Genomic DNA, 281,904 nt, shown 5'->3' with positions numbered 1-281,904 from the left:
AGGCAAGGACCCCTAATATCTTCAACCCTCTAAAGACATTTTTTTAAAAGAACAGCTGTGAAATAAAAATTCTAAGAGGAATATATTTTACTGATCAGTATATCCCAATCCCAACACAAAATCACCATCTTAACCACCATCTTAATTATATGAAATTTGAAATTATATGAAAGAGGGCACCCCATCATTAAATCAGTCACGGAGCAATGTTTGGGGCAAGTTAGTGACAACTCCACCGACACCGCTGCTTTCATTTATGAAGCTGAAATGATTTTCCCATTAACTGGTCTTGAGCCCGATTTAAGGGCGGTGAGAGAGTTTGCAGTGGAGTTATTGATTTGGTGAGGATTCAGAATTCCAGCATGGTGACCATCGTGGAGGAGAGGTCGATTTTTAATGGCTGAACAATCAGAAATGGCCTCACACCGAAGTGACCGAAGAAGTAAGATGGAAACTAAATTTGAGAACAATCGAAGTTAAACACAACGCCAGCCAAGGACACGCAGGGGCCAATGATGAAAGCACACAGTGTTCAAACACATAAGAGGGGAGAACCAGATTACACACTCCGTCAGAACCTGGTATCTCACAGAATGCACATTCTGAGCCATGCGCACACAAAAATATCCCATAGGATATTTCTGCTGAAGTACCATTATTCATTTATTTTACCTTTATTTAACCAGGAAAACCCCCGTTGAGATTGAAATCTCTTTTGCAAGGGGGACCTGACACAAAACACAAAATTAGTTACACAAAACAGTAGACAAACAAGTTACAAACATCAAATGGAGAAAGAGACAGCAGTGTAAGAATAATTGAGTGCAGAGGTTAAAAACAGGAGCACATTTCAGTCAGAGTCATGAATTACATGCTTGAAGTCAGGATTTGAAAGTAATTTGTCAAGTTTAAGATTTTTTTTGAAGACTATTTCTACTGTAAGGTGCAAAATATCTGAAACCCATTAAGTAGCATCAGCATTTCTTTCTTAATGTGTCCAGTGTTACAGTGGAGATGAGAGATGAACAGAGGCACACACAAATAAGCTAATTCCCCACACTATTTTACTACAGTGGCTGAATCTGAGGCAGGTCTGAAATTATGTCACCCACAGCCCGTGACCCTAGAGCACAGGGATCTTCCACTGTCTCAGCTGGTCTGGAGCACCAGGTTGCTCTGGAACTTTCTTTGAATGTTTCCCTCGCATGTTTAAGTAGTAACCAAGGTGAAAAATGTCACATTACGACAATACACATTAGTTTAGGTGATTTACAGCACATTTTGTCATGTATATATCCTGAGTCTAAATGTTTAGTTCTGCTTCATTGTCCTCCATAACTCAAGAATGTGATTTGTTCTTGTTGTCTTGAATGTGTCAGTGGGCCCTCTATTGTTAGATATGTGGTATGACAGCCCATCCACTCGGGTCCCTGGCCTGTTCTCAGCAGCTTTTTGTTGCCAATGACTTTTTTTGATGCTTCAATAAAAATGAAAAACATGGTGTAAAACACAGTACATTAAAGCTTGATTCAAGGAGAACGTTGACAAATCCAACACTCCTCTTTCCTTCAGTGAAATGTTACTCTAGTTTGATATATTGAACAAACTGATTTGAAACTGAACTATATTAAAAGCTGCAGTTAGACAAAGGGAATTTATTTCATCACAAATTATGTAATCCCCAACTCCTAACTTCACCCCATATATATTTTAAACCCACCTGCTCTCAATTAAATTAACTCATCATACGTTTGTCAAGATGAGAGTTTATGAACACTCAGCTAACATTCTGTACACTGGCCAGAAGTTATATATTACTGTATGATATTAAGTAACAGTTAGCATAAAATTAGATCATACACACATGCTGCTCTCTAGCTGTTCCATTTCCTGTTGGAAAGTTACCTGCAGTTTTCAGCCAAATATACCTACAATATATTCAGTCGCTCGTCTTTAACCCTCACTCACAAATCCAATGCAAGTGCAAATGTTTTTTTCCTCCAAAAACAATACTTTTTAAATTCATTTTGCAGCTCACTGACCACACCACATGTCTACTGTTAATAAAAATCTTCATAAGCGTACTTAATTGTGAGTGTTGATTATTAGTTGTGTGTTACCTCTGAAGGACTCAAGGGAGTATGCGTTGACTTGGCGCTCTGCTGTCTTTCCCCAAAGATTTACAGCATGATCGGTAACAGCTTCTGGTATGTGTTCAGAAATATACTTCTTTGTGGAATTTCTCACTTCTTTTTACAGTTAAGGCAAAGCAGCGTTAAGACCTGGTACTAACAGATGTTAATGCGTTCGTGTCATCACGTCTCACTCGTCACTTGTAGTTTCAGAGCCCTTGAGACTTTCTCATCACAGAATTTTCACATGGAAACCAAGGCAGTTTCCTGTCTCCCCCCAAATCTTCAATTTGGCACAGTTTCCCTACTAGAACCTCTATGGGGATGTTACTTTAGGAAGTACAACAGCTACACCCACAGCCACTAAAATCAATACTAACTTTGCGGTTTGAGGTCATCCACACCTTCATAGAGGATAACTGTCACGAGCGGAATGAGATTTTTCTTTCCTGATAGTGGATGGGACTAAACCATTTGTTCCTTCAAGCATCCTGAACAGTTCAAATGTCAGGTGTAGCGAGCTTTGCTTTTGTTTTCACAAAGATAATAATTAAACCGACTTATAGCCGGATCAGTAAAGCACTAAAGTCGATTCAACCCAGAGCTATGATGATCTGCGGTATGCGGTATTTCCGGGTGTTTGTGTCTGCAATCTCGGTCTGAAAGAAGTATCATCTCAGTCAGAGCGGCTGCAGCTAATGATGGGTAAACTGCAGGGCACCCACGTCCCAGACCGGTCTATGAATTCGCTGTAATTTGGCCCAGTAACAAAGATTGGGAACCTAGATACGAATGGCGACTGTTGAGCAAGATCAACAAAAAATGTCAACTAGTCCATAACAATGGGTAAAACATTAAGCTGCTTCTCCACCCCCTTTTTTAGTTTACTGCAGAGGAGCCCAGAGAAAAAGAGGAGATAGAGCAGCTTACTGCAGGCCAATGTTGCCTGACTTTGTCCGCCCACACGGGAGGAGGCTGAGCACCAAGAGTAAAACAAAGTCAGCTTCGAGTTGAATTCCTGAACAGCTCAGTATGCACTGCTGCATTTCTGTCCAGACAAATACATTCAAATAAATGCTAATAAACAATCAAAAAACATTTACATGGCTAGGTGAGCTTAGATTTGGCAACCACTTCAAATACAGACATTTTTAGACGTTACCAACGCAGCTGTACGACCAGCATTGTTTCTCCATTGCACAGATCCACCACATGTTGTGTCCGGATCATTTACTGGTGAATGGGGACAGCTGTCTCCTATTGCTCAGAATAAATTGCATAAGCCAGGTGCTCGTTTCTCAGTTTCTATTTCGCTCAGTCCCATCGCTTGCAGATGGAATAAGGCTTTAAAAATGTTGGCGAAAACGTCAACCACACAGCAAGGTCCAGAACGCTCCTGCTGAGACGCACTGAAAGTGGAATTAGTCACTGCAATCATGTTATACTGCTAGTGCAGGGAACTGTGGGAATTATTACAGCGAGGAAGGGATCTGGACTCCATCAAGGGCTTGTTTTTGTCTTTTTTTTTTAAAACTGGAATCCTAAAATGGCCACATAAAGGGAATTAAAGAAATATTTAGAGACTCCTCTGTGTCTCTCAGCCATTTAAAAACGGTGCAGTGAAGTTGTGCTATGGCTCAGCCCACAGATCGATAAGCCAGCACAGGCTCGCAGCTGTTCTGCAGAAGCTCAGCAGTGCAGCCGTGCCTCTTCACAGAAACAAATCACAACATAACAATGCTAGGACACACTCATCAAAGGGCATTACTGCTTATTCTAACTTTACAGATGCTGCTACAAGCATTTTGCATTATCGCCAGCCTTTAATAAAGCAATTTGCGTAAGTCCTGAACATCAAGCATTGTTCCCATTTGCTGATCAATATACTCTTCCATTACTTGGCTTGAAACAAAACCACTTTAGAAAACAGTTTACCTAAACCACCTCACCATAGCAGGAAGAACCGCTGGTGTCAGGATGAGAACAATTGGAAGAGAGGGAGCCGAACAGCGATCCCCACGTTCCACACGCCTTACTCTGGACTGCTAGTGCGAGACCATGAAAAAGCCTCCGGCTTGGAAACATTATCTTCATGTCGATAAACAGCGCACGGCTATTGCTGTTCTCAGCATTGTGTTGTAATGGATGGTGGTGGGTCCTCGAGTGGACGCCTTTCAAAACACAAGCAACATTTCAGCTCCTGATTTGCGCTGGATGGAGCACATCAGCCTTCCAGTCACAGAGCAGGGATCGCCTGAACAGAGCGCACGAGAGCTTGGCTCCAGCCCACCTTCACAATCACAGAGATCTGAGTCACTCCACAGTGATTCCATGACAATTAACACCCACTTAAATAAACTCAAAACATTTCTATTAATTAAGCCAACACTGATTACTGGCTCAATGAAAGCGGACACTAAAACAACAGTGTTGGTTTTTAATTGTTCTCAAAACATGAGTATTCTTGTCGAAATGCAGTAGGGCCCTCTTAACATTTTAAAATATTACGTATTTCAGAGAAAGGATTTCACACATAGCTTATGCTATTTAAAAGGCTTAAAATGGCCTTACTGGAAAACAATGAGCACTGACATAATTCTGCATGATGATATTCATGAAAAATGCATCTACAGTAAGCAGCTTCCTGGTGTGGAGTTTGCGTTTGCACTCTCAGCGAACAGGAGACTCGGTGGGTTAAAACAGAACATTACAGCATGAAACAAAAATGACAACCCGATTGTATGTAATGGCTGATGCACGGGAGCTATTCAACAAGTTTTGCGAACTGTGAGGAAGATTTCCTAACCTAAGACGTCAGAACAATGAGGGCTCCTTTGAACGACTATTCTCAGGAACCTGGCTGAGTCAGGGAGCGCCATCGCAGCGTGACGCCTGTTCCCCCACTTTGAATCACTTCCTCCTCAGCATTCCCAGGAACCTTTCCCAAACGGCGAGGGTGACATCACGGGGCCCAAGGAGAACTGCGCCGGTCACAGAGTTCTGGGCCTAAAATAGCCTTGAAGGGCAGAGCGGCGGGCCCGCTGCAGGAAGCGGCTCGGCGGTCGTCTTCCCCCCATTCAGCGCCACTTTCACAGCGTCGGCCCGGCCCGAACCGCGCCGTCGTCACTTCCTCGCTCACGAACCTGCCGCTCGCACCGCCGCTCGAGGAATACTTTTAGGCCCCCGCGTGGAAGCATCAGCGCTGACAGGATCCGCGGCGAGTCCCAGAAAAATCTGCATTGGCCTGGCTGAAGCTGACCCCCCCCTCTCCAGTGCAATAAACTGTAAATGAAAATTCTGCTGGGGGAACAGGTTATGTCGGGTCAGCTATGCACGGGTGAGCAGGCCACTAATCTGCCAGCTGAGATTTCCTCATCGGTGCACTTGCTTTGTGACAAGTGAACAAAACAGAAAACTAGCAGTTTTTACCAGAAAACTACTTTAATGAAACACATATTTCCAAACAGATGGTTGGCATTTAATAGAGACTTTGACAATGATCAAGAAGGTAGAGGCTAATAAGTAACATCGCTGCTCCTGGAGACCAAAGGGATTTTCCTCTTTGCCTCCTACAATTATTCACTAAGAACTACATTAATAATGGCTTAAGCAACAAATGTGGAGTACAGGCCACATACAAGCAAACATGGGCCTCTGTTTTCGCGAAGATTAAAATGGATACCACAGAGAGAGACTGCTCGCTCTTTTAAAGTATCTGTGGGTGTTTTCCCTTCTATTCAGTATTGCGTTCTATCTAAACACAGACATGTTTTGGCAGCTTATTTCAAGATGCTACTTCTCTCTGTACTAACACATTACTTGGTACAGCCAAGACCAAGCTGAACCAAACTCATGCTTCAGTGGCCCTTGTGACAACACCAGCCCGATGCAACGTGTGGGATCAACATGTTCAATTTTAAAGAAAAGTTTTTTTGTTTTTTTTGGTGGATTTCCGAAATGAACGTATCTGCCCAAGAATATATAAATGAGAGTGTCAGCTAATTAGCTGGAATACAGCAGTTGGGTCCATATGAAGACTTTATAAAATAATGAAACCCAAAAACCCCTCCAAAAAAAACCAAACAAAATGAGGAAAGAAAAACATTTCAATTGTCTAAAATGCTGCCACTTTTGCACACAGGACAACATGGGCAGCCTCTAAATGGTTGTTATTAAATCTAGATCCATTTGTAATGCAATGGTTCTGCACACACACAATGCAAAATATTTGGACTAAGCCCAGTAACACTGATTTTACAACAGACAAATCTAAAACAAACAAACAAACAAAACAAAAAACATACATTGAGTAAAAAAGGAAATGATGGCAAATAGCATCTTAAACACAGAGGTGGTGAAATGTGGATTGGTTAAAGAGCAGCATGAATGGGAGTTCCATCCTGACTTTCTGACCCAAAGACCACAGAGACTTCTCCACACGTTCTGTGAGAAGAACTTCCAATCTGAACTTCACATAATGGGCATTTCTTCATGCAAATTCACCCAACCCGTTAAACTGTCCTTCGGCAAGTCGTTTGTGTCTGTAAGAACAGATCTGCAAGTAGAGCACCATCTAAACAAGATTAGAGGACATGTAGTCTTTGTGCGTTCACACTTACATCCTCACTTGCATTGAATTTCCTACCACACTGAAAGCGACCAAACAGAATTTATCGTAAGACTACTTCCGCTTCACAACTGCCACAGAGAAGTTTGTTAAACAGTGCTTTAAAAACTTTGTCAGAAGAACACTTCAGAAGAGTTATTGGCCTTAAATGTACGTTGGTAACTCTAGAGATATTACTGAAGGACAAGGGTACCTAATACAGTATAATGAAATGGAGACATGAAGAATGCACTGTGTGTCTACACGTACAGACTTCTAATAACACTGCTATATTCGGAGTTACATAACGTCTACGTCCACCGTAAGCTGACCTATTAGGATACTGTACCATACATAAAATAACCGCCACCACACAGAGTGGGGACTGCAAAATGATATGCATGACCTCAAAGCATTTTCTAAAAGACCTTCTGAAAGATGAATGAAATGACGGGGGGGAAGAAATGTCCCAATTGGCATCCTTTTCGTTCTTCAGGGTTTTCCCCTGTCAAACGGCAAAAGTGGCAACATTTTTAAAGCAGGTTTCATTTTGAAAGCACTGCAGGAAATTCTGATCTAAAGACAGTTATAAGTGAAACTTTTGAGGTTCATTCCGCATCGCTATCGGTATGAAATGAATAAAAATAAAAACAGACCCAACTGCAAAATATGCTGGGAGGTCCGTGACTCAAACACGACAAACACTTCTTGCAAATTTACATCAGAGGCAGAAAATGATGCCATCCAGCTGCTCCTGAAGCTTCTTCTATTGGGTTCTCAGCTGGTAATCTGAAAAATAGAAAGGAAATTATTCATTATCGTTCATTAAACGGAAAGAATGGGAGAGAACATGGAAAAAAAGGGAGTCAGCTCAACCATTCTTCCGTTATCAGCAAGACTGTAAAATGGAACAATGGGAAGTCATCTGTAATATAGAGGCAATTTTCCTAATGGAGATTTCAGCTTGGATCTGGCATGAAACAGTCTGACATTCTGCTCAAATGTTCATGTCACGTGATGGCCGTTAAAACGACAAAGAGGAAGAATACAAGTTGGTAAAGCAGCCATTGAGAGTAATGCATTAAGCATCTAGAGACAACGCCTCTTTCACGGTGTGTTAATGTGACAAACCACATAGATCTGTTCCAGTTCTGCATCCTCTTTTTAAAGAAATGTGTAAAAACTCTACCCTGTCACAGTCTTCCTTGTATTTAATTTGGCAGATTGCTTAATTATTGCTCAATTCCTGCAAGGGTGGACAAAAAGGTCATGCACATAGAGCCCACCAAGCAATGAAAACTATGGAACTCAAATTATATCAGAGGAAAATGCAACAATAACACATCATATTATCAGAAACTATAACAGGTAGGAATAACTTCACAAATAGGACATTCCATAACCCTTAGTTTGCACAATCACACTTCATCTCAAGTTACAAATCCAGGAAATCAAAAATGAAATGATAAGAGCCAGTGAGTATCAGGCAGTATCAGGGCCTGTGTCAGCTGTGTAATCAGCCCTCAGCATAGTGCACAGGTGAAGTACCGTTTCTTCAGAACTACAAATCCCAGCCGGCAGTGAAACCAGGTCCAGGGCTCGGCCTGCTGGGGAGTGCAGTATTCAGTCCCCTGGGGAAGCAGGTGGCCTGCTCACTGAAGCATAGAGGGCAAACAGTGCAGAATGCTGGCCTATGCTGCTTTACATTTGAGGCTTCTTAACCACACACAGGCATGTGATTTCATGGCCTCCCCCCCAGGGCACAACCACAATGGGATGCCCCCCTGGGAGCAAAACACACAGAGCATAGCCTAAATACGACGACAGACACAGCAGAACAGGTCTGTGCATCAGTATAACTTTCTTAAACCTGCAAGACTGGGACTTTATGGGATGCCACAGTAGCTTAACAGTGCAGGACTGTGATGATGTGTTACATTCACTACTTTGTGTGATGTGACGTTAAGCTGAAACTCCATCGAGAATAGGGCCGGTTACAGGCACAGGCGATACAGGCAGTCACACCGAACACCATCTGTCTAGGGGGTGTGCCAAATGGGTCCCAAATCACTATCTCTAACACCCCCTCCAACGATCCGCAATCTAGCCTAAGGTGGCAGAAAGGCTAAAGCCATGCTTGCTCCGGGACTGTGTGTAACATTACAGAAACTCCAAGACCAGCACTGCACGTGCCGTTACATTTTTACTTGAACGTGCGAGAAAGCGACTGCGTGTGCCGCTACATTTCCTCGTCCTTCCTGCGCCCAGCGACTGCGCTTGTGCTCAGAGGTCTGTGTTAAATTTTCTGGTGCTGTGCCTGGAAGTAGGGGGTTACAAGTAAACATCTTAAATACACAAATTTACGATGGAAGCAAAACAGCTGTGTTGAGTTCCTGTTCTTCGGGGGGGAAAGCCAGTTCTGCGGCGCTATCTGCTCTGGGATCTCAGGGGCGTGAGTGGAGGTGAGCCCTGAATCCAGCCTCGCTCGGAGAAGCGCCCAAAGCGCGAGCCGTCGTCCGGTGCGTCACGGTCACGCCGAAACCAAGGCTCGGGCGCGGTAACGCCCGTTCGGTGGAAAGCCTTTCCAAAATCACACTTCGGCTTCGGCGTCTACCACCCACATGCAGCAATAACGTAATAATAACAATATAAGTAATCATTAAAGGAGGTTGTTATGGAAACAGAGCAGCGGGGAATGGTTTGACTGCAAATGACGAAAATGTCAACCTCCTGAGCCCCCCAAAAAAAGTCTGGTTTTCATTTGCCTTTAAATCATATCCGCATTAAGAACAATTAAGTGCAAAGCCTATAGTGGAACAGTGTTTGGTAGTTGCTAGGAGACACGAGAAGAACTTGGAACAATAGTTAATATCCCTCAGCAGAATAATTCTCAGAGGGCTTAATAATATCTTAAATATGTGAATAAATATTTTGAAATGTACTTAGTGGTGAGATTTTTTTTTAACAGTACTTACAAATGAACCGCAAGTACGATCACAAAGCACATAAATCTCCCCTCCTCCATTGCTTTATTACCACTATTCACTCTCCAAGGGTTTCTTCTCAGTTTGACGTGCATTTGTGAGCAACTCATAACGCAAGAGACCTACGACAATCTTACCGCCGTTGATAGAATAAAAGTAAGTGAGAACTAAAGTTTAGCTCAACCACAACACTAATACTGCAAGTTATAATTGACTATAAACTACAATTGATGCGTTTTAATTACGTGGTCATTATCAAAGCGGAATCATTCTCTCATATCCTCTACAGCCGAGTGAACTATGTCAGGAACTTAAATGTGCGACTGATCTCTCTTCAGGTGAGCGGGCTGGCGTTGCCTCTGCATTTAGAGGAAACTACAAAGAGACAACGGGTCCAGATGCCTCTTCTTTCCGGATGGGAAAATGAAACGCTTTAAGAATACCATCATCCAGCCCTTCAAACGCACGCCCGTTTCCTATACGGCTTGAGAGACGTGAACATTAAAGGGTAAAATAAAGCGACCAACGTCTCTGGATTTGAGATGCGGTAATTGGTAGGTAGTGTTGAGAAGCCTTAACTGCACACTCCGGGGAGGTCTCTAATTTAGCCCTAACCCCCCTTTACCCCACCCCCCTTCCCCCCCGGCCAGGCAGGGGGTCCCCCTTCGGAGCACGGCATTGGCTGAGGGCTGAGGGGATGTGCTGACTCTGCTCTGGAGGTCCTGCCGCTGTCATAGGACGTGGCGCGCCATCAGATTCTCGCCGTCCGCAGCGAAGTGCCAGAGAAGCGCGGAGAAACCACAGGGCCGCCAGGGTGGCGTCACTCAGCCCCGTATCCCAGCCACGCCCCACAACCCCCCCCCCCCCATTCCCACGTCCTGGCGCTCCGGCCTACTGTCTACTCGGGCCGCTATCATGCCCAGTGGCTCAACTGCATCAAATTACTCTTTCCCTGCGTCGCTGACATGTAGGCCACAGTGGCCATTTTAGTTACTAAATATTAAGCTGAGCGCAAAAAAACTATCTAGAATATGGCATCCATTGCGGCTCTCTGAACATGAACCAGTAGACAATAAAACAGAGCCACACTCAGACCAACTCCATGTTAGGTAGATGACTGGAATGCATACAATTTTTATCTCCATGTCACAAAAACTAAACCTGCCTCTGAAATGCATGCAGTTCCGTCATCATGTTGACGTCTAATTATTGAAGTTATTGTAATTATTGTGTTGTGATGTCCAACATCATGCATAGCCAGAAAATGTCATTAATCTTAATAAAGCATAATCAAGGACTACTGCCGCCATCACATTATTCGATCCATTTAAGAATTCCCTGTGGCAACAATGAAACAACCGCCTCACACACCTGCACTCATTTCTTTCCCAATTTCCTTCAACAAATATGAAATCTGACATTACCAATATGTCTTTCTTTGATTGCACTGGCTTATTGTGCAAGTTACAGAAGTCAGTCAAATGGCGCATCCGCAGAGACGCACATGCAGCAGTGCTTGAACCGCAAAGCTACGAGCGACTGCAGGGCTGCATGAAACAAAGCCGTCTGTGCTTAAAAGCGCCAGTGGAAAACAGAACCGACCGCAGAGCGAGGGGTAAAGACGGCGTAACGGTGTTATCCGAGTAAACAAACCTTTTCGCTGTTGCAACCGGCGCGTCTTAACGCGGTTGCGCAACGGGCCGATCCCGATCGGGATCAAACGACAATTATTTTCGGTTTTCCTCCCGGCCGCAGTTAGCGCTTCTAACGCAGGGAACTGGCTTGCGCCCACGGCCGCGCGTTCCTTTACCGCTCTCGAGAAGTTCGGCGAGCTCAGAGTAGTTCGCCGATGAAAAGGTAGCGCAAACGGCTGGAGGACGCTGCTGGAATCGCTCCGGAGCTCCGCGCATTAGTCGCGCGCTAACCCCCGAACGGCGCGGTTCAGAGCCGCTGGCACGGACCGAGCTCTCCAGCCGGTCCTCCTCTCCACCCGCCGGGTCACGAGCGCCCCGCCCCGACTCCCCCTGTGCCCCCCTCACTCACACACGCACGCATACATACAAAAGATAACATCGATGTCAAAGTTGCAGAATATTCCTTAAAGAATTCAACGTGCCTTTTTACTCATTTATTCATTTATTCTTTTGCTGATCTGACTTTGCAGAGAACGGAAACATACAGGGAAGGCGTCTCATTCTGATTCTTTAATGATGAAAGTCTTCTAAACAAACTCACAGTTAAAATAGCGTTCATCATTTAAACTGATATGCGCTGGCTGCAGCTCATCAAACCCAGATCGCTTACAGAGATCACAGAGCTGGGCCTAGCGGCAGTTGTTTGAACCAGCAGGCCATTTCCTCACCATCGCCTGCTACACAGTGCAATTCGTTTTCTTCTTCTTCAGTTTTTTTGTTGCATAGTGTCATTAAAGATTAGGACAAGACAAGTGTTATGTTGCACCACCCTGCCACACAGAAATATCAGTGGTTCCGAAGAATTTTAACTCTCATCAGGATGGAAGATTATGCCACTATCAAATCTAATGTATTTGTACTGTGCACTGTGTAACAAAACATTTGTCGCAATAAGGGTTACATGACACCTCACCCTAATTAACTAAGAGATTCTCATGTAACTGAACAAATGTATTGCATCAAAACAGTAATGCAGAGTGAACTAGTACTGTGTTCTGCCTGTGGGACAGGGGTTCAGACCCAGGACCACAAACAGACAAGTGATTCCTCAGACCAGAGATTCAACCCCCCGTTTGGGAAGAATAAAAACAAACTTCCTGTCAAGAAGGCTTCTTCCCAGATGCACACTTTCCTATTGTTGATAGCATAAGTAATTAATACATTGGCCCCGTCTGCGGGGTTCACATTTTTGTATTGAGCCACATAACTCACAGAGCGGCCGTTTGTTCAGTGCGCTCCGACAGCTGGCCGGCAGCGGCCAAGAACAACGGCACAGCCTGGCTGCTTCCTTCCTCTCAATCAGGAGCCCCCAGCTCCCCGAGCCTGGGCCATCTGCGCAGACTGCCCATGAGGACAGGCTGGGCTCGTCTGCGCAGACGGCCCATAAGGACAAGCCCAGCCTGGGCTCATCTGCGCAGACTGCCCATGAGGACAGGCTGGGCTCTCCCAGCCATAGACACCAGTGGCTCATCTGCGCAGACTGCCCATGAGGACAGGCTGGGCTCGTCTGCGCAGACGGCCCATAGACAAGCCAGCCTGGCTCATCTGCGCAGACGCCGAGGACAGGCTGGCTCGTCTGCCAGCGGCCCATAAGACAAGCCGCTGGGCTCATCTGCGCAGACGGCCCATAAGGACAGGCCCAGCCTGGGCTCGCTGCGCATATGGCCCATGAGGACAGGCTGGGCTCGTCTGCGCAGACGGCCCATAAGGACAGGCCCAGCCTGGGCTCATCTGCGCAGACGGCCCATAAGGACAGGCTGGGCTCGTCTGCGCATACGGCCCATGAGGACAGGTAGGGCTCGTCTGCACAGACACCCCATAAGGAAAGGCTGGGCCCGACTGCGCAGACGCCCCATAAGGACAGGCTGGGCTCATTTGCGCAGCGCCCATAGGATGGCCATTTGGCAGACGCCCCATGGACAGGCTGGCTCGCTGCGCAGCGCCCCATAGACAGCTGGGCCTGACTGCGCAGACGCCCATAGCAGCGGGCCCGTCTGCGCAGACGCCCCATAAGGACAAGCTGGGCCCGACTGCGCAGACGCCCCATAAGGACAGGCTGGGCCCGTCTGCGCAGACACCCCATAAGGACAGGACGGGACAGGGCTGGGCTCTTCGCTGCTGAGAGATCTAACACACAGCTAACACGTTCATCGGTCTCCTCCAGCAGACCTTTAATGCCAGCGGCCCCGCATGTGTACACAATGAAGGTCAGCTGGATGAGGTCACACTAAACGCATGACGGTCACCGATTGGCCCGCTCCTGTTCTGTGGCCTTATGGGTCTTCATCCCATCCCAAATCTTTTCAAACAAAGACACTGAGCCAGGTACATAAAGCAAATGAGAAAGCCTTCAGCTGAGTATACAGAGTTGAACTGGACCACTACAGATAAACACCCACAATCTAGTCGAAGAAGTATTTTAAATTTTATGTTATTTTAAAAGAGAACCCCTTTCCTCGTCTCAGAAGAGGTGGGCATCAGTAGGCTTTGGGAATACCTGGACATCTTTGACCATGGTGAGTGAGTGCACTCTTACCTCCGTTCTGAGTGATGTATCGAACCCATGGCAAGGCCTGATATCCACTTTTCTCAATGATCTTCAGGTAGCGCACCTGTGGACACAACAGAGCATCTCACTGACTTTTCCACACAACAGATCTTACTCAGGATGACTAATTAATAGCAACCGTTCACTCAATTCACTGAGTCATTTCAGCCGACCAAGTCAAACAGTTTGCATAATCAGTGTGTGTACTGCAGACACTGAGAAGTGCTATATTTTAGCAGTGGCAGTATTCATCATTTTAGATGTGCTTTATTTTAGTAGGAATGATCGTGCTTATTTTAGATGCACTTTATTTGAGCAGGTACAGTATTGATTATTTTAGATGCACTTTATTTGAGCAGGTACAGTATTGATTATTTTAGATGCACTTTATTTGAGCAGGTACAGTATTCCTTATTTTAGATGCGCTTTATTTAAGTAGGAATGATCTTCCTTATTTTAGATGTGCTTTAATTTCAGCAGGGACAATATCCCGCAATTCAGATGTGCTGTTTTGCAGCTGAATGTGCAATGCCAAGTCTTAGGCAATACTGTGCATGCTGACAAATGGGGGAGAAAAAAACCCATTTTGAGTGAAAGTTAGGGGACCATGAGAATTTTCACACGTTTAAGAGAAAAACAAAAAACATATGAAGAAGTGGTTAAGAAACTGGGTCTATTAATATAAATTAGGGAACCGGCACTTTCTGCTCTAGTGTAACATTTCATACATTTTTCCTCATTGTGAAATTACTAGCTGGTGCCCAGGACACTACGTTGCATAATTTTGCTCAACTGAATGTAGAAAATACCAAGTAAATTCCAGCGAAGGCAGATAAATGAGAGTTCGAATTTGAGGGCAAGATGTTACAGCAAACACAATGGTTTAAATGCATTACTTAACAAGGGACTCAAGGGGAAACCACTTGAATGCAATAATGCAACAAAATGTCAACAATGAATCCAAATTCCTTGTGCGTTCTTACTGGGATTCAACTAAGTTCCTCATCGGTTCTTTTCAGTGTGAGGAAGTACAAGGTGTTCACACACTAGTTCCGTGTGATGCGAACCCTGATAGAAACACAGACACCTTTCTTCAGCGATCAGCAAGTTTTTTACTGCTACATTGTCACCTGCTAAGGAGAAACAGTACACATACACTATGGTTTATCCAAGAAGTTCTGCACCCAAACAAGGGCATCAACTCAACGCTGTTAGGGTATTACCACTAAAAGCTATTACCTTACAATGTGTGTAACACCTTAATGTATGATCTTAAGTAGGATGAGAGAATTATGCAATGGGAAAGTAGAGCTGATTATCTACTGACATGACACAATTGCAGATTGTCAAAACAGCTGGTCATTTGAAATGTACCAATACACAAATGTTAAATAAATGGCAAAGTGAAAAATGATGACATTGCTGTGAACTAACTGCTGCTCATGTTCAATATAACAGTCTGCACTGCCACTGGTGCTTCATCAGATAGAAATGAAATTAATGCAAAACAGTAATCTCCTGTACATGCACCATTTCTCTCGCCATTCACGTACCCTAAAGACTGAGTGTTGCTTAGCAACAATGTGACATTTGACTACAAAAGTATGAATCACAGTCAACTGTGAATTTATCTTAAATGTTGCTAATCTGGCCAGGGTCGGCCTTGTCTCCCTGATGGGCATATCCTTACTTCCTGTTCATCAACTGTTATTAAGGCGACAGCAAATGATTCGTCAGACAGTAGAGGTTTCTTACGCATATATCCCCAGAAATTCCTGTGAACCAGAAGGACTTAACTTAAAAAAAGGACTCAAAAAAGAAAAATAAATAAGAAAACGGCACAAACCAGTTAATCACAGTTACAGTTAATTGAGATCTGACAATGTGAACTTGACTCTGGTACACCACAGCCCAACGCGATTCACATCACTGCTGCATGCGTTATCCACACCATATGGAAAGTCTGGATTTCACACTGGGGAGTGCAGCCTCCCTCCTGGGGGGGACGATCGATCATAACTCGCCCTCAATTATGCGCTGGGACGATGAATGGGGCTCCTCGTGGAGAGGAGCGCGGAGGCGTCTGGCCTCTTCCCCTGTCCCGATGAAGACTGCCGGAGCAGCTGGGAGCCCCGCTCCCTCGACCCCCCCCCCCCCCCCCGCTCCCACCACCCCTCCCCTCCCCCGCACGCGGGAGTGCTTGCCCGGTTTCACAACACTGTTCCGTCCGCTTCCAAGAAACACAAAACTGCGCGGTATTGCAAGAGCAGGGACGTCACAGCGCGCTCCTTCGAGAAGAAGAAAAACCAACATCTGCTCCATTTTTCTTTCAGGATGGGGGGGGGGGGGGGGGAGTCGTCAATCAGTGATTCAACACACTGGATAGAAATACATACTTTAAAATGTACCCAAAAAAATCATAGGTTTTAAAAAAAAAAAAAAAAAATTTTTTTTTTTTTTAAGCCTATCGGGAAAAAACCTCACAGAATCTGTAGTTTATAAAAAGCAACACGACGTTTAAATTTGGTATTCGCGACCGAATTAAACTGAGAGGGCATGCTCGCCGCCGCGGCTACGCCCACCAGCGTCACCCGAGCGGCGTCTAAAGAAGGGACGCCGCTCCCACGGCCTCCCACGCCGGCGATGGGGCACCCCTGCCATCTCGGAGCCCGAACTGGGCGCTCCCTCCCCACGGGGCGCGGCTCCCTCAGGTCCCCACGCCTGTCCCGAATCCGTGCAGCTCGAGGTCGCTCTGGGGTCACCTCCTACCTCACTCACACACACTCAACCGCCAATCTGCTCCCCACGTTCATACTCCTGTTCCAGCGGGAGTATGAATAACCACCAATACTCACGAAACATTCGCTAATATTGATGGACGACTTCAATAGCATACGCAGGTCAACGTTAGCACAAGCGGTTCTGTGCTAGCGCCACACCTGCAATGCACTGAATGTAATTTACGCAACAATGCAATTCCGGCTTTTCAAGGTTCTATGGATTCCCCTCCTTTTTCACTGAAATACATTACGGAAATGTACATTTAGATCACGTTTAGTACAAAAGTGTTTACAGCACACAAGGTACTGAAACAGAACAAGCACCGTGGGTGTTGTATGGGACTGTTGCACTACTGCGGTTTCTAAGCACTTTACCAAACAAAAACACATCATGTAAAATAGAAACAAGATGCACTAACTTTGTGCCACTATGCACATAACTAGGCGGAGCCAAAGGTTACGTGCACCCACAGGGTTACAGACGTCTGCGAACATGAAATGTGTGTTTTTTTTAGTTTTCGGTGTTAAGTGAGGACAGTGAGGCAGGTTCAGCAGGACAGTGTGGCCTAGAATAGCTCCACACTCCCACTGCTCGCTTCTCCAGCTCCCTGATTACAGCGCGGCTTGTTTCTCCTGGACCGACATGACAGGCCGGCCGCTCCGCTTCAGTCGGGCCGGCCCTGCACAGCTTGGGCCTGAGTCACAGGGCTCGCAGCTAAAAGCAGAGCAGGCGCTATATCAGTACAGTGCAGCGCCTTTACTGTATTTGTCACCGCCTTCGGTCCCGTGCTCCCGCCAGCCCTGTCTCTCTCTCTCTCTCTCCTCCCACCCCAACAAAGACGATGATGCCAGCCGAGGTGATGAAGAACACAGCGGGCGTCTGGTCTCGGGCCACGCCCACCGCTCGCTGCACAGGGCAGAGCAGCACATTTCAAGAATTTGTTTTTTTTTTGTGTCATTTTGTTCTCGGTCTCTCGCACAGGGCGGAATTCGAAGTTTCGCAGACGTTTGATAGTCAAGTAATGACTTTGTCATTTCAAAAATAAATCTCCTCGATTTGGCATCTCAGAACGAAACACGAAGACGAACTTCAAACGCCTGCGCTGACGACCGTCCAAAAAGCTGTCAACACAACCAAGAGACTAAAAGTTTACTGCAGTTTTTCAGGTTTCAGCTTGACTCGTTGGCAGGGCTTTTAATACCTGGAGATGCGGGGTGTGATCCTGTCTCTTTATAAGACGAGATCTTTTTCACTCGCATTAAAATCGGATCCAAAATTGCAACAGGGACAACAAAGCTTCAAATGAAACTCCGCAACTCACTGCTTTTTTGTGGCCCTCAACAGACAGAAGTGTTTATGCAGCACATGCAGAAAGACCTGTCTAACCGACCGGTCAGACTCCAGTCTCCGCTAAATGCTAAAGCTGCAATATGCAGTACGGTATCATCGGCCTTTGGCATGTGCTGTGCCGCAGCTACGGGTCACATGGTTCAAAGCCGTCCCCATGGAAACGGCATGCGGCGCAGGCTGCAAACTGGGCCTGATTACACGGCAGCCGGGGGTACGCAGAGTCTGATGTGGCTTCCCCTCCTCCTGCACCCTCCATAAAAACCCACCCAGCCCCTTATTCTACACCGCCATAATCGCCCCTAAACACAACTTCCCTTTTTACGCAGATAAAAAACAGAGAGCGGCTCGGCGCTTGGGGGCTTGTACTTTACATCCTCCACGCAGACCTACTGCTGCATTTAGCGGTGCGATAAAATACAACTTTGATACGCTTTGATATGCAGCCACGTCTAATTACGGGGCTGACCGTGCGCTGCGTGCGCTGCGTGCCCCCCCTCCACACTGCCTTCCTCATTTCATAGGGCATTCGAAACCCGGCGGCGCATGCGCAGGGCCGGCGGCCTGACCTTCTGGACCCGCTCCCTGTAATGAGTGCAGGCGCCGGGCCCCTGAGACGCGCTCTAATTGGGAACAGAGAAACTGTGGCGCGGAGACCGCAGAGACGCCAGGGTTATCTGGAACACCAACGACGCGCGCGGGCGCCGGGCCGGGCTCTGCCAGGGCGGGCTCTCTTATCGGACCCGCTTCGACCGCGGCAGAAGTGGAAGCGCTGTGTTTTTTCCGCGCCCGCGTTCGCTGAAAGAGAAATAGGTCTGCGCCTGCTGAGTGGAAGCAACTCGTCTTCAAGTTCGGACGAGCGTGGACACACGTCTCGCCACGCGGGGCTTCGTCAGAGCGGAAGAGCAGGGGAACACCCTCTGCGCGTGTCGCGGGGGTCAAAGGTCACGGCGGAGCTGGACGCCCGGCGCCCGGCGGCCCTCGGGTGACCCTGGCAGGTGGGCGTGTTCTCCAGCAGCGCCACGAGGTGAAGGGGAAATGGCCACTCCGCCTCAGATGCTCCATTCGATTACAAAAAAAAAAAAAATAAACATATATTTTTCAATTCTTGCCAAAAACTTCCTCATTTGCAGAGAAATTCGGCCTAATGCGATTTCCCTGAGTTTCAGTTCCGCGTGGGATGCCTAATATTCGGCGGAAGGGCCGGGGTAATGCGGGGCGGAGGGGCCCGATGAACGAACGAGGGCCCATAAAATGTCACCGAGCAGGAAGCCCCATCCGCCCGACTCAATCGGCTCTCACACGTCCGTGCGGCACCACCTGTTCCACATATTTCAGTGGCACTGAGAACATAATTATCATATTATCTAGAAAAAAAAACGCTGAACTCTAAGCTTACAGAGTCATCTTAGAACACTTCAAAAGAGAGGGTTAGAGCAGTTCATGAACAATTTGTTCTGTTCGATCTGAACAACTGTTGGCCAGGGTGACAGGGCAGCGACTAATGAAATGGCGGTTTACAGTCTTGTGGCAAGCAAGGATCCTAATATTCCACAGAAGAGATCAGCCCAAACCCACAGCAGAAGTATTGTACATTTCTTCAAGAGTGGCCCGGCATTCAGGGAGATTTAAAAGGCTGTCAAGTGAGAGCATGGTCAAAATGAAATGTGGACATTTTATTAACTTTGCTGAGAAGAGGCTCAAATGAAACTAAGACTCGCTGATGACGTGCTGTAGCTGAGCTACTCTCACAGTGTTGGTCTAGTTTGATACGCTCTTGAGCAGGGTGGCCAACCCTACCGTCCTGTAGGTTTTCACTCCAACCCTAACACAGCACACCTCGTTCAACAGCTCGAGATTAAGTTGAGCTGCTAATTAGTGGTGTGTCACAATTAGAACTGGGAGTGAAAGCCAAAAGGAGGGCAGCTCTGCTGGAACAGGGCTGGGCCGCCCTGCTGTAGAGTTTTACGCACTTTGGTAAAGCACACTGCTCTGACGGAGAGGGCCACCCCAACTCCAGCACTCTGCCTGGGGGCTGCCGTTGACGTTCGGAGGTGAACTTTGATAAGGAACCAGGAAATTAGGAAACAATGATGCAGGGAGCCCGAGCTCCGGCATAATGAAAGGACTTTCCTTTTATTCTTTCTTTCAGGGCCTCGTTTCCCTGGTGGCAGATGGCAGGGCCGATTGCAGCTCCCTGGAGCCTAATGTGGCGACAGAGAGACATCCCCGCCATGCCCCCCCAGCCCGGAGCTCTGTACTTCCCACTGTCTCTCAGTCACAGGCAGCCACTTTCAAACCACTGGAGGAGATGCCACATTCCCTCCAAAACGGCACCATGCTGGTGCCATGACAACCGCACAACTGCAGACTGCTTCCATCTCAAACCACCCGTCTAGTCTTCAACACGGATTTCTAAAAAATGGTGAATTAGATTTCTTTCCAGCAACACATGAATGCTTAAGCCTGATTCATACTTTGTCGCACGACCCTTGCAGCAAGTGTCGCATGACAAAAATGATGTATTTTCAAAGGAAAAAAGTGTTGTAACTCTAGAATTATAGTTATGTCGCAGAACTTACTTTGTCACGCAGCGTTGACTGGACAGCCAGATGGAACACCGAAATTGATTGTCATGGAAACGTTATTATTTTTGGATTATCTGAGTGACAGACTGCCTTGTAGTTTCTGTTTGCATCATTTTTTAAACAAAGGTAGATATAAAATTAATTCTTCCCCTATTTCTCTGTAATTTCACTGGGCGTCGCAATGTTTTCACAGATCATCAGAAGTTTGCCGCCTCGTTACCATAGACAACACAACCCTCTCCACAGCCCTTTGCCGAAGAATAAATGCAAAACGTTGTGCGATACTTTCATTTTTGTCGCGCAGCACTAGTCAAAATGGTAAAGTATAAATTTTTTTAAATGTCAAAAGTATAAATCAGGCTTTATAGTCAGGAGCATGTACAGATTTGATTGGCATTCATCTACCTTCAAGTAGCATTAGAATACAGCTAAAATTCAAGAAAATAGACAATGCTCTTGATTTTGAGTCATTCCTCATGAGACATCTCTGGTGCTTAAGACTTTGAGAGCCTGATGTCATAATCAGTGGCACAACAGTGCCCTCTACTGTTAGTCTTCCTTCCAAGCTCATGTTGTGGTGGAATACAGCCCCCTGCTGGCTGAGTTAGGAATCACAGTCCTCACCTGGATTCCAGAGGTAGTGAAGTAAGGGATTTCAAACTTCACGCTGATGGGAGGTTTTCCTTCCTTGTCCTCGGCCTCCACGCTCGGCAGCCCAAAGTGCGCCCGCATCAGGTACTCCTTTCCACCCTGAGGAGATAAAAAAAGCTCTTCAAGCCTGTGGCTCAAATACCCGAGTGACTACTGTTTCAGACAAAGACGTCAATGACAAATTCTCTTATGCCACATTACAAACTGCAAAAGCAAATATATATATATATGTGATTAGTAAGTCAATACACCTAAATTCAAAGTGAATAAATACCTATAGCTAAAAAAAAAATCTGTGTTCAAATTCAATACATAAGTCCACAGACATGCCAAAAAACCAAACATATATATATATATACAGTTACATTGAACAAATGACCCTCAACTTACAAAGCAGAGATGTTTGGTCCATTAGATATGTGAGAAAAGTGTCTGTGTGACTAAATTAAGTTAGTCAGAGGAAGAAAATAAAACGTAGGTCCTAAAAACTACTGCTGACCTGTGGGTGACCATGTTGTAGGGAGGAACCTGGTAACCCAGGTAACTGTGGCCACCCTACCCCTGAATGTGCCCATGGGGTCCTGAGGCTGTGAGAACCTTCTACTGCCTTCACCAGGAGACACTGGAGAGAAACCCAACTGCATGACAGGCAGCTCCCCATTTTGCGCACCCTGACGTGGCCTCGCCGAGCTGAACAGGTCCTTAATGCTCGTTTGGCACAAGAGATGCCCCAAATAGCAGGAGTCTGTTTGGCCAGAGAGTGCCGAGATAGCGCGCAAGGCAGAAGTGGGCTGCTCTTGGCAGGTGTGTGGGAGCGTGATGAGACACAGGCGCCCTCCTGCAGGTACGCCAGCTCCTTTCGAATTCCGGAAAATTCCGCCGCAAATAAACAGCCCAGAGGCAGCTTTCGCAACACTAACAAGCAAAAAGGCCCCTTCGTCCAAGCCAAACATACCACGCGTAGCATTTTTACCCTCAGTGTAGAAAGTTCACCTCAGCGTATAATAAATCCCACTGAAGCAGCGCCTCAAGCTGTGCTTCCTGCCCACGCAGCGATGCCGCCTGGGGGCGGCTATCTGCTCACCGGGAAGGATTTGATGGACCAGACGATCTCGCTGTTCTCAGGTATCCACTTCACGCTGCCCACCGTGGTCTTGAACTTGGGCGAGTCTGCGTCGGTGGGGACCGGAATGTGGATCTCCACGTTGTTGGCCGTCGACCTCCGTTTGAACTGGCTCTTGGCCTGAGGGAGGGAGAGAGAGCGGCGCGAGGCAGGCGCTCGTTTGAGAAGGCGACGCGGAGAGCGCGCGCAGCAAACCGCAGCGGAACTTCGGCCCTCTGTTTGAAGCAAATCCTGTTTGGTTTAGCGCAATAAACAAGACTTGTTGCCTTTGTACTGCGGTATATAACAACATGTGAATGGAGCTGCTGTAATGCAGAAAGTCAAACACCATATGTGACTGCACTTTGTAGGCAGAGGCAGTTGAATCATTGGCGGTAGACTTGAGAGATGAGTTGCATAGCAGTACAAGTAAATATTACTTATCTGTCAGATGGAGAAAAGCAGGAAAAATGAACAGTTACCTTGATCATATACTCGATTCGGCTATGCGAGTGCTTCTCGATCACAGACTCGATCCAGATCAATGGCTTCACCTGTCAAAGGTAGATTCGCACAAAACAATAATGATTATAAATTCCATCCCTCCTTCCCCACCTCAACTGATGTGTGGAGAGTGTAAGGAGGACAAAATGGCTGCCACTGTCTCCACCTCAGCTGATGTGTGGACAATGCACATGGGCAAAATGGCTGCCACTGTCGCCACCTCAGCTGACGTGTGGACAATGCACAGGGACAAAAATGGCTGCCACTGTTGCCACCTCAGCTGACGTGTGGACAACACACGGGGACAAAATGGCTGCCACCATCGCCACCTCAGCTGATATGTTCAGAGTGTACAGGGAAAAAATGGCTGATACCCTCCCAACCGCAGCTGATGTGTAAGTGAGCGCTCTGGCACAAAATGGCAGCCATTCATCAGACAGGTGGCTGTGGTCAGTTTCCCCCACCACTATACAGCGCATGGAGATCATAAGCTGAAAATGTTATAAAAATCAGCTATGATCAATAATTAATTTTTTTTCCTCCTAGTGCTCATCATTGTACATACATGTGTGTTGAGACGGTAGGACATGAGCTCAAACTCTCCATCTGGTGGAATGAAGGAGATGGTGCGGTCGTTCTCGAAACGGGACAGACGCACGCACTGGTGGAACTTCACGTCCTCCAGCTCCACAGACTTGCTCTTCCCTCCTGTGGAGACGAGAAGGAAACGGTATCAGTGCAGTGCGCTCATGTCTGCGCAAAAGGACGCTCTCCCACGCACGCACAATGGGCTAAGAAATGGATACGATTGCTATTATCCGGACTGCTGCTTCTACAAACTGAACAAAACACACAGCAGCAGACCTGGGTCCTGTTTCCTGAGTTAGCTGGATAATTGCGCTGAGTAAAACCCGGAACCCTCCCAAATCTTGAACATGGACTGAAGTAAAAAGAGCCGTTCTGGGTTTTACTCAGGGCAGTTATCCAGCTAATTTGGTAATTCTGCTTCGTGAAAACCCCCCCCCCCTCCTTCCCGAGGTCAAATCCATTTTGATCCGGGCAAACGTTCACGGAACGTTCATGAGGCGGTTCTGAGGAACTCACGGCCGGTGTTCTCGAACAGAACCTTGTCGTTCAGGCCCAGCCGGAGTTCGGGCATTCCCGACAGGAACACGCGCATCTTTATGGAGCCCACGATCTCGCTGCGCAGCACGTTCCCGTTGGCGCTCACCTACACACAGAGGGAAGGGACGGGTCAAAGTGCCGAGAAGAGAGGTGTTCTGATTCTGAAATCTCAGCCAGCACGCTGGACATGTGATTAACTGAGATATTTAATCTCCATTTAAAAAAAAAACACAGGAGCGGAAGGGAGAGAATGCTAGGGCATAAATAAAGACAGTGGCAACGTTCGGACACTGCTTCCTACCAGGAGATTGACCGACTCGATGACGTCCAGGAAGACTTCGTTTTTCCTGTACTTGATGCCCTCCGACCTCCAGGACACGGCATTGGTTACTGTAGCGGGGGGGCGGGGGGCCCCGGTGTCAAGCTTGTGCCCTTCTTGAGTGATGTACCTGAAGACACGAGCACAAACCGGAGGAGGTGACGAGACAACAATGAAAGGAACTGTCTGCAGCCACGCGCTCCAGCGACGAGCCCCAGCCGTGAGCCAAGCGCGCGCAGTCATAACAAATCCAGCGTCCGGCGCGGAGGAAGCCTGCGACCGATTCGGCGCTGACCCGAGGAGGTCCGCGGTCGCGACAGACGCGTATTCATAAGACGGGAGAGGAAACTCACTCCTGCAGGATCTTGCTGTCTGTGGTCTGGGGATAGCCAAAGTCCATCAGCTCGTCCATCAGCTCGTAGATGATGACAAAGTTGTCCCGGATGCTCTCCTCCTCCAGCTCCTTGAAGTACTCAGAGAACACCTGTTCAAAAAAAACCAAAAAAACAGCAAAGGACCGTGAGCACTCCAAACCCAAGCCTTCTACACACCAGTCTTTCATTCTGTGTGGCTCCCTTACCCTGTCCCTCCATAAAGACAGACTACAAGCTTGTCTATACTAGATAAAACAACAATATGCTTAAGGCCCGTAGTTCCAGGATCCTAGATTTCCTTTACTTACCATGAATTTCAACAAACAAAAGAGAAGATGGGAAAACGCATATGTGCTGAAAAGATTACTTGGATTTATTGGGCTGACAAAGTACAAGGCAAATGACTATCTGTGGAGCAAAGAAGGCTACTGCACAGCCTTATATGCGCTGCCAACGCGTTTTGAGAAACGAACTCGCTTCCTCAGGCAGCACTGGAGAAACCGCCACATTGTGTAATCGATCAAGCCTACAAGAGCAAACAGACAGCAGGACGGCAGCCTTTCTTGCTCCACAGATAGTCATTCGCCTGGTGCGTTGTACACCCAATAAATCTACATCTTTTTTTCAGCACCTAAGTGTTTTTCCACCTTCTCTTTTGTTAAAAATACAGCCTGCCAAATACAAAAATGACTGAAAAGGAAACTGAGGAGGGGATACTGAAAAGCTGTGAATGTCCCAGTTTACACTTCTTTGATTTATTTTCAGAGAGCCGTTCTGTTTGTGGCTGCATTCTTACAAACTCTTATACCTCTAGCATGTTAGGCACGGTATCCATTTCAGAATTTTCTCAAAAGAGGGGGTTTTCCCCCTCAGCTCAGCTCAGGCCAGGCCAGCTTTCACAGCAGTCTGCCTTCAGATTAATCACCCTGATTGATGTCCTTGTGATCTGGCTACAACTTGCACTGAGATAATTCATCCTTTCATTGACTTCTGGGCCAGGGCTGAACGTTTCTGTGTTTAGTGAGAACATGGGCTGCTTCTACTCACACTGCCAATGGGGAGATGATTAATGCCACGATTTTGGTTGTATTGTGTTTTTCAGTATTTTGTGTCTAGGCCTTTGTGGTTCTTCTTTTTTTTTTGTTTTTAAAAAAGGGTCTCTTAATTTGCACTGCTGAAACTCATGGTCCAGAGCTAAAATTTGAAAAACATGTTTGAAAATGTCAACACACATTTAGGACAATTTTGTGGTTGTCACTCAGAAAAGTGGCATGCTCTACAATGTGAATGAACATATGAACTCCACAAAAAAAAAAAAGCTACTTGGCTTTTCCTGGGAATGCCTGTCAGGTATTAAAGTAGGACCCCTCAGAAAGCATTCCAGCTGAGTCTTTTTTTTTTTTGCATTCCTCTCTTCAGACAGAGCTCCATAAGGCGGGTAGATAGAGTTTAGGGATTTCCTTGAACAATTACGCTTTTTGCTGGTCCTGGCCAACAGCTTCCTCATTTGCTGAGGTTTCTGTGCTGCTTGCTATGAGGATCTGATATCACATTTTTTTACAGAGAAGGACAACTTCACAGGGACTAGCCCGAAATAAGGAAGAAGAAAAAACAGCATTTTGATTTGCCATTTCACTCTGAGGAAGAGTCACAGACATCTCCCCTGTTCATTAATACAGTCTTTTGCTCTGAGCTCAGTGTGATCCAGCTCCCATATTTCAGGCTAGTCCCCATTGAGTTGTCCAGGTAAGGAGTCCTTCTCTATAGTTAGACTGTCCTGGCTGTTGAGAACCTATTTAGTCCTCTTTCATATCGCTAGCTCAAAGTACGTAGGGCATCTTCCTTTTATATCCTCTCCAGCATCTCAGGGCATCTGTCCAGCATTTCTTTTCCCTGTTCTGTTGCCAATAAGTACCTCTGTTTTTCAAAGATGAGCAGATACCCCAATTTTCATTTAGTTCTGTGCTTATATTCCAGCAGCAGATACCAGATACATGCTGTGTTTGTTTTGGTGGATAATTTGTGTAGCCTCACTTACCCACTCCAAAATAAGAAGCTATTGGCCCTTGTGGTGCCTTGTTGTATGTTATAAATCCAAAAGCTTTTGGGATTTTGTGTCTGGTTTATATAGCATTCCACATACTGCAGGTAACCCACTCCTTCCTTCTTTTCTGTCCGTGGACTAAAAATGCTTCACAGCTCTGCTTGCAGGTACTGCTCATTATACTCTTTCTTTAAGGAGAATGAAGATGGGCTTCTTGCATTTCAGGTGCAATCAGCTTGTGTGCATCGTGACAGCTACTGAGTTTGTCTGCTCCACGGACCCAGATATCAGCTTCACTTTAACGTTCAAATAGTAGTAGTCTCCACATTTGACAGAGATTGATAAACAGGTACTCAATCTGGTTTGCATTACTTATGTCATTTCCAAGACCTTTTCAGCCAACTTCCAGGTTTTGTATACATTAGGTGACTACTTTTATTAAGTGTGCATTTATCAGTATTTGTAACAGCAGCTTTATGACCTGTTCCACCACCAGCTGGCACATCTTTCACTGACTCCTAAATCTCACAGTGGAATGGCGCTTCTTCATAATTCTTTCCACAACCCGCTCGTAACACCTTTCACATCGAACAAACTATACATGCTGATGATTTGCCAAAATTTTTAAATGTCATTACCCCTCTGATAAACCTATACCACACTGATCAATACTGCCTAAATGCTGGTTGTGTTACCATGTTTCCTTACCTCCACCTGGGTTCAGATAATTAGCAGTCAAAAGACAAAAAAAAAAAAAAAAATCTAATTTCAGAGCTGGAGAGCTCCTATATTTTCCATATTTTTACATTTTTTAAATGATTGTATCTAATGTTGAGTTCATCAGATCAAATACATGTGGGGTGCATGTTTACACTTATTTAAATGTTTGCAATTTATGATCAAATCCACCTATGCTCATATATACCAGTGGGTCTGCGGTTTAAATAAGATAACTCCAATGCGAGATGGCATGTGATTGCCACTAAAGGTACGAACACCAACTATTCTCTCCAATACCAGTTTCTACAAATGAAAAAATATGCAAATGATTCTGCAAATTATTCCTTTTCAAGAAGCCATCCACATATAATAAATCAACAGCATGACATGATCTGAGCCCTTAATTTAAAGAAGATTACCAACAGGTAAACCTTATAGAGTCATGTAAATATGAAAATAATACACACCTGGATTATCTTGTACAGGAAAGAGAAAACCAAGGAGACGCAAGCATTTTTCTTGGATGTAGCAACAACTGACGGAAGATACGTTAAATGAAATAGCTGAATTGATTAATTTTAATCAAGCCACACTTTTTTTGTAAAATCTCAATGGTTGATTTTAGGCTTCATTATAGTTAAGACTCATAAGCACTGATGATGACCAAAGCAGAGATTAAAGCATCAACAAACAAATGGGTTCAACTAACTCATCTCTTTACCCTTACAGGACCAAATAAAAAGCTCCCTAGGCTCATAGCAGCTATATTTTTCTTAAAGCTATTTTCCCCTCCCAATTCGGAATGCTGTATTAGTCGGTCTGTTCTAAGTTTATATTTTGTAGAGCAAAGACACAAATGTGCTCTCATCCAAGGCGTGTGCTGCCAGATGCCACTAATATACAGTCAAGTGCTGCACAGTAAACTTCATGCAAAAATGACACATAGTTTCATTTGAAATATGTGACCTCTTGTTGTCTGAGTTAGAAAGCCGGAGTAACTGAGATCCCACTCATGTTTGAGAAGCCACTGGAAGGATACGGTACAAGTTGTTGTGCTTGATCCACATGAAGCGTACTCCTCCATGGGCCAAGATGGGAGACAAGGTACCCTCTTCCTCCTTGTCCATAAGAATGGGCATGAAGTGCTCAATCTCGGACATATCCACATCTCCTCTGTAGTTACGGCAGATGAGGACCTGTTGAAGGTGAAGAAAACCGTGATAATTAATATCTTATAATCTTCTGGCATTTTCGTACCACTCATTAAACCTGCAGTGCGGTTTCACAGGTATGCTGTTGATTGCCAGGTTTGCAGTATCTCGAAAGACCAACTCTTAACAAAGTTTTTTTTAAATTTGTTTTAATTATGATTCTCACGAAAGCGAAAACTGAGTAAGCTCTATTGTGATATTACAAATCTCCTCGTTTTCAGCAACAGTCCTCCTCGTTCTATGTCTGCTTCCAGTACACCTTATGAGGAGGGTCTTCACACAGAAAAAGAAGGGCCCTGGTACATCTCCTGGTTGAACCTGTGCACGAAAGCGTTGCTTGAAATAGCACTGTCTTTCACAGAAGTCCATCATTCCACTAAAGTGGGCTAGAATCTAATGTTTCATATTTAAAGGTTGAAAAAAAAGGCTTTTTGCTTGGCACAGCCTGAAATCTGCAATGGCACACTTGTGTTTCCTATGGGTAATTATCCAAGTTCAGGGTATAAGCAGTTACCAGAACTACTAATACGCCCACAGCGAGAAAAAGGGCATGCATTCTGCAAGGCAAATCAGAGCCAGGCATCATTAATTCTCTCTGTTCGGACTCCCGTGTCTCCCCCTTTTTCCTTCCCATTTTTATTTAGCGTTATTTATTTTATCTAAACATCAGATTCGTACACAGTTGATCGCTAAAAACATGTAACCCTGAACCCTAAGCGTCTTATTTTTAGCGTATGGTGAATCTCCATCATTTCAATTAAAAAACACTTTACTGTACTATATCCTTCACAGCCGTCCATTGAAGTTCGTCAGCCAGAGGTGACGTATCATAATAAACCCCCACAGGATGAATGACAAATCCCATACTGCACGTTAGCTAGCTAGTTAGCTAACTGACATACGGAAACCTCCAATCAACCATATGACATGGATTTGTTTGACGCTAACGGCTACCTAGCTTATTTATAACGCACAGTATATATACATATGTGCAAAATTAACTACCTATACGAATAGCTAATAATATTTCCACACCTGCCACCAACCACATAACTACCTAGCTAGGCTAATATTGCAGCTTTACGAACCCCACAAAACACCCCAGATGTTTTCTTCCCGTTTTCTTACCTTGCCCTTTAGATCCAAAACATACACCGCACTTGCTGACATTCTGTTTGTCTTTTCACTACCAAAAATAAGGCTACACTGTTGTGGAATAATTTTCAACTAAATCTAAAAAGTGCTTCCATGTAGCTGTTCGGCTACTTCAATACATCCACGACAGAAGCAGACGTAGCCGACAGAATGAGAGAAAGCGGCGACAATTCCGTGCGCGTGCACTGACACGTACCGGAAGAGGGACTCCAGCACGACATCTTTTTCCGGTAAACAGCGAGGTTCCTCTTAAATTGTGTTTCAAGGCCTATCCTTTTGCAGTCAATATGCAATTGCTCACGAATCACCAAACTTTACACGCTGCACGAGTAGGCTCAGGATTTTATTACTGGGGCGTGTCATCAAAATTCTTACTGACAACATGAGATTAATTTCTGACAATTTCCCTATCCACACATTATACAATCTGGATTAAAATTAAAAGATTTCCAAGTGCCAACTGAAGTACCTGCGCAGACTGAAGGGGTTGATCGTACAGCCTCTATTAAATCTGGATTGCAACATTGCTGACCACAAATGAAGCATCCTATGGGAAAATACATTATTGGTCATAACTTCACCATCTGAGGAACAGACCTTTCTTTTTGGTAAGCAACCTAAACCCTGCCTCTGCTCACATGCCACTTCTATTGGTGATTAGGCTCCTGTGACCAGTCTTCCCTGACCCTCCAATGTAGCTCAGCTGGTGGACTGTGAATCCAGATGCTGGCTGCACACCTCAACAAATGTGTGCTAGTGTGTGGTCACCAAAAATTTAAGGGGGTTACAACAGAGACTGGACAAGACGCAAAATTAAAAAAATAAGTGGTCCACACATATACTTTAACATGAACATACACATATGTAAGACTCTAGGTTGCAGAAATAACCTAGCATTATATCCTAGTCCACTTGACTCAATCTCTCGCTGATCAACTAGAGCAGTGGTTCCCAAACTTGTTCCTGGGGCCTTCCTATGTATATATCAGGGGTGCACAACAAGGGCTGATTCGTTTCAGGATTTTGTGCCAACTTCTCTTCTTAATTATTCAATTAGCTCAATCATATCTTGATCTGAAAATTGCATAAGCACCAGCTACAGCTGCAAGCGTATCCTAAAACGTTTACTGTGCTCAAGTCCAGGAGTTAACCAGCCTAGTTTATAGAGCTGTCAAAAAAAACTAAGGTAATTGGTTGGAACAAAAACCAGGACTAGAGTTGTGTACCACTGGTATATATGCTGGTTTTCGTTCCAACCGCAATTTCAGTCCCAGAATTATAACAAGGTGTTAATTTTTGTTCAAAAAAAGTGCTTTTAATGTTCAGATGGATTATTTACCCTCTTAAAACACATTATGTTAGAAATAGCTACATATACAATGAAAAATAAAACCCCCATATTCATATTGTGCTATATTGCAAAAAATTACAAAAAAAGAGGTATATTATTTTAACTTATAAAATTAAAGACTGAGGTAAATCAATCTATTTGGTGAGTGTGTGGACACCTGGCCACTAAAACTAATAATTTGGAAAATAATGAAGAATTCAAAGACAAAACTAATGATAACGAGCCAAACCAGCATCATGTTAATAAGTTTAAAGAAAAGATTTGAAAGAAATTAAACACATGTTCAACAACCTAATTTAGAGCCTATGAACTTCACGCTCTCATTTGATTCAAAAATGTGTTACTACTTCTAATGTAATCGTCTGCAATATAGCACAATCTGAACATGGGAATTTGACTCTTCATAGCTTGCACAGCTACAGCTATTCCTGACATAATTTGGCTTGAGAGGGTAAATAATCTCTCTAAACCCAAAAAGCAATTAAGAAAAAATATATAAATACTGGGATTGCAATTGTGGTTGGAAGGAAAACTAGCATGCACAGTGGGGCCCCGGGACCAAGGCTGGGTACCGCTGAACTAGAGTCATCACACAGATACTCCCCGGGAAGCCTCAAACATACACCCCATATGGTTTTAGTCCACTTTAATTACAATACAGGTACATACACACGCACTGCTCACATTTTTGAAGAGAAGCTTCAATAAAAAAATTCAGTGCTGAACATTTAAACTCTGGTGTGTAGCATTTAATCGGTGCAACATATTTGAATTCACTACACTCAATTAACTTATAATACAAACAAAAAAAGCTTTATTGGATCAATTAAACAACATTTTTGATTTCTTTCCCCCTTTCCAATCTAACATGTTGCAATGAAGTAACATTTGAAGCACTATTGACATTGTAAAAATGGACAAGATGGAGGAGTCTTTGTTTTTATTTGGTCCAGCTGACTTTGGGGATATCGTAATGTTCTGTCAGGGTGTCCAAGTGGCGGTTAAAATCCTAGAAAGAAGGAAGCAAGAAATTCAGTAAATTAGAATACATACTTTGCATTAAAATGCAAAAATCAAGCCAAATCTGCTGATGCAAGAGAGGGTAAAACAAATAAAAGATTATAGAATGTTGTTACCACTGTACCAAATGCGCTTTGTAATCTGTTACACTCGAGTAAGGATTTTAATGGACATTAACATTTCTGAATGCTACTACTGAATGACATGCAAGTCCCTTTTATTTCCTCCAGCTTCTCACCTCAACTCTTTGCTTATGAGTTTGTGATGCTTTGTTCAGAATCCGTTCTATTTGCTGCAGAGTTGAAGGAAAGAAAGAAATTAGATCATTAGATCAAATGTCATCCGTTACACATGGGACAGTCATAATTCTGCTTTTATTTTAAACAGAAAAACCTAAATTTTGCCTTTACATTTTTATTACAGTATACTATTAATTTCCCGTCATACCAGTGAGCCTACTGCTAACTTCCTTGCTACATGCTGTGCCAAACCTCCGTAGTATTTAATACGAGATCTCTTCAGCTAGTATCACTGAACTATTATGGACCTGACCCGAGTAAGGCTAGACTAGAGCTGCAGATGGGTTACAACCTAAGCAGCCTTCAGTTACCATGTAGGCTTCACGTTTAAAGGTGAAAACAACCACATATTCATTAACTGATCATCAAGAAGCATGGACTCCACATATTAATCCCACCCCCACACAAATCAGTCAGCTTCGTAATAGGTAAAAAGCAATGAACTCTACAAGACGTTCTTATAGAGTTCATTGGTAAAGAGAAATGTATTAAGTAAGCGGATACTGCTTCTTGAACACTGTAGGATGCGCAGTCGAGCACAACAACTAGAAGCGAGATAGCCGATGATAATGTTGTCGCTCTTACGTCACCAACATGTTTGACGCTTTCTATGTGAACGGCTAGCTACTGTTCACACAAAACAAGTAAACGTTACCCTCTTTTCCTGCATTTTATCAAATGCCATTTGCGCTGGAGTTCTTTTGTCGGTGTAGCCCTGTTCAGTCTCTTCTTCATTTTCAGTAGTCATTATTTGCTGCTCCAAGCGCTTTCTCTCCTTATCCTTCTTCTTCTTCCTAAATAGGACAGGTTACGGTAACTAACGTTAGGCTACATACAGTCAGTGAGAATCACAAGAAACCTTCCTCCCTGACAAGCTAGCGTGACAAAAATAGCTCTAAACCTAAAAGCTACCAGGTGTTATCCAAATTGATAATATTAGCTTCCAAATGTAAACGATCAGCAATGTTTTCCCAGGTATGTTAGCTAGACCAGAAAATGCGTACCAAATCGACCGACTCGCTAATTTAACATCATGTTAGTTTCCCATTTTCAGACTAAATTGACTGATAAATAAAACAAACAATCGTACTTTTTCGCGGAGGAAAGGTCCCCTACTCCCTTAAGTTTTAAGGATCCTTTTTGCACATTGCTGTACTCCGCCATCTTCGTCTTGTGTTGTTGGTTGTTGCTCTTCCTCTTTTCACACTTACGGTAGATTTTAATCGGAATTCAAAGATGCTTTACCGCCACCTACTGTATTGGAGTGTGGAGACAAGTTGGAAATCCTATATATATTTTTTTTGTTTTGTTGGCAAAGATACATTTTTAAACGTGCGAGAGATTTTATTGGAACTGTTTTCTCGTTTTATATATTGCATTATTTATTAAATTATGCAATATACTCACATGTGCCCGTTATCAGTCCAGTCTTGAACTACATACATGTAAATTGACCTGCACATCGTTTCAGCAAGCAGAAAAGTACCTTGCACATGACCGGAAATGAAGTATAATGGAAGCGACTATTGCATGCAATGATATAGCCTGAATGTAGCTGTGTGTGTGCATATGTGTGGAAGCGAGGTGATTTGAGGAAATAAGAATGGCAGCACACGTTGTGTTTAATTCTGCAAATATATTGAAATTATTCGCGGCAAATACGTATACTGGGCATTGTATCAACGGCATTATTTACAAAATCCAGGCATGCGGATATGCCAAGAAACCCAGTAAGTCTATTCATTGCCCTTCTATCCTATTGCATTGCTAATTAACACGACCTCTACATGTTCAGCTTTATGGTTACCTTGGGCTTGGAAGAGCAAGTTTTTTGTTTCAATTTTCTTTTTTAAAGCGAGCTTTAATTGATTCGTCTCGAATAGTTTCTTCAAGCTTACTGTTAGCCAACCAGCAAGCCTTGAGCAATAGCAATCTAGTGAACTTTTCACTTTAGCTAGAAAGCTAACCATAGCAGCTGTCATACATTTATCCACGACTAATTAAGCAGACTGCTGCTCATTGAGATATTTAGATGAAGTAACTGGTTTTTCAGTGTGTGGGCAGCTAACTTTACATGAAGTTATTAATAGTTAGTACATAATGTTAGTTAATTTGTTAACTTTAAAGAACCAAATATTTAAGTGCTTTAAAGTTAATTATGCTACATTTATATTGATTTGGTTAGTTTAGCATTTTATAAATCTGGTTTAGCGCCATCTAGGTCCTGGTCCATTCATTCCTGTTCCTGGCAGGCCGCAGGGTATGCTGGTTTTTGTTACTCGGTACTTAATTGATCAGTTAACAATTACACAGTTAACTCACCTCACCTAGTTTTTTGGATCTGAATTGGTTGCTGATGGTAAGGTGAAAACAGAAACCAGCAGACCAGGAATAGAGGTCACTGATATAGGTAGCCTCATCTTTCTTCATGACAGCTGGTGGATAAAATATTAGCACTATGCATATTGATTGGTGGTAGCTATACCACCATATGTATATCCTGAAACGAGGGGTGGAGCTAAGGGGGTCTAACAGGGAAAGCTTACCTGGGCACTAGAGGTGTGTGTACTTGCGCACAGTTTGGTTCCCTTTCTCATATTTTTTCTCTGCACAAATCATTTTTAGATTCGTCCCTACCCAAAACATATAACTTAGGCCAATGCTATTTACCAATTTTGTTTCCCCTGAAGGTGCGACATAGAGAAGTTTGTAGGTGAGTGTTGATGTAGCTCAAGTAGTTTTATCTAAACAGACTTTTTAGAATGGACTACAAAGTCAAATTAGCTGGCTCTGTAGAGAAAATGTCTGCAAATCACATATTTGCAAAAAACAATGACAGAAATGTGAAAAATTGATATTATATCATCAAGAACTTGGCTAGTTTTTTTCCCAGCCATCCATCCATCCATTATCTATACCTGCTTATTGTTTTATTTACGGTCAATATTATAATTGGTTGTTCTGGAGTAAATGGTATACCATTTAAATGCCAAACATTACTTCTCAAAACTCCAGAAACTCCCACCATACTACAGTAGCCTCTACCTAATACTGTTGGGAAGAGGATGGTGTATTTCCCCATGTACAGAGATTTGCTGATAATCCGTCTGTAAAATCAGTTATGAATTCATCTTTCTCCTACAAAATGGAAGTTAAACTGATTATTTTTCAGTTGTAGCTCATGATGTGAAGAGAAAAGGTTGTAGACTACACCACTTTCCATTTTGAACACCAGTACTATCTTCATCTGAGCTTGGTTTGTAGATGCACCACATCATTGCCCATAAAATACATGCACATGTAACATAGGCCAGTGAGTTATTTATATTGCCACAGCCTCTAAAGAGTTACATCATAAGCCATTCCCTTTCCATCTGTTTTTGTTCTTTATAATATAGCTGTAGTAACTGACCTGCTTTAATGATCATCTACCTCAGCTGATATGCAAATACACAAATAAAGCAGCAGACCTAATAAAATAGATTCAGCAAGAATTTTTGGTATACTCATGGGTGATATCAATCCAAATGTTTTTTTGTAAGAACTGCTATGTGGGAGGTTACTGGCTTGATGTCTACTGAGATAAAGCCTGAGTTCCTGCCAGAACTTCCTGTGTGAAGTCAAGTGAAACCTGTAGCTGTCAGCTTTGTTTGGTACTTAGTTGGGTTACATGCACAGTGCAAGCCCCATTCTCAGTAGTGTATCTCTGTTTTGTCTCTTTCTTACCATATCTACCACTCCATTTGATCACACTCATCCGGTAGGTTAAAATCCAGGGCCTAGATTGCTCCTTTCTTTTGAAATTTTGCTTATTCCATCGGGAAGAAACTCCACTAAACTGCAAAAAACTTGACAAAGGCAGATGCAAGTTCTATTTAATTGCTTTCAATTTGGTATTAACACTACTTGGAAATGAGATCTGTGATATTTCACTGACTATATCAAGCCACAATAATTTCCTAACCATAATGTTTTGTAATAGTGGATATGAATGTCCCTGACACCATCACATACATGTACAGTAATAAGATGATTAGAACACATTGAAGCTGAAGCTTTGTATTTCTACTAGTGATTATTTTTTTTTGAACAGCTGTCTATACATGTATTACGTTGGTGGTATATCTCACCATTGTCTTTATTCGCCAGCCGCAAAAGGAAAAGGGAAAGGAATGACAAAAGAGGTTCTGAAGGGCCCAGATGTGTGTAAGGATCCTGTGAAGTTAACAACTCATGCTGTGGGGGTCAACATTTTCAAAGAAGGCCAGGACCCCCCTCTGCGTCCTTTCGAGGAGTACCCTGAGTGGTGAGTGTGCTAAAATGGCCTATTGGAGGAACGTGACTGTTAGACATTCGGTGCCTTTTATCTGTAAAAAGTTGCTGCTCTTATAGTAGTTTTTTGATGCATGCTCTGAGCAGTGATACCCAAACTGTCTCCTCCTTACCAGGCTGTTCCAGCTGAATCTGGGGCCTCCTAAGAAGTTGCAAGAGCTGGGCCCAGAGAGCCGCCAGTACTGGAAGGTTCTGCGAAAGGAACACATGTGGCGCTTCAACAGGTTAAGCAAGGGCAAAAGATTTTAAAGGACCTTATCAGCTGATTTTGCTCATAGCTATACAGACAAGCTCAGCCTGGACATCAAGGCATGGTCTTGTGGGACTTGACTTGGCTAGTTCTGATGTTTTTACTTCTCATGAAAAAAAACAAATCTAGTCTGTCCGCCTTAAGCATCCTTAGCCTGCCTGACATTTTTGCGAAGTGGACTCGAAAGATCGTCTTGTGGCCTGGGGTTCCTGATGATGGGGGGAAAAGTTTGTCATGGTTTTCAGAGTTTGTGAATGTCATTGTATTCTTCCTGTTTCCAACAAGACAAATGTGGATCTAACGAGGTTCCTTTATAAATAATTTTAATGTAATGCTGGTGATGTAAAAATACTATTTAATAAGATAAGATATAAATAAGATATACTTTTATTGAACCCCGTGGGGTAATTTGTCCTCTGCATTTGACCCAGTTACTTAGGAGCAGTGGGCCCTTATGACTATAAATAATATAATGGCTGATGAATATCATAAAAAGTGCAAGTTCTGGAAATAGGTGGTGATCACAATATTAGGACATATCCAAGAACACAATGCATATTTCTTGTACGTGTACCGATATGGTGCATTCTCCCAAGTAATGTTTATTGTTGCAAAGGAAAATAAAGTACTTGTGTTCATTACTGAAAACATTTAACTTACAAAAACATAACTTAGTACACGCTTTTAAAAATTGACTTGTGCTGAAAATATTGCCCTATACACATTTACATCTCTTACATGAGCGGGTGTAGAACTGCAGCACAATTGCAGCTATTGTGTAAACCATCGAGGGCTCTCTTGGATGGCTCATACAGAGTTTATATTACTGAGGCGGCTGCGACTTTTGCTATATACTCCGACAAGGTGAAGTTAAATATTTTCAACGGGAAAGAATCGCGCGCTTGTACAGCTATGAATTATGAAAAAGAGGAAGCAATGAGAAAAGGGAACTAGAATATTTTGTCTTTCGAAATATTTTCATATTTTCAGTCGTTCTGTCAGATGAGTTTACTTCCGAGATTATTTTTTCGATGAGCTCTAGCACGGATTTTCCACGCCTTCCCTCTCTTTAGAAACACGGACTTTCATTTTGCGCGTTGTGGATCATATCACCTTAGATAAAGTTTGCGAACTTAATTTACCAAAATACAGGACTAGATTGTTACGTTGGGTTTGTGAAATTGCTAGCTGACTGGCTAGCACGTCCCGGAAGAAGCGAGAAGAGGTGACTAATCACAAACAGGTAAGGTAAAATTAAGAGGAGATAACCGGTAAACGAGTTAATGTAGAATAAGAGGCTACTTTTTATGTATTAGCTACATCACTTCGCTGATACTATATTTCTCCATGTAGCTACAGATGTCTCAGTCAAAGTTAGTCTATTAGTACTACGGCTTTTTTTCTTTCATTTTCAGACTCATTGTATGGCTAATGTTAAGAAGTACCAACACATGTAGGATGTGTACATGCGTAGCCTACAGTAGCCTACCATGCAGTTTTCCACGGGCTTTCTACTACCATATAGCCTTCACGAAGTGATCGTTTACAGCTTTTTGTTCGTAATAGTTATTTCAAGTGGCCTACAGTTTGGAATCTGTATTGTGGTGGTTTTTGTTCATATGCTATGGAGAACTAAAATAAAGAAATAAATACAAATCGAAAGTGCAAGTCCAAAAGATTTGAAATCACCGGTTCAAGCTTCTTCTTTAACCAGAATCTAACGTTCACTTGGTCCCGGTATACTCGAGTAACAATTTTACTGTATAGGTTATAGAAGAGCCTTCTTTTGCCTGTTGTTCACAACTTCCGAACAAGAAAAAAAGAATGACTTAATTTATATCACTGCAGGTTAATAGGCGCCATTTCTCTTGATTTAACAAAAATATGGGGTCAGGTATAAATAAATATATAAATCAATAGACAGTGCTGTCAGGAACTTGAATGGCCGCTGGCTTTGTTACATGCATGTGCCTGTCACGGCCGGGTTTGTGGGAGTGCGGTTACACAAAGCATTCTGTGTCTCTGAGCACCTCACATTTGTAGCAGAATCCAATTTGTAATCGCAAGCCAGCAATCCAGATATCCAATTCTATAGTCTAGGTGTGCTCTGTACCACTTTGTTGATAAAATTAAATCAAAATTAAAGGTGCTTAATTATACGCCTGAATCAGTGCTTCTCTATATGTTGTCTTCATTTTAATTTCGCTTAACTCGACTGTAAAATTAATATGAACTTGAAACATAAGAAAAGTTAAACGGGCATCGGGCAATGCTTTTGTTCTGGTGCTGGTTTTTGTTCCAACCAATTACCTTAGTTTAATTTTCTGACAGCTCTATGAACTATGTTACTCCTGTACTTGAGCGCTGGAAATTATTTAGGATACACTAGCAGTCTATGGCTATAGCTAGTGTTTAGAGAAATGTCAGATCAAGATATGATTGAGCTAATTAAATAAGAGAAGTCGGCACAAAGTTCTGAATTGGATCGGTCGTTGTTGCACACCTCTGGGTCAATATATAATTCCAATTAATGTATAATACTGTTCTATATTGCTAATGTGTTAATCAGGTACACAGTAACAACAATTCCTCACAAAAATGATCCTGGTGTTGCATCCAATTTGCTGTCAGATAGAATTTAAGGTGTACATTCTTAGAACATGAAGCCTGGAGTATCATTTATAAGCACTTTCATACTAGATAATGCAGATAATAGGGGCTATGGATTCTGCCCCAAAGTAGGAAAGTTTGTCTGTGGAGAAATGTTCCAGTGAAGAAACCTGATAATGGTTATACATACATACACATACACTACCATTCAGGGATGCCATTAACAATACTCTACATATCTAATACATCCAATCTTTGTGTTGTTTTGCTCATGTTAACCTTTCTTCTTGTTTGCCAGTTTCAGAAGTGGTTTTTTCTTTTAAACTTTGCCTTTAAGGCCAGCCTCCCAGAAACTGAATAATAAAAAAAACTGTAATAGCAATTTGTAACATTTTCAATGTATTGGCTGTATTTCTTGATCAATTTAATATTACCTTGGTGAATAAAAGTACCAATGTCTTTAAAAACATAACATTTTTTCAGTGATTCCAAACTTTTGAATAGCAGTGTACACTACATTTCTGTGTACAGTGTAGACCCAGGATAATTCAGATAAACATTTTGCCATTTTGTTTTTTTAGAAATTGTTTAGACTCTAAAAACCTTATTGATAAAGAACTGAATTTGATGTCACTTAGTTACAATAAAATGTCTATATTTTTGCAACTTTTACAGTACTTGTGGATTGCGGGTGATTCATATTCGTATGCAAATTAAGTTTAGGTTTAATGACAACTGAGCAAATTAAAAGTGTTGAAAAAACAGTGATTGTTGTCTCTTCATGTGATCGAAGTGTCATGATATCCTTACAGTTTGGGGTACATGAAACAGTTTATATTTTTGCCTTTCTTTTTATATTGCTTGGGTTAATCTGGAAAGGTTTTTCCTGTTTCCATATAGGCAGTGAAGTGTGCCCTTGACAGCTGTAGGTGAGAGATGGGTGACTGGAATATGGGTCTGGGAACCCTGAGAGAGAGCGTACTTAGCAAACTGGCAGATTTGCTGGACAACCCAAATTGTGGCTGGAGACAACTGGCAGATGCTGTCAATAAGCAGCCCCAATTTCGATGCAGGTGAGAAAGTCAACTCAAATACAACAATAACAGCATCTCATAATAATAAAGAGATGTACAATGCTGTGAATAAGTATTTGCCCCATTTTTAACATGGGTTGGCCAGCACTGTGCTGTAATCAGATTCCTTATAACCAATGCTGTTGTGTGTTATGTAGTTGACCTAATTTGGGTGCTTTTACAAACAATTCTGTTACTTTAAAAAAAATGTTTTCTGATACCTGAGACCTTGTCACCTACCTGAGAAGTGTGGTGTACAGTTAGCCTACTCCCTGCTATATGTGTCTGTGAGGTCCAGTGCACAGTGATGTAATCCTGCTGTGTGTGAAGTGTACACCCCTGACTCTGGGGTGTGTCTGTTGCAGTGAAAAAGAGCTGATTGGCTGCTCTGTCCAGGTGCTTAGCGCCAGGGGCAGCCCCAGCCGCCTACTGCTGGCCAAGCTGGCCGACCGCGCCTGTTCCCTGGGTTTTCTGCTGCAATGCCTGAAGAAGATTGAGCACCGGGAGGCTGTGCAGTACCTCACCACTATAGGTTATTGTCACAAGCTAAGTGTAAACAGGGCAGGCCAATTACTGAGAGATAACGAACCTGGTATCTGTCAGAATTCTTTTAATTTCTTTAGCAGTTTTTGATTATAAATGAAAGACAGAGAGAAGATGCAAGAGGGAAGAGGGAAGATGTCTGTAGCATGGCTGCCTTTGAGGTCCTGATAGTCTTCTTTCTCTCGTGTACTTAGGACCATGCCTGTGTTCCACGATGGTATATTATGCTGGTTTGCAGTTAAACTGGAGATATTTGGGATACTTACATTTACTTCAAACACTTGTTATCAATGTTTTGAGTTGAAACCTTCCCCTATGTGCCAGGGGTTAAATTAATTGCTGTGTGTTTGTGTGTTGTGTGTTTTGTGAAGTGATGGAGCAAATCCGGATTACAGTGCAGCCGCAATCCCAGCTGGTACCAGAAGGGGACAGAGTGGTGCTCCGCTGTCAGGCCATTGGTTTCCCAGTTCTGGGGTACCAGTGGTTCAAAGGAAAAGAAGAGGTTAAGTGGCAAATTAAATGTTCTTATATTTGTTATGATTAGGCTTCAGTTTTTGCTTGTTGTTTTTTGTGTCACAGATGGAAATTTGGAAATGGACATTAATACAATTCTTATGACCTCAGTATAGGTGTATTTAAGTGAGTTACAGTGATCTTAATGTATAACACCGGCAGGGTTATTTGCTGTAGAATAAACTCTCTGATATATTATTTGGACATCTTATGAGAAATAAATGTTACAGCGTTTCATCTGCGTTCAGCACCTCCAAGCTTGTGGTTCATATTTTTTTTTTGAAACAATGGACACAACCACATCTAGACACAAAATCTGTTGAACACACAACTTACACTTGGCTTGAAACAAGCCATAATGTAAATATTTGAACATTCAACAAACAAAACTTGGCTAACTAGCTAAAGTGACTAATCGTAGTGCGGTCAGTAAGCTGGTTTGCTGTTGCATCTAATGTGTTGCAGGTGCCACATGGCAGTGCCCCAGATCTGATCCTAAACCATATCAGTCCGAATCAGCAGGGATACTACATCTGCCGTGTGAACCACGGCGATAGCTTTGTCTTCTCCCAGTGGGCCCAGGTCAGCGTGGCCATGCCCGGGAACTCCCGCTCAGGTAGACCTCAACGGCACCAAAGTCTCATCTCTTTTTCTATTAACCCTTTGAGGAGTTTTTAAAAAAATGTTTTCTTTTCAGTCATCGTTCTAGAACCCCATTGCTTTCAATTACCAGTTGTGATTGTTGTGATCAGCATTAGAATGTTCAGTTAAGAACATTCAAATTGCATATTTGTGATCTTACGCCTTTGGGGGTAAATTCCTGTGTCTTGGCTCCATATCTGATTGCGGGGATCCCCTGGGGCTGTCTTTCAGTTAACAGTAGCAGCTTCTTCCCCTCCTCAGGGAGTGGACTGTGCATTATCCAGCAGCCCCGGAATGTGACCATCGCTGAGCGCGACTGCCTTTTTCTCGAGTGCCGGGCTGAGGGGAACCCCCCTCCACAGTACCAGTGGTACCACAACAAGCAGCCTCTGCTACTAGCAACTGCTACTAGCAAACCCAGCCTCGAGGTCAGAGCTTTGTAGCAACACATATAAAACTCTCAGCTTGGACTGTGAGTACAATAAGTGGGCACCAAATTAGAGACATAATAATCAGGAACTTCACTGAAATATGCCTACAAAGATTTATTTTATTTGTTCATTGTTTTTAATCTATATAGCTAGTCAAGTAAAATTGTAGAATGCAAAATGCATAGGATATATATTATTGTCCTAGAGACTTTATTATAGGTTCACTTTGACTGGTGAGTGCTAAAGCCCTGTTTTAACAATGTCAATAATGTTTATTCCAGCAGAAAATGTATTGAAAATTTGACTGTTCTTGAACAGCTGGTAAAAATCCTGAACCTACAAGGACTTGGTTGTTCTCTTGCTCATATTACGTCAGTTTGACAGTTGGTTTATATATTCCTATGATTCCTTGAAGGCTTCATGTTGAATTTCACATGGATGATGAACTTGAAATTGAAGGCACATTCAGAACGGGAACCCTTTGATTATATAGTAAATACATGGATAGGTCTCTTAGTATACATCTGTGAGTTTTTTATGTATTTGAGTTGTGTAGGTTTAATTCAGTAGTGTTTATATACTGGTTTGTAAGTATCTGACCTGTATGGGTTTGGGGCTGATTTGTGTTTTTTTCTCCAGATTCGCGCTGTGACCACTGCTGACCGTGGGAAGTATAGCTGCAGAGTATATAATCTCTACCATGAGGTCTGGAGTGAGCAGGTCCACGTGGAGATTGGTAAGGATGTTGCAGTGGGGATTCATTATGTCACAGATTTTAATATAATGCTAATTATTTTGGTCAACTTGGTGCCCACGATTCCACCTGGATTCTGACACCTGTGACATAAGAGATAAGGAGCTTGAAGTCTTTCAGGTAAATTATACTGTGAGATTTTTTTGGTGACCACATGCTCTTTTTGCAGGTCCTGGTTCGCTCTCCTGGGATGATGATGATGAAGGTACATGTTGATTCTGTCTAGGAATTGAAACACTGGACACTGCCTGTGCTGAAGCATATTCTCCTAGGATATGTGTCTTGTGTTCTATATGCAAATGTTGGTACTGCATCAATTAGCATCTTTTAATTAATCCCTTTATGAATCTTTTTCCTCAAAAGTGAGAGGTTTCCCTCCTGCCAGGCAGCTCAGTCATTTCTATGGTAAGGGCCATTTGCAGCCACTGTCTTTATACCATAATTTGAGTTTGTGTTAAAAACATGCGCAGTGGGCCTCTAGTGGCGCAGCCCGTAGAGCGCTAACCACATGCTCAGTGCGAGCCGCTACGTCGGCGGTTAGAATCCGACCGCCGACCTTTGTCGCAGGTCTCTCCTCCTAATTCTTCCTGTCTCTCTACACTGTCCTATCAAATAAAGGAAAAACCCAAAAACATATTAAAAAAAAACAAAAAAAACATGCGCAGTGAAACAGTGTTTCTCTGCACCCCACCCCACCCTGTGCCATGCAGCCACAGACAAGGTGGCCCTCCTCATGGGCAACATGAACTATCAGTACCACCGGCAGCTACGGGCACCCATGGCCGACGTGCACGAGCTCACCAACCTGCTGCGCCAGCTGGACTTCAAAGTGGTCTCTCTACTGGACCTAAACCGGCAGGAGATGCACAGCGCTGTGACCGAGTTCCTGCTCCTGCTTGACCGCGGCGTGTATGGTCAGTGCTGGTGTGGGCATCCCGGAGTGTAGTATCTCTATTTTGGGCCAAAGTAAAAAACACCTTTGTAAACTGCTCAGCTGTTTGCCAATACAAAACCTTGGGTTTACTGACATCATGTCATTCTAGGGTATATATGTAAACCATAAGGCATCTTGGATGGACAAGCATCAAAACTGGTTATTGTGAATTTTACTCGTTTTATTTAACTAATGTAATGTATATTAATACTAAAACACGACACATACGCCCTTTTGCGCCAGAAAATTTTTAAAGCCTGTCATTTATTTCACTCAACATATGGCTTACATCTGTGCATCAAATGAAGTGATTGCCTTGCCTTGTATCTGCCTTGCAATGCTTCAGGATTGCTGTACTTTGCGGGCCATGGCTATGAGAACTACGGGAACAGCTTCATGGTTCCCATTGACGCCCCTGCCTCCTACACCTCGGAACACTGTCTGTGGGTGCAGGACGTGCTGCAGCGCATGCAGGAGCGCGAGACGGGCCTCAACGTCTTTCTGCTGGACATGTGTCGCAAACGGTACCCTTCTCCCCATCTCTTGCATCAGGTGCCCGCAGATGATTGAAGAGAACTTCTGAAATGTGCAACTTTTTCTTTAAATAGTACATTTTAAAGATTTGATGTTGTCAGACATCTGTGGGCAGTGTGTCATTTCAAGTAAAGGGTCATTTCAGATTGGTGTGAACCAAATATAATGCTACTGTCAGAATATTATGACTTTGCTAATGGCAGCCATTTTGTTTCAGAAACCTGAATGATGACATCATCCCACAACCTGGGCCCCTGAAAGTGACAGCCAACATTGTGTTTGGCTATGCCACGTAAGTGTCAATTGAACCGTGCAATCCATTTCAGCTTTCACGTAAACATAAATGGCAGTTTTACCAGGCATTGTTCTCACTTGCTGCACACTCACTGCAAAACAGTCTGTCTCAACAAGTGTATTAGTCTTATAATGAGCCTTAAAATCTTATTTATTTTTTCAAATAGCAAAGTTCCAAAATTACTGCGCTCAGTAAATTGGGTGATTGGCAAATAAAGTAAGCAATCAAAAAACAAAGAAGGTCTTGCACATCAAAAGATACCTCATACACACTTAAAGTGATATCTTTTAATTGAAGACTTACAACCGATGTTTCAGTATTGAGCTTTCTTTAGTGTGAAACAATAAGGGAGGGAGGTCTTTTTTCTCTCAAATAGAAAATAAACTAAAAAAATTCCTTTTTGCTTGATAAGTTAAATTGTCTTACCCCATTGGCAAATGCGCAGAAGTCGCACCTCATTGGCAATCTTTTTGTTTTAATTAGCTAAAGAGTAATTTGAATAAGATTTTAAGTCTAAATACAAGGACTATTTACTTTTCATTTTTGCAGTGCTGAAGAAGACTTTGGTCGAAATGTGCATTTGTGTTTACTCTTTTGTGCTACGATAAATAAAAATGTTAAAATTGTATCTATCATTGAGTGCAAACCCTTTCTTTATCGTGAACCTAAATATATACACAAAATGCTGCAACATGATGTCTGTGTGTCTGTAGCTGTGTGGATGCTGAGGCCTACGAGGTCAATAAGGATGACCTGTCCAATGGGATCTTCATCAGCTTCCTTAAAACGCGCCTCCTTGCAGAGGAGAAGGTTACAGTCATGCTGGACAGGGTGGCTGAAGGTTCTTCCTGACCGAGTTCCATTTCCTCTACCTGTGTTTGGTTGACATGCCTTTGAGTTTACAAGCACCTCTGATTCAGTTTCTGTTTCTTCCATTCAAAGTATCTCTCATCTCTCTGTTGTTTTTCACTTAATTTTTTAAAGTTTTTTGCTTAATTCTCCATGATCTGTTCATCCTTGCAAGGTCTAGTAAAGGGGTGTCTAATCATATCTGAAAAGGGCTGATGTGGGTGCAGGCAGTTTATGTCTTAGTCCAGCAATAAGACACCTGATCCTACTTATCAAGGTCTTGACTGAAGACCTTGATTACTTGAATTAGTAGAATCAGTTCTCTTAGCGCTGGGCTGAAACAAAAACCTGCACCAACATCAGCCCTTTTCGGCTAAGATTGGAAAGCCCTATAGATTCTGTGGTGCGTTTTAGTCTGATTTGGTCTTAGGGGCCTGTGTAGTCTGAGATTTCCCCCCTCTCTCAGCGATGCCTTGACGTGAGAATTATAGGGCTTTAAGTGACATTTTTGTCAGAAATTGTGCTATATACAAATAAATACTGTATTTATCATTCATTACATGTGTGAAAGTTTCAAAACTGGGTCCAATTCCAGCTTTTAGGAAGTTTTAGGAAGGAAGTGACAAAACCAATATCTCAGAACTGCAGAAATGGCAGACTCAGATTCTCGGGTCTTGATGTCTGTGCAGATATGGGCCAGTGTGAGATCACGCGCGGGCGCCAGGCTCTGGAGCTCCGCAGCAACCTGTCGGAGCGCCGGGCCCTGACCGACCGCATTCAGAGCTCCGACTGCCCCGTGGCCACGTCGGCCCGGAACCTGCAGTGGGCCATCGCGCACGGTGAGGCCGCGCCGCTGCTGATCGCCCGCACTCCATTTTGTTTTTTTAAAGGTCGCAGAAAATCCATCCAAACGTGTTCGGTGCTTGTGAATGATTTTTGCTTTGGCTGAATGTTATGTGGCAATTTTTGGGGCTGATACTGAATTTTTCAACCTTGGTTTATGTGCACATTTGTCTTGCACATTTTGTGTTTTGCATTTGCATACTGAGACATTTTACCTGCAAGCAATCATAGGTGAAGCAAATGGTGGTTTTTCAAGACAATAAATGGACATTTTTTGGGTACCACAACTTCACATATCTGCCCATATCATGCTCATGGGAAAATTGATTTACTCAATCAACTGAAAAAGCAATTTGTCCTATCTATGTTGGATATTAAAACCAGATCACCCACATTAGGCAGCTAAAACCTTTTATCATCTGATGTCAGCAGATTATGTGACTAAGTTTTTGAATGTAACTCTTGTTTTTAAAGTACATACTGTAATTGTTAACTTTTCGCAATACATGCCTCACAAATTAGAATGGGCTGTTACATTTCTTCATTCCATTTAAAAAGATTTTTCAAGTGTTAATGTTTCATTTAGTTTAATGTATCCAACCATATTTAAACCTCCTATGAAATCTTTGTTAGTCACCTGGATAAGGATGATTAATAAAAACAGTGACTTCCTGGTCATTGATGTCCCCTTTGCTGTGTTAGTGCTCCCAGAAAGCCGGTTCCTGCTCTTTGAATGTGGGGTGAAGGTGCAGCTGGGCTTTGCTGCCGAGTTCTCCAACATCATGATCATTTACACTCGCATATTGGATCAGCCCCAGGACATTATCTCCTGTACTGCCCAGCTCTCTGACTTCTCTGAGGTGAGGGTGGACTCAGTTCATTAGCTAATAGCCAGACTGAAGTATTGCGCTGATGTTTTTAGTGTACAAGCAGCAGAGCCATTTGGACTGTGATGGATGTCTTCTTGAAAACTCTCACCTTCAGTGAAAAAATGTATCTATTAATGAGCTCTGTGCTTTTTTATGAATGAGTAGGGTCAGGTCTAATGATTTCTCTGGATAGATCAATTACAAATGTTTATGCAATGGTTTTGTGGACTACAAGCTCAGATTATTCCATCTTACTCACCACTGCTGTTTTAGTGCTATCAAAGTAGCTCCATATGACTCATTTCCTTAGAGGTGTAAGAAATGCAGTATTAAGAGTTCAGTGAATTAATGTTTCATGATTTCTCTCTCCAGAGGTTCAACCCTATCCACTTCCACTTTAGATACCTTGTAAGGATGGTACAGCCACAAAAGCACTTCTTATGAAAGTGATGTATTGCCTGTACTCATAAGGCATTCAATGAATACGAATCAAGCTTTTGAGAAGAGGTGTAAATTAGTTAGCATTTTTTGTATTTACTCTGCTGAAATAGACATGCTGCCAAGGTCAGCCCCGGTCAGGGCTGGGTCTGTCCAAGGGTAAAAACAAATAAGTGGCATTAGAAAAATCAGAACAAGCTGGGTGACTGTATAACAGTGAATGATTCACATAGTGAGAGTGGGGTCTATGTGGAAAACACCATTGACTGCAGTGAAATGGCTCTCTTCATCTAAATGACAATCTAGTCATTGTGCAGGAGAAGGGCCATATCCCCATATATATATCATTTATGTGACAGGGTGTGGATGTGGATTTGAAGCTGACCAATCAGGAGACTCCCCAGGATGCAGGCAGTTTGCTGTTTACTTTGGAGACTGTGGACCGGCCAGAGGTCCCAAGACTCTATACCCGCCTCAGAGCCCTGCAAAGACTCAAGGTCACTCTCCTTTAAAACGCACCCCATTTCTCTGGGTTACAATGGTTGCAAATGCAGCACTTGTTGTATACATGTATGGCTATATCCATTTGTATTTCTCTGGGATTTACTTTAGGCAGATAGCTGTTTGTAAATATATATATGTATATATATATATTTTTTTTTTTTACAGAAGGAACTTAAGTTCACAGTGTGCCTTCATTACCAATACTCCAATATGGACGAAGAGGTGCATGAAAAGCAAACGGTCACCGTAGGTAAACCACTGGTAGCTAAACTCAACCTCCACGAGCCACGACTGCCACGCTCCTTCTCAGCGTCCTCCTCCAGCGATCTTCACACCTTCAGCATACCGGAGTCCTCCTCTTTCCCAGAAGGCTTGGAATCTAGTGTCCTGGCCTCAGAGACTTCCTCCCTCGGCTCCGCCTCTACCTGCTGGTCCTACTTCTCACAGACAGGAGAGGCTGCTGGTAATGTAAAGCAGGTCAATGTGCCTGAGGAGACCTTCAGCCCTGAGTTTCTTGACTCAGATCAGCCCCAGCCACTCTATGCTGATTGCAAGAGCCTGCCACATGACCATTTAGAGGACCTGTCAGCTCAGTTCCGTACAAAACAGAATTTCAAATCCTGCTAGACTTTGGTTATGTAAAAGTATCTGTTGTTTCACTCTTTGTTTTCCCTCCTGGTTTTATTTATAAATGTAACTGACATTTACTACAGATTGTTACTACCACAATTATAGAGTAAAAATGTAGAAATATAATGGATTTTTATGCTACTAAGGGATTAGAGGGCAGCAGCACCTGCCAGTGCCACTCAAACCTGCTGCTTAACACTTTTACTGTTGTGAAGCTTTTGGTTGGATGGTAATTATGGCAGTAATAATATAGTCATTTAGAAATGACATTTTGTGTCTGTGTAAAGACAGATGAGGCTCTTGTTGTAGGCTTGGAGGAGTATTTTGCTAATTAAACGAACAGATGTACCTGCATCCTGTCTGTAAGTGAATTTGTCCAGCAAATTCATAATAAATGTGATATTAAAGAGAATGATAGCACAAAACCAATGCTTCTACTGTTTATTGAATCTCAGTTCTTAAGCATTCTGGAGGAATTATGTAGAATTATAATTAAAGGGCAAAGTAAGAAGTTAATCCATAAAGGAAATATAATATCCAATTGCCATACTATTTCATCCATATTTAATAAATTAGTAACAATTGTTTTGCTTAAATGAATACATGACTGACTAAAATGCTGTGTGTACAAGAACATGAATATTTGTATGTTTTAATGTTGTATCATAAATGATATTTGATTATATTTCTTAATACTATTGATGTGACGAACATAATGGAAACACAATAGATTTGGTTTGTCAATTCAGTTCATTTAATAAAAATGAGATTCAGAATTCAGAGCTTCAACAATTGAACATTGGACTTTTATTTAGGCTCATTAACTGCCCTTTAACCTTTTGATGTGAATCTCAATCAGTGCAATACAATAACTATTCTAATATAAATTAGTGGCAGAGTGGAAAATACTGTAGTAAAAAGCTGGAATATTATTTTCGAGTTGGGGTGTTGTACTGAATCTCACCTTCCAGTGAACTCCACGCTACGCAACATGTACCCACACCAGCTCTTCGATTCTAGCATCCACGGACGAAGGTTACGTCGCAGAAGTTTTTGTACTGGCCTCAGATCAGCGGTCTGTTTTGTGGTCTGCGCAAGCTCAGTATCTAGTTTCCAAATGCAACTCGTGCACGCTCGTTGATTCTTGCCTGGCCCTCTCAGTCTCTAAAGAACGCCATTTTGTCCTGGGCCTTTATTTTCCTAAGAGTGAAACTGTGGTGTTTACACAAGTCCGCAATCAGTTGTTTTTGTAGCCATGGCTGAGAGCTCATCGGCAGGAGAACCGGTACCGACTGAGGTGCAGGATGGAGCCGGAGTTCGTAAGCTATCAGAGATGAGAGTGATCGACTTGAAAGCTGAATTAAAAAGACGAAACCTAGACACCAGTGGCAACAAGAGTATGCTCTCGGAGAGGCTGAAAAAGGTAAGGATAGCAAACTCCGGAGCGTTAACTTGCGTTGCGGCGATGCTAGCTAGCTATAATGAAATTATTTTATTTATGTGTGGCATCAAGGTTGTACTTTCGAGATTTACAATAACTCACCATTGCATTTATAGATGCCATTGCATAATATGGCGAAGCTGGCGCCCTAAGCCACATGGAGGTGGGGGTGGGGTAATCGTTTATTCTGTTTAGCTTGCTAAAACGAGTTGCAAACAATTCTTAAATTTTCATTTGGACTACAGTGGCAATCCAGTTCGTGCATGATATGAATAACTGCGTGTTCCGTAACGATAACCAGTGTTCCATTTTCTGTCTAGTTGCTAATCAGTCACGTTTACCCGGTGCTAAAAACATTGCAGTAAGATCGATTCGCATTACCCACAGCGAAGTGACTAACTTACACTCGCTATAGCAAACGTACTGACTAGAACTGAGTAATATAAATACGTTCCTACTTTAATTTCTCATAATTTGGCGAAATTGTTTATATTGGCTATGTATACCTGCAAACTAGCACAGATTTTGAAGGACGACTTTTTATTGAAGCTGAAAATGAGACTTAAGCTACAGCTAGTTGCTAGGTAATACTAGCACATTTTAGTAACATCCGATCGCCGTCCTCCACTTTTAGTATGCGTTGATTTGAATTTAGCTTTGTTAGGCAATCTAAATATAAAGCAAACGGGGAGACTTTGGAGATGCAGTGGATTGATCAGCTGGGCTCTCTTGTAAAGTCCTCTTTGAGAGATACACATTAGTTGCCTAGGTCGTTACAGGTAGGTACAGGCATTGCGTGATTTTAACTTACACATACGATAACTGATAATTTCTTACGTAACGCAGAATACTGCCCCGTGTGTTTGGCACAATATTTCTGAAGGCATTCTTGCATTTCAATATAGTAACAAATGTTAGTAACGGATAAATGTTTATGGTTTATGGCAGGCAATTGAAGAAGAAGGGGGAAATTCAGATGAGGTGGTTGTCATATTAGACGCAACTCCGAAGAAGGCACCCAAACGAGCCAGCAAAGGTACGATCGAAAACACAAGGTCATACAACATCCATTTGCCACAATAATTAGTGAATTTCCCTATGCCTCTGTTAACAGTTTTCGATTGTTGCACATCTACAGTGGGTGTTTAGTTAGTTGTGCTGAAGTTAAATTATGGCCCGTTGCTCTGTGTGGCTCTTTCACAGTGTTTTCATTATCTTTCAGGGAAAAGACAGGAAAGTGATGGACCTGAAGACTGCACAGTTGAAGAGGATTCTGGTGATGGGCAGGTGAGTTTATTAGACCACAGTAACTAATTGATGTATAACTGGGTGCATCCTCTCCAAAAACAAGTGAGCCCAAACAACAGGAATCCCCTGTGAAGTAATCATAAAAGGTACAAATCAGAGAAAATCAACAGGGGACTCTTGTCATTTATTTATGCTCTCTTGGTTATGATTGGTCACTACAAATCAGAGACAAAATCATATTAATGGTGCATGTGGCTGTAGCAGAAACACTTGATTAATGTCACTGAAAATGTAGCTCGGATATAAAGAACTGTATCATATGCATATTTAGAATTTTGTTAGATTTATAACCACAATTATACACAGAATTCAGCTGGCATGTAAAGTGTAGTTCTACTACTATAATCTACTGTAGCCTGGTAGATTTTGGAGGAAACTCAACACTGTGTCCTTATGCTTGCATGCTTGATATAAAATTTTCAGCAAATACTTGTAGTTGTCATGGCAAGACAGCTGCTCTTTTTACGTCCAAAAAATGTAGAAATAGAAGAAAAAATCATAAGATTATCTTGTAGTGTTTTCTTTCCTTAAGAGTGATTTTTAGAGGGTTGTTTTCAGTATTTACATTTATTAATTTTTTGGGAAATCCAGAAAGACAAATGAGAAACATTACCTTTTCTTTCAGGATGATCCTGAGATGAACCTGGACAACCTGCAGGAAATGGACATCATGGACATGAGTGTGTTAGATGAAGCTGACATCGATAATGGCATTCCCGCTGACTGTGAAGAGTACAATGCCGATGAAATCCTGGACTCACTTTCTAACGATGGAAATCCAGAAGCCGCGCTCGAGGAGCCCACCTCTGACAATGAAAACGCCAATGAATCCGACTCTCTGGATGTGCTGGCGGAGCTGAAGCCAGACGATGTGGGTGGTTTGGGAATACACTACATACATGCAACATGTTAAGAAGTTTATTTTCCTATTTGTGTTTCCTGTTTTGCTGTTGAACTTACAATTTCTTTTCAGGAAATAATGGAGGCTGAAGTTGCTGACACAAACTCAAAAGATGAGGATCTAAACTGCCTGTCATCTAAAGAGGTGTGTCATCAGGCGTTTTATGTATTTTATTCTTTCGAATAATCTCGATGTGTCATCTGATAGAAAACCTGTCATCTGATAAAGTGTATTATTTTTTCTCTCTCTCTCTCCTAGGAGCTAGACGAGGAGCCAGAAGCCATAAACGAAGAAGGTACTGTTTAAGTTACATATGTACACCCTCCCACTTGGTTTTGCTATGCAGTTGCTTCATTTCGGTGATCTTGCTCTCAGTGGTAGTCCTCAAGAAGAGACTGGAAATCCAAAGGCAATTACTGGCTCTGTGTGGCAAGGTCCATTGGCCGTAATGCTGTTGTCATTAAACTGAAATTGACTGATTTGACTGGGTAATCTTTTTAATCTTTTTGTATGATGCATGTAGATTCATCATTATGCATTTAAGCCCAGCACTTGTGACGTTACGCACATGGCCAGTAATTTTAAACGGCGCAGTATCTTTAATTGAGGCCCTCACTTAGGTGTTGCAGATGCTGTGCAGTGTTTTTAGGTTGCCACAAAAGAAGACTTGAGAAGCTGAGAAGAGAAGAGTTCGGACTCCCAGCATGTGAAACCTTTTAAGGAAAAAAGGCATCAAACAACAATTTAGGACTGTAGTGTAATGTACACCAGTGGACTGTCTACCTGTATACGACACCAACGGAATTCTGAATTTCCTGTTAAAAGACAAACCCACCCACTTGCATCATGGACTCTGAACTCTGAATGTGCTTGAAGATGGACTTGTCTGGAACTCTATCCTGTGGCCTTGTGGCTTTCTTCAGATCAGAATTCTCTTTTCTGGCTTGGACCAGGTGAAATGAGAAACAAAGTAGGAAATGTCAACTTTTGTCTAAGGAGATTTTAAAGAGAGGTAGTTGCTTGGTCTGTATCTTTGGTTTTTCCAGTCTCTGAAGTGTTTATAGTTGATATTCATGTATAAAGGGGAATGAGAAGGGTCACGTCCTGTTCCATCCTTGCCAGTTCCTCGTTGATGATTGCTGTGTTTCAGAATTAAACTCTGTGCCATTCTATTCCTGTTAAATCCGTAGAAAATGAGAAAGTAGCCGGGTCTTGTATATCTGAGCCGCTTAACGAAGAGCACCTGGATCCGTCATCTGAAGAAGAGCCAACTGCCATCGAGAGCTCTGTGAATGTCGCCGAGGAAGAAAACGTATTTGACTCCGTCAAAGCGGACGATGCCCTCAATTTGGAGAGCGAAGTGTCGGCTAGCGACATTGAACAGACTGAAGAAAAACAAAATGAGAGCGAATCTAAAGAGGAGGAAAAACAAAGTGTCCAAGATGACGCTATGGACACAGAAAGCGCGTGCGCTCCGGTTGCTAGTGTAAATGAACAGGGTTCAAACGAAACCGAATGTGCTGTTGAGTGTGAAATGGACTCAAAAGCCGAGGCCGAGGAAGAAGCCCAGAAGACGGAAGAGAACGCTGCTGAACCGTCGGCAGCGAAAGAGTCCTCTACTGTTGAGGGCGATGATCAGAAAAAGAGGTTTGTTGTTTTCTGTCTACTAGAACAATGGCTGTCTTTGTTACATTGGCTCCTTTGTTAACAAGTTTGGTGCACTTTGAAGGTAAAATGGTCCGCGCATTTTGTGCAAGTTTTTTTTTTTTGTTTTGTTTTGTTTTTTTGGTCATTTTCTCACAAACCATCCCCCTCTTCCTTCCATTATGTAATGTAAAGTAGTTAAATTGTCGTAAGGCGATTGGTGAAGGAAGCTAGACACATTGAAATATTTTGCTCATCCCTTTCTGTTTGTGTCTAATTATTGAAACATGGCGTAACCAGGGTGCTTTCATAGTTCACAGGTAGGTATTTTGGTAGGCACGTCTGCTAAAGACCCTCCTATATGCTGACAGTGTGTTTTCTCTGTCCTTAGTTCTGATGAGGAAAAAGGTGTTAAGCCTGAATCAAAAGATGAAAAAGGTTAGTTTTTGCTTTTGCACCACCTTATGTGCCATCTACCAAATGTATAGAATGGGACTGGACTGGGGTGGAGTGGGAACCGATGAAGTACGGTTGTACCAATCGCCGCTGACACATGATGAAAAATACTGTACAATGAAATGTTCTTACAAAAAAAAAACTTTCAGCTTGAATTGTGTGACCCTAAATCACTGCATAGAGTATATGTCAGCAGCCGGCTCTGGTAACGTATTGCATACCTGCTTTATCAGTCTCAGAAGTAAAGCAAAATAGTTTGGCAGTGGTGGTAATGCTTGCGATTTGTTAAATAACTTTAATTGTTTTGAAGTTAGTACAGTAGGTGTGCAGCCCAGCCAGTTTCAGGATAAACTTGCAGCTCTTGTTAGAGATACGTTTGTACTCTTAATTACGGTACTTGGCCTTTTCTGACGTGATGGCGAAACAGCTACATTCACATGAATGTGTTGAACACATTGGCTCTGTAACAGTTTGAGAAGGGTATCTGTTTGAAGTGTATCTGACCCGCCAGACTCATTGTCATTTTACTGTGTGTTGAAAAGCCCCAGCTGGTAGTGCAGCAGCCAGTAGTGGAAGAAATCTTTGGGTTAGTGGACTCTCTTCCACCACCAGAGCGACTGATCTGAAGAATCTGTTCAGCAAATATGGCAAGGTGAGTGTGCGGTCGGAGGAGGCTCGCGGTTTGATCAATATCGGGACGGATCGGGAAGGAAGGTTTCACTTCCTTGATTTCCTTTCACACCGGAAAGTCGCTGGTTTAGATCTGCAAGGAAACCTTAAGGGCAGTACAGAAGCTGGCTCCAGTAGGAGCCAAGTCTCCCCTGATAAGCAGTAGGTGGAGCAATTTCACAGGAAAGTGCAAGTGGCTGTAATGGTGTGGGAAAGCTGATGAAACTTTCACCTTTGACTGATCTGTGAGTGTGCTTGGAATGTACTCCATATTAGACAAAATTCCAATATCTGCCTCTGACTGGATTTTATTCTCAAATTCCAAGTCGTAAGTCAGTGTTACTGACCTAAATGTTTTCTGTCAGGATTAAAAACACAGACTTGTTTTATTGGCAAATATTCTTAGGCTTAAAAATTGGCTTGTGATAGAGAATTACCAGTATATTAATTGCAAAACGGGCCATAGACTATGAACTTGGAAGTGGTCACAGTTGTCGTATTGTGTCATGTTCTTTCAGGTGGTGGGCGCTAAGGTGGTGACGAACGCCCGGAGCCCAGGCGCACGCTGCTATGGCTTTGTGACGATGAGCACTACAGACGAGGCCACCAAGTGCATCAGCCACCTGCACAGGACGGAACTGCACGGGCGCATGATCTCCGTGGAGAGGGTGAGGCGGTGTGGCTGGTTACTGGGTGGGGGTGGGGCTGGGGGGTGGGGGGGGGCTTCTGTGGGCTGTTTGATACGTACAATGTTATGTTACACTACATGTGCTCGTACTGAGTGAATAACTTTACAACTTCATTTGCACGAGGTGCAGTTTTTTTGGTGGAAAACCTGTGGAAAATCTGCTAGGCCAGTGAATGGTACTTTATGTTCAAGGCCTAATATATTGTTTTGGTTGCTTTAATAAGCACTAGCCTAAAAGATTGCTACCATATAATCACAATGCCTAGTTATACTTTCATATTCTAAATTGCAACGGTGTTCTGTTTTTAGTCGAAGGTCTTGTTTTCGATTCTAGGCTAAGAACGAACCAGCAGGAAAGAAGCCTGCGGAAAAAAACGATGCTAAGAAGTCTGGAACCGACAGGCGGCACTCTTCTGAGTCCAAGTCTGAAAAGTGAGTCGCGTGCTTGAAGTGATGTCGTTCTGCTGGTGCCGTCTCTGTGGATGTAGCTAACTGGGGCTATTTTTCATATTGAATTCCTGTTAATTCTTTCAGGTCAGATGCAATCAAGGATGAAAAATCAGAAGGCGGTGAAGCAGGAAAAGATGGCAAAGGTAAGTGAGAGAACTGGTGCACTTGGGGCCTGTTTGTGCTCTTGGGACTGTTCCTTTTTACAGATTAATAAAATGAGAGCAGAGAATGCCTTATTAACCCTTTGAGGTGTAAGATCACAAATTTTTGATTAGAATGTTCTTAAGTCAACATTCTAATGATGTAACAATCACTACTGGTAATTGAAAGTAATTGAGTTCTAGAGCACTGATGTAGAATTTTGAAAAAACACTTCAAAAAAACTTTTCAAAGGCTTATGGCCTTAACTCGTATAGTTGTAGTTCACAGATTATTTTCCTTTTAGGGCGTGGGGCAGAAAGGACAGTTGTGATGGATAAATCCAAGGGAGAGCCTGTCATCAGTGTGAAAACCAAAAGCAAAGAGCGAGTAAGTTTTATTGATTATTTTCCTCAACTGTGTGCTTTGTTATTTGGTCCTTAGATTTATGTTCATTAAGCTACTGCTGTGGTGCGCTTGTAATCCAGAGCTCAAAGAGCCGGGATCGCAAATCTCCAAGCAAGGAGAAGAAGGACATCCTCTCCTTTGACCAGATCAAGGAGCAGCGGGAGCGCGAGCGTCAGAGGCAGCGCGAGCGCGAGATCCGGGAGGTGGAGAGGCGGAGGCACTCTGGGTGAGAATGAGCCCCTCCCCTCTCGCATAATACACCCTCTCCTCCTAATGCCTTACTTTTGGACACACAGATGTATTTACACAATACAGTATCACGTGACTAAGATTCAGAGTGGTGGAGTGGTGCTTACTGTTTACAGTGTTTATAGACAGGGAGGTTTACTACAGTGGGTTATGGACCGCGTGCTTCATGTACAGACGGTGCTGCTGGCAAGTCTAAATCAGTCTAAATTGTGCTTCATGTGAGCACTATTTAGATTAGCATAGGCTTCTTCAGTCAGTCTATTATCTTTAAGCTCTTGAAGCTGATTTCACTATAGAAATAGCTGAGTCTAGTGTCTTAAAAACTGTATTTCTAGACATTAGCATGGCTTTGGATTTGTGGCAGGGTCCTTTCCATGGTCCTGTCATAGTGTACTCTGTGCTAAAGCAAACTACTCCGAACCATTGTCTGGCCTTTACACGTGGGCCCAGTCACTGAAGTGAGTGGAGCAGTATGACGTCAGCAGTCCTGTGGAAGTTGCTGGAACAGACCAGCGTCCTAATTACATAGTTGGAGCCACTGAACGGGTGTTTTAAGCTGGTCTTCCAGGGCAGCTCTACACCTTCATTCTACGTGTGACGGTTTAACTGTAGCGGTCGCTCTTGGTCCTGTTTTTTTTTTGGCACGCCAGCGAGCGGGACCGTGACCGGGACAGCCGCGCGGAGCGCGAGCGCATCCGCCTGTTCCGGGAGAAGGAGGAGCGGGAGAGGCTGCTGCGCAAGCGCAACTGGCTGGAGGTGGAGAAGCAGCGGCTGGACGCCGACCGCATGGAGCGCGAGTTCCTGGAGCGCGAGCGCATGCGGGTGGAGTACGAGCGGCGGCGGGAGCAGGAGCGCATCCACCGCGAGCGCGAGGAGCTGCGGAGGCAGCAGGAGCAGCTGCGCTTCGAGCAGGACCGCCGGCCCCTCAAGAGGCCCTACGACATGGACGGCCGGTGAGCGCCCCCTCGCCCCCCCCGACCCGCCGCGACCTCGCGCCGTCTTTACCTTTGAGTTTGCTTCCTGCGTGCCGTCCGCCGTTCGGCCTTTCACGCTTCGCCATTTTCTTACGTGTCCTTTAGGAAGGACGACTGGCACGACAAGCGGATGGCCATGGACGACCGCTACGGGCGCTCGGACTTTGGCCGCCAAGAACGCTACCAAGACTTTGACCACAGGGACCGGGGGCGCTATCAGGACGACATGCTTCCAGACCGGTATGTTCAGACTGAGGCGCTTCTCACTGAATGCAGTGCATATATTACTGGATAATGCGTGCATTGCTTTAATAGTAAGTTAAAAGCCACATGGGACAGAAGAATCCTCAAAGTTATTAATGTACCCTATTTGCACCTGTTGGGTGTGTGTCTTTCCTGTAAAAGCATCCAGCCTAGTGTCATTTGTGGGATTTATGTTCAGTAATTGTTTCTGTCATGTTGCAAACCAGTCAGTGTAAGCTGTAGAACTAAAGAGCCAATGAACACAGTTATGATAGCAAATGCTTTTGTTCACTGTGTCATCCTCATTACCTGAAGTCTTCTTTAAGTCTGGAACAATATTAAATGTTACCTGGAGTTCCTTCAACTAACTTGGAGTAACTACAAGTCCTTTTTGAAAGCATTCTAAAACAAAATAGTCCTGCGTGCTGAGATTAGTCCCATGGCCTACTTGGTCGGTGTTCACACGGGTTTGGTCTGACCTGTAAAAGGTCTGAAATAAGAAATTAAAACCCTGAATTTACCCTGTTAATTGCATTGTGGGAATTGAAGTTTTGCCTGAAAAGTTAACTCTTGACAGCCTGTATTGGTTGCTTGACATGACTGTTAAGCTAGAATCCAGCTCATTTTATTCAGTCATGTCTCTGAACATCTCTTGAACTGATTCATAAGCAAGTTTGCTAATGTGTTCTAATGTGAACTGAATAGTGTTGCTGAACTGTGTTTGATTCTTACAGGAGGGATGGGCCACGGGGAATTGTTGGAGACAGAGATAGCCAGGTAAAAAGGACTCTTATCATTCTGATGTAGTGTACCCATTAAGCATAAGGGTTTTGTGTGCAACATCTTTTTTCAAAATCTTGTTCTCTCCCTCCACAGCATTTCTCAGACCGTGGAGACAGACATGGACGGGACTCTCGTGACTCCTGGGGGGGTTATGACAAACGCGGCCTCAATCAGTCCAGGTCAAATCTCTGTCATTTAAAACCCTACATTTCCGGTACTATTTTTTAAACAAATCTGTAATTTATAGCGGCCATAAATTCTAGTTGCAGTTTGGCGCCCTTGAGCACCATATGTTATCAGAGTAGCTGGTCTAAATCGGCACCTGCTGTCCAGATGACTGACATAAATTTAAAAAAATAATAATAAAAGATTTTCCTAAGCTTGGGTATGATCACTGAATCAGTTCCTGTACTTTGTAGACTTGTTTCTCATGAAATACAACTAACCTTACTCTCCCCTCAAAATTCTGGTTGTTATCGTAAACGGAAATATGTTCAACTTACTGTGTTACGGAAGCTCAACGCTCCGACCAAACTAAACCCTAGATGAGCGGTGAGGTGGAATGCTTCAGCAAGTGATTTTTATTAATTTCAGGTGTTTTGTCTAGTGAGATATTTGCATTTTACCAGCTTAACCTAGTCTTGCTTTTGAGTGGTTGCTGTAAAATGTGTATTGTATAAATCACAACCCACATTTTCTGGGCAGTTGGAGAAAAGGAACTTGCAGTAACAGTTTATCGCCTCTTTATTTTTTGCAGGGATGGACGTGATTGGGATGGGCGGAAAATGGATGGTGACAGACCCTGGCAAGGTGCGATTTTTCGTTTTTCTGCAAACTTCTTTCCCCAATTTAGTATGGTTTTGGATGAAAAATTTGATCAGTGGTTTAAGATGTGGATAGGTTCTCCCACCAGTGCATTGTGTACTCATTCCAGAAAGTAAAACTTCATTGCACTGTATTGACCATTAATGTACATGGAACAATTCACTGTTCCAAATACTGTTCCAGGGTCCCCCAACGTAGGCATGATGTCATTGTTTGACTTAGTACATGCCGTAGCACTGCTAATCTTAGCTTGGTGGATCTTTACTCATCATTATGCAAGCTAAAAATATTTCATTTCAGGTGGAGACCGAGGCATCCCAGGACAGGGTCACATGCCAAGAGGAGGAATGGCAGGGTAAAGATTCACCGTCAAGAAATAGATTTACTAAATATTTAAGAATTTTATACAGTTACACTCCAAGAGTTGGTAGAAAAATACCTCTCCAGTCCCGGCCTCCTCGCATCTTAAATACGATGTTAGTATGAAACGTGGATAATATCGATTAGTAATGTTGGATAAAGAAATACACATGGGTGTGTAACATGTAAGGTTTTAACTCCAGTCCGCTGTGTGCAGTTAGGCTGCCATCTGCGGGTTGCGTGCGTGAGCTGTGTTGTGAACTCGCCGGTCTCCTGTCCCACAGGCGCGGGGGCTACGTGCAGGGGGGGACCTCGCAGGGCCTCTCGGGGGCCCTCAATCGGCAGAACCAAATGATGCAAGGCGGCGGAATGCAGGGGGGCGCCTTCGGCCGTCGTTACTAACGTCGAGACGTCCTCCCCCCTCCGCCACACCCGTTTGAGTGTCATAGTGTTCCCTTCGCCAGCGTACATACCGCTTACGGAAGCTTCGTCAACTCAGACGTTACCCTTTTTGTAGTCCTGCCTGGATTTTCACGTTCTGCGACTGAATAACTAGCCGCACGCCCAGCCAGCCAGCCTGGTTCTGCATACCTGGGTTTTAAAACGTCACAGGTGTTTCATTGATTTTTTTTTTTTTTTCATTCCATGTGTCCTTTGTTTTAAAAGTAAATGGAAAAACAAGTCGATGTGAAAATACAATTCTGTATTGTTATTTTTTTTTTTTCTATTTTCATGTCTTTTAAGTGATGAGGGTTAAGTCTTGAGAAATGCTCAGGAGCGTTTCACAGTGCTTACAGGTTTACTGAACACTGTGGCTTGGGGTGAATTTTGTTATGAACATTTATTTAGCTTGATAATGAACATGCAATATTGGATGTATTTCAATAAACTACCTTGGATTGTAGTGGTCTTTGTCTGGGGTTTTTTTTTGCACATATAAACTGTCTTTAAACACTTGTCAAACCTTTTGTTGGCATACTTCAGTAGAAGTCTGTCCTCATTTACATTTAACCAGGTGTTCTTTCGTAATTGCACCACAAGATGTCACCAACATACTTGAACTGACAGCTGCAAAATGGAGAGGAGTTACGCTCTCGGATTCCAACTTTGTTGGATAACACATGTAGCTTAGTTCCTGAAGTCTGTAACTTCCATGGAAAACTTTGTTTTGGTTAGGCTGTTTTGTTTATTTTGGTTGCAGCTTGAATGTTCATAAAACCGTCAGTAAATTTTAGATGGCAGTTTTTGCCAATGAGGTTTGAAGTTTTTATACAGAGGTGAAATCGCACCTAAATATTCACACCAGCAAATATTTAGGCATAACTACAATATTTTTATGATGCGTATCAGCCCAGCCGAGCATTTACTGTACAGTTAAGAGCTACTCGTCTTCCAAATGATGCATTTGTTTATGCCAATCCAAACTGAGCACTGTTCTATTGAATTTATATAGATGGAATTTAGTCTCAAATATCTACGTATATTTAGGCAGTCACTTTCAGTTATCACGAATATGATAAAGCTGGAGTGTAGCGTTTATTAAGGTATAGGGCTTCCACAGTCGGTAGGCTGTGTTGTGTGCCGGACATCCTTTCAAATGTTACGTTCCTGCTTCATAGTGCTCCGTGGCAAAAACTGCCAACATCTGGAATTTGGCAGGGGAAATATGACGCCACTTCTATAAGAAGGGCTATCATGCTTATTGTTGATGGCTCCTTTGACATTGTTCCAGTCATCCAAAATGCCCAATTAGGTCCAGATCTAAAAAGGCCGTCATGTTGGCGATGTTGGCATCAGCCTGAACAGCCGGACTGGAGTCTTTACTCTGGACAGGAGCATTGCCCTTTTTAAAAGTCTCTGCAAGTCTAAAATGTATCGATATGGGGTGAAGATGAGCGATTGGAACATTCAAATACTACTGATAGACTTTCCTTTATTTTTTCCTTCTGCCTGTTTGTCCACGAGTGTACCAGTGACTCCTATTTGGAAAGAATTTTATCTTAAAAAATGATTTTATATGCATTCTTAAGTGGCATTTTTCAATTGAGTTCTCGATTTCGAAATTGGGATTTTTTTGAGAAGGGTGAGTTCAATGGAAAAATGATCTAGTGCTCTGACATTAAAGGACTATTTTGGGAAAAGGGTTAATTTTGTGCAAGAGTTTGTACTCCTCCGATGATTGACATCATGCACATTAGCACATTTGGTGTGAGTGGGTGAGATTTGATCAGTTCCGATTTGCAATGTGATCTTTACCTCAGTGTTAAATAAGTGTCGTGACTCACTCTCATCTATGGAAAGAACCTACAATTTTCTTGTGATAGGTTTTATGACTGAAATCAGAACAAATCCTAAATGTGTTTGTAGTAAAACGAGAGTTCTCCAGTAGTAGTTGTAGTGGTGCTGTACCACTTGGTTTTTATGAAGTGGATGTATGTCTGCCGCACAGCTGTTGGATTCCAGGCTCTCAAGTTTCAGTCTGGCACTGGCATCCTTCCACACATGTGTTTGAGAACTGCATGGTGCTTAGGACAAGCCTTGCTGAATGGTGTATGACAGTGTTTCTGGCTTGTCACGTTGCCCGCAAATGAAGTAATTCATATTCCTGCACCATTGTGTGGCAAGAAAGCCTAACAATCAAATGTAATACCTACTAAAAATTACCTTGTGTTATTATTATTATAAATATATATTTTTTGGACCAAATAATTTAAAACCCCAGGTATCAATACGCCGTATTGCTGATGTTCATAGTACAAGTATTGAACCAAAAAAAAGCAATATTCCACCAGCTAATATGGTGTGGGGTTTTCGTGGCATGGTTTGGGTGCACTCTTACCCTATGGAAGGCAAGTTTGATGTCATTCATTACTTAATGGCACGAGTTGTCACCCAGCATGAGTAGTCACCAGTGGTTTGAGAAGCAAGGCCCTGGTTTTACCTGATTGGTGCATAACTGAGAGGGTGAAAGTTGTGCATGTGGCAAGGGGCAGTGTGTACAGCTGGTGCTGTGACTGATCTGCCCACATCCATATCAAACTCATCATTTGACAGGGAGAAAGGGGAAGAATTTAGGAGAACTGAAATCGTACCACGTCTTCAATTAATGCTTGGTAAGAGATTGGAATAGTTAAAAATATGCTTCAGTGGCTATAATTGAACGGGTTATTTTACATGCCAGTTGAATCCTCGGATGTGAAACTTGCGGTTTTCACAAAAATAGGGAAGTATAAACCTGTGCCTTGAAAACTACTGCAACAGATTTGGAAAGAATCAACAGTTTTATGGCATGTGAACATGTCCATTGTCTTCCTTTTAAGCCTTTACATGCATATGCTTCCCATGACAATATAATCCTACCTTAAAGTTTCAAAGATGAATCAATACCTGATGTTTCGCACACGTTGTATTTTTCCCCCATCTCTTGTTATTCATTGTTGAAATTTTCCTTTACATTTTATCATACAAATGTTACATCCTTCCCTTGTTGGTTTGGCGACAGAAAATCACTTTCAATTATCTACACTAGTTCAAACGTTATTACTGTGAGTTACATTAGGGAATAACTTTTTAATTATTTTTACTTGCCACATGTCAGATAACATTTTAACTTCGTGCTATTTGTTGACTTTAAACAATAGTATTATGATCCTTCTAGTTCTGAAAATGTAGTTATTTGCTTGTTTTTTCTTCAATTTCGTTTTTCACAGTGGACCACATATTTCCCTATAGAAGGTCACATCTGTATCTTGTGTAGGGTGTCACCCTATCATTTGTTCTTGTCAAGAAGTGGGAATGATTGTGGGAAAGATTCTTGGGTTTGAGTTCTAATTTCACACAGAGATTCACACAGATACTGAGAAATATGCGGTACAGCTCACAGGACACTGCAGTGACCTGCTTTCTCCCTCCCCCACTGATCTATTTTATAACACAGACGTTAAAAGAAGGAACAGCTTCTTGGGAAAATTTTGTTGTTTTTTTTCCTCTAGACTAAATGTTCATTTACAAGGATGCTTATTTCCTGAAATATTTTTGTTTCTTTTCAGGTTATCAAACGCTGCGTCTGATATGTAGTTTCTAATCGTGGCCTGTGCTCATTTCCTTTTGATACTCTATGAATTAGTGTATGAACTATCACCTCCGGACTCCTTGCCCTACCCCTTGTTTTGGGGTTTCAGTGTCATGTCCTTGTGCTGTCCTTAGCACTAGAAGGCATCTGTGTTAATGATAATAATTCCCTATCCCAAAACAGCTATGCTGATTTAGAAAAGTATTGTCTACATTTCCCTCTGCTGCAGTATTACTGCAGGAATCCCTGGGTGTCGCAACAGACCAGGATATATCTGTTACATGTAGTGCAATGGCTGCAACTCTGTGACAACTTAACAAGTACATGTTAATTTGACATAACGTAAAGTGCATGTTTGAGTATTACAGTGTTTTGTTATAGACAAACATGCATTAACACAAAATGATTGTGTTGCATCTGTTAATGAACAAGCTTCCATTTAAGTTCAGATGGTCCTTGGAAACAGAAAACATGTTTCTTTGATGGGCACACTTTATTTCAAGGGCCTATTTATATTGTTATGAAATATTTTGCATGTATATAACTAATAACAACTTGGTTTATCAGGCAATAAACAGATGTGCAAATAAAATAACTACAATTTATTGGAATTTACAACCTTTGTCAGGAGGTGGCTACACTATATTTGGCTGTAATTGAATTGATAGTAGTTTTTACACACATTTGAAATATGCCAGAATCACATTTTTAAAGCAATGATTTCTAAATTATTTTATTATTGTAAATTTATTGTTTTTCTGATTTGCTAGTAAATACTCTGCCTGACTAACCTGAACCCATCTCATTCTGAGAGCAGATTATGGCTGGGACTCCACTGGTAACTTCCCAAGCATTTTATCACCTCTTTGGTGTTTAAAAAAGACAATCATGGAGTGACTTTCGCTATTGTGTCTAGTTGTGTCTTAATTTGAGAGATTTCTGATTTGCTACTTGCTGAGGCACCACTGGTAACTTCCCATCAGTGGTAAATTTACCACCTCCTTGGTATTTAAAAAAATAAGAAGAAAAGAAAGAAGCATGGAGTGATTTTCCATTTCACTATTGTGTCTTTCCACAGCCTGCAAGGGGTCTGTGCAGACTGTGGGGCAATCAGTTGGATAAGGCTGAGATAAACTGTCATCTGACCTCAGTGTTTTATCTTTTTCCGTGACTCAACTGTGAAGCCTTGTTAAACATGGCCTTCAAACAGCAAAGTGTTAAAACCGTAGTAGTCTGACCTCACAGCCAGTTTTTTTCCCTTTTTTTTTGGTCATTATGGAGTGCTTACTATGATTCAGGAGCTAAAGTAACCATATGGCCATGTATTTGATTTGTATTTCAGACATTATATTTTTATGAACAATTTATTTGACAAGTCACTTCATAAAGTTTCCCTTTTGTGAAACAATCAGAATCCTGCAATGTGACAGCATGATATATTGATGGTTGCAATTGGTGACAAAAAAAGTGTCCAACTTGATATTGAGGAAATATTCTTCTGCAAGTTTTTCAATATGTTTTTCAGTACGAATATGGTAGACATTCTTAGCTCACACAGTCTAATGTTTGCCTGGACAGGAAGTGTAGAAATCTCTCTCTAATCACATGTGAATGTATAACTAACAGGCCTTCTGTAGTTTTATACTACCCAATAAATCATTGATTACTACTGAATTTCAAAGTGTAATTCCAGAATGAGCCACTGGAAATTGAAAGAAGGAATTTACATTAGTGTCTTCCAGATATGCAGATAGGGGGCGATATGTGCCTACATATTAAGTCACAGAAGCCTTGTGGCCAATCAACTTCAAAATAAACGCTTTGCAATCTGTTGTTACTCTATAAAAGGTCATTCATTAATCGCATTGTTAATTGAGAAATAGTATTACTTAATCATACCCATGCTTTTTTGTAATGCCATTACATCTGTCCTGTGGTCTTTTGAACCATATTTAATTGTACAGTACAAAATAATTTAACTATGTAAAATGGGCATAGTGCATGTGGACATCATGATTTATAAACCATCCATCACATTATATTGACAAATGACAATGTTGAACTTGGTAACCTTCAGAGTGCATATTTAAACTATACAACTGAGAACTTAGCTGGTTGGGCCTGTTGTTAATTTTTTTCAGGCAAATGAGATAATTTCTCAAGGGATGATTACAATTTTATATCATGGAACTGTCTTTCCATTTGCAATCACATGCACACATGCATGCACTTGTGCACAACCACAAACCGGTTTGAAGATCCAGCTGCAAAAGTAAAAGGAATTGTTCCAATGCAGGAAATCCTTGTCATGGTACTCATACCTGTTGGTGCAGTTTTACTATTCAAAGGATTAAATATTAAAGAGTGGTGAGTGAGTTATTGGTTTCCTGAGTAAAATGGCTAGATGCAAGGGAACATTTAGAAAGCAGACTCCTTAATAAAAACCTGACCAATGTGGAATATGCACGGGTCTAGCATAGTGCATGTGCTGAATTGTTTGCATTTCTCAGAGTTTAAGGAGTTAAAAGTGTTCTGTACAGTATTGTTTGGCACAGTGATTGTATCTGAGACCCCAGCAAGGCAGGTCAGATCACGCAGCTTCTTGATGTATGTTCATTCACTCTGTCCAATGTCCTAGAATAACCTTTTTGGGAGTGTGGTTTCTTATGGGAGGGCTTGTCGTGTGATGTCATACTTTTGGATCAGGCCGTTCATTCTCAGCCAATAGAATTGTGACAGGGTGTTTGAGGGTGGTGGTCAGTAGAAGTATAGACAAAAAAAACAAAAACATTTGGAATGTTATACCATGGAGGAAATACAGGCAGGGAGTGTTATTCATTCTTCATGTGATTTGTGGTTGCTGCCAAAGAGAAGCCAGACATAATTAGAGGGATAAGGGCACTGGTTGTAACACCCAATAGCCAATATTAGAAGTTCACTAGCTAGCTCCTGACTTAGATGGTCCTGACACAGAGTAGATCAGCTTGTTTTAGCTCACTCCAAAGAAGTTTAAATTAGTTAGGTATAAAATAAGGGTATGGAGTGTCTCAATCTGTCAGCCATGAGCTGTTAGGAGGTACTGCCAAAAAAAACGTACAGTATGGCGATACAACGCAGTTAGCCTCACAAAAGATGTTTTATTTATTATAGTGCTTTGTTCCAACTGAATTAATTGGTACTGTTTGGCACTGCAGTGCTTGACTAGGTGTAATGAGACTCAGAACTCAGAGCTGAACTGCATGAAAGCAAATGAAAAGGGTTGGGGGGCATAAGTCAGACGCCCACCACAGGAAATGCTCTTTCCAGCCTTAGTCAATCATCCTTTTTATTGGGGTTCACTGCCCAGATGAGAAATTCACTTCCAGTTAAAGACTATTGGGAAACAATGATGTAGTGCTGTGTGTCTTGGATGGGGTTTGATCCAAGGATGCAAGGGTACAAAGAACCCAAAGGCTAGCAATCTGCAATAATTGTCATTGCTGCATGGTTCCCTTGCAGTTTTGTTGTATTAGTATTAACTGCTGCACTCTAATTCTCACTCTAGTTCTCAAATTCAATTTCCAGTGCAAAATCACAGATGGTAATGCAATAGAAAAGGCCATTTCACTTTTATTAGTTTATTTCTGTGATTTGCTTACTGTTAGATTCCTACTCTGGGTAGAGAAACAAGGGGCCTGAAGTACATGGTTCCTCCTCACCAATGCAGTCAATGGTGGCAACTGCTCGCCTTCCTCTGAAAAATGGCTGAAAACTGTGCAGCCTGCAAACAAGTCTGAATGCGTCAGGATGTTCCCGTCCAATGAAAATTTCTGGTAGGATTACGGAATCGCATTCCACTCTGCTGAGTGCACAGGTGAGCGGCGTGGGGGAAGGAAACCGTGAACACGGCACAGCTGAGGAAGTCATGAGAATCATCTGGTGTGGACTCCTGGTGTCGCTTTTGTGCTCTGGGGGGCCAGCCGCAGGTAAAATGCCTCTTGTTTGTCCTGTTTCTTATTGATCACCCCTGAGCTTATCATTGATTTTTGGGTGTGTCGCACCGCTCAGTCACCACTGGCTAAGGTTTCCTCCAAGTTCGGGTAAACCTGCTGAGGAGAACCTGCCTGAACTTGCCGTCTCTGGAATGTTTTGATTTGAACTTTTACATCAGATACATGTATACAGTAAAAATGTTGCTTTTACTCTGGAAAATGAAAAGTGAATTATCTACAGGTGTTTTTTTTTTTGTTTGTTGTTTTTTTGTTATTGTTTTTTAACTGCAAATATTATCTTATTTTTGTCCATTTATTTTTAGTTTAATCTTTTATTTAACCAATAAAGCTGGTAAATAATGAGAACATATTCATCATTACAATGACCTGACATGTTTTACCTGTCTCAAGTAAGCAAGTTGAATAGGAGGAAAGATATTGTAGTGTTTAAAAGAAAGCCGAGAAATTACAGAGGAGTATTTAGTATGTACAGAATCAATGTGTTTGATAAAAATGAAATCCTCTCTCTGCCGTGCCGTCTGCTAAGGATAACCTAATCAACTCAATGTCTAATGATGACTAGAACAGTGTGTCTATGCGCTAAAGCACACAGGGAAAACATTTTAGCCCTTCCACCATCTTTAGCTACTGCTGCTAAATAGCATTTGACTATGATTTGTTCCATTAAGGGTCACAGAGTGCAGAGCAAAGAATGTCATGGTTTATTTTCAATGTTGTGGTTTATTTTCAAAGCCTTGCATCTCACAAATTTCTGGTCTCATACCATGCCAAATGTGCGTTCTCATGCTGAGGAGTAAAATACACCCTTAAAAATTAGCTTTTGCTTGTGAAGGTGGGAGACATGATGACACGGTATGTATGGTACACTTGTCTAAATTTGGGCTTCATGACACGATCTTTCAGGTGCTCGGGACGGCATAAGCCCTTTCATAAGACATTATGAAGGACTGTCCTATGACAGAGAAGCTGTGCACAGGAAACACCAGCGAGTGAAGAGAGAAACGAACCGTGACAGACAGGTGGTGCAGCTGGACTTCAGAGCTTTTAACAGGTACCAAGCTCTTCTCTGGGCAAGAGGAAGGGCATTTTGGCTAGCTTTTCTCTCTAGGCTTATTAATGACACAGCTTTGCGCTGTTTCAAAGCCGTGACAAACTATTGTCATAGTTTTTGGTATTTGGTTTTTTCAGAAACTTCAGCTTGCGCCTGAAAAGAGACACGGCAGGATTTGTGGATGACTTTGAGGTCAATGTAAAAGAAGCTGCCAGGGCGGCCGATCTCTCTCACATCTATTCAGGCCAGCTGGAAGGTAAGACTCCATGGGGATCCACTTGCTAAAAGTGCTGCCACTGCAAGCACCCATCACCCTGTAACTCAGGTGCATTGATTGGCTCTTTGTGTTTTCCCCCAGATGATGGGACTTCCTCGTGTCACGGCACCATTCTCCAAGGCCAATTTGAGGGGAGCATCGAGACGGCAAATGGCACATACTTTGTTGAACCCCTGCATAGATATTCTACCGAACAGTCAGAGCACCACTCTGTCATCTACCATGAAGACGACGTAGGTAAGGGTTGGAGTCTGCTTTCTCTAAGCATCTGGGCCTGATATATTTGGCCCCTAGATCTTAAGCCAAACTGCTCGCTAGCTGGCTATGACTACTGGGTCTGGTAACAGTCCTTTGTAAAAGCAATCAGGTATTCCCAATGACTGCTATCAATAATGGACTTGGACTTTCTATTGAACACATCATGACTCATGACTTTTTCTTGCAAGACCAAGATCACCCATAATATTTCTGGTCAATAGCAGGTTTCACACACCTCAGAGGACAAAAAATGTGATGTGTTTGACATTTAGCATGTCTGGCTACGTCAGGCAAATATTGCTGTTTACATTGGGAGTCAGTCTAAAAAAGGAGTATTACCAGACGCACGTAAGATTGTAGCTATGCCAATAAAACCACACATGATGCGAGTGAAGAATATTGGCAGTTGCTGTACAACATGAGCAATGGTATGATTTCACACAACATCTTTTTCCCTTTTGTGCTTCAGCAAAAAACTATCAGCCTCCAGGAGGTGGGTTTTGGCAGTGGTTACTGATCCAGTGGTAATACACTGCTCTGTGTGGGCCAGCAAGGAAAGAGTTAAAGCCATTCCTATGTCCTGACAGACTACTAGTGAGAGGGGCTCAGAGAGGAGGGGGAGGGGGTGGGGTGGGAGTTACTTGAAGTGAAATCCAAAGAAAAGAGTAACCTGAGATGGTCCTAGTGTGAGGAAGGAGTGTTGGGTGACCTCGATCCCAGCGCTAGGGAATCCCATGGCTCAGTATTGGCTGGGAGGAGGGACCCCAACAGAGCAGGCCTGGGACCTGGGGCTTTGGGCCTCTTGGCTCTCTGGGAAGGTTTGACCAGGTGCTGTCCTGTTTAGCAGAGAAACCAGTGTAAGCCTGATTCCAGGAAAGCGGTTTGCTGGAAGGCTAGAGTACACACAGACCCAAGACTGCCCGCTGGCTGAATCAACTGGAAAACAAGAGCAGTTTATAACTCTAATTGCTCTGTCCTACATAGTATCCTGGGCTTTCATGTGTGTTCCAAGCAATCAACAAGATTGCTCATAAAATGCATGCTAGTCAGTTCAAGTATGTACTGTATATTTTTAAAAGAACCTTGCAAAGACACGGTATCATCATGCACACACATATATATATGCGATGATATGACATGTCCTTTTCTTTCATCTGTCATTGTTCAGCAATCACTGCATTATGGCCATTGAGCAGACACTCGTATCTAGAACATCTCGCACAGCTTTTGCATTTTAATGTAGTCTATTTGTAGTCTGGTCTGTTTATGCCAAAAAGTCTCTGAACCTAGATTTCCATTCCTCTAGACACCTAGATTCCAGGTTTTGCTCACTGGGTGCAACCTTTAGGTCACAGTTCCCTAATCATTATAATGCACTGCCACCCTATCATAGCGTAAAGGCTGGGGTTGATAAAGAACTCTAGGCTTGCTGTTGCTGGACTTTGGACGTAATTCCTCCAGTGGCTCTGGGAAGATCAGCTGCTCATGGGAAGCAGCTGTGATAATCAGGAGGGCATAGCCGCCTGTCTGCCCCTTCACACATCTGCCCCATCAGAGGGAACAAGAGAGCACTGTCATCACTGCCCTTCATAGACATTCATCGCCCGCATTGGCTTTAATGCTTCCCTCTTCCTACACTTCATTCATTACCGTCTACAAGACTCAGGGACTCAGGGAGTACTTTATGGCAGGAAATACAAAAACAGCCCTGCCTCATTGTTCTTGAATACGGGACTGAATGGAATTTGTCCCTGTCCCCGCTGAAATCATTAATCTCTCCTCCCACTGTACTTACCTTCACAAAAGCCACTGCATGGACATTTTTATATTTTGATTGTGTACTGTTTATCAGGAGCTAACTGTAAGAGGAGTGCCATTGACACGCTTCCATGGCATAATAATTTTGTTAAAACTGTATATAAAACTAATTTGAATATGGGAGGTTTAATACATCGTCAAAGCCATGCACGTTTTGTATTGTACAACACAGGAAGCCTCGGTGAAACTGTACAGTCCACCTTTCAACATCTGCATCTGTCACAACTGAGTATCATAAAGATATGAAGGCATAGTGTACTTCAGTAAGAGGTTAAAAACGTGCTCCACGTTTGCAAAGTGTCCCGCACCTCGTTATGAAGATGCACCGCACAAGAGGTTATAGACCATTTTGATAATCTTACATGGGAGGATAACAGAAATCTGTTCCCATATCTTCCCCTGAGCTCGTCGAGACAGGCTGGAAGCTGCTCTTGCAGGTCCTGCCTGTCTTGGTGCATTGAAAGAAGAGAGTCCGAACACTCAATCTGCAGGGATCCGAGTTAAACAGTGCCAAGGATAGACCTGTCAGTGTCTGCATGCTCTGTGATTTGTCACATGATGCTATATTTGAAGTCACACCACTACTCCTGTGCAGGCAAAAGGTAACTATAGTTCATTTCCCATGCTCCCGGGGGCTTTAACCAATTGGAGGGTATTCTTCTATGAGTCCGTAGACAAGCTCTGCTAAGCCCTCCTGGCTACCCATGGTATTAACCCGTGTTCAGTGTTTTGTGTTTTATTAAATGTGACATTTAATTAGACACCGATTGAACAGGCCTAGGCTTTTGACTGAATCTTTCACAAGAATACCTTCATGTAAATCCATCCTGAACCATTTTAAATAGTGAAAAACCTTAGCCTGAGCTTTGACTGAACTATACATGATAGCACATTCAATTGAGGGCTTTTATCAAAGAGAAGACATTATTTCCAAATTTAACTCAAGCCTCGGAAATCCCTGACACAAAATTCAGCTGGTGCATAATTAGTTAGGATCGGTGCCACTTATAGGCACAGTCTATAAAACTGAATGCACCATTCAAGCCCATTCAGAGCAGTAACAAAATTTTTCTGCTTGTATTTTAATTCTAAATATATGTCTGGTAAGTGTAATATCCCCTCTTCCCCAGATAAACTGTGCCCTTATGAATGTGACGCAGTGTTTCCACGTGCTTCTTCGTAACAAGTGGGCTTATGAGATAAAGAAGTTATTGCAGGAGAAACAAGGATCCACAGATAGCCATGCATCAGTTTTGTGTGTCTCTGCCCCCTTTTAACTGTTTTTCTACACATGCCTCACATGCCCTTTAAATGCTTACATTTGGCAGGGGCCATTTTCTTTATTTGTGAAAAGTTTGGTTCTAGTTTCAGTTCTAAGTTCTGCCCACATTGCTGGCATGCTTCATGATATTCCACTGCAACTGCTTCTCCTTCTGTCCCCACATACTCGCAAGATAACCCAGTGCTGGAGCACGCGCTGTCGGGAGCGGTCTTGAAATAATTTCCTCAATGGGCCTCAATGCATTTACCCTCCCCTTGCATGCCATCTATGGAGCAGAGCGGTAGCCTGTCATTGGCTAGTGAGAATCAAACAGTGGTGGTGTGACCAAATCATACGTTTCCCAAACTCTGCTTGGTCAGCCCAGCTCCAGTTAAAGTGTTTGCATTTCCCTGAATTGACAGAGCTAAATTGTAGCTGCTGCCCGAAGATCAGTCCTTCATGTTTCAATGTTCACATCTACACTGTTCCGCATTGGGCAGATAAATAAATTCCTGTAAAATTTTAGGTTACTTTTATGAGGCAGTGAAACTTTTCAGCATTCTTTGTAGCGAAAAGAAAAAATATGTTGTGTTTAGTTAAGTCAGATAAGATTTGCCGGAACTGTACAAGAGATTGCTGGATTGCTTTACAACCTTTTTCAGAAGCGTGCCAACATTTCTGCACATTTTCAGGCCACGAGGCTTGAAATCAAGTGTTTCTGTTGTCTGAGCCTCAGTCAGACTGGTGCAATGTGTCAATGAAAACTATGTGCAAGACACTTCCAGCTTAATTTTATTCAGCTACATAAAATTAACTTTGGAAAATACTGTGGTAGAACTAATCTGCACTTACAAATGAATTTAAAATCTGTATATTGGACTTCTAATTCTAACATTGACAGCTTGTATGAATGCCTAAAACTCTCTTATATGGTAACAATAATAGTATGTTTATTTAGCACATTTTCATGCAATGAATTGCATCTTCACAATAAAAATAAATAAACTATAATACATAAGAAGGCAATTTAAAAAGACAGAGACTTGGCAATAACACAATGTAATAAAACAAGAGTAAAGCAAGTTAGTAGTTACAAGCCTCAATCTCCTCTCACAATCAAAACAGGGAAGAAAGAAACATCAGCTTTTATTTATGCAGAATAGTTAAGGCCAGTGCTGTGAGCATTATAAGATGCAGCAGAAGGCATACAGATTTTTGTCCGTGCTCGCATGCATGACCGTGATCTTTCAGTGAGTGTTAGGCCTGGGTGATAAGGACTGGGAATGACAGTGTGTGTGGCCAGTCCTCTCACATGTACATCCTTCCAGGTATCATGCACAGGAAGAACCAGGCCAGACACATCATTGCTGTGCTAAGCACGAACGCCCTCCTCATTCCTCCTGATAACCAAATGGAACGTGCACAATTTGTAACTTCTGTTCGGTGGAAAGACTTCTTTTTTTTTCTTCTTTTTTCCCCCCGACATTCTGTGCATGCAATTTGAAGTATTCTGCTATCTTCAGGGTAGAAATCATTCCTCACCTTCTAGAAGCTCATTATTGATAAGATTAGGCCAGTTTAATCATAGTGTCCGCCAGTGATCTTCTGCAGCTGTTTGATTGCTAAGGGCCTTAAGTTTTGGGCTTTTTGCCTTTCCCGTGTCCCATAAGGCACACTGATATTGCCTCTTCTCAAATCTTTATGGAGGCAGCATCTTGTAAGACTCTGGTTCATTTGGTCAACTGCCAGCTAGCGTTTTTTTGCTGCGTAAGATCACGCAGTGGAAATGTCAGGGCACAGGAGCTGAGAAATCGCAGTGTGTCCAGACCTATTGAGAAACAGCTCTCTCTGAGGATTACAGGCTAGAGCAGAGGAGGGGGTACCCCGGTGAAGGTGGTGCTGACCTCAGCGGTTTTCACATTTTCTTTAGAAGCACAAACAATGGCAGATTTATAGCCGGACTACATGTCATGCAGAAAAGGGTGACGTGACTGTTGAAAGAGAAACGCTTTGATGTCGGATTCTCTGACTCCAGCATTTATCTGTCATGGCAGGGGACACGTTTCTCCTATTTAAGCTCTGTTAAGTAGTTCCATTCATCTTCCTTACAAATGAAACCAAGAACTGTGAGGGAGGTGCGTTTGCTATAAATATATGTTGTCCGAGTCTTCATTCTCGCTGTCTCTCTGTTGTAACAACAATAATTTTTGCATATTATTTTTAATCTGCTGTCATTACATTATTTTCTTATTACTCTGTGCCTTGGACTCAAAATTTCGCAGGCCTTATTCCATCCATGGTTTGAAACTAATTGCCTTTGTAACAATTCCTCAGACGTTCCATAAGTTTCTGTGCTGGGCGCATTGCAGCTAAGTGTTCAATTACAAAAGCAAGGGTCATCAGTGGCTTTACGAAACTAACTTTAAGGATTTGCACAATGTCTCATATCTGTCAGTGGCACTGATAAAGGCCATAATTTCATTCCTCTGTACACTCTGACTCAATATTTCAGTAAGCCATTATAAATGGCATGGGCCCTGAAATAGCACAGACTCAGACAGCATTTCTGGGTCAGGGAGTTTGTCACTGACAGATCTCAGAGATGGCTTGGGTAGATTAAGGCTGACATCTAAATGGAAAATGCACTCCTTCCCCTAAGAGAGGTCTGAAATGATGCCTCTCCAAACTAAAGGGAGGTTATAATGTGGTGTTCATGAAAGAGGAAATGGGGGAGTAATTAAAGTATCCCCCACTCATTTCCCAAAGTTCATGGTAAAGTTTCCAAAGTCTCCCTGCCCTTCATTTTACAGAGGGCCAACATGGAGTAGAGTGAATGACACACTTTTTTTAGGCCAGGTATCAGCAGTGGAAGTGGCAGCCGGCCAGCCACTAAAGAAAGTGAAAATCCGGCTCTCCAGGTCAGATTATATGGCCAGTGCCGGTTTGTGGCTGACACCACATTGTATGTTTACAGCCTGTTAATATTGTTTCAATGTTATGTTCCTTATCTTGTTCACTTGAGAATCTACATTGATTACTAGGGATAGCAAATACTACATCTTCATAAAATACGCAAAGATAGACCCCTGCCATTCAATGACATATGACAGTAGCCAGCGAATCACCAGTTTTTAATGGAACACGTACACTGATACCTTTAATGAGAAGACTTAACCTCCTGCAGAAAATACAAGCTTTCCCTCAGGAGAAGAAGAATAAGCAGTAAAATGATACTTTAAAGATACGCTGTTGACAGGTGGAAGATAAACAAATGGGCTGCTGAACAGATGAATAAATCAGATAAAATGATACATAATTCATAACTGTCTCATGTAAATATGAGAAAATGTGCCTCAGTGGCTTTAGGGGGGATCTAACCAGGCTACTCACAGGATAGGAATTTGGCTGAACAAGACATGACTCATCAGAGCAGAACTTAAGACGGTCCTTTTGAAGCACAAACATTTACAAGACAATTTGTTTTTGTTTGTGATTCTGGGAGGAAATAAAGCAAAACGCTGCTGTGTTTAGGCATGTTAGCTCTTAAGAACCCCTGGGGCTAGGTGTGTCAGTGGCCGCCTGGCTCTTGGTAATTAAAGAGGGCTGTTTTATTTTTCTGTGTGCAGATGACCTCGCCGTGGGTAGAGGCCATGAAGAGTTCTGTGGTGCAGAGCAGCTGCAACGGTTCACCCAGATCCTCAGGCAGGAAGAGGCTGTTCAGGTCAGACATCACTTCACTGCGGAAATGGAGACTCAGTTTAATAACTCACCAGCAGTCATTTTGTCCTACTTAAAATTTTCCGTTTTTTTTTTCTTCATCTGACTCCAATTTAAAGCTTTATTTCTGTAAAAATAAAAAAATAAAACAAAAAATAAACAAGAACTATACAAAAGCAATAAAATGATGGCCTAAATAATGTAATGAAAAACACTCCTGAATTTGAAATCCTGCTACTAATACCCTTCACTGTTTCTTGCAAAGCACATATAACTGAATCTCCTCAGCTCCTATGTGTGACCTGGAAGTAATAGTGCGGATAACGTCAGAGGTGGCGCTAGGGAGGTGCAGGGGGTGTGGACTGCACCGGGTAACATCAACAGAGGGGGGTGACACCGAAATGACTGGCAATAATTTTTTTTGTGCAGTGTTTTGTGTTGTGACGAGTTAAAACAGCTAATTTCTTTGATGCAGTTTACTGCTGGTTGATTTAATTAGAAGTATTAATGTGACGAGAAGTGCTTTGTCGTTTGAATGCATAACACACAATTCCATGCACCCACATCTGACCCATCCCCCCCCACCCCCACAACACCCCGCACCCAAACCACCCCCCCCCCCCCGCCACCCCCCCGCCCCCCCGTCCAACAACACGGTTCATACCAACGGTAGACCGCATCGGGTGTCACCAACCCTAGTGAAGCCACTGGGTAGTGTAAGTAATACTCAACCGGCACTATGGTGTTATGTGCTGATCTCCAAATCTGCTGAAGCAGTCAATTCCTACATGTAGACTCCTAAAATAACTATGGGACAACTGTGAATATTCAATTATTAACAATGGACAAAAGGACATTTCGATGAAAGGCCATGTTTTAAATTGTTTATATAAAGGGTTGGTTGTTTTTCACTGCTAATTGCTGTGATTCATCATTCCCAACCATTAGAGATAAATACAGTTGCTTGAGTACATTGGCTTGGCTATCCTTTGCCCAAAGCACATTTCCTGCATTCAGGCCTTTCCGTATCCACCCACACTGTTTTGTGAATGCATTAAAAATCAGTCAGTCAAGCTTTGCATGATGGGGTTTACTGCTTGTGTACACATGTTAAATCTGTGTAGTACATTACTGCATGTGTTAATATTCGCCACAGGTTATAATTTCATTTTGAGTATTAAAACCATAATTTTAGTTAAATTAATTTGGTAAATTATATGTTAGATTACCTGATATTGAACCATTGGTATTAGACTACAGCAGACACCACACAAATTCTGCAAATTTCTAAATCTTACCATTGATGCCTACTCGTCAGTAGTAGTAGTAGGTCCGTAGATCTTCGCAGAACTTCCTGCCAAATGGTGCTCCTGAATAAGCAGATTTTCACAGCTCATTGTGGTATTTCACAAACAACAACAAGCCTTGTTTTTGTATTGGAGACACACAGCCACAATGTAAATTGAGCATGGGGGTCAAATACAAGAGCTGATTGGTGCACTTGATGGTGCTTTTTCCCAGTTAATCGTCTTGGCTTTGGTTAGCTGGCTTGATCACATGACTTGAAGATCGCTGTCACAGTGGTCAGTGCTCTTTGTATTGTTTGATGTGCAGGTTGAGCCTATGTCCAGGTCAAGGAGAACAGTGGACAGCTCTAAGACCACCTGCCTCCTCCATTTTCAAGCCGATCAGTTCTACTACCAGAGGTTTGGGAGTGTCGAGGCAGTAATTGGACAGGTACTGTAACATTTTCAACAGCAAATACACAAATATCTGTACATTTATGATTTCCCCCTTCAATGGACATGTTAAAGTAATACAAATAATGTGTTTAAACATATTATCCAAGTAATTTTTGAGGGAAACAGAATTATGTAACTTACTACTACAGACAGGAGAGGGAGGGAGAGTCTGGGCTGAATTCCTTGGCTCCACAGAATGCACCCCCTGCAATGAGGAGTTTTTAGGGATAACAACAGTTTTAACAGTCTCAAGCTGCGTCATTTTCATTGTATAACACATGTTTGGCAGATGACCAAGCCTTATTCCCACCCCACACTCACAGGAACCCCAGTTTATTTTCACAGTTTTTCTTGGAAAGCTGTGTACACTGAGTACTCTGCAAATATGACAGGCCCACGCTGCCATATTTACATAAAAGTTTTCTGAACCCAGGACAGTTTTACACAGTGGTCTGATAGCTTTGTCTTACCAAATGTATGGTCTTGATTGGCATAGCTTTGCATGATACATTTACGCCCTCGTTAATATACTAGCATCATTTTCATAGCTAATTGTTATTGGTTGTTTTTATCTGAGGGTTAGAAGTTTAGAATTAAAAGCTTGTGTTTTCATACAATTTTTTTCATATTATGCCCACCAATTCTGATATATTCAGTAAGATCTTTCTCGTGATTAAGTTACATTTTTTGTTTGCTTTGCATCATATAACAATGGCCATTTTACATGAACTAGATCTATTTATCAGGATAGTGCATTAAAATACCACATATTACCACATGCCTCTAATACCTCACTATGCAGGCATTGTTTCAGAGAAAGACCATTGAAGAACAATATGGATCATTTTTGGCATGGCATGCTTTGGCAACCTCTCAGACCTGGATGCCATGCAGAGCAGTTGGCACCAGGCTGCCCAATCCGGCCGGCACATGAACACCCTCCCCTATCACCCAGCCGCTGTGGCAATGCTGGCCCCCAGAGTACAATGTAGAAAGAGCATGGGAACGTTAAAAGCGCTGGATGGGGGTCAGGGCCATGTGTGATTCTCAACTGTAACCCTGCAGGGCATGTGGAAAGAGCTTATCAACGAAAGTTCAAGTACAGGAGATTTAACCCCTGTCAACCCCCCTTGGTATCTGGCAACAGTTTGGCCAGCCCTGCCTTTAACTATTTGTTTATGGTACCACCCAAATGACTTTCTGCTAGTCCGTTTTGGTAGTTTGCCAGGCATTAGGCCTTCCTGTACTCTCTGGTCTTTCCCTTAGATTTTAGGGCACTGGTGTCACCTGAGTGTCTGCCCATAAAGTCTGCAGCCTTGCCAGAGCCGCTGTAGTAACACTGGGACACAGACTCCCAGGAATACTGTGCAATCGGGCCAGTGACAGTGATTTAGATGTGCAAAATTACAAAATTAAGGAGTAACATGAGAGAAGAGACGATGAGTATTAATTTAGAGGGTTTGTAGTGCAGGAACTGCCTTTTTTTTATTAACTACCAATAGGATAAATTTATGTTCCAGATTAACATGTCTTCCTCTTAGACTGGCACATTTGATCACACTGTTTAATTAATTTATCAGTTCATATGTTGACCAATTCTTTTGGCAGAAAAGATAGGGACCACGTAAGCACTTATTTCCACATGCTTCCTCGGGGAACAAGAATGTGAGAGAGCGGAGTGGGGAGAAAGATGAGTTGTCAGAGCAGCAGGGTTCTGATGCATTAATATTACCACACAGAAACTTAAAAAAAAAACTTAAGGGGTTAGACTTGAGTCTACAAATATGCATGCGTGCACATGTGTATTGCACATATGATTTGATGGCAGCTACCTTATATATCGATCGAAAACCTGCTTCTCTGCACCCTGTTTCTGTTGGTTGTAAGCTATTTCATGATCTTAGCTAGTTATTTGCTAGTTGTGCTGCAGTGCCAATAACTACTGACACTCTTTAGTGTTTAGTAAACAATGCATGTACTTTTAAGATCTTCTCTTGTTTATATCGACATGGCTTGAATGTCAGCCTTGACCTTGCAGGAAATCATTAAGCCCTTGCTTTTCTCCACAGGTGCAGACATTTTATACCCTTAATGCCTACTGAGCTGTTTGTCAAAACTAACAATGACTGTCATGTGTTCTTTGAGCGCACATCATGAAAACAGGACTGCGGAGGATGTGTTTATTAGAGGTATAGTGTGTGCTGTAATTAGAAAGCATAAATGTCGAGTCACCCTTTTTGTTTATTTCTTTCCACATCTTTGGGATTATTTCATATATTATGTTTTACTTTTGTTCATTGTGTTACTCCCTGTACTACCCTCATGCCATCATGCAGTTCTGCTCAAATGATATCGATGGTGAAAAAATGGAAATATAACAGTGTTCCAATGGTCAAGGATTCTGATGGATTTGTAATGGTGTGGGGTGCATGTTTTCCTGGCAGGGCACACTCAAACTCTCAGGCGGGTTTGATGTTCATCATTACTACTGGTACTAAGCAATTGTTTCCATGTTGAAACGTTGCTTTACTGCAGAGTGATGCCATTCAAAATGACGATTCTTCTGTCCGCAAATTCTGCAGAGGTCTCTGTCCACAGAGCAGGAGTGGTTGTACAGTTGTTTGAGGAGCACGACGCTGACATGCAAATGTCATGGCCTTCTCGCTCACCAGATCTGAGCATTTGTGGGATATTTTGGACAGACACCTGAGACATTTTCCACCTCCACTCCACATAGCATGAACTGATTGACGTCATATGAAAGTGTGGTGTCATGTTCTTTCTGCAGAATTCCAAATGCCTTTAGATTCTAGGCCAGGCAGAGGTGATCATCAGGCTAAAGCAGTGCATTCACAGCATGCAACGTGACCTTCATATAGCCCAGAGTCACATTTGCAGCAAATGCTCCTTATTGAGGGGTTGCAGTAATATGGAATCAGATTAATATATTAACCTCAATACATGTGGGCAGTGCGCCAGCTGAGACAGGGTTACAATGGACAACAGTGTAGAACTTAAGACTAGACCTATTATTTACACATTACTCTAACTGCCAGAGACTAGCAAAATTCAATTGCATTTAAAATATATTGTTTATAAACTGACAAACATGGTGATATACGGTATGGTGTGGTGTACCAATATTGAGTGTAAGATATATAAGGACCATAGATCTGCCCTGTTGCCCAGGTCAAATTTCACCACAACGTATTTCATCTGAACCAAATTACTTCAATTAGGCCCACATTATCAAATTACTTATGCCTCCTTAAATCAGCAGCCACACATCTAATGGCATCCACAGTGATGTAGTATGGCTCATCATCAATGCATGAACATGTGCCTAGCTCATTGTTTTGCTGTATGAAAAGATTTCCATAAGGCACTAGGTATGGCTGGTATATAGATGAGACTCAGAATGTAACCATTTCAGCTCATGCTGGTGCCTCATCCAAGAGTGTGCTGTGCAGGTTTGTCTCCAAATGCGCATGTGCAATTCACAGAAATACATCTGGTGACAAACGTCTGCCTCAACAGCTGACATTTTCCACTTACTTTAAACTCTTGGGAGACGTTTGCCCTCACAAGATGATCACAATTTGGGCAAATGATAGACATATATACAGTATGTGCTCTAATAGTTGCTGCACACGTATGCAGCTCTTTCTTTATGTATATTGTGCAATGGGACAATGTTTCCTCTTGCCTGTGATATACAGATTTTCCTTTCTTTGCAGAAATTTGGCAACTTGAAACATTAAAGGCATGTTATACGATGTATTAGACAATTCCCTTACTGTATTATCAATGTGCAAGCTTCTAATTTAGGTCAGCCACAAAACTTCAAGCTATCGTCTCAAAACAATGGTGCATTATAGTTATTGGTTTGAAAGTACAGATGGTCTTGGCTGAAAATCTCCACACATGGGCCAAGTGCGTAGCAGACTGCATTGTGACACCAGAACATTGGCCAATCGTAAGCCTATGTTTTGGTTGGGAATGAGAAACAAGCACAAATAAATGGCAAAAGAATTAGAATATTATAAATGTCATTATATTAGTTGGAAATTGTAGTGTTAGTAGGTAGTGTTAGCACATAATATATACTTTAGAGCTTCTTTTTTTACCTTTTTTTAAATATTCCCAGGGGAAACTGTACTTTATAGGCTATTTCCAGGTCCTCCTACTGTCCTAAGTCCTTTCTCTTTGGCCACCCAGGTTGCCACATATATGAAAGCAGTGAATGACATCTACGACAAAGTCGATTTTGATGGAATCAAGTTAATCAACTTCAAAGTGAAGAGTCTCAGGGTAAGTATCCCGCAGTCTGAAGAGGTCAATGCTAGTCATTCACGCAGCGCAAGGCTCTGTGAATGTTTTTTTTTTTCCTGTGCAAAGGTAGTAGGAATACTCTGTCATAGATTTTAAGTATTTGTTTTTAAGCACATTAACAGTGTAGGCACTGTACCCCCCACTATAAAGACTCAATAACTCAATTTTGTTTTCCTTTATTTGTTGCACGAAGGCATGTGTGCTCAGTGTTGGCATAATGCTGATGTATGTTGCAGGTGGTGCATGAGGAGGACCCCTCCAGCCCCTTCTATCGGCCCTTCGTCGGGCCAGAGAAGCTCCTCAGCCTCTATTCGGAGATGAACTGGGGAAACTACTGCTTGTCCTACCTGCTCACCAACCGTGACTACAGCGGAGTGCTGGGACTGGCCTGGGAGGGGAAGCTAGGTGAGGTCCCACAGTTGCGAGTTGTGGAAAGACCCAGAATGCACTGCGTCAGTGTCACATGAGTACTTGACCTCAGTCACCTTGCAGAGCCCAGCCCAGACTTCTTGTGTGATCACTCATCTGAGTAATTGAGAGGCAGGCAGACTTAGCACCTGCCCCTGATCCTGCATTTTTTTCTCTTTGTCTGTTTCTGTCCTTGACAAGTTTACCTCTGAGCCACAGTGAGCTTAATGAAGATATACTTAAAGCTAGTTGGGATCGTTTATAAAATCCATTTAAGTACTACAGTCATAAATTGTTGGTGAAACCAATGGAGGAGCTGAAATGGAATATAAGCAAGTATACGTTCCATTTAATGTGATGCCAAAAACATGTCTGGGCAAGTGGTTAAAACTGATTTTAAATTAAGCTCATTTGGTGAAGGCTGCAGTGATTGTTTTCAATTGTAATCATTTTGAAAATAATGAAATAGCATCATGACTGTAGCTGCAGTTGTGAATGTTCTCAGATCAAAGCAGCAAAGAAGGAAGACTTCAACTGCTCTTTGTTTGGGAGAATTCCTGTGGGCTTTCTCTCTCAGGCTCCATAATTAACCTTTCATCTCCACTGCAATTAACACAGACTTCCCTTGCCCTCACTAGGAGCCCATTGTTTATCTGAAAGTTTGGTTTGTCATTGTATTGACTTTGGGCCTGTTTACAGACTCTATTATGGTGTCCGTCTTCAACATATGAGCTGAATTTGAGCTAACGTGAGCGTCATAACTGTCACTGGATTTTTGTATTTGACCACTACTCAATTATTTCAAGGTGATAATGTTAACTGTTGAAAGGGAGGAATTACGTTTAGTTTGTTCTTACTAAATGACCTAAAACACGTTCATATCCACAGAAAAATATGGACAGGACTTTTTGACATATTCTGTATTCCAATTGTATTGAGTTGCTTTTCCTACAATCTGTCACTTAAGTCAGCTTTGGATAATATGCAGCTGGATTTAGAGAAGCCCAAAAGTATCTTCCCAAAGCTTCCGTAGAGTTTTCAAGCACAGGCCCATAATACTTCTATTGTCTTGGGAAAAACAAAATTGACGACGAGCCTCGTCTCACACTTTATATTTCAATATCGGGGAAATTTTGCAGGGCCGGCAGACAAAGCAGCCTCTGTTTTGTTATTGTTTTCACAAGTGAAGGGGAGAAGTGTTCCCATAGTGGGCTGGGCTGCACGTATGTTTCCATCACATTGCCAGCTGAGCCCTCTGGGATTGGCTAATCAGAGGGGTGTGAGGGAACACTTACAAGGTGACATGTGATGCAAGTGCACTGCTCACTGCTCCCATCCCCCCATCTCCAGCTTACTTTACTGCAGAAACAGCCTTGATGACCGCATTCCACAACCCAGAGACATAGGATTTGTCACCATGGTGAAGGCTTATATGCCCACATGCACACAGCCACACACACACACACACACACACACACACAACATCAAGCAATTTGGGGGGCCCTGTGAGTGCATGACATTGGTTTGACTTTGAATGGCTTTGTGCAAATACATGTGACATCCTAAAGAATGCCCAGCATGCAAAAGCTAGGAAAGATGTGGTCTGTCCCTTTAAATGAAAAAGGAACGGCCCCCCATTATTAAACACAGCAGTATGTTTGGGTAATGTGAACTCCACAGTATGGTGGTGTAAACCCAGGGACCTGAACCGCCCCCAGCACCCCAGCACCTCCCCCACGGAGAGATGGCATTCAGACTTCTTATGGCCTTGTTTATTTGTTTCTTTCAAAGACGTCTGCCTACAGAGTGAGGGTGGGCTTGGGGGTTGAGTAGACCTTTCCTCTTCCAGTAAATTAAAGCCATTAATCAAGGCTCATATCAGTAAATCTTTAAAGTCTTGTAAGTAATAAACTCACCAGCAAGTAGGGCAGTCTCTCTTTTATCAAATGAATGAGATAGTTGCATGTTTACTGACGCACAGTCTTCGATATCAAATATGAATTACAGAAAGGCAGTTTGCAGAGGTTTGAAAGTGAAGTGGAAAATCTACTGTGGGCAACAGTTGCTCTATTCAGGAATGGAGTGTGAAGGCAAAAAAAAAAAATCTAAACATGAAGTCACTCTAACCCCCCAGCTGTCTCAGTATCTAGAGAGAACTCGTTAGACCAGAATGTATCTTCAGTTGAGCTACTCCACAGAGGCTGTCAGCTCTGACAGGCAATGACCACCTTCCCAGATAGGAATAGACCTGAATGAAAACAGAAAACACCAGTTCAGGTCAACGGCTTTGTAGAATCAGACAGATGGTTAAGGTTTGGATAGTACAGTCTTTTTTCTAAGCTTTGAGACTCCATCTACAGACACCATATACATTATGTTCACATTCATGGGGACCCACAGCTTTCCCAAGGGTAGCCCCAGAGCCTGTCAACATGAGGAAACTTCATTCACAACCCACTGAGCTGTGCTCGGCCTGTGGGAAAGAGGTTCACAAACAGATCTGATTGCATTTGGTTGGTAAATCACTTCTTCAGTGCCGTAGACTGACTAAAAGGTTGTTTTCTTTCTAGGAAACCAGTTGAATTGTGTTTTCATTCTGTTGAAACAACAACTGATTACATTTGCAGATCCCCCGTCCTACTTTCCACAGCAAACTTTTGAGTGTGAATTCAACTCTTAACAGAGTTTATATGAATCCAGAAGGGATCACATGTACACAGAGTTAATGGAACACTGAACATTTTACTGTTCTTCATGTATGCCAAGTGAACGGTTACATAATGAATATTTTTCTTTAGCCTCAAGGGCTGATATGTTCTTCAGTGCTTAAGCATGTATCCTGTTTATTAAAAAAAGAACTGGATCCTGGGATTGGGACTAGATGTTACTGACGAAAATTCCTTTCATTCAGTATAGAGATAATTCCACAGACTTGCACCTTAAGGTTGGAGGTCAGACACATACAAGGGCAAATCAAGCTGTGGGCTGACTCACCATTATATAGGCACTTTTCCCTAAAGCCCAATGCACTGAGATACATCCCCTCTACTCTATATAGGGAGTGAATGCTGGAGTTGCAGTTAAATCCTTTTTATTCAGGTCCATGTAAAAATGGGGCCCCCCAGCATTCCAGACGTTCCCCTTCAAATCAGTTGATACCAATGCCCCACCCATTCACAGATACTGGAGAATTACCCAATGGGTGAGGCTTTTACAAATCCAAGAGCACACCCCTCAGCATTATACTGGCCAACCATGCCGAGAGGTTTGAGTGACAGCTCAAAGAAGGCGCAATATGTAATTTGACATCTGAGTGATGAGCCCGAGAGCAGATGACGTCAAACATGCGGCATTCTGTGAGAAAGAACCCAGGTGTTCATAATTTATGTAATGTCTAGCTGTTTGTAATATATGTCATGTAAGCTGGCCAACAGGGGGTATCATTGTAGAATTCCCAATTGCCCTTCTGCAGAAAGATACCACAGAGTCTGGAAAAGACAGATTGCTACAAACCTCTGAGCTGGCTGTTGACACTCATACAAAGGTTGAGGACAGCACTAATCTGAGCTACACAGAATGCAAAAGCCAGAACTGGTGTGGGGAGGTGTTTACAAATGGGTTGGGGGTGAGGCCAGGGTTGGTTATGTAAAAGTGTGTGTAAACAATATGGTGTTGTTTGGAACGGAATGTAAATGCCACTGAAAGACAGCTGAGAATTCATTAAGACTGCATGCTTTCATTCAAAATTTTGCTGAGGATCCCTGTGACTTATTAATTTATTACACTAATTAGTTCTGCCGATTTAATATTGCGTAAGTTTATATTCTGGGACTTTCTAGGGTACAATAATAGAATGCATGCATCCTGTTTTTTTTTTTGCTTAATCCTGTAAACAATAGTAAATATACATTTTTTTTATTCAGTTTTGTGAAGTTTTACTTACTTTTCGTACTTCTAGAAATAAACTGACAATTTGACTTTAGCAACATACATTTCTGGGGTAATGTTACACTTTTAAAAATAACAGTATTACAAAGTAATATCATCATGGGCAATAAATTGTATAGTTTATTGTACTTTACTTTAGCAATGCATGCTAGTTTGTAGTGCTTTGAGTTTGTAGTTTGTAGACATACTGTATCTGTCCTATACAGGGGATTCCCAATGTTCCTCACTAAGCATGTAGTTCTACATTGCAACCCAAAGAGGTGGCCAGGCCATGCAAGGCCCTTGTAACAAGCATCTGGCAGTATATTGTTCCAGGAACACATTGTCACTCATGGTGGCAGATCGCCCCTTTACCATATTTGTCGGCAAACTCTGAGAAACTGTGCTCTCTCTACAGCTTTTGAGGGAGGTGGCCTGTTGAACAGCTTGAAAAGATGGGTTAGCATGATGGTATCATAAAAAAAAACATGGGTCAACTTTATGTTGGGCAGACTATCTGAGATTATTTTCACAGTTTATTAGTATTGGTGGACTGTTTTAATGGCTAGAATCTAGCTTTTTCTAACCATACGACTGGCACTAAAATAAAATTGTGTTCAAACCTGTGGGTTTTTGTCTTTCAGGGAACTGGGGAGGGATATGCTCCAAGTTTGCTATCATGCGGGACAGGGAGAATGCATCCCTAAACACGGGTTTGATCACGCTGCAGAAATACGGACAGTATCTGACCCCCAGGCATGTCCAGCTCACCTTAGCCCATGAGCTGGGACACAGCTTGGGAGCCCCTGTAAGTGACGCTCTTCCTTCTATGCACACAACTTCCTGTGTACAATTGCAAACAAGGCTCAAATCCTGAAGGGCCATAGTTTGTGAAGGTAGTTGTGGTTCATTTAATTGGCTGAAGTTTTACAGCAGCCAGTTAAGGCCTTGTGAACACGTGGATTCTTTAGCCAATCAATGGCTTAAATGAATCAATGGTTCTGAAACATGCTGAAACCAGCAGGCTCTCCAGGACCTGTGATATACTGTGAAGGGTAATGAACGAAGATTCCATAATGAAGAAAACTGACAAAGCGCCATGTCAGCTTGAGTAATTCATTTCTTTGAATTAATACCATGTTTGCCTGAGAAATATATTACAAGTATGTAAGTACAACAGCAAGTCATTTTAACCTGTGCAATATGCTGCTGTGAAAGAGAACCCAGTTTGTTTCAGTATGTACATATATATGCTTCATATCTGTCTGTCTATTACATTACCATGAAACAGTTGCACATCTGTTTCTGTAATGCATTTCATTATTTGAACATGTCTTTTCTGTGTTCTATGTAAAAAGGAGTCTGTTGTTGCACAGGTTAACTTTACAATTTATGTGACCTGGTTTAATTTTTTGCATATTTTCAAAATTGTTTTCACTCATTTTGCAAAAGACCGGTTGTTTATGTTATGTTTATGTTATGAAGCATATCCGAATTTGACAAGCATGTGTCGCAGGAATTTTGGCGGGTACTCGCATGCTATTTAGGAAGATGGCCGTACATGGGTGTGAGGGGTTCCACTCGTTTTTTTCCCTCGTCACAGGTGTTCCTGCTCTTCACACCCCTCCTACTCTGTGTGACCTTTCTCCCAATAATTCTCATTCTTCTCCTCCCCCTTTCCCCCAACCTTCTCCGTGTTACCCTTTCTTCCACTGGGCAACTAATTCCTCCTAAGTGTTCCTGACAAGATTAGTTCTGGTGCGGTGTGTTCTGCCTGTGATCTTTTTATAAATAAAGTTGGACACGGTTGCATTAACTCCCTTGAATACGTTAATGAGCACAGCAGAGGGCATGTAGAGATCAAACCAGCCACTCTACCTGTGATTTACGACAGTTCTGTGTCTCTGACCTATGTCCCATTTTGCTGATTATACCCAGGCTGTGGCCCACTTTTTGACCTCTGTAGTCTACTTTTATGTGCACCTCACTGAATGAATATTGTGGTCATGCTGTATATGTACAGTACAGTATGGAATTTCAAATTTCAACAGATTCAGACAACAACAGCTCAGGAGTTGTGAAGCCCAGAACACCTTCATAACTAATACTTCCCGGCACCACCTATGCACGTGTTCGCTTGTAAACAAAATGATGAGATTGCTCAATAATGTTCTTGTGCAACTGTTTGCTAGTTAATAATGAATGAAGGAGCTGAGAAGCTTGTGCTTTTGTTATTCATGTTTCTGTGTTTTCTGAAAGAGGAATAACAAAGGCTTTGACATTGTTTATTTTCTGGTGTTGACTTCTAGCGTGCAATGTAGCTTGGGCTAAGCATTGAACAAGTCTTTACTGTGGGATTTTACTCAGGATAAACAGGCTTGCTATGTCCTGTCTCACTTTAACCTTACTATAATTTTAAGAGCTGATCAATATACAATTTACTTGGTTCAGTTTTACACAGAAATGCCTTCACCTCACCTTAGGTACACTGTAGCTGGCTATTAGCAAAGACTGGCCAGTATAAACACACCATGCATTGATGTGCAATGAGCAAGCTCTTAATTCAGTTTCCCCATTTTGTTTCTATATTATTTTTATACATTTTGTGTGTGTTTTGTTGTTGTTGTTCCTCTAGCAGTGTACAGTTGGAATTCAGAATCCACAAAACATCATGGCAATGTACTAGTAGAGTGTGAACCTTTCCCTGCAAATACAGTTGTTCAATTTTTTTATTGTAGCACTCTGTTAACCTGTGAGTATATGAGGGGAGGGGGCATGAAATAGTGTCATAAATTTGATATAGTTCTGTCAGCTGGGGTCACAGGTGCCAACGAGAGTGGCATACAACATGCATTCCTTCAGTGTCACAGGCATACGGAACACCTTAATCATCAACTCATCAGCCAAAGGATTGACACAGGGGTTATACTAAAACGGAACAGGACTCTTACAGACAATAGTGTTGTCTCTGTGAGTTCTACAAAAAAGCAACAGAACATGGAGGAAAAAGGTTTATTAATGCATGTGAGCCACTGGTCTGGTACTTGTTTGTAAAATGTGATCAGACGTGAACTCATCTCAAAGAAAAGCCTTATACGAATCCATTAAACATAAAATTGATTGGACATGTTGAGTGGTTTGATTAAAAGTATGCCTGTAAAGAAAGAAAAATCCCTAAGAACAACAGATGGACCAACAGAGCTTGCGTGGATGAAATGAGCAGACAGATGTTTGTTCAGAAAGGCAGGTGACTAAAGTTGATAAGTTGGATAATTGTGGGTCACTTCCTGTCTAGCAGATCCTCCTGTCTGAATCTCCCGCCCTTCTTTTACAGCACGATGAAGGCAAAAACTGTGGGAATTTGGGGTCAACCGGAGGTAAAGGCAGGTTCCTCATGTTCCCGCATGCCACCAACGAGGTCCAGGAAAACAACGACAAATTCTCCCCGTGCAGCATCACGTTTATCAGTAACCTCCTGAGAATTAAGAAGGACAAGTGTTTTATTGGTGAGGATATTGGTCTTTTAGACCTCTTTTTGACAACCGGATTTCTTCATATGTTAAATACTCAACATATTTAAAAGACACAATACACAACTCTTGAAGACTGTATTAGTTTTAAGCCGCTGGTGAGGTATGAATGTCTTGTCTGTGTAGACAGTGACCAGCCCATCTGTGGAAACCGAATTGTGGAGGATGGTGAGGAGTGTGATATTGGACACAATGAAACGGACCCCTGCTGCTATAGCGCCAAAGAACCAGCAGCTGTCCAGTGCAACCTGAAACCCAACAAGCTTTGCAGGTGATTGCTGATTGATCAGATGTATGATCCATTTAACTTGCAAGAGCCTTGCTGTCTTTTGAAAATATTGTTAATTAAATGGCTCTAGGTTTGAAAACTATGATGAGGAAAACTCTGCATATTCATATTCTTATTCATGTTCACATTATCATTTCTCTCTCTCTCTCTCTCTCTCTCGTGGTCAGTCCCAGTCAAGGCCCATGCTGCAGTAGCAGTTGTGTGTTCAAGCGCTATGGGGTGATCTGTGAAAAGGAGTCTGAGTGTCAGCTGACAAGTACATGTTCCGGAACACTGGCCACATGCCCTCTTCCCCTTGCCAAGCCCAACATGACAGCTTGCGCAAAGGACACACGGGTCTGTCTTAATGGGGTGGGTACAAGCTCAAAGACTGGCACCAGTCTCTACTTTTGGGTATTTTCCACACGTGTAGAAACTCTGAAGTGAGCATGAGCAAGTATACCCTTTTCATCCGGTGCTCTTGTGGGAAATGTCTGTCATGCTACATTGATTTGATCTATTATTTTACCCATTCAAATGATACATGGTTCTTGGATGACAAGTTAATTTGAATGAGAGTGTTGCTCAATGCATGCACTGTAAATTCCAAACAAATGGCTCCCCATTGGGAGATATGTCCTCAAACAGGAAAATGCGTGGGCAAAAGAACATTCCACTGGTGAAACTTTAGATTTAGCAGAGCTTTAGTGTTGATGTTGTGTGAGAAGTTGATAATGCGCAAATGGCCCTCACAAAAAATCAGTGTCAGCGTTTCTCTGTCAGTTTGCTCTGCACTGTTATTGTTTTCTCCCAGGAGTGTGTCCAGTCGCTGTGTCTAAAGTATGGCTTACAGCAGTGTGACTGTTCTGAAGTATCCACAACAGAGAAATGCTACTTGTGTTGCCAAGAGCCAGGTAACCACGTCACTGTTCCAGTTATATATCACAAATCTAATCTATTCTTACACTGATTTCAAACAATATGACCAATGAACACTTCAACAGATAAAAGCTTTCAAATGTTTTCATACAACTCTCATATTGCTCCATTTAGTCACCCTGAGCAACATAGAAGTGTTGTGATCTGTTACCCTAATATTAAAGGGTGATATTGCTGTTGCTTTCATAAGTCGCTTGCATGGACTGAGCCATCTTCAGCAAAAATACACATGCAGTGACTCGTGTATGTCTCACTGAGTTTGGTTTGTGTGTTTGTATGTGTTTGGTTGTCCGCCTCAGGTAAGCCGAACACCTGCGCAAGCACGACGTCCTCGGTTCTGTCCCAATACTTCCATGGGGCCAGCGTGCCGCTTGTGGCGGGGGCCCCCTGCTTTGACAAACAGGGCTACTGCGACATGTTCCGGGTGTGTCGCATTCTGGATGCCGACGGCCCCATCGCGCGGCTGAAAAACGCCTTTTTGCACCTGAACGAGTTCGATGACTTGGCCGAATGGATGGAGGTTTGTATTGGCGGGAGTGAGGAGGATACGTGATGTCTTCACAGCATCTTTATGCGTAACAGACGGGAAAGTCTCACCAGATGCTAATCGCGTTTTCAGTGTGGACGTGCACCAGGGAGCTTCCTGTTTTCGTGTGCCAGTATCGAACGTTTGCACTTCACCCTGCTTTGTGCTTTCGCCTTGCATGAGAGCGTGTCGGATCAGGCATGTGTGGACTGGGCGAGAACAGACATTCAAAGAGAGCTGCTCCAGACATGCATCTCATAGGGGGTGACAATAGGAAGGCCTTTAAAGTGTGTTTTCATTAGCCAATCATCTATCCAATGTGATCTTGCTTTTCTCTACCTTCCTTAATTTGTTTGGTTTGGTTAAATGTTTTGCTTCTGCTGGTGTGTGCTGAACTTTCTTATTGTGGTTCTTGTAACCCTTGCTGCTCTTATTGATTGACTCATTTCTGCTGTCCCTTCTGCCCTGTTTAAATGCTGACATGCATGTTCACCTATTGCACTCCTGCAAGCACTGGTGAGTAATAAAGTACGTTTGTGGTTCAAATTCTCCATCGTTTGGATCTCCTCCTGCTCTGAATTTGGAGGGACAGCACTTGAATTTGAATTAGTGTTTTTTATTATTTTTATTTTGTGCTTGCTTTGTCCCTCAGGCTCACTGGTGGCACATTCTCCTGGCCATATGTGTGATCGCAGCTGTGATGGCCTGCATTATCTGTTTGTGCGGAAGGACCCTGGAGAGCGAGAAAGACAAGGAGAAGTAGACACTCTGGCCAGTGCTGAAATTTGAATGCTGGGATAGAGGAGGCTGCCGGTGCAAGGGCTCAGTGTTAGTCACGCATCAGCTAGAACCTGGTTTTGAGCGCATCAGCTGCGAGAGCAACTGGACTGATTGTGTTGTACTCAAGTCACTGAATTGTTAGTCAAGTCTCATGTCTCCAGTTCCCAAGTCAAGTCCAAGTCCAATGTCATCCAATCACCAGTCAAAGTCCCATTCCAAGTTTTACCTATGGTACTCATATTAATGTCCTGAAACAACTTACAATCTAGAAAATTGATTACAATTACAGAGACAGCAACGTTGAATCTCCCTTTTTCATTTAGGAAGCATGAATAGTCCATTAAACGTGAGCTACTACACAAAAATTCCAGGTCCAGGTCCAGGCTAAAAAACTCTTCAGGTCTGAGTCAAGTCCCAAGTCACAGATGTTTGAGTCCAAGTCGAGTCACAAGTCATGGTTATTGTGATTTGAGTCCAAGTCCTGGACTTGAGTACTGTAAGACTGGTTTGAAGCCACCAACTACAAACCACAGTGACAAACCACAGTTTTGTATGCCTTGTTTACATACATATCTTCCATGTCAACATGCACTGTCATTTGCAGGGTCATTTACCTTTGCCCTTTTAGCACAATTTTATCAACATATGTGCTGAAGGCTTGTTTACATTTCCCACTGTGTACACTTTACCAAATGAAGCACATTGGGTCAAACAAGAAGATGTCAGGTTCTAAGAATGAATACATGTGACACATGTCACTCCAAACACCAGATCGTAGGACATGTCCTTGCATGGGATTCAGCTTGTTTGCTTTGCAGGCCTTCTAAGCAGGCCCCCTCCCTCCATGTCTAATTTGGGCCTTGACAATTTTCCAGGTTTCCATCGTTGTCACATTGCCATACTTGTATTGCAAGAACACCATAGGAGGGAAGACACATTAAAATTCAAAAGGGATCTACGCCCAAGGAATACCACTGAGTACAGTATTTACATAATCAGTTTTGGCCCTCCCTGTGGCAATGGCATGACAGTTGAGATACTTGATGGATGCAGGACTCGTATGATGTTGTAATTTGGAACACGGTATCCTACGTACTTGACTCGTTTCCAGTGTGCCCCTTACACCTCTTGTGCCCAAAGTGTCCGTCAGTCACATTGATGACAAGATGATGCCAGGTGTTTATGTGATCATTTCCATGAGTCAGAAATAAATGATGCGCAACCATATTAAGAGAAAATTATAGCGTGAAGGGCTGGACAGTTGGCACTTTCCGTTGCATCAGAGATGCCTGTATGAGCCTGTCTTTGCTTAAAAAATGTTAACGGTTGTTCTGTTGAGTCCTTGGTCTTGATTAAAAACACTTCTAGAAAGTACTGATGTCAACTTTCCTGGTTAGTTGACTGTCCAATAAGCCTTCTATTGCAAAATAATTATACTTGAATGGCATTAGAGACACTTCTACAACAGTAAGACAGTGAATGCCCAACATACATAAAGCAATACACAAAGCTATAACCCGTTTTTGTGAATGCATTGGTCACTATTTGACAGTGTGCTTTGTTTTTGTTAGTTTTTTTTTTACCAACTTTTTTCTCTGCAAGGTCAGTTGCACCCATACAGGGAGCACTACCTCTGATGAGCAGCTGACATCTTCTGCATACTCATCTGTGAGTCACTGACTATTTTACATTCTAAAGCAGGGATACTCTAATCTGGCCCTCAAGGCCAGTAGTACAGCTGGTTACAAGAGTAAACCAGGTAGACAAGAAATCTATCTACTGGTCTTGAGGTCTAGATTTGAGTAAACCCTGCTCGAGAGGCCACAGAGTACTACATGAGAGCTAACACTGATTGGTGGACAGATAATTGACACTGACAAACAACTGGTTGCCTGGTTAAATTTAGGAAAGAATGCTGAGGTAATGAAACATGTAAACTTGAATGTCATTTCAGCCTAATTCTGATCAAAAGCTGTGTCAAGCTACGTAAATTTTGCTGTCAGTTTTGCGCATACATAGAATCCTTCTTTCATGGTTTCGCCCACTACGTTGGGTCAGGAATAATTGATTCATTTTGCAAATCCTTGTTTGATCTGTGGGACATCAGTACAAAGATGATGGGCGATATCCGTGTAAGGATGGCAAGGCCGCCGTCATTACCCAAAAAATAAAGTGAGTGGTACTGAAAGCCAGATGTAAGGACAGGGAAATGTATTCAACAGGTCTGTGTCCACATTAAAGCTATGTTACATGTACACGGTTTACAATAAAATAACATACCTCTATCTTCACGATAGCACTTGGATTCAAAGATTTTTATTAAAATACATGTACATATTTACAATTATATACATGACCATTAAACTATGTCTATTGCTTTTTTTAGATTAAGTCCATCCCACCAAGAATATATAAACAATATGTACCATTAGGTTTTACATCATTGTCAATACATGGTATTAACACATATCTTGCAACTGAATAACTGGTTCTTTGTGACATTTTTGCCCAGTACAAAAACATAACAACGCATAATACAACACTTGCATTTTTACCATCTTCTACAAGTTGAATGGAGATGATAGGAACTGATATGACAAAGAAACATTACAGTACTGTTTTATATAACATTTACATACAAGGACTAATTGAGGCACTGAGCTTCCACTTCTTTCAAGTGATTCCTGAAAAACAAGGCTTCCACATCATATATGAACCTCACAGCTTTTATTTATTTCTCAAACTCTGTTTAGAGAGTTTACGAGTGATCATAATCCAAGTTCACATGCACAATTCTTGTGAAAGTTGGTAACTTTTCTACCAATAGATACAATGTATATAAGCAATGTGACCTATTAGGCCGCCTTATAATATACCTTTCTTTTCACAATATTTCCAATACATTATTCATTTCCAACTAAAAGTAAAGTAAAAACTAGTAAAATATAGCAACCAATCCAAAGTGGAAGGAAGTGTGAATACAAATTAACGTACGGGGCTACAGCAAACAGGAAAGTTGTCATTTTTGGGGTTGATGTTTGTCAGTCATCACAGTGGAATTATATTTCTGCCTGGCAACAAAAAAAGGTTCATATTGGGGGATACACAAAAGAGAAAAATCTTGGCCATTCATTGCTTCTTTTCTGAAACATTCATGAAAATCTGCCATTTCATCCATTTAGGTACATTCAGATGTACTTTTAGTTGGAGTTGCAATAAAGACTGCAATGTCCTCATCATCAGCAATAGCATTAAGGCTACCATTTTCACTCTTTTTACACAGAAGTAATATACATTGACCTTAACGAAATGTATTTTATATAACTAAGTCATATAAAAATAAAGAGCGTTCATTTTAACTCAAGTGCTTGAATAAATAAACTTCAGATATGTCTAGACTTTACGTTTTAAATGCCTTTCAATTCACATATCGGATTATTCTAAAAAATGACATGTCAAAATGTACAATAGAAATGATCATCGAAACAGCAGCAATTTAAACATCAGTTAAGACGGCTTAAGTACTGATTGCAGCTCACATCTATACTGCTGCCAGACATTTTAAGGCACACTCTGTCAGAACCTTAACCCACAAAAGTGAGGCAGACAACGGTGAATGCTCTTTCAGTTCACTACACACACAAAGCCAGGAAAAGGGAAGGGACAGCAGTTTAGCCCTGATCCAACAAAGGCCGAATCAGTTTCTACCACTTTCTGGCTCTGTTAAATGAGGTCTGCTGTCCTTGTCACAGCCGTGTAATGTGTAGGTATACACACATACACGTGTCACTGCATAATGCAGAAAGTTATTCAGCTCACGGTCCCACTGACACTAAATACTGCATGTCACTATTTTGAATAAATAGTCCAAAGTATCATATTGCATCTAGGGCTCTAGGGCACCCTGTCCCATAGTTTCCTAAACAAAACCTTAATGTAACAATGTTCTACAACTTCAATAAACACCATTGACTTTGTGTAAAAGACTCTTTGGGTTACCAGCTGCATAACAATGAGCTGAATCTGAGTAGAGTATGGCTCAAAAAGCAGTGCTTATAAACATATTATTTACATATTTACATATTCAAAATATTGCTTTACATTATATACATAACAGTGTGTACTTTGCCTTTTAGTTGAGATATTGCATTCAAAACATTCATTACAGCTGGCAAGATAATTTTCCAAGTGCTTTTTCAGAGAGAGGTGACAGTTGGTCCACAGCAGATCTTTAGTCTCAAACTCAGTGTTTCTTCGGGACATGCCTAAAACAAAGAGTGTGCAAATAAAAACATCAGCCAATTGGTTTTGGTTAGTTTAGCCAGTTAAAAATGTGCAGGTGGATTCAGTGGCCAAATGTAGAAATTCAGATTGATACACTGGCCAGGACTCCTGGATCTCTACACATTTACCTTTTTGAGGGGCTCTTCCACTCGTCCATGCACTTCACAAAGGTGACTTCCTGTGCCAAATTGAGTGCTTGAGGACTTTTGATACAAAAGACGGTCCTAGGAAGAAACAAACAATATATTTTGCATATTTATTTTGGCATGTTGTCCAGCTCTTTTAAAACGATTATCTACCAATATATCCTTCCGTTTATTTATTAAACCTATCAGAATGCTTTACTCACTTCTTCTGTGTCTCCCCAACTTTAACACGGATCTTGTGGACCTCCACGTCAGAGTTGGCGCTAGAGTCACTGGACCACCAAGAGGACACCATGTTTAGCAGAGAGGAGGTGGACCAGCTACTGGACTCCTCCCACTTAAATTTGATCATCAGAAGTTCTCCAATGTCCTTCTCAGTGACCAGAAGGAAGGAAAGGGTCTTGTTGGTTGAAATCTTCTCTTTTCTGCCAAAGAGAATATCCATACAGGCACATTCATTAATGCAAATAACAACATCACAGATGTCAAATAATATATGCTCAACACAAATAACATTAAAATTTCAAGTGTTACAACAATATTGTTTCCAGCTGTAAGGGTTGTAGGACATATAGAAGACCTACAATGATAAAGGCAGCATCCAATCACTCTGGTAAGCATTTTCTGAATGTGTGAAAATGTCTGTTACTTTGGAAAAGTCAGTTGTGAAGAGGTGGCATTAATGCCAATGGATTGAAGGTCCTCACATGTTCAGCTGAAGGTCCTCAGCATCTCCTTTAGTTCCATAAAGAGACACTGTCAGTGACGGCTCCATCTCAGACTGGTTCACCTTACTGGAGAAGTGCATCTTCAGCTGGTAGTGGTATACTGTTTGGTTAAATAACACAAGATCACACCACGAGTAAGCCATCAGTTTACTAAACAGAAGGGGTGACTTATTTCTGGTCATGCTCCAGTTTTGCAGCTATGGAATCTCACTGACATTTGTAACTCCAGAAAGAGCGAGTGACCCTACCTCGGAAGGGCATGGTGGCTCGGGTTTTGGTGAACATCTTGGCACTGCGAGCCTTGCGAACCCTGCTGACATCATATCCCACAGTGCTGCAGCGGTTCTTCTTGCAGCTCAGGCAGACACCACGGTCGAACATGTCACTGCTCCCGCAGCTGTATGCCTGGCTCGCCTCCTGCTCGTTCAGCAGTGAATCAATGAACAGATGGATGGATCTCTCATGCTCACACTTTATTGCATCGGTCATGGCTGTGGGCAGACACAAAAATAAAGGAACCTTCCGTTAGAACACAAGGCCACAGCAGGAAATCCAAAATACAGCCAAAGGAGGCGTGCCTCTACAAAATTAATGGGCCAGAATTCTTAACATAAGCAGTGGCTCCTGTTGAACATATATGCTGCGTTTACGGCATCAGCGTGGAGTTCCTTTTGGAGGGCTTTCAATTAAACCCTAATGACAGATCTTGTCCAAGCATGTGATTAGCCTGCTGTTGCACTCAAATTTGAATGGCATGATTGTTTGGATCTGTGCCATAGCTTAAGTAAGAGGCCACGAGGTTGTCTCAGCAATGCGCGCGATAAATTCAAGCACAGTATGATCGTTCCACAATTCTTTGCTGCAACGTCAGAAAAGTATTTGTGTTACAGTGGTTATGCAAGCTGTCAACCTCCCAGTGCGCAAGCAAGACTGATGGATTCTTTCTTTTTGACCAGCTGAGAAAACTAGAGCAGAAATATTGCCTTATTATAGAATAGTATGTTCTATAATAAGGCAAAAATAACATACTTGTTTTATCAGTAAATGTTAACTTACTGTATTTCATACATGATGTAAAATTAAAAACCATGGATTCTTAAACGCTAACCAACCAGCTGCTTGTGGGTAACACTCACCCAGAATCCCAAAATTAGCTATTTTCTCCAGAGCTCCACGTAGGTTGCAGCCAGGCTGGAAACTGCCTCCATTTGGGTAAATATCCACGTGTCCCACTGGCTGCTGGATACCGATGCTAAGGCCCAGGGAGCCGCGGGTGAAGGTGTGGAGCACGTCCACGAAATGGGCATCATCCGGGGAGAGGCGGTGATGAGCGTGAGCCCCTTCAAAGTCAGGTCCAGCAGGATCCAGGCCTGCACCGAACCCAAACTCAATGAGTGCACTGGCAGGATTCAGCTCAGCTTTTTCAACTGCCATGACATATTCATCTAAGTACATTTTTGAAGACGCACAGTGCAGTTCAGTGCAGTGCAATTTAGAAACGGTATAAACGTACATTCTGTAGTATGTTCAATCACACTTTAAATCGCACATGCTTTGTTCAAATAAGTCTGGCAACAAAAGTGTGATTAATTGAGATAATTAATTGAGATTGGAATTTACAAACCATCAGTAGCAGTGATTTCATTAATAAAATTGGACATAGGCCGCATATATCTAAAAAATCAGACAAATACAAAAAAACTAACAAAAAAAGAAACTAAAACACATTCACAGATTTTCAGGTTTGTGCCACATGGTAGTCAACTAAGAATTCATGAATTCGTGAATTTATGGAAAAATGTATGCCTTATTCATGTCATCTGACCAGCGGAGTCACTATATTACCCTGGTTTAAAGCATACATTTCACAAGACGGGCATTCAAGGTTGTCACATAGCTGATAAGTCCAGCTAGGGCGTGTGCACATTGCTTGTGCCTAAGAAAAACTTCCTTAAAGCTCAACAGTACAGAACTTTCTGGAAGGAGTAACACTCACCAGTTATTCTCCCAACTTTGTTGGAAGCATGACTTCCAGCAAACCCAGCTACATGGGCCCCCAGACTGTAGCCAATGAGGTGAAGATTCTCAAGAGTGACATTTGTGGTCTCCTTTTTTTAAAAAAGAAAGAATTGAAATGATTATATTTTTCTTTGCTGCTCCCTTCCAAAAACAAACAAATAAAAAAATAAGATTAAATGAAGCATTAAAATTTTATTAGAGTGTTCTTTAAGAATACAAACCTGTATCCAGTCAATAAAGTGTGCAACATCATGTCCCACCATCTTGGTGTTTTGAGCAGCCACAATATAATGATTCTGTGCTGTGTTGAGCCAGTCCACTACGATGACATTGGCGCTGTGTTCTCTCTCGTACAGTGCAGCCACAAGCTTGGCGACCCAGCTCTCAAACATTCCGCTCACCTGGCAACAGGGAGAGAGAGACCGTTGTAGTACATCCTATGGCATGTTCTCAGTTTTAGTGTGCATCTGTTTAAACCCACTGAGTCAATACACAATTTAAAAATCAACACTACTAACACTTATTAATGGTGGCTGGAGATAATCTCTTAACGGCAAGAAAAAACAAAGTACTATCTATATTTTTGGGAAACATTTTTTAAAAATTGATTTTCATAACTTCCCATTCAATAGCCAACTGACCCTCCCCCCACCGCCACTCCACCGAAACAACAGCCCCCCTCACATTAATCCAAGCCCTCATCACCCCGCAGCACCCGCCCACCCCCGCACTACATATTTTGAACAGCATGTACTGCATTTCTATTTACCGTCCATCCATGGATCACCAGAAAGGTCTTAGAGGTGGTGTTGAACTGGCAGTCACTGAGGGACTCTGGACTTCCAGGCACAATATAGCAAACATCCTCATCTGGATCAGAAGGCTTCCGCAGGGAGAACTTTGCATAGGCACTGCTTCCATCCTTCTTGTTAAACAAGCCCTTTATTGGTTCCAAAAAATTATCTGGTAAAGGAAATTTTATGAAAAATTTTGAATGTTGGTCGCAAGTTACTTTTATTTACAGGGCCAAATAGTTTGCTTAGTTCTTTTGAATTGTCCTTACCATGTATATATTTATTTTCTTTACTTCAAACTGTACATTAATGTGTGTAAATGCGATAATGGATTATACTAGCTGACTGATGCTGTCGGAGAATGCTTGACTGCATGGGCACCCCTGTGATTGCACCCACAGGGGTTACTCGAGTTCAGTCGGTCAAGCAGGCCCTATTGTAGGGGACACTTTTCCCAGCTTTGTTCCACTTTCACAAGGGAACTCCTGAGCGGTGGAGTTTTCACAGACACCCACACCCACACATACTTTCTCTCCCCCCGCCCCCCCCCAATACAACCAACAGAAAGTCAGCTGGATTGTTGTCATAAACCTAAACATATAATTCTTTTTCCCCCTTTCTTTCCAAGAACCATTGGAAGACAATTAAATTTAACTTGTGATTACAGATAAGTATTTGTGTTTTAAGTCATTATTATTATTATTATTATTAGTAGTAGTAGTAGTAATGAATAGTAGTAGACTATTCGGAAACGACAACGATCGGTTTTGGCCATCGACATATCAGACTAGTAATATCAGACCACAAAGAGAGCTGTAAAGGTAAAATATTGCATGCACTATATAATATAATTACATATATAGCATATCCCACAGTTTCAATCAGAGTTTATGAACACTAAGGCTTCAACGGACATTCTTTAAAGAGGAAACATTGCAAGTGCAGTTACCTTCGCGCAAACAAAACACGAACGTCTGAGCCGCCCAAGAAATTTTTTTCCCTAAAATATCTCAGTAGCTATTGCTGACACGTCAACGGAATATCCGCATTTTATTCAATTGATCAATGGCGGAATTCCCTCCTTACACTGCAATTTAACACACATTGCGTTCTGTTCAAAATCCAATATGCATGCATCTGACGAGAAACTTGCTTCTGCAGCATCATTAGTTGAACCTCGCAAAACAAATGGTAGCATATTCAATGTGCAACACTGCGGCGAAAATTAGACAACGAGCTTTTTTATGTGAAAGATAACTATAGCCACTATCAAGAAAAAAGCAACGAAATTATACTTATTTGTAGACTCGGACAATATAAATTACTGCATAAAATTAATAAACTATTGCAAACTTACCAAAGAGAGAATTTGAGAGCTCTTCTTCCAAAGGAGTTACAGGGAACACCGATAAACTTGTGACAAACAAGAACAAATATTGGTATGCCCCCCTTTTCATGTCTTCTTCGAAATATTAGAATTCAATATTATTGACACCCTGTGTATTTTATTTTATTTTTTTATAACTGAGGGGAATATAACTTAGAACAAACTGAATATATGACAGAGTCTTTCCCCTAACACTATTTAGTCCCAGTCTCCACCCTTTCAGTTTCCAGAGTTGTTATCTGAGCTACTTCATTCTGAACACTTCTTAAATAGTACCTCTTTGGCTCTATCGGTTGTCTCATTGGCTGCCGTATACGGGAGGCGAACCAGTTGTATGAAAGCGCCTGATAAAATTAGTCTTAATACTTTAAGCACTTTTAAGCACCTCTTTTAAACAAATACTGATTTGAATAACTACGTTTTCAGCATTTATAATGTTGCAAAAATGAAATACCGTCCTTAAATGCTGTGCTTGTCACAGCATGGAAACAATGAAGAAGGCTATACGTGACGGTCACAGCACTTACCATTTTGTAGCCCGCTAGCTACAATCTGCAATTCACCTTTTCTCGTCGTCAAGTTTTTAAATAAATGTATATGTACAAGATACTCTGTAAATTCATTGTGAAATCTCATCCAAGTAATCGTCAATAATAATGATTCCATTGGAATTATTATTTTTGCTAGTTTCTACTAATGAATGACAAACTATTCAACAATGGAAAGTCACTGTTTGATGACCACAAGCTTTACTTACATTATGAGGCAACAGTTTGTCCTTTGTGTCTCATTGGAAGCACGGAGTCGTAACCAGTAAAAAATACAGTGAAATGTTGCTTTCAATATTTTCTATTCATTTTATTTTATGTATTTATTTTGTGTGTATGTGTAAATAAGTTCGCCAGTTTTACAATTACATATATGCATTACCATTCTTGTTCTCTTCATAGTCATGTGCAAGTTTTGTTTTGCAACAGTAGCCATTGGAAGAGAAACAATGCAAAGCAAAGGATTAGCCTAGTCTTCAAGTTGTGAAACCCAGCGTCTAAGGTCCTAAATATTTTAATTTTGCCAGGAATTACAAGGCAATGGACAACTACATGTCCAAGAGCATAGCTTGAAACATCTGCACGTTACTGGACTTTTTCACCCTTTCACTGCAAACAAAATATTTACAGTAGAACCTCATTTTCAGTTGAATTTATGCACCAACTCTTCCCAACAGTGAAAAACCAGTATTTTAGCCAGGGTTTGTTAAGCCCATCAGTTAATGAACATTTGTTCTGATTTCACACAACAAGAAATCAAAGGCTGAAATGCATTTTATGTTCAAAGCACTTCATCCTTTGCTTTAAAAAAGCAACAACAGTTTTGATGTTTGTCGCGTTTATGGAATTTAACATTCGTCTGTCCAGTGAGTTACAAGTAAAGTCGTGGCGCAACTTCAGTTACAGTTACGCAATAAGAGTGAATGAAATTGTTGATGGATAATAAATTATTTAATTATTTTTAAAGTGGCAGTTAGGTTGCATCTTTAAGCAATGACGCTTTATTCTTACCTCGATATCATGTTTTCATCTGAAAAGGGGTTAATAAAGTTTACTAAGAATATTCAAAAATGATTGGAACACAATGTCTGCGGAACATAGCGTGACCCAATAGAAACGTCCAGTCCTTGTTGTCCCTGTCCTTGTTTCTGGCAATGGTTCAGACAGTCTACGTAGGTGAATATATTCCAGCTGGACCGTTTTGGTGTTTGCGGGTCGGAATCATTTTTAGACCTCTCTTGGCAAGTTGTTTTATGATTGTAATTTGGTACAGTGTTGTTGTGCTCTGTAAACCAAACATAGCTAAGCTTATTACAACCACACAACTTATCCCAAATGTGCATGTGGATAAAAAAAGGCAAATACAGCTGCACTTATTGGCTTCAGTGAGCTAAGCAGAGTCTTGGAATTATTGAAGGTGATGTCTGTTTTATTTTATTTATGATAAAATAAATAATAATTTATGCATAATCTACAGTTCAGTGATTTTCGTGGACTTTGAGGCACTTTATTACCTCTGTTCATCTTTTGCTTCGCCCAGCCAATTATGAAGTCAACACCTGACCAGCAGATATATATTCGTGGTTGAAGCAGCCAAGAGGTAGAAGGGTGCGGGACTGGTAATGGAAACAAGCATGACACTGTTTCTGATTCTGTTATGTGAGACGTTCTTGTATGAACTCTGTGTGGGGCTAAGAATACTGTCACCTGCTAAGGTCACATGCTCACAGCCTGGAATGTTACCGGCAAGTGCAGCAGCTTGTATGGCCCAGCACAGCACATGAGATTATGTTACAACTGCAGCCTGTGAAACAATAATGATTGCAGAGACCTGATAATTTAAGGAATTAGACAGGAAAAGTGGAAAGCATTGGAATTCATGGTACAATGTATCATGTGGTAGTTGCAACAGTGGTATGCACAATGCTCTAGACTAAGCAATAGTAATATTTTAGGACAGCCCTGCCTAATCTATTGGGTGGATTATACATAGTTTGTTAAAATGTAAATGTACTTAGTACTCCTAAATTTCTTCTTCAGTCAGCCACTGAAGCATATTTTATGAGTTGCTTGTAGTATCTGGAAATCTAAGCACAATTTTGTTAATTGCAGTTTTGTCTTTGGCCTGCCAGAGAGCTGATCAACTAGAAACGGGAATAAACATTTTAACACTGCAGATTCTTTTGGAAGATTATCCTGCTTTTGATGTAAACAGCCTTATTTAGGACCCAGCTCGTCCCACAAACCCACTCAAAGTGTAAATTTGCTAATGTGCCACACATCGTAAAACAGGAAGGTGACTCTTTCAGGGATATCACCACAAGGAAGTGTGCACATATTCCTGAATTAATGCAGCTGCTGAAGCAAATGCTGGCAGCCATGCCACCATGCACCCCGCTCTGGCTGAATGGCTGAAGGTCAGCAAGCATGGGCTTGGTTAGTGCTTGGATGGGAAACCTCCTGGGAAAACTAAGTTGCTGCTGGAAGTGGTGTTTGTAGACCAGCAGGGGGCTATCTTCCATCTGGTCAAGTCTGCCCCAGGGCAGTGACAGGGATGCTGTGCTGTAGGAGATGTGTCTCTGATGCTGGATAAATCATTAACCAAGGTCATGACTTCCTGTGGTAATTAAAGACCATGTCATGCTCATACAAAGAGTAGGGGCTTCCCAAATGTCCTGGCTAAATTCTCAACTTGGCTCTACTGGCCTACCACCTAATCAATCACTGATTTATTTGGGTAAATATTGTTAATTCCCTCTCCACCGCAGCTGATGTGCGGTGAGTGATATGGCATAAAATGGCTGCCATGAATCACCCAGGTGTGTGCTATACATTGGTGTTGGGTGCGGTGAGTTCCCCCTCATCGTGAAAAAGCAATTTTGACTTCTGGAAATGTGCTATATGAATGCAATGTTTAATTCATCCATTCATTCATTCAATGTAAAGGATAATTAAATTGTAAAGGCTGCATCTTTATCTGCATCTGTAACCCAAATGACCTAACAAGAGCAGTTATTTCCCTGCAAGGAAGAGTCTCCCTCCTGTCTTACAATACTGGCATATTAGGTTTGTATATACATATTGATAGATCAATGAGGCCTGCTGTTCCCAGATTAAATAGTATTGCTTGATTAATTGTATTGCCTATGAACTGCAGGACTACAGCACAAAAATCCCCCTAAAGGAATAATCTCATAAAACGGATAATTAAAACTCCAGTGATCAATCCTTCACACTCATTCACATTTTAAAAAATTCTGCCATTCTCTGTTATGCTCCTTACACCTAAGCATATGAGATATTTTGACTTTACTTAACCGGGTTACACAGGATGTTGGCGACTGTCATGTTTTCATCGACACATCTACAATCTGGAACATCTAATATCCTTGCTAAATGTAGGATGGGCAAATTTATATGAATGTTTTCATCCAGAGATTTTTAATTCTAAAAACGTGTTAAATGTTTATTCTCTGTAGCTGCAGTTGCTATTACATTACATATAGGATTTATTGTTATTTTTAAAATATTTCCATTTCCCATTCAACATATGGGTGAATATTAAGATTACAGGGAAGCCTGGGTCAATGGATACATAGTGGGTAAACATAAATACAGCTTTCTCACCTTTGTCATGTGACCGAAAATGAATGTTTTACTTTTCCCTTGTCAGGTTATGGTTGGCACTGTGAAAGCCACACAGTATCTTGTCACCTTTACAAAGGCACTGGAGAAGCAAAGACTGAGGCTTGCAACTCAGCCTACCCAAGTGTGTTTTCCCCCCTCCAATAATGCCTGGCTCCTCAAGCCTTCCCCCTGGTCTGAGAAACTATAACATACTGTACCAGCACATTTTTCCCGAGCAAATGTAAAAACAGTCATGATTATTTGCTGCTGGATTTATACCTCTGAGCATACATCGCTCCAGCAGTTGCATAAAGTCAGGAATATATGCTCACTTCCTTGTGGTGATGTCCCCGGTCAAGATTCATAACAAGGTCATTGTTCAGAGTTGCTAATCCGTAACCTTTAACTCAATGTTTTCATGGAAGGAGAGGGTACAAGCGTGTTCAGCTTCAGTCATGGGATTGGTTCCCATGGCAATCTCCATCTCTTCTTTGTTTACAATGCGTGATTTAAGCTCTTTACACACATTCAACCAAGATAATAATAATCATTTTAAAAAATCTATTTTAAAAACTTTTATTTTATTTATTTATTATTTTATTTATTATTATTTTTTTTTAAGTTTTTACAAATAAATACTGTTCTAGAAGTCCATATATAATAAATATTGTTGCTCATGTCTGTGTGTTATATTTCAATAGATTTTTAGCAAACAGTGGCTGGCATCACGTTTCTGGTGTGTTTTCTTTAATCCGTAGGAGGTCTGTCAGAAATTTCAGAATTATTGATTGCTCTGCGTGCCTTTCTGGGTTCTCTGGAGATATTCTGTAGAGCATTTCTCAACTACAAGAACTTTGGGTACAAGCGGGACATTTAAAAGGTCACGTGTGTAGTGTGTACACATATCACCCTTTGACATTATGAACTCCTACTAGTTGTTTTTTAATACTGTTAGAATCTATTATATAAGAAGTAGTCCTGTAGTTTATATTGAGAAAATGCACTACTTTACTAAGTAAAGGACTATATGAAACATTAGGCCCTCAATGAAGCATCTGTATTAAAAAATGTGAATAATGGAAAGGTTAGGAGCAATGTGAACGTCAAGAATTATGTGTGCCTATCTCCAGGGCAAATGTTCGAGGGCACAAGGTCTATTGGTTCTTTAAATATGATTTCATAATTTGAGCAATTTTGAGAGGAATGTTTTCTGATTTTTAGAGACTATATATCAACTTTGCTCTTAATTATTAAATTTACCTATTAAAATTTAGCCCAATATTTTTCTGTATTTACTGATCAATTCATGAATGGCAGCTGACTGTATTGTGACAGCTGACTATAATGGCAGATAACTATTTTGTGTATCAATATGAAATGTTATGGTGTGGTATACCCTATGATCAATCTGGCAATGGCACAGTTCAATGGCATGAACTATGCCAGGGAAATTTGTGGGACAAAATACCTGCATACACACCAGCTCTCTATTATAGCTCATAGGGGAAGTTACCATTCTTGCTTCATATGGAGAAACACTAAAGGCAAAATAAATACAGTAAATGTCAGTTTGTCAGTGATTAGTTACTGTAGGTCAATAAACCCTCTCAACTCATGCAGCAGATTTTGCACCATAACAAATATATCATGTGATGATCATACTGTATAAAAAAATCTCGCAAGATATTTTGCAGAATGCTTCACGGTACCATCTGGGAACTTTCTGTCTTGCATTGTATCACATCACAAATACAAATATGGTAAATCATACTCTGAACATGGAATATTTAAACAAGTAACATTTGGACTCTGTGACCTTGAGTGAGCCAGTCCACGGAGAGTAAAAATATGTTAATTAAATATTATTATTTATGCCTCTTCAGTTCCAGAAACGGGTCCAATAGTGACTGCAGTTTCAGTAAATCTAATTTAATTTCATTTGTGTTGCATCTGAGTTCACACATCATACAAGAGAAGTCCTTCAGATTCTCAATGCAGGAGGTTTATAAAGGAAGTTCCTTTTATCTTACAGTACAACATATTATGGCCTGCTTGAGGGATTTTTAAAATCTCTGGTAGACATGCTTGTTGAAATTTCTGGATTGCCTTCAATAATAATCTTAATAAAGGACCCATGTAAGAGAAATGTTATAATGGTTTGGTCTATATAGAAGAATGCTATTCTCTTCAAATTAATCCTGATTAAAGAATGTGCAAAATAGAACCTCTTGACTATTACAGCACATTTGTTCCTTTGCGGTTTATATTTTCTGTCCTTTAATAACTGGATGATTGAGAAGATGTGTTCCTCATTAAACCAATTAACTGCAGCATGTTACATATTCCCAATGAAACCAAAAGGTAAATATAAAATGTATTGCCATTTAATAGGCTACAGAGCAGAAAATGTTTTCAAGCCCACATGTATTGTTCTTGAGAAAAAGTAATGTTCCATTGTAAACCTTTTGTAAATACAAAGTATAGCTACCCTCTTAGAAATAAAAACACAGTAGAGGTACACTCTTGTTCTTTGGGGAACGAATTTCCCAATTGTACCCTGAATCTGCAATAATGTTCCATTTAGGTACTAATAAGTACCATTTATAAGCAAATAATGGTACAGATGAATTATCTATTGCTGGCTAGGGGTAAAAATGTATGCACATATAGGGTACGACCCCAGTGACAAGCATTTGTACTTTGATAGGCACTTTTTCATACTTCATTTCTGAGTAGATTACTTATCCAGAGTAACTTAGTATGGAGAGAAAAACTAAATAGCTTAATCGAAATAGACACTCTTTTCATTGATTAGTGATTCTAAACTAAACGGGTGGAATTAATCATAGGCACCAACTAATGACCAACATGACTACCTACACATCCTATGTGATACCCACACAACTGATAGAACAAATTATGGATAATATTTCACAGTATCCAATCACTGTAATCCTTAACACATGCTGCTTGTGATGATATTTATACACACATGTATGAATATTGAAACAAATGTGTTTATAATGAGTTCTCCCCTCACCCTCCCCACTCACAGGGAGTAATAATAGAAACCAAACAATGACAAGACTGTTTTTGAATTTCTTGAGCACTGCGTTTATTAAAATACCATGTTATCATGCAGCACATTACAGAGCAAATCATCCAATTATGAATGCACTGAAACTGCATCAAAACAAATCTATTAGTAGTAGTCTATTCTGGCTGCACACATTACTCAATACACTCAGTTAAAAAAAAAAAAATGATAAGCACTGTAAAAGAAATAGACAGCACTGGAAACTCGCCAAAATATATTACAGCTTAATATACACATATATACATTCAATAAATAGAATATGAAATAGCCTTCAGATGTGTGGTGACTATTATGCAGTGCAGCCTGTTCAGGTGTGCAAAAGGCTCTAACCCTTTTCTTCATGGAACATCAGTTTGACCTTTCAGTAACAAAGCATAATGGTATGTCTCAAAAAGCAAAGCAGTGCATAGCAGCGGTGAAAAGGTAAGAGGTCTGATGTGAGTGTGTGTGTGAGAGTTTTTTTTTGTTTTTTTAATCAAAGGAATTGTTTAAACAATATCCTGGAGCTTCCATTTTCCTAAACCTGCCAGGACCCTGAATACAGATCCTGATCCCAATTCAAATGATCTGGTTGGTTCCACATTAGATGTTCATTCAGCTATACTGACTGGGCACCGGAGCCCTTAAAGTGACCTGTGCCAATCATGATTACCATACGCAAAGTAGAACAAACAGAATTTCATAGGTTTGCACAGTGGTTAATAAACATTCAACAACAATCTCAAAATCATAGTGACACAATAATTCATGTAACAGATTCTGTCAGAAACTACTGTCTTTGGTCCCTGTGATACAAGTAGCAGTAAATTGGGAGGCCTCAGCTTTCTATCGGTGCTTATGGGTTCTCTAGGTTGAGCACCATGTGTGACAACAGTCATGGTCTTTGTACGAAATTATACCTCTCTACATTCTGCGATTAATATGAAATTGTAATCTTAGATTTGGAAAAAAAAATTCACTTATCTCAAGAATTGCATATATGACATTTAATTGAAACAATCTATGTATTCAATAAAAATAAATGCAACAAGAACACGCAAGCTAAACGGCACAACAAAGTCCATAAAAGGAATCCCAGTGAACTTGTAGTTTACAGATATTTATCATGCAAACAATATCAATGAACTATAGAGGACAATGTGTGCCAGTCTCTTGTCTCTCCTGGTTTTGTGTTTACTGAAGCCCTTCATTACAAAACAAAGAAGAATAAAGTTCTTGGATGTGGACCAACATAAAAGGCCTGTGAAATGATTTAGACAGACAGGCTTCTGCTTGAAAATCAATATTCAAAGCAAGCAGTAGACACAGATGGCTATTTGATAGAACACTGATACAAAACGTACAGTACGAAGAGACATATTCAAGTTCTCAATCGAACTTGATCAATCTTATTTTCAGAGGCTTGTTCACTCAGAGTTCCCCTTGAAGAGGCTACCGTTCATCTTCAGTTTGTGCAGCCTATAAGGAAGAAAAACATCAGACAATTAAGCAATCACATCATCAAAAGTGTGACTCCTTATATCTGTCCCACTGCTAAAATTCAAGACTCACCTTTCTTCTTTTTGGCTACTTTTCTCCTCCTTAGATTTTACAAAGACCGCTTCTTTCCCTCCTCTCACCAGGTACGCAAACTCTCCCTCTTTAGAGCTGAAGATCACCCTGGAATCAGAGCAGAATGTAAGCAATACGGTTCAGGCATCCTAAGAGACGTACACGTGCATCAGTAAGCACACTCTCCTGCAGATACCTACTTGGCCTGAGTCTCCCCAGCTTTGATTCGCAGCTTGCGGATCTGAAAACTTTTGTTCCCCCACCAGTCAGACAGGCTGAAGTAAGAGTCCTTCTCCCATTTCATCTTCACCATCAGCAGCTCCCCGATATCCACATCAGTGGTCAACAGGAAGGAGATGGTTGTGTTGGTGTACAGATAAGGCCTGCAAGGGCAGGTACGGAAAAGATCATACAGCCACTCAGACAGGTTTGCAGACCCGCCATTGTTTCACAATATCACAAAGAGTGTAAGAAACCTAGCAGCTATGACCTCAGTGGCAATGGGTTCATCCGTACTGACAGACAAACAAACAGCTGAAGATACCTGCGGGCGTATATCGTGGCACAGTGTTTAATGTAAAAACACAGAAGTGTCGCTGCAGAAACTTACATGGTGAAGGGAATGTCCTCCTTTTCTCCCTCAGTTCCAAATAGAGACACTAACAGGGGCTGCTCTGTGAAGCTCAGTTTATCCTGGCTGAAGAAGTGCACCTTCACCTGGTAGTGGAAAACTGGGGTGGGGTGGGGGTGGGGGGGGGGGGGTAGATAGAAAGCACCCTTTAGAAAGAACTCACAGACAAGCAGTTATGTCCAAAAGTGAAAGCTGAGCTGCTTATAAAATCTGAGGAGGACAAGCGCTGGAAACACAAGCGTGTTCAGCACAGACACATTCCCCGTCTGTACAGAGCTCAAAGCGGAAAAGGTATGTGGCCATTATCGCACAAGTGAGGCCCAGTGACTTAAAGCAGCCCAACAATGCAATCAGTGAGGCCTCAGCACTGAAATCACAGTAGCTCCTTACACAACCGAAACTTGTCAGATTCGTCTGCTCAGTACAGTGAGTTTTTTTTTCCCATTAATGATTTTTTTAAACGTAGGCCCGCATTCCGAATGCCTCCACTAATATCCTGGTGTTATCATAACGCCAACATTTCAGTCTTCAACTACGCAGCTAATTTTTTTCAGAAATTTAAATTGCTATATTTATTTCCTTTTATGATGCAACACATTTAATTGAAAAAAAGTTGTGTAAGTCGCTCTGGATAAGAGTGTCTGCTAAATGCCTGTAATGTAATGTAATGTAATTGATCCTAATAGCCATTTAAATAATACATCAAATTGTGGACAAAAAATATTGTGATTAGACTCAATTTCCACATGTTAGATTAAATAACTGATCCTCCATTAAAGCCTTGTAAATTACTTTATAACATAATTTCTAATCAAGAAAATGCCCGAACATCCAAAAAGGTCCCTAAGCAATGGGTGAAAGGCACCATTAAAGCCACAGGCACCCATTCTTTCACATCTGCATTGCATTTGCATGCTACTTGTAGTCAAACTATTCCACTGAGATGTGGAAGGCTTCCTAAATTGTTTTGAGACGCTGGAGGTGTGCCCAGCATTGGCTCAGAGCATTTCTATGTTCATTGCTTTCTGCAGCTATCCACGGCGCCAGATTCACCAGAGAAGCCTGGGGAGAACAAGAACATCCGCACCTGTCCCGTGGCAAAGCCGTGAGTCACCGGCAAAGATCCGCCGTTCCCTTACCTTTGAAGGGCATTATCTCCCGGGTCTTCATGTACATCTTGGCGTTGCGGCGGGAGCGGACCTTGTGGATGCCGTAGCCCACTTTGTTGCAGCGGTTCTTGCGGCAGCTCAGGCACAGGCCCTTGTTGAAGGCCTCCTTGGAGCTGCATCGGTAGGCCATGCTCTCCTGCTGCTTGTTGACCAGCGAGTCGATGAACAGGTGGATGGAGCGCTCGTGGGAGCACTTCACAATCTGGTCCATGTCTGCAGGGAGGCACAGAGAGGGAAGCCATGACTACGTTGCACAAAATGGCCACCGCATGCGGAAGTTCTCCGATCACACGCGGTAAAATGTCCGGTGTTAATTCAACGCTTAATAGATAACATTTGGTCCCACATTCCAGACTGGGATCAAATGTTATCTGCTAAAAGTTGAATTAACACTGTTAGAGTTGAATTAACACTGAACATTTTACTGTGTACTGCAACAGTGGATCCATTTTAGTTGTTTCGATGTTTGCAGATTTTTTATTTTCAGGAGCTCGTCATGCATTAAAGGAGGCTCAAGGTCACATAAAACAAACAATCATGATAAAACATTTCGCAACAATCTAGACGTTAAACATTTTGTGTACGCAGACCCAAATAGTGTTGCACTAAACTGCAGAGCTGCGTGATTATTATCGGATCAAGAGACACCAGAAAAGGTTCTGGCGTGAGGCTGAGTGCAGAGATGATGATGACGCGACGTACTCTGGAGGCCAGAAGTAGCAATCAGCATCATGGTGTTCTGCAGGTTGCAGCCTGGCTGGAAAGTGCCCCCGTTGGGGTAGATGTCCACGTGCCCCACGGGCCTCTGGATCCCGATACTGCGATCCGGGGAGCCTCTGGTGTTGGTGTGCAGGACGTCCACGAAGATGGCGTCATCGGGGGACAGGGTGCTCTGCTCGTCCGCGTACTCAAAGCCAGGGCCTGCCGGATCCAGGCCTGATGGGGAAAGCAAGAGAATTTGCTGCAATTCTTGGAAATCTGGAAGTGACATGTTAGGCCTCTCCCTGCCCTGACTGGAATTCAACTGGTCTGCAGATTTCCTGGCAAGCCGTTACAGTATTCTCGGTAGGCCTGGAAGATTATCAAGATGAGTAGGCTGCAGTGCACACGGACTGGCCAGAAGTCAACCAATAAGCTTAAAAGGGCAATCAGTAATGAGACGCCCTTTGATGTTTTTGGAACCCACCCCCCACACACCCCCCACAGATTGGCATGAAATAGATGTGACAGATCTGCCAGATCTGGGTTGCAGCAGCAGAAAAAGGTGCTGAATGAGTACAGTTAGTGGCAACTCACCCGTAATCCTGTTGATCTTGTGGTTTGTCAGAAGCCCTGCAATGCCAGCCACATGGGCACCAAGACTGTATCCCAGAAGGTGAAGCTTTTCCCATGGGTAATGCACCTCGCGCTGCATGACAAAGGGTGCCACTTAATACAAGCATGTTCATAGGTGCCATTCAGTACAAGAAAGTGATATGTCTTTTGAAATTTGATTTTGAAGTTGAGTCCCATCCACACTTTGACATTGACATTATTCTTTTGAACCTTCACACTGACAGTACATTTGTGCGCTACTGGTGGCTGTGCAGCAGAATGATCTAGAAGCATGGCCTGAGATAATATTATGCTGTCTGCACAGCCCAGACTAATGAATTTTCAGCACTGGGAGCAATCTGGGTTACATCAATACAGCAGTGTTCTCCCGTTTAACAATAATTTAATTTCAGTGAAATATGAAGAACAAGAGTAGCAAAGGTCTGATCCAGGCAGAAAATATAACTTACATGTACAATCTTTTAAAACATTGTCTGTATTATGGCTGGTTTAACAATGGTCAATGTAAAAGGAGTGATTACACCTTAACAGTGCGGAATACAGTTCAGTGTCTCACAGGGCAAGTAGTTACACGTACCTCTAACCAGTTGACAAATTTTCCCACATCGTGGCCCACAAGCTTGGTGTAAGCAGCGGAGGTGGGGTAGTGCTGCGATGCCCGTTCCAGCCAATCCACCACGATGACATTAGCGCTGGGCTCCCGGTCGTACAGGGCGGCTACCAGTTTGGGAACCCAGCTCTCATACATCCCAGTCACCTGAGCACAGTGCACCATGTGATAAAAGTTAATCCGCTGCCCTTTTAAATTACGTCTTACTTTGTATCAGTGTATCAGGGCTCCCAAACACGCACAAATCATTAGCTGATTCTTTATATTTAAAGACAATGGACTCACTCAAAGCAAGCAGTAAAAGCAGAGCTGTTAAATTTGCAAGCAATGCGAATAATGTTTGTCTGTATAAAACTAAGGGACATTTGTATTCAGGAGCTTCCGCTCAAAACAACTAGGCAGGCATTGTTATTTGCTCAGCGGTTTTCAGCTGTATTAAACATAGTTTTACCGTCCATCCGTGAATGACCACAAAGGTCTGTGTCTCGAGATTGAATTCACACTCAGTGATGGTGTTTTTCTGTCCGGGCACAATGTAGCAAAGATCGTCGTCAGGGTCCTCTGCCGTTCGCAGCGAGAACTTTGATTCTATGTCACTGTAGTCAGTAATCCACTCGGTTGTGTTGCCTGTAAACGTGAAATGTATGCCATCACTTTGTTGCAAACATAAACAGTTTTTTCCATTTTTGAAGCTACATCAAGAATGAACAGATGGAGCGCAGTACTTCTATCAACAGTGCACTGCTCCTTAAACATAAGACAAGGTGCTTGCAATGAGCTCAGAGAACTAAGTTTACCAGTGATCCACTGAAACCTGTCAAAACTGGACACTTTGCCTCTAATCTGCAAAATTAGGAATAACCACTGGATTTCTAATGCTCAGCATTCCAGTGGTCTGCACCTGAGATTTAAGTTTGACACAACAGTTTTCTCTGGTTTGTTCACAGACTCTGATCATTCATTTGGATGGGTGAATAATCAACAGGAAAACAAGATGCCAAAAATATGATAATTAGTGGATCTGCTTAGAGTCAGATCTTTATTGAAGCCTCTGAATAACCATATTGTTTTACGTGACAAACAAATGCTTGCTTTATTTCACAAGAATAGGCTAGGAGGTGCAAATTAGTTCAACAATAAAAAATAAATTCTAAAGTACCCTAATGTTGGGTGGTTCCAGATTCTAAATTATGACGATGCTTTCTGAATAACCTTTCAAATTATGCAAGTTCACTGAACAATTTTTACCGATTCGTTGTGTCATTGTGATTTCAAATATGTTCAAAAGGGCAATTGCGCCCTCTATTGCCAATTCACCTATTTACCAAAATTCATCTATAAACTGCGATTAAAGTTTTATGGTGACGAAGAAATAATAGATCATGTTCGGCATGTTGACCAGACAAAACAAACCATACGGAAATAAACACTCCGGATTATTTCATGAAATTGTAACTGTACAAATTATATATCCAACCTGTTATTTTGCTGCACTCTAAATGCGCTTGTAAATATTTTTGTAGCGCAGACCAAAAACAGCGCACTTGTATAAACAGTAAGGTAGGTTGTGAAATAGATCATGGTGAGATAAAAAATTCAGTTAGGTACTATGTCCGTGAACATGTGGAAACAAAGTTTTAAAACACATGAATCAATTAACGTTTAAAACACATTGTTTGCTTAGCCGACTAATTCTAAGGGACTAATAATCTCTATTATACGGAAAGACATCAGAAAAGCACCCATAGTCTGCAATTGCAATCTTATTGCTTTGGGTTACCTTCGGTCATCAGACACTTTAATCTTACCAGTTCTACTTTACTATTCCGATTATATTTTTGGGAATTAGTAAAACTTTTTAAAAGACAAGTCGATATTTAAATGCAATAATTATCAACAATTGTAAAATGGCACTACAAGTAATATGTACTTACTCAATAAAGTTTCTTCAGTGGTAGTTGAAAAGCTTGTACACTTTTTGGCCAAAAATATCCAAATAACCAGCAGCCATATATTTTGTTTTCCCATATTATTGTTGGTTCAGTAGTTTCTCTCGCAAGTCCAGAATAAAAGTGAATGCTTATTTTTATTGTTAATCCAAACGGACTGACCACTGTAATAAAAGCGCTTCAGTCAAGAAGTCTTAGGTATCACTGCACAAGGGTTCAAATTTCTTGTAAAGTCTGCCACACTTGCCGCTCTAAACGTGGCTTTATGCTTAACTTAGAACTCCATGCAAATATCTCTTGCTCCATTGGTCTAGTGCAAGGACTGGGCGTGGACATTCTCTTGCAAAGTAATTCAACAGAAGCAATATTCATTCTGCCCTGATAGCTCTGCAATTGCCGCACTGAACAAATAACATATTTTTATTGCTTTGAAATAATATATTTCGCGTTATCTATTATAATTTGGATACTAATTAATAGAAATGGTATATAATAGGATAAAACTTGAGACGCACCATCTCGTTTTCGTCAGAATCCTGGAATTTTTTTTTTTTTCTTTTTAAATAATGTATAGTTCACAGCCTTGCAAAAAAATCTGCATCTTTTTTTATCCGAGGCTTGTTTACAGAGGCAGTCACAAATTTTGGAATATCTTGCCATGAATTGATTAATAGGTAGACTAAATTAATTATTTTAAATTCAGTATTTTGAGTGAGTTGTTTTTGGTTATCTTATGCTTTAGGCGACTTTGAATTACCGTGCACCAGTTCAGGAATTGACTTTGGCTATGACGACATAAAAGCCTATTTGTATTTGCTTCAAATGTTTGGAAGATACTAGAGATTCTAAGAATATGGTTTATCCCACATATTTAGAAAAACATTAATATGGGAATGTTGTTTATTTTATTTTTTTGTCTTTTTATGTAGGTCCTGCTTCAGAATAAGCACCTGAAATTACCACATGAAACAACAATTCTGCCATATGAGACTTGGGAATATTAAAACGTGCTATATAAGTATTATATAAGTAGACTTATTATATAAGCCCTGTGGTCTCAAAGAGTCAATTGCAGTAGGCAATATGTACAAAATTTCAGTTTCTAGCATTTTCCAGACATTTCCTTTGGGTCAGAGGAAATTTCATTTTGCATGCACTTGGGCATCAGACCGACCGCTGGGAAGTTTCATGCGGTTATATTCATTTATTTTTCATTTCCTGTCAATTTGCCAAATGTATATCGCTAATTCTTTAGATCGATTATTTCAGAAGGATAATGTTGCCCATCACTTATTTTGTCTTATAAACCGCTTATTCCACCGCCTGTTTACTGGCATACCCAAGGCATTTTGCACGGCATGATCGTCTTTTTTTATCATTTAGCAAAAGCGCGCGAACAAGAAAATCTGAAACAGAAACAGAAAACAGACTCTAAAACTCTCACGGACATATTCAAACGTATTCCAGCGACGCACACTTCTAAGGCTACTTGGCCTCGCGACAAAAAACGAGTCACAAAATAACCTGAAATAAACTGCAGGCATGGTGTTATTATAGTTCATGAGCCTGTTGTGCATAATTGTGTGGTTACAGACTATGGAATCAACGCGTTAATCGTTGACAGCGGATCTATTGTCCTGCATGTAGCAGATCCTTGTCACTTGTCACAGACGTTAAACGTTAAGTGTTAAATCAACTCTTACAGAGTACACCAGTCTCTAAAGGACATATATAAACTGTTAAAGTAGAATTAACAGGGGACATTTTGCTGTGCTGTGTTTAAAACCCGAGGGACTTGGCCTGCATCCACTTCGAGTAGCCTACATTTTTTGACTTAGCCACTAAGATACACGAAAAAGGACGATTTTGGTTTTGCGTAGGAGCGCTGTGGCTGAATGATCGTAGCATGTAGAGCTTATGATTTTAAGATTTAAAAAAATAAGGAAATAGCATGATGCAAGTATTGGAGGTTTACTTGGCAGTTCTTCACAAATGTAGTTATGTTTATTTGAAATTATTGCACATAGCCTAACCAACCAATGGAGGTCAAGGAAACAGCCACCACCCATTCCACCCCTTTCTTAGTGTCTCTTTCATTGAAGAAACATTGTTCTTGGGATTTTTCTAAGAAACCAACTTTGCACAATGTGGAGGAATGGAATCAGGGAACAGATGTTTGCTTTTGTTGAGGAAGGTCTCTTGTTTTTCTTGACTGCGTATGGGCGGATTCTGATCTTGAGACGTTGTGATGACTGTAGTAAGTTTATTTTGTCAAATATCAAGTAGTCTTATATCCCTATACCAGTGGACTGTACTATCATATATACAGTTGAATGCAAAAGCGTTGGGACAGAGGCACATTTTTTTGTTGTGTTGACTCCAGCTCGGTATGAGATTAAAGTGCTGAATATCTGCTTTAATTTGAGGGTATTTCCATGTCGTGTGATCTGAGTAGGAATTACAGCCCTTTTTAGGATCCATAACCTTATCCTAACTGTATGGTCCAGCTGAGATCTTTGCATATGGTCATATAAGCAGGGGGGAAAAGATTAAACAAACATGGGCAGAATCTTCACGCTTGTGGAGTGATTTCATGGCACCTGGTGAACCAATATAAAAAGGCCAAGGTTTTTGAAGGTATCTATGAGACATCATATTATATGTCAAGCTCTTATGTTCAGTTTAGTAAAGAACTGTTACCTTCTCTGGTTTTTCCAGCCCTGACCTTTTCCAACCCCGCTCTGGGCGTGTCGAAGTGTCCTTGAGCAAGACACCTAACCCCTAACTGCTCTGGCGAATGAGAGGCATCAATTGTAAAGCGCTTTGGATAAAAGCGCTATATAAATGCAGTCCATTTACCATTTGACCTTGCATTTTTAAACCCAAATAAGGGTACAAAATGAAATAACTGATTTTCGTTTGATTTGACAACATTGACAATAAAATCCAGATCAGAAATCAGAATGAAGTACAGCTACTGCAGAAAATTGCCTCCTTTCTGTCAGATAATTTAAATGCATCAACACAGTTTACAAATATTAGCATGGCTTATAAATAAGGCCACATCTGTGCTTCGGACAGAGCTGAATTTATGGTTGTGGCACTCACATTACCACACTCATGGCGTGACTCCGGACTCCAGAAGAATTTCACCTCACAGAAGTCCCCAGGTGCAATAAAGTTTGAGAACGTAATCTTATTGGTCCGAATGAAGACAAAAGGGGTGGATTTCTGGGCTGGCTGTGAAGTTGACCCTGGCTTCTCAGCTGCTGTAAAACAGGGAGATTGTACAACCCCGTGCTTTTGGCACATGGGGTCTTGGCCTAGCACTGGCAGGAGATCTCTGCTCTTGATTTCCACTGACTGCCATGCGTGCTGTAATTCTCTGCAACGCTGCATTTGCCACACTTCCACTGAAGAAACTCTAATTCTCTAGCGACCTAGTGCTGTTCTCAGCTGTACTTGTTCTGTCTGTGACCCTGTTTAATCCTGTGGGGTGTAATACCAATACGCTTCAAGCTCTGTACCCAGTTTTGCGCATGAAAGTAGGATTGGTCGAATGGTTGCAAACAGGTCCAGTAACCATGCCTGCTTGCAGTTCTGCTTACCAACACATCAATTTTCTCTTTTTAACTGCTACAAAAATTTATTTCATTGGTATAAAATTTCCACCATGTTACCATCAAATTTCAGACATAATTGGTAAATGATTAGGACTCGTGGTGCATCTCCAGACAGGACATGGTCTGATAATATGTGAAGTTGGATAGTAGTTTCTGAGGAGGAATTTTGTATGAAACCATAGATGGCACAGATGTCATAGATACCTGGAGGGCCACAATTTCTGCTGGTTTTCAGGGTGTTCTTGCCACCGGTGGTTCATTTAAGTGATTGGCTAAAAAATTCACACACACATCAAGGCCTTAATTGGCAGCTGATTGAAAAGAAACCACAAAAACCTGCAGACACTGCAGCCCCCTGGGAATTTAGTTTGTCACCCCTGATCTATGGAAGCAGCAACACGTTTTAAAACACATCTTCTGATAAAAATGGTAAATATGTATAAATATATTTTTTTCTGGAGATTGAGTACCTTGGAGTTTTTTGTATTTTCTTCTACACTTTTCTGATAGTTGGTAATCACATACAAGCTATCATTATGAAAGACAGCAGCTGCACAGCACTGCACTCCTGAGGGGCATCAGCAGGAAGTAGGTTTTACGATGGACCTCATTATTCCTTCTGTTGCCGAGATGCTGACACGGGTTGGATAATGGCCGTCAGTTTGACCCTTCCTGAGGAGGTGTCAGGAAGAGGTGGAATGTTTGTTGCTCTCTGGTGGAGTGGTGTGTTATTGTGAACTGAGTGTCCCTGTAGACAAGGCAGTGTCCTTCGGTCATTTAGAGTTGTGTCATTCTAAATATGACTGCCGTCAGACCTGTAGCAGAAGCAGCTAGAACACTTTGTACGAAGCCCTGTCCATGTGTGGGAGGGGGGTGGGTGGTGGTGGTGGGCGAGGGGGGGGGGGCAGGTGGCTATTCCTGTGGTAATGAAAACCAGCTTACTTGTATATGATTATAAGAACATACATTCCTTCAAGCTGCTGGGGTCCCTACAAGTGGTCTAAGCATGTTCCCCTGGAGGGGGATTTGGGGTAGAGGGGGTGTTAATGGCTTGGAGATTCCACTGTACTTAAGCCATTGAAGATCTACAGTTGGGTAACGCTCCACGTGCCACACTCGAGCTGCAGTCTTCAGTTTTCGCCTCTATGGCTTGTTAGCAAGAGTCCTCGTTTATGACGCCCCCAATCCGCCCCCCCCCCCCCACACACACACACACACACACACACACAAAAGGGAAAGTCACATGGTAAAGGCCACATGCTGAGGTCATCTGATTAGTTCACAGAATGGCGGATGGAAGGTATGTATGATGACCACAAGTAATTTCAGAATATGCTGGCAGGAATCTCAGATGGAGATCACAGCAGTTATTAAAGCACACCTCCTCGGTTCACCTCTGCATTGACCTTCATGCACAGTGCATCTGTCCACTCAGATTCAGGTTCTGGGGTGCCCTCTGACCATGCCAAAGTCATACTGAATGTCCGTTCTGTTTTTCTGCTTGACCTGATTTCCAGTCATTAAGCTTGAATGAAAGTCGGGCCGCTAAATAGACTGGAGCATAGACCAGTTAAGGTGGAGGCGGAGCGTGACGTGAAGAGGTTTGTGCATCTGCGCTTCATCGAGAATACAGTGTCACATGATGATAATGCCTTCTGTTCACCCCATGATACCAGTAATCAGTACACATTTCACAACAGTGAATCATCACCTCTCCCTGCAGGAGGGATGAGCCTTCTCTAAGCTCTGATTGGCTCTGCAAAAATATCAGTTGCAGTTGCATGCAGGGCATTTTTTAATATTGTTATTCTTGGTGCTTATTCTGCTGCTGTGATCATTGGCTTCACTTTTGTTTTGTAAGAAAAGTAAAGGCACACAGCTCTGTTGTACTGACATTCCAGCAAAGAGTCTTTCTTCCCTCATGGAATTTGAGTTTCAGGGTGAAAGCTTTTGAGCGCGTGAGTGAGAACATTGATAAACAATTCACCATGTTGTCACACCTTAATTCTGGCTAGAAAGGTTGGTTATGGGTGGATGCTTCCCCCCCCCCCCTCTCTCACACACATTCACAGCAGGTTTCCATGTGACTGACTCTGGTCATCTGGAAGTTTGAATTCCACTTCAGCTTGGACTAATCATTACGGTGAACACATGGCAAACAGAGGAGGAATGTTCAACAAATGATTCTACGGTGCCTCTTGCTGGTCTGCAGGCGTTTAATCTTTCATATGCACCAAACCCTCACAGTGGCCCGTGCTTTCAGACCCACAGACAGGAAAGATAATATCGACAGTGCATGCTTATTGTTGTCTTTCATCTGACAACTTTAAATTTGCAGAAGATCGCAGCCACAGCCTTTCACATGAACATAGCCACAGACTTTGACATCTGCTACATATTTTGAAATGGATGGAAAAGATAGAGGCGCCCCCTCCCCCCCCCCCCCCCTTTTAAACAGTGGAGCAGCTGGTGTGGCCTTTGGTATTTAGGCTAAATCCCTCATTATTTGAGGAGGAAAAAAAACACAGCTGAAACCCCAAGCAAGTAATTCTGAGTAATTGCAGGTGATGTCACTGTGTGTTTGTAAACACTTGCAGGGGGAGGCTGGCGCGGGCTCTCTGATTGTGGGGTCTTCAATGCCCCGGCTCCCAGGCCTAGCCCTTCCTGCACCAGGGAGTATGATCAAATGGCTGTAGTCGGTTGCTTCCCATCCCCCTGGTGCTCCTTCCAGGGTCACCGCAGAGAGCTGTGTTATTACACGGACATCCCGCTCAGATCTCTGTTTTTCATGCTCAGCTCTGAAAAAGAGGTGAACAATCAGATGAAGAGGGCCACGCACGGAACAGTCCAGATGTGCGCCATTTTAGAGCTTGAGTGCTTTGGGGTTTTGAGGTTTCTGTCAGTGTCACTGGCTTTGGGGAATGGGAAACACGCTCACTGATATACCATTGCAGGAGATAATTTAATTACGTGCCTCCATCTTAATGTATCTTTGGAAAATGTCATACTGAGAAGAAAGGATTCTGCACAGTCTCAGGTGATTAGATTACCTTCATGGGAAATGTGACTAGGGTTAAGAGATAGTTCACGGTCAGTTTTAGTATGTTTTTGATTGGCCCAGACAGTTTTTGTGCACAATAAAATATGTTTCGGCTATTTACCGAAATGTTTGATGACTGGCCGACTTTACTATAGCTAGCACAGAGGCATCAGGGTTTTGTGGTCTGATGCACGAAAATAGACTTTAAGTAACTTCAAAATGACTTGTAGAGCAATGCTGCATATCTAGAGGTTGTCGTGTGTATATCACCTGATTATTCTTCAAAAGAAAATTTTTTTGTTGGAAGTATTCCCTATGGTGCATGCAATCTGAGTCTGCTGTACTCAATGGAAGATGCACCAGCATAATATAAAAACTGATATTCATTTTTGTAATTGTGAATTAACACGGTAACATACATTTGATCATATATACAACCTCTGGAAAGATAATCTGCACAAGGTGCTCAAAAGTTACATTACAGGCATTTGGCAGACGCTCTTATCCAGAGAGTTACCTGAAGTATATTTTCTTGTTTTAGACCATGAGCCTCGTGATGCCCTTATACTAGCCATGTAATCTTCAGAAAATCTCAGAACTGTCTTTCACTGCACACAGAAACTGCCGGGCCCACTCAAAAGTATGCGCTTAAACTGAAATACCGAAGCCACAGAAAGTGAACTATCTGTTTAATAGATTGCTGCAGCCTTGTTTGCTGAGACAGTCCTATTACCCCATCTATTGGAGAATGGAGGCACTATTGACCTATATTCAGGCCTTGGTGTTAAAGGGGTGTGCACTGAAATGAACTTGGTAGTGCATGCTTGTATAGATCCTGTCATACTCTCAACCATTACGCACATACATTTGAATTTTTATTAGAAAAACTCCATATAAGGGATTTGTGGTTCTCTCAGTATTGACACCTAAAACAATATCGATAAGTGGCTGATGTTTCAGGTCATTAAAAAACTTTTAACATACACTTGATCGGAAGGCTCTCTTGATTTTTTATTTATTTTAAATGCATTTGTGTTTCATGTCTTACTGTGTTTTCAGTTCTTCAGTCTAAATGGAACATTCCAGCAGGAGTCACGCTTTTAGGTTTAATGTTAACTGAAGGCCTATCTGGGTTCACTGGGGAAGAAATGTCTTGGGCATGCTTGTCCAACTACACCAACATTTTTTGTGCTTTCTTTGAAATGTGCTTGATGCAATGACATTTGTAGGGGTCTAAAAACGTTAAGAACATTTACGAGAAGTTACATCTGATCAACAAAGATCACAAAACGTGTACAATATATAATAATGAGATTCACAATAATTCCTTTTTAGGCTCCATGAGTAAAATTGAATGATTATATATATACATATATACAATGTATGATACATTACAATATTCAATATACAATATAAAGGTGAAAAGTTTTATGTGCTGTTATCTTTGCCCAGCTGATACAGATAAATGGTGACCAATGCTAGACACAATTGGTGTAGATGCAGCCATGTTATTTGCATCCAAAGACAAATATCTAACCCTAACTGTTTATGTGTGACTAAAATAAAACCTGATGCGAGCACCAGTGTGATAATAATTATTGAATGCTCTCGTGCTGAAGTATTAAACACTACACCGTGGAATGAGGAATTAATCATTATCCAGAGTATGCATGCACCTTGCCACTGTAACCTGTAGATGGAGACATTCACCATATATCTCCACATAGAAAAAAAGCATTTCCATTTAGAAGGATTATGTGCTGATGAGTCCATCATCTGATTATATCCATAGATAGACACTTAACACCCTAGACTGCATGTGATTCTGCAGCTCATTTCACATGCTTCAGTGTAAAATGGTAATAAACAACAAATAGTGATACTGGAATCTTGGTTCAATTATATTTACAGACTCAAACAAATAAAATTGATACCCCCATAAAATTGCATAAATATTTGCCACCAGGGGGATCAAAAGGAAATTGTTTAACTTCTTCGTCACCAGTTTTGAGGGTCTTTTTTTGTATGTGTGTGTGTGCATTTTTTTGTCCCCTCATGGGCATTTAATTTACATTGGTATTATTTGATCTTATGTCAAACTGTTCCTCACGTGCATATTTAAAACTGTAAGCAATTTAATCTGTGACTATTCTTTTGTTGACAGAACACACAAAATTTAGCTGAGCGATTGGAAGATTGCTCGGTTGATTGATTGATTGATTGATTGATATTGAATTATAAATGGTCAATCTATTCTCAATATAAAAACCAAATTTCACATTTCATTACAAAACCAATTTAATAATGCATTGAACAAATTTATACTGTGTTTTTTAAGTAATGATAAAATGACTAATTAATATGGCTAATTGGTGTTGATGAATAATTCTGGCCTGAAATAGATAACGATGCTAGCCACAGTTACAAAATGGCATATCACAAACAGGCAAACTGTATAAGTCTCTGAAATGTTTCACAGCAGTTAACTCCTGCTTCACAGAGTTCTCCTGAAAATGGTCTGGAATCTTCAGAGTACTTTGTTTTCAAAACTGTGTTCGAGATCTATCCAGATGCATCGTTTGATATATCTTCAAGATATAGATCAGATATAACATTTGGACAGTGAAATATCATTAATATTTTTCTTTCTGAGTTCATGTCATGGAAGTGGAGTCTACATAGTTTTCCTGTGAAGTGACAGGAAGGTTGAGCATGGGCGTGGGGTAGGAAGAGATGGATTTCTTGTCTCTGGGGGAACTCATTAGATCTGGACAGGAGGAGGTCGCTGGTGGCTGGGGGAAGGGCCCCTCTTGCTCTCTTCTCCCTGTAACCTACACATTACTAATTCAAGCCTCAGTGAGGTAATTCACCGGTTATAACTGCAGAGAGACTGTATTTTCTTCGCCCAGGACAACTGTGTCTAATATATGACTCTAGTCTAACAGCCAGGAAATCAGATTTACCTCTGGGACATACAAAGGAGGAGGAGCTAGAACTGTTTTACCCAGGCAAATTCCTTGCCCTCCCATCTCCTGATCTATTTCTAGAATTAACGGAAGTCCAATATGGTTAAACAGTTAGTAACAGCGAGCAATGAAACAAAAAACACATTTTGGAGGAGAAATATATTGTGTAACTGACCAATAACTTCAAAATTACAACACGTTCTCTGAACAGCAGGAATGTAGCTGTCATTAATTCAAAACCTGGCTGTTTCAGCCTCGCTGGTCATTAAGAGTGGCTAGGCCCAGAAATGGCAATTGCATTGCCTCCTGTAAATGTAGCCTTTACACAGCCAGTTCAGCATTTCCCCTCATCAGTGTCAAATACTTTTCTACATGCAGATAAGGACGGGAGACTAGCAGAACACACGCCTAAATTTGTCTTTTTTCCTTCCGCTGGAAAACTTGCAATACAGAGCTGGTGGAATGACTGTACACTGCAAAAACCAAAAAAATAAGTCAGTACTTTAGTCTTATATTTAGGCTTAAAATTGTATTTCTTTTACTTTTTTTCTGAAAGATTGCTGATGGTGTAGAACAATTTGACTTGACGAGTGAAAAGTAACTTGAAACAAGCTAATATTTTCGACTTGAAAAAAAAAACTGAACTAAAATACTTAAGACAGACTTTTTTGCAGCGTATGCAAGTGACATACGCAAAGGCTGGCAGAATACAGAATATACGCCCACACCACACTCCCTCATGCCCCCCCCATGCTCCTCTATTCCAGCCTCCCTTTGGCTTTTTTTCCTACAAGTAAAGGAAAGAGGGAGACAGGCTTTCTGTGGATTACCGACTCTCTGCACACATACCTCTCATCTTCCCTTGCGTTTGCAAATGTATCTGTATCACCAGTCACTATGTAAATATGACTCCTGTTTTAATTGGCCCTAGTTCCCAGTTTAGGTTTGCCCTTTTTTCCATCATACAGGAAGACACAAATTTTTGGGCAGATAATGTTGCACAGCATTGGAATGAGCCAGCAGTAGAGCCAGAGCTGAAATGAGCCTTTGTCTAGAGTAATGCTGAGCTTGTAATTAAATTTTCCCTGCAGAACGAGTGTGCAAAAGTGCATCATGGTTGTGAGCCATTTAAGTCCAGGAATAAGTAATGCATATACGTATAATCTTTCGAGTGTGACTGATTTACTTTTGTATAAATACTGTAATTTCAAGAGGAGCATAGTCAAAATAGACAAGTAGTCTAAAACACTTTCAGACTTCCATGAGAATGATTCAGATAATAAGCACAAGGGGGAGGGAGACATTCAAGAGCTGACTGGTTTGTTTCTAGTTTGTCGGTTCCTGGAGTGGCTGGCTGAGTCCTTTCTGACTCAGTTTACATTCACATGCGATTGGTTTTGCTTTATCTGTGGATGATCTGAAGTCAAACAGAACAAGGAGGATCCCTTATGGCCGTCTGGTCTTCTTCAGCCCTGGAGGTTAGCCTGGAGGTTGCATACCTGCGTCTCGTAAAGATGGCAAAAGGGCATCAAGAGAGCATCAGCATTCATGAACCTTCCTGACACATACTGAACAAGACAACAAAAAAAGCTGCATATAAATAATGGACTTGTCTCCTGAATTAAAATAACAAACATAAAATAACAAAGTGTCATGGTAAAAAGTCTTGTGGTTTTTGCACAAACATATTTTTAGAACTAACCGTAAGAACTATAATGAAACTTAAGTACCGCACGTAATTACAGTACATTGTGTTAATTTTGGGAAATTAAAAAGAGGATGTCTGGGACATGCTTTATCTTCTAAATTATGTATAAATACAGTAGGTCACAAGGCAATGGTATGTTAGTGCCATACACACTGTTGGCTGTGACTGCCGCTGTAAGGTTAAATGTTTAAGTACGTGTTTCGTATAGGCAATGTATGCTCTCATCTGCCTACACTGAACATAATATGTGGCCTCGCACAGACAGGTTTCTGAATGGGGAGGGGGTATGGGACTTGTTGATTGACCATCCAGTGCGGTACATAGTTTGCATGCTTTCGGTGCATGAGGCCACTGGGGTTTTAGCTGTGCCTGGCCGCCCCCGTGCTGCCCCTCTCCCTCCCCTCTCCCTCGCCGGGACTGCCTTCGCATTCCCCGTGCTTCTGCTCCTTTAAATTCAGCTTTATCTCCCCGCGATTCCCTGGCGGCCGAGCGGCTTTTCGGGGAGTTTTTACCATAAAAGGCCATAAGGAGTTGAGCTTGGGTTTCCTGTGGGAGGGCTCTGGTTTCCCCGTCTGTGAAACTGGGGGCCTGGCTCTCCTTCAGCCTCCCCCCGCCTGCCCCCCCCCTTCCCCCTCGCTCTCTCTTTCTCTCTCTCTACATCTCCAATGGCAGTCCTTGCTCTTCTACTCCTTCGCCTTCGCTGTCTCGCTCAGTCTCTCCCTCTTTGTGCGATGAAAGTTTTGTTTGGAGAGTAGCTTCTCCTCTTTGCTCCATGACACGCTTGCTCTCTTTGTAACAGTGAGGCTGTGCTCTGGGCCTGCCCTCCCCCTCCTGTTGAGTCCATCTCTCATCTTTTCTTCTTACCCACAATTCTGCCCCACTACTGTTTAGACTGCTCAGCCGCTAGCACCATGCCTCTTTCCAATGCCCATAGAGAAGCTATTTTTATGAGGAGCTGATATGGAGAGGAGTGGGCTTCCTCCAGTGGTCGAACGCTCAGTTTCCTTTTCTGGAAGAACAGTGCTTATCGGTGCGTGGTAAGAGCCCAGTCGCCATCGTCTGCTTTGTAACAGCAGACACTCCTTCACCAGGATATTTTAGTATTCCCACATGTTCATCATCATCGAATACAAAATGTACGAGGGAGCAATCTAAAAGGATGATGTTCATGCCCTCCCCCTGCCTCTCCCCCTTTCTCAGGCTGCAATAGAGCAGGTTCTACAGGCTCCTGTTTATCATCAGAAGTGAGGTTGAGGTGGCTGCCTTATGTTTCTCGAGTCACTATAATCACATCTGTCAAAAAAAAGGTCCCCACCCACTTTCCCCAGGGTCTCCCCAGTCCCCGTCCCAAAGGGAGAGGGTGCAGTGGACTGGAAATATTGAACAGAGTGATATTTTCCATCAATGCCCAGCCTTCACTGTGAACTGCAAAAGGCCCAAAGAACAATGTACTTTTAGTACCATCATGCTGCTACTCAGAGATACTCAGAAATCCCTAACTGCCTCCAGTTTCTGTCTGACATTGACTAATGGCCCTTTGTTAAAGAGATTTCCATTCGTTAAACAGTACGTTGGGGTCCATGTCACGAAAAGAAGATATCCCTTTTAAACTGAAAGAGACCATCACAATCAAAAATGTCTTCTTCTATATTGCATAGAGCTACCAATATGTTGCTAACTTAAATAATGTTAGCAAACATTTACTTCACCCTTTGACTGACATGCTGTCCACAGTATTTTACATGTTACAAACTACACCACTGGTTGTGGCTGCTTGTTGAAATGTCAGTTTAACTGTTGTTGCATTCTTTTCAGGTATGGGCACTGCTGATTAACAGCTATGGGCACAATGCTTCCAAATAAGGAAAACTAAAAGTGACATCACCCCTATTCAGGAAGCAGGTGGCGCGGGTGTAACGTAATGTCCTAGTGTGATCTGTTGCACAGCCAGAAGGCTGATTCTTTGTGACATCACAACCATGTTGTTATTATCGTGGGAAAGAGAACACCTGTGAGAGCTGCATTCACAGACTGTCTGACATAACTGATCAGCCTGACTCACAAATGAGTGTGTGTGAGTGTTCATATTACTGCTTCTGAATTTTATGAGCATCTGTGTCACGTGTAGAAATCACCCATTTCCCTTGGGGCTGCATCAATGGTAAACCTGACCTTGAGTAAACCAGGACAGACAAACCTACCAGCGTGTCAGCTCATATAAAGTTGTCAAAATAAAACTTTATGTATTTCTACAACTTTGACATTTTTAAAGAAGTTTTTATAGATATAATGTAGAGTGTAACCCTTGTGTAGCCTGTGCACTTTCGTATGTTGCCTTAGCTTAAAATGACTGCCAAATGACTGCATTTCAAACTGCTAATTGTAAACAGAACTGCTTTGAAATTAACTTGAAGGGACCCAGTCCAATGGAAACTGTGAAAATGCCTAAAGATGGTATCTCACATTGATAAGACACACTAGCGGTGCTATTGAGAAGTGAAATCCTCTGCTTCAGTCTGAGCTGAAGACCAGTGAGGTCACACAGGTGGCTGTCCCATCAGGTATCAGAGCTCACTCATCTTACAATGAGGCCCCTGGGAGAACACAAAGCTCTCCTGCATCTGATTGGCTGGTCCTGCTCCAAACATCTGTTCGTAGCTGCAGGGATGAATGACTTCATGTGGAACTCCATAATTATGAGGAAAGCCTGCGAGGCAATACTGTTTTTGGAGGAGGTGGACATCATTGAGGATAACAGACCAGGTGCACTGTCCATGATAAATCAGGCACTGCACACATGATTGACAGGTATAATGAAGATATGATTATACACACAGAGGAGCTTATGTGCCCACAGGTCAAGGAAACTGTAAGAGAAGTGTTGCTATTTAAGATCTCAAAACTGAAACCTTCAGACAGATGATGTATTGATGCTGGTGTCTAGATGGTGGAGGGAACAGGACCCTTTCACTAGAAACTCTGGGTCACTAGAAACTCTGGGGCCACTGGGGCAAGAAGTGAGAAAAAATGCTTTTCCCCACCATAAAATGCATCTTTACCAACTTTTATGTCATTTCAAGATAATAACTTCAAAAAAAGTAAAAGAATAGCATGGTGCATCATAGTATGATGCAAATTTGTCTGACTTTCACATCTTTTAATTCCAAAACAACATGTTAAAATAGCCCTCCAGATGCATTTTAAAGCCTTAAAAATATTCTATAATGAATAATAATTTGTCTAATATGGTCTTTCCTCCAAAAATGGTCAATATACTACTGAAAATGGCTTAGTAGTATCTCTTCACCTTTACCCTCTATGCTGGCAGGTACTGTACATCCATGTAACTTTTATTTAAAAAATTACAACTGTTTTTCTTTTAGAATGGGCTCCTTTGCTAACAACTGGAACAAAGTTCCTGCCCCGAGATTGCATCCTAAAACTGTGCATTCTGCCATGTTCAACACACTAAGTGTCACAAAAATGTTACAAACTAGTCAGCTTTCAGTTTACCACATGGCTCTCCTTTAATTTGCACATCTTTGCATTGGGGACCATGTTAGGTTCAACATATTTGTGACATCACAAATTTTGCTCGTTTGCGCACTTTTCCAATTCAGATTTTAGGAAAGTATGGAGATTTGAAGCTCTCTGTCTCCAGTGGAAGCACATGATAAAGGAGCTCTGGTGACAAGTTCTGCACAAAAAATGAATCTGTATACTGAAAGTCTTGCTTCTGAGAGAAATTAGCAATCAAAACATTTTTGAGTGGAGGGGGTCTTTAAGAATAGCGGCAATAATGAGAGAATTCTCTTGGATTAGCATTATTCCTGAATGTACTGAGACCTTGAGCTTTTTCTGCTCAAACACCATTGACCCATGCCAGTTTTATATTATGCAGGTTCCCAGTTCAGTCTTCTTGGTCTTTTTCGTTTTTATTCTCACATACCAAATGGAAAAGGGAACAGAAAGACAGAAATAGACGAAAATGCTGGCACCATATGTTTCCAATCTCTAGAAGGCCACAGTCTGTTGCCCTGGCAGTTTTGTATACATTGAAGAGAGGGTGCTGTGTTTGTGAAATTCCGGAGGCTTCCCTGAGGTTAGTTAATCCGTTAAATCTCTTGTTTTTATTCCAACACTAAATGCAAATATTTAAGAGGTAATTGTGTATTAAAATTATATGAAGCATGAAATAAAATGATTTTAAATACATGCTTGGATTGCCATTAGTCTGGTTCTGTACATCATATTGACATATATCAGAGAAGTTAAGATCTGGGAACCCACACATTTGTTCAGAATGCTCATTGAATGTTTATGGAAGATGCTTCTAATTAGTGTTTTACTTTACTTGCAAACTAAGATCATTCCTGTATTCCAAATCTGTTACTTTTTAATGCCTCTCTGTTGATGAACAACCCCAACAGGAAATCCAAAAAGACAAACAGTTTGGAGTTTGACTTATTTGGGGAAAATGTGATCCCAGATGGAAGTGCTTAAAGCTCTAAACTCTGATTGCCACATTGGACACTGGTTAACAGTGTGACATTTTACATTGCCTCTCAAAGCCTTTCTTGGACGCACCCTGGGAACTGTCACTGGGAATAATGTCTGTGTCAGCATTACACATCAGTGTTACCTCACAGTGACCTGTCTCTACATAAGTTTTTCATAGGTAAAATGTGAGAGCATTATTTTTCATGAGAGGGAGGTGCTGGGCGATGGAATAGAAGATGGTCAATTGGACAGAGGAAGAAAATGGAGTGGCTTCTAAGTGACAATTCAGCAAATTTATATTCGAGGGACTGTTTAGTCTGACTTAAAGGGCATGTGTCAGGTAGGCTTATGCACGTATCTCAGATCAATATGCATAGATAGGCTCTAACTGTGGCCTTTTATTATATCAGTGTATCATGAGAAATTATTACCATTGATGGATTGTGAGTATGATCGCCTATAAACTTTATTGATATTGGTATTTTGAACACACACCGTGCCATTCAATGTGCTATACAGAAAAGTGGCATAAGTAAAAACAGACACGTAGAAAGAGGACAAAAATATAACAGTACAACATATATTTAAAAAAACAGTAAATAAATCACTTCATACAAAATGGGATGGACAATAGGAGGGAAGCGATATTCTGCAAGCTCTGACAGGAGCATATTTCACTATGAGATCATTTAAATAGCCAGGGCTGGTGTAATGATTTTAAAATAGGAGTGATCTGTGCACATTTCTTGGTTGTTGTTAGTACCTTGGATGCAGAATTTACTACTTGTTTTTCGTGGAAGGCCGGTGAATAAAACATTGCAATAATTCAGGCAACTGGTTACAAATGCATGCATCAGTTTTTTATATTCTTTGGAAAGGAAAGGTCAAACTTTTACAATATTTCTGAAATGGTAAAAATCTGTTTTTGTTTCATTTCTGATATGCACATCAAAATACAGCTCTAAATATAAGAAGAGGTACTGTTATTTCCCTCTTTATGACCAATACCATGACTGCTGTTTTAACTTGGTATAATTTCAGAAAGTTCTGAGCCATCCACATATTTATGTCTGCAATACAATTTAAAAGAGTGTCAATAGGACAAAGATCATTTGGCATGACCGTTTTATATAACTGGATTATATAACAGTGGAAATTTATGTCGTGTGCAATACAATATTCCCTGATGGGAGAATCTGCAGACTAAACAGAATAGGTTCAAGGATTGAGCCCTGGGGCACACCACACATAACAAAGACTCATGGGGAAAAATCATAAGGAGGAAAAATCATAAGAGAACTATAATATTCAAGACCCAGCAGATTGCTTCTGAACCAAGTTAAAACTGTGCTTGAAAGACTAACCCATTTTTCCAGCCTGGAGATAAGGATTTCACGGTCCACTGTGTCAAATACAGCACTACGGTCTAGAAATACCAGGACAGAATATTTATATTATCTAAATGTACTCTAATGTCATTTACAACTTTAATTATGTGGAAACCAGATTAGAATTTTTTGAAAATAAAATTTATATTTAAGCAATCTAACAACTGCAGGAAGATCAGTTTTTCAAGAATTTTACTCAAGAACATCAAATTTGAGATTGGCCTGAACTTATTAAGAATTGAAGAATCAAGGGTGTTCTTTTTACGAAGGGGCTCAACTATGGTGGTATGATATGTTTTACAAAATGTTTTTTCAGTACAATGGATGCCTTCACCTAACAGAAATCACAAATTTATTGTGTTTTCAGTGATTACACAGCTGTCAATTTTTATAAAATTAATTAAATATTCCCGATTTGTAACTGTAGGTCAATCCAGAAAAAATATGTGACTATTTCAATGACTGTCAAGCACTGGCAGGAGACATGCATTCATATTTTAATATTCCTTTACAGAAGTCATGTATACAAGCACACATTTGTTTACCTGGTTTTCATAGCATTACAGTTGTCCTCTACCAGCCTAATGTCAGGAGGGATGCAAATTTAGTACACATAATGTTATTGATAACTAACATCAAAGCTGGTCCTTTGCAGTTATGCATGAAAGGAACTTTGGCACAACAATGTGATGTGAGGCATGTAATGATTTGTGCACTGCGGTAATGTAAATTTGTGTACAAAGGCTTAACACGTCGGTGCAAATGCATTATATGAGAGGTAGACACTGCAGAGGGCTTATAGACTTGCGTGCCACGGACGTCTGCTGTGCTGGACTGGAATAATTTCAAGGGGTTGAAAGATCACTTGTGTGACTGCCAGAGGATTGTAGTCTCCACAGAAGACCCACGGCTGCAGAGCCTGTCACATTCAGTGAAAGCCATCATTACCTCCCAGCATGGGTGCACAGTTATGCCAACGCTGAGCTGCAGTGTTGAGTCCCAGAGATAAGTACAAGTCAAATGCCACAGAATCCATCTTTTCAACACTCCAGCTGGAATATGACCTAACAGTGGCCGGCATTTCTGAAATATGATGATGTGCCCCCACCCCCCCCCCACTATGGTATGTATCTCATCTATTTTTGGTATAATTAAGTAATTACATAGTTTGATTCTGATGCAATGTCTAATTAGTATGTATGTTAAGATTTCCATAATTTAGAGAAGAACATATCTTTATAAATTCATCTTCACATAGATATCAGTTGCTCAGTGGAAACCCATTGAGTCGGATTGGATATCCAAATGTAATAACCAGAGAATATCCAGGTGATTTACATAGTTTGCATTTTACAAATTTCACCTTAAGCCATTTGGGTAAGGCATTGTGCTCAGGATACACTTAGGATTCCAGCAGGGATTTACAATTGCTTGCACACAGCAGTGGCTATGGGAATTGGATCTGAAACCAGTTCTCCTTACCAGCTCAACACCACTGCCTGAAATAAATCTGGCATTCAAGAATTCTCTGTGTGTTCCTTTTGGTTTAAAGAGAACATTCCCACCCATAAATAAGATAAATGAAAGTTCCTCAACGTAAATACCTTGTCCGTAGATGTTTGAAATAGTTTACTTTTTAGCATATCGCTGTTATTATTATCATTATCATAGCTTGGTCCATAGTGACCTCTATTTTTAGATAGTGCAGCTGTTTAGCCAACAAGTTGTGACCAGACAAGTGGGCATGGGGTTCCAGTCCATTGACAGCTTCCCTCCACCACCCAGATCTTTCTACATTTATCCTGTAACATGGGATTCCACAGTCCTGTATTTAAGCATGCAGAAACTCCCGTGTAAATGCATGCAAATAAATCCCCTCCTGGAATAGGAAGCTCTGCACCTTTTTCTGTGTTGAACATACATGTCTATATGTCTACTGTATCTCACGCTCAGCCTAATTCCAACTTCAGCCAGCATTTGACAAGCAAGCAGTTCTTATCTTGCTTGGTGCCGGGAATTGGGATGGCAGGTATGCCATCTGCCAAGTTACGACTTGGCGGGGCATGCCCCACAACTGTACAGTACAGAGAGTTTGGCACTTTTAAGAGTTTCCTGCAGCAATAACGACAATGACCACAGACTGTCTGCCCTTAAGAACATTAACTTATGTACCATCTGACCTCATGCAAACAGACAGAATTCACAGACAAATTAATTTTGTTAAACACAGAGCATGATACACAAAGAGAGTCATGAGGAAAAGTTCTGAATAAAAAATAAAGAGTAAGAGCAGCTGCATGCACTTTTCTGATTCAGGAAGAGATGATGTGACAGTATTATTAAGTCTTGATGTAAATAATAAGAAAGAATTGCTAGCATATTTTCTTCCCATTTTCTTGGCAGCCTTCGTTTTCTGTGTGGGTTTTTCCTTTTTTTAACGATCCAGTTTCAAAGCAGAGTAAGAATAGCAGCTCAGTTCCTCCAAAACCTTGTTACTGGTGTTCATTTTGTGGCGTTGGTGAAGGGGAAAGGTGTGAATAAAACCCATAATGTCTGCCTGGTGGATCTGGCTGAAAACGTTGGACCAGGAGCAATCTGGAGGCCTCTCCTAGACCTGGGACTTGTGACTTATGTGTCTACTCCAGCAACATCCCTCCTTTTTCATACAGCCACTTAAGTTTAATCATTCCCCCAGCATTAACGCTTCTTGTTCAATACTCCAGTTTACAGTTGAACAGACATGTGTTTCAATCTGAATGTCCAGTATCTTATCCTTGGTGTTGGGGCTAAATGTGGAAACAGGACCTTTCTCTCTCCTCCAATGTTTTTTTTATTTTTTTTTTTAAATAAAACACAGGAATCCAAATAAGGAGATTGGCTGGGAGCTATGAGAGACTACAGTCCAAGTCATTCCTTAGAAAGGCTTTGAGTGGTTTAGATTTGGGGGGGGGGGGGCACTCTGAGTGGTGGGGATGATGTAGAGAGTGTGTGTCGTGAGGGGGAGGGGGGGGTGGTTCACCAGGGACCAGGACTGTCTCCAAAACCTCCAGTCAGGTTTTGTAGGAGCTTAAATCATTGAGGGCAGCCCTTGGTCTGAGTCTGAACCGCTTTGCGCTACTTGCTCTCTCCTCTCTAACTCTCTCTCTCTCACTCTCTGTCTTTCACTGCCTGTCTGCCTCTCTCCCTCTGTCTACAGACTCAGGGTCCCTGATTTAAAAAGAGCAGGCTCTGCTGATTCGCATTTTAGACCTCAATCTTAGACCCGAGAAGACTGCCTTTTATTTTTTTGAACTATACTTAGTTGTCCATTTTTATTTACTCTACCAGTTTCTTTGCGTCACAAAACACCCAACACAAACAGCCACAATGGAGGCCATCAAGAAGAAGATGCAGATGCTGAAGTTGGACAAGGAGAATGCCATTGACCGCGCAGAGCAGGCCGAAACAGACAAGAAGGCAGCCGAGGACAAATGCAAACAGGTGAGTAGAGGAAGGAAAGGGCATAAACTGCACATAAAACATTCTTAGGTTATGACATGGCACACACCAGTCTTACGGGCACCTCATGGTCCATGGCAAAGTTCAAAGTCGCATTGCTGTAAAAGACCTGCGATGAGATGCCATAGCATGTCACTCTAATTGGACATCTGTAAAAAGCTGTGAAAAAGATTGCTTTTGTTGTTTTTTTCATTAATTATTTTTCTCCTGATAATGAGAAAATTTTGATATTTTAAGGTTTGAATTCCACAGATTCTGCAAATTACCTTTGCTTACATCTCCTGTATTTCCATTAGCCCTACCTGAAATGAAGAGGTGTCACAAATGGGATCTTCCCCATTAGAACAGGTTTCCTAAACTCGGTTGTTACACCTGTTCAATAGCTCTCTGTAGAGAGGAACCTCCCACCTCAATTATTGTTTCTCAGTGTGAACACAATGTAACTCAACAATTATTAACAAAAACTGTAGCTATGTATTTTTGCATTACGAGCAGACATTTAAATCTTGCTAGTAATCAGATGATGTCATAATGTCTTGTTTTTTTCATGTGGTGTTTGAATGAATCACAAGAACTGCTGCTCTTTTTCATATTTCTTCCGTTTTTATGTAAACAGACAATACATGCACTCACAGTCATTACGTAGTTATGAGAGAGAAAAAAATTAAATTGAAGACAAATTCAAACATCTTGCAGTATTTCTTCCTCTCAACACAATCTGGGTGACTGAACTACTTTATTTCAGTGTGATTCACGCGCTCACAGTTAGCGTGACCCTTGTACGTGCTTGTTCAATGTATCAAAACCTCAAGGAGCATAGTTAAACAGAGGAAGTTTGAAACAGGCAGAGTGAAAAGACTCCACTGACTCTTCAGGTCACTGGGTCCCACTCAGTTGATTCTGCCAGTGAATAGCACCCTTCACAAGTTGAGACATCTGTCAGGAGAGAGAAAGCGCACTGACTGCAGTAACACAAGCTTGCGGTGCTGCCGGAGGGAAAAGCAAAGCGAGAAATTGTTGCCGTGGGTTAAACTCACAAGTTTCAAGTTCAGGGAGGACCTTATCCAAGGAGTGGAAAAAGACGCTGATCTTGAACCGCTGTGATCGGATTGCCTTCCATCTGACAGCCAAGGGTCCTTGGGAAAGAAGCACTTAGGGACCAGCCTGAAAACAGGACGCCAGGAATACACAGATATTCCCGACTACACTGTGGCAGCATCTGTCTACTTTCTGCATTTCCCAGTCTGTGCTGCCTGAACCACTTTACATACCCATGTTGAGTAATGCAGCTACTCACTGGCCAGTAAAGGCTCATTTTGTAAATCTATGCTGGCTGCCATGCACATATGCACTTTGGTGCCTCACCCAGAGGCATTGCACATTGTACAAATATACATACTCTCTATAGAAATGTTTGCACGGGGCTGGAATGTAGGAATTTTTGTGGGGGACGAACCGGCCCTAAGGACGTTGGACATTAAGTTGTGTGTCACAGGTGCGGAGAGGATGAACGTAGACTGTAGGACCCGCTCTGGGATTGGCGTGAAGATTGATGTGTGAGCCTGTGCTTGATCACGCTGTGGTTGAAATGCTCCTGGAATGCATTTCCGACCCTCCCCTGTTTCAAGCCTGCGATAAAACCCTACCCTGGAGGCTGAGATGAATCGTCTTGCTATTCTGACCTGCATATTAATAGACACTTCTTTGCTCTGATTTTACTGGCTAGTGTAATACCTGAGGCTATAATCAGTCTGACCGCTATGATTATTTATTCCCATAGATTACACATTACCTCACTATTGCCATTTAGGCTAATTACTGATACCAGGCTGGCCAGCAAAGGATGGGCTGCCTCTCTATAGCTGGCTTCCATCCAAAATTTCTTCCCAGCAGAGTGCTTTTTTCCAGCACTCATCAAGTAGTCTTTCTTCCCAGTGGGGAATCTTTAAAAAAAAAATTTTTTTTCATTGTTCAAACTTGGTCAATCCCACTTTTTACATTTCCTGTTTTTCTCTATAGTGTATTTGTGACAGAGTCTTGACAAAAAGTGCTATATAAATAAAATGGACCCAAATTGAATTGATATATTGAATACTGGCACTGGCTCTGAAGCACAGACAGCCATGAGGGCTGTTATCACACTGCCTGACAAGAGTTTCCAGTGCCGGGGAAAAGGAGGTAGCAGCCGTCACCAGTGCTCTGCAAACACCAACTGTATTTTTAGACAACAGCACATAGTCTGTCAGAATCCAGGAGGACTATCAGAACCACTCCAGGGAGTTAAACAGATGGAGCCATACTTTAGTTAATGATACTTATCATCTGTTGATTTGTGGGTGGCAAGTCAGCCACATACCAGAAGGCTTGTTAGTCCTAACTAAAAATAAATTGAGAATCAAACACTCCGGACCTGTGGCCCGAGGGAGACCAGACCATGTAGTCACCACTTCCACCTTTGCTGGATCTGCAACTTCAAATCTCCCCAGAGTTCAGAGCTTAAGGCTTTTACTATAAATGAAACCGTCCCCAAACCAGTTCAAAATGGCTGAGGCAATTTTTTAAAATACAGACAGTGCCAGATCCTTGCCAGAATGGTGAAGAACTGTTGCCAGCTCTCCAGGATTTGCCTGACTCAGAAGCTCTAGATGAAGCCATCCGGTAATTGGAAACTGATGCTGAAAGATGCGTTGCTTCAGAAGTGCTGTTCACATGGAAATTGCACAGTGGGGGTGCTGAGCTCCCTCTCTATTTTACATCAGGAGCTCAGCAGTCAACTTTATCATGCCATGTCCAGCACAAAACCACAACTTAAATGAACAGGCATATAATGGATGGTTCTCTATCATGTGGTTTTCTCATGGAATTGAATTTAAAGAACAGGGTGTGCAAATAAAGCCGAACAAAATGAATATGTTGTGATCAGTGTTTTCTTATTGTAGTAAGAAGCGTGTTTTCGATAAGTACACTTATTTATTTCATTCATCTCATCCAATGCTTTTTGAATGGATGTTTGTCTCAGGCAATGAACAAATAAAAGTATTGGAATGTGTGTGTGATGTCTAGAAATGAAACATAAGAAATCATTTTTCTCTTTGTACTGATATTGAGAGAAGTTGTGTCCTTCCAATGACTGTTCTAGACCTTGAAAAGCCAAAGGATATTATTCTATTATATAACAATGCTATCTTAATACTATGCTGTGAGAATTATGGTTCTCTAACTCAGCAGTAGGAATTTTTGGAAGATAATAAAGCCAACCATTAACTTTATGTGCACAGATGTGTGTGTGGGCCAGTGCTGTATAGTCAATTGACAACTGACAGTTACTGAATAACTGAATATTATTGGAACACTCTGAAATTAATAATTAAGCAGTATGAGGTAAGATCATTATGATGTAATGGGACATATTTGGAGTCAATGTAGGGCAGACTGATTTCTAGTCCAGTTCTAATGCACCTTTTTGACACATTTTCTAGCTGGAAGAAGAGCTGATTGGATTGCAGAAGAAACTCAAAGGCACCGAGGATGAGCTGGACAAATACTCCGAAGCCTTGAAGGATGCCCAAGAGAAACTGGAACTGTCAGAGAAGAAGGCCACAGATGTGAGTATTGAAGCCAGAATTGCATCTACGCAGTCTGCCCACATGCACTCCATGACAAACTATACCATTTGGCCCAGTCTCCCCATCCCCCTTAGATACATATCACTCGAACAATAAACTAGCCCTCTCCACCACATGCTCTATTTATAAGTTCATAACAGTTTAAATTAATCTAAAAAAGCACTGAAGCTAAAGTGGTGGGGAAGGTCAGATATAACCAAATGGATCTTTGAGTCCATATTCTGTCAGCATTTCTATGTCTCAGGCTCATATATGTACGGAAGAGGATTAGGGTCACATGTGAAAATTTCTTTTTGAGTTCTGACTTTAAAGTCAGAATTCTGAGATTAAAGTCAGAATTCTGAGAATAAAGTCAGAATTCTGAGAATAAAGTCAGAATTCTGAGTTCTGACTTTAAAGTCAGAATTCTGAGATTAAAGTCAGAATTCTGAGAATAAAGTCAGAACTCAGAATTCTGACTTTATTCTCAGAATTCTGACTTTATTCTCAGAATTCTGACTTTAAAGTCAGAACTCAAAAAGAAATTGTACGTGGCCCTAATCCTCTTCCGTACATATGACATGCATACTGTCTGAGATTTTAACATCTGTTAGATCACTTATTCACGATTTAGTTTTTCACTTTTTCAAGAAGGGCCATTCCACCCGAAACACAGCTTTAGTCTTGAGGAGTCTGGTGAAGGTGCTTCATATCCCTGTCCATTTAGTCATGAGGAGTCTGGTGAAGGTGCTTCATATCCCTGTCCATTTAGCCATGAGGAGTCCGGTGAAGGTGTTTCATATCTCTGTCCATTTAGTCATGAGGAGTCTGGTGAAGGTGCTTCATATCCCTGTCCATTTAGCCATGAGGAGTCCGGTGAAGGTGTTTCGTATCCCTGTCCATTTAGTCATGAGGAGTCCGGTGAAGGTGTTTTGTATCCCTGTCCATTTAGTCATGAGGAGTCGGTGAAGGTGTTTGTATCCTGTCATTTAGTCATGAGGAGTCCGGTGAAGGTGTTTTGTATCCCTGTCCATTTAGTCATGAGGAGTCGGTGAAGGTGTTTTGTATCCCTGTCATTTAGTCATGAGGAGTCCTGGTGAAGGTGTTGTATCCTGTCATTAGTCATGAGGAGTCGGTGAAGGTGTTTGTATCCTGCCTTAGCATGGTCTGTGAGGCTTTATCCGTCATTAGCATGAGGAGTCTGGTGAAGGTGCTTCTATCCCTGTCCATTTAGTCATGAGGAGTCGGTGAAGGTGTTTCGTATCCCTGTCCATTTAGTCATGAGGAGTCCGGTGAAGGTGTTTCGTATCCCTGTCCATTTAGTCATGAGGAGTCCGGTGAAGGTGCTTCATATCCCTGTCCATTTAGCCATGAGGAGTCCGGTGAAGGTGTTTCGTATCCCTGTCCATTTAGTCATGAGGAGTCCGGTGAAGGTGTTTTGTATCCCTGTCCATTTAGTCATGAGGAGTCCGGTGAAGGTGTTTTGTATCCCTGTCCATTTAGTCATGAGGAGTCTGGTGAAGGTGCTTCATATCCCTGTCAATTTAGTCATGAGGAGTCTGGTGAAGGTGCTTCATATCCCTGTCCATTTAGCCATGAGGAGTCCGGTGAAGGTGCTTCGTATCCCTGTCCATTTAGCCATGAGGAGTCCGGTGAGGGTGCTTCATATCCCTGTCCATTTAGTCATGAGGAGTCCGGTGAAGGTGTTTTGTATCCCTGTCCATTTAGTCATTAGGAGTCCGGTGAAGGTGCTTGTATCCCTGTCCATTTAGCCATGAGGAGTCCGGTGAAGGTGCTTCATATCCCTATCCATTTAGCATGAGGAGTCCGGTGAAGGTGTTTTGTATCCCTGTCCATTTAGTCATTAGGAGTCCGGTGAAGGTGTTTTGTATCCCTGTCCATTTAGCCATGAGGAGTCCGGTGAAGGTGCTTCATATCCCTATCCATTTAGCCATGAGGAGTCTGGTGAAGGTGTTTCGTATCCCTGTCCATTTAGTCATGAGGAGTCCGGTGAAGGTGTTTTGTATCCCTGCCATTAGTCATAGAGCCGAAGTGTTTTGTATCCCGTCCATTTAGCATGAGGAGTCGGTGAAGGTGCTTCATATCCCTGTCATTTAGTCATGAGGAGTCTGGTGAAGGTGTTCAGTATCCCTGTCCATTTAGCATGAGGAGTCCGGTGAAGGTGTTCTGTATCCCTGTCCATTTAGCCATGAGGAGTCCGGTGAGGTGCTTCATATCCCTGTCCATTTAGTCATGAGGAGTCGGTGAAGGTGTTTGTATCCCTGTCATTTAGTCATAGGAGTCCGGTGAAGGTGTTTGTATCCCTGTCCATTTAGCCATGAGGAGTCCGGTGAAGGTGCTTCATATCCCTATCCATTTAGCCATGAGGAGTCTGGTGAAGGTGTTTCGTATCCCTGTCCATTTAGTCATGAGGAGTCTGGTGAAGGTGTTTCGTATCCCTGTCCATTCAGTCACAAGGAGTCCGGTGAAGGTGCTTCGTATCCCTGTCCATTTATTCATGAGGAGTCTGGTGAAGGTGCTTCGTATCCCTATCCATTTAGTCATGAGGAGTCTGGTGAAGGTGTTTCGTATCCCTGTCCATTTAGTCATGAGGAGTCCGGTGAAGGTGCTTCGTATCCCTGTCCATTTAGTCATGAGGAGTCCGGTGAAGGTGCTTCATATCCCTGTCCATTTATTCATGAGGAGTCTGGTGAAGGTGCTTCGTATCCCTGTCCATTTAGTCATGAATGATGAGCTGAGGAAAACAGACAATTCCACGTCAGTCCACTTCTCAAGAGAGGTGGTGCCTTCATTTAAGCAGCAATATAAACTGCATGTCAACTTTGTTAATAGAGTAAGAATCTTTCCACTCCATACTATTTCATACTTTTGTAAGGACATAAATTTAACCTTGAGCTAGAAAACAAAAATGCAACAAATAAAATGTTGCTAATAGGCTAAAACACATCATATCAGCTTTGTAAATAATAGCCAAGTCATTCGTGGGTGCTGCTACTGAATCCATAACATATTAATACCAGCAGCTCTGTGGAGCAGCACATAATCGACTGCAGTATCACCCAGGGAGGGAGGAATTTGATTGGTGGGTAGCTACCCCCTCTGGCCAATCAGGCACTTGCACTCTGCCAGTGTGCTGGTCTGACAAAAGCACTGAACCAGCTCAACTGACGGAAGTCACAGTAAAAGAAGTTGCAGCCAACAACAGCATGTGTTTCAAAGAAGTGAGGTCTGTTCTCTCTATAATTGACAGAGAAGGAGGAGGTTGAAGCAATGAAACTGGCTTAAAGGGATAGTTCACTTTTTGGACATAAATTTTGTTAGGTACACTAGTGTTTAGCGCGACTATCCCTTTAAGAATAGAACTAAGTCATTCTAAATTGGAAAAATATCAATACAAAATTAGAGTAAATTCCTAACACATAAGCACCTTGGGTCCATTATCTCTTGTGCAACAGTTACAGTTAGACTTAATAAATAAACATCTATGGTGGCATACAGATAGCAAAACATTAGTCACGAGGAACACCTAATAAATAAACGTAAAAATAAGATACACTTGATAGAATGCAGCACACCAGTTTCTCTTTAGTTAATCCAGTGGCAGTACAATATTATATAACTTGTAAGATGGAGACTTGCTTTGTTGAAAAAGTACCTCCATGGGTGCTTTAATGCTGGGTAAAATTGTCACTTTGAGTTTCTGCATGGAAATGAGAACACAGGAGGATCAAACGTATTGTCTGAGTTTTCGGATTTCCCTGGGAAATCTACAGTTGTGTCCCACACAAGGAAGGAAAAGGATTACTGGGCTTCAGGGCTGTCAGTGGAGCCTTCTGGAGACTTGCCTTCCCTTGGAAATAGTCACTGGACTGCAAGGGCTAAATACCATTCATTAGGATGTCAATGAACAACGTGGTACAGCTCTATTCACCATGCCATTCGACAGAGGGGAGGATAGGATACAGGGGACGTGATAAAGTTTGCATTGAGGGAGTGAGTTGTGTGACGAAACGCTGCGTTTGCAGCCGTGTTACTGATAAGCCCACACAACCGTGGGGAGACCAGGCTCCACTCGCTGTGCAGCAGCTCAGGAATTCCAGGAATGTTGCTAGAGCAAACAGCAAGCCCCACACTCCTGTGTCTAATGAAATCAATGCTCGGTGCTTTCCGGTGGGTAAATCGCAGAGCCATATTCTTCTGAGCAGTATCCCGCATTTCCATCAGACAAAATAACAGAGGCCTTAAATGGCAACCAGCTGAATTTTCTCTCCCCCAACCGAACAGAGCAATGGGCATAATTCTGCACTACTATATTTATTCCCCTGAAAGTACAGCACTTAAACAAATCCCACTCAGTCATGGCTGCATAACAGTCTAGAGGGGAAACTGAAGTTTTTCCTCCTGTAATTAGAACATACATAGTTTCTGTCAAAGATTGAATACATCAGCCATTTGCAGTTCACAATTGTGTATTTTGTCAAATGACAGTTTGTTAAGATGGGAAGCTGGAAACTATATACACCCCGACTCTGAACAATGAATGAAAGAATTAAGGAAATTTCTAACTGCATGAATAGTATATCAATTTTTTAAACACAAATTGCTGAAAAGATACATATATAGCACCTATTCATTTATACATTTTGAGTGGTCCTTGAAAGCCATTGACTCTGAACCTTTTACAAGAGATCCATTATACAAATTATTGTGAGAAATCAAAACCATGTGAGAGCATGCCGCTGCCCAAAGATTTCAAGTGAAGCCAGCATACAACAGAAATCACGTGACATTCCTAACATTTGTAGAGCAGCTTGAGTTCCTTGGATCCTGTAACTGCTGTGTGACAGTTACAGCGTGATGCAAGGACAATAGTCAATTGTCACATTCAAGCACACAAGGAAACAACACTCAATAGCTACATTTAGTTTGGATTTTCTGGATTGTTATAATTGATGCACATATTCATTTATTAATTCGTTCCTATTATTGATGGTAACTTTTTTGTACAGTTATACAGACTCATTCGTACATACAAATATGCTGTACATTCAGGGTAAGTACTGTGACCAAGGATAAAAAACCACACTCAGATCCTATTGGGGGATGTGTATGAATGCCCTGGGCACTTGGCTGCAGTATTGAATGGTCCAGGCTTGCGCATTTCATCACATATCCCAGTTTGATAACTAGTCTACTGTCAATACACAAACGATCGGAAATATTGGAATGACATGTACCAGTACAATGGACAACCAAATAAACTTGATAAATACAACGTAGGACATAGTAGTAATAGTATGCATCTCTTTTCTCTTATTTGCTAAAATGTGAAAACGAAGATCCTCTTGACTGCAGCGGTAAACGAGAACATTCACACACTCTCCTCGGAAAAGCATCATCCAGGCACGCCCCGCCTCCTACTGAAACCGTGACCTCATCTGAAGCGCACTTCTCTTCAGGATTGGAGGATTTAGCCTTAACTTTCTTGAACAATCCTGCCTTTCTATCTCCCCTTTCCTAACTAGAACGCTTCGCCTCTCTAACGCGTTAATATTGCATTCCAAGGATTAAATGACACTGTGAAAGTAGCCGTTTTGTACTTTCATAAAGCTCTTTGTACTGAACTGAGGCAGAATTTCCATTTGGGAAATAACTAGCTACTTTTTTTGGTCTAAATCAAACTTTCTTTTGCACTTGAGAGCCGATTAAGAGAAATATTTTTGCACCAAAGATTTTTTATATTAATTTTTCTTACAATTTGTTGATACTATTTAAATATATTTACACTTTTATACATTGATTTGTATTAAAACCGTTTTGGCAGAGTTTATTTTTGTTTTCAACAAAGTTTAGGCTATATTTTAGATCAGTTCTATCCTATATGATGATGGCAGGTCTGAATTCTTTGGACGCAGTTAAACGAAAAATCCAGACTTTACAGCAACAAGCCGACGAAGCAGAGGACCGAGCCCAGATTTTACAGAGAGAGTTGGACAGTGAACGGGAACTTCGAGAGAAAGTGAGAAAAATATTTACTCTTCCTGCTCACTCGATTGCTTCATGTGCCTTTCTGTTTTCTTCGTTTCGTTGAATAGGTTTTGTGTTGTGTAAACGTGGATAGTTAAAATGTTGAATTTTTAAAAAAATTGCCACGCACATTCATTGATCATCCGGTACAGGGTACAGAGTATGAGTATAATGCAAGGCGTTGGTCTCTATAAAAAGTGAAAATGAACCGAATCCCTGAAGGTCCTAGCGCGTGCCTCGTACTTAGCGGTTCTAATTGTCGTGTGCCAGGGACCGTTTATTTTCGACATCAGAGGCACTTATGTTTAAACTTATGTCGTTATTCCCTTAATGTTTACTCTATGGGGGTTTGAAACTGGTACTGAAACAAAAGTACGACCGTTGTTTTCAATAAGCTTTGTTTGCCGTGACTGTTACTTAGTTACCTTCTACAATGGTAGATTTGTCTGTTTTGTTTTCAGTTTGAATTCTTCTGAAGTATAGTGAATTTATGTTACATTACATTCCTTTCAGTGTTTCAACATAATGCATAACTTATTGCAGGTTATGTTATAGTAACTTATTTAATCTATGAGTAACTTTAACTTCAGAGCACTGTTTGACGTTGAAATCTGTTATTGGCAGTTAAGTTAATTCCAATCCTTATAATAACAAGAATCGTATTACTTGTTTTAAAGACAAATCCAGTAGCCTACCGACTCAGTTTTGATTATGTAATATTGCTGTGGTAGCCATATCTGGCACTTCACTGGTCATGTACATTGAATTTTCAAGATCTAAATAGTCCTCAAAATAAAATGATATGTTTTTTTTGAATAGTTTAATAGGTATTCAGCATTTCCTCTACCTGGTTAGTCTGTTGGACATTTTATAATAATTGTGAGAGACTTCCAGGGGTTCTGGTATGTATATGTTTCCCTTGGAAAGAAATCATGGAATTATGCATTCACTGCCTTGACAGTGAAGTGTGTTTGGGAGGACTCTTTTCTTAAGTAGTATAACAGATTAATAGGAAGGACAGGGACCTCATATTTGAAAAATGTGATTCAGGATTTGGATGAGGTTTATGGTGTGTTGTGCTGTTTCCATAAGTGGTGTGGTGATGTAATGTAAAGATTGCAGAAAGAGGGCCAACACTAGTGCATTTCCCCCAAGAACCCTGTTTTTTAAACTGTAATCTGTCCAGAAGTGATCCTCGAATCATAATTTAATCAGTTACACAATTGATCATACTGTACTCAATTAGACATTGAAGGCATAAGCAGGGTTTCCTTGTGAGATCTTTCTGTTTAGGTCCTGACCTGACCCCCAGGTGAGGTGAGGTGGCAGTCTGAGACATGCATTGATGAGTATCAAACCTAATGTATCAAACCTGATGTTCACAGATGAGCACAGACAGGATGACATATTGCCACTCCACTGGGAAGCAAACTGCTGCCCTTTCTAAACAGGGTCCTATCACTGCTTAGACCGTGTACTCATGTTAGATTGGTCCCTTTCTTTAATTGCACACTCTTGAACATTGAAGCTCATCTTTACCACAAGTCATTAATGTTGTACTTGTAATCAGTTGTATACATGAAAATGGTTTATTATACTTTGAAAGGGTCTAGGGGGTTATAGGTTAGTGTGTAATGTGGCATTCTAGCTTTATATGATGTCTTGCCACATTATATTTTTGACTAATCTGCAGAATAGAAACACTTTGTATCACTCCCCATCTTAAGTGCTTTTTGGTAGATCCTTTTTTAATGTTTGTGTGAATAGTTTATTCTAGCCTTCATCATTATAGGCTCTTTGAAAAGACTGTTAATGTTGTATGTACCTGATTATTTCTGAAGTGGTCCTCATTACTCAGAGTTAATCCTTGTAATTTATATGCACTTTTTAAGTCTGTTTCAAACCTCTCCTGAATAAAGAAATGGTCTGGATGTTATGACGTAAGTTCTCACCATGGCCTTTGTCTTAACCAGAAATGTGTTGAATTTGTTGCGGTTTTTTGTTGTTGTTTGGCACCCACTGCTTTAGAGATGCTGGCACTCTGTTCTTCAGATGATTATCCCTCCCCATTTGTAACTCTACAAGGCCTTCCTATAGAGGGAGTGGTGGCCACACTAAATGTTCCACCAGCTTAGCCTCTTCCTGGACTCTGCCTCTCAGGAACTGCCCCAGGACGCTGACTGCCTGTTTTACTATTGTGCTTCCTGTCCTCTCCTAAAGCCCAGATGACTGGTCAGATAAGCAGAACCTTTCAAAACCTGGATCCATTCACTTTACTGGGCTAGGCTACATCCTTCCCTGTCCTGTGTGGTTCTGCAATATATAGGAGGGGTTTGCAGCTACTAATATTTCAGTGTTTTGTTTTAATTGGAAACTGTGAGTCAAGTGCTTGGCTAATGCTACATGCTATTTATTTACAGCCTAAGATTTGCTGAACTGTTAAGTCAGAGTATATCTCCATTACTACACTGAAACGTCTGAGAAACGTTGATATTCATAAAACTGATTTCAAAGCATGACTGAAAGGCCTGAAGCTCTGGTGGAGCTGTTAGATTCTGCCATGTAATAGGTCAGTTTTCTTTGTGAGTTGGCCTAGCAATGAGCATTTATCAACGGATACTTATGGGGAAAAAGCACGGCAAGCATTTTCAAATACATCGGCCAAGATGTGACAATAAAATTATTAGGGCTGAGTTTTCTGGGAAATATAAAAGCCAGTCGATAAATTCCAGAGGCATAACATGCTTCACTTTTCTTCACCGGAAGAAATGTTTAACTAAGTCAAGACGTCTTCCTCTTCTTAATGTCCAGTAGGGCAGAAGGTCAGTAGGACCGGTTTATTCTCACAGTGTAGCCCATAAGAACACAGATGCACATATACTGTGCTTCTGAAGGCTACTCGTCCTTCTTTCACTTCATATTTCACTGGGACCGGCAGTGTGGGAACAGGGCCACTTTCCATATTTAGCTTACAGTAAACTTATATGGAATCCCACACACCACTTGTCGGTCCTTTAGAAACATTAAGAACCATGCTACAGTCTGGAGTCAAGGGATTTTAACTCTGAAGATTCCCTTGCATTAACAGTGGTGATGACTTTTGCAAGCTTGAATGCAGTTATATATCTGGGAAGCATTGCGATGTATGAGCTAAGATGTTAGATTTATAAGTGCTATTTTAACCTGATTTGGCATGAACCCTCTGCTGTTCATAGGGCTGTGGTCCTGGTTTCTGGTGAAGAGCTGAATGAGCCTTGCTTGTCTTCACTTGAGCTTTTTAGGAAGGAAAGTTCTGAAATAAACAAGTGCTCTGACCCTGCCTTTATGTTTTCTTGTTTTTTGCTAAGTTTGGATTCCTGGCTTTTTCAGGCTGAAACCACACAGCTGGCTAGCACTGACTAGAGCTGCAAATATGGTAGCACTTAGTGAAAATGAATGTGAATTAATTCATTATCCTGTAGTCTCAATCTCATTTGCATTGGTACTGTGTGCAGGACTGTGGGAAATGGAACATGTGACTGAAATTTATAGGGCCCCTTTTCATATCTCTCCCTAACTGGGCTGAATCTGAGAGCCACTTTGCCTGCAATGCAGATGGGATTGTAAGAGAATGGGCACAATTCATAATGCACCTGATGGAATATATGCATATAAATGTGAGCCTTTTGGTTGTGATTAAACCACTATGCAGACATGGGTAGGATAATTAGATTCCTCATCTCACTCAATCAATTTTGCTTTTACTCTCTTACTCAAGGCTAGCAAAGGCATTGGAGTTAGACATTTTATACCCCTACTTTCTTTAGCTGTGAATTTAAATAACTGAGATAAAGGAGAAAAAGTGTTGATAAGGTATCACAGCTATATGTAGCACGTGACAACCAATAGCAAGAAAGCTGATATACTCTGAGTGTGATACTATTGTGTACTCAAGGGAGGACAAAGCAGCATTCACAGCCTCCCAGCTGCAAATGAACATGAAACACTTTGAAGAGGCTTCGTTGTGGATGTTGTACCACAGGGCTGAGAGGGGTCTTCCTGAAGAACTAGCAGTGTGCAGAGTTATTGTGTCATGGGCTGCCAAGTATGTCCAGTGACCTCCATTACAGATGGCTTTTGGCATACACTAGCTACCTCTGACTGTTTTTTTTTAAAAGTCAGTTTAATTAAAGGCCACAGAGAGCAGCAAGGTCACTTTGTTTTCATTGCTTGTGCAGAGGAAGTATCTTTTTATTAATATAATAATCACTGTTTTATGGCATACAGTTTCTGGCTGAACTGTTTGTGAACCATACATTTTAAACTTTAGTATAATATAATGAACTTTGTGGCACTTATCATTTTATCATCTCTAGAATTAATTCAGCACATTTTGTTAGATTATTTTAAGTAGCTTTATATTTGCAGTTAAGTTAGACATTTCCTATATTTATTTTAATTTGACTTAATTGTATTATTATTATTATTTGCTCAATAGTTGTTCTTCTGTATTTAGGGACAATTTTGTGTCATGTGGGCATGACAGATAAGTAGGGACTGCCAGGCTGTCCCTGTCGTTGGTATCTGTCTTATCCTGATTCCCTTTCGTACAGATGGTTTCATTTAGATTTTTCTGTGATTACTCTTACATCTTCCTGACATTCTACCACAGACCTTCTCTGGAGTGTGTTTTACCATATAAGGCATACAGCCCTGGCAGCCGTAGAATGCAGTGAGTAAGTAAGGGGGCGTGGCCAGTGAAGGCTTTTTCTTCCCCTTTGAATGGAGTGACACAGTGGGGAAGGGGAAAGAAAGGATGCAATGTGGGTTGATTTCCTGTTTTAATATTTTCCTTCAACATTTTGTGTCATGTGTAAAAGTTCATTTCAGGACGTCTGTAGTCTTTATGATTATTCTGAAATGTATCACAGATGTTTGTGTCACAGTTTGTGAGAGATTTGTATCTCTTTGCATAAAAAAGTATTTGTGCTTGTCGTAAGTCCTGAGATTTATACAGCAGTACTTAAATAGTGGGTGTTTAGCTGAAAAGGTTTGTATATATTAAAACCTAGCTGTTATTTTTCCGGGCCAAGCCTAAGTGATGGCAGATGGCAGTTTAGGCTTATTTATGCTCACACTGAAACAGGAAGACAGAAAGAGAGACTGCAACGCTATCACTGTTGCCAGGTGTCTGACAGGAAGTTGGTAGATGAATGCCATTTTAAACTTTTTCTCAGATTGCTGAAACTCACCCATTCTCTGTTGTATTCCCCCTCTCAGTGCAAAATAAATGTACAGGCAATGTGAACTGATGCTATCCTGGGGTTATATCCATATAAATGTCTGTGGACATTTGCATACTGAGACTTTACATCAGTTAATTGCCTATGGAAAAATATTCTCTTTTTTTGACTGTTAGTCATTTAGGAATTTTTTTTTCTGTGAAAATATGGTAGCTGTTCATTTAGAAGTAATATGTATCTGCCAAAAACTGAGAAATAGCTTCTCAGTGGAATTTTGGTTTCACCGCCCCTTGCTACTGTAACTATCTTGGTAAAAAAATGTGGTTATGGATCGGGGATTGACAGTCCACCAGTGTATTTTTACATCAGTCATGGTTTCCTGTTAGTGACTCTGCATCTGCATTATGTGGGGAAATTCCGTCGCCTTTCATAGCAGCTTTAATGGGTTTGCAATGCTTTGCTTCAGAGGGTGTATGTAACAAAGACAATCTGACATTAATACTGCGCACATGTTGCATTTTAGCACCCCTTTCTGTGTGCTCATCCACAGTGTGGCATTTAGCTGAGACCTTCCTGCTTAGGTCCTGCTTCACCCCCGCCCCCCCGTGCACACGTTACACTGCATTAAGTCGGCCTTGAAATGTGGAGAGCTCAAGTAATGGCGCATGTGCCACCGTTCAGGAAGTAATGCCTTTACAGAGCCAAGAGTTTCCACAGAGAAACTGACCAGCCCGTAGACCGAATATTCAGCCCATGAGCGAATGGAAGGGAGCTCTTTGTGGATTTCCCTAATTACAGTTTTCCCCTGTGCTCCTTAAGCCTCCATCTTCTCTGAGGCCTGGTTTTGCATGCCTCACATTCAGCTCTGTCTCAAGAGTTCTGCCTTTGGCGACTTTCTGTAGAACTTGGCACATGACACAGGTAGTGTAACAGATGTTAATGTGTGATTCCCTGGTCTTTTTTTTTTACAGCGTTGCTTATAATTATCAGAGTGGAGTAATCACTAAGTGTGCAGCTTGGCTTAAGGCTCTCTTGCTGGTCTTGTGGCATGGACTTGCTCAACTCGATATTGTTAGGCTTGTATTGTGTCCATTCTCTCAGTTAAACTGCCTGTGAGGTAGATGTGTTCAGGAAGGGAACAAGTGTTTGTTTTTTTCACTTCATTGTTTATTGTTGTAAGAGACCCCTATGCTGTCCAGCGTATTCAGTTTCACCCAGGATGTCTTGCTGACCGGATGGGGAAATTCTGTTTCTTTGTTTATTAAGTGTTCCTTTCAATCAAATTTCATCACATTGAAAAGCTTACTTGTTGTTGTTTATGGTGTTGTGGTATTAGGTATAGGCGTATTGGTGACTTTCCTTCGTGAGTTTTTTCTAGTCAGTCATTGGAACAACTGCTGGTACCCTAATAATGTGATACCAAACTCCACCTTCTATCCCATCAAATGAATATATAGGGAATAACCAGACCTCACCCTTTTCAGGTTAATTTCTGCATACTGGCTGATACATGGGCATGAATGATCCATTTGCTTCCGTGCAGGATTGCTGCTGTCCAGAAAGGCAATCCTCTTCACATGATCTTTAGCCTAGAGGTCACGCTGCTGTAAGCATGTCCTGATCCCCGTGGTGACCTCTGACTTCCTCTTCCTCCCAGGCTGAGGGGGATGTGGCAGCTCTGAACCGTAGGATCCAGCTGGTAGAGGAAGAGTTGGACCGGGCCCAGGAGAGGCTGGCCACGGCGCTGCAGAAGCTGGAGGAGGCCGAGAAGGCAGCTGATGAGAGCGAGAGGTCAGTAAAGGTGGCTCAAGCAAAGGGAGCAAATTCTGGGATTGTATGCTTGCCTGCCATTGGTTGGCTGACCTAAATTTTTGCTTCTTGCATGTCCTCAACGGTTCGCTTTGTGTTTTCCGACAGGGGCATGAAGGTGATTGAGAACCGGGCGATGAAGGATGAGGAGAAGATGGAGATCCAGGAGATGCAGCTGAAAGAGGCCAAGCACATTGCCGAGGAGGCAGACCGCAAATATGAGGAGGTCAGTGTGGAGTCAGCTCCCTGCAGATTTAAAAATGTGTCTGTGTCATGGTTCTGAAACCCTCTTTCCTACTCAACCTTTTCTTGGCCTGTCACAGGTGGCGCGTAAACTGGTTATCCTGGAGGGGGAGCTGGAGAGAGCTGAGGAGAGAGCAGAAGTGTCAGAGCTGTAAGCATTGCACATTCTCCTATCACTGCATGCTGACGCAGTGTTGGGACCAGGGGTGTAGCACAAAATTCTGAGCCCTGTGTAGGTGCAGTCTCTATGGGCCCACTTAAAACTGTAGACCAAAACCATCTTTTTAGTTCTTTTGAGCACCCCCCCCCCCCCCCCCCCCACCCACGCCTTGGAGCCTGGGGTTGTCAGTTCCACTATTCCCCCACTGTGATGCCCCTGGCTGGGATATTGTGAATTTGCATGATAACTGACTTGCTTGGAACTTAGTTAATTCTGCATTTATCCATAGGAGCACAAGCTGTTTTGTAGCATGACTGCAATCCACATTGATGCGGACTGCTTAAATAAACATGTTGTAATTGTAGGCTTCAAAACCTTGACTTATCAGATCTATACCATCTGTAGACAGGGGCATATAATTCTAAGCTTTAAAACTACAAATGTTGTCAAGCTGGACAGTACTAGAGTCCAAGATAAAGCCACATCAGCAGCAGAACTCTGCTGGAAGGCTGTCGCACAGGGTGTGTGCACTCAACATGATGTTATGCTGAACTGGAGTTCGAATATCTTTTGAAGCTTTAAATGCATATTGTGACTAACAATTGCATCTGGTCTTCTAAACCACAGTCTGTTTTTCTCTCTCCCCTTTTTAAAGAGAGTCAGGAAGTTGGACAGCAGGAAATGGCTCCTCTTAAGGACTTAGTCAACTCATTTGAGCCGTAACAGATGTGTGCTGTACCGCAGTCCAGTTCCCAGATTACTGTCAGTTTTAAGTTGAACAGCTGGTCTAATGGGAGGGCATAAGCAGGGGCCAGTGTGCATGGAGTGATTGGTCGAAAAATCTCAATGCTGTCTGTTGGTCTCTGCCTATCTTTACAGCAAATGCAGTGATTTGGAAGAGGAGTTGAAAAATGTCACCAACAACCTCAAGTCTCTAGAAGCTCAGTCTGAGAAGGTAGTCAAAACTCCTTTCATTTTCTTCTGATTCATGTTTGAATGTACACATGCTCAAGACCCTCTGTAATTACACAGAACTGGCTCTCTGTCAGTCTGCTTTCTTGTGATTCACAATCCACTTTTATCTGTTTGGTAGGTATTGTACTTGAATCAATTACATATAAGGCAGCTGTTCATGTTGTAAACTCTTATCACTCCCCTACACTCATGTCAACATCACAGTCATTTCACCAGGTCATGTGGAAAAAGATAACTATTCAACAACAGGGCAATGTTTACCATGGAGTCCACAGCTTCCTGCGTAACAGTAGAAACAACATTTTCTACTACTGTGTGTATGCGCGTGTGGGTTGCTCTTAGGTTACAAAAACCACTTTCCTGTTATTTTTCAGTACTCAGAAAAAGAGGACAAGTATGAGGAGGAAATCAAGGTGCTCACTGACAAACTGAAGGAGGTAAGGTTCTATGCTCAGTGTCCAGAGCATTGCTGTGAGAACGTGCTTCATGATGAGGCCTCTTGGCTGAGATAGAGTGCCCACCCCCTGTGCTGACCCTGCCTCCTTCTATGTCTCGCCCCAGGCTGAGACTCGTGCAGAATTTGCTGAGAGGACAGTGGCCAAACTGGAAAAGTCCATTGATGACCTGGAAGGTATGAGCAGTGTTTTTCCCGTGGAGACAAGTGACATGGTTTCAGCCTGTGGCATTGGCCTAGGACAGTGGTTCCCAAAGTTGGGGTGCAGTCAGGGTTGAAGGGGGAAGAAAAGTACCATTAGAAACCAAAAAGGGAACAACATCTAAAGTTGTTGAGGGATGGGGGAATAAAAAATGTCCTATTATCAAAGGGATAAGGCCTGATTAAAAACATTTTGGAAGCCCTGGCTTAGGGGAATTTCTTAAATGTCAAATATGTCTTTTACTCTGTTGCCAATGTACAAAATGCTGTAGACCAGATATCTATTGTAAAAGAGATTTCAGTCTCAATGGGTGCAGGTATGGGTACACAAAGGCTAAGAAAAGAAGACACAAGATAATTTGGGAAATCACAGCTTTTACTCTAAATGAATTATTTGCATTAGTGAGAGATTTTTTTGGAGAAACTCAAACTCTGCAATAAAATCTTCACTGTTACTTTTTGTATCTTCCTCATAAATGTAGATAGATTAGCTTTGGGTAATTGCGATGATGCAGGGCTTTTGTGGATGTACATCTGCAGGTTACAAGGCTGTGTTGAGGCTACTTTTTATTTTGTTTTCAAACCCTTGAGAGTATGCAAACTGGCTCTAATTACTCATTACTGACATTTAAACTGATAGAGTTGATCAAGTGGTGTGATGTTTCCACTGTCTGGAACACTTATCTTTTTAAATGATCATTCTATTTATGACACTGTGGATGTTTTTGCAAGAAACTAGCAAAATAGTTCCAGGAGGAAAAGATTTGATTCAGTTCAAGAGCCAACAAATTTATTATAGCAGACAAAAAGCACCGAAAAAATATTTATGCTTATTAGTACAGCGATTCTCGATGCTTCGATATGAATATTGTTTTTTCACAAATATTCCAAATATAGGTGACCTAAAAGATATTACTTTATTATAAACCAATACTAATTGTTTTGGCTATGGGTTGACTACCACTGTGACTAGTAACAAAATAATATTGTGGAGCTATGCACCGAGTATACAACCTATGTTCCAGTTTCTATTAGCAAGAGACCACTTGAATTGAGTTCCTCCGTTATTATTAAATGTGTATTTTTTAACAAACCTTCTCTTTCTTCTACTGACCTGTGCCATTTCTTCTCTTTTCTTTCCCTTAATCACCATTTCTCTTTCATTTCCTTGCCTCTGCTATTGCTGCCTCTGATCATGCTACTGAAACTGCTGCATCTCTCTACCTGCTGGCCATTGACCTTCAGATGAACTCTATGCTCAGAAGCTGAAGTACAAGGCTATCAGTGAGGAGCTGGACCACGCCCTCAATGACATGACCTCCTTGTAGATGACCTTTGCCCTTTCAGCTTTTGTTGAGAGCACCTGAATTCCTTCTGCATTTCCTCACTGCTGAACCTTCCGTGTTTCCTGCCATTTTGAAACACTGGCCTCTCTCCTGCTCTCTGTGCCTTCTCACTGTCTACCCACCTTGTGAGAAAGCCTGTAAATGAAAGCTTTAATAAAGTGCTTTCTGGCCTATGAACTTTTATTTTCCTCTGATTTCCTTCTTGCTTTCAAATTCAACATTCAGAAATCTATTACTGCTTTTCTTTACTGCTGTGTAACCCAAGGTCAAAAACTTTACAAGCCAAACTGAGACAATAGCTTGTATAAGTAAATGTATTTGAAAAGGTGAAGTTTATGAAAACTCAGTATTCCACATAATTACCTTATATCTGTACTTTCCATATGCATTGGACAAACACACTACATGGTGTTTTATTTATGTGAAGGAACAGTTTGTCCGTGGTATATGCCCACTGCTGCAGTATTTGACATGCATGCCACAGCACACTCAAATGCCCTTTGTACTTGGTCAGCTGATATCAGCTGAATCTAATGCATTGTTTATATTAGATGATGGTGCAAATGCAAAGAATATGCTTCACAAATCCATAAGACAGCAGGAATTCAAACGACATTCACATTCGGTGTCACCACATACTTTTGAGCTGTTCAAACCACTTTGGCCTTGTACTTAACCAGTGGTTGGCAAGGTTTTGCATAGAAGTTTTAGCCTTTAGCTTGGACAGAGCTGTTATGTAAAGCAGATGATAGATACATAAAAACTCCATTTGCGATAGTGTAGACTGTTATCTAAGACATTAGCTGTCACACAAAAGCTTTTGAGCTATATAGGAAATTACCAGACATTGCCACCACTATTTCTTAAGCTGGTCATGTGGTTTTTGGTATTTTTCTGTGTTTCAAAGATTACTTACTGAATTTGTTTTCCAGAAAAACTGTCAAGTGCCAAAGAGGAAAACTTGGGAATGCATCAAGTCCTGGACCAGACACTGCAGGAGCTGAACAGCTTATAAAAGTTAAAAAAAAAAAAAATGAAGAGGGAGCAGAAGAAAGTTCTAGCAACATTCCATGGATATTCAGTTTCATTCCACATTTCAGTCTGTAACGTCTTATTCCCAGGAAAAAGAGGGGATTCACTCTATGTCTGTATTTGCAATGCTTCTTTTCCAAAGTCACAGCTTTCTCTCTATTGTGTCTCCACTGAAATGTAGAGTACATTCCACCCCCACACACCCAGGTCCTCCTAACAGATGTTTACAGCATTGAGTTACCCTAGCGTTTACAAAGCAGCACATACAGAGACTGGGGATGAGTTTAGCACTCATGTTGAGAGTGGGGGACAGCTCTTGGGAAGCAGAAACACTTCAAGCGGCTGGTTGCAAGGTTTAATTAGGGGGCTCTTCAGCTTGGAAACATGTTCAACCAATGGGACCAAAGAAGGACGTTATTGAAATATTGAAATAGGTTTTTTATGTTACATACACCTCTTCGGGACCAAAAATAAAATAATTTATGCTCCACACATTTTAGTTTTGTAGATGTGAGAGGTCTGCCCATCACTTTCTCTCTAAGGTGTCTGTCAATCCCACTCACTGGTCATGAGGGCAACTCTGCATTTCAATGTCAATGGTCTAAATGAAACATTCCTGGTGTTTTATGTAGGGGAAAATATATACGGAACCAAAAATACAGCACTGGAATCACAATCTAGTGAATAATGGATACCAGTTGTATATAGTAGATGGTAGATCGTCCAGAATTAAAGCACATTTACTCCTTCAGAATTTTACCACTGTTCTGCTGGAGAACTCAGAACCAAAGTATGCAGTCTGGACTGTTAGACCAGGACAAAAACTTCATCTACAATTGTGGTTTTTCTTTTTTGTTTTTAATATTCAGGTGAGAATGCTTCTCTTTATTGGGCCATGGAACAAGTGCCTCTCGTTTGTCTCACTGAATCCTGTATTAAACTTTTTCACTTTCCCAGCTTTCAATCTAATAAATTTTTACAAAAAAAAATCTTAGTATTCTGGTACATACAACTGAGGTGATCTTTTTAACTTCCAAAAGGGAAGATGTTGTCTACATGAAATACTCCAGATGCAATATATGAACACTTTCTGACATTTGGACACTATTAAGCAAAGGTAAATGTACAAAAATGGAATTCCATCTGCCTTTTGAGTACACATATATATTCACATACATGTATACGTACATACAGATGGGCATACTATGTGTGTTTCCTCTTTACAGATGAGATTTTAGGGCCTATAGTTTGAGTAAACTTTGGAGGTCTAGACCTTTATCTAGACATCAGTGTTTGTCACTGGAATGCAGCATCAAGGCGTGCCAGTGTAATCTATACCACTCCAGGACCCCAGGGAAATAGGAATGGTGTAATTACAGCATGCAGTAAGAGAACAGCACACCAACTACAGGGGACTCTAATGAAGACCATCAATTCCTCATTTCTGTGGAAATCCACTTTGGCAACGATTCTCCACCCACTAGTTACATAGAGGGAAGTATATACTTTCTTACATTTCCAAAATTGAAGATGTCAGCATATGGACATGACCTGAACCTGTAGGAAATCAGCCGACAGAACTGTAGAAACAATCTAGTCACTGATTTTTCTATCCTCATATTTTAGAGTGAAATTTGCATTTGTATAGGAACCAGTACAATTATGTACATATAATCATGTTATTTTCTAGCACTACCATGTAGCAGTAAAAAGTTTGGTTTGTTCCTTCTATGACCCCTAGTGGATAAATCATGTTTGTTATTATTTCAACATACTGAAGCAAAAACACAGAAACAATACACTTGTAGTTAATTATGCTTGCATGCTCATTTATGTAAATAATAAAATCTGTTCATTATGCAAAATGCACAAATTAAATGTGTGTGAGTGTGTGGGTGCATGCACGCATGTGTGTCTCCGCCAATATATACCAAATATATCCAAATCAGAGAGCCAATAATTTCAATAAGGGACCCCGGGAGGTTAATGAGTCTTTAATCACAGAAGTTGCGAATGCATACATAGATTAGATAAACTGGAGTACCTCAGCCATCAAGGTTACTTCCACAAGAAATGCTGCTGTCCACAGTAAGAACAATACATACAGCATTTAGAAAAATTGCTTAAAATCACATTGGAGTGAGGACAACAGGCCATATTGCATCTTTGTGCACAAGACAGCTTGGCCCCATTAAGCGAATCCTTGCACAATTATGGATCCAAGGGCCATAAGTAACCTAGGTATTATCTACCAGGCAACCCATTCTTTACACCTGATGTTCTTTTCTCTGTTGTCTTTGACTAAACATGGCCATGTGACTCCCACCTGCCTGCTGGTCATGCACTGGGGATAGAGACTGGAAGATTGGGTAGAGACTCATCTTCAGCTTCCTTCTAACAAAAAGATCAGCGAGGCTTTCTTCTAAAAGAGCAGCCTGGTAATGAAAAGGAAAAGAGGATTTAAATAATTTCACCGTTACTGTAGTAGCAAAAAGACTGACCAATGCAACGCCCTTTTGGAACAGCATCAAGACATCAATTCCACTGTCAACAAAACTGCAGTCTATAGACAGGTGGGCCTCGATGGAAAAACAAACAACTTGCTAAGACAGATCTTAATAACACTGGAGTAAAGCAGGCAGCTGTGGTTTGTTTATTATATTTGAAAAACATCTGCAAAGCAGATGATGATGGACTTTGAAAAGAAAGTGGATAAATGGCAAAAATAAATATTTTTAAAATAAAGCTAATCCACTGGTATTATAGTTTAGCATACAGCTGTCATAGGGCATCATTCCTTTCATTGCGTTGTTATGACCATAAAAAATGGGGGCCCCAAACAAGGGCCTTCAGACAGGTGATTCTGGGTTTGCACTCTTTGTCTCTTACCTTCAGTGAGACGACACTTCCCACCTCTAGGCTGACACAGGACGAAGGAGCAGCCACCACACGGCACCACCCCCTGGGCATGGCTGAACACCGTGGTGATCCTGTAGCAGCCTGACACAAATACGGAACGGGGTAGTGGTGTAGTTAGAATGGCGTGGTAATGGGTGCACACCCATGCACTTACCCTAAAGGTGTAAGCAGGTCAAACGGAGCCTCCTTGACCACACCACTCTCAGGTGTGCGCTGCATGAAATGTCATTTTTCTGACACTTCTCTAATTCTTTTGTTCATCTTTGCTCACCTGGGCATTTGACATCCATGAAGTAAGAGTTGGGACTTTGCACAAGTCTCTTCTTCTTGTGTCTCCGACATTCTGCCTCAAAGGCAGGGTACATCAGGTCCTTGGCATGCTGTAACCAAAAGAGAAAATGATTCATTGATTCAGGTGAGACATCGTCTCTGGAATTTGGCCAGGAATGGTCTACATCTAACCCTCAACATCAGGGCCTCAATCTCCAAGCCAGGAGGGTGAGAGTGTCTGCATATTTTTTGTGGTTTCCTTTCAATCAGTAGATAATTCAGGCCTGAGAAACAAGGAATGTGGTCTCTAACGACTGCAGCACTCCAGGACTGGAGATCGAGACCTCGGCTCCATACCGACTGAAATGCGTGTCTTGGATGCCCCCTGCTGGTTAAACCTGGTGATTGCCGAAGAGTTGCAAGATCTTGGCACAAAACGTAGCACCACTTCCTTGTTCGTGGGCATCAGTTCTGATCACACCAAACGCAGCACCACGGACCTCTAGCATTGTAAATATACGTCAGCCTAAGCTTCAATTACCGCCTCCAGCCTCTCTACGTACTTGCGCATTGCCTTGGCTGAACTGACACTCGTGAAATACCGTCAGATGTATATTATAGACATGCCCGGACTTGTAGCCTAATGTAGGCTGCTAAATGGTGGGTGATGACGAAGTGAAGTTTTAATTAAAGTGACATGTTTGAAATAACGATATAGACTTCACAACCTATTCCTTTTTGTTTTCTGTAGAGAAGCACAAAAGCACTTTTAAAACATGAACTGTAAACTTTAAAGCCATTGCACAGCTTTCCTTTCGTAGGCTAATTATCAAACATCTTACCATAGGGTTATTACTTATTACTAAACTAAGTAATATTAAACGTAAACGTAAAATAAAACGTAAAAGTAAACGTAAACTCATAAAAATTTGCATTATGATAAGCTTTGAATTTAAATAACCAACAAGCAAATTACCTGTTTAATTTCACAACATGTCATATAATGAGATAACTACGCATAAAATGGATCAAATCTACCTACCGACATTATATATTTTTTTCTTCGGTTAGATGTATTCGTTTGTCAGGGATCGATATCCAGAAATCTGGAATAAACAATAGGCTATAGAGATTCAGCTTCAGATGAACTCAAACACAAGTGTTTAGATTTCCCTGCCCACCCAGTGTCAATCATTAACGTAACAACGTAGGCCTACGTCACAATCGTTCTCCAAGGGGCAGTGCTTTTATAATAATAATAATAATGTTCATTTACTCACAATCGCCGGTATTTATTCATTTAAATGTAATGCACAGAAATAATCAGTGTTTGCAGAATGCCATGTTTGGTTGAGAAGCTTATTTACTTTACTTAACAGTGTTACTTATTTTACTTCTAAAGCTTATTTCAACTGAGCGATCTAGCAGTTTCTGTGACAAGGTTACAATATTTACACACACTTCAAATAGAAGTGGTCATGACAGGTTCTCATATCGAAGACTTTCTTCATGACTGTAATGAAAATACTGGAACCAAAATCACATGAATTATAATTACATCTAGATGCAGTTCACACAAGTAGGCTATTCTTAAGTAGGGAAGTTGTGCCGGATCTATGCAGGCTAATAAGGGGTCGCAAACTGCATTCCTCTCAGTAGGGATGGATAGCACGGTGCAATGGCAACATCACGCAACCCATGTTCTGCACTCGCGGACCACTTTGGCGGACAAGTGGTAAATGCATTACCGAAGTCTGCACTTCATGAAGTCTTCAGGGCTTAGCGTTAGATTTGGTTCCCTCCCAGGGAACCATTTTGCATGATTGACGTAGAGTCAGCTGAACTTCCGGAGCCACGACGACTGGGGCTGACTCACAGTTGAGAGACGTGTCTTGAGTCCAATTAGACTTCAGTTTTGTTAATCTTATCGCTCCGCCAGTCTCTTTTGCTACCACGCAAGTTCTTCGCTAACACCGGGCGGGATTTCCGCAATAGCGAGTAATATGGCGAAGACTTACGATTACTTGTTTAAACTACTATTAATCGGGGACTCTGGAGTCGGAAAGACTTGTGTGCTGTTCAGATTCTCAGAAGATGCCTTTAACTCCACATTCATCTCCACTATAGGTATGTGATGCTTGTTTAGCCAGAGTACAAGCAAGTCTTGTTCGAAGGGGTGGAAGCTCTCTGCGCCCAAACATCTCCTGTTCAGCTATTAGAACCCGGGTGTGGGACTGTATTAGTCTACAATAACTAGTCTAGCTAACTATGGTTAGCACCGTAACATTAGACAAGTTCTGGAAATATCGTATGTGTTATGAATTCGTAAGCTAAATTGCACAGTGCATTAACTAAATGTTGGTTTGCTGCGAGGTAGGTAGGTAAGACTGTTTGATATGGGCCGGGGCAGGGGTAGTTAGCGATAAGGGAAATGTTGAACGGGTCGGTATCGTGCTTGATAGTTAGCTAGCTGACTGCTGTATTTATTGCTAACCCAGATCAAAGCTTCGTATATAGTACTGTAGCTAGATAACTGGCGTAGCTGTTCAAAGGGAGCACAGCACGAAGGTTTAGCTTTAATGCTACGTCTGCTACTAGCTAGGTAGCCGACTAGCTGACGTATAGCTGACGCTATTCTGAAACTAAAGCCGACAGCAAGTTCCACAAGTCTAAAACTGTACACTGGTGAAATCTATGTGAGCTACCAGGCAAAATACGTAGCCAACTAAAATTCAGACAAGATGGACTAGTCTTGTTAAATGCTTAGTTGTCACACGTTATCTAATGTTAACTATAATTAACATTCGAATGGGAATCCTCAATGTTCTGAAGTAAAGGCTATTTTCTATTTTTTAAAGATGCCCTTATACAAAGTGATGTACAAAGCTCTAATTTTAACGTAGTGTTCATTTATACAGCTGGATTAAATACAGAAGCAGTTCAGGTTAAGCTCCTTGCTCAAGAGTACAATAGCAGTGCCAAGTCCACTTCCCTAACCTACTCTACACGGCCACCTAAGATCAATTAGTAGCAACCTTAAACTGATTTATAATGATTAGATAATTAGTGATTAGCCAATACTTTACATTACACTGATTTGGTAAACACTTTTATCCAATACTTAGAGGCCTAAATATATTATACCCTTATTTTAGGCCAGTGTTGGTACATTACTCCCAAAACCAAAACTCTTGACAGGTGTGAGTGAGTAGCCAAAAAAAGGTTTCCTGTCTCTAGGAAGTGATGCTTTGTTGCAGTATTTATTCGTTGTTAATTGGTGGTGGTGGTGGGGGTGGGGGTGGGGTGGGTGTAATGTCACAGTGTGAGTGATTTCGATTGGACAGGATTACCTCCATTACTTTCACGTGCATCAATGCTCTCCTCAATGGGAAACATAATTGTAGGAGTGCATTTTCAGTTCTTATATTACAGGTCAAGGTATGAGGAGTTCTATTTGGAAGGTTTTCATACCTTGACAACAGTGATATTAATTATTGTATCCAGTAATACCCATGTAAAAAAAAAAAAAAAAAAACTCTTTCTTGTATGTGGAAGTGTGCCCCTTGTGGCTGTAGCTTAAAATATCTTACACCTGAGGCCTGCATGCACACAAGGTGTCTGCTCCAGATGAGTCATTTCTATTGTCTTGATATCCTCCCACTTAGGCTGATCTTTGTCATTATCTCTTCTTGCATCCTAGGTATTGACTTTAAAATTAGAACAATAGAACTAGATGGAAAGAAGATTAAGCTACAGATATGGTAAGTCACCCAAATCCCAAAATCCAGTGTGCTGAGCATCTGTACTGTATATGCCTATTCCAGCTGTTTTCATTAGGACAGATATTGGTGTGATGCAAACCTGAATTTCGAAATGGCATAAAGTGGCCTTAACCGCAAATAGCCCTTGGCGATGTACTCGGAGCTTCAGCCTAGCGATTGTCTCAATGGCGGCTCATTAAAACGGTGTGTTTGTGTGTTTCAGGGACACAGCTGGCCAGGAGCGATTCCGAACAATCACAACGGCGTACTACCGGGGAGCCATGGTGGGTCGCCTCGAGACGCTCACGCTTCCACCCCGAGCTACGTTGGCACGCCATTGTCCTTAATCGAGTTCTGCAGAGAGCAGCAACATTGTTTCTCTCCTTGCCCTTTTAAACCCGAACTGTGGCTTGAATTCCAAGCCAGTGCGGGTCCCTCCCTGCATTGTTGTGAAGGGATTTGCAGTTCTGTACACACCTGTTGGTGGTATGCATGCACTGCATCTGCCACACAACATCCAGTTTGCATCTGCGATAAGCTCCCGTGCACAAGTCTGTCAAGCTCATCCTGACCATTTCATAGCCTGTTGAGAGTGAGGAAGGCCCCAGTGCTTGATAAGGTATCCCTCCCCATCTCAGAGAATGGTTCCCCTGTTATTTGGCAAGGAAAAGTGCTGTGTGAGCTTTCTCTCAGTAAAATTCAGCTTTCTCTCGTGCAGTTTCTTGAAAATGCCACGTCAGCAAAAACTGCAGTACTGCCAGTTTCTCACCTAATTTGCCACAGCAGGCTTTGAATTTTATTGTGTGAATGACCATTTTTCAGAATTACAAGACATAAAGTTGCATGAAGCTTATCTATTTTTAAATCAAAGTTTTGCAAAAATTGCAACTAAAAAATGTAAGGTTGAATTTCAAATGCCAAACTAGTCGGCCTTACCCAATGCTGTATATGCTGTTTAGGTTTTTTGGGGGGCGGAGGGGGGGCTGTGAAGTAGGATTTTTCCTCCAGCCCTGCATTGCTCTATTGCTAGGTTAAACTTGCATTATTTCATATTTAAATATTTCTAGTGTGAATGAAACTTTAAAAAAGGTAACCTACTTGCTATATACTCAGTTTGTGATGGAGCAATGAAGGTTTCAGTTATTTATTTATGTTGTTGATCTTTGATTGTGTTGCAGGGCATCATGTTAGTCTATGATATCACCAACGAGAAGTCCTTTGACAACATCAAGAACTGGATTAGGAATATAGAGGAGGTATGGTTCAGGATTTGGTTTGCCAAGCTGCACATTAAAAAATTATATATATATATCTTTCATTGTATTTTTTATGTCTGTGAATGAAATAGAATTATTTGTATCTCAGAACCGTGCATCAATGTTGTTTTCCGTTATGTCAGCAGAAGTTTCAGCACAGGTTATTTATGTCTCACTCTTTTGTAACGTGTTCCCTCTCCGCACATGCAGCATGCATCAGCTGATGTGGAGAAGATGATTCTGGGCAACAAGTGCGACGTTAACGACAAGCGGCAAGTGTCCAAAGACAGGGGGGAGAAGGTAAGCTCCAGAAAAGTGTGCTGTCCCATCACCTTATTTAGAGTCCCGCAACCCCACGCCCACCTACCAACAAAGGCCAACAGGGCCTTTTGGGAGTGGCACATGGGCCCCATTGTTATGTTTCTTTCAAGGACAGCCCTGGGGGAATAACATGATCTTGGGGCCTGATTTACTAAGACCTTTAGCACATGCGAAACCTTTTAGCATAAGCAAAATTAATGAGACAACCAATCATTTGTGCAGAACAAATACCATGACCAATCTTTGGCCATGTTATTGGTTTTGCGTTTGCTAACAGGTTTCGCACGTGCTAAAGATCTCAGTAAATCGTGCCTTTGATTTCAAATTATTGGTTTTCTTTGGTTCCTTTTGTAACGTATATTTTTTTTAAAATTAGGATTTACAATTTAAAAAATAATGATTTTAATTTTCATTGCACAGGGTCTTTAAATACGTGTCATGGTTTTATATAGTCTGTCTTTTACCTCTTGACAGTGTGCTTTATGACTCATTATGACCTTCATAAATCTTGGGACACTTCTGCGCTATACACGTCTGTGCTGTAACTGCAGTTGCTATGCTCACCCATGACGTATAATTTGTTCTGGTGAGGTAGAATGAGATCATGTGAAATATGTTTCCAGTGAGGTCACTGGAGTGTTGTGTGAGAGGGGTGTTAAAGGTGCAAGGGGTAGTGCATGCTGGACAGTTCCAGCAGTGCAGATCTGCCTGAATTCAGGGTCTGCATATTGTGTTATCCTGTTTTTGTCAAGGAAATTTTTTCACTCATCACAATACAAGTAAAGATATTGCATGCTATTACACTGGCTTTATTGTCTTTATTTGGGAAAAATATTGATGTGGATTCACAGTGCTGGACAATCTTGGTTATGGAGTGTGTCACTACAGAATTTGTGAGTTCTCTGAATGCTTGTTGCCAGTGCTTGACTGGACATGTCTAAATCCAGTGGTAAGCTAGCCATAACGCAGAGATTGGGAAACCATCTTACAAACGTATTGTAATACATTGTAGTCCAAGGCCACGTAGTGGTGAGTAGATTTGCTTTGTTAGGATCAGCTGAGTTTCTGTAACTTTCATTTCCCCTGTTCCCAGTTGGCGTTGGAGTATGGCATCAAGTTTATGGAGACCAGTGCCAAGGCCAACATCAACGTGGAGAACGTGAGTGTACCCTTTCTGCTAAACGTCTGTGGAATTAGTTTTCCCAGCTGCCAGTGGGTAGCAACATTGCAGAGTGACGGTCGGTGTTGTGCGACCCATAATTACTGAAATATTTCCGTTTTGTGTAGCTGTCGGGTTCAACTGTTCATCAGTCAGTGAAAGGGTTGTTGTGTGTCTTTGGCTGATGTGCTGCTCTTTTCCGTCTGCTGTTGCCTCAATGTCTTCCCCCCCCATAGGCCTTCATGACACTTGCCAGAGACATCAAAGCGAAAATGGACAAGAAATTGGTAAGAGCATTTGTCATCGAGTGTTACCATCCACTCTGGGGGGAAAAGAGGCTTTTTGATGTGTAACCTGGTTGTGTCATCAAGTGTTACCTTCCACTCTGGGGAAAGAGAGGCCATTTGAAATGTGTAACCTGGTTGTGTCTTTTGCAGGAGGGCAACAGCCCCCAAGGCAGCAGTCAGGGGGTGAAGATCACCACAGAGCAGCAGAAGAAGAGCAGTTTCTTCCGCTGTGTCCTGCTGTGAGGACCCGTGGCCTTACTGTCCGCCCTGCGGCTGGACATAACTAGACTGTGCTTCCTCAGAGCCCTTGCTCTCCTCCTCTCTCTCTCTCTCTCTCTCTCTCTCTCTTGCTTTCTGTAATTTCCCCTCTCTCCATTTCATTTGCTCTGCCTCTCTGTGCAATGGCGGACAAACAACACCCCACCCCCACCACCACGGTAACCACAGCCACCATCTCCTCAGTCTCTGAGCAGGTGATGCGACTTTGCCAGGTTAAGTTCTTGGATGGTCAGTTTTGGGGCTGTAGTGGGTTGGAGGAGAAGGCAGGCGAATCCTGAATAAACCTTTTGCTTACGTTATTTGGTTCTTTTAAAACTGCTACGTTTTAACTAACGCTTCCCAACCTTGTGAATTCACACCAGCCTTTCTCGTCTCCTCATTACAGTTTCATATTTGATAATGACACAGTGCAGAACATTTGGCCTATTAAGTTCCAAGGTGGAGTTTGACCTGGATGCACTGTTGGATATGTCAGGCCTTACTCAAGTTTTTGTCTTAAATGGGTCTTAAAAACTTTGAAAGTACTCACTTAAAACAGTTGAAGACTGTTGTCTAATCTAAGCAGTATTTTGTCGAGCTTTGGTGCTTGCACCCTGTCTTTTTGGTTGTTGTTCTGTAGGTGGAGTCTGGATCTGTTTTCATGGGGTTGGGAAACATTCAGGTTGGGCTGGTGTTCCCGGAGTCTCACCTTAGACTTCTCAGTACTTACTTATAGTTCATTAAATTTTCAGGTTAGTATTTATTCCAAGTTACTAAAGGTATTCTGTTTTCTAAACCAATTATTTTATTTTATTTGATTGCATTCCTTGACAATCATCCTATGACTGATTTTCTTTTTCATTTGCAGTTGCCACACTTAATGCATGATTTTCAAGGGTTGATTAGCTTAATGCCTTAATATCAAGTCCCCCCCATCTCTTTTAGAACCTTTAAAGTTATGACCCTACATACTTGAAAATTAGTGTCTATTTTGGATATGAAGTTCACATTCTCTATGGTGATTCAGTAGTTTATTGCAGATTTGCCCCTGAGATCGGTGGTAATTTGAAAATATTGTGCCACTTTTCAGGTTGCTCTTTTCCATTCATATATTTTTGAGCCGTCATGCTTAAAATGGCATATTCTGAAATTCCTTGTTTGTTCCGAGCTTAGCTATTGTTACTCAACACTTTGTGGCTTTCTTCTGTCTGTCACTTATTAAACCCACACAAGTGGCGGATTTATCGCTGTAAGCCAGACACAGAAAATGTTCAGACTTTCCCTGCTTTAGCTTGTTTGTGCATAAGTGTTTAATATTCAGCAGTAAGTATTCTCAACATTCCAGAATGCAGCCGAGTGGCTGTTTATTTTGATGAGCAATTCATGGTACATTTCCTCCCTAACATTATAACATCGTTTCTTTCTTAGTATCTTGAATGTACAGTTTCCCCCAAATTCCCTCCGATCTTAACAGCACTTCAGCCCCTGTCTGTTTCTTGTAGTTGGTGCCAATTGGTAACTTCACAGTATGTCACCAATTTATCCATGTACTGTGGAGTAATTGAGCATGTGGAAAATAACAGGATGCTTCTGGCCATTTACAGGTGGCATCCCGACTAACTTGGTGATATTTTTTATTTTCGAGTTTTCTTTCGCCATTTACGATGTCTTTCTTCTTTAATGACATCAGCAGTGCTTGCCTCTAGCTCAGATGTATGACCACGGAAACTGAGGTTGAGCCTTATTCGTGGCAGTCGGAGGTTTCATGGCTTGTGAATCCAAAAATGCGGATATGAAAATGTACCACCCATAGAAAACCCAAAGCACCAGTAAGAGTATATTTTTAAGAAATGATAAAAAAATGATCTTCAATATGTATTTGGCTGCTTTTCAGCCCTGGTCCTGGTTTACTCTAGTCTTATTTTGCCTCGTGCTCTTGTCTTGTTGCTGTATTATGATGCCTCTGTGTGTCTTCTTTTCTTGGTGCTGCTGAGTTTCTGATTGCTTCGGCTGTGGCCGAGAATGAGGCCAGTCTTGCGTCAGGATTGGCCGTTTATTGCGGGGTGTCCGATCATAAGGTGATGAATTGGTATTGTCTTGTTTCCTCATTGAAAGTATGCAGGATTTATTATCATGAGGTTGCTACTGTAACAAAAGACATTTGGTTATTAAAGCCCAATGCATTATTCCATTTCTCAGTCAAAAGTGCATACATATTTGCATGAATCTTAATTGATACAGTAAAATGGTGGGCATGTAAAATTAGGAATTCACAAATTCTTCACATGGATTAGTTTTATTTTTATGATACTCGATTGTGATATTAAGCTCCATAGAATGTTCTGTGTTCAAATTTGGCCTAGTGGTATTAAAAATTGAACTCTTATGTGCACAACTTTTTTGGATTCCAAAACTCTTAACATGTGAAACAGAACATATATATGCCAGATACCATCTCATAGGCAACCCAGAGACTTATTTGAATTAGTTAATTTTGGTATTCACTTGCCAGTATTAAGTATATTTCTGTACATGAGTGCCAGTCGTCTCTCTTGGGCATTTGCTTGTGGATGTTCTCAGTGTTTCCCATTTGAAAAAAGAGCTGACTTGTTTTCTCTACATTCTCCTGTTTTGAAATCAAGAAAGGCTTATTCCAAAGTTTGTATTGGCCTTCAAGATTTTGTGAGTCAGAACCTTTAATCTATAGGAGGCAATGTAGTGGCACAGGTCAAACTAAGAGAAGACTTTTCAGCATAATCAGGAATCATAGTAAACCAGTATCGTGTATCTACTTATGATTTGAAAGAATTTGGTTCCAGTTTGGATATCGCAGGCAGTTGAATGAATATTCTTTGTTGTCAGTTACAGGGTACACGTGGCTTAAGTAGAGAACAGCAAGCCAGCATTCGTGACTGCAAATCAGATCAAATAAGTACTGTTGTGGAGAAAACTGGCACCATATTTTAATGAGCAATATACAATTGTGCTTTGAAATGTTAAAGTGCCCTTGTTAATGCCTGCCATTGCGATGCACTTTTTCCGCAAACAAAAGTATGTTCCAGAAGGGATTGGGTGTTGAAGGGGTCCCTTTTGTATGTGCTTCCTTTCACAAAACCCAATTTTGTTCTTGCATGTGTTTCCATTAGCGACTTCTATAATGATGGTGAGTTGTATTTATGAGTGGTAATGCTAGAAAGAGGAACTGCAGGAAGAACTTGCACTATTTGTTGCAAGGCATGGCGTGCAGTCTAATCTCTGGGTTTGTCCTGTTTCCTCTTCCTTATTACTATAACCCGCAGCAATACACTTGTCTTAATTCCACCAGATACTTGATTTTGGAACTATGCATCATGAAGCAGTTGTGGACATCTGCATTTTTGTACATATATAAATGAGAACATAACCTTTTTTTTTTTTTTTTTGCAAAGTGCAAAGATTTCATTAAGGAAAAAAAAAACATTCCTCTATGTGCACCTTTCTGTCTTCCCTGTGCTTTTTAGTGTATATAATTTCTTTTTTGTTTTTAATGTTGAATTTGGCAGCGCTGTCAGCAAATATCTCTGTAAACCAATTTCTTTGAATTAAAGAACAAAAATGTACTTTTCCTGCCCAGTCTCCCCACTAATGTTCGGTCTAGCTGTATTAGGAAAAATGAAACCATTGGTTCTGTTCATATTGTGTGAGTGTTCTCTTTCATTCAGGCATTTGTCTGTCAAAGATCTATGTGGTAGACCAGAGCAACAGCAAGTATTACTTTGACAGACCTTGAAACAGTGATTAAAGATGTGTAAACCTGGTGTTTGTGGGTTTCAAAATCATCAATATCTCTGAAAGCATGTCCCCAACATAGGTTGAAAAGGTTCTGCCTGCAAGGTTCCCTTCATTTAGTTATTTTGTTCACAAAGTTGCTTTTGCATTTATTTGGATTATTCCACTTAAAAAAAAAAAAAATGCATATCATTAGCATTCTCTTGTTAGTGAGCGGAACTTTGATTTTGTTGTTGACTTTGAGTTAAATGGGGTGGGGGTGGGGATGTGGGGTTGAATTGCATTTTGACAGTAATTGTACATAATAGAAACTAAAGAAGAGGGGAAAAAGAACTACTTTGATTGTACTGTACTTTCTAAAAATCTTACTGAATTGATCTACAGATTTGTAGATATGTGTAATTTGATGATTTATTAAAAAAGATTCTTTTAAAATGAGGTGAGCATTTATTTCTCAACAGCAGCTGTAGTTTCTCATATAAGCTTTTTCATTATGAACAAACCTCAACAAATGACTTAAGTAGTCTTCAGGTAGCTGCACATATATTTGATCTAAAAAAAATCTAACTATGCATTTTCAGACCGTTTTTGTTGGTTAAACCATGACACAGCCTGGAGCAAAGCTCCTGTACAGTGCAAGAGACTTCTGAGCAAATATTCAGATTAGTGCTCAACTGCCAGCTGTCTGCAGTATGTTAGGTGGTATAATAATTTCTGATATTTATAGCAAAAGTGTTTTTTATGAAAGGGGCTTGCTCAAGACACCAAGTATCTCTTCATATTTGGCAGTCAGATAACCAAGTAGACAAAGCCAAATTTCCAAAACGGCATCCATCGATTTTATAAATAAAATTAAAAAGAACAAAAAGAGTTTCTTCGTGGAAATATGGGGTATTTTCACGTATGTATATTGTACTTAATTGAAATGAATTTAAACTTAATGGTAACACCACAAGACAAATTTTAACCTTTCAGTAAGATCAATCCACCGCATATTCAGGAATAACATCAATTATATAATATTTGACGAGTTCTAATGTTAAATAATATCATATAAAGCGTGAATTATTTTAATGGTGCAGGTGAAAGGGCGATTTCCAGGCAGACAATTTCTTATCTAAATAGCACTTCCAACAATCCAGCTACCAAGTCATTATTTATTTATGATATTTCATAGAAAACGAAACAACATGTCTAATCTTTTCATGACCTTTCGTGAACGCAAAACCACCGCGAATCAGGAAATACAGGTGAAACCGGAAGCATACTGGTCATTTAAAATATCAATCAAATGCTATCCTGGCGAGTAAATGTGGTTATTCCCTCCCCCTTTCGTTGTCAGGTGTTTTATAGAAAAGTGCTCTTGAAAAGGTGCCTACACGGAACTTCCATAACGCCTGGTGCTGTCCGGTAAGTCCACTATAACGACGCTGAACATATTTCTGACAAATAACTGCTAGTTTCTTCAACAAATTCTAAGATAGACAAATACGGGTGCTTCCTTTGTCTTTCTTTTTTAAACCTGTGTATGCCAGAGTAGGTCGGAATCCATACTTTGCATGGTGGGATATAATTCGTAAGATAATTACTGGATTAAGTTCATTAACATAAAATGAACATTAACATTTAATGAACACCTGCGACGTTCATTAAACAGAAGACTACAAAATTTTCCCTATGTTTTGCGAGAAAGACTATTGGCTGAGAAAGTATGGGCATGATACATAATTGACGTGTTTTCAGTTTTCTTTTACAGTGTAGGCTAGCCTTCAATAGAATGGGTAGGTCTTTGTGGTTTATCGAGCACAGTAAAGCACCACATGGTATATACATTTTTAATTGATAGGGGCTGTCTACGGTAGTTGTGCCATCTTATTTTGCCTCCGTTTTAGGCATGTTGTTTAATGGTTTTTTTTTCATAGGCTATGGCCTATTGTATGTCCCTTACGACCAATGATTTGAATATTTAAATTAAACCAGTGTTAAAATGTATTATTTGCATTTCATGTACTTTTTGAACAATGTTGTAATACAGTGGTTCTCAAACTCGGTCTTTGGGGCCCGTGTGTATGCTGGTTTGCGTTCCAATCACAACTGCAATTTTAACAAGCTGTTATTTTTTCTTAATTTGGAGATTTTTTGGAGGAAATATTTACCCTCTTCAACCACATTATGCCAGATATAACTACATGCCATGAACAATAAATGTCCGAAGCTTATATTGTGCTATATTGAACTATATTGCAAACAATTATATATATATATATGTATGTATAATATATATATATATATATATATATATATGTATGTATATATATATATATATATATATATATATATATTAATATATATATATATATATCAAATGGAAGATTGGTTCCTAAATAGGTTGTTGAACATGTGTTAAATTTAAAAATAAAAAAAAATCTTAAACCTGATAAAACAGTACAGGTTTGGCATGTTACCATTTGGTTTGTCTTTGAATTCTTCTTTATCTTCCTGGAGGTTAGTTTTAGTGGTCAGGTCTCCACACTTTCACCAATTAGGAGCCTATTGATTCATGGCCAAATGCATGAGACCATAATATACCATGTGTATCATGTTTAAGACCAATTCAAAGATTTTAAACATTTTTTATCAATGTTTTATTCAACCTTTAACACATCTTAAGAATCATTATCAAAGGAAGCTAAGGCTGTTTTATACAGATTTTGTATGTGTAACAGTGAAAAATTTGTAAACAAATTAACCAAAGTCTAAAATTACATTTATTTTTTTCTGCCTGCATATGCTTATTCATCTTGTAAAATATCAATTCATCAGAAATTTGTTGGTTTCATTTTGATTGTCATCAAAACTAATTGAATCTCATCTTTTTTTGAATCATTTGAAGTCTGTCTACATTTATCTACAGTATATCTACAAACTTGAGATTTGCGTATTCATTTTGAAATTCAATGTTCAGCTTTATTTCCAGGTTCCATGCCTGTTTTTACCAAAGCTATATAGCCAGGAAATATCACCTATAAATTTGAGCTATTGCATAATGGTGAATAAAGGTAATTCCACACATTCAAGTTCCAGTGGAATAATATTTCAGGCCTTTGAGTCTCTAAATAGGAAGTCAGTCATTTCCCCAAATATAAAAAGGTGAAGTGATTTATGGTCCACATCACCAGCAAACGTGTCTACATAACAAAAATAATTAACCAAGATATCAATAATTATTATGCCAAATATTATTTGCACAGAGACTTTGCTGAAAACTGAACCTCTCAGTATAAGGATGATCCAACCCATGGTTTCCCAGTCAGTCAGATGCAGAGGCTGCTGAGGCTGGTTCTGATGTGGTTCTGTGTGTTTGATTTGGACAGATCCTAGGGGCCATGGAGGGCACTGATCTGCAGGAGAAGCATGATGCTGCCTTGGCCTGGTTCTCCCAGTTCCAGCTTGGCTGTGTCATCAGGAACGGAGTCATTCCCGATTGGTTCCATGGCATTATAAGCAGGAAGTAGGAGTTGTAGGGATTTCACTGCCATATACAACATGAATGCACTTTGTGTACGGGTTACTTGAAAACATTCTCAAGTAACATATAAGTTTCTTCTGATAAGTGCTGCATCAACTCCCTTTGCCTCTTTCTGCTGTCTTAGGAGTTCCATTTGGATTGACAGTGTTTGTTTAAAGAAATCTCTGTTAATGTTGCTTACTAGCTACCCTGCAAGGCAATGATAAATTCGCATCAGGGCTAAATACCTCAAAGAATTCTCATTTATTCCTATGTCATTCGTCATTTGTGGTTACCCATAAGACCTGTACATTTTTAGGGCTGCAGAGGAAATGCTACTGTCCAAACCTGCAGGCTACTTCCTGATTCGTCTCAGTGAGAGCAGAATGGGCTTCACCCTGTCATATCGGTGAGTCACAAAGCAAACAAGAAGGTCAGTTGGTGAACTGTAACATGTAAACAGCACTGCGCTTACAAAAGTCACCGGTGTCAGTTTCATGTCTCTGAATTACATGCCTTTTCTTACTGATTTTTCACTCTTTCCTTTACCCTCTCCTTTTCTCTCACTGTCTGACTTTCTCTCTCGTAGAGCTGAGGATCGTTGCCGCCACTTCATGATTGATCTGCTAAAGAATGGCCAGTACATCATTGTAGGGGAGAACATCAATCACAGGTCATTGGAGGACTTGGTAGCCTTCCACCGGCGTGTGCCAATTCTGCCATTCAATGAGCTGCTGACTGTTGCCTGTGGACAGGTATGATGTTGTCCTCACACCAACACGGGACTGAAGAGCAAGTGTGTGGCTCCTTCCTGCATAGTCCACTGGTGATATATACACCGATCAGCCACAACGTTAAAACCACCTGCATTTTTCTGTTTTTTTCTGATTTAATATTTTATTTTCTCTGTTTGTAATCAAACAATTCACATGTGGTCAAAGTACAGACTCAGAGCTTTTATTAAAGGGTATTCTTATACATTTTGGTTTCGCCATGTAGTAATTACAGCACTTTTTATACGTAGTCCCCCATTTCAGTGTTTTAGACAAATTAACATAATGTCAAATAAAAGAGTCATGTTTTGTATTTGGTTACATATTCTTTACATGCCATGACTTCCTGATGTCTGTGACCTATCAACATCCAGAGTCTGGATATCTTATTGTCAGGTTGTCCTACAAGCGATACAAAACCTCTTTGCATTTGAATGGATCTCTATGGGAATTGGGGTGTGGGACTAGATTCAGCTGTAAATTATGCTGATACAGTATGGAACAAATTTGTTGGCTAAATGGCTTTAAGTCATCAAAGGTCCAAGGTATCAAATGAGCCTCAAACCATCATGCTGCTGCCAGATAATCAGTAGATACTAAAATAATTGCTTCTCCTGATTAATTTTCCTGTTGAACTCAATGGAAAAAATATGCTTGTAGCATCTACTGCATATCTGGCAGCAGCACAGTGGTTTGAGGCTCATTTAATACCTTGGACCCTTTGTTTGATTACAACAGAGAAAATAAAATATTAAATCAGAAAAAAGCAAAAAAATGCAAGTGGTTTTAATGTTGTGGCTGATCGGTGTATATCTATTGTGGATAATTACCGGGCTGTATGAAACCACCAAATGATTTTCTGTGTTCTTCTCGTTTCCCAGGTCTCCAAAGACCAGACTGATTATGCAGAGTTACTGTTTCCCCAGAGGAAACCTCTGAATCCCAAACCTGGTGCATTTTCATCCAACGCTCATCACAATAGCAATACTGGTCAGCTACAGCCATCCCCTAACATGCCACCAAGCCCCCTACAGCTTCTTTCTAGGTCAGTCTGTGGACACTCATCTCAGAGTGTTGCAAACACTGCTGTTCCCACCAAATTTAACCCTCCAGGACTGTACCCCTATCTGGATGCTGAAGTAGCCAACCTGACTTTGCAGAGCCCAGACACAGTAAGACATTCATTTACGTATGTGCTTGTGTACATATGTGTATTTGGTATTTGATTGCTCAATAGTGCAACCATAGTGAGTTACCAAGTCCTCCCAATTTGTAATTATTTTGTTTTCCCAGTTTGTTGGAATAATGCAGCAAATTATTGTGAGATATAGTAATAGAGCACTGAGACTTGGACATTTACTTTTATAATTGCAGGTCAAATCAAAATGTTTTCAAATTTTACAGGAGCACTGTTATGGTGTTTATAATCCAATATATTCAGCTAAAGTGGCTCTAATATGTTACAGACAAACAGTGTCAAACCAGTTCCACTGCCCAGAAAGAAACTGCACTCCGTCAACAGTGTCCCGCTGGAGCAGGCTCCAGAATTACCTTCCAGAAACTTCCTTCTAAAGAGAAATGAGCAGTCCAACGGTGGTCCCCAGCAGCTCTCGACACCCGGGCCGGCGTGCAGTGAAGCGCAGCCCGGCCTCAACTGCAGGTCTCCCACTCCCAACCAGCAGAGAAGCGCGGGTGCGAAATCAGTCGTTGCTATCTTGACGCAGCTAAAGAGAAGGTCCCAGGCGAAGGGCGGAGCCCCAGAGGAGCACGTTTACGCTGAGCTCACGGAGGCGGAGCTTTCCTTCACAGCTCCGGAGGGCAGCGTGGGAAAGGAGCCTGTCAGTGAGCACGTGTACCAGGAGGTCCCAGGGGAAAGACTGGCCACTGAGACCAACACCAGCCCTGTACCCAACGCTGCTGCCCCGGCTGTATCAACAGACAGCGTGCCGGAGGAGTACCTGACCCCTCCTCCGTTTGCTCCGGGTTACTGACGCCTTTCACAGAACCGGCTCACCGGACTCTGAGTGAAGTGTTCTGGATCTCGAGCACGTGCAGTGCTTTGAAACGCCAGAGAGTCCCGCGTGGGCAACCAGTGCTTTTCTCTGTAATGATCAGGAGATGAGTGCTGCATCGGGGGGAATTTACTCTGGATGAATGGGAGGCTGACTTCCCATTAAATAACATTTCAGACGAAAATCTCATAACAAACTTTGTAATGTCTGAGAATCTTTTGTTAAAATGTCCTCCAAATTATTTTAATACCTATTGCTATTTTTTATAATTCCTCCATATTTACTTTAATTATTCAGCTAAAATAAGAACATTAAGATAATATTTATTCCTTTTTAGATTGTGCAATAATTTATATTACAGGAAATTGACAATAGCATAATTATTTTTCATGTCTATATCATGAGAAAAATGCTGTTATTACTGAGATGTCATGAATGGCATGAAGAGTTCCAAAATATTTTCTTTGCACTGCAATACAATATTTGTTTTATCATTATATGTACTTGTGTTTTTTTTTTTTTTTGTACATAAAGCTTAAGAAGTGCAACATCGTGATTAGCATACACATTTAAAATGTATTTCTGTCCATAGTTTCAATATGTGAGCAAGACAAAGACATTCACACAAATATTTGTGTGAGTTTCACACAAAACCATCTGCTGTTTTGTTGATATTACATGCTCAACATCTTCTCACCTTAAAGCAGCTGGTATGGTTTTTCCCAGGTACAGTGAATCTGCCTGCTATTGCATTTTCTGTGTTGTACCCTTAAGCAACACTTTTGTTTATTTTTGACAATGTTTTTCATTCATCATTGTGGGATAGGCTGTCTTATACTTTATCTCCTGTGGGGTTATGTTACAGACAATGTTTCCATAATCATTTACTTGAATTACCTGTTTGACAAGAAAGAAAATGAAACTGCACCTGTAAGATATTGGTGATCATGTTTGCATTTCATTGCTAGAGCTATTCTAAAAAAACCATTGACTGAATGTCTGACTGTCAGGTACAATAAATGAGGTAAAAGGCCTCTTAAACATGTTTTGATTTTCAGAGAATTGAATGTATCTGTGTGTACAGTCACTGTATATGGAAAAATAGAAAATGCAACACAAATAGAAAATAGAAATAATATCTCCAGAATTCTATAGTCAGAATTCTATATTTGATCTGGTTTATAGTGTGCACTGTACAGAGTAGACAACTGGAAAACCAAAACAATTACACCTATTATGAAACTCTGATAATCACAAATCCTTACGGTGGATGATAACTTGCAGAAAGTGCAAGCCTTGAAATGTGAAACTGTTGCCATGCATAAAGTGGAGGCGGCCTGGAGGAGGGGGGGGATTGAGATTTTGGCTTTTCACGATGCCGTTCAAAAAGCTGAGGTGCATATGTGAGCATATTCATTCCAGCTTCCTTCAAAATTAACATATCGCTAAAGGAATTTATGAGTTCTGAGTCTGGAGATCTACCAGGTCTCTCTGTTCTATGCACCAAACTCCAAATAAGAGTTTTATTGTGTCTGTCTTTGTGAAGCGCTCTTGGTTTCAGCCACATTTGTTAAACAACTCTTGGCTCATGCCAGTGGCATTCTGGCTGAATTTATCCAACTTCATCTTCCCTCTGTATAATCCATTAAGTGAGTTGTGCTGCTGTTCTGTGAGGCAAAAGGCTCCTTATATCCTTATGTGGAAGGTGCTGCAAAAGAGAAGATATTTAAAATTCACATTTAACTGACAGCAAAATATTGACTATGATCTGTCTCTCGCCATTTGAGCCAGTGGATGTACAGTGCAGTATGCGCCCCAGGAACCTGACATAAGTCCAATTTATGGTAAGCCAATAGGTGTGTTAGCGGTTGTAGTACTGGTAGTGGATGTGTTAGCGGTTGTGGTACTGGTAGTGGATGTGTTAGCGATTGTGGTACTGGTAGTGGATGCGTGAGCAGTTGTACTGGTAGTGGCAATGTTAGCGGTTGTAGTACTGGTAGTGGATGTGTTCCCATTTGTTGGTACTGGTAATGGCAGTGTTAGTGGTTGTGCTCCTATTAGTGGCAATATTAATGGTTGTGGTACTGGTAGTGGCTGTGTTAGCGGTTGTGGTACTCGTAGTGGCAGTGTTAGCGGTTGTAGTACTGGTAGTGGCTGTGTTAGCGGTTGTGGTACTGGTAGTGGCAGTGTTAGCGGTTGTAGTACTGGTAGTGGCAGTGTTAGCGGTTGTAGTACTGGTAGTGGCTGTGTTAGCGGTTGTAGTACTGGTAGTGGTTGTGTTAGCGGTTGTAGTACTGGTAGTGGCTGTGTTAGTGGTTGTAGTACTGGTCGTGGCTGTGTTAGCAGTTGTGATAGAGGTAGCGGTAGTCTGTTGCATGATTATAGAGATGGACGCAGTGGCCCTGCTAGACCAGCATGCGGATAACACGGCATTGGGAGAACCTGAGGAAATCCGGGGCGCGGACAATCATGTGCTGGAAGTCCTCCAGGGAGAGCCTGCCGTCGTTGTCCAGGTCAGCCTCGTCTATCACCTTCTCACACACCAGCCGCGATTCATCTTCTGACAATTCATTGCGGGTCAGTTTGTTCAGTGTCTTCTCCAGGTCCGACTTGCAGATGTAGTCATCATTGTTGAAGTCTGAATGGCAGGAAAAAAATGGAAACAGGCACTAGGTCAAAATTAAAATAAATAATGCCAGTAAGTAATACAGCTCAATGTTCTATCACATATAGAGGCAGAATGAATCCATTATTGGCTATATCATTAATTTCTAATGACTTCTGTCATTAATTAATTTACAGATCTTTTGGTCTGTGTCGACTATTTCCAGTTCCTTCTTATGATCTGAATTGCTAAAGGCCTGTCAGCCAAGTTTGTCTTGCAGTTATAGTTCAGGGTTGCTGAAAGCTGATCATTCTCAGGGGCATCTGATATGAGACTAGCTGTGAGGAGTGCACGGCTCCTCTTGTCCCTAGGGATTCTTGGCCTGAGGTGAAATCCAGACGCTTATTTTACTCTCAAGTTTGATCCTACTTCTTCCAATCGTAAAAAATGAGGTAAATTCACTGAACTGGGAGGTGGTTTGTAAACTAAGCTTGTGTGGCCGTGCTTGCCTTCTCTTTTAACAAGCATTAATAATACATGAAAACTTTCTTTGACCCATGACCACAGCTCTGTAAAACAACCTGATCTGTCAGCATGCTTTAATTAGAGAACTTTGGCACACTGACACATTTGATGCTTTCGCATGCAGCCTTTTCTCCCTAATGGGACTTATAAATTATTCCTAGATGTTTTTCTTAAATTTTTGTCTCCTCAAACTGTTTAGGGTCAAGCTCTGAGTATGTTGATTCACCTGACTCCCTTCTGAAGTCAGAATGCCAGGTGACCCAAGATTATGGTAGCAGATGGGTTTATGCAGTCACTTCCCAAGAACATGCAGAGTTTTAAAATAATAAAACAAACATGGCATACTCTGGTATAGCCAGGGAAGCTCAATAATGGCTATAGCCCAATGTGTAAACTGTCTGCTCTATTAGTTATTAGGGTCACAACTGTTTTAATAATGCCACGAGCATCTGGATTCCACACAACCCTCTTTAAGACATGATTCTTATGTATGAGCTTGTGGGAAAGGGTTGGAAATTATATTTAATATATGTAATTATTGTGATGACTCAAGATTGTAATTCAACAGAATTCAAACTATTCCTTTTGCATGAGGAAAGTATTAATCATACTAATCTCTTGTAATAGGCTATTTTACTGGTTATTTTTGACCACTGCATATTGTACTAAATGACGTTGGTGCCATAAAATCTGATTGTTCATACTGATGCTAGTTTCTCCTACACTAAAAGAACTTAATCAGCACTGACCATAAATCTTAAAAGCATAATAGGCTTTCAGATCTCTGGGTGCCATTTCACTCAGAACAGAAAACATGTCCAGGAAGTCATCCAGTGTCATGTTGCCCTCTCCATCTTCTGAGAAAACCTCAGCTATCCTCTGACGGAAAGGGTTTTCCTGAAAAGTACAAGCACCGCAATTAACGGATGAACCATTCATACCACAGCAATTGCATTTTAATTTTAGACTTGTAACATTGGCTCACCATTATTTCCCATCTCATAGTTAAAATGTACACTCCTGGGAAAAAAAAATGGGCCAAGCCCAGAATGGCAAAATATTAAGCTTTTAATGGTCTTAGCAACAAATCATTGGTCAGAAAATTAGCACGAATTAAACAAATGCACTCCTGAGACCTCCTGAGTCACCGTTTGCTCGTTTACTTTTGCTGCAGTGAACTGCTTGGGGAAAAGCTAGAAACAGGGAAATTCACTTATACAGTAGACAGATTAACGTGATGTCAAATAAAAGAGTCGTGTTTTGTATTTGGTTGCATATTATTTGCACGCCATGAACAAAAACTATTTGCCCACCCCCCAATTCCCACAGAGATCCATTCAAATGCAAAGAGTTTTTGTATCGCTTGTAGGACAACCTGAAAATAAGATATCCAGACTCTGATGATGTTGATAGGTCACAGACATCAGGGAAGTCATGGCATGCAAATGATATGCAACAGGAGTGTACTTTGATTATGTTGTTCACACAGCTTTCTGTTCTTAATAATACTGTTAGCCAATGCTAGTGAGATGCTTAAATGCTTAAATGTGTTAACATGTCTGTCGTTACTGCAGTGTGCTTGCTGAAACTGAGTGCTAAGTGCCACATAATAGATCTTGTTGCAAAGAGCGTAAGCTCTGGACCTCTCGCATGTTCCTCAGGTTCACAGATATCAAGTGGTGCATAAACTCTCCAAGGCTCAATTAGCAGGCAGTGAATTATTGATGGGAGGCATGGGAGTGAACAGCTTGGTGTCCTCAGTACGGGTATACCTTCAGCTCCGGCATGCTGCCAATCAGCTCGTATGGTACCTTAACATCTGGCTTATTGGTGTAGTCAAGGGGGATTAGCTGTGGTGCCAAGTCTCGGTATCGGTGGAATAGTCTGCAAAGAAAATGTGAACTGTTACACTAGAGGACTGGGTAAGGCATTCTGTAAAATAGCAAATTAACCCATAAACATACATAACATACTGCATAAATATTTATCTCAGCATAGTCAAAAGAGATATTAATTAATATAAACTGAATTAATGGAAGCCATTCTTTTGAAGGATAAACTTGATATTTCATTGAACTGGTAACTTTCAGGTTAGGTTATTACAAATTGAGTGAAAATCACAGCCCAAGACATGTTAAGCCATTGTCAAAATTAAGTCCTGATACACTATATAGCACTTCTCTTTGTGGTCTTCAGTTTCTGGCAATTATCAAGAAGTTGGCTTTCCCTCTGCATGAGGATTTACCATTGCAGAATGCAGAGTGACCTTTCAGAAAGCCACCGTGTTTATCATTTATCCTCTAAGTTGGTAACTTTGTTCTGCAAAATGTAACTACAATTCAAAGCCTGCATGTCAGAACAGAAGTCCCATTGTTTGTGTACAGCATTCATGCAGCCTCCAGGGTCAGAGGCAAACTTCCTGGCCAGAAACCTCCTCACGCTGTTAAACCCACAGTTTGTCAAACATAAGCTAATTCAAAAATTATCATAAGCATCAGAAAGTAGGTGATAACGCTCTTGTGATTACAATGATTTACTTTCTTACCTTATGATTTCTTTCCTGGTGAAAAATGTGCAGTCCTACAAATATAACCAAAAACATATAAAAGCTAATGTATTATGACAAGCTACCAAAACTGAATGTTTTGCTGCTGTTTACAGTAGAACACTAGAACACCACAGCTCCATTGGCTGGACACTTGTCACAATTAAGAATTAATGTCTTTTGAAAATAGGTTTTATCTTAAGTTTTATACCTGCTGAGGCATCCTATCTCACAAATCCATAATTAGTACTTTCCAGGATGTGGGCATTGCAAATTTGCACATATAGAGGAAAACATTTATCAAATTTCCCTTCCATGGTTTCTTCTGATAGTAAAGCACAGTTAATTGCAGCCCAAAATGTCCCATACATACTAATGATCAGATATGAAAAATCCTAAAAACCCAATCAGTGCAGTCGAACTATAAGAATAAAGGGTCCGGTAATCAATAACACCACCACCTGTATTCAGATTTATATGTGTACAGCCACAAATGCCTTTGGTTTAAAAAAAATAAAAATTAAAAATAAAAAAAAACTGAATCATTTTCTGGACACTTTCTTGGAGGCAGTAGGAAATGCACATCATATAGGTATATGATTTCCACCATATGCTGCTCATTTACAATACATTGTCTTCTTTGCATACACTACTTTACAAATATTTTTGACTCATTCAGTCTTTGAAATTGCTCATCAGAGGCTCTTATTTTGTCTACCAAAAATAAATCTAAAGGTTGCGATAATTCGTATGGATTATTCTAGATGTATCAAGGCCTGTTATGTGTATTGCAGCCACTTGCACCATTTGTAACCTGAGGTTCCTAAATGCCCAGCATGAGTAGCTACATTATACTTACAGTACTCAGTTAACGGTACAATACCTCAGTCAACAGATATGAACACAACGTTACTGTACACAGACCTAAACAGGAAAATTGAGCAGGTGGATAGAAATAAAAGTACAAACCTGGTAGGCATCTAACTGCTGTGCTGTAAATATTGTCTGCTTGTTCCCCATTCTTGCATTTGCATGCTTGCTCTCAGCGCCATTGTAGTGCTCACTGCTGAGATCCTTTTAGGGGACCTGTGGATATTTTAGATATGAAAATGCTGGAACAAAAGAAGGCCAGCAAGCAGAGTATCACGTGTCGGTAACCCATGGCCTCTTTCATTCCCTATTATAATGGAGGCATTTCATCGTTTTCCCTGATCTGAATGGCAGCCTCTTTGAATGCAAACAAGGGCTGTCACCCAGCATCATTCAGAGTGGTATCAACACCTGAACAGTACTCTATGGGTACTGCCTACCCTGCTCTTGGCCAAGACTCAGGTTACAGCTGGTATATAGTAATTATGTACACGACTTACAGTGTGTGTCTGAATTTTGGAACTACAATATTAATTTGATCTAGCTGTAAAATTTACTATGAACACACAAAGGTTTGAATACTTCAACCGACACAGGAATCGATAACAAAACATAAAGAAAAATTATAGTTTGCAGTTTTCTGGATATTGTATGATTGTATAAAATATTATTCAACAAAATATGCAATAATTAAACATGTAAGAGCAAAATGCAAATGTATTTTCCAGCAATAATGAAATCCCAACAAATACGGATAAATAATGGCTTTCAATTGCGGTTTGATATGAATTTAAAATAGATTAAGCAGCAAGCAGCAGTTATAAGGTTCCAAGCTCACCTCGCAAAAACAGACAGAGAAAACATTATGAAACAGACAACATAGGCAAACAGACAAGTAAACAAAGGTTTCATGAGAACTGGACAGGCGGGTTGGTAAATTACGGCACATTTTGTGTTAGGCCACTTTTCGACGTGTTAACAAATCAAGGACAACAAAAATCTGCTTTTTTCCCCCCAGCAACTTTGCCATGGGATCATAGTTAGTGAGACAATTGAATTCCCATGAGTGATCACAAAAGTAATGCTAACTGCACTGACAGCTTTTTGTTAGATGATTGCTCATGTGGCGGCTTGGGATTTGAGCCAGCAACCTTTGATTTTTAAGGCCAGCTTCTTATCTAGGCCACACCCCAGTTTAGTGTGTTAGAAGGTGGGTGGGGTTGCAAGGGGTGGAGTGTCATGACTGTCCAAGCTGTTTTGAAAGCCTCAAAAAGTATATCTACATTAGTACCTTCCAATCAGTGCATTTTGACATAGCTTTACAGACATCATCTTGAGTGTCCAGACATCATAACACTTCAGTTTGATGGAAACTGATTAAACAATATTGAAATATTCACATTGTAAATGCATCAGACCAAGATTTCGATGTATTGTAAGCTCAGTTTTTATCATATCACAACTTTTGATATGTTTATAGCTGAACGCTTTCAGAAATAATCTTTTTTCAGCAATGGAGGAGGACAATGTTGCATGGTCAAGTTTGAAAATTAAATTTCCATGAGTGGGATCAATTAAGTGTGACTCCAGCATCTCTCATTAATCATCATCAAAATTGTACAACACTCCGGTTGTAAAACTGCATAAACAGCATCCTGATTCCCCTGACAGCACATACCATAAAAATTGTTACTGTAGGACTCAAGCTGAAAAACTTGGGCAATAAAGATCTGTTCCTTAACCACCAGGCCAAACCCTAATTCATTGTGTTCAGGGAGGGGAATGGGGTTGTAAAACGCTATGTTGACCGCCTCAGAAAGAATATTATGACTTTATTAGGGCCTTCCATAGGTAAATTTAAAATCGCTTTACAGACATCATACTGTAAATCTTTAGTTTAATTTTGACCAATCATGTTCAAATTAAATTATTTGGCGCCAAGTCATGCCTGTTGGATGTATGACGAGTTTCGGCGTGTTTGCTGTTAATGCCATCTGCCAAATGCGGTTACTCTAGGACTGGTTTCTAAGTTACTTTTATCAGAAAGAAAGAAGGGGGGAAAAAGAATTCCCGCAAAAACAATAAGGTCCCAGCACTACGTGCTTGGAACCATAAAGCGTATAACACAGAGTTCAGTGCTTGGAACCCTAAAACATTTCTTGATGTAGGAAATAAAAGGCAGTGACGTTACTTAGCTGTCCCAGGACTACGGGAATCATGACTAACCATACGGAGTCAGTCCATTACATCATCAGCCCTGCCTATACAAGTCATGAATTATTAGTTGAATGTGCTGCTCGCGCGTAAGGAAAGCCGTGTATAAATCTATTTTCCTCTGAAAAAAATTAACGTTAAGTATTGCGTCTTTACGGAGTGAAAAATCTTTACCCGTTTACGATGTCTTTTATCCCTGGGCAGCCAGTCGCTGCTGTTGTGGTAAGTTGAAAAGTGAACAAAGTAGCTTGCTGTGTGTGGGGTGTAACCAACTAGCCAACATTGCGCGACCGGTGCATCTATTGTTTAGGCCCAAGAAAGCCTCGGTCTTGCGTTTGCAACATCGACCTATGATCGCAAAGCTTTGTTACGGCAATTGAGAACAGGAGTTTTACTTAAGTTTAGCAGCTGTATACCGGGTAATTATATCGGTACATTTGCAATCTCTCTATAAATGTGTAACTTACTATTGCTGTTGCCTACTCTTTGTTCGAGGTTTTCATATAAATTATCTTAATAATGTTAATGTCAGATATTTAACATTAGCCTACTTTGCGTTTGTTCCAGGGAAGGAGGTAGGCTACTTTCTCTTGAACAGCCTATCGTTGCTATCCCTTGTATAATTGTGCTATCTAGTTCAAGTGGCATTACTGCGTTTAGCTACCGTATCTTATACCGAAATTGTAGGCTATTTGAATGAATTAAGCTAGTTTGCAACTAGGTCCCTAGAACATTTGACTGATTTCCAAATTATTGTGCAACTGATTAAAAAAAATAAATATGTATAGGCTATTGGGTTAACGTTAAAAGTTGTAAGGACTAAGGTTTTAAATAAGCGACTTTGATTATACCGCTAATAAAGTGATTAGAATGAAAAACTGTCTCGTTACACGAGAAGCTTTATCTGAGTGTACGCCAAAACCAACCAACGCAATGTTTATGTGCCACAAAGTAGCATATCAAATGCTGACGAATCATATATGTTTGCTTGCTGTTAATTCGGGTAATGTCGGAACATGTTGGTACCTGTTCTACAAAACCGATACATTGAGACCGAAGGGCGGGGTAGTGGAATGTGTGTTGTAGGTGTGCGCTCCTAATAAGGCTGCAGTGCGTAAAGTCAGGACGTCCGAAATGCATTCTGCATGTGTTTGACTGACTGGTGTTCTAAATTATGTTATTAAACGCTGAGCAGTGTTCTAGGGGTATAATCCCAAATCCAAAACAATCGATCTGTACCACGAAAATGTTATGTTTTAGAAAAAAACATAGACATGATTTTACGTTATTCTTTATTTTATCGTAAAGGTTTTTTTCGGTGGTCCTCTTACAAGCCGGAGGCTTGTCGTCCCTGATAAACAGGTTTCAAATACAGTATTGTATAGTGCTGCATGTGAACGGTTCTGTAATAGACCTGTAAGGGCTCTTGCTGGAATGGCGCAAGGACTCGCAAATACCCCAACACCCTGTTACTCAAATCATGGCCCTCGAGGTCCAAGAACTGCTGGTTTTCCACCCTCTCTTTACCTGGAAGTCAGGTGTGAATAGAGTCTGGCCAATCAGTAGCACTAATTGCTTCTTTAGTTACCAAGGGGGAAAAGAAACCAGGGCTGGATTTGGATTTGAGGTCCAGATTTGAGTATCCATGCGGCCTAACGTGTGAATGTAGTAATACAAATGGTTGCAAAAATTAACATTTTTTTTTCTATTCTACACAAGCCAATGGTTTCTCAGTGAAACGCTTGCTGTTTTGAAAAAACATTTTAGTTTTAGTTTTTTTTTTTGTTAAAGCTGGAACTCAGTACATAATATATTTTGGATCATCCTGAACTTTCTGCAAGAAGGGGCCATAAACCACATGGGAATATTATATTTAAAAGATCAAAACCATCGTGTCTGCAGCGCTGGTACAATATGCTATTGAGTACCAGATGTTGACATGGAATTCATCATCACACAGACCAGCTTTGTGCACGGGACCATTAAACTTGCCAGAAACCTCCATCTGTCAGCATGACGGAATAGCTGTTTCCTCAGCCGCGTAGCATGTGGAGGGGCAGACTGCTCAAAAGCCTGACTGTCCTGTGTAGGACTGAAAAGCCATTTGTTGAGTCAGAGTGGCAATCTGTGATCCAAGAACATGTGGAACGTTTTTTTCCCCCCGTATGGATGGGTACTGTTAATCATGGGTTGAAATGTCTACTTGTCCCCATTGTTAGGAGGACTTCCTACTTTGTCCTGCCTGAAACTCGAGTGTTATTATTACCATGACTCTTTTGTCGTGTTTTTTTACTAAGCAAAAGATCCTGTAGTTGATGTGTCCTGTTCCTTTGTCCATGTTTCTTATTTTGTTTTGTTCTGTCCTTTGCATTATTCACTGCATGTGCTCAAGCTAATTTTAGTTCTCTGATCTAGGAGCGTATCGTACTAACCGTCACCAAACACATTTTATTCCGCAGTTACGCAAGACAGGTGATGAATAGAGGGATGAAATTGAGTGATTGTGGATCTGAACTTGTGTTTCAGCAACGCATTGAGATCAACAAACTGCGTCAGGGCGACAACCTGATCCTGGGGTTCAGCATAGGAGGAGGAATAGACCAAGATCCAGGACAGAACCCTTTCTCTGAGGACAAGACCGACAAGGTAGGGTAGGGGTGGGGGGAGGGGCCTTCTTGTGCTCATGCTTTCATTAGCAGTGTGACTGGCTCTGTGTTGGAGAGGTAAATGATCTGAAGCAAAGACCCTAATAGAAAGCACTGTACTTGAGACGGGCTTCTGGGTGGCTTGTGGTCCTTAGTGCGTGAGTGTTCCTCAGTCCGTTATCAGAACCAGACCACGCCCGTGCCGACTGTTGACTGTTAGCTCTGCGGGGTGTGTCGTAATTGGCTGTGGCTTGGACCAAGTAGGGTGGATAGGGGCTGTAAATGCCTCCCTTAGAAGCCTCCACTGGCTTGTCAGGCACCTGCTGTGTGTGAAGGGTACTCCTTCTGTGCCGTGGATGCGCCTCAGCTGGTGGACTCTGGAGGGAAAAGAAGCTGTGACTAGAAATGGGGATTCTGAGAAAAGCTGGTCCACGCTGTCCTGAATTACCGGAGCAGGGCGTAGACAGAATATCGCCATTGACAATGTGCTGCGCTGATCCATTTCTCTGTGCGCACAGGGTATTTATGTTACCAAGGTGACCCCAGGAGGACCGGCAGAGGTTGCAGGCCTGATGATGGGAGACAAGATAATGCAGGTATCACACTCACACGCCGATGTGATACCCCTGGGAGGGAGATGCGGCATTTCCGGGAGTGCACCGTTGGTTGCTACACGGGGAGAGACCGCACCCACACCAACATGAAATGAAATAAATCAAACACCTTCACCCCTCCCCCTCATGGGCTCCGGGCAAAAACAATTAACTAAAACAACAAACTAAAATAAAGACAAAAGAAAGCAAACCTGACCAGCAGCTTTTCAGCTCACCACACATAGCTGGCCCGCTTTTCAGGTGACCAGCTTTTCAGCGGTGGGTTTACTTTCTTGTCGAGCTCTGGAAAACACACAAACAAAAACTAAAGAAAGAAACGTTCTCTCTATGTGAGCTCCTGGTTTCGGCCCCAAACTGGGGAGAGGAACACACCTTTAAGCACCTGGGCTGATTAGTGAACTTAACCCAGGTGCATGTGCTCTCCCCACCAGCCAGCGCTGCCGAGACCAATCCGGTTCACCATCGGACCAAATGCCACACAGACCTTGAGAATTGCAGTGTGTGGCGTGACCCAGCTTTCAGTGATGGGCATTGGGTATATATGCCCTGGCAGAGGATGAATGTTATATTAGTCAGGGAGTGGGCAAAAAAAGAGAAAAAAGTTTCTGATTTTTAGCAGTAAATATGCATGCATGGCATGGAAATGAAATAAGGAACTCGGGTATTGCATTATCATATTTCAATTTGGCAGCGATAAACATCCATACTTTTCAATAAATCCACTAGATGGTGCTGTTTGCTTAATTATTGTATTGGGTTCAGTGCACAGCATATAATATGGATGTGTTGAAAAAAGAAAAATTCTTGACCGGACTGATGTATCTTCAAGGCTTGAAATAGCCTGTAAACATGTTATTCATTGAAAGGAATCCATTATCACGAGAAGTTTATTTTCATTCCATCTTTTGATTGTCATTTTGAGGCAGCTTCCCCAAGATAAGCTCTTTCCTCTTGTTCACTTGAGTTCTCTTGTCAGCAACTGAAGAGTTTCCTTGTATTTACGCGGTCCATAAGAGCAGTCAAATGGCTTTTGAGCCATTTGGCACCTTTGATTAAAAAAAATAAATAAATAAAAATAAAAAATCTTCTATCTCCAGTTGAAGAAGCTATGGGGCCAATTGACCATGTGTGTTATTTTAGGTGTAATCGCTTGTCTGGACTATAGTAAAGCCCTGCTGGCTGGGTTATTGGCCTATGCCATCCGGCCAATGCTAGTGATCCAGAATGCTGCCGCTCGCCTGGTCGCTCTTTCATTGTCTTCCATTGGATGCTTGTATTCGGTTCTAATATCACTATCACTGACCTAGGAAGGGGCAGAACCATTTGCTGCTTGCTATCTTCAGAAAATGATATCAGCAGGGCTGCCCAACCCTTTTCTGGAGATGTACCCTCCTAAGTTTTTCATTTCAACCCTAATTTGGGATACCTGATTCTACTAATTGGCAGCTCAAGGAGATCTCTAGCTGTTGAATGAGGTGTGCTTTGTTAGGGTTGGAGTGAAAACCTACAGGATGGTAGATCTCCAGGAACAGGGTTGGTCAGCCCTGGATTACAGCATACGCTCCAACCAGACGTCTCTGTTGGCATCCTCTCCCAGCTGGCTGTCCCATCTCCTAAAGCTCCTTGCAGCCACTTCATGTGGGCCTGGTTCTTCTCTGCCCTTTACCCCCCTGATGGTGGAATGACCTTCTCTGGTCAATCAGGAAGGCAGATTCACTACCTGTTTTTCACAAACATATAAAAACCAGGCTTATCAGACCACACCTCAATGTTTGTGTATAACAAGTTACTAACCCCCCCCTCCCTAGATCTCACAGGTCTTGAGGCATGCACCTTGACAGTGCGATTTCCATGACTGTAATGGTCTATAGCTCTAGTGGTGTTTGCTTACCCTGGGAAATGCACTTTTGTAGGTCACTTTGGTCAAAAGTGTCTGCCAAATGACTAAATTGTAAATTGTATGAAATTGTGTGAAATATTGTTTGTGAACATGTCAAGTATTGCATACTGTGTTTTGAAGTACCACTCTTCTGTTGCTGATACCAGGTGAATGGGTGGGATATGACGATGGTGACTCATGACCAAGCGCGGAAGAGGCTCACCAAGAAGAACGAGGAGGTGGTGAGGCTACTGGTGACACGAAGGTCTCTGGAGGATGCTGTCCGGAATTCCATGATGCATTAACCCACTATGCCAGATTAAGAGCAGGAATCCAAAGATTTATTCCACAGCGCTCAGTAGAGCTGTGCTGACGTATTCTTCTCTAACGGTCAGAATTTGACATCCGAGTAAGCTGCCCACTGTTCAAATTAGTTTGTGTGGTTAGTCCCATCTGCTCATGGATACAAATTACAAACTGAACTACATTGTATTTTACTTTTCCGGTTGTTAGCGACACTATATTTTTCAATGGCTAATGGAGCCTGAACTAGGTTTTGGTGTATTGGCAGTTTGAAGGACAATCTCTTTCATACTACTGCTCTCACTGTTAAAATATCTGATACACAAGTGTTAAATGAGGCCTGGTTCATCCAAGTTATTGGTGGTTGTAATCATTAACCTGAAATTTCAGTTAAAATAGGTATCACATCTCTACATTTAAAGTACAACTGTTTCCTGAGAAACCAAAGGGGAAAATTGTTGGTTATGAAAAGTAATCCTTGTTCTTCAAATGAAATATTGTCATTTTCATTCAATGATTGTGTTCTCGTGCATATAGGCTGTTAATTAATCGTGTAATGGTATTAATGTTTTAGTTTTATTATTTTTGCACAATTTAAAAATACACAAAAATGACAAAGATAACAAATAATATACAGTGCAGGGAGAGGCAGAAAACCCAGTGGGCTTATTTGAAGCCTCCACCTAAATAATGTAATGGAGACAGTTGTTCTTGATATCAGTGTATGTGGTTTACAGTCTTTGGATTCCCAATTGGCTTTTTTTCTTCTTTCTTTAAGTATGTGTTGAATATGTGCCACAACCAATAACATTCAGTGCTTCACACTGCTGAAAATTGGATGAGCATGTTTGGGTACTTTTCTTTGGTTTTCGTGGTCTTAGGGTTTCAATTTTATGTAGTTGACATTATACCAAAGAAAAATGTGTAGCAAAAATGTATGCAAATGTCATTTTTATATGTTTTACACTTGTGCAACCTAAACCCTTAAACTTCTCGTGCTGACTGAAAGCAGAAGAAAATATAAATTATTAGAATACAGCCATTGCATAAAAAAACAGGTTGCAGGACTGACGTGTGTGACTCAAAGCATTCCTAAGAGTGCAACATGTCATTGTGGTGCATTTGAAAATTCCTCTGGTGGCAGCGGAGGACCCTGTGGGATTCAGAGTAAGATGATTGTACAAGTGCCTTTTGTTTCAGTTTGAAGCGATGTTAAATGCAGACACTAGTTTGGTTGTAGAGATTCAAGTTTTACCTTGAACAACAAATGTATGTTCTCTTTAGTTGTACACTGGAGTTCCTCTGGACCAAACTCTGTGGTTTTTACACGTCCATTGTTAAAGTAATTTTCGCCTTAAAAATAACACTAATGATTTTGCCTCTGCCTACATGACAAACTGTCTCCTTTTCTATTCCTAAAGAAACATCTTCCAGTTTTACACTAATTATTTCTAGATGATGCAGCAGTTGAATCATTTTAATTTTACCCAGACCAATCATTTGTTAATTAGCTTGTATTTATTTGTGAAAATATACTTAAAGTCTATTGGGATACAGTTGACCGGAGTGCCTGGTATACAGTATATAATTTCTGTTTGAGTTCTTTGTAATATTTTAGCGATGTCCCAATTACTTGTTCTTCAATTGTTAACAATTCACTACTTGACAGTTCTTTAGAACATAGTCTGAGGTTGGCAGTAGTTTCCTCACTTTTCACAGTTTATGGAGAATTGTTTGATACTAAATAAAACAGCATTATTCAGAGTCTTGAAGAGGCCACTGCAGCAGAGAATAAACATGACCTCTGTGTTTCTGCACCAAAATGTTTTGCTTACTCTGTGCTCCATGACTTATTTTATATGAAATAGTCTGAATTTGTACTCACTTTTTGATGCTAATACAACCGTTTTTTTAAAGTAGGTTTTGTATATCATCATGACTGCGGCACATTATTGAAAATGATGAATGTTTTTTTTTTTCTTTTTACTTTGCTCAATGTGTATTACAGCATGAAATCACTAAATCATTTTTTGAAAAATTGTAAATAAACTTTCATCCTTGCTTTCCCTGATGACATTAACAAAGCAACCAGTTTTTTCTGTTTTAGTTTTAATTATAGTTTTACAGTTTGTTTTTGTGCTTTAGAGAATCAGTGAATCACCGTCTCCCCTTTTACATCAGTATTATTCTCATTTGTTGAGACGTAATTATTTATTAAAAACAACACTGCTCCGAAGGTCAATTGCCAACAAGTCCACACTGTTCCTTTGACCCGTTTCTGGTAGAAAAGAGGTTGTGGATCGTGTATTTACCTCACACATTTATCCATAGAGTACTATTGCTCATAGGTACTGTAGCAGTGACTGCTGGTCTGGGCCTGGGCCTGCAGTCACAGGAACGCTGACACTCACTATGAGCAGGTAGTAAAGAGTTAACTTGCGCTTGAGACATTCATGGTTTTAAAGCAAAATCTCCCTGGTGTGTATCGTATACTGGTGAAGGTTTATATATAGACAGGAGCATCATTTTCTCAGCTTTCCTTGTGAAATTAAGGAAGGCTGGAATGCTTTCTGCCGAGAGCAGGTGTTATTCACAGATCCTAATCTGCTAATTAAGTTGTGTGACGATGACTAAGTCTGAATGCATCGTCCAACTGTTCTGTTCCTTTATTTGGAAAGGATCCTCGGTTTGTGACGAGAGTCTACTACTGCTTTGCCAAGAAGCAAGATAGCAAAGACTACAGGGAGTGGCAGTACACATACTGTATTCCTGGTAAGAAATTCTAGTCTTTGTAGGCTTAAAAATATTTGTTTTTAAATCCAACAAACTGAGTCATACTTTTCAAAGACAACCAAAAAAAAATAGCATTGTAATGATCAAAAATTGAGGGCATAGCATATGTTGCCACGTAAATCAAACATTTCCCTTCATTTGTTTATTGAATATTGGAAGTGCCTATTTTTCTATTTGTTCTCAAAATGTATTTGCTTTGCTTCAGTTTTATTTATTTTTTAATTTCTTCATGTTGCCAGCTTGAAAGTAATCAGCTGACATTTCAAAGCAGAGAATCCATTAGTTGACCTTTCATTGTGCTCTCGGGGATTTCGATATGGGGTGTTTCTGCACTTTCATCCCTTAATGCTGGCCAGGGGTCTAAAAACAAACACTCCCCTTTTAACTCAAGGTGCGATGGCCGCTGGGGAACTGCACCTGGTGCACCCCAGAGAGAGCCGACTCGCGTGGCCAAAATGTTCTCCATCAAAACCAGCCTGAATCAATGCCAGTGTCTCGCTAGCGAGTAACTGCGAGGCCTATTTAGGGTCCAGCCCAGGTGTAGCCTTGTGAGGTTCTCTGCCTCACACTACCATAAACATTGGGTAATACAGCAGCTTTGATGGCCTCCATTTAAAATAAGACTTATTTTATTAATATCTTAAGATCTGTATACAGAGTAGAGCAATGATCTCTGGTGACTGTTACAATTGGGCTCCCAATATGTTTCAATTTCACTTTAAAGAACAATTTAACTTACTTTACATTGGGATTAATGCCAGTGTATCAAAGCAAAAACTTAACATGAGTTAACATACATTACATGTTATGTGACTTATTAAAAAAAATCATATTTGGTCATTTTATACTGAATAGTTTTTTTTTTTTTTTTACCTTGATAATGTGGATAGGGCAAAACGCATTAGGATTCAATGAAGCACCAAAACCAAATACTGTATCTGTCGACTCAAGACTCAGATTTTACTCACCATAACACCAAGGATCAGAATGAGAGGGAAGCATGCTCCATTCCACTTGCGTAAACATTGAGGACAGTGGTATCAAAGGTGGTCCAGTCTTACATAATAACACAAGAGCCAAAGCATGTGTGCACACACACACACACACACACATACAGTGAGCTCCACAATATTTTGGACAAATATTGTCCAAAAAATATATTTTTTTCCTGATTTTCGCTGTCTACTCTACAATTTTAGATTTGTAATCAAACAATTCACTTGTGGTTAAAGTATACATTTGCAGTTTTTATTTAAGGGTATTTTATACACTTTGGTTTTGCCATGCAGAAATTACAACACTTTTTATACATAGCACCCCTATGTCAGGGCACCATAATGTTTGGGACATGTTAATGTAATCTAAATGAAGGTAGTCATTTTAGTGCTTTGTCACATATCCTTTGCATGCAGTGATTGAAGTCTGTGACCCATCGACATAACCAGGTGTGGAGTATCTTCTTTGATACTATCTATCTTCTTAATGCTCTGCCTGACCAATACTGCAGCCATTGTCAGCTCCTGCTTATTTCAAGGGCTAGTTGCCTTAAGTTTTCTCTTCAGCACACGAATCACATGTTTGATCTGATTCAGATCAGATGAATGACAGTCAAGAAATTTAAAGTTTTTGGTTTCGAAAAAATCGTTTATTGCTTTGGCAGTATGGTTGGGATCAATGTCTTGCCATAGTATGAAGTGCTGGGGTAATTTGCTTGAACCTGACAAGATAAGATGCCTCTGTACAGTTCAGAATTCATGCTGGTGCTGCTATCAACAGTTACATCGTCACTGAAGACAAGTGAGCCAGTACCTGAGGCAGCCATACATTTCTAAGCCATAACACCCTTACCACCATGTTTCACAAATGAGGGAGATGCTTTGGATCTTGGGCAGTTCCTTTTGGTCTCCACACTTTGCTCTTGCCACCACTCTGATGCAAGTGAATCTTGGTCTCATCTGTCCACAGGTCCTTTTTCAAATTTCTTTCAGATTCTTTTTAGCCTACTGTAATCTGCCATCCTATTTTTTGTGGTTAACTAGTGTTTTACATCTTGTAGTGTAGCATCTGCAGTTCTGTTTGTGAAGTCTTCAGTGGACAGCTGTCACTGACACATCCTCACCTGCCTTCTGAAGAGTGTTTCTGATCTGTCGGACAGGTGCTTAGCGTTTTTTCTTCATTGTGGTGGAATTCTTAAATCATTAATTGTTGAGTTCTTCCTTAGCCTACCAGCCTCTTTGTGATTTCTGTGATTACCAGTGCCTTTTTCTTTCTTCTTAATGATGTTCCAAATGGTTGATTTAGGTTAGCCTATGGTTTAGCCTATGTGTCTGACAGTTTTTCTTTTCATATTCATCAGCCTCATAATAGCTTCCTTGACGTTCATTGGCACAACTCTGGTCCTTATGCTGACAAATGCCAATAATAGACTCCAAAGGCAATCAAAAATCTAGAATCAAGACTAGATACTGAAAGCTCTCTTATAGTGGTAAAGAAGTAATTGAGCACACCTGACTAATCAGAACACCTGTGAAACACATGCGAAGGCATTTCTCCCAAACATGACACCCTGGAATGGGAGGTTATGTATAAAAAGTGATGTTATTATTATGTTTCTAAAATTATGCAATACAGAGCTAAATCAAGAAAGAATGTCTGTCTCAACATAGCGCTCACTATATACTATGAAACCTTATGTTGGCATGTAGTCATGCGGTGCCATATTTTTTCCAACCATGAAAAAAATTACTTGTTGCTAAGTAACAGTTCTATCACGAAAGGATGAAGGTACTACTCTCAGTAGATTCAACCCAATAGATACCAGTTACCAACACACCCGAAAATACAGATATCATCTTAATGCTATTAAGATATCTTTTACCTTGATACATTTTAACTTCTGAATGAAGCGATTTCATCAAATCTGTCATTCTTAGAGTGTGAACAATGCTTATTTCAAATTATTTGTTTGTGAATTTTTAAGACAGATGTCAGTCTTTTTTTAAATGGAGAGCTCTACCTTTTTTAAAAGCCACATCGATGATGTCTTCCCTTTTCATTTTTAATTATGTGCAATTGAGTACAATTGTATGATATATAGTTTAAAGTTTAAGCACAGACAGATTAACGTAGTTTTTTAAAAGTAAGGTAATTTGTTCATTTTTCTTGTTTAAGTGTGCTTTTTCCATTAATATTTCCCAAAATGCTTTAGACCATTGAGGTTTTCCACTGACATTACTGTGGATTTTTACTGCTCAATTACACAGATAAGATGTAATGCAGATAAACCCTGGCCCTGAACATATATCAGATGTATAACATGCACTTGTATCTGCAGGCAAGCGCATAATTAACAAGCTAAATGTGGATCGGTCATGGTTTACACCTCCCACGCTCTAACGGTAATTGTGTTTCCATAGTGATGCAGTATGCTGCCGTTCCATTTGAGATATCAGCTTGGGTTCCTGAGGTGTAAGTGGGTGAAACATGGACTTTGGTAGCAGAGATTCTGCTTGCCTTGAGTGGGAAGGTCATCATTAAAATGTCCATTTTATATGAGATGCTGTGGGGTTTGTGTTTGTGCGTGCGTGTGTGCGTGTGTGCATGTGTGCCTGCATGTGTATGTGTGTTTAGAACATATTGAGAGCACTGAGATGCCCAGTCAAGATGTCAGGAAATCAACACAACCAAAGAGCTATTGGAGGTTAAAACCAATTGCAGATTTAAATCAGCATTGTCTTGTTTACTTGAAAATTTTAGCCATCAACCATTATTACATGAATTGTTTTTATTGTTTTATTATTAAGTGTGCTTTTCCTTGCTTCATTGGACTTATGCTTTGTTTGTGAAGACCATGTTAAGAACACCTGAACGTGTTGTTATTTGAAGGATATTTAAAGCATACACAGGTGGATTTAATCAGAGCTTGATATGCTATATGATTGCTTATACAACTGGACCACATTAACTGCTGTAAGAAGCTAATCAGACATTAAACTGGAAATTCTGAAAAGGAATTCTGCAAAATTCAGTCATGTTGTTCCCTGTGCAAATGGGGTGTTGTGTCTTGCCAGTAAAAAGCATTTGTCTTCATAACTGCTTCCCAGTCCAGTACCAAAACTGAAATCACAAAAAATAAAAATATTTAAAAAATTTGAAAAAAAAACAAACATATTTTTGCAATTTAGGTTTCATGTTATTCGAGACCAATTTCCGTATGTCAAACTGCAATGACAGTTAGCAAAGTAATACCACCTTGTTTGGTGAAATCGATTACAGCATTTTATGTATTGTGCTGTATATATTGTCATACTGTACAGTACCACTGTATCACCTAAACTGAGCCAAATGGGCCAGCCTAGAAGGTGCAACGTTCACTTTGTTACTTATTATTGTTGTGGATATTACATTTATGTATTGCATTGGTGAGGATTGTTTTGCAACTAGTATTTCAGTACTGTAAGTCTCCTAGCTGAAGCCAATGCTAAATTGTATCATGCATTTTCTTTGGAAGATTTTGACATTAGAAGTTCCTTGGCTCCGGTCATCCGCAGGCCACATGAAGGATCATGTTGGCAGAATTCCTGAGTCTGGGTGTTATTGTGTGGTTATTGCACAGGCAAACGTGGAAGCATGTTACTGTGCATGACTGTGCATGCAACACCCAGCTTGGTGCTACATACTGGTGGCCGGTGGAGCCAAGGTCCTGCGTTCGCCGTGATGTTATTTGGGTGAAATGTGCCATTTAAATGCCATTCATCATTAATATCCATATCTCCATCTACACTTAAACAGTTTGTGTTGCAATCTATGTCCCCCTCTCCATTTTTTTAATTTTCATTTTGATTTTATTGTCTGTGTGTCTGATTGGGCCCCTGTATACATTCTTGCACTCATAAATACATCACTGTAGTTCAATCATAATCCAATCACTGTAGATCCATCATAATAGATCATAAGGTTGTATCAGTTCAATTTCAGCAACTTGCTATTAGGATTTGTTAACACACACACACACACACACAATACAATATAATCATTAAAAAGGGTATATTTGAATGATATTGGTACTGTTCTGTGCTATACTGTAGAAGTGAACTATGAATATACATATTTAAAATGCATTTTAAAATGTATTCAATTTCAGTAATGTAGTTGTCATTAGATAAAATAATACAAAGGACAGAGTAATATTTAGAGTGATGTCATGTGTGCGTAGATAAAGATAATATATATTGACTGGGAAATTACCATAAAATACCAAATCAACTGTTGTAAGAACAGACCTGAACTATTGAAGACCATAGAAAAAAGAAAAAGAAAAAGCACAGTTTCTGGCAACTGTACGACCAGTAATTTACTGTTCTTTTTACAGGCTTTTTATGGTGTATAATAAGAACAATAGCTGTGCACTTACTGAATAAACAACTCTGATTTCCAGGAAGAATGCTTAAACATTGCCAAAATATTTTTTGAACTCCAAATGTCTAAATTCTATAAATCTGGACATTTGCTCCATTTTGTTTTTATTTGTATTGTTAACTGGGGGCATGTTGACTATGATCAAATTCTCATGGTAGAAAACAGGATTGAATCCAAAACATTGCTACAATGTGTATAGCCTCCCAGCAGTTTATTAGCAAAGCACATATGAGCTGGAGTGAATTTTTGCACAAAATATTCCTGATTTTAGAGACACAGAATCTTACGGTATGCCATTAAATCTTTTGTGAGGGTACAATGTACATTATTTGGAAAAAAAAAAATTACTGTCCGTACTTAGTATATTTTCGTACTAAAACTACTGTATTTACTAAGTAAACATTTTGAACTTGTATCCCTGTAGACCAGTATATACCGCAGAAGTATTGATTGACTAGATTAAGCTACACAGTAAAATGTCCAGTTTAAAATCTCGAACAGTGTTAATTCAATTTTTAACAGATAACGTTTGGTCCCACATTCCAGAGTTGGACAAAATGTTATCTGTCAACACAAGATATGTTACTGTGTGCATGTATTATCACAGTCAATGTGTGGAATGGCCATTAGAGAACACAATTCTGTATTTTGACACAATGGTGCCATTTAAATACAGTACATGGGTTGTGTGGCATGCTTTATAGGAATTCTGACATATTTTATATTAGGAATAATTTTCCTTGCCTTCCCTCTAACTATTACAGAATCTTATTTGTCAGTTAATATCCCAGCTAAATTATTATGTAAAGTATAGTGTAAATGGCGTTGCATGCACCCAAGACAGCTGAACGTCTAATTCCTACAAGCCTTTACAAAAGTTCTGGCACAACCATAATGCGTTGTAGCTCGTAAACACAGAGTGATAAAGCCAAACTCGTAGGTGGATATGTGGGTAGAAATGGGTTGAAGGTCTCTAATATATGTATCCCCTGAGTTCCATATAGTAAGACCTTCATCTGGTTCACGGAGGTAGGTTGTCATGGCAATGTCTGTATCCTTTCAACCAGCTATACCCATGCAGCCCATATTTACCTAAGCATACCAATATATTTTTTGGAAAAATATACATTTATATAATTTATTGTTAATCTTACAAAATTTTCCATAGTCTCAAAATAATGTGATTGTGCGTATTTCTTCTTCTGCAACCCGTCGCACAATTGCTTTGAAAGAGCACCCTTTACTGCAGTTAATATTCATCCGTTAAAAACATTTGCTTATTGAAATGACCTAATACTGTACTAAAACACTTTCATCAGCGGGTAACACTGACACCATAAGAACGTTTTACAAATGGGCTGTAAGGACTATAATGGCTCAGGAAATAATATGTTGAAGTATAATGGATGTCACTTCGGGCAATTTCAAAATTTGAGTTTCATTATGTATGTAGACAACACTATTAACGGCAAAAACGGGGTGTCGAAATGAAGCTAGTAGGAACTGCTTCGCTGATTCGGGTACGGATGGGCAGCAGGTGGTTTCTGTTTCTTCGCGCCTGAAGAATCCTTAACCTCTCCCTCCCACGCACACCCTACTATCTTGACAATTTAGCTTGCGAGCTGAAGTGCACACAACCACTTAGAAAACGGAAACTAGCCAAAGAAGACACAATACATCTCCCATTTGGAGTTATATTTGCATGCAGTCTATCTGTGCTGCCGCATCCGTAGCCTACACAGTGTATGGGAAAGTGTTCTATCTGACAACTCAGGAAGCAAGGAGAAATAAAGAAAAGTGCCGCTGTTCGGAAACATCTTTACAGTAGGTATGGAAACTATTTTAAAAAAAATCAGATTAGCTAATGGTTTAATATTTCTTTCTCCTCAAATATAAGCAACAAGTGTCCTGCGATTAATAGTATGTGTATGATGTTGTATGTGGTCACAGGTGTTAACTTTTGGAATGGATGTTGAGTAACGTAATTTTTTTCCATATCAACTTAAAGAATGCAAAAATGTAACATTTTCTACGATGTTTATTCATTACACTTTTGAGAGGTCAGTGGAAGCATGCTTCGTAGAACGTCTTTGGAGAACGTCTTTCCTTTCGTCTTTTTGTGGTAATTCACCTGCGGCTCGATCAGCTGCGACTGTTACGTTTGTCCGTGACTGTCAGCACTCTGGCTTGTTCTGTGGGATGGGGCCATTTATTTTCTGCTACAGGGTGTTTTCCATGGCCTTTGTCGCTTATCTAAATTAATTTATAAATTAACATAGTTTTTGCAAGAGCACAAATCTGGATATAGGCTACAAGTCGAAAGTTTAGACATCAACACAACACAATTAGAAGTATCATTTTTGTATATCGTCGCAGAACGTACATACGGTGACACTTGTTTCAGGTGCTACATTGCATAAACCCCGCAGGGAAACAAAGCTTACTGTACAGGATTGGCTACCTTCATGACGTGATTAAATTGTTCAATTTTCCTACTTTTAGTGATTCAAAAGTGATGAACCGTCTGTGTGCAGCTTGCCAATAGAAAAGTGTAATTGTTTGGTTTGTGAGTATACAGTACATCTCAATGGCTTTGGCCAGCTGACAGAATTGTTGATTGGTTGCCAAACATGCTTTTAGTAAAGTTACGTCTTAACTGTAATCTGTGGTGGTGGCTGTAGAATATATTGTGTGCTGTTTTATATCCAGTTGTGTGTTTTGCTGTAGTGTCTGCTCAGAGCCAGGTAAATGCTGGGGTGTGGACAGTGGGCAGTGGGCCAGGGTGGGGGGCACACTCGGGGTGGGGGTGGGAGGGTGTACAGACTGACTAGCTGGTGACTTTGTAGTGCTCTGCCCCCCAGCATGTGCTCTGCAGGTTGAACCCCAAGGCATCTGAAGGTCAGGTCAGAGGAGATGACAGTCCTTTTCATGTCTGTGAGTATGAGTTCAGCACAGAGGTGCGTCCACTCACTTGGACCCTGAGCTGTCGAAAAAGGTAGACGGCGTCAGACTGTGTATTCTGCTTTGGACTGTGCACAAGACCTAAATCATGAGTGGTGAGTAAGCCATTGTTTCAGAAGAGAGTGGCTTTCCATCCAATCAAACAGCACTGCGTGCAAGGCTGTGGGGGCTTGTACACGCGTTAGTGAGAGTTAGCGCTAAGCTTCTGTCTGACGCATCTTACGGTTTTACAGGATTTACTTGCTTTGCATTTTACACCTATAATTTACGGCAGTTATGTATGACTAATCAATGCCACACAGCATGGTTTTACTGTATTCAAGGATACCGCTTTAGATAATTGTGGTGTAGTGATGCTAAATGGTTTGGCTGATGGTAGACAGAGACCATTTACTTTTTTTGAGATCAGAGGTAGTTCATGGTGTTTAAGGGAAAGAACCCGGTATGGCGCTAACGGAATGCAAGCTGCCTTACAGGTATTACAATGTGCATATGTAAGTTATAAGGACCATTATGTCTTGTGTTTTTCAAAACCGTGATGGTCTTTCCTTGCCTGTTAATACTTTGGCGAACACTCAGCCTCTAATCAGTGCAAAATGAAAATTACATTCTGTTTTCCAGTGTTCAGCGGGAGTCTTTTTAACAGGGGCGTTTGAAGTAGCTCTGGGCTTTCTTTCCGGTTAGATGTGAAATACCATCCCTCTGAACAAATTAAGGTCATGCCTATGTAGAGGAAACACACTGCAGAGAGAGACAGAGAGAGAGAGAGAGAGAGAGAGAGAGAGGTTTTAAGGTTTAATTGGCTAGTGGCGAGGTATATGGCTTTTCGCTTGCTCCTGTACATATGTTGACAGTAATGATGGATTAAACCTTGAATTGATTCACAATGCATCTCTTTGCAGAAGCAGTTAAGCTTGATTTAGAGCCGAAGTTACCCAACATGTCAGCAGAAATCTAACTACAGCAGATTTTCAATTTATTAATGGATACACAGCATTTTGAAAATGGCCACAGTAGATTGTATTGTATTGTATTCACCTGTCCCGAAAAATTCCCCACATGCGTCTGTGACAGGTGTCTGTTTTGTGAGCAGTGGACAGCTGTTTACAAACAGTCCTCTTCATCTGGGGGAGGGGCTTTTGACACTCCTGGGAGCCAGAACTCTGCCAGTCTCCAGCCAGTTCCTCATGCAGCTTTAATATGGCTCTCCTGGACGTCTGAAGGGGAATTGCCAATGGCAGCATACTGGGCACACCACCTACCTGCAGGATTGTACAGTTGGGAACCTCCATTTAGCCAGGCCCAGACTGAAGCACAGATGAATTCTGTAATCGGTTGAGGTTTTTGAAGGTCGCCAAAGTACGCAGTGTTGGACGTGTGTATCATTTCTGTTTATGTGGGTCACTTTAAGGCTCATGAACCTCCTGGTGGGAGTCAGTGAGAAATGTGTGGTTGGGAGCAGCTACCATTTGTTGCCTTAATAGTTCCTCTGAGGACAGAAGGTTGGCTGTAATTAGGCCCCTGTGTTTAACTGCCTTTCTGTAATTACCACAAACTGCCACAACTCTCCTCATTACTATGAAGTCACAATCCACTACAGAGTGCCACAGCTTGTAAAATGATGTGAAATGTAAAGACAACAATGTATAATGTACTATACAATCATAAAATATATGCAGCCATTCTCCAACAATTGCACAAAATATCAAAGTACCAAATATCATATCCTCTTGAGGATTGTGTAGAGCAGGGGTTTTCAAACTCGACCCTTGGGGCCCATTTTGTATGCTGGTGTTCTTTCCTACCACAATTGAATAGTACTGAATAGTACTGAGCTGTTTTTTGTTTTTCATTTGATGCTTAATGTCTACTGAAGGATGATTTGCCTTCTTCAAGGATGATTTGCACCCTTCTTGGCTATGTGAGAAGAATAAATATTCCACATTCACATCCCTGGACTTTTGCTCAGATCAACGCATCTTATAATTTTCTACAGTGTGCTGCATGATGACAAATGATTTCTTCAGAAAGCAGTTGCTTCTGTCTTTATTTAAGACTGGTGAAATAATTGGGGTCCTAAGTGTTGACGGTCACCTGATCACTGAAACAAAGCTATTTCTCAAAAATGAAGAATTCATTGACAGAGCAAATGGCAACTAGCCAAACCTGCATTGTGTTAGCAAGAGTGAAAGTACAAAATTATCTTTGAACCTAAACAATGTTTTCAACAGTATTAATTGATCAAGATATTGGCTGCGACAAAAATCAGCAAACATAGTAGGTCCCCAGGTCAGAGTTTGAAAATCACAGCTGTTAAATATTTTTTAAGGCCTCAATTAGGGGCAATAGCACAATGAAATACTTTCACACACTTTAAATTCAGCCATTTTTTGAGGATAGTTATGTGGTGAATGACAGTTTTATCTAACAGCAACCAACACTTCACTTATTTCTGGTAATGCACTGGTGTTCATACTTGTAATAGCGCAAATGTAAATTAATTTGTCAAATCAACAAAGAAACTGAATAATAGACAAACTCTGATAGTTATTGTCAGCACTGAAAGTGGTAGTAGGTAGCTAAGAAATATAAAATGTTTGTGCAGTCAGCCAACTATAGTTCGTGCATAGTGTTAGATAGCCTGAATGTCAGGCTAACTGCTACTAGATTAACTGGGCAGATAGGTAAAGAACTAGTTGAGCTAACCGCTAGTCTGGCTGCTGCATTTATTGGTGTGTTCTGGATGAAGAATGGTAGGGTGAACTATTGACATACTATAAATGGTTTATACTACCATAAAAGTTATCTATTGTGTGGGACTAAGCCTATTTCAGCAATAGTCTATCATCAACAGCTATTTTAAGTTCATTGGCCAGCCTCTGTGTTTCTCTGAGAAGAGTCGGACATCATCTTTGAGTGCCATCAACATTGTGCCAGAACTTGTCATCAGAAACACATATGGGATGCATCATGATTAAATCCCAGTTGTGCCGGACTTCAAAAGGAAACTTGTGGTCTTGTGTACAACATTGGCAGCTAATGTTTTGTAGAAAGAATGATTCCAAAACTCTCCAACTTATTCTCCAATTACAAGAATGATGTTCAGTCACCATGAGGGATATGCTTCTTGTTACTAATATTAGCATTTTCCATTTCACATTCCCCCCCAATCTCACCCTTTTGCGACAAAAATAATATATGCACTGGATCACCTGCGATAAAGGAGATTGATATCCATCCAAAATACATGTGTTAGTACAATGGTAACCAACACTGCTCCTGGAGATCTAGCTTCCTGTAGGTTTTTATTTCAACTATAATTTAGCACACCTGATTATACTAATTAGCAGCTCAGTGAGATTTGCTGTTGAATGATATGTGCTTTTTTTAGGATTGGAGTGAAAATTTACTGGACGGTAGATCTCCAGGAACAGAGTTGGTTACCACTGTGTTAGAGTATTTGAGAAATGCTGAACCTTTTCCTTTGCTCCTGGGCAGCCAGGATTGTACATGGCTGTAAGATTTAGGTCTGTACACACAACAGAGGCCTGTAGCCCTGGTCCTGGGGAACCACAGGCACTGCTGGTTTCCATTGTTACTCTTTACTTAATTAATCAATTAGAGCAGTTGGTTACAGTTAGCTTGGGTTCTGAATTGGGTGCTGATTTTAAGGCGGAAACAAAAACCAGCAGTGCTTCCTGCTCTACAAGACCAGGGTTGCAGACCCCTGATGTACAATCAGATAGGGGGAGGGAGATGGTGGAAATGGGAGGGGGTGGACACCAGAAACAGCTGACAGGAGAGGGTAGTATCGTGTGATGATTTCCATACATGCAGAGAAAGCTTGTTCAGCAGGTTGATGGAATGGTGTGTGGGGTTGTATGGAAATTTTGCTTTTGAATTTTTTGCAACTCCCCACCCTCCAATGAGGCAACTTTTTAAAATCATGATTCATTTAGTTTATTTTAGTTTGTGACATAACAAAGAAGAGAAATGAATGAGGAAAACAGCAACAATAATACAACAAAATAAATAAATGAGAAAGGAAAAAGATAATAATCTTTCATTATAATCCACAAACCTCCACTACAGCCCAGTTCCCTGTCATGTAAATTCCTACCTTCCTCCATTACGCCCAACCCCTTCCTCATCTCATGATTACAGAAGGACTGCAGACGACTGGGACAGACAGAAGGACATTCAGATACTGAATGGATAAGCAAGGGTAGCGATGTATACAAGTGACCAATATAATATACAAGAAAAGCACATTGCAAATATCATGGGGATATGAAGCAGAGCAGAGAGGAGAAAGAGTCCTGGACTCATACACAATGTGTGCAGTGTGTGACTGTTTAGTGTGATAAGGGGGAAGTGAATGTTTTTGCAAATGGTTTATGCAGAACATTTGCTATGGCTTTAATCCATCTGTAGAGTAAGTGTTCTGAAGGTTGGGGCCCAGGTGTCATAAATAGTTTGGTTGCATTTTTCAGAGCCTGTGGGCTTTCCCATTGTGACAGACTGTTAAGAGGTTCAACCAAGGTTTTGAATCTATTTAAAACACTATCCCGAAGGTCCTGCTTGTACTTTGTGGCAGGTTTTACTCAAGACTCTCCTTCCTTTTATTGTTGTTAACTGTTACAGTTGTGTGCACATAGCGTCCTCTAAATTCCACCCGATGTGCTTTCTCCTCCAGTTTCCCACGAGTCCTGCCTCCTAGACCAGGTTCTGGAGCTGATTATGAATGAGAAGCCCCCGAATGCCAACAGCCTGTTCCTGAACGAGGATTCTGAGAAGCCCCACCTTCCCGAGCGAGGTCTCCGGCAGCTCCGTAAGGCTATGCAGAAGCGCGCGTCCAGTACGCAGAAGAGGATGAGCTGCATCACGCGCCAGAGCGCCAGGAACTTCCTGCGCCGGAATGCCTTCGTGCTCTTCACCGTGGCCGCCGTCGCACTGGGCAAGTAGCCTGCGAGGACTTTGGCCAAGCGGCTGTCATTCTTGAGAAGGCTTTAAAAAACAAGCATGCACGCCACACTCGCACACACACATCCGCACACACACACACATGCACACATGCATGCACACACTCGCACACACACATCCGCACGCACACACACATGCACACACATGCACACATGCATGCACACACACGCACACACACAGACGCATGCACATGTACACGTACTCACGCACATGTACATATATACACTACACGCACATGCAGACACACACGTACACACACTCACACACAGCTCTGTTTGTTTTGAAGATCCAGCAGTAGAGAGAACGGGTTACGTGAAATTACTGAACGAGTTCCTTTGGCAGGCTCATAACATCTGTGACTCAGTTAATACCCTTCTAACACAGATACAGTACATTATTGTTTCTCGGGCGTGTTCTGGAATTCTTGACCTTTGCTGTCACTGTTAGTTCATTTGCTCTTACTCTGATTGATTATTTGCTCAGGGGTCATTCTGGGATTTGCCGTCCGGCCACGTGAGATGTCCCTCAGGGAGATAAAGTACTTTTCCTTCCCCGGGGAGCTCCTGATGAGGATGCTGCAGATGCTGGTGCTGCCCCTTATAGTTTCCAGCCTGGTTACAGGTAACAGCTTGATCATTACAGCCCTGTTTGGTTACAGGTACAGGAAAGTGCATTCAGCTGATTTATATGAGCAAATTGTGCCAGACCTGGCTAAAAAGCATTCCCAGACCAGTGAGTGAACATTACTTGCACAGCTCGGTTCTTATGACTCGGTCTGATTACAGGCAACAGCTTGGTGTTTATAGCCTAGTATGGTTACAGGTTACAACTTGGTCTTTATAACCTAGTGTGGTTACAGGTTACAACTTGGTGTTTATAGCCTAGTATGGTTACCAGTAAGAGCTTGGTCTTTATAGCCTAGTAAGGTTACCAGCCACAGCTTAATATTTATAGCCTAGTAAGGTTACCAGTAACAGCTTGGCTTTTATAGCCTAGTAAGGTTACCAGTAACAGTTTAGTCTTTATAGCCTAGTATGGTTACCAGTAACAGCTTGGTCTTTGTTCCCCAGTGTGGTTACAGGTATCAGATTGGGCTTGATGACCTAGTCCTCATAATATGAGTTATGAATTTGACATATTTCACGTTATAATAGTATTTGTTACCATTAATTCTTCACCTTGCTACGATATTGTTTAGTATTATTTTTATACTTTGGCTGTATCCATCTATTTGTATCACCCCTATAAATAATTTTGTGTGAAATTCGCTAGTGAGGTGGAGATCACAAATATTGTTCAGTGATTCCAGAGATTCTCCCACTTGTTTTGCAGGTATCTCATCTCTGGACAGCAAAGCCTCTGGCAAGATGGGGATTCGGGCCGTCATTTATTACATGGTGACCACCTTCATCGCTGTCTTCATCGGCATAGTCATGGTGATAATCATCCGGCCAGGGAAAGGCAACAGGGATAGTCCAGTGCCCTCTAGTGGCAACATTGAGCCAGTACAAGCTATGGATGCTTTCTTGGACCTCATTAGGTATGCATTGCCTCCCACTGTTGTGCCACTCCATTTAATTTTGAGATCAGATGAACATGCAAGCATACAAGCATGCATAAGCATACATCACTCATGAGTGCTTTTTAATGAAATGCATTATTGTTGGTTTATTGTCCATTATTTTGTCTTGCAGAAACATGTTCCCTCCTAATTTAGTGGAAGCGTGTTTTAAACAGGTAAGATACATTTAGTGACCTAAGATTAGATTTACATATTCAGGGGTATGATGTAACACAACCATTGCACAAATACTGTACCCAGTGTTTGGGTCTCCAAACCCATTTCTACTAATGTCACATCATCCTAGGAAAAATCCAGGAAGAATATTGATTGGCATATAAATGATATCATCTATTGTCTGCTTTAAAATGCAAGTCAGTGTCTATACAAAAAAAAAAGATTACAATTACAATTTACCAGAGAAAACCTGACCACTGACCTTGATATATGCATGCAGTACAAAACGGTGTACTCCAAAAGGATCTACAAGAAGAACGTGACGATCGCCCTCAACCTGACGGAGGCCATGAACGGCACCGAGTCGATCCTCCCCGCCAACGTGAGCAGCGTGCTGCAGACGACTGAGGAGACGCTGGAGGAGACGGTGCCCGTGTCGGGCTCCTCCGGCGGGGTCAACGCCCTGGGCCTGGTGGTCTTCTCCATGTGCTTCGGCCTGGTGATTGGCACGATGAAGCAGCAGGGCCAGGCGCTGCGGGAATTCTTCGACTGCCTCAACGAGGCCATCATGCGCCTGGTGGCCATCATTATCTGGTCGGTGCCAGTCGCGAGGTCCTCGTTTAGCATGGCTTTTTCCTGATTTTCCTGCCACGATTCACAAGGAAAAATGATATATGGAAATATACGGGAATTAGATATATTTTAATATATCCATCCATCCAGCATCTATACCCGCTTAACCTGGTCAGGGTCGCGGGGGATGCTGGAGCCTATCCCAGTGTGCATTGGACAAGAGGCGGGAATACACCCTGGACAGGTCGCCAATCTATCACAGTATTTTAATATATTGCTTATATTTTTAATCAATTTCTTACACATATATTTACATATATATTTAACACATTTATGTGCTTACATGTAATGCATATATTTAAAAAAATATTTAAATACATGTATGTATGTATTTAAGTTATGTATTGCACAATATATTTAAATAGATTTTTAATTTCCCACCATATATTTAAATATATAGCTTTTCTGTACGGGAATGCCTGTAATGTAATGTAATGGAATGACTGTCAGTGCGGAATGTGTTTCCCCCTCATAGCTTTTACTGGTCACAACTGTTGCTGTTATAATTTTCCATTCTAGCTCCTCATGTGGACAAATAGCATAGCTAAAGTATAATAATATAAAGTTTTTACAGTTTTAAGAGACAATACTATCTGTATCGACCTGCCTTGGACTAGTCTTGTAGTCAGCAAAGACTCTCACACTCTGCACTGATTGCAAAGTCCACAGCTGCTGCCATTCAGTTAATTTCAGTTTTTCATCAGAGAGCGGTTGCCCTGTTGCTTCCCCTCAGGTACGCGCCTGTGGGAATCCTCTTTCTAATCGCGGGGAAGATTGTGGAGATGAAGGACCTGGCACAGGTGGGCGGGCAGCTGGGAATGTACACGGTCACCGTGATCGTGGGCCTGCTCATCCACGGCCTCTTCGTCCTGCCGCTCCTCTACTTCGTCATGACGAGGAAGAACCCCTTCACGTTCATCGGGGGGCTGCTTCAGGCCCTCATCACAGCCTTGGGGACCTCTTCCAGGTGGGCGTGGCTCCACAGGTGTCTGCATGTCTCATTGTGTGCAGCATCATGGATTTTGTAGGCTAACCAGATGGCCAGCTCCTGTGTTCCTTTCACACTTCTGTGCTTCTTAATGACTGTAGCTTCTGGTTAATAAAAGTAGTTTCCAGTGCTATATTACAGTCTCAATATTGTCTCTGTATGTGTTGTGTTTTTAAGTGGAACAAACTAGGTTTAGTGTTAAACATCAAACCTGCTGTAACAGTCATTTGATTTTGTGTGTCAGTTACCTGGGTGTCAAGGGTGATTTGTGTGCCAGTTACCTGAATCTACCACCCTTATCCTCCAGCTCAGCCACTCTTCCCATTACCTTTCGATGCCTGGAAGAGAACAATGGTGTGGACAAGAGGGTGACACGATTCGTCTTACCCGTGGGCGCCACCATCAACATGGATGGCACTGCCCTCTATGAGGCTGTGGCCGCCATCTTCATCGCCCAGGTCAACGATATGGACCTCAACTTTGGCCAGATCCTCACCATCAGGTAAGAATTAAGAGCAAGCAAGGCAGATTCTGGTTACCGTTGACTATAAACTATTTATGTGGACCAAAGTAACTGCTGCTTTAACTCTCATATTAATGAAGGCAGACCAACTTCAAAGGAAGCAGCTGTCTGTTTTGTCATCAAAATGAGACTTGAATACAAATACATTTTGTTAATTTCACTCTTCTCAGTGAAACAGACTAACTTTAACTGTACTTGTGTTTGAACATAGCAGTTGCAAACTGCATTCATTTTAATTTATATTTATTTTATTTCCCTTACTTGATTCCCTCTTCAGTATCACAGCAACAGCTGCCAGCATCGGAGCAGCAGGCATCCCTCAGGCTGGTCTGGTAACCATGGTGATTGTATTGACATCAGTGGGACTGCCCACGGAGGACATAACACTGATCATTGCTGTGGACTGGTTCCTGTAAGTCTCCTTAAATGTCACGGTTAAAGCATGCAGTTACAGCATAGTATCCCCTTTGAAAGGCTACAGATGAATGCCCTAAATGGCAGTGAATTAGATGTATAAATTTTACATGATTTACTTGCTCGCCAGATTATCCCTCATCCTGGGTCCAGATTAGTTCACATACCATCCTTTTATACAGCCAAGTATCTACTGCAGAAATTTAACAGTGTAAAGTGTCCTCATCGATGGTGTAAAAGCAGGGCCCAAATCACTGTTCGAACTTGATGCATTTTCATTACACTGTGTGGGCACCCTCGTGTAATACTGAGACTATATGTATTAGTGATTTCATATCTACAGCCGATGAAAATTATTTCATATATCAGGTAAAAAACAACCTGCTATAACACTATGTGTCATACCTTTCATGCCTTTGATTTTATTACCTTATCTAAAGGCACCATCATTGAGACGTTTCCCTTCTACTCTGTTTCCTTGTAAAGGGTTGTATGTTTTTGTCTAACAAACCTTTTTTTAACAAAGTCTGGGGTATGTTCATTGCACAGCCTGATCTGTTGCAGAGGCCTACTGAAGAAGGTCCTGTTAATAAAAAACACAACGCAGACTCAGAGGAATGTGGTGCATGCTGGGATGTTTGCCGTGGTGGCTGTTTATCAAGGCCCGGCTCTGGGATGTATCTGTGTGTTGGGTGCAGGGACCGTCTGAGGACCACCACAAATGTGCTGGGCGACTCGCTGGGTGCGGGAATCGTGGAGCACCTCTCCCGCCAGGAACTGCAGAACCAGGACGCGGAGATTGGTAACTCGGTCATCGAGGAGAGCGAGAAGCCTTACCAGCTCATCTGCCAGGACAACGACACACTGAAGCACAGAAACAGTGAGACCAAGATGTGAGGGGCCTGCCCTGATCGCCACCGCCACTGCCGCCAATAACCAGCCACACCCAGCAGCCAAGCAACTCAGAATGCACGGGCGAGGATCTTTATTCCAAACCAAGAAACACAACAGTAAACCTAGAGAATTGTGATTGTTTTGATTGGCCAGACTGGACTTTGAAGCACTTAACTGTTGGTCCAAGTTGATCTTTTTGAAGATAGGCGATTCGAAAGTTAAAGCATGTGATTCTTAAACGGGTTGCTTTCGCTAGATTGAATCTACCAAATATTATTATTTAAATTTAGTTTTTCAGGCCAAGGCCACAAACTACCGGGCCAATGCCTACACTTATTTTAGATTTATTTTATAATTAAATTATTAAATCAAATTTTCCCACCATAGATTTGCATGTTTGTTTCAATACTGCTACCACAACCCACTCGCCTTTTGAAAAGAAATATAATTTTCATAAATGCATGGCAGAATGCTCGTACCTAAGTAACCAACTTTTTTGTCTCAAGCATGCAGGATTGGTTTATAGAGAAAAAGTATCATATATACAGGCAATGTAAGAGCGTACTGTCATTTTCTGTAGAGATTTTTGGCCTTAACTCATTGGTTATAAACCGTTCTTTTATATCGGTGTGGTAAGCCCAGTGTTTTGTGGCATATTAGCAGTGATTGCACTTGCTAAGTTCAATTTGTCTCATTTCATCTTGCCAAAAAGCATCCATCTTTACACTCTCAAGCCAGTGTTTGTAAAACAGGGTAAATTATGCTAGTTGTTTCCTTATTGTGAATCTACCTCCAGCATTTTCACAGTATTACTGTCTGAAATCCTCAAACACACGTCCAAAGTAAGACCTCCTTTAACCATTTATTTCCAAATATTGATGTACTTTATTGTGTATCGACAGATTCATTATTATTATTATTATTATTATTATTATTATTATTATGTACCATTTGAAATTATTAGACCATTTTGAGCATATCTGGCAAAATATAGTGTATTATATGTTTTATCATACTTCACAGTAATTTGCAGTAAAATGGAATCTAGCAGTTAAGAATATTTTCAGCATTTGCTTGTATATGCATATTGATCACACCACAAATTAACAGAAACAAAGCAGGTACAAAGCAGTGCATCATATCTGACTGTATTTTGACAACCTCCACTGTGAAATATAGAGTTGCTGTATAATTAATCATTTATGTGGAGGTCCCTTTGTTTTCAGCAGCAAGGTTTTATAGCCTGAAATTAACTGAAATCTGCTACTTGACCTGATCTATAATCACCCTAGGTGAACATGTAACATAACTGGCTGTGAAATTTCAGTGGCAAGGGTTGACCTGTCATGATAGAGAAATTGCCACAAATTTTAGCTTTAAACCTTATCACCTTGCACCAGTTTCCCAGACAGGGATTAAGTCTAGCCCTAGACTAAAAGCAAAATTCAATGAAGATCTCCATTGACAAAGGTTTTTAGTCTAGGGGTTAGTCTTAATCCATGTTTGTGAAACCAGCCCCTTAGGTTTAAACTTTTAGACCACAGAGCTGCTTGAGAACTGGAACAGCTACTTGTAGTCTGTGAAATAAGGAAACAGCTGAACAGGCTTTAATACTGGTCTGTGGTCTCAGGCTGTAATTTTGAGGTTAAACTTCCACTGATTTGTCTGCAGTTGCCCTGTGAGGTTGGTGCAGTTCAGGTAATTTCACCTCAACTGAATGAACTATACTACAGGATTCCGGTAATGAAGAATAACATCTAACAAATGTGTTGAACAAATGTGTGCAGCAGTGTCTTCTTGGTCGATATTATTTATTTTGCACAAACTACAGATTTTCACAACATGCAACCTGATGTCAGTTCATGCCAGACGAGACTAACAAGTTTGAGTATGGCTTAATAGTCCACTATAATACACCAAACATTTTTCCACCGTGTGTGGTACGTGCTCCTTGTGCACAAGCATTTATTCATATTACAGGCATTATGTGGGTTTTATGCAAATAAAATGTTGCAGTCAAATTAGAAGTATTAATAAACTTTGTGAATGACAGAAAAGATCAAATGTTTTTCATGAGAAGACACATCCTTTTCTAGAGTTTTACAGTTGCTGTCCTAATGAATTCAGAATCTTTCTTTTGTTTTAGTGTTATTCAAAATGTATGATTCACTAGTAAAAATGGCAAATAAAAAGGTGATAAATCATGTTCTGATACTGCTAAACATACTATATTACACATTATTACTGACAGCTGAATACAACAGCTCGATATAGAGATAAAACTGCTGAATAAAGCAGCTCAATAGAGATAAAATAGCTGAATAAAACAACTCAATATAGAGATAAAATAGCTGAATAGCTGCTCTACTCTACGAATCAGGATTCAATTGTGTGTAATTAGTACCAGTCAACTTACAGGTGGCTTCATATGAAATCAGCATCCTGCTTCTGATTACAGGCTATAAAACCTATTTGCTGAAAAATCAGGGAATGATATTGGGTACAATCTATTCTACTACAGCCTAATTTTCCACTCTGACCTATATAATCAGTTCATGTTTTATATGTTACTGGAACAATGCTGGCAATATACAGTGTGTATTAACAAAATAACATATTATTATTGGCTTTCATAATAACTGCCTACAATCCAAACTAGTGTCTTTCTAAAAGTAAGCCTAGGGCTATTCATCTTGGCACATCTTGGATTTGCATGCGTTCTTATAACCTTAACATACAGTTTTTTCCCAGTTTTCCCCATTTTTGAATTGCAAGTTTTACCATTCATAAATCCACCACCACTATGCTACACACTCACACAGAAAGCTTTGCAGCTGAATTCTTGCACATCTCCAGTACATTCACCTGTGATCTAGTATTTAGGAGTACTAGTAACAGTATTTGTAGTAACTATATTACACACTTACATACTACAGATGAGCCTGTAACTTGTACACACCAGGCGAGTTACTACAGGGTGCTTACACTGCATCACCAGAAGGAAGCTTTAGCCATCTGAAGCCCACCATATCTTGATGGGACGAGGCCAGCTGTGTCCTGCTGATGCCAATTTCCAGTTAAGGTTGAGCTTATGGCATAACATTGTTGAGGCTACAGGGGCTCAGTCTCTGCTTGGATTGAGTGCATTTACGGACCAAGTCACTCAACAGCCCATATTATCCAGTCATTTACATGAGCATACTTTGATTTAGTATTACAATGTGTTACGTGTGTTAGCAAATACCACAATATGTTATAACATCAGTATCTCTGAATTTTGAGTGTTTTAGATATTTATTTGTTAAACCTTTATTCTTTATTTGACTAAATAATTTGTTTTTCAGAAGCTGCAGTTTTTTTTTTTTGCTTGTGCTCAAACTGGAGAGGGTTCTCTACATTCCTTGGTTCTTTAAATTCCTTTGTCATAGAATGTAGTTTGGAGTTTTACAATGTGAGAAAAATCTGGTATTTTCATTATTATTATTATTATTATTATTATTATTTTTCAATGACGAGTTGTTACACTAATAGTCTGCATCTATGAATGTTCAGTTTAGTGTGTAAAATGTATTTGCCCTTTGTTATATTAAAAGGGTAAAGAGCAGACATGATTTCTAATGCAGTTTGTAATTTTGATGTCAGTTGCATGGATTGACTAATTATGACCTGGCTTGTTTTATATACTGGAAAGCATGTAGTGCTTATTTTCTGACACTTAAGAAATTAATAGCAAACTAAAGGTAGTGCTGCCTTTAATTTGGTGTTTGTGTACTAAGTGTGGTATGGTTTGGCACAAAGCATAATTGTATACATTTTTCTTACCTTTAAAATGTTTGCCATACATTTTGTGTGCAGGATTGATCGTAGTTATCCTTAAGAAGCGCTTCTGCTCAAAGTACACACTTGGACTGTAGTCTTCTGATGTGTTCTGTTGCACAGTTGTGCTTTGCCACTCTGTGACACACACACACACACACACACACAAACACAAACACAGACACATGCACACACACACATGCACAAACACAGACACACACGCACACACCTTGCCTCTTAGCTTTGAGGACCAGTTGATTTCAAGTCCAGTTTCCCAAAGTACAGTTTCTCCTTTGAAATTCCTTTTTACTGTTATTTTAACTGTGAGAAGTATCTTCTCTTGTCTACCAGTTGTAAGTTCATGCAGATCTTCAGCAAGCTCTGCACTTAGTGATTCTGTGCATAAGACAAAAAAAATTGAATGAGCACATATGGAGAAAACTCACATATTTACTGTTTGTTTTGAAGTTGGTATTATGGCTAAATGCTTTTCTGGTAGATTTTATCAGCCTCTTGCTATTGAACTGGATGTTTCTTTTATTGTGATTAATATTTTTGCAGTTTTATGATTGTTTTGGTAAGATTCTTAATGCTTTTATCTTATATTACAAATTTGTTCTTACACCACCTGGTGAATGTGAATGTATGCATCTATGTCAAGACAGAGACAGTACAAAAAAAAAAAAAAAGATTAAAAACACTGTTGGGTTAGATTCCAAACAGATGGTGGATAAGAATGTATGATTCTTCAAATCTTTCCTTTAATATATGTTTTCATTTAGTGGTTATGTTTGTGAATTGGGGTTTATATTGTACATACAGTAATTATTTGTGAATGGCCACAGAGTACAATGCGCAAGAGAGGATGGGGAGAGTGGGTGTTGGAGGCCATATATAAATTGTTTTTAAGGGCCAAATCATTCTTATTTCAACTCTTTTTTGTTAAATGGGATTTAATTTTGTTCTGATGTGTATGTGAAGTGGGGTAGAATGAGTGTTGTGTTCCACATTCTACTATGGACAGTTTTCAGTGCCAATATTTTGAAAAATTATGGGAAAACGTTTTAACCAATAAATGGCTCAGGAATATGAATTATTTGTGTCTGTTATATATTACATATTACACAGTGGATGTTTGTATAAGAAAGGTGATCTTGCTATGTCTGATGAGTGCTATTACTGGTTAAATTGTAAACTACAGATTATTCAATGGTGCATTGTCAGGACAATCCCTCAGAATCCACATTTGATTCAATTTTTTTTTTTTAATTTCTAAAAAACTTCTAAAAAATTTTCAGCCATAAAGTTTTTACACATTTACACATGTACAGCTTTTCCAAGATAAATTCCTGATCTTATATTAATATATATAGCTATTTACATATCATACAATGGCACAGGGAATGCAAATACATGCACGTCACTCAGAGGTCTCAAATGGGCTGGTCACCACATGCTGTGCCTGGTGCATTTTCACTCAATGTGAATCCCAAAGGCCACACAGACTACCTCTACTTGTGTCTATTGCAGACACCTGAATGCTGAGACTGAGACTACCGTACTGTTTTCTGGACCAATAAGGACAGTAGTAGTATCACTTGTTTTCATTAAATGTGCCTGTGCATTTGGACCTTCCCTAAATTGCTTTCCTCTGTGGACAGCACACGCATGAGCTGCACAACCTGTTGCATGCAAAAGCAAAAGGTGACCAGTAGGGGGAGTCCTTAATGGCAGCCACAGCTTCCTGCTACCATGTCGTCGTACTGCTTGAGCACCACGTTTTCGTCGTCGTCGAAGTAGAGCAGGTTGATGGAAAAGAGCTTGTCAGGAACGCAGCAGGGCGTCTCGATGCCCTTGGTGAGCTTGAGCGCGTTGATGATGGACTGCACGGTGGCGTGGTTGGTCGGCCGCATGTTCTGCCCCAGCGGGAAGGGGCAGGAGCCCTTGCAGTGGTACGCATTGTAACCGCGCGGCGACACGATCCAGCCAGACCAGCCGATCTCCTCAAAGTCCACATAGAGGGGGAGGCGCTGGCAGGGCATCTGCTGATCCTCGTCGTAGTCCAGGGAGCGTGCGCTACGGTGTCCGGCTGCAGGCTTCGGAGCCAGCGGCAAGCTGGGGGGGGCTGGGGTGTCACCCACATCTAAGGGTGAAAGACACGATTAAGGATCACTGAGAAACTGAGGTGCAATACAGCATAACTTCATATATATGATATTGTTTAAAAGGCACATAACATGTTTCATGCTCATTTCATCTTCAGTTTGTGTTGGTAGTTCACATCAAAAACCAGTGACTGTAAGACCATGTTCAGCGTTATCATCGTGTCCCGCGGTTATGGGGGGAGTTTGGTAGTCCTGTTACCTGTCAGAGTGCTCTTAAGTGAGGCAGCTCGCCTCCCGTCATCTGTGAAGAGGACCAGCATGGGCTGCTTGCTCTGGTGGTGGTGGCGACCGGAGGCAAACCGAACCAGCTTGGTATCCATCTGGCTTCCTCCCAGCGTCCGCACCGTCACCAGCAGCCCCAGGTTGCTGCCCTCGTCTGCCATCCAGGAGCGCACCTTCAGATACAATAACCGTTTAGCACAAGCCCGTATGTACAGCCTCTAAGTAACTAGTGCATGTGAAGAGGGGAGGGATGCATGTGAGGCGTGCACTTAAATGTATGTGAGAGATTACGAAAGCATTGTGAAAATTCAAATGGCCATTGGTAATGAATTTAAGTGGACTTACTGCCTGTGTGATGGAGAAAACCTCCCAGCCACTGGAATGAACAGGAAGCAGTCTTGAAGCCAGTAGCTTCCTGCCCTGAGATGTGTTCCCTTGTTTGTTTTCAAGGAGCTGGTAAACACTAATCTGTAGACAGAGACAGACTCTCAGTTAATATTTCTTGTAGGGTTATTGCTTATAGCATCCAAATTCAGCTCAACCAGGATGCTACAAAACACAAATCATCTTAACTTCAAAAGCCTGAAGTACCTGGCAAAAGTGATGTCTGTTGAATGCCAACGAAGCCAGAGGTCTCAGTTTAAACAGATGGAGTTCTGCAGTCAAAACCTTCTCCGTTTTGGCAACATTCGACAGGTTGAACATGAACTGGATTTGTTCGCTGTGAACTGTAAGGAAGAGGGGAAGAGGGTGCAAAGTCAAGAAGTGGTCTGAATTTACGTACCAAGAAAAGCCGTATTGACGCACCACACACAAATAACCTCGTCCATTATGCAATCGGAAACGCAACTGAAAATTACAGTTCTACAAATGCACCCTTAGACTGTACGCACAGAAAGACGGATTTGTTGTTTCGAATGAAAGTAATAAAACGTAACATTCTTCGTAAAATTAATGGATATATGTAAACCAACGAACAAATGAAGTGCATCCTTCAGACAATCTAGCAGGTAAAGGAAGTGGTGATCTTACGTTTATCAAAGAAACTTCGAACCGTGTTTCCCTCCAGCAAGTCCGGGTCCTTTGTAACGCCATCAATATCCGCCACCGTGTTGTACAAGTCAAGCATGTACTGTGGTGGTTGCTTTTGGAGACCACGCAAGTGAGGTGGATCTTCCATTCCAAAAACTTCCAAAAGCCTTTTCAGAGCTTCCGAACGCACTTCTTCTGATTCGTTCTCAACAGTAAAGGTGTTTTCCAAGTGGTTCTGCGATGGCCTAGAGATGACAGTGCTCGCCATAGCAGCAATTATCAAGACGGTAGTCAACATATTCGAAAACTAGCTTTTCGGCTACTCTTGGAACAGATCCCAGTGAGGTACTGTATCTAAGGCTGAGACTTCGGTGAGTGGAAATACTCTTGGTGCACGCAGCTTTATATCAAATGGCAAAGCGTTGCCCTGGGTGTCTAAGCCTTCGGACAACAGCAATAAAAGATTCCATTAAGACGCAAATGCAAATCAACAATCAGTGTCTGTAAAGACAATCTAATGGCGGTGTTAACAAGGTGTGAACCTGATTGTAGGTGACTCAAATTGTTCTGTCAATATGCAGTCATGCAGAGGTGGACATCACAGAGAATTTCATACCTTTGTTTAAGGTTTAATATCCCAACCATGACTTATTATAAAAGCACATGAACATAACAGGGTGGTGAGTCTATTTAATCTTTCGGGATAAAAGGCTAGTTCAATTATATCATCAGACAATGTGAAAAACCTTTGTTGAGGACAAGGAAGTTTACTCACCCTGGGAGGCTAACTTCCTCTAAATGGATCAATTAATTTCGACAAACAGGGAGCTAATGTCTTACAGGAACGCCAATTACGTTGATAAACATACAAGGGAAATGCTCTGCAGCATTTTAGGGATATAGGCATACAACATAATGTGTTAATACTAACCGCCAGTTACACGGTCACCTGGTCAAACACAGCTTTACATGATGCCATGCTGTGAGAATCTTGTTCAGTAGGCCTACCTAGAAACGTTCTGAACTGTTTTCTATATCAAATACGACAGTGTTTACGTTCTTTATAAATATACCAGCATTCTCGATGTAAGGGTTTAGCTGCAACATGGGTTGGGTTTCCTAATTTATGCAAATATTGATTGCATCGACACAGGTCTTAGGTCACATAACACACCAGAAACATGACATAATAATGCACGATGTCATCAAACTTTTTGAACGCGTCTCAAAAAGTGCAGTCATTTCACCTGGCTTGCACATTCGACGAATATGCATCTGTCTCCGTCTTTTACAGTGAAGTTCACTAACTGATTTTAATTCGTCTACAGGGACGTGATGGAATGCTAATGTGCAGAGCAGTACTACTGTGTACTGGAGGGGATCGGAAACCGAGGTTTCTCTGTCTCCCACCTTTCCACGCAACAATATCACGCATTTATCACGGTTGATTGTTTGTTCAATGCTTACTGTACACATTCGGTGAGTGCTGTCATACGGCAAAACTGCTGCTATACACATATTTACTGCACGATGCGCGTAATTGTCTTAAGTATTGGCTATTTGCTTGGTTTTGCAATGTAGTCCTCTAAGATTTCCCTGCAATGGTAAGTATCAGTTGAATTTATTATTATTATTATTAGTATTATTATTATTATTATCATCATCATCTAGAAGAATTTTAGATGTTCTTATATCCTTCTTGATCGTCTAAGAAAATGCAGCTTGGCATGATATTGTTCATTAGTAGCTATTTGTTGTCTTAGATTCATTGATATCAGTCTTTAAATAGTTGAAGTAACGATCTTAAAAGAAAGAAAGTCATAGACACATTGTATTGAGATCTGATTCAGAAATAATTATTTTGGAGATGAGAGATAAGAATGGCAGCCATATGAAATACTTTTTCCAATCCAAATGGAGCCTCATTTACATATGAACATGCAACAGAAACTAGGTAGTATGATGGCTTCACAATACAGTTTTGGTATAAAATGATACTTTCTTGGTGGAAGAAAACATGTCAACATAAGAACAACATAAAAGGCAGACCTGAAACCCTGAAACCTTTTCCTGCCACATCCCTGTCACAACTAACAAGCAATTGCCATTAAAAACATACAGACACTACACCATGCCCAACTTTGTTCGACAGAGGCAATATTAGCTTAGTGACAATTCAGGGAGAAATGAAAGCTTATGGCACCACAATGGGAAAACAAACAAATTGATTTAAACTGAGGCAATGATAAATTATATGTCACTGATTTATTAAGTCATAGTTCTCATTTTATCAGTTTTTTTTTTGGTGGACATATGGCATTGGCCACTTTAAATTAAAATTATTTTTAAATGTTCTTTTAAATGCCCTCTAATATTATTTGCACCCTTGATAAAAATGAGGATGGGAGGCTGTACCATTGTTCAGATAAAAAGATTTGGCATTGCAAGTAATTTGTTTTCACCAAAGAGATAGAAGGTACAATTTCTCACGCCTCTGTTTTTGGTACTTTGCGCAATGGCCCTTTACAAGGAGAACACTGCCTGCTCGTCTATAGTGTTTTATGAGATGACATTAATGGGGAATCTTTGATCATTTTTAGCTTCTTGGTGGATTCTAATCAAAGTATAGCATTGGTAGACCTTCTGACCACATAATGACTGTTTTGCAATAAACATCTCTGTCTCCAGAGTTGAAAATGATTGAAAAATTTTGGTTTGAAGTGAAAATGGCAAGGCCACAAATGCAGACCTTGAAAGATTCAGTACTTAAGAATAAGTTCACCGTGAACACTATGGAAGACTACCCAATAGTGTTGTCCTGGAAACAAGGGTGTGAATAATTGTGACAACTATTTTAGAAAAAATATGACTTGTTAAACAAATCTTTTCTGTGGGCAATTGTATTAATATGAAATAATATAATTTTCTGATTTTTGAGCATACAATATAGCTCATATATTTTATATAGCCTATTTTGCACATCTTTATCAAAGCTGTGAGTAACATTGGTGGGCACTGTATATACGTTTGAAATTGTACTGGTATTTTACAACCTTTTTTGGTAATTATTCTTCTATCACAATTGTAGTTTACAAACAGATAGTAAAAGATAACCCATTAATACAGCACCTTCTTCAAGAACTGATAAATTATCAGTCAGTTTGTCTGGAATAACTTCCAACAGTTTTAATGAATGGACCACTCGTTAATTAAAAAATGTTCTCAAAATTTTATTTACAAAATTATTTTTATACATATCTTACATATTTTACAATAAAACTTGAAGACCTAGAAAAATCTTGAAACAAAACATATAACTGCACCACTTCTGTGCCTTTTCATTTGTGCATTTGTCTAATATATAAAGAAACTTCTAGAACCTTTCAGGTCTTTCGGGTTTTAGCCCTTAAAGTATTTTCCCTCCAGGAAATGCAAAGTGATTTTCAGTCATTTCAGGTTGTACACCTAGCTACAGTGAGATAATGTCAGGAATGCAATTTTTCAGTGAAGATTCCTTTGCCTTTATTTGGCTGAGAGTTCTCTTCTGTGAGTGGACGTGTATGGAGTACTCCAGTAGAGGGCGCTGTTTTCACTGCTGGCATTGGCAGGAAGAAATGGCCAGGATGTTGCGGATGTGTCCTTGTCGGCTTCTGAACACATGGTTCTGGTACCCCAGAGGAACACAGGAGCTGGATGTCGCCTTCTCCCACATCAGGCATTGTTCTGGATTAGTTGTGCTCCTTTAAAGTAATTAGGGAGAGCGATATATATGCTGTATTTTATAATCAATACATTTTATAATCAAGTAGATATTTGACTTCTCAGGTGCATTTGCCATGTTTCAGTTAATCTGTCTTAAGCCATCTTCTTAAATGGTTTTAAGAGCTCGCTCTCCCGTTCCTTTGAATTCGCTATAAATTAGATTTGGTTTTTAAATTTAGATCTATTTTCACCTTGGAAAATGTCGGAGTGTGAGTGAGAAAATAAACAGGCAATGTTTGTGGCCAGATTTATGGGCGCTTTACATGAGCCTGTGGTGTTAAAGCAAACAGACTGTTCGGAGAGGAGTGCTGAAACGGGGTGGAGAGTTCTTGAGGGGGGCTGCAGCAGCTGTGCTTACCTGAGAAGGCATCGATTTCCTGCGGCACAGCTTCCTAAACATCTGCCAATGTCAATTTCCTGGGGAAAATTAGCAACACAAAGACAAGGCAATCAGCTCACAGCAGGATGCCAATATGCACCAAGCACCCAATGTCTCCCACAGCTAGGACTGGGGAAGATAGTATTTAGCATTTTAAGTGCTTTGATTTGGCACCTGGAGAGACCATTTGTGTACACTTTTTTCACGCCTTTTGTTAAGGGAGTGGCAGACAGGGGGCACTGAAATAAACAACAGTTACATAAATTACCAAGATACAAAACTTGTCAGCCTAATAGGATCAAATTGGCCTTTTAATGAATCACTTATGCAGTATCTCCATAAAATTATTAGATTTTACTTTATCGGATGAATGTAAGCTGATGGCTGAATTTTAAATGTAATTGTGGCTATGAGTAAGGAAATAGTTGTTTTGGAAGAACATCAATGTATGTGATATTTTTTTCCATTTTTAATGTAAAGACCAGCTGCTCTGCAATTAATTGAAAAACTGAGCCACATGTAATTAAATCTGGTGTTCACACGTAAAAGTTTACTTTTAACTGTTTGCATTGTATTTTTATTTTTTTGTTCATTGCAGTGAAGCAGGTGTCATAATAAAAGGTTCAGTGTGGAAGCCAGTTACTGACCATGTCTTACTGACTGACGGTAAATGCGTGTGTGTATGTGTGTGTGAATACCTGTGGCATGGTATTCAAACCAACTATAAATTCTTAACCCTTTAACCAAAAAAACAACCGTGCAAACTGTTAGAAAGCACCCCACAGCTGCCATTTCACGGTAGTGGAAATGACACATTTGGTATGTCTAGCACTTGAGTACAATCAGCATGCTCTTTGCCTAATCACATATGAATGGTATTCTGGGATTTCCTTTTCCAGTGGTCAAATGTGCTTTATTTCCCAGATAATGTAAGTGATCCCAATAGTATTCCCAATAATGAAAGCGATTGTCATATTTTCATGATTACATTCATGAGTCACCAAGAGAACAAAAATTTCAGGAAAAGGTTGCAGAGATTTGCAACCAAAATTTGGAATACTTTCTGGTGTTTTGTACGTATCGCTGATATGGATGGTGAAGCAGGCTTCCCCTTGTTGGTTTTCACTTACTTCAAGTAGTTTGGATAACTGTTTTGTGTATGAATATTACTTTAAGTAAATCATAAATAGAATAATGACCTGCAGAACTACTGGTATTTTTGTAATTAACTAATGCATACTAATCATGTGGGTTCACATGCTAATTGGGTTAACAATTTTAAAAAGGCAGTGATTAAAATCATTCAGAAAATGTGTATTGGTGTATACATTGTGAATATCTGAAATCGTTTGAGTATGCAAATCTTCCTGACCTTTTTCTAAAGTCAAAGGGTAATAATTGTCTGCACCCCAGAAATGTCTTAAAAATATTGTTTTTTGGAAACATTGCCTCACCTTAATCTTCTCTTCTTTTACTCCATTAGAGCTGTGGACAACTTCATAATGATACTCAATGTATGGAACCCTGTAGCAGCTTTCTCTCAGCTCACAGGCACTCAGTGTCCTGATGAGGTCAAGTTTATCAGGAGTCTCCACCAGGGCTGAGTCAAATTTAACGGGGACACAGGAGAAACCCTCTGCCAAGACAAAAAATAAATAAATAAATAAATAAATAAAGTTAAAATATCAGCCATTTCACATGCAGTAGAATGAATAAAAGACCCCTACCAGACCTTTCTTCCAGGGCTAAATAATGAATCACAGGGAAACTGGGATTTTGGTTGCATTGCATTTCACTATTAAACTTATACGCATGACCGAGATCAGCTATGTGACTCATATAATGACACAGATGCAAAGGTGAATGCGTTGTCAGTTCTTATATACAAAATGCATTGCAACATTGAACTTCATTTCAATTCAATGGTGTGCCTATTTAAAATTAATTAAACATTCAAATATTAAATAAATGTAAGAATGATATAAAATCACAAATTCCCATTTACAATGCAATTTCTAAAAATAAATAGCAAAATGCATGCTTAGCATTCAAACAAGAATTTTTATAAAGAAAGTTTGTTGTTTATATTTTGTTTACATCAATGTCTCGAGCTGCAGCCAAATTATTATGTATGTATGTATGTATGTATTATGTCAGTTTTATCTGTTGATATATGTACTTCATAAGTATAGGGAGAAAGTTCCTTGTGTGAAATGTATGTGGTAGTTTACACAATGCTTTACAAAAAGTATCCTAAATGAGTAAATAAGAGTAGTGGTGCAGCCCTCTTGTGTTAACTGATAGTTTAAAACCACTCCAGTATCTAATGGTTGTACTTGTGTGTTCTGTGTTCATGTGTATTACATTGGACTATACAAACCTGGAAACTCAGTCGAACTGGAGCACTTTCCCACGTCAACGACAGTCTCGTAAGGTGTCTCAAATAAGTAGGTCTTCAAGGCGGGCATACGAACGCACTGTTCCAGTTTGAGCTCGCAGTGACACTCATCAATGACCTCTACTTCTCGTAGCCCTTCCATCAGAAGCACTCGCTCCACACGAATCCCGGCCGGCTCACAGATAGAGCTTCTGCCGCAGGAGGACACTTCACCTGCGGCGTCAGGAGTAGTACGGCCGCGCACCTTGACGAGCGAAGAGAGTCGTTTAAAATATATAACATTTAAATACTCTTTAATAATTATCGGTCTTTGAATATGTTCTTCTCCCCAAATGTGCTGCAATATTGAAATAATAATATTCAAAACAGATTCGCTTTTCATTTTGGCGGTAACGTAATAATTTAAATTGAGCCAAATCTAATTTAAATCAAATTATTTAAAACAGGCACCCGGTTCGTATAATTCAATAACATGCTATGGCACAATATTTGGCACAATGCGGTAACATATTTGTTCATTCATTTTCCGTTTGTAGCTGAAGTCTACGTAACGAATAAACGCAGTACATATAATAGCTTATAATGTGGGGACTAAGGGGCTCCCCCGAGTGGCGACTGGTAATAGCATGTGTTTACCTTTTTGCTCCTGAGGTAGTCCAGCATGGACGAGTGTTTGGAATATCCGGGTAATCCTGGTCCATGTGAATTGGGGGCCCTTTGAACACCCCCACAGGTGGACCTGCACAAACCAACGTCCACACTGACCGGGCTACCGGAGATATCTGAATGAAAATAAAGACGTCACAATTAAAAAAGCACACGGTGTTGCTAATCTGGGACATACTGTAAATAAGTTAAACAAACAAATTCTAGCAGTATCAATGGAGAATGAAACAATTATTGCTAATGGATCTTTACCAACATTATTGTTTTGAAATAATGAAATTAGTGTGGCATATGGTATAAGCAATTCAAATGAGTATTTATGGTTCAAACAGAGCATGGCGTTTCACCAGTGTAATAAATATATTATCTTCCACAGTAGCAGTCTTAAGTGGACGAGTGTTACGCCTTAAGGATTGAGAGATCTTTACCTTGCCCAACATAAATGAAGTGGCCTTGTCTCTTGCAGCAGCTTCTTTCAGAGAAAAGGTTTCTGTGTTCTGCACCCTTGACCAACATGGCTGTCGCTGAAAACACGTCAACAAACACTTTCACAAGGTGCTTCAGATGACAGCGCTTCCACAGCAACAGCAAATATTGGCATTGAAACACACATTATGCACATATTTTTTTTCAGCTGCTACCACAGCATTGCTACGTAAAACATAACCTAATGTGGCATTCCAATCAAACTTATGTCAAAATCTGTGTGGCCTTTTAAAAGCAATATCTACACAGTGTCACCATTTTTACATTGTGTTTACATAAGTTTTTACCTGGAATTTGAACTTCTTCATTGTTTACACTATTCAGGGTGCTACAAGAGTTTGCTCTTCAGGTAATCAGAATCAATCTTTAACTCAGGTATGAGAGAAATATATTATACATATATATGCATATTACATTTTGCAATGCCTTCATGCACATATGCTTAATATTTATATTGAGAAAATGTGTTTCCACATTAACATTTGTTGTTGATGAGGGACACCACTCTCATACCTTTGCTGGTAATCACACCTGTTATTTACACATTGGCTACAGAGTGGTAACCTTGAACTGTTGTCAGAAGCAATGGTAAGCAGAGAGAAGCACAGCACAGAGAAAAGCACAGGCAGTACTTACAGACTGGATGGAGGGCAAACACAACGAGGAACAGACATGTCTTCAGTGCATCCATTGCAACGGTCCCTATGTAACTTCCTTGCTGGGCTCTACCAAGATCCAGAGTGCTCTTCTCGAGCCTTTCAGTGAGATATTTATAAGCAGGCCCCAGCACAACTCATGCAGCACACTTTTGATGCTCCAAAGTGTTTGTGGACTAAAAGACAGAACTAATCAAATTTCCCCGGAGGAGTGCCTGCAGGATGGTATTTAAGGTGGGGGCCCACATCAAAGGCAGTCTTCAGGGTATCAAGTTTTCACCTCGGTCGGCAACCCTCCTGTTTCTGCTGGAAGATCTCCGCAGAGATGTGTGCTAACCTCCGCCTAATTAACTGCTTAAGCAGCTTTGGGTGCCTTAAGTTGTGCTCCCTCAAAGGGAGCAGAGAGCATTAATCATCTTTTATCTCAGGGTGAAGGTGTTTAGCACCTCTACTTGAAACAGAATCTACCCAGGCCATGTAAACAGGATCAGCATGGGGCGCTGGCTAAATGGCGAAAGCACCACCTGGGTGTTTATTCAACGTAGCACCAAATGGCGAGGCCTCTTGCTTTGTGTGGCCCCATTCTGGAGCTCATGAATACAGATTCAGTAATACAGAACTCATTTTTTTTCAGGTTCCAGGTAAGTGGACAGAAAAATATGTGTATTAGTTTTAGAATATATACGGGGAGAAAAAAACATCTTTCAGCTACTTAAAACCTGTTAGTTCCACTCCGATGTTGGTTTGCCTGTGTTATCTGGAAAATGTAACAAATTCCATATTGTCTGAATTGAGGCACAAAAATAATAAATAAATAAGCCTCAAGTTTCATTATCTGTCTGACAATGAGAGAAATAATGATACAAACAGAAGATGCGAGAAGATAAAAATGAATACTCTGCTCAGTCAAGATAAGCCCAGATGGGTGGAATGGCTGTTTCTCGTGACCCTTTTATGTTATTTTGATACAAAGGTAAGGTCATATGGAATGCAGGAGGCTCCATGATTTATGGAACAGGAACTGCTTAGGACAGCGTGTCTGTAGAATCAAAGCGCTTCTGTTACAGAATAGCAACTGCTTGGCAAGGAGATGAAAGGTCATCAATAATCTGCATATAATATTATTTAATGAAATACACTGTCTGAATGGTTGTCTGTGATCCTTGTGGCAGACTCAGTAATGCCGAATGGCTGTCTGTGATCTTCGTGGTAGACTCACTTGGTAATAGATTTCAGCAGATGAAGTTATCGGCCTCTGATCTCTTACCTTTATCCCCACCTACTTTCACACTGCGTATGGTGTTGAGATGAACCGGGTTACACCTCAGGCTCCGACACCTTGAGATGACTGGCGCAGGGATTTGCTGCAATTTCGTCGAGACAGAACAGCAGCAATGTGAGTCCTAGAGTGCATTCGCTTGGCTTTGGGGTTTTGTGCTGTTTTTTGGATCTTAAAATCAAAGCAATATGTACAGAACAGATGTCATAAACAGTGTCATGAGACTTTATAGTGTTATGAAGACTTTACCGTTCTTTCAGAACAGCTTAGATGGATGAGAACATGAAGTATATCAGAGATATAGTTCCCATTGCTTGAGATACATTTTTGATGGCTCACACAACCTCACCCCAAGTACATACCATTCAGTTCAACTGAGAAATCATTTATTATTTTAAATTTTAGCTTGATTAAACTGGGTGTGCTCTGGGACTTCAGACCGACACACCAGCAGATGAAGCATTGAATAGGAGCATCGCCTTGATAATACCTTGAATGTATTTGAACATTTACAGAGAGAGGAGAGGTGATTGTTCATTAAAATGTTAAAAATATATAGTAAAACCAATGGTTTTGTCTGACAGCTGATTAATAATGAAGAGGGGCAAAGGCAAGGATTATGAGCTTGGTCTCCTTCAGTACTTGTCTTTAAGTCCTTTTGTTTTGATTTTCCAAAACACTGACAATGCAGCTCAGAAGTGCTTCTGCTTCCAGTAATCATAGTAAACAAGGCCAGACTATATTAGACACTTGACTGTAAACACATATACAGACGAGCAGAACCTCGCCCCTCACCACTGCTCAATACGGACTGGCATGGCAAAAATCAATGAGATTCAAGACCTAGTGCAGATTGCTGTCACCTTTAAATAAAATTTACTCTATTACTCTATTGACTTTTGGTTTAATCTCATGAAAACCGCAGGGCTGCGTCTCGTGTTGGGTGATGGTGTGATATAAATCAATTAAGAAGAATACTCCATTTTTTTCAAAGATTTGTTTATTTATAAATGGTTTGAATGAACTTTTAGGTCTTGTTTCGGCCTACATTAATTTAATTTGCATTGTGTATCTGGCAAGAATTAGCCTATTATTCTTAACATGCTACACACTGAAATAAGACTGCTACAGATAGTGAAACTACTTCCTCAAACAAAATATAGCATCACCAGCAAAGTACTTTGGTATAGGCAGTTATTATTTGAGAATGTGGTAGCTTACAATTGTACATATCAAAACCCTAAATCAACTCTATACAATAGCGGTAATGAAAGCTTAACCTCTACATATTTCTGTGGGTAAAGGCAATGATGGAGAAAGGAATGGAGAAGAGAGGAAATATTTGCAGTTACACTACAGAAATACTGGTGCAAATAGTACTGTATATTAGCACATAAAAGATACGTACCCCAACATAAAATTATTTTGGTTTTAACACATGTTAAAAACTAGAGCCAGTGAGTGCTTGTGTATTATTTTTCTGCATTACACTGATAATTAGGCAATAACAACAGTTATATTACTGTGACCAACATTAATGAACAACCATAACAATTATGATACATATTTGTCATGGAACTAAATCACAAAAGGTCCCATATAAGGCCAGTGATCTTTTAGCATTCAGATATAAGTTATTGAACATGTGAACATCATAACAGTCTAAATATGGTGGTCAGTTCGTGTGTGTGTGTGTGGTTTTTGTTTATTTGTCATATTTTAGTGCTTCATTATCACACAATCAGCCAGTAGCCCAAAATCAGTTGGATCTTGAGCTGCCACTCATGATAACCCTTGATACAGTTACCAATTTCATCACTTGTAGCCCAAAAATACAATGCAAGGGTGCATGCATTTAGTATGAAGTACAATCACAACCCTCTGCATGGAGCCTTAAGGAGGACTGCCGTCTGCAAAGAACTATCTTTTGTCATCCTGCGACAAGGAGACATCCAGCTGAACTGATCCAACTAACCAGCAAAACACAAGGTTGGGAAGTTTAGAAATACCATATTATTGGTCAGGATTGGCATGTTCCTTCCCTTCCATTGGCCAGCTATCTTTGAATCTGGCACTATGGTGTGCTTGGCTGTCAGCCACTTCAGCCATGGCTGGCAGGTTGCCGTGTGTGTGGAGCCATATGGTGCTGTGCACTTTGGTCCTTTGCCTCAGATACAGTTTCCTCAGTAACCTCTTCACCTTTCTGTCCATGGGGTTGGCACACTTCACCGCCCTCTTGGTGTACAGTCTGCAGTGACCAGAGGGTTAACATAACAATTAGCTAAACTTATATTAATGACAAGAAAAAACATTCATGCATTTTCTTTTTTCAAAGGGAAAAAAAAACAGGAACCAGTCTTGGGTGTTAGACGAGTTAAAGAGGGCAATAACACGTTGCTTATTTGCGCAGCAAATGTGCACAAGCTTTTGTTTAGTGCCTGGTTTCAACTGGGTGAGATTCCTTTAGCTCCCAGCCAACAATCTAAGAATCTGAAATATTTCAAGTTGACCTTTAGCTAGGACTGCACAGAAGGTGGCATTTTGCATGCTTTCCAGCTCCCTGATTGCTCCGGGATACTTGGAATACTTGCATGAGGGCTTGTATGCTGCAGTCGGGCCCTTCTGTCTGCACCTCGAACCTTAGCACATCTTTGGCTCGGACCTTGCCCTGGGAGTACTGCATGCAGCACTGAACATCCCTCTGCATTTGAACCCCCTTCCCTGCCAGAGAAAGAGAGACCCTTACAGTGAAACACTCCGTGAAAGATCTCATGCACGGTGTGACAGCTCTCCAAGCAGTTAGGAGGGAAAATGCAAATTAATAAATTGCACATACACACACACACACACACACACACACACAAATTATATATATATATATATATAGGCCTATATATATATACAAATACATATATTGGCAGATTAATAAATAGATGTTTCGTTTTTAAATGTTCCACCCCCACATTTCTGTTACTACAAACATTTCAGTTGCTGAAGTAATGGAGGATGACATTTAATAGCCACCCCCGATGACAGCATCTGTTATCCACCCCATAGAAAGTCAAGCTGACACCCTCCCCACCCTGTGTACATGTGGGAATTGGAATAACATCACACACCCACTTGCTGGTCTGTGAGCCAATGTGATTACAGCAATGTGCTGAGTGGCATTAAGAACAACCAGACGACAAAGCTAGATGCCTGTTAAAACATAAACAAAACAAAACAAACTGGGGAAATGTACCCTGCATGGCAAGTCCATGTTGTCCACACGATCAGAAAACACTTAATTTTGCAACCACACTCACTTAAATCAGTTGAGGTATCCTGCTAAAAATCCCAACAGGCACCAACATTTAAATGCTTGCATATCAATGCTGGATATTACCTGGTTTCTTCCTTCCCCCCTCCCTTACCTGAAAAATAACTGTTTTTGCCCATACAGTTATATAGCTCAGGATTTGCATGCTTAGTGATTCAGTGATTCTTGTTACAATTTTCCTACCCTCAGTGCTCCTTTGTTTTCTATTTGTAGCCCTGTTTGAAACGCATGCTTGGCTGCATTACGCCGTGTCTGCAGCCAGTCTGGCTCTGGTTACCTGTGCGCCTCCTGCCCGCCCGCCCGCCTCCCTCTCCCCCGCAGACGGATACGATTTCAGCGCATTCCCTTTCCCATCACACTCACCCACAGAAAGTCAAAGCCAGCACCCTGCGACAGTTCTGGTCCTACCTTCCAGATATGCGGCGAGGAAGACAGCGAGTGACACCGCCGCTACAGCCCGCAATAACATGATGCACCTTCAGGGGGTTTTAATCCTCCGCATTACCTTTCCTTCTCCCCCTCTGTCGCCTTTATATTTCTCCCTTCCTATCTCCCCTCCCTCTCTCCCTCTATCTCTCTCCCTCTGCCTCTCTCTCTCACTCACACTCACACACGCGCACACTTCCTTTTTTCTTTCTGTCTTCCTTAATCTCTCCCCCGTTCTCGCCCCTCCCTTCCCCTTCGCTCTCTCTCTCCTGGCTGCCAGTGCAGACTTCTGTTCCTCTGCCTAGTTCAGAAATGATGCTTTGTTTTTCTTATAGAAGCTAATAAAATGAGTCATATTAATGGCAGCCATGAGGCAAATATGAAGGCTCAAAGGTTTTCCCTGATAGTTCTGGACTGATGTTTTCAAACCATGTTGTAACTTTACAAATACATGCCCATCAACCATGGCACTGTGCTGGATATGACACAATGCCATAGCATGGCTTTATTCCCTGTGAAAGCTAGACTGCTACCATATTGCTGTCTCTCATTTTTCTTGTAATGGCATGAACCGTTGAGCAATGTCACAGGGTACTTTGTTATTTCTTGTCCAGAAAAATCTAGCATTTCAGGTCACGGGCAAGTTTATTAAGTGTACCGTACACTTTTAGAGCTCATTGGTTCCAATGATTTGAGGGACGATGGAGAGCCAGCCAGATTTTGTTTCAAAGGCTAAAGCATTTAGTAAAGGTTTCCATGACAAAACACTACCCCCCCCCCCCTCAGTAAAGAGGAAAATACCTTTCCCAGTTGCAAACACTGGGTCTCCTGTGGAGACTAATCTTATGTTCTATAATAGTAACTAAATAATGGAGCAGTAATGGGCATTTTGAGTGTCATTTACTTTACCTCCTCTTAAAATGCTGCTTTGAAATGTGTAGACTATAGTCTTAACATTCTCTTAAAATCCGTTTAAATTGGTTCACTAAGTAATCTTGTAGTTCAAAGGTGTCAAAGTCGCTGGAATTTTTGTTTTGTCAAGTTTGTCAAGACAATAGCGCTCACCATGTTTGTCAGCTGGCATGGCTGTGTGTGTGTGTGTGTGTGTGTGTATACGTGCTGGTGTGGGTGCGTGTGTAAGTAACAGTAAGCATTTAATATTTATAATGTAACATATGGTAAGAATATGACTCTGTCAGAGGAACATAAGTGAGGTAATAGCTCCTGAAATGCGGTGATGTAATTCAGTTCATATGAATTTCCCAGGGTGCAATTTCATAGATAACATTGGTATGCAGAAAAGTGCCATGTGAATCTGTGCAAAACAGCCTGAGAAAAAGCCTATCTAAGATCACAAAAATTGGCATGTAAGTGTGTGTGTGTGTGTGTGCAGGGGGAGTAGAGGAGACAGATGGAGCTAAAATCATATAAATCTTCACTTTTTAAAAAACCAGGTTAGAATTGCATCTGCTGAAATATGTCAACCCCAATACTTCAATCTATTTTCCAGCCAAGCACATTTCCTGCACATCTCCACGATAATTAATAAATTACAATATAAGTATCCCAGACACAAATATAGCAACGATGGCTTTCAAAAGAATAAAGTGCACTCACCTGCAAAATAGAGGAGCTGAGCTTTGCTCTGTCTTTGCAGAGGTAGCATACTGACAAAGGAAGAGCCTAGAGATGTTTGAAAGTCTGCACACTGCTACAGGTCAGGGACGAATCATATTAACCCCAAAGGATTTGTTTGGATTTAAGAAGGGTGCGCTGCAGGCAATTTTGAGGAACAAAACAAATGTTGTGTGTACATGTATTGTGGAACAAATACTTTGCAGCAAAATTTTTATCAACTATAAGCAGGATTCAGGGCAGGAATGAGATTATGGACAATGGCTCAATTTATGCACCCTTGAGGTGTAATTACCGACATGTCAGTAATTACACAAAAATGAATAAGCAGGTAAACAAGAGTGTCTTTGTTACAGAATATTGAACACATGGGAGCTTTTGAACAATATTCATGTGAATGTGAATATATATATATATATATTTATCTATACCCGCTTATCCTGGTCAGGATCGCGGGGGGTGCTGGAGCCTATCCCTATATACATAACAGATTGATCATGGACCACAAATAACGGGAATTGTCTAATTATGTTGTGTCTCACATTATGCTAATAAATGCTGCTAAACTTAAAGTGAATTAATTTTAACACTGCTTAGAGTAAATTCATTTTTACATGGAATTACCATTCCATAAATGTATTCATCAGGTTAAAAAATGCCCTCAAAGCAATGTATTTTGTTTTATTATATCTTGAATATCCTGAACTGTTTTATATTGCCTATTGGTCCTAGGACTGGACATTTTTGTCATGTATTTTGAAAAAAACATCTGGTGGCATTTGAACTGAAGAATATTATTGCTAAACAAAATTATTTAGAATGTTCTTATTAGTCATTTAGTCAAGCAGAATAATTGTGATGAAGCAGGGTGTTGATGCCACTATTATCCATTCTCTAAGTCACCATAAGGTCACCCGGGTCTTATCTGTGATAAACCGAAAAGTCTTATTCAAATCACCAAAGACAATGTTTCCAAATCTAACTTGAGATTTTAAAGGCTGCTTGGTTTACAGACCAGGAATGTTGGCAAATTATTCTGAAGACTATGGGATAGATTTACAATGATGTGATAATGCATCAAAGACTTGGAGCTTGAAACAGCTCCATAAATAGCAGAGAGAGGCTATTTGTCTACTAAACAAAAAGAGAATTTAATCTTATGACCATTTGTGAAACATATCATTGAATTATAGGTCCAGTGCTCATAAAATTCCTACTCATTGAATGAGTTTTTGTCTCTATTTCATATGACCAGTCTTCCCAGTATCAGCAAGAATCACTCATCAGTACCTAATTCAAATCAAAGTTCTCTGTCAGCCCCATTTCATGCTTCGTGGGGATCATTGACAAGTAGAATTCAATCAATGCAAAATGCAGGACAACTGAGCAACTATCTGTCTTTATTTGTGTATAAAACAAGGCTTCATCTCCTCTCGGTCAACACACACTGTGCAGTACCATATTATGACCTCACCAAGACATTCCCCTGGCACATAATTTGTGCTACGTGATGTGATCTGTTCTGATTACAGAACTTCCGCAAATAACTTTATTTGTGCATGGGGAATTGATAGCTGTCTCTCTGTCTTTCTGTTTTTAAAAACAGCACACAGTGTGGAATGAGAAATAAAATTTCTTCCAGCCTCAAGATATTTTAATAGACATTGGGATAAGAGGAAATTCCAAAAGTCAATACCTTTAGAACACAATGTATGAGCATTTTGTTAGCAAACAGCAGAAGTCATTATAATAATGCAAATGACCTCAGAAGGTTTAGTAAAAAAAGGTTTTTTTTTCTTAAAATTACATGGTCTCTTCTTACTCAGGTAATCTTACTGTATATTTGAGGTTTTTAAAAAGCTACAATGGTGCCATTTTACCAAACTCCTGAGCATTGTATCAAATGTGCAGTAGCTCAATATAATCACAATTGTAAATGCACTCACAGATTATTATGTTAACAAAAACAGCCACAGTTTACAGGGAAGGAAGGAGAGAGAGAGGGGGAGAGGGAGAGAGAGGCTTGCACGCCTACACAGTGCCCATTTATTAGGAGACTTGTTTACTGTTACTTGTTTAACCGTTAAATAAGATTGACAGCTAAAAGGGATAGGACGTGGAGGCAGCTGAAAGGACAGAAAATGAAGAGCTTAATGGGAGATGTAAGAGTTTGGCTAAATGGGCTGTGCCTTGCATTATTGTGAGTAAATTTTGGTGGGCTACAAGCTTTTCAGCCATTTGACCGACTCTCTCAGTCAGGTAAGCTACATCTTATACATTAACTTATCTGAAGCAGAAAATGCATGTTGGCTGCACGAAATCCTGTTTCTTATCTACTGATTTTGATAGCAGTTTTACAATTTATTTAGTATTTTCCATTTTCCAGGTTTTGTGTCTTGTATTCATCTGCTTTATCTTTGGTGCAAGAAGTGATTAGGTGGATTTATCCTCATTTATTTATTGCTGTGGATATTTTTTTTTTATATGAGAAAATAATTATAATATTGTTATATTCAGAAATTAAATATACCCTTACACAGATAGTCATTGGAGCTGAGAACTGACAGCAATAGCAATATTCCCTTAAATTCAAATAATGATGTATGACTACAGGCGCTTTTGCATATACATATTTGCATATGTTTCTGCGTATATACATGTGCAGCATAATTGCAGCATAGCAAACCGCAAGTTTCAAAAGGGTTGTCTTTGTGCTGCAACTGAATTTTTCAGGATGGGACTGCCGAAGAGAATGAGCACGGTCGGCACAATAATAGCTGCAGCTTCTGTGTTGTCACTGGCATCTGACTCCAGTAAGTCTGAATGTTCGATCTAGTTTCTAAGTATGTAGCTCTCAGTGCTGGGAGCAGACAATTGTAAATATCTAAGAAATCTCTCGAATGTTTTCTTCCACACCCTTATATGAAAACAAGGATGTAAATGATGTGAGTAACTGAAAATATGCAGTTTTTATCCTCCTGGAAATAATTTCCATTCCTAACAAAGTCTCCACATGAGTTTATTATGAGGAAGTAATTAAATTGGGTTGGATAAAATTCTGTAAAAAGTTACAGAAATCTGTCATGGATTTACAGCATAGCTGAAACATTTTTAACGAAAGCCTTTAAGTGAAAAATATAACGAGAGCTCAGCGGAAGATAAATAATGGAAAAATACCTGAATTTGATACAGTGTCAGAGGTATGATGTGAAATATGACCCTGTAATACTTTACAGGTCAGAGGTCAAAGCCGTTCCTCACAGGCTGCCGATCCCCTGAGCAGGAGACTTTTAGCTGCTGGTGGAACCCTGGGACGTATAGGAACCTTTCTGGCACTCCTGCCTTCAAGGTTCTATACTCTAAATCGTGAGTTTATGAAGCCCCCCCCCCAGCCAAGCTCAATCAAAAGGCCTTTCACTACAGTACTGGACACCTAGAAGATCAAGCATTTACTTTTTTGAGATTAATGCCAGGGTACATAATGCGACATAGCTCAGGAGGTAAGACTGATTGTCTGGCAGTCGGAGGGTTGCCGGTTCAAACCCCGCCCTGGGCGTGTCGAAGTGTCCTTGAGCAAGACACCTAACCCCTAACCCCTAACTACTCTGGCGAATGAGAGGCATCAATTGTAAAGCGCTTTGGATAAAAGCGCTATATAAATGCAGTCCATTTACCATTCAATAAGAATGAGGTAATTTAGCCCATTATTAAGCAACTATATGTGTCACTTGTTATAAAACTCCAATTTGTTCCACAGAGGGTGTCAGGAGCTAAGGGAATGCCCTGACTACATCACATCTGGAGAGAACAGCTGTTTCTTTAACAAAACCTACACATCCATTTGGACAGGCTACTGCCTTCTGATTGAAGTCACCACAGAGAGGGGAACTGTCTGGTCGGAGCCGTACTCTTTTAACATTCTAGATATCTGTAAGTCAGAAGATTTAATAATCTCAACTGGAACTGGAATCTCAAAGTAAAAGATCAAGTTGCTGCAACTATTAAGCTGCTTTTTATTTTACAGTACAGCCAGAACCTCCTATTCTGTTAAACTGGGCCCTTCTAAATGCCAGTGACTCTGTTCATTATGCTGACATCATAATCAACTGGGCTCCACCCACCTCTGCAGATGTGGGCTCTGGTTGGATATCCTTGCAGTACCAAGTCCGTTTCCGATCATCCTCTGTCCCCAAGTGGAAAATGGTAGGTTTCATAATGCCTGGATTAAGGTCCATTATAGAGACATTCAAATAATACATACAAACCAGACACATAACCATTATTTGTTTTTTATTGATGCAGAGAATGAGTGATGTGAATATGCACTTAGTGACAAAATAAAGTGACCAAAAAGCTGCTAATAAATATACTGCATGTTGCAATAATTACCCAAACGAACAGGCATATTGTCAGGAAAAAGCTAGCAGTGTTTATGCAATTTTATGCAGACAGTACCGGCATCTAATGCACTACAGCACTGTTCAAAGCACTAAAAGCTACAATTCTAAAGGCCATCTGAGGTACACTAATTAAGGATATTTTAGTGTAAATCATTTTGCTTAGTATGAAAGCTGAATTGTTCTAAATTGCAGTTTTGAAAAAACTTGGCATTATGACATTTGCCTGAAAAACAGCACACATTATAAAAAAGGGTACAAGAGAATGATAAACATGCTCTTCATCTTCTAAGAAAGGCACATGATTACAGTTTATTCTAATTTCCGGGCCCCGAAATAATTTTAATGTCTCCTTTTCAGCCGAGTGGTCTCAGAAATGTATTTCACTATTTAATCATAATGCACATTTATATACGCAGTAATGTAGGGCTATTAATGAGGGAAGACGCTTTGGATGAACACAGGCACACAAACGTCTAATAGCGTGTGCGCCGTCGCGTTTGCTCACAGGGTTCCCTTGTGCAGCAGTGCTCCTACCCTCTGTACGCGCTGGAAACGGGACAGGAGTACGAGGCGCAGGTGCGCTGCAAGCCTCGCTCCGAGGGCAAGTTCAGCCCTTTCAGTGAATCCCTCCACTTCCTACTACCCCACAGAAAGAGAGCCTCTGCAATACCAGGTAAAACCACTAGGGGTCGCCAGAGTACACACATACAGCAAACACAGAAGCCAAACCTCCGGGTATTTGGTCTTTGCTAAATGCTTTAAAGTGAAAATCTGCTTTATATGATAGCACGAGCGCAATGGCTTCTCCATGTGTAATATGTGATCTCTTCTCTAGCTCCTGTTGTTCTTTTCCCTCTTGCTGTTCTGCTGATATTGGTCTTGCTCTACATGCTGTGTAGCATGACACAGTGAGTTGTTAAGCTCTTAAAAAAATAAACATTTCATTGTTAACTGTCAACTTGTTTCAGTGTGAACAATTGACCTCATTCATAATATTACTAATATACCAATACAAATAAAATCATTATTGTGCATATATTACTGTGTATGCTAACTGGTTATTCCAAGAGAACGGCAAAAGCATCTCACTGTTTCCCTGTTGACTTCCAGGATAAAGGATGTTCTGCTTCCACCTATTCCTGTGCCCAAGATAGCTGGAATGAGCATAGAAATGATACAGGTATGTGCAAAAAATCTGCCAATACCATGGAAAAGGCATTTTGTAAATACTCTTTTGACTTCACACACATTTGCATATATTATAAAATATATTTTGACAGAAGATCTGATTTTTTTTTTTTTTTACCAAATCTGTCCCCCAGAGCAACCAGTTAAGCGATTTTGGCATCTGTTCTAATTCCCTGAGCGTGAAGCTTTCTCCGAATCTCAGCGAGAAGTGGGAGGAGTTCCCAGAGGTGTGCCTGCAGATTGACAGGCCGTCAGAGGGCGAGCCGGAGAGCAGCAGAGCGGACCCTCGGGCCCCCAGATCCACGCGCGCCAGCGACTCGGGCTGCGAGAGCGTGGAGAGTGTTGCCAGGGACAACGGCAAAAACAAGCCCCGTCTTGGCCTGGTCTCCATGGACACAGCGCCCAGCCACATGGGCCCACCCTGCCCTGGAAGAGGCCGCTCCGTGGGCACTCGCGAGCAAAGGGCACCTCAAGCGCCCCAGCCCGTGCTCACAAAAAGCCTGGCTGCGTCAGACACTTCTCAGGAAAGTCCCAGGCAGCACAGTCAGTTACTGCTTTCCCTCGGCACGCTACATGATAAAGGCCAAACTGGCAAAGCCCTCCTCCTGGGCAAAGACAGAGGCTTTTACTCTTATGTGAAAGATGTTGCTCCTCAAAGCAGCACGACTGAACTAGCTAACAGCAGTGCCACACAGGGGGCCACTGGTACAAACAAACAAGGCTATCGCCATGCCGTCAGTGAATATTTGAAGGGTTCCCCTTCTGAAGGCACCCCATTACCAGATCATATGGACATTTATGTCACTATGTAGATTTTGCAACCACAACGCGCACTACTGTTGGTTCTAATTGCATGTGAGTCTTTAGTTATATTTGTGAAGCACAACTTAGACAGTGACTACTGTATATGAAAATAAATGTTCTTCGGCATGTCACATGTAGTGGGTGACATTTGTGCAAATTGAAAACCACAGTAAATCCATTCTCAGCATTCATATTTAGTTTAAAAAAAAAAAAAAAACTTTACGAACCAATATCTACACAATGGAAAAGAATAACAATATTTTATTTAAGGTTAGATAACAGCTCTTAAAACAGTATTTACATGTATAAACACAATATGAAACCACACAGATTAAACAACTTCAGCTTTGTTCCCTGACAGCAAATGCATTTCAGTTTTTGGACTATTCAAGGGGGAAAAAAAATATTAGCTTCAAAAGATGCTTTCTCAGTTCAGAATTTTTTTTTTTTTTTTTTTTTGATGTTTCAAACATTTTTTTCTGGAACACAAAATTTAGGGGAATACAGTTTGATGTTTTCCACAGTTGTTCTTGTCCTTGAAATGATGGCCGTTTTGTTAGCCAGTATCATATGTGCACTTCAGTCCAAAGTACCTACATGCAGAACACAAGAAAAGAAGCACTGAACAAGATGAAAACATGAGACAGATCATAAGTGCACTACAGTGTGCTTAACTCCATGTCAGCGGAGTCAAACTTAACCCCAAGGGGGTCGCAGTGTCTGTGGGTTTCGGCGTTTACTTTCAATCAGCTGCCAATTAAGGCCTTAAAAACAAGGTGGGTGGATTCCTTAGCCAACTTTAGTCAATCAATGACTTGAATGAAACACAGAGAACACCCCAAAAACCAGCAGACACTGCAGCCCTCCAGGACTGGAGTTTGACACCTGTGCTCTAGACTACTGCTCCAGTACAACCCTATACCACAGTGACATTGCAGGAATGGACTGGTTTTAAATATTCATATTAGAACAACGAGGAGGCATACATACCTTCAAGGAAAGCAAATTCATCTATTGCTTCAATTGCATTGTCTGTCAACAAAAACCATGAAAACCATGACCATGACAGTACTGTTGAACTTGTTATTATCCTATTATTAGGTAAATTTGATCCAAAAAAGAACGAAGGCAAAGGTCTTACAGTAAAGACTCACCTAGGTCCTTCCTTTGCAACGTTTTTCTTTTTCCTTGTTGGGCATAAATAAGTGCATCCTTGGCTATCATTTCAACAAAGAGCTCCTGCAGGATATCAAAGTAGCTTTAATCGTCATCACTCTGATATGTTTTATTATCTTTACCTAACCTCACTCAATTTGCCCTCATTCTGGTGCTTTATGTAAGGTATAAACAATTGTCTCTGCACTACCAACCAAACTTTATGCATGGACATACCTTAACTAACATATGCACTTTGTTAAACAGTAACCTCGATTATATTAATGGATTGAACATTTATTAGGTCAATTTGCTATTTAGCAAATACATCGATTAATACACTGTTAGCAAGCTGGCTCCAGTATTATGAAATTATGAATATGAACGCATGGCGGCTTACCAGTTCAGTATATTTGCCATAAGACGACAAGCCTGTACCGTCACCGTAGCTGTTAGCGCTTTTGGTTGACATTAAGAGGGCAACATCAGCTCGCTAGTTAGCTAACAAATCGTATGCAAAGTATTGTGGAGTAGTTCAAGTGCTTTAAGTTAGGTAGTTAACAGATCTATCGTGTATGGCGCGGGCTAACACACAATGAAAGCACTTCAATTGCTAGACTGTGACAACTAGCAACTGCATACATTTTGAATATTTTATTAGCCAACACATTAACATCCAAAATAACGTCTTACCGTGGCTTTTGCTATAATAAACACAGACTCCTGGCTAGCCAGAGATACGTCCGGGTCGGCCTTCATTAGAGCTTTAATTCGGGACAGGGGCAATTTTGCCAGACGACTCTGAGACGTTGAAATGGGCCCAGCTTGCTGATTGTTTTCCTCCTCCGCTTCATTTTCACGAGCCTCCTCCTCTGCTCCACACCGTTCCTGGTCACTTTCTACGGAAGCCACTGGCACAGTTACCACTGCCGCCATCCTACTTTCAGTAACAACATGCAACGAACTGTACGAGAGCACGGCGTGTCTTAATTACGTGAGTTAGTCATTTACCACTGCGTTCAGCCAACATCCACATTAGACGCAATTCCACGCTGCAAACGTAAATCTACTTCAAGAATTGTGTTTACGGACGTCTCTCCCGCCAACGAAAGCCCCGCCTTCTCATACGCGAAGTGACTAACCGGTTGGTTGGAGGAGAGATACGCCCACCGACGCTGTGAAGAGCGGCAATTTGAATTCATGATTTGCCGCAATGTTAATCTGTTTTTGTGGGTATGAAACGCGCTAACGTTGGAGACCAGACGTTTATGTCGAAACGTTGCCAACAGTGACATAGAAATCAGTGGATGATAGTGATAAACCAACTTTGCGTTGAATTCTTGGTTACAGTAGGTAAATAGGCTCTATTAAAGTTTCCCTATAGAAACGTAGCTAACTAACGTTAAACAATTGTCCATGGTCTCTGTATCAGGTGTGTTGAAGTTACTTTTTCCATACCGCTTTTCAAAGAGACGTGTAAGACAATGAACGGACTGTTGACACGCTTTGTGTTTGCGTTTGTAAGGTTTGTATACATGGAGTATGATAGGAGAACTGCCTGGACCTAGTAACACATCATTAGTGCATTATGTTTTCATTTATGGAATGAAAGCTATTTTTAGTCAAAGCTCTTTTGAGTAATCATAAACACACATACAATTATGAGTTCTACTTCAAGCCATACGTGACAGTATTATTATTTTTTGACATACGCTTTTCAACATGATGGCACCTTTAACTCTGTCAGTAATGTTTGCCATTTGAGATATTCTAAAAGGGATGGCTGCTTTGTATTTTATTTAGAAATGTGAACAGTTATAATTAATCTAGAACAACCTGCATCTCCTTGTACCACTTGTGAACCCATGCCAGGTGATATTTCTTGACACCTGTTTACATGAGATTTTTGCCAGTGCAATATCAAAAGGGGTTGGCACGGTATTGCCTCACAGCAAGAATGGTCCTCGTTTAGATTCGCAACTGTGGCCTTGCTGCATGAAGTTTGCATGTTTTCCCCTTGTCCGTGTGGGTTTTCTCCCACAGTCCAAAGTCATGCAGTTTAGGCTAATTGGGGTGTATGAATTACCCGTAGGTATAAGTGAGTGAATGGTGTGTGTGCCCTGCAATGAATTGGTGACCTGTCCAGGGTGTATTCCTGCCTCTCGCCCAGTGCATGTTGGGATAGGCTCCAGCCCCCCTGCTCCTCTGACCAGGAATAAGCAGGTTAGATAATGGATGTATGTATGCATGTCAAACGAATGGTAGGTCTTCTAAATAGACAGTTCAATTTCAGGCACCTCGTCCCACGAAAGTGGCAATGAATGAAAGTTAACAGGGCAGATTAATCTGCTAAAGTACGTTTGTCTGTCTGTTTCCATGGCATTGACGTTGTGTCCTGTATGAGAGCTTCTTACAGATATTAATACATCCTGGTAATAGGATTAAGACTGAGCCGGATGTACGCAGGTTTATCCCCTTTTTTGTGTTGAGAGGGTCTGTGCACATGCAAGAGGCAGCATCTTTACTCAGCTGTAGTCACTGAGAATGAAGGACCCTCAGCTACCAGGTAACACACATGGCTATTATTTGTACTTTAACCTCTAAGTGAAATGTAGAGCTGTCATCATTTTATTGAGTTAACTTTTATTGAACAAAAATAATTACACTGTGTTGTTTTTGATTGTTCAGAATAATTGTACTTGTAACTAGGCTACACTCCCTTTTTTGTCTGGATTTTTAATGTAATTTGTAAAGTCATATATTTACTTGAAAACATTTAATACATCACTGAGTATGTTGTCGACATAAAGTATACTTGAGTCTGCATGATGCAGTATATTTAATTGTACTTTGTGCTTTTAACTTGTGGTGTTTCCAACATTTACCCCAGGACATATTTTATATTGGCTGTTGTGCCCAGTTATGTATATGCTGTGGAATTGGGACAGTAATGAGTCCATGTGGTTTAAAAACCCAGAAAATATATATGTGCTGAAAGGTATAAAATAGCCTGAACTGCTATTAATAAACAACTGCTTCAACAAACATCTCGCTGTATAAATGGATGCTGTGTAAAAATACAAAAAAAAAGTATAAATAAAAAATTGTAAGAGACTCCGGGTCAGAGTGTCTGCTAAATGGCAGTAATGTAATGTAATGTAATGTGTGCCACAGTTTCCATTTATAACGAGTAGTTTAGTCTGTTTCATCTGTTGTATTAATAGAGTTTACTGACCTAAGCACCACCTCTGACTTAAAATAGGCCTCTAATCCTGGCCTGCTTTGAAATATTTCTAGCGAAAGTATATTCCTTTGATCTGTCTGGCAGACAGCAGATACTGTTGGCTGGATATAGATGAGGGAGGAAATCTGGGTTGGAGTCCCATGGATGGAGCGTGATGGGGAGAGGGTTCCAGTCACAGTGTGTTATATATAGTTTCATGCTCATCAAAAACCAATAAATGTTCACATTTGGTGTGTTTTCTGTTATCCAAGAGATCAAGGCATTAATGAGTTATGACATATAGCCTTACTTTAGTTTAGCCTCTTGCAACTATGGAAACTATTTTGTGAAATAAATGCTGTGAAAAGGAGTACTCATTTTCTTTTTTAAGTGTGGATGTGTGATTTTCATTGTCACTTCAGAGGTAGTGTCATAGATCGTAGAAAAAAAGGACAGAAGGAAGTGATGATGATGTCACCCATTCATGTCCTATGACTCATGTCCACTGGTGCATGAAGCCAAAACCGCAGTGTACAACAGATCTGGCACGCATTACAGTAGGTAACCATGACCTACTCTAGGTCTGTGGTCTCCAGTGATAGTGTTAATAGAAATCTCTCTTGTGTAGTCAAATGATAAATAATTACATCAACAGGTCACAGGGTCTTGGGGTGTTTCTGACAACTGTCATTGCTAAAATGCAATACTTTTATTTGGAATAGTTACTGCGATTTTGCAAAAGCATTATTTGAATTTGTGCACAGAACAAATGTGCACCATTTGCTTATATCCCCGTATTCATTTGAACTTGTGGATGAATGTAGGAAATTTTTTGTATTATGTGCCTGAATCCACGGTGTATTGACAAAGTAAAGATGCATAACTGATCTGTTTTGCGTATCATAATGAAGCATAAATGTGTTTAGCTTTCAGCGTAGTGTAATACATTGAAGACTTTAGCTCTTAAGAGTGGCCTTATAGTTTGAAATTATTTAATTTATTTTACTGAATTGAGCGCTGCTTTTAGGGAGTTCAACTGTCTTTTAGCTGGCTACGTTCACATACTTCACAAGAATTACACAGCTGTGAAAATACGTTGTGAAGGCAGCCTTTGTCTCGCTTGTATCATGCCTGGTATGTTGAGTCAGCGCTGACAGTGCAGGCACGCAGTTGTAAAGTGAAGCTAATTAGGAAGGAGACAAGTGTTCCCTACGTTGTAGTCTATGAGTTTGTAAGGTTTAGCCTTTGTAATTCTTCTGAATGGAAAACCTAAAAACTCAGGCCATCAGAACAGAAGACACAGAGAGCCACTTTGGGAATAGATATATTGATGAGACACACAGATGTTAGAGATATCCTTCAGATTGTAACGACAGTGATGATCCTCACTGTGCTTTAATGGATGCTTTAGGCTGAGGGTAGTTTGTTGTCACTCATCCTCAATCAGTGAAGGTCAGCTATTTATAGCATCTGGCCTCTATCAGTAGTGGCCCTAATCCCTGCCTGCTGTTTCAAGTGTTCAGAGGATACCGTTTGACCCACAACCTATTAAAGGTCTAGTGGCTTTGGTTGTCAGGAGACATAGCCTATAAATAGGACTACTTTAATATGGTCTAATTTTTTGTGTAACAGTTTTTGAGCAGACCTGCATCTCAGGGATGACTGAATGATTAAAGCTTGGCGCTTCGTGATGTCCTGTTGTCTGTCATTATAGGCTTGATTAGTCCATGATTATTCTCTGCTTCCATATTAGGGAAACAGTTTTATGTTTCCCTAATATGGTAGAAGAAATTAAACTTCATGTCTTAAGGGCTTTATCATCTACGCACTCTGGCTCAGGTGGGAAAACGGTAGTATGTAAATGGAGATTGTATAGACCAGGGGTATAACAGCAAAATATTGACAGTTTGGCCACTGAAGAGTGACTACAACAGAGCAATCCTGCCTTGTGTGAATACTCTTAGTCTGTTCGGTAAAAAGGAGGTTGCAGAAAATAAGATGATGATTACTTTATTTCCAAATGATCAGTAAACCTGTATTCTTATTGTCTGTTGCATTTTTTCCTGGCATGTCAGTCTGTGTCATTTATTTGCTTCTTGTCTGTTTATGGAGCAGTGCCCTTTACTTCATGCAATGCTACTGTGGATCTCATGATGAGACGCCCTGATCCGCTCCAATCACAATTATGTTCCACCTCCTGCACTATTTTTGAGGATAAGGGGCTGTGGTCTAGAGTGCAAACTCACCCCGTGCAATGGTTATCTGAATGGTTATAGGCCAAGGTGATGTTATGGGTTTTTAAAGTTATGTAACTGCTTAAAGCCTCTTCACCACATGATCATAAGCAGAGCAGCACATATAACACACTGTTTTGCAGTGCTCTGCTAAAGAGGCTGTGGTCAGCACTGACACTGGGGGGGCAGCTCTTGCTAAGAGAGGTCAGGGTGTCCTCCACTGATCCAAACATCTCAGAAAGAACATTTTCACTTTGGCAGCGATTACTCCACTTACTGGAAATTCCCGTCATAGAGGAAACTGCTGGATGGGATGAAAGTTCGGTGTAAACACCAGCTGCTTAATTTCTGTGTACTTTAAAAAAATGTAAACTGTTAGTTATCCAGTGTAGGGGTCTTCGGTGATGGCTATGAGCAGTTAACTCTTGATCAGGCTGACAGGACAGTAAAGGGGAGGGCTCCAATGGACTGTCCTGTTTTATAATTATAATTATAATTCCTGATACTCTGTAGCACTGTAGTGGTGTGATGTCTAGCTAAACCTTGCATAAGCTTTAAATGGAAAAATACTTTTGCTCCACAATCATCCAAACTTCATTGAGATTCTACAGTTTTACAGAATTTTCTATTTATCCTGTAGCCAATTATTGCTTGGGAGATGATCAGCGGGGGTACTCAAACTGATTTATAACATATGACCATGTCAAAGTAAACCATATTGAATTGAATAAAACAGACTTCTTATCTGTCTCTTATCTGCAACAATCTCTTTTCTTTACCTGTTTTTCATTTAATATTTGGCTTCACAGAATAGGCCCCGCAGTTCCAGAGATTGAACACTGTATGCCATATGTACCAGGGCTGCTGGAATGCGTATGATCTGGATCTTTGAAACGGTCTCTCTTTCTCTCCTCCTCTTGCGCTCCCAGGGAACGGTGGCCAGCAGTCATGGCTGAAGCACCGGGAGGAGAGGAAGATGAAGGTGAGCGAGGCTGCTGGCAGGGAGATGAGAAGGGAGGCAGTCCAAACGCAGCCAACGCCAGAGATGCCACCGAAATGCTCCCCCTTCGAAAGGGTCATCTTTGAAATAACCCACAACGAGACGGTGGCCAACGAGGTCGCGCTGGGGCGGCGGGTTGCCTTCTACGAGCTCCGCGGAGAAATAGGCCGAGGCAACTTCTCCACTGTCCGGCTGGGGGTTCACACCCTGACCAAAGGTGAGGATAATAAAAAAGAACAGGTTAAACACCCTGGTTAACTAAAAAACTATATACCAGTTGATTTCTGCAGTTGTTCCTGAAGTCCCTAAACTTTTTATTTTTCTGAATCTGCCACATAAAACCATTCTCTCCGGCCACACACTGGCTATGACAACACAATAAGAGTGTAGGATTATAACCAGGTGAATCATGATGCCAGGAGACAAGGGGCAATCTCTTCAAATGCAGTCCTGCTCAGTATCCACAGATTTCCCAGAGGCCCTTCTGTGAGTTCAGTGATGTGCTCCTCTCTTTAATTTGTTTAGAGGACAGGCAGATGTGTCCCCAGGAAAACAACAAGCTTGGAGAGGAGGGGGTTCATTTTAGTTCCACTTAAAGTTGGGTTTAGAAAAGTATTTTGCAGGACTTTGAAAACCTCAAATAAACCGGTCCTGTACTGGTCCCTTTTCCTCCTTTGCTCCCATTCCTTTCATTTGCTACCTCCTTCCTTTTCAGTTTGATTTTCAATCTAATTTGATGACTAAACATCTGTTTCTCTCTCTCTCTCTCTCTCTCTCTCTCTCTCTCTCTCCTCCCTCTCTCTCTCCCCTTCTCCTCTCTCTCTCTCTCTCTCTCTCTCTCTCTCTCTCTCCCCCCCCCTGTTGTTTAGAGAGGGTCGCAGTCAAGATTCTTGATAAAGTGCGTCTGGATAAGAAAACGCAGTCCCTCTTTGCCTCGGAGATCTCCTGCATGGAGCAGCTATCCCACCCTAATATTGTGCGCCTGTATGAGGTGCTGGAAACAGTAAAGCATCTGTATCTGGTAATGGAGTATGGCAGCGGAGGAGATCTCTTCTATCGCGTCACCACTAGAGGGTGCCTGTCTGACCTGGAGAGCAAGCTCATTTTTGGCCAGATCGTGTCTGCTGTGAAGTACATGGTGAGCTCTCAGCATTAGCCAGATGTTTGTCTCACGCACATCTGATTACCAGACACAACCAAGCGGAGGAGGCTGCGTTAGTCAACAATAAACAAAGTGTGCAGTGTTTTAAGGTATTTTTATAATACTGCAGACCGCCTGGTAAAGGATACAATCATTTCATATTTAAAATCATGCTGAAACTATGCATCAGATTTTTATGATGCATTGAATTATCCTTTTCTAAACTAAACTAATTCTAGTGTTTTACTCCTATTACTCTTTGCAAGTCACTCTTGCACCTTGTGAGAAAATAAGTATCACATTAGGGGGCATTTCAGGTAGGATTAGGAGTTCCTGGAGATCTACCACCCTGTAGGTTTTCACTCCTACCCCAACAAAGCTCACATCATTTAACAGCTAGAGATATCATTGAGCTGCTAATTAGTAGAATCAGTTGGGCCAAATTGGGGTTGAAACAAAAACCTACTGGGACGGTAGATCTCCAGGAGCATGGTTGGGCAGCCCTGATTTAGACAAAAAAAAAACAAGTAAAGAAGTACTACATAATGTGTGCATGGATGCTGTTTGAAATTACGATTTGTCTTCTTTGCTTTGTCCCTCCAGCATGACAACAACATAGTGCACAGAGACCTGAAGGCAGAGAACATCTTTTACACCACGAGCTACTGCATTAAAGTGGGAGACTTTGGCTTCAGCACCGTGAGCGCCCCTGATGAGGTTCTCGCCACCTTCTGTGGCTCTCCGCCGTATGCGGCGCCCGAGCTCTTTAAGAACAAAGGCTACGTCGGCCGCTACGTGGACGTCTGGGCCCTGGGGGTCCTGCTGTACTTCATGGTGACGGCTTGCATGCCCTTCCGCGCGGACAACATGACAAAGCTGAAGCGCTGCATCTCGCACGGGGCCTACTGCCTGCCCGCCCACCTGCCCGAGCCCTGCCGGCAGGTCATCAGGAGCATGCTGAGGCCCGTGCCCCAGGACCGGCCCTCCGTGACCCAGGTCATGGCCAGCCCGTGGCTTAGAGGGGTGGAGTACCCCGAGCCTTACCCCGCCTTAAGCCCGACTCCCGCCCACCTGGCCGGGCCCTCGCGGGCGCTCCGCGAGGACGAGCGGGAGGTGAAAGCAGCGCTGGCGCTGGCGGGCATCACCGACGCCCACCTGCGGAACAACCCCTGCGCGGACTCCCGGAGCCCCATCACGGGGATCTACCGTATCATCGCGCACCGCGCCCAGAAGAGGAGCTCCGCGGAGGCCGTGGGCTACTCTACCGTGTACCCTGATGACTTCCAACACCGCAGGCTCTTGACCCGAGCCAGCGCGGCTATTAAGAAGCACAACCCGTCTGCCGTGTGCGCCATCCTGTAGGGGGCGCTACAGCGGACAGGGCACAGTGACCACCTGCAACAAGAAGCTTTTTTAAAATTCTTCATATGCTACATTTTCTCTACGCAACAACTGTTTGGATCGGTGAATAGGACCTTGAAAATGCTAGGTGTGCGGCGGTAACTGTCCAAAAGGAATGGCAGGTTAAAGTGAATGCAGCTTGTTGTACAGTGTGGTCAATAATGGAAATATACAATGGTGGAAAAGTGTATGTGGAGTGAGATGGCCATATGCGAATGGCACTTGGAAAGTTATATTATCTCCCCGAACCATTGCACTTTTCCCCTTATATACCGAAAAGCAAAGGAAAACACCAAGTCATCAAATAAAGACACAATCATAAAACTGCACAGCAATGATCCTGCTAGTGCTACCTCTGTAAGCATACCACACTGGGTTAACCTTTATAGCTGAGACACTAACTTGTTCCCCACGACATTGGCTTTCCAACAATACCAAACATGATTACACTGTATTATGGAGAACCCAAGGTTTACATAATGCTCATCCTGTGGGATGTTACGCAACTGAGCACTGTCTCTTTCCCATGCGTGCTGACTCCCTGTCAGCACAGGAAATAGTTTTTTTTTTCTTTGGGGGTCTCATAAAGGGCACACTTCAGAAAACCGCCCTGCATTGCCCACCAGTTGGAGGGGTGAAAAAGGGGAAACCCATTATTTCTCAGCAACAATCAACTATGGACATGGGACACTATGGCGCCCTTTACTGTAGTACTTTATAAATGGTCGTACATCTCTAGGAATTCTGACAGGTCTTTCCTCCCTCAACGATGAGCCTGTTAATTAAATCTGTGCGCATACTCTATTGCTGTATCACGCCCACTTGTGCTAATGCATAGTCTACAGGAACGCCTGTAAAAATCTGTATGACTTATAATTTCTGATTTAAATGCACATTTAAACTAATACCTTGTATGCTTACATCGTTGCCAACATCTGTGGATCAGTAAATAATTGTACCGATTTCAGACACAAATCTTGAATATAAGAAACAACCTTACACATTCTTGGGTACTGTGTACCGTAAATAATAATTTGCCATTATAAATGTTGCCCCCTTTAATTCAAGCAAGAAACTTGATTTCAACAAATGGGATTTAATTTTGAGATTACCCTCTTTAATTGGCATCTGTTGCACAGGTTAGCTGTTCTGATAATAGGCTTATACTCATGAGAGGCTGACGCAAGAATCACATCTTAACTTCTGTCTGTTCCACTTAGAAAGCAGAAAATAAATCTGTGAACAATTTATAAAACTGCAGTAATGGTTTACAAATGTAGTGAATGCTATACATATGTAGCATTGTGTTTGTTTTTGTTCTTTTAAGAAGTCCAGTGGGCCTATTTTATCTCCATACTTTATATAGCCAATATATTTTATGCTGCTGTACTTATTGTTAATCAAGAATATTTATTGAAAATGAAATGCTTTTTATGAAACAATATGTACATTTAAGTACAATATAAAATTTGGAATTTGGATCACTCTGCTGTTTGAAATGTATGTGTGTGTGTGTGTGTGTGTGTGTGTAGGGGGGGATAAAGGAATATTTGGTGAAGTAAATATTGATAGATACTGAATCAGTTCAGAGTGGATTTAAATATTATTTGACATTTTCATGTATTGTATAGAAATTGAAATGCAGAATTGAATCAAATCTGCTTCCAACGGGGGACATTAAACACCCTCTGCTCATTGATCCTCTTATGGTGAGAGGTCTCATAATAGTGCCATGGCTACAATGGAGTTGCGTGTTTGATTTATTGGTTGTTTCACCACACAAACAGCAAATTATATATGATATGTTTTCCTGGCTATTCTTTTAGTATAATTGATTCTAAATGGGAAGATTCAATACCTTAAAAGTTTGTGTAAAATATGCTTATTACAGTGGTTTTGTAAGAAATCTGTGTAACACAGGTTAGATTAATGTATTGTTTTTAAATGTACATTTTCTTTTAATGTACAGTGTCAGTTTTACAATAAAATGGCTCATTAGTAAAAATCTGCTCATGCTGTTATATAAACATAGGTAATTTATTTCACTTGACAGTACATGAATTTACTGGCTATGGTACCGGGAGCCCATAGCCTTCATTATTTATGGCAGCTTCTTTGATCCAAGTCATCTTTTATCCTTCATTTTAACACTCTGCCAGTTTATGCACGTAACTATTACATATTTTCGATTTGCCTGGCAGTCCGTTTTTACAGATTTTGCAATCTTGTCTCAAGATCCCACCTTTCTTACCTGTCCAGACAGGCGTGCAGAAATGTGACGGGGTTTGAAATGTTTTGCGCTACCTGCAGCCAAGAGAGCAGTCCCGACACGAAATAAACTCCTTGAGCGTGTGACTTTTTTGTGTGTATTTTAACCACTGTGCTTGTGCATGAGATGCACATATTCCGGAAAAAATAGTGGTAGGCGGTTATACGTGCGTAGATATATGAAATCCGCTTGAGAGATATCCAAGAGATGTGCCAATTGTCTGCCGTATGACTGCCGTATTTGTACAAATTCGCTGCTCTCAGTCAAAAAAATTTAGGACTGTTATTAACGTTTATCCGTCTTTGTCAGTTAACTAGCTAGTAATGCTCTCAGATAATATATGGTGATAATATATGGAACAATTGCTAGCTCTTGTCCATTTAAGGCAATCACCCAATGAGTCCATCACTTGGTAATACCCAATAGGGCTTATTCAATACACAGAACATTCAGTTAAGTTCAGAGGGTTCTGTCTGTTGGACAGGAAGTTATATCTGAATGGTCTTTTATATTCTTTAATGCTTCTCAGGTTTCTTGGTATTGCGAGGGGAGATATTTTGGTTCCACAAGGGTGGTAGTGTAATGTCATGTAAACATAAGCAACAGCCCATATTGTAGAAGCTGCATACCTGCGATGTTTTGCTACCGGATGTTCAGTTCAGTCCCGTTCCTTTTATAAATCATTCAAGTAGTATTTTTGTGCTCTTGAACAAGCGCACATGATGCAATTAGAACAGCCACAAACAAAGACAACTCAGTTCTGTTAAGCTGTCAGCTCAATTCTGAGGAAGTTATACTAAGTACTTTCAATGGATAATGTGCTCTCTGTGCTAGCACTTTCAATGGATAATGTGCTCTCTGTGCTGAATGACTGACAGTCGGTGTTTAGAGGTGGCTCTCCTCATCCCTTCCACTCCGTTGTTGACAAGCAGTAAAACCAAGCATTAAATGGCCATTGTACCATTGTGTCGTAAGTATGACGGGCATGAGACCAGGGGCATTTGGAATTTGCCTCGGGACAAAGCCAATACAAATACTTTACAGGTGGGATTAACTCTGAAGTAAAATGCTCAGATTGGGCTCCAAACAACTAGGTTTTGAGGGGCCTTCTGAAGCTACACCCAGAAATACAGTGTGTGCTATTTGTGACCTAGGTATCCACTTTGGGAAAAACCCAAGGCTCAAGGTATCCATTGTAGGGACCATGGTAGTTGGCTGCAGTTGACCCAGTTGAAGCCTCAAAACATAACTGTTCTGGTCTGGCCTTTATTTACAAACCTACTGGGCAGAAATGTTAAAATCGTCAGAGATAACTGTGGAACCAGTTGAACCTAATGCTTTGATAGTATTCAAACAATGTGATGGCCAGCAACTGCTGGTATTTCTTGAACCGCATGCTCAAAAAAGAAGACAAACAAGACTTTATGGCATTAAAGACTTGTATTTCAAATTAGGATGTGAATGATGGGGTTTGCTGTCGCTTCATCAGGTTTGCTCTTTGTGCTTTGATGGTATTCTGAGGTAGTATTCCACTGGCACGGCAACTCTCCAGTTCAGATGCTGACATCATAGCCTTTGTCACTATTGGCCAGATGCTTAATACTGATCAAATGGGAATCTGCGACCCCTTTCTTTCACACCCTGTAATAGTTAATCATGTCAAAATGAAAAAAATATGATAGACATTGAAATGTTCCTCCAAGAAATTTAACAAAATCTGGAACCCTTTCTTTGCATATGCCAAAACCTCAGCTTCCCAGTCGTCCGTGAATGAGTGATTGGGTAATCTCCATTTCACCCTCATTTTAATGATGTCAGGTGACAAGCTGTATTATAGATAATACCAACAGTTTCAGTACTCATTTTTTCATGTGTCATTTTTGTATTTAAGAATGTGTCTGCTTTTGTGTAACATTTTTTTATTTAGTTTTTGTTATGTTTTCTCTTGTCATGTCTCTCATGCATTTATTTATTTATTTATTCATTAATTTATATTTTTTTCTTTTACTAATCCTAATGCCTTTGTACTATATACGAATAAATAAATAAACAAATCTACAAAAAAAAAAACATTTTGAACTATTCAACATTGTTTAGAAAATGACAGATAGTCTGATAAGAAATGTACTGAATCTATTAAGCCGATGAAATGCAGTATCTTTCCCTTTTGCCCTGAGAGCAAGCTACTACATGAGTCATAATGTTATTATTCCCATTATATGAGATTAATGTTCAGCACTATTCTGCACTAGAACAGAGAGAGGCTCCTAATTCAACATGCCTCTTTATGAAAAATGTGCCCTGTAAATAGCAGACACCTGTACATACCGTACATGTGTCATTGTACAAATTTTGCTGTCACATTGTGAAAATAAATGTAATTTAATTTAACAACACCCCATTGAGATTGAAATCTCTTTTACAAGGAGGAACTAAATAATCAGTAGGATTCTAAGGAAATATGGGGCACTTTTTATGAACTGAGAAATTGCAAAAGCAGGCCTAATAATCTATGACATTGCAAATATATATTTACATTCTTAGATGGAAGAAAACTCAACTTGTTGATGACCTGTTGTTGTAACATGTTGTTACTGGTCTGACAATGAGTTCAAGTGATGATGGATTGTTTAATGTCTCTTAAACACAGGCTCTGTTTAACTGTAGCATATTTAGTCTTTGGTTTGACCAGTGAATTCAAGCAGGCATTATCGCATGCCCTAGTTTTACATTAATTATAGACTGCCAAATGCATATGGATAGATTTACAGTTAAGTATAATCAGTGCTAAAGGTCCATTCTCAGATATCTCAAAATTTGTCCTTAACTTCCAACTGCAAGTAAGGGTTCATATTTGTCTTAAAAAACATGGTTTGGAAAGTTCAGTTTTGTGATTTTTGTATTCATGCTGAAGAAGATGAAAATCAATACTTGGATTTATTTGCAAGTAAAAGTTGATTGAATCCATAGCAGACAACTTCTTGTGATGATCAGCCTTACTTTATCTGAAACCATTCATCAGTATAGCATGTGGGTCCTAACATGATGCTTATCATGGAGAAAATTGAGAACATTTTTCCTGGAAAAATAAAGGTTTTCTTGGAATAAAATAATCATTCAGCAGTTATGTGAGGGAGGGGGGAGTGTCGAAGGACCACACGCAACTGTACAGGGACTCGAAAAGCTTATCCCCGAGGTGATAAGCCACTGAGGCCAGAGGAAACGATGAAGGGAAAGAATAAAACAGACAAGAGTGAAAACTCAAACTCCCTGTCAAGCCTCAAAAAATGGCCAAACAGAAAACAAGCCTGTAAAAACAAGGGTGAGATACAGAGAGACAAAAACACTGAGCACCGCTCAGGAACGAAAAATAGTTGGGATAGAAACCAGGGAAACCCAACGTAACTGAGTCGCAGCTCAGACCCAAAACAAAAAGGAAAACTTGGGGTCGAACAACAAGATACCCAAGAACGGTCTGCCGGTACGAAGCCCAGAAACACAGACCGTAATACAAACCTTCTAACGGGGAAATATTTCTTGAGAAGCGAGAGAACGGGAAGTTTATTAAACAGGCTCTGAAATACCTTATCGGCTCAATAAGAGCATAAGTTGACACTGAAGCAAGGACTGAAAGTCAGACAGCATCTTACATAGCCTTGCCTGACGCAGGTGGCCGAAATCACAGCATAGGGAGGAATAATTGGAAACAGGTGCATCCAACGAGGTAATAATCAGGCTGAGAGGCCAAAAAACGGAACTGCACCCCAAACCCATGTCAAGTTGTTCATTGCATTTGTGGGTATTGTTTTGCTACAATCATAGTAGCAAAACAGGTGAAATATTTCAGCTAAGAAGCTCTTTGATGTCCCTGTGGAAATTATATATGGCGCGATATTTGGAAAAAGTTTATAGAAGTAAATTCAGATTTTTTTTCTCAAGTAATCATTTTCATGTGTGTCTTTAGAGCTATATGACAGTTCCTCAAAGAACTTGAATGTAGGAATGTGAAGTCATATCTTGAGGTGCTCCTGAATGTATACTGTTTCAGTTTGATAATGGTTTGTATTTTCAGCTCCAGTCACTGAAAGCAGTTTCATGCAGTAAAACAGTTGGGCTGTATTGGATGTATCATCGATGTTTTCAATGCCATTTGATGTTTTTCTGAATGTGTTGAAAGCTGTTGTTTCCCAGAAGTCCATGCAGGGACAATGAAGAAATTGGCAGCGTCCTTGTTTGAGTGTTTATGTAACATAACCAGGTTTATTTAAGCTCAATGAGACTCCTGAGACAGTTTGTGGTTTTGCAATCTGCTGGGGCATGTTGAGTAAAATTTCAAGATAACTTTGTAAGTATGAAGAAGATCTGATGTAGGCTATTCATGAAAAGGTCACATCTGTTTTGAAATTAATAACTTTAATTGTCTTAACTTTAATTAATTACTTTAATTCTTATTGTGAAGCTTTATCTTATTAATTCCACCTGTTAAATGGTTTGCTCTTCACTTTGAGTTAAAAATTTTAGCTTGTAGAAAATTTTTGACTTTAAGAATTAGCCTAAATGTTTTCTGTTTCCAGAAAACATTTAGGCTAATTTGTGGGGGGGGGGGGGGGGGGCAATATTACAAAATAAGGCCAAAGAACACCACCACCCTCCCCCCGCCCCAACAATATAGCATGATGATGAAAAAAATAATTTCATATAATAAAGAAGGGGAATTCATGTTGTGATTGGGATATAGACCTACTGATCATACTTTCCCCACTTATTCATTTCATTTGTTCCATTTTCAGTGCTTTTCATGAATTTTCGGAAGTTGTACATGGTAACTGTTAACCTTAAAGTGTCCCATTCCACACAAGAAGGCCCAGGCCGGAATTCGAACCATGACCTTCTTGCTGGGAGGTGACAGTGCTATCCACATTTCCCACTGGTGTGCATGAAATCTATTAATTAATTTTATAAATTAAAGTAAAAAAACACCCGTGCTTTCTTCTAGCTGCTGTGATTTTAAACAACTTTGTTGTAACTAACACCCAGCCTCACTGATGAGTAATCCATAGTATTTTTTCCTTATTATTCACCAAAAATGATCATTTCACTGCTGTTCTGTAAAAAAAAATCTTCCTGGGGGTCATCCCCCCAGATCCCCTACAGGGTTGCAGTTCTCGGGATCTAGGTTTTGCATTTCAACCCCCCTCCCCCAGAAATAGTCAAATTAAAGTTATGCCCTTGATTACAAAACAGAAACAATTGCTATTAATGAGAGAATGGTTTGTGTTGCTTTTTCAGTTGTTGCAAAAGGTGGCAGAGAAAAAACTCCCTCAACTCTACAAGTTTAGACAACCTCAACTAAAAGCAACAAAAGCAAGCCTATAATCTTTTAATTCAGACCACATGTTTGGAGAGGCTGAAAAACTATCCTTTACATTTATACCTCTTAGAAATATACTGGAGAAACCAAATATTCCCACTGGTCAAAAAGCAGTAAGGTATTGCCCAAAATAACTACCATAGACAACACTGTTGAAGGTGGGACTTAAGGTACAAGGCTATATTTGATGCCAGGTGTGCATGATACTGACTGGAATGCAGAAGAGAGGTGAATATCTTTATATTTTAATTAATGCCACATGGTAATTAAGTTATTTTAGTCTCTCTCATGCATACATTAGCAGCCTGCTTTTGCATGCGATACTGTTGTGAATGAGAGCTATGAAAGTTTGTGAATTTGTTAAAATTAATTCTGTTGATTTTCAGATCCAAATTTATGTGCTGTATTTATGACAATGTACAGTCTCCCTTCCTACCTGGGCCAATCTGTGTCTTAATTAAAGTTTTGCACCTGATTTATCAGGCTCAAAGACAAATTGCCTGTGAAAGCACAGCAGGAGGAAAAGGGAGAAAATAAAGGGGACACACGCAGGGCTGAATCCATTTTTAGAGCCGTTCCCCAAGGTCCATTGATAGTTCTCAGCAGGAGAGCTGGCCATCTAACAGAAAGTTTGACAATGCTTAAGCCAGCTGATATTTTTTTTTTTTTTTGTGGTCATGAAGAAAAAAAATAAACAAAACAATAGTTGTTCACATATTTATGGAATCACATTTAACACAAAAACAGCTTGAAATTCCTGTGCTGGCCGAAACATTTCTACAACAGTGTAGCTAAGGAGCTTGCTAAGTAGTTGCATAGCTAGCTGTAAACTGAATGTGCATAACATTTAATGCTTGTTATCTAGTTATAGGAGTATCTTGGTGTTTTTCTCCAGCATACTAATGTTTTGTTATATTTACATTTTAGGACATTACCCCATTTTTGCTATCTGCTCTCTAAACATATCTTCCCCCTGGGCAGGATAGTACATGTGTATAGGATTTGATGTTGCCTATGGAGTCAAAGAGTAGAGACTTAAGCCCTTTTGAGACTTAAGCACTGGGCTTTTAGCCTTAGCATGAACAAGTTTTGTCATGTTATGGCCTGGCTTGCAGGCAGAAAGATGGCAACTGAATCACTGACCTACATTTTGCACTACCAAGAATGCACTAATAATGATTTCACTACACTAATGATGCAGGAAGGGTGTATCTTTGAGACATGTCTGTAGTTCCAGTGACCTACTTGTCAACGAACGCTATTTCTCACATGTAAAAAATGATGCCAGCGATTTTAAAAGGAAACCTCCACTGGAGAGAAAACAAACTCAAGATGCAGAGAATGGGAAATTAAGAACATCTCTCATCTGGTTCCTGTTGCAAAAATGGCTTACTTTCTGTCATTCACTGTTGCCTTAATGCATTATGGGATTATGGGCTCTCTAGCTCCAAAGTCAATCTTTTTGAATGGTTTATTGACTTTTATTGGTAATCAACTGACTGGTTTTCATCGTTTTTAATTTGAATTAATCATTTGCATGCAGCTGTATGCTTTGTTTTTACATCGGTTCAGTGACCGTTAAAACCACACCCCCGAATACAGAGAACAGTCAACAGCCACTTTAAAAAAGAGACAAAATGTTATGACATAGTACATTGCTCGATTGTGTTTATAAGCAAAGGCCTCTGCTTTTTTACATTGAAATAACGCAACAGTAAGAATGTTGAAACAGAAACCAGATTAGAAGTATTCTTAATTAATTTACCTTTCTATGTATTTTTAGTTAATTCATTTTCACAGAGGACATTCTGGTTAACCTGAGGAGGGAAAAAAAAAAATATATTTTTGAGGTGGTGGATTTCTCTTTTAAGTGAAGGAAGGATGGAAATGTGGAGGCTTTGAGAAAGGGAGAAATGAAATTGTTGAAATTTTGATTGAATATGTAGGATATATATATATATAGTATTTTCTTTCGTTCTTTCTTTAAACTGTCAAATTTGTTTTATTTCACACTTTTTTATCTTAGTTTTAGTTTGCAATAATAACTTTGTGTAATGGGTACTGAATGCGACATAAAATGCTATTATTTTATAGTCCATTTTTCACTCAGTTTTTAAACTAAAATAGGCTAAAACTAAAATAAAATTCTCAAATTTAAGGAAAAAAACTATGACTCTCTATTGTCTATTCTGTTTTTAACTGTTGAACAGATCACAAACACTCCTCTGGATAATAGGCATAGACGTTTCAAAGACTACCATGAAGAAAAACCTATGCCAGCATAACCTCAGATGGTTCACCGCAAGATGCAAACTAATGATAAGCCTCAAGAAGAGAACAGGCAAGTTAGAGTTTGCTAATAATAATTTTAAAAAAGAAAAAAGTACTCTTAATCATACAATATGTATTTCATCTGACACGCACAATCTTTTTCATTTGGATTAGAAAGGTGTTTTGAAAACACTATCCTCTGTGCCATTCAGCTATGCATGGTCTGGTTCATATGCATTCAAGCATATCTTGAAGGAGAAAAGAAAACAGGAACTTCATTTAGCTGTCAAAATTACATGGGGATTATCTTAAATCGTGAACCTTTCTTCATGTTGCTGCCTGATTCTACTGCAAATTCCTTCTTCACTAACCCATAGTGCCAATACGACTCATTGGACAAATCTAAGCGTGTGTCTGTTTTCTATATAATCACATTAAAAGGGTGACCTGCAAAAAATTCCCTCTTTTTTTTCTTCTCCGAATTTGAATCTTCTCCATATTTTACTTCAGTATTCCAGGGTGGAATGAACAGTTTGGTTATAGATCATGAATTCTGTGTATAAAATGGAAACGCCAGATGCCTACAAAATATCTCAAAAGTCTCCTTACTGCATGTTTTATTTATGGCACATTAGCGATATACTCAACAATAGACAGGGTGGCTGTGTATTATCCCAGTTTGGATGTAACTGAAATTCTGTATCCACATCTGGAGTCTGGAACTTGTTAAAGTCACATGGAAAACAAAGTTTGGTTCTGTGAAACTGAATATGTTCTGCATCCCAGCAAGACGTATCCTTCTCTCACATACCCAACACATCATGCATTATTTAGCAATGTTATAGCTGGAGCAGACCAGTCAGACAGGTCTCAGTTTGATCCTCTTGTGCTACACTTACAGGCTCAGGAAAATGACTGAAGTTGAAACATAATCTTCCCAAACATGTTCAAGCGCTCTCTGACACATGTCACCCAGGAACTGAAAATGGTTACGAAAAATGAATATTTTCTTTTCCTGTAGTACTCTTGTTACAAAACCACAAATAAAACAGTATGTGCATGAACATGTGCAAGGGTGTGATCAGATGTAAGCTGTTCTTTCTCTTCAGACGTGTGTCATCACCACTAAGAATACTGTGCCTTGAAGATCGTTATTATTCGCACGCTGAGACATAAAGCATATCTTTGGCGTTACATATACCATTGTGTTATGTGAAGTAATGTTCAGATGAAACAAATACAGCTTTCATTTGTCATGCTTTTATTGAATGAAGAGTGAAAGGGAATGGGTTCACATTTACATTTAGATTTTAATCCATGAAAATATGACAATAATGAACATTGCTTGAAGCTGAATGTTTTTTATTCTCAGTAAACTGGTGGATACACAGTAAAACATTTGTAAAATCTCATAATGTGATGAACAATCCTATCAGAAAAAGCACAAAGACTAAACTTCAACCAGAATCATTGCAGAACTGTAAAGTAGTGGCTCAATAGTTGCAGGCACATTTAAATGGCATTCACATTCAGACTTAATCTGTAAGAAAATAAAAACAATAGGGTTGAAAATATCATTTGTTTTTTGCTCTCAGTATGTTCACAATAACACCAACAGCACTGTCCCAAAAGCAAACCAAATGTTTTTTTTGAATACTAAAAAAATAAACACTGAAAGCTAAAAAAGTCACATTCTCTATCATATAACAAAATATTCACACTACTTGAATTCAGAACAATGAATATCATTTATATCGAGTCAAATGTATTTTATGCCCGATCTTGAAGCATACAGTAACACTATGGTCCCAACCAATACAAACTCACAGTTATTATAATTGCAGAAATAGTCATTACTTGTATGAATCATAATGAAAGTATTTAACCATCAAATGTTTTGTACATTATGCATAGCAAAGATATGACCACTTATACTGCCCTGGCACACAAGATTCTAACAAGGATGCTCTTTATATGCTGACATCCTGTAATTACTGTGCATTCATTTCTACTTTGTTGCTTTGGAAGAGCTGAATTTGGCGAATTGTATAATATGCCTATATACATAATAAGTGAATTACTGCACATTCAATAACATTTCTCTTATCTCAGACATCGGTGTACCTACAGTTGGTACTATTTAGCTTACAGTAACTCACATTTCATATACTGTAACTGGGTTATGTTTACTTCCAAAAGAATAATTCATCCTTTTCTCACCCATTTTTAAGTGTGTGTTTGTGTGTGTGTGTGTGTGTGTGTGTGTGTGTGTGTGTGTGTGTGTGTGTGTGTGTGTGTTTTTGTGTGTGTGTTTGATCATCCCATGGGTTTACAATGGAAGCATGCTAATTATGCACAGAACGATTTGTCTCACAGAAGAGCTCCACACACCAGGAATTAATGAGCAGAAAGGTTTTCCAGTAAGGCTTTCCAGCCTATCTTTGGTCGACCGTTTCTCTGTAATTAAGCCTGTAGAGAAAGACAATTGAGAAATTACATTTGAGATACGTTTAGGTAATGTTTGTGACAGCACGGTCTTAATGAATTTACTTATAAATTATCTAGAAGAAATAAACAAGCACCTTTCTTTCATCAATGTTCTTCTTCAGTTTCTGTACCCACTTACGGTTGGGGTTAGCGCAGAAGGTCCTCCCCCCCTTCATTGTGAACCTGTAGAACATGTTTGGTCAGAGAAGACTTTTTAGCACATTTGGCGACCTAATCGGCAATGCATCTGTGTACTGTGTGTGAAAATGTGTAATATGTCTATTCAGTCTAGGTTCCCTGAACATGGGCCTGTCATACAGATAAAGCATGATCACTCAATCCGTTAATAACAGGCAGTAGGGCTCTATTTTATGGATACATGTTACAAATTTGAAATAGTAGAGCAGATCAAAAAAAGGTGTGAATACATTTTAATGGTGTAATGGCTATGGTGCTAAGCACAAATATGACTAGGAGGACATCTGTAATAAGCTGAATGAGTGGCAACAAATAGGACACTTGCCATATTTATATACGTGGCTGCATCATGTAAGCTCATTTTCAACCATTGGGCATCTTTGGTGTTTTTGGGTGCATTGCTCTGACATTTAAATTATACCCTAATATACTTTTTTTTTCATAAACCATCTGACCTGTTCACATTTCTGAAAATAGCATTCCACATATTTATTTAAATAATGCAACACACCACAGCCAATGCAGTAAATGAAGCATGCTGTTATTCATCACTAACACCTTTAATAATAACAATTTAGATTAATGAGGATTATTGTTATTCTTACAGTAACATCAAAGTTTAGGCATTTAGCAGTCACTCACATTCCTTGCATTCATTGCACATCCAATCCAATTACTGAACTCAACTGAAAGTTTATTTTATGTATTTATGTATTATGTGAAGTATAATTCATGAATAGGCCATCTCAAAAAGCAATGGACTTGTGAGATATTTAGATTTCAATTATTTAGAATTGATTTGAATGATGTATAATGCTCATTTGTCCAGAACAGAATTGTTACACTTTATAGAAAACATAAACAGAATCAAATAGGGCACACACACATAATAGCATGATTAGCAATCAAACAACTTTTGTGTCTTTAGAAAATGAATTTCCCTTATTGAAAGATCAGCCATTCAATCATGTCAATGCAGACCGGTAATCATGATACCCATCATGGTATATAGCAGTATACAGCCAGTATCACACTCTGGAGAGGCTTTCCCAGTTCATTTAAAACCCCAACAAAATGTCTTTTGAATGTAATATGCAAGCAGTGGTAAACATATAATACAGAAACTGGGTATAACAAGTAGAGCAGTTTGGAAAGTCTTGAGAAGAAAGAATCCACTGGTGGACTCAGAAATAAACACCATACAACAAGAAACAAGAAACAAGAAAGACAACTGCAGACAGACAAATCCTAAGGGCTGTGAAACAAGGCCCTAAAACAAAGGTCAGTGACATCACCGGCAGTCTCCAGAGGGCAGGGGTGAAATATCATAAGTCACTATACACAGAAGACTTTGAGAGCAGAATTATAGAGGCTACACTGCAAGATGCAAACCTCTCATTAGCAGCAAGAATTGAAAAGCCAGATAAAAATTTGTCAAAAAAATGCAGGGATTAGCTTTATTGTTTTTATTTACTTTTATGTTAATCCATTAACTTTCGCACAGCTGAAAATGGGGAACTTAACACAAAAACAGCTGTTTCTGTAAAATGGCTAAACATATAGACATGTAAATATCATGAAATAAAAACGGATTGTCTGTACTTTTTTCTCATATTCATATTTTTTTTTTATCTCAAATCCAATTGCCGTAAGTATATAGCAAAAATTCCACTCTACTTTCCCATACTTTTGGAGGGCACTGCATCATCATCAAGTACTTATTTTGCTATGATGGTTTTATATATGATATTGTTACAATAATAGTATTGTGTTTCCTTATGTTGGATTGTACAAACCATTTAAAGATTTGCATCTTGCATTTGTGACAGTCTGCACCTCCAAACAATTAAGTGCATTTCATGCACCCACTAAAAATAAGGATGAAAGCAATATGATGCTCTCAATTAGAATATGATAACTCTGGGATTGTATACATATTTGTCTATTACTTGGGCATATACTTAAATTCAGATTTTTATTCATGCAACCAGTTCAGAAATCACCTAAATTAATTCATCGTATTCGTAATATGAAAATTTTGCACTTGCATTAAATGTGAGTTGAAGACAAATCCAGTGAAAGGTTTTGAGTGTGCTTTTAATTTGACCTCTGTTTCACATCTATGTTATAGTGGACTTTGTGCCAGCTGTGATGTATTGTACATTGTACAATGTCATTTTAGCCTTGTAAATTGTGCTGGTTGTAAGGGTCTGTCAAAGTAATGAGAAAATAAATTCATAAATAATAATATATAAATGCACTCAATGCGTTTCCAGTGCATCACCTGTGTTGTAATGTATGTGATTCCAGTGCATCACCTGTGTTGTAATGTGTATGATGGGAAACTGTTCCTTTTCACTCACACAATGGCAGGTAGGTTGCATCCTCCATCAGTTTCCTGCACCCGGTAGTGTACCACCCTCTTTATTGTAGACTGTTTCACTCGATCAACACGCTTCAGACAGCAGTTCTCATAAGTTCCTAACATACAGCGGGAGAGCAACATTAATTACACAAGCTATAAAACTGTAACAGTGGCTTCAAATAATGTCTACCATGATCTAAGTGCAGATTAGATGACCATAATAATGCAGATCCAGTGGAATACAATATATTACAATGCAATACAATACAATACAATGCAATGCAATACAATATAATACAATACATGTTCTGGATGTTATGGGGTTTAGAAGATCAGAAACACACTTTTAGTGAGATCTTGAAGTCAAGTCATTGAACCTGAATTTGTTGTTTACATCAGATCTAAACACTGGGCACTGTGGTTCCAGTGCCTGCTCAGAGGGAAGGGTGGTTTTGAATGCATTACAGACTGAACAACATGGGCTGAGCCAGGTCACTTAGCAGGGAATTATAGTGATTAAGATGTAAATAAAATAAAATGAAATAAAATTTGTTTAATCTTTTAAAAAACATAAACAAGGGTGGAGAATGACCTGTGGTCCAGACATCAGCCTGAACCTTGGTGAGGATTCTTTGTACCTTTTTTCATTTTTGAATGGAAGTTGTATAACAGTAATATTGTTGATTGACATAGCATTTCTACACATGGACTGCTTTAATCATATGTCAAAATTAGGACATATGTCAACTTTCTAATTTAATTTGAAAATTCTCCCACCCACAAATATCATAGTAAATGTCTACAAATATACAGTAAATCTTGGCATTTACAAATATCATAACAAATATTCTGAATGCCAGTGTGTTTAAAAGCCTTACATTGTATACTTTACAACAGCCTAAAAACACACTCTAAACACTCATATATATTATACAGCCTGACATATCTTGATTTTGAAATCCACAAGGAGCTATGTTATATTTATACTACTTTTGAAAGGGTTTCATGAAAATTAAGTGTGCCACAGAATAATAAGATCTCACAGTATACATATCCTGTGACAAATTTTTTTAATGACTGGTAATGTTCATGGCTGCCATACCTTACAGGCATTTCACCCCAGGAGTAGGTGCCTACCTTGTGCCAGGCTGAGGTACAAACAAGCCAGAAGCAAGAACAAGACACCGAACCTCATGACTCTGTCAGCTGGTTTGGGATCAACTGCAAACAAAAACGTACAGTGCAGAATGTTGTATCATTTGAATATTTCTTCTGTGGACCATATCTTGTCATCAAATGGAATTATTCCCCCCTTATTTATTTCTATCTATTTTCTCTAAGACTGTGTGACAGTGACCCTGAGAGGAAAATCTTGTGAAACCTCTTTTTGGGAATACAGCAGCTGTAGACGGCTGAACATGAAGTAGATGTGTCTCTGCCTATCGTAAATTGCGACGCTGAGTTAGCAAACGCTGCACAATCTAAATAGTACAATGCACGCTTCTCTCCGCACATGCAAAGTGCATTTCTCAGCCCACAAAATAATTTTTAAAACTGTATTTTAATTTTCTTATAAACATTAAACTTACAAATAATGGAGGATAGACATTCTGCTTTTATACATTATATCGTATCTATGCTATATGAGGAATTAAGAGGATTATAATATTGCAATAAAAACAAATGTGATTACACACATGCATGTGAACACATATGCAAATACAAATAAACACAAATTGAACACAATGTTTGCAATCTTCTGAAAACAACTCAATTCAAGTAACAGTATGTGTACTGCATTAACACAAAAGGCATTAACACTTACAAAATACTGTAGAAAAAATGACTCAAGTTGCTCTTGGGTGCTTGCAGCAATTTCCTTGGTCTCCTCTGTCTTAACAATACTCCAAACTCTTATATAATGTTCATGCGACATTCCTATTCTTCCAGTAGTCTTGTAACTTGAACTCTCCACACCCACGTGGGTGAGCAAGCGCACACACACACACACACACTCACACATACATACACACACACGCACATGCACACACACACATACACACACACACACACTTACACACATACATACATACATACACACACTCACACAAATGGAAAGAGAAAAAAGAAAGAAAGAAAGAAGAAAGAAAGAAAGAAAGAAAGAACGTTAGCCAAAGTATTGGGCTCTGTTTCGTGTCTGAAGTTGTATCTGTTCACAATCAGTCAGAACTTAAGTTACACAGAGGTTAGTACTTACGTAATGTTTGTAATGATGGACACTCTGGCTATTGTGGTAATTCCTTTCGCAAGCCATGAAAAGTGCTCTTGAGTCTGCATAGGTATGAGGTATACCCCACTAACCTTTTGTCAATGTAGTTATTGAAATTGTTTTAATCCACACATATTTTCCCTATATTGGCTGAAAAAGATAGCACAATCCATTCTAATTATATTTTAACCAAATAAAACGAAAAATGTACTCCCCTTGTATGTAAGACCTTTTATTTTGCTGTAATGCCATTCTGATTTATGTTGTGTGAAAGGCAGCTGTTCTTGTTACCCATTTCTTTTACGTTCAGTTTCTAACACATTAAAATCTGTAGTGAATGCATGTTACACCCTTTAACAGCTTTACTCTAGGCTGACTAAAGGTAGCTCGTCACCTTATCAGGTCTCAGAAATGCTTTGCTGTTGAATGTCTCCTACCTCCTTACAGGGTAGTAGTTAAAGTACGGAATTACAGCAATTACGAAAGCAACCGCTTTCATTTGAATAATTATTTTTCTATAGATAACGAATCCCACACAATTTCAGATGGCTCAATGCCATTGATTATGAATATTCCTAATAATGAAACTACAATGCTGAGGTAAGAACCTTCTGAACTTTTACTCTAACTATAGCCGCGTTTCCACCGCAGGAACTTTACCCCGGAACTAGGAACCTTTTGAGGAACTCAGTGCGTTTCCACCGCAGGAACTAGGGTCTAAATTTCCGGGGTCTTAGTTCCGGGGGCTTTATTTTACCCCCAAAAAAGGGTGCATGGTTCGCATCTGGAGGGCACACTTCGCTGCTCGGCTAGCAATAACTTCGAAGGAAAGCAAACAGTGGCTGTACCACAACTAATTAAAATTTTCACGCAAGTCCGAGTTTTCGTTCTATTCTTGTCATTTTACGATTAGCCTATATAGAACTGACGATGAAAAAGTAATCAAACAGCAAATTGTTTACAACGTGTGCATGTTTTATGCTGTTGTTGCTTATATCAGGTCTGACACAGTACTAGGGCCCTGTGATATTTGAACCCTTGTTTTTGCCACATGTTCTTGGAAGTTATATTGCCCTGATGAGCGTGTGATGAGATCACAGTGCTATTGGCAGCTGTTTGATGAAAGAATTTAAGTAAACACAGTTACATAAAACAAATTCAAAATGAACTTCCTTCATGACTGGGCAGTAATTATATAGCATTGTGAAATTTCCCTCCATAGAAGGCATCAGGGAGGGTCAGAATTGTTTGTAGAGAAATGTGTTCTCACCATTGTAGTTTATCAGATTTAAAATGAAAAATAAGAATTTCTTCCTAAAATACCACTTTCCCTTATCAACAGCTCATACAAACAGAAGTAGAAGTTCTAATAGAAATATGACAGATTTTTGCATATTTGTACATATTTACACAACTGAATAAATTAAATACACTGGTATTTAATATGGTATATACACTCTTTCTTTAGTGCTGGGGAGTGTAGATTTTTACAACAACATGACTGACTGTAAAGCTGATGTGAATGGACACATTCATTCCTTTTTGGTTGGTAATGCCCATATGTTCCAACTTAGTTACAAATGTGTGAACAGATATGGTTTCAATTGCATGTTTAGTTGATCTGGCAGTCACCATGTATGACCTTCTTTTCTTAATGTGAACTTCAATAAAAACACATGCACACGCATGCGCACACCACATACAGTACACTCACATACACGCACACACGCAAACAAAAGTAATTTATAGGTAGCATTTCCCATCCTTGTGGTAGTTCACAGCACAGTTCCACAGTTTCTTCATTTTGTGAACCTCTGTGACTGGTAATGGGAACTAGGACACCAGTATCCAGTGTGTTATTTCAGTGTATGACCCTTATTTGTCTTGCATCCCATTTCGTATTATCAATGTTTACCTGTGTGAGTAGCCAATCTGTGCTTTTTTGTTTCTGAAGGAGTCTTTTTTTCTTTACAACATTCATGTTCAGTTCATTATTTCTAATTCATTTTGCTACACTCAAAATTAGTTTAAAGACAACCAATAAGCACTGACATGAGGAAGTAGTCAGCAACTCAGTGATCAAAATGATGGCAAAGTATAAAATATTTTGACAAAATGAACCAATAAAATGACCTTTCCAATGCCAAAATAGCTCTTTTGCCTCAGATTAAATACTTTGAGCCACATAAAAGTACTTTCACTCTCTCGTCTGGCGAACAGCCTGGCTATTTATTGGTATATTTCACAACAGTGTATTTTTCTATTCCAGTAAAACTTTTCCTGGAACTTGTGCTAACTTGTGTTTTGTCAAAATGTGTTCTCAGGCTTAATAGATCTAATCAGTTTGGGGTTTACTTTACATTTTTTCCCATTCTGGCCAGTTCCCCCTCTAATACTCAAATCTGGGAAGAGGTCTGTGAGCGAAAAGGAATGCAGAATTCTTGAATTTACATGTTTGTACTGTTCTGTTCTACCACTGTGTTTGAGAGAAAAAAAGATGACCTCATGAGGCTTGCGGCTTACTCCTGTTTATGTTTAATTTGACTCCCATATCTTTGTACTGTAAACTTCCTTCACCAATTTACAATGTTTAAGTGTTCAACTGAGCCCCTCTTCAACCAAGTCATCAAATGTACTGACAATGTTTGGTTTATCTTCAGGCATCCTTCTGAAACTAATCTCCCAATCTGAATGGCCAGAGATTCATCTCCAATTCAAAAAGGACTGCTCACAAGTGCAGTATGCAAGTATTCCGAACAAGCATGTACTGTATATATGCAAAAGTAATGTAAGCAAGGCTACTCTGTGGTATTCCCTGTTTATTAAATTCAGAATATGTTACAGCAAAGCTCTCCCAAAAGTACTCCAATGGGTTGGACACACCCATGGACACCAGTTCATCTGTGCACCCATCTTACACCAATTAAAGATATAATAGGCCCTGCCTGTCCATGGAATCTGTACCACATGGGCATCTGCTTTCCTAAGTATGCAACCAGGTACCTGCAAGAGCGTCCAATCGCAACAGAAACAAGCCAATGTGGGGGCAGGTTTTTATTTTAGCCCAGCACTAAGATGCATGCTAGCAGAGAATGCAAGGCCAATATGCATGTAGGAGAAATCTGGCACAGATACTCATGTCCTCTAGTTTACTGGCTTAGGTCAGGACCCAATGCAATCCCAGGAAAGAAATGTAAAAAAATATCTGACTAATCAAAAGCAGATAAAGCAATGTCCCGAAGTGCTGGCACTGATCGCACACTCTATTGCCAAAAAATACATTGGAGAGCTGGCCGCTCATCAAAACCCCTTGCTGTGGTGAAACAGCCCTTAAGTACCTACCTAGGTTCAGCACCCTTCACTTCTCTCCCCTCTGGCTAGTACAGTGATTCCCTGGCTCCTCTTAAATCAGCAGCCAAGCGGAATTAGCACCATTGGTGTCCCTCCCAGAGCTTTATTCCAGTCCTAGATGTGTTGCTGATTTCTCTTCAATTTCCCTCCAAATTCAAAGGCAATACAGATATGAGATGCTATATTTACATGCAATGGGCCTGGGTAGAATGTGGTATATATTTACCCTATGAAGAGTAGGTTTTTTAAAATGTTTTTTCAAAATTTTTAGTCAGTGTACTAGAACACAATTGCTTTCAATTACCAGTAGTGATTGTATTGCACCCAGTGACAACTGCATATAACTGATCATAATATTGCATAATATACGGCTAGGTGAACATCAGATTAGCAAAGCACAATCAAAATAAGGCTTGATTTTATAAAATGTTAGAATAAATACATATAATGTTAGAATGAATACATTTTCATGCATATATGCCACAGTGAAAGGGAAGAAAGGGCTCAGCACAATAGAAAAAGAGCTATCACATTAAATATGAAGAGCACCTGTAGTCTGGAGTTTAACTCATTTTTAGTATTGCTAGGAGAAATTAAGGTAAGAATGCTGTAGAGACAATTTAATCTGAAGTCTCTTTCACCAATCACCTGTCTTTTCAGTACTTGCAGTTCCTTTCTATGAAAAGGGAAAGCACTCATCAAAAATACAGTAAATTTGCTAACTGTTGGGTTGAGAATGAAAAATCCAGCCTTGTCTTATAACAGAGAGAGGTGAGCCATCAGGAATACACTTCACACTTGGTCAGAGGGGCTTTTATTTCTGCAGGAAGAAGGCGCCTGTCGACGGGAGTCAACGGCTATACTTAAAAAAACGTTATTTACCGCGACCTTTCATATCCTCTAAGAGAGGCAATGCAACTGTATGTCACTACCAAGGACAATCACCTCATTAGGCAGAAAAGTAAAAAAAAGTAAAAGTTGTTTTGTTATGTTTCCCATGACCCAGCTGAAAACTCCCTTTTGGCTTTTCGCTTAAGGCCTGCAGGAGTTGAAGATGTGCCCTAGTTAGTCATATATTGCTGTCTGACTCATACGGTTACTCAATCATCCTTTATTGGGTTGAACATAATGTGCAACGTGGAATAGGACAGAACACACCATTTTATATAACCTGTAAAATAGAATGAAATAATAATATGATTAAAAAACCCTTGATAACACCAGAGATTGAAAGTACAGGGGTCACAGTAAGGCCTGTCAAGTGCTTCTTCCACCCATGAACTCAGCCAGCTGATTTCACTGATTAGTTCTACCTCCTGGCTGAATAACTGTGCTAATTAGCAAATCCAGGTGATTGGAACAAAATACTGGGGAGGGCTTTTACATTCTGAACCGGGGTTTTCCACTTCTGGATAACACAAGCTGATTAATGAGCAGAAAGTGAGTTTAATTGCACGGTTTATATAGTTTTCCTGTAATTTCTCTTGTTTGTCCTCTTGTTGTACTCCAATTAGCCAACCTGCATCTCTTTGGACTGCGGGAGGAAAGCAGAGTGTCTGGAGGAAACCCACGGGGAGAACATGCAAACGTCACACAGAAAGGCCCAGGCTGGGATTCAAACCCAGGGCCTTCTTGCGATGAGGCAACAGCGCTACCCACTGCCTACCGCCCTCTAGCACACAAACACTTGGCATGAAGCTTAATATTTCAAATTTACTGGAAGAGAGACTATGCTTGTGATGCTAAACTCACAGTGATGCTTTGCCTCTGTTAGTTGCTCTTTATGAACATTCTTTGCCAGCTCAATGAATCAACAAATCAGCCAGTGAACTATGCATTAAATGCCAGACACCAGACAATGTACAGACCGAGAAAAACTGCCCCAAAGCAGAGGTCATAGTTCAGGGGTGTGCAACAAGGGTTGTTTCATCAGCCGCAGACTGCAGGTGCATGCAAAAGATTTCCTGTACTGAAGTACAGGAGTGAACCAGTGTAATTTATAGGACTGTCAGAAAACTAAAACCAAGGTAATTGGTTGGAACAGAAACCAGCATGCAGAACGGCCCTCCAGGACCTGAGCTGTGCATCCATCTCAGTTGCAAGAAGCAGACTGCGCTGAGAGGTGATCAATGGCCTCTCAGTAATCTTTGGCAGTTCTGGTGCTTGTCCAGACCTCATTTTTCATGTATGAAAGCAAGCAGAAGCGTCAGGTCCATGGGGGCCCAGGGCCCTATCCTTGTTAATTTTACGGGAACTTTGAGATCCTGGAATTTCCCTAACACCCCCCCACCCCACCCCCCACCCCCAAAAAAATAATCTCCCTCCTGTTTTCCAAGGCTCTTTTTTCTAAGAAACGATTGAGAAATCTGTGAATGCTAAAAATTAACCCAATGCTAGGATGATGCTAACAACATTTTCTCTTTCTGCTACATTTTAGCTAGGCCAAGGCTGCTAAACTCGCTTTCTGGAGATTTACTATTGTATAGGTTTTTACTCCAACCCCAATAAATCACACCTCATTGAACAGCTAGAGATCTCATTGAGCTGCTAATCAGTAGAATAGGTGTGCCAAATGAAGAACCTGCAGTACAGCAGATCTCCTGGAACAGGGGTGGGCAGCCCTGGCCTAGGCTTCTGAAAACAAAAAAACATGTCCCCTTCAAGTTCAATGGTAATAACATTGAACAATATTGAAAGAAAACAATGCAAAAGCTGAATACAAACATGTCAGAAATACAGGTCAGGGTGCTGAAGGGTCGATGAGCAGTATATGCTGGAATTTGCAAGCTGATTATTGTAGTGTTGTGTGTAAAACAGATGAGAGCCAGCCTATCTAAACTAGGGGATCCTAATCTTTCAGAGCCTGTGACGCACTTAATGAATGCATGCATTTACTGTGGCACACCCTTAACCAAAATTTAGTCTAACACATCATGTGCAATTATAAAATCGCAATTTCTTAACTATTTTAAATTAACTGAAACTGGATGATTAATTTAAGTAATGGTTTTGTTCAGAATGTGCATTGCAAGCTACCTAAGGGGACCAAATGGCTTTTGAAATCAATTTTTTCTGTTAGGTAACATACCTTGCTAGCTATGAGACATAATAGCTAGCTGTAATTACTAACAGCTGTATTAATTAAGACCTCATCGTTCCTTCGTGAACCACTCACTCACTGCCCATTTTACACTGTGGCCTGAAGACACATCTCTTCAGACTGTACCTTGACTAACTTCAACACTACGCCTCAGCAGGGCTACACCCAGTCTAGTATCACTCTCATGTATCACTTGTATCTTGATCTTCTAGTACCTCCATGTTGCAGTATCATCTTCATCTTGATGTTGTAGCACTTTATCATATGTCTTATAATTATGCCTCACTTCTAGCTTATGACTTACCACAACTTCACCGACTTAGCCTATGCTTACTGTGTGAACTAGACTTGATATTTGTAGCTATGGATAACTGATACTTTATGAGAATTGTATGTTATCTGACCAGTGTTCTGTAGTTGTTCCAACAACCTTCACTATGCACTTATTGTACGATGCTTTGCATAAAGTGTCTGCCAAATAAAATGCAATGTAATGTAATTAAATCACATGAAATTCCACATATTCACGTCACAGCCTAAAATATGAACTACAATTTTCACATGTGAAAACAAAACGTGACTTGAAACAGCAAAGGTTACAGTTTCATGCTCTCACTTATAAGAGGAATTACTTTTATAGTTCACATGTGTACTTTTCATATGTTGGGTGTTCACATGTGGTTTTTGATTACTTTTCCTGGAGTGACCATACCATTAGAAAAAGTTAAACAATGTCATTTAAAAATATTTTTACAAATGTGGTACACCATCAGGGTATACTTTGAAAATAGCATATTTCAAGCCTGCTTCATCATACTATTTTTCACATAGGGAGGCTTTATCACAGGGGTCTGTGAAGGGTGGGTGATTTTTGACAATGTGTACATGGGCTGAATGCATAATATGAAGACTACACAACAGTTAAATGGTTTAAATCGTGCTTATATCATCCTTTGCAAGTCAGTGCTTGTTTGTTATACTCAATATTACAAAGTGTGAAATATGCTTATTCATCAACCTTTATTGGTATTCTTTAATATTTCATTTTCAGTGCATTGTTGAGTATTCTTTTCAGAAGGATATAGGCAGAACAGGAGCTCCACCTGTAGGGTTTAAGGAGTTATGGGTTAGGCACTGCAGTTACTGAACCAGTTGACATAACACAAAACTATTAAATATACTTTCACTCTGCAGAGATATTATGAATACGTATGAAGTTTTGTTGTTTGAGTTTTTGTTTGCACTGTATATATATTTTGCACATGGTTTTTTATATTTTTGCTGACCACTACTACTGTACATTTATTTCTGAGAGTGATACTAGGAACTAAACTGAATTTCATATTTAGTTTGAGCATATGACCTGTTCATTGTGCAGGCACATGATTTTATAAAATGTGTTTAACGCATTAATACATTTTGGCAAGACACAGATTTGTATGTTTCACTAATAAATTACAAATATTCCCAGAATTGTGTGCATCTGAACAGGCATGTAACTCCATCCTGCTCGACTGGACCAACCAAGCTGGTACTATGCATCCAACAGCGCTAGCATAGCCACGTGAAGACCTTACACTTCAGGTTTTATAGTCATGTCTATCATTATTCAGTGTTTTATGAAGGTGAAACAATTAGCATATTATTTCTTCAACTTGATCACACCATGGCATTTACATTAAATTACATTCATTTGGCAGATGTTTTTGTCCCGAACCAGTTCTAGTGTAAGAGCGTGTGAATGCATCTACATGTTTTATGAGTAGTAGTTCCCAGAGCAGTAAGTGTGTACTTAACTAAATGAACTCCCTCAAAATTTCAGGAGGACCATTTTCTTGTTACATGGTTTTTTTTTTTTTTAAATGTATGTCAAGAGAATATTCTAGATTTCCCAAAAATGACCCTTTAGACTAGAGAAACATGCCTGTGTGATGACTGGGACTTGGCGGTCATTACTGCTCTCAGGATGACTTTGGCAGCTTGACCTGGCTAACAACATTCCCAGACCAGTAACTGTGTATCTCATAAATAAACTTTTTTGTATGTTAAAAACGTCAGATATCATTTCTTTTTGCAAAGCGTTTTATTATGAGAGTGAGAAATGCGAAGTGACCCTGTAAGAAACAGTTGTGGATTATGGCTATCCTTGTGTGAATTTGTACAGTCTGATGAGCGTGTACCGTTTAGCAGTTTCGGTTTGCTATATATGTAAAACAGTGGCTGTGACAAAGGGTGCGGTGGCGTAAGTGTAAACGCATCAGAAACGCAGGTGAAATATGGCCAGTGTATGTACTCACGGATTTGACGGCCATCCAACGAGCCTTGATTGACAAAAGAATCAGCAAGCCCGTAGAATTAGAGCTCCCTAGGTCGCAACTTGTGTACCCTTCTGTCCTGCTCCGTTGTCTGTTATTTCGTGGAGATGCACTTCTAGTGTTTGTAAGGTTTATAAGGCATTTTGATAGGCTTATCTGCAGGTAGGAATCCTCTTTGCTGTTTTGCTAAGCTAGAACCGGAAAACTTGATAGTGGAGCAGACGCATATGTCCCAGCAGGCTTTGCATACGAGAAAATAACAACAGTGTGAGAGAAATTAGAAGAAAAGATGAAATTGCGTAGTTGAAACAATATATTTTAGCAGAATGGGCATGTAGGTGAAGGTTGACATGATCACAGACTATAGTGCAAAGTAAATAAAGTAACCATGAGCGAGCTTAGTTTCCTATCGAACGGTATATATAACAGTCGGTATAAATCATTAATTGGTTAAGTAATGTGTGAAATCTATTGCACTGATATGCTTTTCTCTTGTTCAGTACTAGCAGTTATAATTATGAGTGAGTCATGATTTTAAATGTAATGATTTAATGGGGAGTTGCAGAACGTACATGCGTAGTAATTGTTTGTATGTGGCTAGATAGAGAACAGGGCGAGGTAACATGAATGTAGAAACGTTGCGTTTGCTGATAAGAAGGTTTTGTATGGTAGCCAAGTGAAGAAATATAGTTAGTAGAAATGGCACAGTGGTGAACTAGTGTAACTTTTTCATAAAAGGAATACATTTTTCGTCAAGAAATGCATATGGGTGGCCGTGAGTGAGTTTTGGTAAAGCAAATATAAGCGTAAGAAAACGTTAGTGTTCCCAACCGGAGGTTCACCAGTCTGTGACTTTGTTAGTGCAGCACCATGACATAGCTATGCAATGCGTGAAATATCATTAGCAAACCTGTAAAAGAAGAACACAGGCCAGTAAGCACAGAAGAGCTCCCGTTGAATCCATATGGCTTTGCAATATTGTAGCCGGTTAATAACTGAACGTGCAGACAGTACGTCATAATGCAGTGTATACGTAGGTGTGGTGCAAAAGCAATAATTGAGAAGTAGTAGACAATTATTAGTAAGGGTAAAAGCAACATGTTCCTACCTGGGTTTGAATCTAAGACCCCATGTTCCCAAGACTGTAACCTTGCCCACTAGGCCACAGGCAGACTTGTTGGTTAAACTGGAAATGTTTCAGAGTAAAAAGGTATGGGTATTTTGCGTGTGTATGCAAGTTTTTGATTGGGTCGTGTAGGTGAAGATTTGGCTGGTGTCGGTAAAATGTCCAATGGGGAGACATGCTGTTAGTGGGATAGGCGGCAGGAAAAATAAGAAGAAGAAGAAGAAGAAGAAGAAGAAGGAGAAGAAGAAGAAGAAGAAGGAGAAAAAGCAAAATCCCCTTTGTTTGAGGCTTTATTGTGTGGGCATGTGAAGCTGTTTATGAATTCTGTCTGTTGAAACTGGGTGAGAATGTACAGAATTTAATGTTTTTAAGGGCTGAGTGTCTGTGGCTGTTGTGGTTATTTCTGTGGGGAACCCTGAAAAGTGCCA

General features: G+C 40.8%; 22 protein-coding genes, 1 long non-coding RNA gene and 1 other non-coding gene across 37 annotated transcripts; 12 read left to right on the top strand and 12 right to left on the bottom strand.

The window, feature by feature from the left end:
- Window positions 1-5,554: 5,554 nt before the first annotated feature.
- LOC135252954 (AP-1 complex subunit mu-1) lies at window positions 5,555-31,721 on the bottom strand. 2 transcript variants are annotated; one of them, XM_064331634.1, is made up of 12 exons: window positions 30,082-31,721; window positions 28,559-28,715; window positions 27,987-28,054; window positions 24,735-24,865; window positions 24,364-24,511; window positions 24,042-24,168; window positions 23,503-23,645; window positions 22,916-22,987; window positions 22,416-22,574; window positions 21,305-21,430; window positions 13,953-14,028; window positions 5,555-7,527 (listed from the first exon to the last, which is right to left on the bottom strand). In XM_064331634.1, the coding sequence occupies exons 2-12, from the start codon at window positions 28,677-28,679 to the stop codon at window positions 7,505-7,507; spliced, it is 1,194 nt and encodes a 397-aa protein (XP_064187704.1). In that variant the 5' UTR covers window positions 28,680-28,715; window positions 30,082-31,721; the 3' UTR covers window positions 5,555-7,504. The 2 variants fall into 2 exon arrangements, with proteins under 2 accessions (XP_064187704.1, XP_064187703.1); XM_064331633.1 differs by lacking the exon at window positions 30,082-31,721 and adding an exon at window positions 29,859-30,075.
- A 146-nt stretch (window positions 31,722-31,867) lies between these two features.
- fam32a (family with sequence similarity 32 member A) lies at window positions 31,868-34,517 on the bottom strand. 2 transcript variants are annotated; one of them, XM_064331636.1, is made up of 5 exons: window positions 34,363-34,517; window positions 33,646-33,809; window positions 33,211-33,349; window positions 32,495-32,548; window positions 31,868-32,245 (listed from the first exon to the last, which is right to left on the bottom strand). In XM_064331636.1, exons 2-5 carry the CDS (start codon window positions 33,717-33,719, stop codon window positions 32,177-32,179), a joined length of 336 nt encoding a protein of 111 aa, XP_064187706.1. In that variant the 5' UTR covers window positions 33,720-33,809; window positions 34,363-34,517; the 3' UTR covers window positions 31,868-32,176. The 2 variants fall into 2 exon arrangements, with proteins under 2 accessions (XP_064187706.1, XP_064187707.1); XM_064331637.1 differs by lacking the exon at window positions 34,363-34,517 and adding an exon at window positions 33,963-34,104.
- mrpl54 (mitochondrial ribosomal protein L54) lies at window positions 34,150-37,785 on the top strand. Its single transcript, XM_064331635.1, has 3 exons — window positions 34,150-34,285; window positions 36,705-36,861; window positions 37,004-37,785. The coding sequence occupies exons 1-3, from the start codon at window positions 34,159-34,161 to the stop codon at window positions 37,134-37,136; spliced, it is 417 nt and encodes a 138-aa protein (XP_064187705.1). The 5' UTR covers window positions 34,150-34,158; the 3' UTR covers window positions 37,137-37,785.
- Window positions 37,786-37,932: 147 nt separating this feature from the next.
- Window positions 37,933-50,028, top strand: malt2 (MALT paracaspase 2). The gene is made up of 17 exons (XM_064331632.1): window positions 37,933-38,380; window positions 40,648-40,820; window positions 41,186-41,352; window positions 41,735-41,865; window positions 42,342-42,492; window positions 42,780-42,946; window positions 43,589-43,685; window positions 43,873-43,908; window positions 44,067-44,108; window positions 44,414-44,617; window positions 44,984-45,161; window positions 45,389-45,463; window positions 46,180-46,307; window positions 47,005-47,154; window positions 47,861-48,018; window positions 48,825-48,962; window positions 49,135-50,028. The coding sequence occupies exons 2-17, from the start codon at window positions 40,684-40,686 to the stop codon at window positions 49,594-49,596; spliced, it is 2,421 nt and encodes an 806-aa protein (XP_064187702.1). The 5' UTR covers window positions 37,933-38,380; window positions 40,648-40,683; the 3' UTR covers window positions 49,597-50,028.
- Window positions 50,029-50,702: 674 nt separating this feature from the next.
- safb (scaffold attachment factor B) lies at window positions 50,703-62,040 on the top strand. 3 transcript variants are annotated; one of them, XM_064331630.1, is made up of 21 exons: window positions 50,704-51,022; window positions 51,989-52,076; window positions 52,263-52,327; window positions 52,974-53,219; window positions 53,322-53,393; window positions 53,508-53,544; window positions 54,440-54,896; window positions 55,285-55,331; window positions 55,892-56,001; window positions 56,537-56,686; window positions 57,041-57,138; window positions 57,241-57,299; window positions 57,602-57,684; window positions 57,783-57,928; window positions 58,602-58,904; window positions 59,031-59,165; window positions 59,903-59,945; window positions 60,045-60,165; window positions 60,709-60,761; window positions 61,077-61,131; window positions 61,421-62,040. In XM_064331630.1, the coding sequence occupies exons 1-21, from the start codon at window positions 50,855-50,857 to the stop codon at window positions 61,489-61,491; spliced, it is 2,607 nt and encodes an 868-aa protein (XP_064187700.1). In that variant the 5' UTR covers window positions 50,704-50,854; the 3' UTR covers window positions 61,492-62,040. The 3 variants fall into 3 exon arrangements, with proteins under 3 accessions (XP_064187701.1, XP_064187700.1, XP_064187699.1); XM_064331629.1 differs by having other exon boundaries at window positions 50,705-51,022; window positions 60,045-60,130; XM_064331631.1 differs by lacking the exon at window positions 57,602-57,684 and having other exon boundaries at window positions 50,703-51,022; window positions 57,739-57,928; window positions 60,045-60,130.
- Window positions 58,293-58,424, top strand: LOC135254339 (small nucleolar RNA SNORA42/SNORA80 family). The gene has a single exon (XR_010329852.1). It is a non-coding gene; the product is annotated as a small nucleolar RNA SNORA42/SNORA80 family (small nucleolar RNA).
- A 6,952-nt stretch (window positions 62,041-68,992) lies between the features above and the next one.
- On the top strand, window positions 68,993-96,330 carry si:ch1073-396h14.1 (disintegrin and metalloproteinase domain-containing protein 10). The gene is made up of 15 exons (XM_064331627.1): window positions 68,993-69,173; window positions 70,104-70,251; window positions 70,389-70,507; window positions 70,610-70,765; window positions 77,492-77,586; window positions 79,197-79,319; window positions 83,543-83,635; window positions 83,893-84,061; window positions 88,636-88,799; window positions 91,326-91,497; window positions 91,648-91,792; window positions 91,978-92,161; window positions 92,604-92,703; window positions 93,028-93,248; window positions 93,907-96,330. The coding sequence occupies exons 1-15, from the start codon at window positions 69,008-69,010 to the stop codon at window positions 94,015-94,017; spliced, it is 2,166 nt and encodes a 721-aa protein (XP_064187697.1). The 5' UTR covers window positions 68,993-69,007; the 3' UTR covers window positions 94,018-96,330.
- A 4-nt stretch (window positions 96,331-96,334) lies between these two features.
- LOC135252950 (lipoprotein lipase) lies at window positions 96,335-103,645 on the bottom strand. Its single transcript, XM_064331628.1, has 10 exons — window positions 103,363-103,645; window positions 101,981-102,174; window positions 101,433-101,612; window positions 101,189-101,300; window positions 100,329-100,562; window positions 99,441-99,683; window positions 99,172-99,292; window positions 98,668-98,889; window positions 98,447-98,542; window positions 96,335-98,299 (listed from the first exon to the last, which is right to left on the bottom strand). The coding sequence occupies exons 1-10, from the start codon at window positions 103,460-103,462 to the stop codon at window positions 98,278-98,280; spliced, it is 1,524 nt and encodes a 507-aa protein (XP_064187698.1). The 5' UTR covers window positions 103,463-103,645; the 3' UTR covers window positions 96,335-98,277.
- Window positions 103,646-110,657: 7,012 nt separating this feature from the next.
- lpla (lipoprotein lipase a) lies at window positions 110,658-118,162 on the bottom strand. Its single transcript, XM_064331626.1, has 10 exons — window positions 117,895-118,162; window positions 116,412-116,587; window positions 115,928-116,107; window positions 115,312-115,423; window positions 114,718-114,951; window positions 113,986-114,228; window positions 112,826-112,946; window positions 112,416-112,598; window positions 112,216-112,323; window positions 110,658-112,122 (listed from the first exon to the last, which is right to left on the bottom strand). Exons 1-10 carry the CDS (start codon window positions 117,986-117,988, stop codon window positions 112,071-112,073), a joined length of 1,503 nt encoding a protein of 500 aa, XP_064187696.1. The 5' UTR covers window positions 117,989-118,162; the 3' UTR covers window positions 110,658-112,070.
- Window positions 118,163-138,180: 20,018 nt separating this feature from the next.
- On the top strand, window positions 138,181-160,680 carry tpm4a (tropomyosin 4a). 4 transcript variants are annotated; one of them, XM_064331615.1, is made up of 9 exons: window positions 138,181-138,614; window positions 142,112-142,237; window positions 155,165-155,298; window positions 155,425-155,542; window positions 155,640-155,710; window positions 156,599-156,674; window positions 157,069-157,131; window positions 157,256-157,325; window positions 159,628-160,680. In XM_064331615.1, exons 1-9 carry the CDS (start codon window positions 138,501-138,503, stop codon window positions 159,708-159,710), a joined length of 855 nt encoding a protein of 284 aa, XP_064187685.1. In that variant the 5' UTR covers window positions 138,181-138,500; the 3' UTR covers window positions 159,711-160,680. The 4 variants fall into 4 exon arrangements, with proteins under 4 accessions (XP_064187685.1, XP_064187684.1, XP_064187687.1 ...); XM_064331614.1 differs by lacking the exon at window positions 159,628-160,680 and adding an exon at window positions 158,595-158,872; XM_064331617.1 differs by lacking the exons at window positions 138,181-138,614; window positions 142,112-142,237 and adding an exon at window positions 147,736-148,277.
- Window positions 160,681-161,705: 1,025 nt separating this feature from the next.
- Window positions 161,706-164,804, bottom strand: LOC135252946 (small ribosomal subunit protein eS27-like). 2 transcript variants are annotated; one of them, XM_064331624.1, is made up of 4 exons: window positions 164,665-164,804; window positions 162,918-163,026; window positions 162,617-162,727; window positions 161,706-162,162 (listed from the first exon to the last, which is right to left on the bottom strand). In XM_064331624.1, exons 2-4 carry the CDS (start codon window positions 163,009-163,011, stop codon window positions 162,134-162,136), a joined length of 234 nt encoding a protein of 77 aa, XP_064187694.1. In that variant the 5' UTR covers window positions 163,012-163,026; window positions 164,665-164,804; the 3' UTR covers window positions 161,706-162,133. The 2 variants fall into 2 exon arrangements, with proteins under 2 accessions (XP_064187694.1, XP_064187693.1); XM_064331623.1 differs by lacking the exon at window positions 164,665-164,804 and adding an exon at window positions 163,959-164,119.
- Window positions 164,805-164,906: 102 nt separating this feature from the next.
- On the top strand, window positions 164,907-174,161 carry LOC135252942 (ras-related protein Rab-8A). The gene is made up of 8 exons (XM_064331618.1): window positions 164,907-165,043; window positions 166,617-166,677; window positions 166,901-166,961; window positions 167,856-167,933; window positions 168,144-168,233; window positions 169,348-169,413; window positions 169,650-169,700; window positions 169,851-174,161. The coding sequence occupies exons 1-8, from the start codon at window positions 164,920-164,922 to the stop codon at window positions 169,941-169,943; spliced, it is 624 nt and encodes a 207-aa protein (XP_064187688.1). The 5' UTR covers window positions 164,907-164,919; the 3' UTR covers window positions 169,944-174,161.
- An 827-nt stretch (window positions 174,162-174,988) lies between these two features.
- hsh2d (hematopoietic SH2 domain containing) lies at window positions 174,989-181,064 on the top strand. Its single transcript, XM_064331613.1, has 6 exons — window positions 174,989-175,136; window positions 177,101-177,237; window positions 177,554-177,643; window positions 177,824-177,989; window positions 178,889-179,179; window positions 179,474-181,064. The coding sequence occupies exons 2-6, from the start codon at window positions 177,113-177,115 to the stop codon at window positions 179,996-179,998; spliced, it is 1,197 nt and encodes a 398-aa protein (XP_064187683.1). The 5' UTR covers window positions 174,989-175,136; window positions 177,101-177,112; the 3' UTR covers window positions 179,999-181,064.
- Window positions 181,065-181,166: 102 nt separating this feature from the next.
- Window positions 181,167-190,021, bottom strand: cib3 (calcium and integrin binding family member 3). Of its 3 annotated transcripts, none has more exons than XM_064331621.1 (7): window positions 189,805-190,021; window positions 186,664-186,780; window positions 185,695-185,729; window positions 184,922-185,033; window positions 183,899-184,046; window positions 182,462-182,657; window positions 181,167-181,727 (listed from the first exon to the last, which is right to left on the bottom strand). In XM_064331621.1, exons 2-7 carry the CDS (start codon window positions 186,712-186,714, stop codon window positions 181,706-181,708), a joined length of 564 nt encoding a protein of 187 aa, XP_064187691.1. In that variant the 5' UTR covers window positions 186,715-186,780; window positions 189,805-190,021; the 3' UTR covers window positions 181,167-181,705. The 3 variants fall into 3 exon arrangements, with proteins under 3 accessions (XP_064187691.1, XP_064187689.1, XP_064187690.1); XM_064331619.1 differs by lacking the exon at window positions 189,805-190,021 and adding an exon at window positions 189,246-189,436; XM_064331620.1 differs by lacking the exon at window positions 189,805-190,021 and adding an exon at window positions 189,330-189,432.
- Window positions 188,657-196,303, top strand: tax1bp3 (Tax1 (human T-cell leukemia virus type I) binding protein 3). The gene is made up of 4 exons (XM_064331622.1): window positions 188,657-189,000; window positions 191,305-191,424; window positions 191,942-192,019; window positions 194,084-196,303. The coding sequence occupies exons 1-4, from the start codon at window positions 188,962-188,964 to the stop codon at window positions 194,219-194,221; spliced, it is 375 nt and encodes a 124-aa protein (XP_064187692.1). The 5' UTR covers window positions 188,657-188,961; the 3' UTR covers window positions 194,222-196,303.
- Window positions 190,546-192,371, bottom strand: LOC135252947 (uncharacterized). The gene is made up of 3 exons (XR_010329496.1): window positions 192,234-192,371; window positions 192,033-192,092; window positions 190,546-191,800 (listed from the first exon to the last, which is right to left on the bottom strand). It is a non-coding gene; the product is annotated as an uncharacterized LOC135252947 (long non-coding RNA).
- A 7,639-nt stretch (window positions 196,304-203,942) lies between the features above and the next one.
- slc1a6 (solute carrier family 1 member 6) lies at window positions 203,943-220,473 on the top strand. 2 transcript variants are annotated; one of them, XM_064331609.1, is made up of 10 exons: window positions 203,943-204,254; window positions 210,088-210,348; window positions 210,858-210,995; window positions 211,707-211,914; window positions 212,069-212,111; window positions 212,393-212,706; window positions 213,479-213,712; window positions 214,041-214,235; window positions 214,534-214,668; window positions 215,369-220,473. In XM_064331609.1, the coding sequence occupies exons 2-10, from the start codon at window positions 210,132-210,134 to the stop codon at window positions 215,565-215,567; spliced, it is 1,683 nt and encodes a 560-aa protein (XP_064187679.1). In that variant the 5' UTR covers window positions 203,943-204,254; window positions 210,088-210,131; the 3' UTR covers window positions 215,568-220,473. The 2 variants fall into 2 exon arrangements, with proteins under 2 accessions (XP_064187679.1, XP_064187678.1); XM_064331608.1 differs by having other exon boundaries at window positions 203,943-204,258.
- A 130-nt stretch (window positions 220,474-220,603) lies between these two features.
- On the bottom strand, window positions 220,604-223,888 carry admp (anti-dorsalizing morphogenic protein). 2 transcript variants are annotated; one of them, XM_064331611.1, is made up of 6 exons: window positions 223,575-223,888; window positions 222,800-223,044; window positions 222,359-222,495; window positions 222,113-222,235; window positions 221,745-221,940; window positions 220,604-221,523 (listed from the first exon to the last, which is right to left on the bottom strand). In XM_064331611.1, exons 2-6 carry the CDS (start codon window positions 222,945-222,947, stop codon window positions 221,105-221,107), a joined length of 1,023 nt encoding a protein of 340 aa, XP_064187681.1. In that variant the 5' UTR covers window positions 222,948-223,044; window positions 223,575-223,888; the 3' UTR covers window positions 220,604-221,104. The 2 variants fall into 2 exon arrangements, with proteins under 2 accessions (XP_064187681.1, XP_064187680.1); XM_064331610.1 differs by lacking the exon at window positions 223,575-223,888 and having other exon boundaries at window positions 222,800-223,548.
- A 2,184-nt stretch (window positions 223,889-226,072) lies between these two features.
- On the bottom strand, window positions 226,073-232,542 carry pnhd (pinhead). The gene is made up of 7 exons (XM_064331607.1): window positions 231,127-232,542; window positions 230,433-230,528; window positions 229,975-230,120; window positions 229,321-229,582; window positions 228,395-228,576; window positions 226,920-226,978; window positions 226,073-226,539 (listed from the first exon to the last, which is right to left on the bottom strand). Exons 1-7 carry the CDS (start codon window positions 231,179-231,181, stop codon window positions 226,389-226,391), a joined length of 951 nt encoding a protein of 316 aa, XP_064187677.1. The 5' UTR covers window positions 231,182-232,542; the 3' UTR covers window positions 226,073-226,388.
- Window positions 232,543-233,605: 1,063 nt separating this feature from the next.
- On the bottom strand, window positions 233,606-236,360 carry ccl44 (chemokine (C-C motif) ligand 44). The gene is made up of 3 exons (XM_064331606.1): window positions 236,156-236,360; window positions 235,017-235,146; window positions 233,606-234,673 (listed from the first exon to the last, which is right to left on the bottom strand). The coding sequence occupies exons 1-3, from the start codon at window positions 236,214-236,216 to the stop codon at window positions 234,439-234,441; spliced, it is 426 nt and encodes a 141-aa protein (XP_064187676.1). The 5' UTR covers window positions 236,217-236,360; the 3' UTR covers window positions 233,606-234,438.
- A 3,556-nt stretch (window positions 236,361-239,916) lies between these two features.
- LOC135252933 (growth hormone receptor-like) lies at window positions 239,917-244,326 on the top strand. The gene is made up of 9 exons (XM_064331601.1): window positions 239,917-240,067; window positions 240,542-240,621; window positions 241,045-241,174; window positions 241,566-241,738; window positions 241,833-242,011; window positions 242,716-242,881; window positions 243,044-243,116; window positions 243,319-243,388; window positions 243,531-244,326. Exons 2-9 carry the CDS (start codon window positions 240,543-240,545, stop codon window positions 244,206-244,208), a joined length of 1,548 nt encoding a protein of 515 aa, XP_064187671.1. The 5' UTR covers window positions 239,917-240,067; window position 240,542; the 3' UTR covers window positions 244,209-244,326.
- Window positions 244,327-244,443: 117 nt separating this feature from the next.
- Window positions 244,444-246,455, bottom strand: pole4 (polymerase (DNA-directed), epsilon 4, accessory subunit). Its single transcript, XM_064331605.1, has 4 exons — window positions 246,049-246,455; window positions 245,355-245,439; window positions 245,191-245,232; window positions 244,444-244,793 (listed from the first exon to the last, which is right to left on the bottom strand). The coding sequence occupies exons 1-4, from the start codon at window positions 246,289-246,291 to the stop codon at window positions 244,780-244,782; spliced, it is 384 nt and encodes a 127-aa protein (XP_064187675.1). The 5' UTR covers window positions 246,292-246,455; the 3' UTR covers window positions 244,444-244,779.
- A 1,246-nt stretch (window positions 246,456-247,701) lies between these two features.
- Window positions 247,702-255,835, top strand: LOC135252934 (serine/threonine-protein kinase NIM1). 2 transcript variants are annotated; one of them, XM_064331603.1, is made up of 4 exons: window positions 247,702-247,921; window positions 251,742-252,029; window positions 252,682-252,833; window positions 253,557-255,835. In XM_064331603.1, the coding sequence occupies exons 1-4, from the start codon at window positions 247,900-247,902 to the stop codon at window positions 254,313-254,315; spliced, it is 1,221 nt and encodes a 406-aa protein (XP_064187673.1). In that variant the 5' UTR covers window positions 247,702-247,899; the 3' UTR covers window positions 254,316-255,835. The 2 variants fall into 2 exon arrangements, with proteins under 2 accessions (XP_064187673.1, XP_064187672.1); XM_064331602.1 differs by having other exon boundaries at window positions 247,709-247,921; window positions 252,682-252,950.
- Window positions 255,836-265,505: 9,670 nt separating this feature from the next.
- ccl25b (chemokine (C-C motif) ligand 25b) lies at window positions 265,506-271,301 on the bottom strand. Its single transcript, XM_064331600.1, has 5 exons — window positions 271,141-271,301; window positions 270,453-270,536; window positions 269,314-269,431; window positions 266,848-266,935; window positions 265,506-266,734 (listed from the first exon to the last, which is right to left on the bottom strand). The coding sequence occupies exons 2-5, from the start codon at window positions 270,508-270,510 to the stop codon at window positions 266,729-266,731; spliced, it is 270 nt and encodes an 89-aa protein (XP_064187670.1). The 5' UTR covers window positions 270,511-270,536; window positions 271,141-271,301; the 3' UTR covers window positions 265,506-266,728.
- Window positions 271,302-281,904: the final 10,603 nt, after the last annotated feature.

The sequence above is a fragment of the Anguilla rostrata genome, chromosome 4, assembly GCF_018555375.3.
Source record: "Anguilla rostrata isolate EN2019 chromosome 4, ASM1855537v3, whole genome shotgun sequence".
Lineage (NCBI taxonomy): Eukaryota > Metazoa > Chordata > Actinopteri > Anguilliformes > Anguillidae > Anguilla > Anguilla rostrata.
The sequence above is the reverse complement of the archived record's forward strand: the minus strand, read 5'-3'. Positions and strand labels throughout refer to the sequence as shown.

Coding starts and splice junctions, on each gene's coding strand:
- LOC135252950 (XM_064331628.1), bottom strand. CDS start 103,462: ATGAAAAGGGGGGCATACCAATATTTGTTCTTGTTTGTCACAAGTTTA. Junction 100,563..101,188: donor CAAAGTTGGGAGAATAACTG/GTGAGTGTTACT, acceptor GGTTCGGTGCAG/GCCTGGATCCTGCTGGACCT. Junction 98,890..99,171: donor GAGGACCTTCAGCTGAACAT/GTGAGGACCTTC, acceptor TCTCTTTGGCAG/AAAAGAGAAGATTTCAACCA.
- fam32a (XM_064331636.1), bottom strand. CDS start 33,719: ATGGCGGAGTACAGCAATGTGCAAAAAGGATCCTTAAAACTTAAGGGA. Junction 33,350..33,645: donor GACCTTTCCTCCGCGAAAAA/GTACGATTGTTT, acceptor TGTCCTATTTAG/GAAGAAGAAGAAGGATAAGG. Junction 32,246..32,494: donor CTCATAAGCAAAGAGTTGAG/GTGAGAAGCTGG, acceptor CCTTCTTTCTAG/GATTTTAACCGCCACTTGGA.
- cib3 (XM_064331621.1), bottom strand. CDS start 186,714: ATGGGGAACAAGCAGACAATATTTACAGCACAGCAGTTAGATGCCTAC. Junction 185,730..186,663: donor AGCAGTTAGATGCCTACCAG/GTTTGTACTTTT, acceptor TTATATTTGTAG/GACTGCACATTTTTCACCAG. Junction 182,658..183,898: donor TTATGCTTTTAAGATTTATG/GTCAGTGCTGAT, acceptor CCTGCCATTCAG/ACTTCAACAATGATGACTAC.
- safb (XM_064331629.1), top strand. CDS start 50,855: ATGGCTGAGAGCTCATCGGCAGGAGAACCGGTACCGACTGAGGTGCAG. Junction 52,328..52,973: donor AGGATTCTGGTGATGGGCAG/GTGAGTTTATTA, acceptor CTTTTCTTTCAG/GATGATCCTGAGATGAACCT. Junction 60,131..60,708: donor CGCGGCCTCAATCAGTCCAG/GTCAAATCTCTG, acceptor TATTTTTTGCAG/GGATGGACGTGATTGGGATG.
- malt2 (XM_064331632.1), top strand. CDS start 40,684: ATGGGTGACTGGAATATGGGTCTGGGAACCCTGAGAGAGAGCGTACTT. Junction 41,353..41,734: donor GCAGTACCTCACCACTATAG/GTTATTGTCACA, acceptor TGTTTTGTGAAG/TGATGGAGCAAATCCGGATT. Junction 42,493..42,779: donor GCCCGGGAACTCCCGCTCAG/GTAGACCTCAAC, acceptor TCCCCTCCTCAG/GGAGTGGACTGTGCATTATC.
- ccl44 (XM_064331606.1), bottom strand. CDS start 236,216: ATGTTATTGCGGGCTGTAGCGGCGGTGTCACTCGCTGTCTTCCTCGCC. Junction 235,147..236,155: donor CCTCGCCGCATATCTGGAAG/GTAGGACCAGAA, acceptor TTTCTCTGGCAG/GGAAGGGGGTTCAAATGCAG. Junction 234,674..235,016: donor TGCAGCATACAAGCCCTCAT/GCAAGTATTCCA, acceptor TGGTCACTGCAG/ACTGTACACCAAGAGGGCGG.
- mrpl54 (XM_064331635.1), top strand. CDS start 34,159: ATGGCAGCACACGTTGTGTTTAATTCTGCAAATATATTGAAATTATTC. Junction 34,286..36,704: donor CGGATATGCCAAGAAACCCA/GTAAGTCTATTC, acceptor TTTATTCGCCAG/CCGCAAAAGGAAAAGGGAAA. Junction 36,862..37,003: donor TTCGAGGAGTACCCTGAGTG/GTGAGTGTGCTA, acceptor CCTCCTTACCAG/GCTGTTCCAGCTGAATCTGG.
- pnhd (XM_064331607.1), bottom strand. CDS start 231,181: ATGGATGCACTGAAGACATGTCTGTTCCTCGTTGTGTTTGCCCTCCAT. Junction 230,529..231,126: donor GTTTGCCCTCCATCCAGTCT/GTAAGTACTGCC, acceptor ACGTGTTTTCAG/CGACAGCCATGTTGGTCAAG. Junction 229,583..229,974: donor ACTACCTCAGGAGCAAAAAG/GTAAACACATGC, acceptor TCGCTCGTCAAG/GTGCGCGGCCGTACTACTCC.
- LOC135252946 (XM_064331623.1), bottom strand. Junction 162,728..162,917: donor CATGGATGTCAAATGCCCAG/GTGAGCAAAGAT, acceptor TATTTGTGTCAG/GCTGCTACAGGATCACCACG. Junction 162,163..162,616: donor GAAGTGTCGTCTCACTGAAG/GTAAGAGACAAA, acceptor TTTCATTACCAG/GCTGCTCTTTTAGAAGAAAG.
- admp (XM_064331610.1), bottom strand. CDS start 223,097: ATGTTGACTACCGTCTTGATAATTGCTGCTATGGCGAGCACTGTCATC. Junction 222,496..222,799: donor TCGAAGTTTCTTTGATAAAC/GTAAGATCACCA, acceptor TCTTCCTTACAG/TTCACAGCGAACAAATCCAG. Junction 221,524..221,744: donor ACTTAAGAGCACTCTGACAG/GTAACAGGACTA, acceptor TTTCACCCTTAG/ATGTGGGTGACACCCCAGCC.
- LOC135252942 (XM_064331618.1), top strand. CDS start 164,920: ATGGCGAAGACTTACGATTACTTGTTTAAACTACTATTAATCGGGGAC. Junction 165,044..166,616: donor CACATTCATCTCCACTATAG/GTATGTGATGCT, acceptor CTTGCATCCTAG/GTATTGACTTTAAAATTAGA. Junction 167,934..168,143: donor GGATTAGGAATATAGAGGAG/GTATGGTTCAGG, acceptor CCGCACATGCAG/CATGCATCAGCTGATGTGGA.
- LOC135252954 (XM_064331633.1), bottom strand. CDS start 29,900: ATGTCAGCAAGTGCGGTGTATGTTTTGGATCTAAAGGGCAAG. Junction 24,169..24,363: donor TCGAGTCGGTCAATCTCCTG/GTAGGAAGCAGT, acceptor CTCTGTGTGTAG/GTGAGCGCCAACGGGAACGT. Junction 14,029..21,304: donor TCACTACCTCTGGAATCCAG/GTGAGGACTGTG, acceptor TTGTGTCCACAG/GTGCGCTACCTGAAGATCAT.
- ccl25b (XM_064331600.1), bottom strand. CDS start 270,510: ATGAGGTTCGGTGTCTTGTTCTTGCTTCTGGCTTGTTTGTACCTCAGC. Junction 269,432..270,452: donor GTACCTCAGCCTGGCACAAG/GTAGGCACCTAC, acceptor GCTGTATGTTAG/GAACTTATGAGAACTGCTGT. Junction 266,936..269,313: donor TGCAACCTACCTGCCATTGT/GTGAGTGAAAAG, acceptor CATGTTCTACAG/GTTCACAATGAAGGGGGGGA.
- tax1bp3 (XM_064331622.1), top strand. CDS start 188,962: ATGTCTTTTATCCCTGGGCAGCCAGTCGCTGCTGTTGTG. Junction 189,001..191,304: donor AGCCAGTCGCTGCTGTTGTG/GTAAGTTGAAAA, acceptor CTTGTGTTTCAG/CAACGCATTGAGATCAACAA. Junction 191,425..191,941: donor CTGAGGACAAGACCGACAAG/GTAGGGTAGGGG, acceptor CTGTGCGCACAG/GGTATTTATGTTACCAAGGT.
- LOC135252933 (XM_064331601.1), top strand. CDS start 240,543: ATGGGACTGCCGAAGAGAATGAGCACGGTCGGCACAATAATAGCTGCA. Junction 241,175..241,565: donor AAGGTTCTATACTCTAAATC/GTGAGTTTATGA, acceptor TTTGTTCCACAG/AGGGTGTCAGGAGCTAAGGG. Junction 241,739..241,832: donor TTTTAACATTCTAGATATCT/GTAAGTCAGAAG, acceptor TTTATTTTACAG/TACAGCCAGAACCTCCTATT.
- slc1a6 (XM_064331609.1), top strand. CDS start 210,132: ATGAATGAGAAGCCCCCGAATGCCAACAGCCTGTTCCTGAACGAGGAT. Junction 210,996..211,706: donor AGTTTCCAGCCTGGTTACAG/GTAACAGCTTGA, acceptor CTTGTTTTGCAG/GTATCTCATCTCTGGACAGC. Junction 212,707..213,478: donor CTGGTGGCCATCATTATCTG/GTCGGTGCCAGT, acceptor GCTTCCCCTCAG/GTACGCGCCTGTGGGAATCC.
- hsh2d (XM_064331613.1), top strand. CDS start 177,113: ATGGAGGGCACTGATCTGCAGGAGAAGCATGATGCTGCCTTGGCCTGG. Junction 177,238..177,553: donor CATGGCATTATAAGCAGGAA/GTAGGAGTTGTA, acceptor GTACATTTTTAG/GGCTGCAGAGGAAATGCTAC. Junction 177,644..177,823: donor GGCTTCACCCTGTCATATCG/GTGAGTCACAAA, acceptor TCTCTCTCGTAG/AGCTGAGGATCGTTGCCGCC.
- si:ch1073-396h14.1 (XM_064331627.1), top strand. CDS start 69,008: ATGAAAATTTCTGGTAGGATTACGGAATCGCATTCCACTCTGCTGAGT. Junction 70,508..70,609: donor CTATTCAGGCCAGCTGGAAG/GTAAGACTCCAT, acceptor GTTTTCCCCCAG/ATGATGGGACTTCCTCGTGT. Junction 79,320..83,542: donor TCGAGGCAGTAATTGGACAG/GTACTGTAACAT, acceptor TTGGCCACCCAG/GTTGCCACATATATGAAAGC.
- pole4 (XM_064331605.1), bottom strand. CDS start 246,291: ATGGCGGCAGTGGTAACTGTGCCAGTGGCTTCCGTAGAAAGTGACCAG. Junction 245,440..246,048: donor TTATTATAGCAAAAGCCACG/GTAAGACGTTAT, acceptor GATATCCTGCAG/GAGCTCTTTGTTGAAATGAT. Junction 245,233..245,354: donor GTTGCAAAGGAAGGACCTAG/GTGAGTCTTTAC, acceptor TTTTGTTGACAG/ACAATGCAATTGAAGCAATA.
- LOC135252934 (XM_064331602.1), top strand. CDS start 247,900: ATGAAGGACCCTCAGCTACCAG. Junction 247,922..251,741: donor GAAGGACCCTCAGCTACCAG/GTAACACACATG, acceptor TTGCGCTCCCAG/GGAACGGTGGCCAGCAGTCA. Junction 252,030..252,681: donor GGTTCACACCCTGACCAAAG/GTGAGGATAATA, acceptor CCTGTTGTTTAG/AGAGGGTCGCAGTCAAGATT.
- tpm4a (XM_064331615.1), top strand. CDS start 138,501: ATGGAGGCCATCAAGAAGAAGATGCAGATGCTGAAGTTGGACAAGGAG. Junction 155,299..155,424: donor GCAGCTGATGAGAGCGAGAG/GTCAGTAAAGGT, acceptor GTTTTCCGACAG/GGGCATGAAGGTGATTGAGA. Junction 155,711..156,598: donor AGAGCAGAAGTGTCAGAGCT/GTAAGCATTGCA, acceptor CTATCTTTACAG/CAAATGCAGTGATTTGGAAG.
- lpla (XM_064331626.1), bottom strand. CDS start 117,988: ATGGGAAAACAAAATATATGGCTGCTGGTTATTTGGATATTTTTGGCC. Junction 116,588..117,894: donor CACTGAAGAAACTTTATTGA/GTAAGTACATAT, acceptor TCACGTTTACAG/GCAACACAACCGAGTGGATT. Junction 112,599..112,825: donor GAGGACATTCCCTTCACCAT/GTAAGTTTCTGC, acceptor CTGCCCTTGCAG/GCCTTATCTGTACACCAACA.